Source organism: Ctenopharyngodon idella, chromosome 13 (genome assembly GCF_019924925.1).
Source record: "Ctenopharyngodon idella isolate HZGC_01 chromosome 13, HZGC01, whole genome shotgun sequence".
In the NCBI taxonomy this organism is placed as follows: Eukaryota; Metazoa; Chordata; class Actinopteri; order Cypriniformes; family Xenocyprididae; genus Ctenopharyngodon; species Ctenopharyngodon idella.
Window position 1 is genome coordinate 29780209 of NC_067232.1, and position 288358 is coordinate 30068566.

Here is a 288358-nt window from a genome sequence, read left to right on the forward strand (position 1 = left end):
TGATCATCACAGTTCATAGAGTACAATCACTGTAATGTTTACACCATCTCTATACTGAAGTGAATGATCCTGGCTGTTTTACCGACAGTGAAGATCCAGGATGAGTTTGTGTAATTAGCAGGTTTGGCGGCGGCAGCACAAGAAGGTCAGCGGTTCGAGTCCTGGCTGAGTCTCTGGAGTTCTGCCCGTGTCAGGGGTAAATATATCCGTGTGGATAATTCCACTGTGGCGACCCCTAACGGAGCAGCCTAGAGTGGATGGGATTAGCAGGGTTGGGAAAACTGCAGAATTGAAGAGTGTGTATTTGAACACACAGGAAGCTGAATGACATAAAGTAGAAAGTCGTAAAATGCAATTCAAAAACATTTAACACAGATGATGCATTCTGGGAAATAACGTGTTCTTCTACCCTCATCCGCAATACTTAATTTATTAAATATGATGACATATCTATAGGCGAGCATCTATCCGTCCATCCAAACTTTCAAACACACCTTTGTCAAGGCAACATTCTAGTTAAAAATTTTTTTTTTTCATTTTAATTTACTTTTTTATATTCAGATTTAAATTGTAATTCAAATTCAATTCAAAATCAGAAACCGAAATTTTCAAGCCACTCTAAACTCAATTCTGAATGGCACACAATTCCCCCCACAAGCTCATTTATATTATCCCATGTGGATTAATTGATGTTCAGTGTGGTTATTGGTCCACAAAAAAAAAAAAAAAAAAAAAAAATCAAACTCTAAACAAAATGATTATGAAAACAAAACACTGAACTCTGTACGGTTTCCTGTAGGTGATATCCAGCTGTCAGTAGCTGTTTCCATCCACCTATTTATATGTGAATATATAAATATATAATCATTCATCAAGATGTGCATATATTCTAAAAATGTGCATTAAAAACGTATGCACTCAATTGAGGCGGATAATTTTTATCCAATAAGACGACATGCGCATAAACTACGATGGAAATACATTTACCAAATAAATCCCTCATTGCGAGGCTGTGATTGGATAACTGGACTAATCAGTGGACCAATCGCATTGCAACACCTCAAATGTTGGTTTGGTGGTTCTGAAACGCCTGAGTCAAAGTCTGTCATCAGAATGATTTGGTTTAATTCCCTCCAGAAGCGTCTCACACAATTGTATTCCCAAACACCAGCATCCGAACGCAAGAGAACATGACAGAGTTTATTGTGTTTCGTCTGATGCTCTGAGACCAACTCATTTATGATGGAGGAGGAAAGAGCCCGATTGCAGCAACTTCCATTTTTGTTACTGATATTTTGTGCCAGGAAGTGACGATTTTGTTCTCTTGAACACACTGGATGGAAACGCTGCTTTATTCGCAAATGTTTTATCCGATATTCCAATTTTACACAACTAGTTAATTTCACAACTTTGGATGGAAACAGCTTGTGTGAATGGCCCTTCACAAAGAAGACACTGGGAAAAATAATGTGACTTCACAGATGTCTGATAGCAGTTTAATACAAATAATGAATACAGATAAAACATCCAATGAGGATAAAACTCTTGGTCCCATTAAAATAAATACTCAGGGTCGTGATGGGTCGATTATGTGATCAGCTCACGGTCTCTTTTGGTCAGTTTGTGTCGCGGGCAGAGAGCCACCGTATCTGTGCGGCGCTGTATTTAGAGTCCTGTATCCCTGAACAGGCGGCATCCGTGTCCCGACCCCGAAGCCCAGCCTCATCCCGGGTCCCTGGAAGCCCTGGTTCAGAACGCTGGAGTAGGGCGACGTCCCGTAGGAGAGCGGCGCGTTGAAGGGCCTGTGCTGATGGGTCGTCTGGAACACCACCGGCTGGATGTGTTTGCCCGGCGTGTTGAAGGAGAACTCGGGTGGAGGGCTGCTGGGCTTTGCAGGCGTGGATGTGACCGGGTTCATCTCGTCGTGAGGTTTGGACATCACAGGAGGAAATGCAGCCGAAGAAACGTACTCCGAGAGACTGAGCGATCCGGCGGGAAGAACGCCAGAGGTCAGGGACGGACGGACCCAGTCGTCCTTAAAGATCTGAACGGTCAGCGTGGAGACTAGCACGTTCAATCGGTTGGTCACATGGGCCAAAACCATTTGCTCATCAGCATCCCTGCGGATGCGGACGTGGATGGAGCCAGCCTGTGCAAAAACACAGAGAGTTAAGATCTAAAAAACCTGTGATGACTAACCTGTAAGACTAGTCTTACAGTTTATGCAACCAGGCCCCAGGCCTTGACATTTCATTGAGGAATGTTTTCAAGCAGCTGTCACAACTTAATTACTTTACCTTCATCATCACAGCGGTTCAACCACGAGAACTATCAAGATATTCATTGAACAGACAGTTCATCTTCAAATTCTGACACATTTCCATTTGTCCATTAAAAGCCTATTCCACCAAAACTGACGCTTCAAAACCTTCATAAAGAGACTGTCAGGCCTGTCACCATTATTGATTAATCGTCTGATCATGGTTATTTTATCCAATTGTAATTATTTGAGATAAGCACAATAACTGTAGTTTTAAATTTCAATTACTTTTTGCCATCTAAATAAGGGAAATTTAATCATTTAAATAAATGGCATTAAACATGGTAACATAATCATAATCTGGCAGTTAGTAAATAATAAATAATATAAAAAAACATTTGAATGAAGTGCACAAAGACAGTCAAAGGTCTTCTTTCATACAAAATGAAGGTTTGTGGGTTTAATCAGACTGCATTATATTATATTTAGTGCTGGCAACTGATTAAAAAAAGGAACTAATTAATCACACATTTTTCTGTAATTAATCGTGATTAATCACACCTAACATTAAAGTTTTTAATATATTTTTATATTATAATAATTTCACATTTATTCTAATATTATTAATGTTGAAATAATGTTGTGTATCAAACACTTCAGCAGTCTTCACTGCATAATTTGGATTAAAATATAGATTTTTATTAAAGCTACAAAATGTATTTAATTAAGAGCAGTGAGTGATTTTCTCTCGTTTGTTCTTTGATTAACATGTCAGACTGTAGCAGGTTTATTAGGCTGCTGTCACTTTAAGACCCGCCGCACATGATGCAGACTCTTTATGGTCATTTAAGACTTTATTTAACTCATGTAAGACTACGACGATACTCGACTAAATGGGCATTTTGGCATCCTTTTATGTGTTTTTGCGTTAAATATTTTTAATGTTAAACTGAAGAAATTAATCGCATACGTTAACGTGTTAATTTTGACAGCACAAATTATATTACAAATATTATATAGAATATTAATATGAATAAATATTATTAATTTTCACAGCATTAAAGCAAATCATATGGACCTACATTATCATAATTTTTACTATTATATATGATTCAAAGTAAAAAATTAGGCCTTACACTGTATGTGACAAACAAAACAAAATTGAAGCGTTCTCTATATTCCTTTTATCTTTGTGTTTGTTTGTTATTTATGCGTTTGTTTTAGTGATTGTGAAGCACTCTGGGCAACAGCTGTTGTATTCAATGTGCTATATAAATAAATAAATAAATGAAATCACAATTATTTTTTTAAGACAATTAATCGTCAGCACAAAACATGCAAAAACAAACCTCTTCTGTTGACCATGAGCTCCATGTTTGTGCATTGATCAATGTTTATATGTGAATTAAAGCCTAAATTAAATCTGTTCATCATATGCAGCGATCGTGTCTCTTTAGAAGAGTTGGATTAAAGCGCTCCATTCATATGGATTAGTTGTGCGATCTCAATAACACTTTTTCATAAGGTTTCATTTGTTAACACTAGTTAATTACATAAACTTACAATGAACAATATTTCTACAGCATTTATTACTCTTTTACTAATACATTACTAAAATCAAAAGTTGTATTTGTTAACATTAGATAATGCACTAGTGAACCAACATCAACAAACAATGAACAATTACATTTTTACCAACATTAAGAAAGATTAATAATGCACATTGTTAATTCATGTTACCCAATGCATTAACTAATGTTTACCTTATTGAAGAGTTATGATCTCTATGAATTTGAAACATTTAGTTGTTTAGACTTTCAGTGGGTGGACAAAAATGAGTAAGAGAATAATAAAAAGATCTTCATTTGTGTTTTGAAGATGAAAACGTCTTAATGGTTTGGAAGGACATGAGTGATGATGAACTTTCTCTTTAAATAAAGATTACTGAAGTTTTTCTAAGCACACTGTCAAACAGCATCTATGATCGTATTATGCCAGTTTATCAGTTTTGGCAGTACAAACTTGTTGGAATTTTGGCTCAAAAACGTCTCGTCTGAAAGTTTGAAAAGGCTCTTAAAAGCTCTGAACACTTGAAGGTTATTGCATCATTGTACAGTTGTGTATCAGCATTAACAACTTCACACAAAAAGTTTTGATTATTTTTGTACTTTTTCCCACCTTGTTACACTTGTATTGTCAAAAATGACCGGCCATTTAAATATCTTATAAATCTCTTGTTATGCTACACTATCACCAAATACTGGATTCAATCTTTTTTGTGAGCTTGTTTTCTTTCAATTAGCACAGGTTAGGTATTTCTTTGATCTGAGCTCACGCACCTCAGCGTTTGAGTGAAAAGCTTATTCAACTCATAAACACTGAAGGTGCATAAACTCAGATCAATGAGGCCAAAAAGAAATACCAAACCTGACTGAAGGTGTTACCAAACCTTTCAGTGCTAACTGAAAGAAGACAAGTTCACAAAGAGATCGAGTCCAATATTTGGTGTTAGTATAGCACAACGAGAGATTTTTAAGCTATTTAAATGGCCGGTCATTTTTGACCCTGGAACGACAAAAGAGTGGGTAAAAACAGCCATAACGCAAGCCAACATAATGATTCAGTATTCCTTAGAAAGAAAATCTACACACCAAAGAGCCAAAGCCAATGGTCCAGAAGTGTTCATTCCTGACTTCCAGAACTCCATCCAGCGTGGACACCTGAAAAACACCAAGAATGAATGTGTCCTGCCGAATGAAGATGAGTGTGTGAATCTGATGAAGGACACGGACTGACCTCTCTAAGCAGTTTATCCAGCTGACCGATGACATGAGATGGGGTGGTCTGAAAGAGAGAACAACCGTGAGTGTCTGAACTCTGCACTGCTGACCGGATGGGTCTCATGAATCATGTGATCACACACCTGCAGCAGCACCTTCCCGCTGTACACGCTCATGGGGTACATGGTGCCGAAGGTCATGAGGGCGATGGCGACGGCAGACGCGGTGTCCATCGCGTGATAGTTACTGCACAACAAGCACACAAGATCATGTGACTCACTGACATCATCAACAGTACAGAAGCTAATATGGAAGCAGAAGCACATTCACTGGATCACAGCGAGGACCAGGCTACTGATATCTGGATGGAGAATATAATTCAAATATAAGGGAGGTTCAAAGAAATAAAACCGGTTTAAAGTTACAGTATAGAGCAGGCAGAGATGAGCCTGATGGCTTGTGGGTAAAAACCACTCTTCTGGTTGTTCATGACTGCATGTGTGACATCATGTAAGATACAGTGTCGTCTCCTCACCTGATTTCGATGAGCATGTAGGTGATGCCCAAAGCGAAGGCTCCGGCGAGGTTGATCAGCACAAACGGGTTCATTCTGGGCAGGAGAACGCTGCTCAGCGCCGGGATGAGTCCACACAGACTGCGCACACACACACACACGGACACGTCAGCGCATCATCGTTCACACGGTTTATCGCACATCTGAGGAGTGACGGAGTGAGACGCACGCCTTACCTTCGGCTCAGATCGGCCACGTGCTCCTGAAGCCAGCTGGTGCTCGCAGCTACAGACAGAAACACAAAACACTGTTACTGACACGAACACTTGATGCGGTCACTTAATGACCGTCACACATGTGATCTTCAACACCATGATCAGTAAACACACTCAGGTTGAGCTCCAGTCTAGTCTGTCTCAGTGTTTCCCATGTGAGACTTTAAAGCCCCAAGTAGACTTGGGTATTGTACAAATACAAAATTACAATACTCATGCCTTCATTTCCTCACTACCAACAGTTTTGGTGGAAAACTGCAATTTCTGTGAAAATGATTTACAAACATGTCTAGTGAAATCTTGTAATCATCTGTCGAGGAAAATGTTAGAATGTGAAAAAAAAATACTTAACTGTTCTCGAGCGCACATTAAACTGAGCTTACTGCATTGATTCACTGTGAACTGAGCCGCTCTGAGAGGCGGAAAACACCGGATTAGCTATGAAACAATCAGCGCAACAGACTAAACTTATTTAATTAAGTCGCAGCCTTTTTAAGCGCACTAAACCATATCACGAATTTGACTCTAGTTCAATTGACAGATGCTTTGCAAAAGCAACGGCACAAAACACAGCAGAGACCTTCTGTCACTGTGACTATATGTTCGGTTCATGATGAAACCATGATGTGTCAAATTGGACTGTAGTGCACAGGTTATTAATGCGAAACACTGCTCTCTGCACATTCGGCTGCTAACTGGAAGGTGGCGGGTTTGAACCGTGCAAGGATCGATTCATGAATTATCTTTAAATGACTGCCGAACTTAACCAGACTGTGTTCGAATGTGAGCAGGAGTCAAGAGTGTGAAATTAGACGGCTGTTTGTGGAAGGATCTTACCTTGAGACACAAAGACGAAGGGCTTGTTCTTGACAGACAGTAGAGTCAACAGATTGAAAAACAGAGCCACGAACGTTCCCACCAGCAGACGCCCCCTAAAACAAACACAGCAACACAGTATATGAGAGAGACCGTGAGAAAAACCGTACACCCCATGGGAAGCTCTGTCCTTTCCCAACGTATGAGCATATACAAGAACTTCATTTGGACAGCAAAATCTTTTGTTTCAAAATATCTACAGAAATTCAATGATCTTTTGTGAAGCTGGTGTTTAACCCTAACCCTGGTGTAAAGATGCAGGAAGGTTAGTGTGAGGATCAGGATTAAATCAGCTCACTATAGGAGCGTGTGTTTGTGTAAATCCTCCAGAGTGTGTGTTTGTGTGCTCAGTGACGGTCGTACTCACGTGTGAACCTCTGGCTGCTCCACAAAACGCTCCACACTGAGAAAGATGCACACACACAGAGAGAGACTCACTACACAAACATCTGACAGGCTCTACTGAAAAACTGAGGTAACTCATAACATCATGTCCTAATGTAAGTGTCTAATAAACCTGGCTTTGCATATCGCAAATACTGTTGGCTCTTTAGCCTCTTCAGACAGTAATGGTTTCTCATGGGGACGTCTGGATGGCATCTCAGTGATAAACTCATGTATTCATATTTATTAACGGTGGAGGAGTGAGTTCTGTGATCCTACGAACACAGAGTCACATGACTGTCAGCTGTAAACAAAGTGTCATATGCTTGGAATAAAATTAATAAATTTATATTTAATTTAAAAATAGGAAATTATAATAGGAAAATAATATCTAATTCAATGTTTGATTATTTAAATCCCCTATTTAGAATAGGAAAATTGATGCACTATTTTTTAAAATGTTTTGTTTTTGTTTTGCATTTGCATCAAAATGATGAATGTCATTTTAAAAATGTGGAAATTTGCAGTTAAAGCAAAGTAAGGTAAACATCTGACCCGGCTACTTGGTTTTTATTTTTAATGTATATAATTGTAAATAATATATGTTTTAAAGGTGCAGCAAGCAATTTTTGAAAAACTCTTGAAAGTGTATTAGACCAAGCAGCACAACACACTTGTAGCCAATCAGCAGTAAGGGGCGTGTCCACTCATGAGGGGGGAGGAGAGAGTGTGAGCTGCACAAGAGGGAGATTTGAAGAAAGACTGTAGAAAGAGAGATGGCTGAGAGACATTACAAAAGAGAAAAGGAGGAATATCACTGGGAAAAGAATGGTTATGATCAGGCAAGAGCTTTAGGACCCGCATTAATATTAGAAAAGCTTTCTAGCACTAGAGACTTAAGCGGGAAGGCCTGAAAATGGATGATAAGGTTGCACTGTTTCTGCTCCACATGAGTAACGTTGGTTTTGAGTGAGTACTGCTGCTGACTAACAACCAACTTTTGCTCGTATATACTCTTGTGTACCGTATGTTCATTTTTCACGAAGCATTATTTTGCTTTGCTTCAGAGACACTCTTGCATTGCATGTTTGAGCATTTTGGGGGCGGAGCAATGAAGGGAGGGTTGTGTTTGTTTGGGCTGATTTCAAATATCAGCAGTGTTCAACAACAATTTTGAGAAATCGCATTCTGCACCTTTAAAATTGTATTGTATACCTGTTGTTGCCATACTAATGGCTCATTTCATGTTTACGAAATATTATTCTTGTAAATACTTTCTAGCATATGAGTAATGAAGGTGTCCATATTTAGATTACATGCACATTACCGCAAAGCTCAATTTTTACAGTACGGTGCTTGGCAGGGGTCAAAAAGGACATACAATGTTACTTTTGCATTGATCCCCTCTTATAAACTCAGAAATGTGTTTTGAGTAGGTAATTCAGCCAGGAGTTTTTACGTGGTAAAAAAATACTGGCATTCTGGATTCAGATGGCAATAAAATCACTAACCCCTATAAATGCTGAAAATACATTACATCCCCATGAGAAAAAAAATTACCATCCGAATAAGGCTTTTCTTCCTCTTTTGTAAGTCACTCTGGATAAAAGCATCTACTAAATACATAAAAGTAAATGTCCTCTCTGCTGAGAGACTGAAACACTACAGTGAGGAGAAAAGCTGGAATCAGCATCAGCAGAAGCAGCGCTGTTGTCGATCTCATTGTGTAGATCAGCTGAATGTGGACGTGATCTTTAAAATGTCCACATTCCCACAGCACTGAAATATTGACGGGATCAAGTTCTGCAGAGACGCAGGGATCTCACCTTTCCTTCAGGATGAAGAGCGCGCCCAGCTGAACCAGCACTGTGGAGGCAAACACCGCCAGCACTTCAAAACGCTCGAAGCTGAGACCACAAACACACAACAACAACACACACATTACTGGAGCACACACACACACACACACACACACACACACACTGCACCTACTGCAGGAGGAACGCTTTCCTCACAGGAGCCTCGGTGACAAACTATTCACAGACCAAGAGCTGATTTATTATCTATAACCTTTGCAGTGCTGCCACCAAATGTGTGCGATATTATCAGGAAATCATAGTGGAAATATGACAAACAGTTTGCATATCTGTGCCAGCAAAGCAATTTTGGAGATGAGAACATAACCTCCACAAACTTGTTCACTCATCAGAATAATTCAAGTACACAATTTAGGAATTTAACGCTGCAGGATATTCATTTACTGTCTTTACACTGGCATGCACTGTATAAAGTCCTAGATCACATGTGATTTACACACAGCTCACACAACTGTTTCAGATGCTGTCGTGAATGTGAGTTTGAAGTGAGATAAACACATTGATATTTGAAGTATAAAGCGGTCCTCACCCAAATGAGTACACTTGACTGGGCTTCTTCATGGTCACCCAGAAACTCAGCAAACAGGTGATCAGACTGTGAGAGCGAGAGACACCAGACATTAAACAACCGCTGCATCACACAATGAAGTTTAAGACCAAAGTCAGAAATCACAGCATAAACACACTGTAAATCAGTGTTGCTTTCCTTCCGGTTATTTAGCTTGACAGATATGAACCTAGTTGTGCCACCCAACTCTAATCCTCTAATCCAGGGCTCGACAACCTACCAGGGTTTCTAAAATGCTTTATTTATTGCCTTTTCCCCCATCACATTATTCAGTGAATCTGCAGAGCTCACATCAACATCATATCTGTCCTGACGGAGAAGAGCACTTCAACTTCTACACTTCAGACTTTGGCGTTTATTTGGGTACTTTTCTAAGCAAATATTGATTTATGCAATTACTTGTGATTAATTTGATTTTTTTTAGCTAGATGTTTTTCCAAGACCTCTAACAAATATCACTTCAACTTACTAAGTCTAAATGAGATGTTGTGTTTGACTTGTGCATCACTGCTGAATCAAAGCAGAGCAATAAAGTCTTTGAGTATTTGTTTTGATCCTCAGCACTGGTCCACCACACAACACTCCTCCATTAACATGATTCGCTCACCTCACTACTAGTCATTTTGGCTACAGTATCCGCTAAAAACAGAAAAACAAGAGTAAATGAGGAACAAGCTTCTAATGCCATGTTATGACAAATGACACTTACCTGAAGAGATCGAAGATGGTGAGGTATGTGTATGCGGTTAAGGCTGAAACACAAGACAGATGTGGTGTTCAGAAAAGCACTTCTGGACTTCATGACATTATAACATTCAACACCATGAACCTTGGGAAACATGAGACTGGAACTAAACCAGATTTAGGTTTTTGTCATTTCAATATCCATCCGTGCGATCGTAAGTGCCGCGTGAAGGTGAAAGTTTTCCTTACGCAGGTTTTGCTCATTTTTAAGTTGGTCTCATGAATTTGCTGCACTGACCAACAGAAAGCTGCTTGGCTTGAAAGTGAGCTGTGCTTCATACATCTCTACGCTATTGACATTATTTCTCCCAAAATTTCACAGCAATTTCTCTAATGTGACTGCAGCTATAGGACGAGGCAGAACAACTTTTCATAAGTCTGTTCACTCGGCGGCCACATTTGCAACACCTCCGGGCATATATTTCTACATCCAAGACCTATCTGAATGGAGGAATCCTGAAATCTCAAAAACTGCTTGACGAAATCACATTTAAATAACATTTCAGATCAGCCACAAAATCTGACATGAACAGTCTCATAAATGGTAGGGATGCACGATACATCAGCCACCATATCAGTATCGGCTGTTATATGTTCATTTTTAATGTTACTGCTATCGATCCGATAAGAAAATTTGGCCAATATATTAAAGCCGATGAATAATGTGTTGTTTCCTCCAGCTGAGACGCTTTAGGTGCACACTGTTCACCATGATGGTTTTGAATTGCTTGAAATATGATTGAAATCACTTCAGAAAGGAAAATACAGTTAAGTACAACATGTGCAGCACTAGTCTGGCATATAATCTATATAATATTATAATGAGAACACGACTGTGAAAGAATGTTGTGAATTCTTTCCGTGTTTCAGCACATTGTTACGGGAAGAGCGCATCCGCAACAGGAGTTACACATTCTGACTAGCATGTAACCAAAGACTTAGATTTACACGTACACTTGTGTATTTGCATCATTTTGTGCAGATATAAGTTGTAATATTATGTTGTATAAATCTAATTAATCTCTTATAGGTTTCGTTGAGTTAATTAACCGTCTAACAAAGCGCTTCAGTTTGCCGGTGTTCATTATCTCTTCAGCTTCAGCGAACACAGTTCAAACAGCAATGCAGTTATTTGAAACTGCAATATTAACTTAAGATGATTATTTTAAAAAATATTGATGCATTATTAATAATAACTAGCACTGAGATTTTTGTTGTATCAATTTCAACAACAATATGGTTTAACTACAATAATTTAATAAACTGCCCATGCTCAGGCTATTCTATTTTATTTATCCACGGCAGAATCACTTTCTTTATATGCAAGTAATGTTGTCCAATGACTTGTTTGCATTATTTAGGCATTATTTTATTTTGTTTGTAAGGCAATAGATTATTTATTTATTTATTTGATAAAGAAAGCTGGCTATAGGAGTGTAAAAGTCATTTTAAATCTTGTTGAAACTAGGCTTCTGTCCTGTATGTGTTTGATTTATGTTGAAGTGTTTGGGACATGGCTTTTAATGCTGAGACTGTTGTTTTTGTAATCAGGCTCTCAAAAATTATATAAATTTAGATTTATCGGTTATCGGTATTAGCCAAAATTTTCATATCGGTGGATTTCTAATAAATGGGGTCTCTTTTTTTCCCAAGGCCAGCATAATTTTAAAATTGTTTTCAATGGGAGCGCTACATTATTAAAGGTGTGGTTGATTATGATTTGACTTTTTTAACTTTAGTTAGTGTGTAATGTTGCTGTTTGATCATAAACAACATCTGCAAAGTTACGACACTCAAAGTTCAATAAAAGAGAGATATTTTCTTTTACAGAAATTGCTTTTTAGGACTACAACAAACAGCTGGTAGGGACTACAACGAGCTTCTTCTGGGTCAGTGACATCACTAACCCTAAAATTTACATAAGCAGCCCAACACGGCCCCGCCCCCTTTGTTGTGTGTTCTCGGGGGTGAGGCCATGTTGGGCTGCTTTAGAGAAGAGGAAGAGTTGTTGTAGTAGAGTGTTGTTGACATGCCGTCATTTTACACCGGACTGCTTCACAAACGAGGGTCAATTCAACGCTGGATTTGCACTAAAGATTAACATGATGGCACATGCTAGTGGATGAGTTGAATCAACTCCACAGCAACTACATTAATTTATCCACTAACCATTCAGAAACGACCAGTTTCATTCTAAAAGTTGTAACTTCTTCCTGAGTCTCTCCATCAGTGTCGATCCTCATTTTGGCTGCGTGAGATTCTCCAGCTTTGTTGTTGTCGAGCGACCGAAGCACGAGCTGTCCCCTTTAAAAATGGCAGCAGCGTGACGAGCTGCTGAGTGTCTATTTCATGTTGAGCGCTGGGCATTTTTCTGTATGCCAACAGTTGAAAAATGTTCAACTTTGGGCAAAACACAGTCACTTTTTACTAAGCCGTCCAATCACAGTTGAGGAGGGGCGGGACAAATACAACACCGACCAACCACCGCATTCTGCTTGTACAATGATAACAGACGACAACAACAACAAGCAGCACAACAACTGAACAAATCATCTAAAACAAGAGCTAGAGCAAATACTTTACATTGTATCGACAACATAGCAAAGGTGTTTCCAGCTGACTAAAAATGCTTAGAAGGCGGGATTTATTCCGCCATATTGTGCGTTGCACTTTCTCCTATTCATAAGTAATATCAGTGCACCGTCTTAGTATATCTGAAGTCTTTGGACAAAATCATGGTGACTATGCCCTGCTTTGAGCAAATCAGAACGCCTTAAAACTCCCATCGACACCCAGACACTCATACACCAGCGTCGACTAACATACACAACACTTTTTGACCACCAATCCATGTAGTCCTCTGTAAGGAACAAGAGACAAACCTGAAATCCTACAAGAAAGATAGAAATCTGTGACTGGATACTATAAGTATGGCGTAATGACACTTGCCAAAGACAGATGAGGCAATGCATAAATAAATCCCGCAGCGGCGACATAGAAGACACACATCCTTGTAGAGTACAGTGTGCAGATTAAGGTGACTTGTGTATGTTTACAGACCCAATCAATGAAGAAGAAGAGGAGATGAAGACGCAGCGGTAAACCAAGCCAGGATCTTTAGCTGAATATTTAATAACATCTACAGGCCAGAGCATCAAAACACATCTGATCGTCCTCGAACCCTGACCTTCAGCATCTCACTTCAGGCCTCATGGGAGCTCAGCGCCATTAGAAGCACTCAGTGCCGGCCGGTTACGCGAAACATAAGCGAAGCGTTCAGGAGCCTGGAGCGCGGCCGTCGTCGCAGCGGCCCCGGGTGAGTATCGGCTTTCTCTTCTCGCTGGTACTTTCGGTAAAGAAGATTTGCAAACTGCAGCGCTCAGCTGTCATGGAGTTCAGGAACACGCATCGAGCGGCTCGGCTCGGGTGTCTGTCAACGCGGCACATTAAAATAACAATAGATAGCTCCAGATGTAAACTAAAAGCTTTATTGACAAACTACAAACTAACACCTGGCGGGGAAACGGAAACCGGTGGGAGGAAGTGGCGAAGTAGAGGAGTAAACCGAGAACCGGCTGAAAGACTGCTGCTCCTGCAATAAAACAACAGTCCAATAAAAACATCCCGCCAGCAAAACATATCAAAACCTTATGATTACACAACTGCAGCGTTCAACGAACATCTACAACACAAACCACAGCAGATTCATATCACAGCGCACGGGAACCACGAGCAATGCATGAAGGGATTTTACGCCAGCTGACGCTGCAAAGGTCACGGGTTCATTTCCCAGAGAGTGTCAATTATGACACCACAAGTGGACAACAATAAACTGATCTAAAAGAGTGAAGAACAACAAACAGTGTTTGATAGAGCATTAGTTATCGACAGACACCAGAGATTGTTTAATTTTGCATATTTAAGTGTGAAAATAAGAGAGATGACTATATGTGGGTCAATGGCGCGACGAGTCATTTTTTTTTATCCAAAAGCCTTAATAATAAAAAACAAAGATATGACATCCAAAGTATGTAAGGTAGTACAACTAGATCTCTTATTGAATCCAAAAGGTTTTAATTATATTTTTCTACATATAAAGCTATTTTAAAGATTTTGAAGTGTCATTCGGTTTAACCGTCCAAAGGCCAATACAGCCATTCCCTTTGTGATTAAAATATATTAAAATGTAATAAATGTATATATTTTTTATTCTGGCATGATTTTATAACATCATATATCAACATAGTGCAAAATGGTATTAAAATTATGTGTAGAAGTCGTTGCTTTGTTATGAGAAAGAATGTTTGGAAAAATGAATTTAATTGATGTCATTCGGAGTAACCAATAGGAAGGGACCATTTTGGACCAAGTCATGCGGTCAATATCATGTGACAGGATGTGACATCATTCTGACACCTGCAAAGGACCACATGGTCATGAAGCAAAGTAACGGACTCTCTCTTAACTATTTGATAAATTCATGTTTTCACTTGCTCATACACGTCCTGAAACATCAGGTCATTCAGTACAACTGCTATAAAACATGGACAATGTTGTAATATTTTAAAAACTTGTACTAAATATAAAATGTTTGATTGTCCTTTTGCTAGCTAGCTAGATATCAGCCTGTTAGCATTGTTTGAAAATGTCGTCATTCGGTATAACCAAAAGTGTCATTCGGTAAAACTGAAATTTTGGTTAAACTGAATGAATTTTTTGGTGACAAATTTTGTCCATCTTGTAAAAAATGACAAAAGCAGTGTTAATTGATTATAAAACCACATAATCTCATTATTAACACTTAATAAAACTTCAAAATTATTATATATATCTCCATTATGTTTTTTAACACTTTTAAAAACCTTATTCGTCAATGACCCATGTACATGTAGATTAAGTGAGCATTAGATGATATAAGAAATGCAAATCTCAAAATGAATATCCAGTTTTCATACTGTAATTCACTTGTGTCATTTAAAGCAATTAATTTCAGTTTTTTTCCCCCATTTATTTAGACAGAATAGTGTAGAATTTTCATATCAGCCATTTATCAGTTACTGGCCATAATTTGAAAACAATTATTGCCTTATTGCATAGGCCTGAATTTGAACATCTTTATTTACAAATTAAATGCATTTTAAATAAATGAAAGGTATTTGTTTATTTGGAGCTGATGGACACAAACCAACATATTACATTACACTGGAGCTGATCGTATAATATCTGATATACGCTTCAGCTCCGCAGACTGAGTGTGAAGAACATCAATCAGATCAGATGTCACTCATGATGATTCATCTGCTGATTACAGCTTGATAAACATGATCAACCACTGCAGTGAACAGAGCGTTATCCACTTCACCAGCCCTTTTACCAGTGGAAAATTAAAGTTAAATTCATTAGAAGGATCTGAAGGATCCTGCAGGCACACGTCAGACAAAAGTCAGCATGAAATCAAGATAGAGTTAATTTGATTTCTTATTGCATGTCACTGGACTTATTGTGAACGATGGTTTTGTTTACATTTGCACATAAAATCATATATAGGACCTCTAATGTTTAATCAGAATGTCATAACCTGCTCTTCCTGTGATTGAGCTGGTCACGGTCAGATCCGTCTCTGCAGGAGACACACAACACATACAATTTGTTTATGCCACATTTGAGCAGCTCTTGATTTAAGCGTGAGAACTGCTGCTTCACTAAGATTCACTAAATTATACATTGTTTTTCTGTTTTTCTCTCACTGAACCCTAGAACTCATTCTGAGGAAGATCATGAGGACATCAGGAGCTTTACATGCAGAGACCATTGATGTTCAGATCAGATCTACTGAGAGCTCAATACTGGACAGATCATGTTACTCACATGATCTAGAGTCCTGTGAAATCTGTTTTATTATTTCCAAGATTCCATTTTATTTTATTTTTCTCCAAATTATGTGTTTTTATATTTAAATTTCTGTATTATATTTTAATGGTTTAATTAAATTTTAATAATCGGTTAACATAGGATGTGGAATCAATTTAACTCATAAAACATTTAAATTAATAACATTAATTTATTTTAAAAAAATAACAATTTACTAATTTTAACAATAATATCTATGAAATGTGTTTTATGTTTTCAGAAATTCTGCCTGTTTTAATTTTTCTGGATTTTGTCTTTTATTTATTTATCATCATCAAAAACACCAATCAAATGAATGTGTAAAACTTCAACAAATTTATCAAATTTATAAAATGAAATCAAATTAAATTTGAAGAATTCCTTTCATTTTTTGGCAAACAAAGTGCTGCACAACAGAGAAAGATTTCAATATTCCTTAATGTTTTAATAAACCGTATTATTATTATTATATTACTCCTTTGAGAGGAGAATCCTACTGTACAACAGAAATATAATTCTTCAAGTTAAACTGAAGTTTTATTCTGGCGGTTGATGTGAGTGTGTTTCTGCTGATAGTTTTCTCAGATGAAACGCTGCTGAAGAGACTCAGCTCTGGAGATCATGTGATGCAGTAATGATGTAATATAGTGAGATGCAGACGAGTGCTTGAGTTTGTGTAGAAGAGCGAACAGACAGACTTCAGGTTCACACACACAATCTCCATTTGATCAGTGTGCAGCCCTACGATTTATTCATGCAAAATTTGCCAAACTCAGTCTTATTCCACGTTGTACAGTAAATCCGACACGCTGCTCCACACATTACCAGACTACACTGATCTAACTCAATCACAAAGCAATTTGACGGCCAAATGTCGAGCATGCTGGGTAACGTGTGCTCACCCATACTGTTGGTGGAACTGCACCACATCAGCAGACAGGCCGTGCACACCAGATTCAACACGCCAAACAGGAGGATCCTCCAGGACTGAAACACACAGACCACAGGAACACTTCAACACTGTCTCTGTGTGTGTGTGTGTGTGTGTGTGTGTGTGTCATTACATGAGACGCTCATGTGAAACAGTGACCCCTACTGTCACAAAAACACTAACTCAGTCAAACCAGTCGGTTCAGATTTCAAGAAATGCTTGTCAAAACCTGCATCTAGAGTTACATGGAAGAAATGCAAAGTAACATGGAGTTTACGTCTCATATTTCCACTTCTTTTTTTAAATTGCGGCTATGTTGTTTTAAAGTAATTTCAGGACTTGACTAGTTGAGTGTGATGAAGGCGCTGCTGAACTCACCCGTCTGTCAGACGTCACCAGACTGAACTCCTGACTAAACTTCCCCAGGACGGAGCGGTGCGTTTTGCGGAAGGGATGAATCGTGCCCTGCAGGGATGGACATCAGAGCACAGCAAACCAGGATTGTGGGTAGTGTATTAATGGAAATGGTATTCACTACTCAGCCAGCACCCTCTCCCATGAAGCTTTGCAAATGACCAAACTGAGTACCAAAACGATCCACTACCATATGAAAGTTTGGGGTCAGTATGATTTTGTTTTGTTTTGTTTTTTTTAAAGATATTAATGATTTTATTCAGTAATGATGCATTAATCTGATCAAAAGTGACAGTAAAAACATTTATATTGTTACAACAGATTATATCTCAAATAAATGCTGTTCTTTTGAACTTTCTATTCATCAAAGAATCCTGAGAAATAAAATCTATCACGGTTTCCACAAAAATCTGAAGCAGCACAACTGTTTTCAACATTGATAATAATCATAAATGTTTCTTGAGCAGCAAATCATCATATCAGAATGATTTCTGAAGGATCATGTGACACTGAAGACTGGAGTAATGATGCTGACAATTCAGCTTTGATCACAGGAATAAATTACACTTTACTATATATTCACATAGAAAACAGCTGATTTAATTGGAATAATATTTCACTGTTTTTACTGTATTTTTGATCAAATAAATGCAGCTTTGGTGAGACTCTTTAAAAAACATTAATATAATCTCACTAACCAGTGTGTGTCTGAAAAGAAGTGTTGTGAGAAATGATCACTCAAAATATAATTTATTAATAATTTAAAACTTTTTAAACTTGCCACATTAAACCCTTTTATGAAAAATGTAGGCTATACAAGTTTTTCAAAACCAAGAACTTGGCGAAAGTGCCAGATTTTTACGGTATTTCCCTTTTAACAATAATAAGGCATGACGTGTGACAAGTCTGTATTGTGTTGATATTTGACTGTACATGTGTCTTACCAGCACATATGTGTCAGTCTCATGCTTCTTTCTGTGCACTGGAGCATCTGAACATGAAAATCAAACACAATTACTCATATTTCACAGACAGCCTGAGGAAAACAGACTGAGAGAAACTCAAACTCACTCACTCACACTCACACTCACACTCACTCTCTCTCTCTCTCTCTCTCTCTCTCTCTCTCTCTCTCTCTCTCTCTCTCTCACCCGAGTCTTTGATGCTGATCACGTCCAGCACCACCATGTCAGGCTTATCCGAAGGCGACACTTTCCTCTCGGTGACTCCAGACGGCACTACATCGGGTTTGTTGCTCAGTTTTCTGTTGTAGTAATCAGAAATATGACTGTGATATGGGTTATTATGAGCCATCACAGACGTGGACGAGCCGTCCAGCGCCATCTTTACTTCCGCTGAACGTCTAACGTCTTACGTCACGAGCTGAGCACATGCTTCGCGACAGCCAATGACAGCGCTGCTGGTTGTTTTATTCGGTTAACACCAGTTAGTGTAATTATAAACATCAAACTATTTATAAAACAAACATTAAATGGGAGAGAATAAAAACACAGAGGAGGAATGAATAACCAGATTTTTTTTTCTTTAGTTACAGGGTTACAGTTGAGAGAGCATCTTTTTAAAAAGCTATCTATTTAAACGTAGACGTTTATTTTAATAATAATAATAATAATTAAAAAATTAGAATTAATGAACGTGACCAGCAATAAGCTTATTTAATTTTAAATTTGCGTGACTTTAATTTTGACAGGAGTAAATATTGACGCCGGAAATTCTACGTCATGGCAGTATCGCGCCTGCGTGACTCTGTCCTCTAGTTCACATCGCAGAGCTGCAGTAAAGCGCGCAGTGTTTACTTTTACACGAGCCGAATTCATTTTATCATCACTGTATAATTCGCTCTTCACGATGGCTGGAACTCTGGCGCGTAAAGCCGTGGATCATCTCCGCAGTAAAGAGTTCAGAGAGTATCTCATGAGGTCAGTCACTGTGTTTCTCATGAACGCTGAGTCATATTAAGGTCGATGTTTCAGAGTTATTAAACGGAATGCAGTTAAATGACTGTGCAGCCGCACATACAGACTGTTGTTCTGCTCATAATAAAGAGAAAACTGCTGTTTGGCGTGTGAAGGACACGAGCTGCAGTTCCGCTGTAAACCTGCAGGCGGCGACAGATCCGCGTCATAACAGCGTCATAATAACAGGTCCAGAGTTCAGTCTGACACAAGATTGACGCTCATTAAACTTTTATCATCTGTGAAGCTGCATTTACGGTCTTTTCTTTAATTAAAAACCGCGCAGGTCATTATTGTTGTCACACGTCAATCTCAGAATCATCACGTTGTTAATATATTTTCATTTCAGAGGTTTAACGACAGGAATATGTCTCCTTATCGACTTCTGATGTTACGACACGAACCACTGACCTGTTCACTGTCAGCCCGCTTTCTGATTATAGATCTCAACTTAAATGATTCAGTTCATGAATGCTTTGGGATACAGACCCAATGCTGCCCTCTTTTTAAAGAGACACTCAACAGAAGTGAAAGCAGCTTCATATTAACATGTAAAAAGTTATAGAGTTTGAGTTCACTGTAAAACAAGTGTACTTAAATAAACATTTTTATTTTATACAAAATGTATATTTTACATCTCTAAAATTGCCAGAAAATCAAAGCCAGATATGTCTAACCAAGTTCTGTTCCAAATTTGAAGTTGATACCACAAAAATCGAGGCGCTAAAATGTTTTAAAGTTGTTTTTCCATGGAAACGCAATTTCAAAACTACGGAGCCCCGCACATGACATGCAGGAAAAAATAGTAGGCTAAATCGTAGGCACACTTTACTAAGATTTATAAATCGTGCGCACAATGTAGTTTTTTTTCCTGCATGTCATGTGCGGGGCTACAGTTTTCACAGGGTGAATTTTGAGTGTTTAAAGATTCAGTGTGTAAATTTTAGCCGCATCTAGCGAATTGCAACCAACGGCTCAGTCCTTTCTTTCTTTCGAAGCACACAGAGAAGCTACGGTGGCTGACACAGGACAAAGATGTCTTCATCTGAGATACCATAGATTTGCCTGTCAAGTAATGAGGTTTCTTTACAAAGATAAATTAGGAAATTACATTTACTTAATTATTCCGCAAAACGATATGTTAGAATAAATCGATTCATCTCGATTCGTGGACCGATTCTGAGATTTTCCAAATGCATCGCGATTCTCTCTGGAATCGATTCTGAGCTTAGTTTTTAACAGCAGATGGTGCTCTAGGCTAATTTTTAACTGCATGCTCAAATGCTCATGAAGAAGAGCACTCGTGCATTCGGCTGTGTACTTCAGAATGCTTTTATGACGCGAGATTAATGTAAACAGACCACTGCAAACACCCTTGAACTTTATAAAGGATTATTTTATAGAAGGTTGAAGTGGTGTGCGTAAGGAACTGGAAGAGAGCAGAGTACGGCTGTTTCTAAAGCGTACAGTGCCATCTGCTGTTACAAACGATTCGAGAGAGAATCGCAATGGATTCAGGAAAATATCAGAATTGATCAAGAATCGTTTCTTGATTCGCGATTCAATGATTTATTGTCCCAGCCCTTACTTGTTCATCATCGTGTCAGTGTTTTATTTGTTAACTTTAGCTAGCTTTTTTGCATGCTAGTTAGTACAAGATAAGAGTAGTGAAGCAGCTAGCTAATGGTAAATAGCTACGCTGTTCAAGGCATTTAATCTGATAGCGAGATAGCATTAGCAGACGTTTCTAGCATTAGCAGGGCTACTGTAGAAACATGGCGGCGCAAAATGGCGACTTCCATGTAAGGGGACCCGCGGCGTATGTAGATAGAAATGACTCATTCTAAGGTAATAAAAACGTAACGGTTCATTATGTAAGGTGTTTATACACCACTGAAAACATAGTTACGTATATTATATTGCATTTCTGTCAATAGATCCTCCTAAATATTACACACTGGACCTTTAAGCTTTCAAATGATACCTAATTTATGATGATTAGCTACTAAAATATGTGATGGGGAAAAGACCATAAAAAGCGGGACGCTGACAATAATTGGGCTGATTCCCCAGGGAATTTACAGAGTTTTCTTTAGTAAATCATCTTAGTAAAAGTGTAACTTTTTTTTTTTTTTGCCAAAGCCATTTTGTGTCTTTGTGATTATTTTGAAGTATCAGACACCTGACATTGTATATTGCTGATCTTATATGGAATATGTTTTACTTGCTATTGATTAAGAAAGCCTTGTTTTAACTTGTTTTGTTCCCGATGGATCTGCTCTTCCCGTGGGATCTTCACCTCAGCACGGTAAGCGCTCAACTTTATGATCGAATCCTCCTTATATCCTGATCTGAGCGTGAGTACGGTGGTTATATCTGTCGTATGTCATGTTATTTCAGCATTTCTGGGGTCCGGTGGCTAACTGGGGTTTGCCCATTGCTGCCATCAGCGACATGAAGAAGAGTCCGGAGATCATCAGCGGCAGAATGACCTTTGGTAAGTGACACAACAGCAGCTTGTGCAACAGTCTGGTTTTGTGAGGTTGAAGGTCAATTCAGGTGTTTTCATTCTTGTGTCACCAGCTCTCACCTGCTACTCGCTGCTGTTCATGCGCTTCGCCTATAAGGTCCAGCCCAGAAACTGGCTGCTGTTCGCCTGCCACTTAACCAATGAGACGGCACAGATCATCCAGGGCACCCGACTCATCAAATACAAGTACCACCTTCTGATTTCTGTTATGATGATCTAACGTTTACTGTAAATATATAATCGGTCTATTTCTGGATGTGTTCAGGTTAGTCTGGTTCACGTATCATAAACTAATGCATTGTCTGTTCCTCGTTGTCTTCCTCAGCATGGAGAAGAAGGCCAAATAACCGTCATGTTCCCTCGAGCTCTTCAGGAGGATCTGCACTGCAGCATCTGATCTGTTTTAATGCAAATAAATTATCATTCATGATCACAGATGATTGGTTTTATGCTACTTTCTCTCTCTGTTACACATTTAACATTTTAAGCCTTACAAACACAGTCTTGAAGGTTATAATTTGTATGTAATGTAGAAATATTTGATTAATTTATTTCCATACATAATGCAATCAGTGTGTGTTAAATTAACATGGAGAAAATAAAAAAATCTAATAATGCTTTTGCTGTTTTTGACTGACTATCCATCCATCCATCCATCCATCCATCTCCATATATGCATCTGTCTTAACTATATCTATTGTTGTATCATTCTATATCCATTGATCGTTCTATATATTCATATATCCATCCATCCGTTGTTCTATCTATCCATATATCTGTCTATCTGTCCATGCATCCATCTATCTATCTATTTATCTATGCATCTATGTCTGTTTATCTGTCTATCATTCTTTCTGTCCATACTATATCTGTCTGTCCATGCATTCGTCTATCCGTCTATCTATATAATATTGTCTGTCTATCTATCTATCCATCTATCTGTCTGGCTTATTAACCTTTAATATTAATGACTTAAATTAGATTCTGTTCTTTAAGCAAAGCTATCAAAGGCTATCAGAAGACTAATCTTATGTAATATACATGTTATGATATTTTTATGATGCTTTGTTGTATCAATGGAGATGAAGACTTCATGAAACAAATGGCCAGGATATTCAGGGCAGTTGTGTAATAATTGCCTTACCATGAAATATGATATTTTATAATGAAATGTGTTTTCCAGTAAATAGATGGGTCCAGACCAATTTGTTACAGAACATTTAATATTTCACAAACTAATACATTAACACAGATATAAACTATGCAAATGATCAAAAGGTAAAACATTCAAAGAATACATAGAAAAATGTGACTTATTCAGTGCAAAAATCTACAGTAAACAAATCCTAGCTCCAATTTTGGGCATGTGGTGTTAATCTGGCTTCGTTGTTTTCTTTTTCATGCATGAGAAACCATTCATTCACTTCGACTGTAACTTTGCTAACTAGAAATGAAAGCATTGTTGGTTTATAAGTCGTCGCCAGTGATGATAAGAGTATTTTCAATTGGATTCCCCAGGACCAATGCATCATCTTCATCCTCCTGTGAAGAACAAAACCATTATAAGAAGAGTATACTTATTTCAGTTCGAATCCGTATAAAAATACAGTCAGCTAAACTGCGGTACAAAAGAGAGTTTACTCGCCTCGTCCTTTTCTTTGTAGTTTTTCTCCGTGCCTCTGTACGACACCACATGGATGAGGGTGTATACCCTGTAATGGAAGACAGCAGTGCTTCACATCTCAAATAATCAAGTTCCATATATATAATATTAAATTGATTGTTCAGGTGCCAGTGTGGCAGTATGTGACGAGTGTTGTACCTGTGGTAGAGCATCGCCAAGAACTGAACGATGAGCAGAATGGCAAAAGACAGCAGAAACATCAAACTCAAAGGCTCCACCTTCATGGGTTCTGGTAATAACGTTTTGTTTACTGGATCATACTTTGGGATCTCGATGCTCAGAACATCACCACCAATGGCCTGAAGGAAGAACGTTGCTACAACCCATAGAACGTTAACTATGAAGTACAAAAACACTGCCTGCACACACAAAAAGAGGAGAAGAGTTCACATTTAACATATGAAATTATGTGCCAGAAAAGATTTTTCCAACCAAAATTGGACAACCTTACCTTGTTTCGTAGAGACTTTAGCTCCCGTGTCACTTCCTCGAGATGAGCTTTGTCATCTTGAATGGGCTTGAGATAACGCTCTAACAGTTTATTCCAGAAATCGGTTTCATCCTGGTAACATAGGGAAACAGTTTTCTTCATATGAAATTGTAGCACAAACAAATTCATTACCAACAACAATATGGCTCCATATAAAAGTCGATCAGTTAATTTAGCCAAATGCATTACTTATCCATTGATAAACAACTGAAGCTTCTCACAACATGATTTACACAAATAGCACGTGTTCCTAAATCTACATCCTTTGTTAATTTTGGAACAGTATTTCTATCAACCAGAGTCAACTCTAAAGAGTCAAAACCAATTCCTAACCCTTAATTGTTTGTTGAGATTTTTCAAAATGAATGAATCACTCTCTGAGACAACTCTTTGTTCCCCAGTCATATTAAAGATTAAGAAGTGAACAAATCGTTCATGATTGACCCATCGCTTCTGTTCAGTTGGTCGAGGTCAGACATGAGTAAAAACATGAACACAGTGGAGAGCCGCTTTATAGTAGAAGCTGAAGCTGTAATTCTAACTCAAAGAGACACTGTTTTTCATGTTTAACACTGTAAAGCTGCTGCTTCAAATCAAAGTCCCTTAAAGACAAGTCATTTCACTCGGCGGCCATCTTTGAAACGCCTCTCGGGCATCCAAGTGCAGCTCCTATCTCTTTGAATGGGGAAACATCAAATTCTCCAAAGCTGTTTGCCAAACTTTCGATTTAATTTCATATTTGAAATCACCAATGAAATCTGACATCAACTGTCTTTTGTTTCTAAATGTTCAAATCATGACAAAAAATGTTATTTTTCAGGCTGGATCAAGTTAATGCGCATGCGCAGTCCTAAGTGCGCGTTTCTTGTGTCTCACTTCGGAGGCGCGTGTCTGACTGTTTCTATAGGAACCGGAGCTTCTAACGGTAGCTGAGGTGACGCGATGACTTTACCAATCGGCGATTGGCTCTTATTTAGAAGGCGGGACTTATTCCGCCATATTGCGTGTTGCACTTTCTCCCATTCAAAACAATACGAGTGACACATCTTGTGTTATTCTATAGTCTTTGTTTAAATCAATCTATTGTATAAAGTGCTGTATAAATAAACGTGACGTGACTGGAGAGCTGGAGCAAATACATCCACATCACTATGATCAGATTCTTTCTGTTTTCTCACCGCTGGCATTTTGTTGTTGATTTTGTTATTGAGAAGAAAGCGCGCAGCAAATATTTACGTATTCATCTAAACATCACTCTTAGTATTGTGGACAGCGTTGAGATGTTCGCTAACCTCTGCAAAAGTATTTCAAATTTCTTTTTTAATCTTAAGCGAAGAATGAAAAAGAACTTTGCTTTGAGTATATTGGTGCCTCGAACCATTCACAAAACCTTACCTCAGATAGTTTCTCAACCTGTGGAGCCACAAGCGTTCTCTCGATCCCCCTCTTGACGCGACGCTCCAGTCTCTGTGCTCCGTTCTCGATGCGGTTGGCCTTTACGATGCGTCTGGCGGCTTCATTCAGAGCATATTGCAGTTCCTCCAGCTGAGTCTCGGTCAACACATCCTCAGGACCCACTTTATCCTTCAGCTCCTCGTTCAGGGTGTCCGTGAGAATCAGCACCAGTTCCTCGCACAGATCCTCCTGGTTCTTGTTCCTCAGCGTGTATCTGATCTGCTCCTGAAGGTTCCTCTTTAGATTTGCATAGGTCAGTTTCTTCAGGAACTCTCTCTTCACTGGCTCCACCCAATCTGTCCATTAGAATAAGAACAATTTTTAATAATAATTCAATGCAGAGACCAAGTTTACACTCAGAATAGGGTAGACATGAGGAGTGTTTGTGGTTTGAATCAGAGTTTCTCAATCCACTGCTAATCTGGCACACCCGTTACTAACAAGATGATCATGAACCACGTGGAAAGGGAGATATCTGTAGGAATAGAGCGAAAACCACTGGTTTATGATGAGATGTCATCTCTTACCACTCTCAGGCACAACTTCCTTCGGCTCCAAATTATTGTAATCAAAATCATAATCATCATCGTCGTCGTCGTCATCGTCAAAGTCTGTGTCATCATTAAATTGGTCCACTTTCTTCTCACAGCTTTTGGAGCTCCCACTGTAAGATTAATTTGGAGTGATCGTTTGTAAACAAATAAGAACTTTTATTCTGCATTGCAATTGTAATCCAAACACATTTTCATATTCTTTACCTTCTCTCAGAGTCAGTGTCTTTTTCCTTGTTGTCCTTGTTGAGATTCTCTTTGGATTCGCCCTTCTTATGGCTCATCTCCTGGTTGTCCAGGATGCGTTTGTTTATGTCTAAACTGCTCTGCTCTTCTTGGGTGCTCTGAGCCAGCGGCACGTCGGGCTCGGTTTTGGCAGCTGGTGTGTTTGGATTGACGGCGTGCTGGATTTGTTGAAGCAGTAGATTTTCGGTCTCTTGAGTGACTTGGATTTTCACATCCCAACAGCACATTTTGCAGTCGCGATTGCACACGACACCCACTTGCTTTTTCTGTTCCTTGCCCTTGCTGGTTTCTCGAGTACCCCAAGATACAATGTGCATGTTGACTAGGGAGTATATGGTGAGGAGGAGATAGCCACTGGGAATGCAGATGAAGTACATCAGACCATAGAGGATCAGTGTGGTCTCTTGAGGGTGAAGGATGGCTGTCACCATGTACAGGATCGCACCAGACACCAGGAAGAGTCCAGTAGGAGTTATGAATGTTTGTTGTATAACCATGTCACCTAAAATGAGAAGTCCAATGAGATGGAATGTCACCAAGCCCATTTTCCACACAATTCAAATGCAAAAAAACAACAACTGTAAAACGATAATTAACAATAATTACCAATAATGGAAAAGAAGGACGCAGTCATCAGGAATGCATATATGACACTGAGAATGGCAGCAACTGTGATTTGGAAGTTGGGTTTGGCCACAAAACATATGATCATGTAAATAACTGGAGGTATAACTGCAATTATTATGGAAAGAGTGCCTGAAATTTTAAACACAAATTGGAAAGCTCCTAAAATGGAAAAAGAGAAAATTATCAGACTTTGTACCCATCATCACTAATCATACTTTTATATATCCACAAAAACACATTTTCAATACGTGTAATGTTGAAGGGATAGTTCACCCAAAAATGAAAATTATTCCATGATTTACTCACCCTCAAGCCATCCAGGGTGTATGTGACTATCTTCTTTCAGACGAACACAATCCGAGATATATTTAAAAATATCCTGGCTCTTCCAAGCTTTATAATGGTAGTGAACGGGTGTGTTTTGAAACCCAAAATAAATGCATCCATCCATCATAAATATAATCCATACAGCTCCAGGGAGTTATTAAAGGCCTTCTGGAGTGAAGTAGTGTTTTTTTGTGAGAAAAATATCCATATTAATGACTTCATGAAGAAAAATAACTAGCTTCCGGCAGACGACCATACACAGAATGCGCAAATCAACTTGCCACAAGAGTAATCCTCTGACGCGATGTATGACGCAGGATGTTGGAGTATCATAAGCTTAGACGTCTCTCGCTGTTCAAACAAATAGGGCTGTGCAACAAACTTAAGCTCCTCTTTTCTTATATCAAAATCCTCTGACATTTCTCTTTAAAATTTCTCGTTTTAGACTTCTAATTCATGACCGGTGTTTTGTTTTGCTCTCTCCTCTGCGGTTCCGTGTTTATTATTACATCATACGTCGGGTCAGAGGTTACTCTTCCGACACAAATCGATGCATACGGCCATCTGCCAGAAGCTAGTTATTTTACTTTATAAAGTTTTAAATATGAATATTTTTCTTATAAAAACCCATCGCTTCATTTTAGAAGGCCTTTATTAACCCCCGGAGCCATATTGGATTACTTTTTATGATGGATGGATGCATTTTTTGGGGGCTTCAAAATGTCACTACAATTATAAAGCTTGGAAGAGCCAGGATATTTTTAAATATATCTCTGATTGTGTTCGTCTGAAAGTAGATAGTCATATACACCTAGGATGGCTAAGGGTGAGTAAATCATGCCATAATTTTCATTTTTGGTTCCTCAAATCCAGCCCAGGAAGGCCACTGTTCTGCAGCGTTTAGCTCAAATCATGACCAAACTCACCTATCTGCAATTTTCTAGTAAATCTGAAGACCTTGACTAGCTTATTCAGGTGTGTTTGATTAGGGTTGGAACTAGACTCTGCAGGGCAGTGGCCCTTTAGGGCTGGATTTGAAGAACCCTGGTCTACCAGGTCAAACCCAGCCCCATCAGAAGCTGGATTTAGCTGATATTTCCAGCAGGGCAGTTGAACCACCGTAATTGAAAATCCCTGAAATCCAGGGATCCAGTCTTTGAATATTTACCTGCAACCATGAGGGTAACCGATGCAGGTCCCAGAATGGAGGAAGCCACGGTGAAGATCTGATATAAGATGTAAAGCATGGATATGGAGGTGTTCCTCTTGACTGTGTCTCTCCCGCTGTGGAGCAGATCGAGAGTGTTGGCCAGTGTCGAAGGACCCCATCGACGTCTCTGGTTGTAAAACTCTTTGAACTCTTGAGGAGAGTTGGTGTAAGCATCTGAGGCGGCGTTATACTCCACCCGCCAGCCCTGCTGCAGGAGAAGAGTGCACAGCCAACGGTCCTCACCTAAATCAGAGCGGTTGAGTAAGATGATGAACTGGCAGGACATAAAAGAACCTGACTGTACACATTCATACAGAATGATCTAAACAAACGAACCATATGCAATAAGTCTTGCTAATTGTCTACTATACTGAAGAGTGATGCTAAAAATACATGCCACAGTTTTGTTTTTTTTGTTGAGGGTTTTTAGGCTATTCATCCAACCAACCCCACCCCACGCCATCCCCATCCCCGCCAAATGGGTCGAGATCAGTCTCGAAAGATGACACATTTTCACCCATTGGGCATTTAGGACACTCTGCATTACTAAACACTACAAGTGTTAATATATACTAAGAAGAGGATATTCAGAGGGATTCTGAGCTCAGGTAGGGATTTACCTTGATCGTACTGCACATACTCAGAGGCTCGAGTGGCTTTGGTGGTGTAACGTTTCAGGACGTTGTCGTCCATCAGCGCAGATCCTCTGAACAGACTGAAACAGCCTGGACTGCACAGAACCGACCCAAACACGTGCTCCGCCGTCTTCTGAAGCCAGTGACCCACTGCGTACTCGAACTTCTGATACCACACCATTGGGCCTGAAACAGCACATTCACAGAGTCTATAGAACAAGAATCGCTATTTTGAACAATGGAGTAGAGTGTGCATAACTAAATTTAACAAGTTTCTGGGTATGTCTTTCTGATAGCTGAGCAATGTTATCATATTGTAAATGGTGGCTGTCATGTTTTGTTGAGATTAGCTATCTTTTCGATGGATCTTTCTAGCACGCAATGTGTGGCGTGACGTTATTATAAAACTGCAGTAATTGCCGGGAAGAGTTATATCAGTGGACTTTGTCTATAGATCAGAATAGCAGGTCTGTAAAAGTGCATGTCATTATCTGTTATAAAATTTCAGACAGCTTCTTCTTTTTTCTTCCTTTATGTCATTTACAGTCATTTGTCAGTTCTATGTAATACTGTTATGTCATTCAAATACGTGTTTTTGACTTTCCCAATAAGCTTTTTTTCAAAAGATGACAATTAGTTTGATTTTTCTCTCTGAACACAGACGATTTTTACCCATTCCAGTGGGGTGGATCCGTCCACAGGCTGCACCCACGTTGTCATACATTCTCAGACGGTCGACGAGCAGTATCAGAGCACCAGGCTGGAAGTCTGTGTCTCCATCCAAGGCCATGATATACGTGTTGTCATCAGATATATGCTTCCTCTTGCTGTCGTTGTCATGAGAAGGTAGTAAATAAGTCTCACTATCTAATGATATGAGACTGGCACGGCATGGGTTGTTCTGTCTCTGTAAGAACGCACAGTGTCAAAAACAGAAAGTTATCTTCAGTTGTATGTGGTTGCTAGGTTGTCTGGGGGGTTGCAAAGCTGTTCTGGGTGGTTTCTACATGAATGCTCAAGTCAAAAGCGTCCGCCTTTGTGTCTCCGGTCTCTAGATACGGCTTGGGTCCTTCCTTCGATGTAAGTGTGTGGGACCTTTTAACGTAAATCTAATCACCTTAAGCTGTATGGTTTATGTGTGCGGTACAGACAGTTTAGGGTTAGGGATTTGTTTGAATCACTAAACCAACATATGAGTAATAGTGAAGCTTGACCTATCAAACATCACCAGTGACTGAATGATCAATGAAAACTTACTGTTATTTTCTGAGGGTTTTTGACATTGTATCCTTTCCAACCAAGCAGGTAATACAGGTACATGATCTGAAAATGCACACATGATCAGTCAGGTTCAGGCAAGCGTTCAAAGACAGTATTATTCTTCATACTAAGGAATAAGACTTTGATGTTCACCTGTGACCATCTCTTTTTATTTCGAATCAGTGCTTTGTCCTTCAGGTGGACATAAAGCATGTTTCCCTCTGGCATGACAAACACAAGACGACCACCATATGGTGTTTCAATGATAGAAACCTCATCGGGCTCCTTATTTGTAAATACCCTTGAAGGCAAAAATATTTGGTTTACAGCTGGTTGTGAAATATCATTAACATCAATATGTCCAGATGAGTTACATACTATATGCTGATAAAGGATAGGAAACCTTTGCCCTACCTGTACACCTCCATGACAACATTTACAAGGTCGCTAACATAGCTGTTGACAAGCCTTGTCTCAGTGCCTTTTTCTTCGTCTTTTTCTATCATGAAGGCATCGTCGACATAAATATGGCACTCAAAGTCAAAGACATCCTTGTGTTCCTCCTTTGGATCCCCTCGGTATCTGTCCAATCTGAAACCAACAAACAAGGGATATGAATAAAGAACTGCAGCCGGCTGCTCGAAAGTTAAGAAAAGCCTTAGTGATAATATATACATAGGACCAACTAGGTTTTTGAGCTCATCCATCACAGTATAAATACCTGAACATTGAAGTCAAGATTTTCAGCATCTCGTCATATGTTTCATGCCACATTGTTGCACAAAGGTAAATGACACAGTTTTCCACTTCAATGTCACTACTACATGACAGAAAGAACAAGGAAAAGAAACACGATTAAAACACTTGTACTGTATTATGTGTATCATATACATCATGATTTTGTCTAAATGTATGTACCTCTCCTTGTTTGCCATACGAATGACTTTCATTTTCGTGTTCAGCAGCATAGAGAGGTCAATGAAGGCTGATTCATACAGGCGGCGTACGAAAAGCTGAGACGTGCGTTCAATTCTCTGCACTTTTATTTTCCACACATAATACGTGCATGCGACGAGCCCGAGCCACATGCAGACCCCCTCCAGCACCAGCATGGAGAAAGGCCACATTTGGTACGGATTGTTGAGTGACGTTTTGCAGATGCTATAGGAAATCTCCAGTATTATAACCGGGGTGGTATTAACGTACTGGAGATCTTGAAGTTCATAGCAAAATTGCCAGAAAATACTGGAAATATTTTGTGTAGAATTATTTTCACCAGTAATTTCGCCTCTGGTAATAATTCCATCTGAAGGGACTAGATGGTCAGCTTGCGTCAAGAAAAGTGTAATGCCCAGAATTATTGTTACTGGACCGATTAATGACACAGGCAGGGCAAAACCAAATCTCACAGCGTGGATCTTGCAGGCCACGACTCCAAACCAGTGGCACGCGGCAGAGCAGAACGCCTGCAGGAAAAACAGCCCAAGGCCTATCTCTACAGCTCCTTTACTGGCTTGGGTGTACGCGTCCCAGTCGATGGGAGTGTTAGCAATCAGGCAGAAATACAGAAAGTACACCCCCAGAGTCACAGCTATTCGAAGGAGGCTGGTAAACAGATAAACAGAGTCTCTGAAAGAGTCCAAATCCTTGAGCATCTCCTGAATGTTTGTGCTGGCCTGAAAAGGGTTCTCCCACCAGTTCAGCGAAACCAGCACTGATGCAAAAATCCCAATGCCGATATATACATAAAAACCTTCCATTTGTTCTGGGACGAATGTGGACTCTCTTACGTAGTAGTCAATCACCAGTAGAGTGTATCCGCTGAGCACTAGGATGAGGGAGCATATGGGGTAGATGATCATCCAGCTCCTTGTCTGCAAGCGGAAGGCGATCTGGAACACGGCCGAAAGGATGCAGATCCCTCCAGGGATGCAGAGGTTTGTGAGGATATCAAGCTTAGGCATCACAATGAGCACCAGAACTGCCGTCCCGACCGCCACCAGACTCTCAATCACACACATCTGCAGAAGCATTAACAGCCATCATTACATTTACGCATTGTGACTTCCATTTCACTCAAGGTATACATATCATCAGTTCATGCATGTTTCAGCTACAGAAACTACACCATGAATTACTCTTTTGCCATCAAGTCATCATTGTAATCTAATAGCACGAGAGCGTCCTTCACGAAACGATCGTCTGGTATGTTTAACCTGCAGAAAAATCCAAATAAAATCAGCTTTTGACGGTAGCTGGTTTTGCATAGCTGCTCAAAGCTGGTAAATTACGGTTTGTAGTTGGTCGAAGCTGGTCTATGTGGTTGATTAGCTGGGTCTACCAGGGCTACGGAGGTCTTGGTTGGTCAACTGGGTCAGGGCAGGAAGACCACCTTGGGAAAGGGATAGATCAGGATGGTCGACTAGTAGACAAGCCAGTTTGCCAGCTCTCATTTTAGCTTTAATATTTTTAATGGCGCTGTACCCAATCCTGCTCCTAGAGAGCTACTATCCTGCAGAGTTCCTGATTAAACACCCCTGAACCAGCGAATCAAGCCTTCAGGGTTACAACAAGTTGTACAAGATCTCCAGGAGCAGGGTTGGACATCCCTACTTTATAACAAATTTCAGATGTCCTGTATACTCAATTATTTCACCAATGCTTGGCTAACACTGCAGGTGTTATGATGGTCTCGGACATGGAGCTGAGCCTTTGATTTTATTCACACTGACTTTTATATATTTTAAACCTAAGTTGTTTCAGGTTTGATTTCGGCATAACAGAAGGCAGTGATATCTGAGTGAGTGAGTTGTTTACCTTGTCATTTTCCCATCTATTTCAGCTAGCTTCATTAATGCAAACCAATTTGCGGGTCTTGTTCATGATCACACTGACAGCGTAAAAGTCTGTTCAATCGCCAGTCATTTTTGCAATGCCTCCAGGCAGCTATTTTGGGCATCCAAGACTCTCATGTCACTTTTCCCTTTTCATCCCTAAATGACCCACATCCAAACCTATGTATTGTTCCATTGTGATGTGCTCTAGACGTCTAGACATTTTTAACTAGGCTAGCGATTAGTGAACCATTGGACTTATTTATTACTTTTTCTACAAAATTTGCCATAAAAGTATCTGAAGTTCATGTTATTTTGCATCGTCTACTCACGATTCCCAGTGTCTTTGGGTTAGGAGCCACATAACTCTTGAAGAGACACTTCCACAGAGACTTCAGGAACATCAGGAGGTTTGGCGTCACTAGGACACACATCAACAGCAGCGTGTAGAACTGCTGTTCCACTTCGGTTCTCAAAGACACTGGACTGGACAGAGTGGTCAGGACCAGCAGAGATCCCTGCAATACAGATGAACAGCATTGACATTAATGCACTGGACACACACAGAGTCATCTATGGGTGAGCCTGACGCATGTCAGCATGACACTTCGAATCATTCATTCAATGTTGTGTGATCATGAAGATCTCAGCAACTGCAATAAGAAACTAATTATAGTTTGTTTTTTGGTCAAACTTTAAATTGTGTGGCCTTAAGGTACTAACATTAAATATCTAGAAGACTATGTATTTACTGCTGGTTAGGTTTAGGATTTAGGGTTAGGATTATTGGGGTTAGGTTTTGGGGTTACGGTTAGGGGTAAAGTTAACAGTGTAACTACTAACTGGTAAATAAATGCAAGTACTTTAAATGTAATTACAACGCACTAACATGTGTGCACACAGTAAGTAAATTGTATCAAATGGTTAAGTAGTTAAGACCACCTAATATAAAGTGTGAACTGTTTTCCCCCTCTCAAAATAGTCATTTTAAAATGTGTATACATTGTTTGAGATCTGCTTTCCCTTCATGACCCATGTACTGTTAGGGTTTTCTTTTTATTGTCTTTCCTGGTCGTTTTACAACAACATTCACCCCAGAACTATGCGATATGATCACAATAACTCAACGATGCTGAGCATGCACTCATAGAAAATCATAATCATAAGCATTAAGGGTCCAGATGTTTGTGCCAGCGTGATTCCCGGTGAATGTACACGTCACCATGGAGATGTCGATCACACGCTAAGTAAACAGGGATGGGTGGGGCTGCTGTTATCCTCTATAAATATTTATGGTCATGTAATAATCATGATTCACCTTGCTCACGACGCCGCTGACCAGCACCAGCAGGCCCACAATAACAGCCACCAGGTTCTGCAGAATTCGGAAGCATGTTCTCTTCTTCTCTTTCTCGGCTCCGATCGGGTTCAACTGGAAGGGGTCCCAGGTGTCTCTGTACAGACGTTCAACATAAAAGGCAAAAATCAGACAGAGGAATTTGTGAGAGGATGGCAACTGTGCTTAAATGCAAAAACAATGCATTACTTCAGTTCAGTCACCTGAGACCTGCTCTATATGGGAGTAAAATTGTTTTTCCCCCAACATTCTCAGAAAAAATGTGCAAAAATTTTACCTTTAATTGTGCAACAGCCTCTTTGCACCTTACTTTCCCCTAAAAGGTATTAATGTACGTATTGCTACTCTACTCTAAGGTACTAATATGAACCTTTTAGGGGTAAATAAGGTACAAAGATGTCATTTTAAGTGTTCTGCTGCAGTGACAAATAAAACAAAAGTAATACATTATTAAATATGAGACAAAACACTAGAAAAACAGATATGACTGCACAGCTCCCATAGCCCATGATTATTACTGCTGTATATCACAGTTCTGTCATAGATCTTACAATAGACGTATGCCACTTAACATGTTTGATTGGTAAAATGACATTTTAATACATTTTGTATGCTTAATATTTTTCAATATGTAGTAACGATTATATATGCAATAAGGCTCCTGAAGCTGTGCTGTATATTGTAAATACAGTCACTCCACAGCATTTTGTGCCTAACAACATATATTCAGTATGACACAACCTCTCATATCATATTGCTTACAGCAAGGGCCTCAAACTAACTTTTTGCCACACCTGCCAATGGCTGGTGACTTAAGAAAATTTACCGGCCATAAATATTTTTTACCAGCCATGAAAAATAGATTAATCCTTATTAAAGATAAAAAAAAGTTATTCAGTCAAGGTCAGTGAGTGATTGTTCTTTGTCTTTTGTTGTTTGATTATTATTAAAAACACAGACAGCAGCAGGTTTATTAGGCTGCTGTCACTTTAAGAGCGAATGCACAGATTTAATATACTTTTACATATGCGTTTTATTATCAGCTGTTTACGTTTAGTTAAGACATAACTGACTGTGTTTACAAGGATACTCACCAAGATGGGCATTTTCACAATTTTGTTTGATTATGTCCGTTCAAGTGCAAGAAGACATAAAAGAGAGCTCGATTTAGTATCGCATGCTCTCTGAGACGTGGATTTCTATGGCTTTCACAGAAAACTTCCCACACGGCCGAGCGAGTAACGAATTGAGTTCCCTTTCACGTCTTCTTGAGCTTGAATATTTAAATCAGCAAGGCTTAAGCTTTGTTAGCTACGTATTTGTTCACGTTCTCACAATTTTGCATTGTTAGAATTCATAAAAAATTGCCAACTGGCGAGTGATTTTTACTCGTATTTGGCGCTTGTCGATTGTTAATTTTAGGCCCTACTTACAGTACTCGTTTATCTAGAGTGACACTGTCTTATTTCTGACGTTATGCCAGCAGTTATATTGTAGATGTGGGCATGTTAAGAAACGTAACGCTTCGACCAGAAAAGAATGCATTTTGTCATTGTTTAGTTTAACACTTGCACAATATACAATAATATCCTAAATATACAGTAACAGAACAAAAACGCACCTAAACCAAACCACATAAAGAAGAAGGGAATGTTATTAATGCCAGTTTACATCAATATTATTACTTAGTAGTATACATGCAAAGCCAATCAGTTTTCAAATATATATAAACTTTAATATGGTTCACCTTAAAGCATCTTTCTCAAGACTGTGTTGCTAAAGACTTCTGTGGTTGTGTATTGAAGTATTTTAAATATTAAACTAATCAGTTAATAAAAATAATAAATATTATAGTTCTGTGGTGCTGTATTGAGTTTCTAATTCAAATCTCCATTACAATGCTTTGTAGCTATTTATGAAGAATTCAACTTATTTTAACGGAAGAATTAAATGTTTGCATTTCAGCTGTGATTTTAAACTCAGGATTAGTTGATTGGTGATGGAGAGTCTTTACCTGTGACGGCCTTCTCTCTTTTGTCTCCTCTGCTTCAGTTCCTCCATATCCGAACGCGGAGTCGCTCACTCCATTAACCAGAACTGAGTTATGTGGAGGTTAACAGACTGACAGATGACTTAAATCTCACCTTGAGTGATGAGTGCAATTTCAACCAGAGCACGGTTGTAAAAGAGTCCAAAGATCTGCGAGATTCTTCTCAACTCAACATCCTTATTACTTCACTGATCGGGAAACGCATTTATGACTTGGACCAAAGTTCAGTCGTACACTTAACATGATCATGATATTCCATGTGACTCCTAATGCTTTGAAAATGTATAAATATTGAAGGGAAGATCTAATTAATCAGCCGCTTCGTGTGTCTTTTGAAACGCTCATCATGTACAATACTGCATTAAACATAGGAACAGGAATTACTCAGTTTTTCATGGTATCATTGTGGAGATTTTCCATTGGCTTCTGTTGTTTTTATTCTGATCTAATAAACCCAACACTCACACTACAAGATTGTGACTCTCCACCCTGAAAGGGAACTTCCTTGATGTTCGTGTTCATGGCTACATGCTCAGGGACTGAAGAAGATCAATCACAGATCAGATGATCATTCTTACTAAACACCTGCACTCTTTAAAATAAAGACTCCAAATGGGGGTTTCTCAATGATGCCAGAGAAGAACCATTTTTGGTTCCCTAAAGAACCTTTCAGTGATCAGTTCTTAACAGAACCATTTTTTAAGTGTTTTAAAAACCTAAAGAACCTTTTTCCACTATAAAGAACTTTTTTTTTTTTTTTTTTTTTGCAATGGAAAGATTTGTATGTTAAAGGTTCTTCAATGCCAATAAGGAACCTTTATTTTTAAGAGTTCCTCAGGTCCAGGTATTCAGAAGGTCCTCTAGAAAACATACACTGAATCTACAGTGGCCGGGTGTCACGTGGGTTTTGGGTTTCATAGTCAATTTCAAGTCAAGTCTTTGGTTCTTTTGTATTTGGATCACATTTTGATTTCAATAAATTGTACTTGTGTTCAGCTGCAGCTCGCCTCAGTGGACTATTACTTACACCGGGAACAAATTAATAGTAAAATGGTAAAAATAGTAAAATATAGGGAGAACATGGTGTAGTAACACCAAAATAGCTGCTATTATTACAAACCCGATTCCAAAAAAGTTGGGACACTGTACAAATTGTGAATAAAAAAGGAATGCAATAATTTACAAATCTCATAAACTTATATTTTATTCACAATAGAATATAGATAACATATCAAATGTTGAAAGTGAGACATTTTGAAATGGCATGCCAAATATTGGCTCATTTTGGATTTCATGAGAGCTACACATTCCAAAAAAGTTGGGACAGGTAGTAATAAGAGGCCGGAAAAGTTAAATGTACATATAAGGAACAGCTGGAGGACCAATTTGCAACTTATTAGGTCAATTGGCAACATGATTGGGTATAAAAAGAGCCTCTCAGAGTGGCAGTGTCTCTCAGAAGTCAAGATGGGCAGAGGATCACCAATTCCCCCAATGCTGCGGCGAAAAATAGTGGAGCAATATCAGAAAGGAGTTTCTCAGAGAAAAATTGCAAAGAGTTTGAAGTTATCATCATCTACAGTGCATAATATCATCCAAAGTTTCAGAGAATCTGGAACAATCTCTGTGCGTAAGGGTCAAGGCCGGAAAACCATACTGGATGCCCGTGATCTTCGGGCCCTTAGACGGCACTGCATCACATACAGGAATGCTACTGTAATGGAAATCACAACATGGGCTCAGGAATACTTCCAGAAAACATTGTCGGTGAACACAATCCACCGTGCCATTCGCCGTTGCCGGCTAAAACTCTATAGGTCAAAAAAGAAGCCATATCTAAACATGATCCAGAAGCGCAGGCGTTTTCTCTGGGCCAAGGCTCATTTAAAATGGACTGTGGCAAAGTGGAAAACTGTTCTGTGGTCAGACGAATCAAAATTTGAAGTTCTTTTTGGAAAACTGGGACGCCATGTCATCCGGACTAAAGAGGACAAAGACAACCCAAGTTGTTATCAGCGCTCAGTTCAGAAGCCTGCATCTCTGATGGTATGGGGTTGCATGAGTGCGTGTGGCATGGGCAGCTTACACATCTGGAAAGGCACCATCAATGCTGAAAGGTATATCCAAGTTCTAGAACAACATATGCTCCCATCCAGACGTCGTCTCTTTCAGGGAAGACCTTGCATTTTCCAACATGACAATGCCAGACCACATACTGCATCAATTACAACATCATGGCTGCGTAGAAGAAGGATCCGGGTACTGAAATGGCCAGCCTGCAGTCCAGATCTTTCACCCATAGAAAACATTTGGCGCATCATAAAGAGGAAGATGCGACAAAGAAGACCTAAGGCAGTTGAGCAACTAGAAGCCTGTATTAGACAAGAATGGGACAACATTCCTATTCCTAAACTTGAGCAACTTGTCTCCTCAGTCTCCAGACGTTTGCAGACTGTTATAAAAAGAAGAGGGGATGCCACACAGTGGTAAACATGGCCTTGTCCCAACTTTTTTGAGATGTGTTGATGCCATGAAATTTAAAATCAACTTATTTTTCCCTTAAAATCATACATTTTCTCAGTTTAAACATTTGATATGTCATCTATGATGTATTCTGAATAAAATATTGAAATTTGAAACTTCCACATCATTGCATTCCTTTTTTATTCACAATTTGTACAGTGTCCCAACTTTTTTGGAATCGGGTTTGTACCTTGTAACCAATCACGTCAACGTGGGAGTCTCAAAAGAAGGTTATCCCGGTATATTGTTCTGTTGATATGAAAAATGGGGTAGATTTAGCAATATGGCTGGTGTATGTATATCCCGATGTTATGATGAACTATATGTCTTTCTCCACTGATGTTCTGAGTTGTTCAAAGCGTTTGTAAGGATACTGATTGTTAGAAGGCAGCTGTTGGACTCATGAACGGGAACATGGTTTGTGTAACATTAGCAACACATTATTAGCTGTTTGATAATGTAGTCAAGCAAAAGGCTAATCATATTAATTACCGTTATGTGTCTGACATTGTAAAAAGCAATACCATTGTACAGCGTTTACCTCAGTGAAGTTGAGCGAGTGGATCTTGTCTGAGCTCGTATGAGTGAGTGGAGGCGGGGCTAATTAGCATATTCATAGATCCGCGTATATTAAATGAGGCAAGGGTGTAGAGTTACATTCAAGCTGTTTTAAGGCATTAAGAATTTTTTTTCACAGGTAAAAAAAATGTTTAAATATGTAATTTTGGTGATCAAAGATGAATTTTAAGGGATAAAATTATTGACTACAGGGGGACTCTAAAAAATTTTCAATGGAAAATGTAAAAGTCTATTAAAAGTTAGGTTACACTTTATTTCAGTGATCCACTTCATATATTCTAAGTTTGAACTATAAGTAACTTTGCAAATACATGTCAACTCGCAGTCATTAGAGCAGTGTTTCCCAACCGGTGCTGTGTAAAAAATACTTCAAATATTTTTAAATGTATAAAATGTGTAATAAATAAATAAATAAATAAATAAAAAGGCATTGAATATCTACCATAAATCTCTGATGTCTCCAATAACAACAAATAACACACAAATTCATAATAAAATGCAAATCACAAGAAAGGTTGGTCTGAATTTCGATGTGGGGTTGCGTTTTTGTTCCTGGGCTCAAATCTAAAGTGCGCACACATAACGCCGCCTCTCAAACCGCTCACGAGTGACAAATTGATTTCTTTTTTATGGCTTGTTGCGGTTAAACAGTCAAATACAAAAATATTGTCACAATGTCTGTCTTGCTGAATGTTCACATAAACACAATCGGTTATGTCCTAAGTGAATGTAAACAGAAAACACACGTGTAACAGTACATTAAATCTGTGCATTCGCTCTTAAAGTGACAGCAGCCTAATAAACCTGCTGATGTCTGTGTTTAATGTTAATCAAACAACAAAAGACAAAGAACAATCACTCACTGATCTTGGCTGAATAACTTTAGTATCTTCTGTATTTATTTGTAATTAATATTTACAATGAAGGCTATCCAAGGTTGTTTTACATTTAATTACTTTATTCAGTTTCTGTAGTATTTCTTACCTGAATAGTCCTGCTACTGTTAAACCTACCTGAAAAATTAAAGCAGTTATTTGTTCTTCACTCTACTGTATTTATTTGTGCTATTGTTCTTATTTTATTACTGACTGTTTACTTTAATTTTTTTAAACTGAATTCAAAGTTTGAAATGAAGCTATCTTGTGCTATTGCAACAAAATTAAATAATTTACCCCACTGTAAAAACACAAATACATTGAGTGAGCAAACATTTAGGTGAAATCATTGTAATGGTAATTGAGCAAATGTTTATACATGAATAAAAGTCTTAATTAATATCTGTCATCATATAAAGTGATCTCTTCAGAAGAAATTATTGATTGCCTAGACTTTCAACGTTTAGACAAAAATGAGATACTATTAAAATATATGACCGTATATACGGCAGTTCTTCCCTGTGGTCTCGAATATTGATACTTTTCAAGGTATTGAATTGAGAAGTTCCAGTATGGTGACAACACTAGTGTAGGGTGCCAAAACTTTCAAAGTGTGCCGTGACTGAAAAAAAGGTTAGTAGAATAAGTTGACATGTTGTAAAGTTACTGATAGTCAGGAGAATGTCTGTTGGGAGAATCAAAATAAAGTGTTAATGTAAGTTATTATGTAGAATTAGGCTTTTTGATCGAGCTGCTTGATTGAAACGTTCTTACAAAATGAAAACACTATGAAAAGCCACAGAGTAAAACCGCTTCAACTCGTCAATTTAATGAGAAATCAGAATGTGTTGATGAAGTGAACAGCATCAGATCATTATTTTGAGTGTCCATGACCGCTTTCTACAGTATTCTGATCACACTTCCAAACAAATGTTTCCTGTTCCAATCGTAACAATTTCTGAGTATAATAATCATTTTCAGGTGTAATTGTTGATGAGGGAAACACCTTAAATTCAGGCATAATTATAGGCAGATTATTACTACAGGGAAAAATTGGGCAAAATCATCAAATCATTAAAATGACAAAATTCCTATCAGAAGGATAAAGTAGAAATGTTCAAACTATTAAATTATGATAATTTGACAGTCGAGCGGTTTGTAGTCAGCAGGAGAAAAGGAGAAACACCAGTGAAGAATTAAGTGTGGAACATTTTCCAGAAGTGAATCCTGCTGGATTCTCCAGAAGAAAACAATTGTACGATCATCATTAAATCATGACAAAAATCGCTTCTCTAATGGTTATGCTTAAGCTTTATCTGTGTTTATGAACTTATAAACTCACGCATTGACTCATGCTTGTGTGGTGCCAACTCCTAAACTCATACTGACTGGACTAAGGCCAATAAAACCTCAGGTTATGTATCACTGATATATGGCACTTCTTCTTAGTTTCTGTTTCCGTCGACTGGAGAATCCTGGATATGCACTCTGTTGAGGAACTCTTTCTGTTTCTGAGCTCCAAGCTGAGTTTCTCAAAGCCATAAATAAAAATGTTTTAGTTTTAGTTTTGGGCTTCTGAGGTGGAGAGAGATTCTGAGGAGACGATGGGCCTGACGAGAGCCGGTCGACATGAAGACTATATCAGGATGAGCAGCACAACACACACCTGCGCCTCACGCTGAGACTCTACACACATTTCTCTCTAACAGTGGCAGATTTTCTGTACGCATCGAAGTTTTCAGATTTATAAAACCATATGGCAGAATCTGTGAACCTCCACCGTCTCCTCCTAAATTACCATATATAGAGCTTAACTATGCATAACCTCATTTGCATATAATTTTATGATGCATATTCCCATCCATGTGACACAACCGTGTTTAAGGGTATAAAGCACTAGGAAAATAATAAGAGGTAATAAAATCTGTCAAGATTACACCACTGAAATCATTTCCCTGTTCAATATCCTTGTCTTGTTTTAGAATAAACTACCTAAACACCTGCAAAACTAAATTTAGTCTCAGACATGATGTGTGTGTGTTTAGTTTAGTAATTTAGTTTTTTTGGTGCACAAAAAGTATTCTCGTCTCTTCATAACATTAAGGTTGAACCACTGCAGTCACATGACTGTTTTAAATATGATTTTAGTACCTTTCTGGGCATCTGAAAGTGTTAATTGTCTTGCTGGCAATGGAGGCCTCACTGAGCCATCAGATTTTATCAAAAATATCTTAATATGTGTTCCAAAGATGAACGAAGGTCTCACGGGTGTGTAAATGTGGTAAATGGAAGCTTAAACATGTTTGTTTAACGTGCAAGAATCAACAAGGTTCATTCTCGTGTTACAGCACGTTTGAGCTTCAGCAAGAACCAATGAGGCGGTTCGGTTGAGCTTCTTTTTTTGTACGCCGTTTACATGTGAATAAAAGCGTAAAATAAATCTGTTCACCATATAAAGTGATCGAGTTCATTCAGAAAATTTGGACAAAACCACTCAATTCATATGGATTAGTTTTACAATCTCTTTATGATCTTTTTGAAGCGTCAAATTGGTAGTTGCGTAGGAGGGACAGAAATCACTCAGATTTCATCAAAAAGATCTTAATTTGTGTTCTGAAGATGAACGAAGGTCTTACGGGTGTGGAACGACATGAGGGAGAGTAATTAATGACAGAATTTTCATTTTTGGGTGAACTAACCCTTTAATGTCATTTTTATTTAACATTGATTTATTACATGAAACATTTGTGTTTCCATGCATTTTGTTGAGATGTCTATTCTTGTGTAGCCTATTGTATATAAATGGTTGATTATTCGTGTTGCTTATGTATTACACTATTTTTAATTGTGTATTGATATTTAGCCTATTGCTTTTTCTGAAGTGCATGCAAGTGTAATAAAATGGATCTATATGCAATAAACAATTTTTCTTTTGCATTTGTTTCAGTTTTTCAATTTATTATAATAGAAGTTAATGGTAACCATAGTAACAACATGAAATAAAATAAATTAATAATAAAAATAAAAAACATGAAATTTGGTTCCTGGAGGCACCCAAAGCGGTTCCACACAATGCTTCATATAAGGGTTCCTCAGAGAACCGGCCCTTTTGAAAGAGTGCCTAGAGGATCTACAGACGGTTCTGCCGGTGTGGCAAAGTGAAGAACCCCAAAAGGTTCCTCCAGGCACCTTTTATTTTTACAGTGAGAGACAGAGGTCAGCAAGAGGTCCAAACAAACAAACACTTACTACAAGATTATGAGGGCAAAGAAAATGTTCATTATGTCAAATTCCAAGATGGCGCAGCAGCATCAGTAACGATTTTAGTCTCTTGTTTGTTTGATTATTATTGTTTTCTTCCCAGTTTTAATTTGTTTCAAGAATGTTATGATATTAGTGGGTAAATGTAACTGGTTTTTCTAGTCTGGACGTACAAACGGACGCCGTAGAAGAGTTATACGGGATCCAGAGTGACTGGACCGACGGCCCGTATGTGACTGTGTTTTGATTATTCGGGCTCGTCATCTGTGATTTGCTTTACTGGATTGGCGGCCTGTGTTTTTTCGTGCGTGTTCCCACGTCTCGTCCGCTCCTAACTGCTGCTTTGAGGAGGGCAAGAGTTTTTCTCCACCGTGGAACAGAGGAGCGCATGGATAAGACTGCCATGAACTGACAGTTTCACGGGAGCGTGTGGATTGGCCGGGACTGTGTGGACAAGAAAGCCATGGCTTAGCGGATTTGAGGTGAGGTGAGCACGTAGAAAAGAGGGCCCTGGTCTGGCGGAGATTCCGTGGATAACAGGGCCGTGGACTGGTAGTTCCAGTTGCTGTTCAGAACTTGACTCGAGACATGCATTTTGCTGATTAATTTCACAACTTCATAACTCCATAACTCTACGGTTTCTGTCTTCCTGTGGACTTAATTATTTAAAGGCGCAGTGCGGCACGGAAACTGGAGAATAACTATGTTGATTCCAATCATCTTATGCTATATTCTAACAAGTTGTGATATTGGCAATCATTCTTGTACGTTCTCTGGACAATTAGATTTTGGTATTTATGTGCACTGGCCAAATGAGACTCATACTGGGAGATATGTGTTTTACTGTCTGTGAATGACTGTCAGAATTTATGTGTGTTAAATCATCTACACATGGTCTTGATGAAGTCTTATCATCATGTTTCTCACTCTGTTATGCCCATAGACTGTAAAAAAAAAATATGGACGTAGTGTCCGTGACGTCACCCGTAGGTTTCTGAAGATAATTTTTCAAGCATAAATGGGGCCGTCGCCATCTTGGTAGTGCGTCACAGCGCGTCACTCCCAGATAACTGAAAATGGGCAAAGAGGCGGGACGTGGGTGGAGCGGAGGTGCCTGGTTGCTGAAACCACGCCTGCTGAGCTCGACGTGAATGGTAGAAAGTTCGGTTCAAATTAACCGCCAATATCAACTTGACAGTTTACTGTTGAGGCAAGTTTACCCGATACTACACAACAAAACTTGAAATAACTATTTATTTGTTATTGCTATATACCATACAAGCAGGGGCGTTTCCTCCGAGGAGGCAAGGGAGGCAGTGCCTCCTCAAAAAATAGGATGAGAAAATAATCCATGTTACATATAAAACACAAATTCGTTTCTGTGACAGACGGTGTTTACGGAGCATGACTGATGATCCAAAATAGCCTAAGTTGACTATTAAAAAGAAAAACATTAATACACAAATAAAATATTGTTTAAATTGTCACAGCCTTTAGTTATTATTTTGGAATGAATGTAGAAATGCTTAAAACACTAACTTGATGAGATTGACTTGGTTTTGATAAATAGAACATTTATTACAATACATTGTTAATGTAAAATTACAAAATAGAATTGTATTTGGTTTCTTTTTTCTTTTTTGATGTAATGTAAAGTAATGTTCATTTAACAAGGAAGATGTGTCAACGTTAAGAGTAATGCACATTAGTTTGCATTGATTAATAAAAAATAAAAAAATGTGCCTCCTCATTTCAGAACACCACTGCACGCCACTGCATACAAGGTTTAAACGGTTTAATATAACGTTATGTCGTAACGTTCCTTTGCAACCAACACTAGATGACTTGCAGAAACGTTAACTGTTGTCATGAATCAACATGAACGTAACGTTATTAATAACTTGCATCTCAAACAAATAATTTGAAGCAAATCAATTAAAATCAATTAACCCTAATTTATGAGTGTGTATTTGGATGTCACCTGATTATAACCTTAATGTTCCTTGTCATAACGTTAATAAGCTAGGGTTAAATTCATATTAGCTAACGGAGCTGTGGCCACGTAAATGTGGACGTTGTTGTCTCGGTGTGTGTCTGTCATATGATGAGTGGAAGTCTGAGTTAATTACAAATGTTCTTACCACCAACTACACACTATATTGATTCACTGCTATCCAGTGCTTTGTGAGATCGTCTTGAATATGACTTTTGAGAAGGAAATGCACTTTATACTTTTTTACAAGATGTTTATTTTATTTTAGTGACCCGTTGAGTTCATTATGGCCAGTTGTGACACACCCACATCCACCACGTCTGCACCGTCTGCACACGGCTTAAACTGTAAGAACTAGTCTTGGCTGCTTGACATTTGACAGCTGATATTACAGCGTCCGTCTTAAAAGGACAACACAAAATTACACTGTCATCTATATTTTGAGGTGTTGCTAGCTGATCTATATTCTCCCACATGTGACAGCATTGTCAACATAAAAAACTGAGCTACCTTTCATAGTTAAATTCTTCATTACCTTTTTCATTACCTAAAGCATTTACTAAACTCATTTATTTTCCTTCCATAGACACAGTGTGGATCATAGGTGACAGCCATGTCAGACGTGGTGCCCGGAGAGCTGCAGAGACCATGGGAAGAGACCTCAGTCTGCCAGGCGCCCGTGTCTGCTGGTTTGGCTGGGGTGGACTGCGGTGGAGAGGACTTCTTCCCTTCTTATCCCACTCCCTGCGAGGAAGAGCAGCACCGGATGACCTCCTCATCCACTGTGGCGGAAACTATATGGGGGAGGTCAGCAGCGTGCAGCTGGTGAATGCCATGAAGGAGGACCTGCACCAGCTTAAACTCCGGCACCCTGGCATGAACATCATGTTGTCGGCTGAGACCCAGAGGTGCCGGTGGAAGGCTGGTGTGAATCCGGTGAAAATAGACAAGGCCAGGTAGTTTGTTAACAGTGTTATGGCTACATTTGTTCGTAGCTTAAATGGTGCCATGATTGAGCACCCTCACATTAGACATGACAGTCCTGGGCTATTCTGGGCTAGTTCATTTCACACCTAGGGAAAATGATATGTTTTTAAGTACAGTAGCTGACTGCCTTAAAGACCACATCCAATTGCAGTGAACTGCTTACAGTGGGCAGTGTCAGTGCTTTTGAATTTGGCCTTTAGGGCCCATTTTGTTAAGCCCAAATATAGCCCTGACCATCATGGCTAATGTTGAGTTTTTACGTAACACCTGTAGCCATAACACTGTTACCAGCTCTGCTCTTCCTCATCCCTATTCCTATTCCCACCTCTTATCCCCCTCACCACCATCCTCTACCATCGCCTAACCAGCGATAACCTAAAGACTGAATGAACTCTGGCAGTCTTCTTGTTGCACTTTAACATAAATTAGATTCCGTTGTTCCATTGTTTGAGCACTTTTTATGGCATGCATTGATTTTTTTGTTTCATTGCTTTATGAAGTTAATTTAGAGTGTGTTAAATAAAAGATTTTTTCCGCTTAAAGGTAATCATTTACTCACCCTCAAGTTGTTCCAAACCTGTATGAATTTGTTTTGTTCTGCTGAACACAAAAGAAGATATTTGGAAGAATGTTTGTAACCAAGCAGATCTCTGCAGCCACTGACTACCATAGTATTTTTTTTTTCTATGCACAAATAAATTCATACAGGTTTGAAACAACTTGAGGTTGAGTAAATGATGACAATTTTCATTTTCGGGTGAACTATCCCTTTAAGTAAAGAAAAAGAGCTGAACTGTAACTTCAGATATGGGGTGATTAATCAGTAGTGTTCATGTGGATGTGTGTGGAAAACATAGGATAAGGTGGAGTACAAGTTAAACAAAAGGCTAAGCAAAGCAATAGTGTGATGACAGAAGATAAAGAGCTATGATGGAAGCTGGGATCAGAACGCTCCACATCTGGAGGCTGGATACTGCAATCAGCTCCTCTGGTATATCAACAGACAAAATGGGTATTGTTACTGACAAAGCACACACACAAGCACGCCCTACATGAGAGAAAGATGACAAGGTTAAAAAATTCATTATGGCCTGTCTTGGTTAAAAGCCCACTCACCACGACAAGGTGCAGGCCAGGAATGGGAACATATAACACAGTACAAACATACAAGACACTACAAAACCACAGGACAAGACATGAAAGAAATAGAGAACATACGACCGATACAACACTGGTAAAGCAATATACAATGGTGAAAACAGGGTGGACGATAGGAACAATCTTAAATATAAACATTTCGCCCAGCCCTTTTTATAACATAACTTAAAAATACTATATTAATGTATTACTGTAACATTTCAATAACTCAATATCTATAATATAAAATCCAACTAACCAGGGATGTAAACTTTTTAAGCATGTTGCAACTTAACATGTGAAAACTTTTTAATCCAAAGTTTTTTTTGTAAATATGTCATTAACTGACAGAATTCCAGAAACTATCCACATAAACATTGACCAGGGAGGGGTGCATATGTATTTCACATAATAGATGGCAAAAAGATCAATATCACCTTAGGTCCCGTTCATGCGGACTCTAAGAGATAATGAACAGTCCTCAATGTGACACGGGAAAGCCCATACAAACTATGAGTTTAATCAGCGATATCTGTGAGGGTTAAGGAAGGCACCAAGTATAAAGGCTCTATGTACAACTTACAACTTTGTCATTATTGCATGTAGCATTGCAGCATCCTATGATTTGTAAGAGTTGGGCCCCGTTCATGTGGACTCCAACTGAAAATCATTCTTGGAACCGGTGGGGTTCTCTGTATAGAAGTGCTTCATCAGTATATGATAAGATAAGATGTTCCTTTATTAATCCCCTGTAGATGTAGGACATTCAAGTACAGGCACAGCAGCTTAGAGGAGTGTTAAAAGAAGAACAGACCACAATAAAAGAATCACTTACCATTGTACGTGGATTATATGTAGATGTATAAATATATACAGTACACACTATACAGACACTATATACAATCAATATACAATTTATATTATATGTAGATGTATAAATATATACAGTACACACTATATACAATAACATTAACATACAATAACAACAACAACAACTATGTACAATATATATATATACACTTAGGCCCCGTTTATGCAGGCTCCAAGTTAATGTTCAAAAACTGATTTGTCAGCAAGTTAAATCTGACATTGAAGTTAATTTGAGACAACACATGTACGTACTTCCTTTACAGCCGACATTGAAAGTTACTCGGGCCCCTTTCATGCAGGCTCCAAGTAACATTTGCAATGTTGTTCAAAGAGAGTTAGGCTCAGTACCATTTTCCATGTTCAACGTCTGATAACTACAAAGAAAGTTTTAATTGGCCACATTCTGACATACACATAGAAAAACATGCTGTACACACCAACCACACACACACACACACACACAGAAATGACCAACCACCTTTCCCTTAATCTCCATAAAAATGGATTGTACGTTTTTTTGCGGACGACCTTGCCTTCTTTAATTTTATCTGTCTCCCGCCTTGCTATATGATTTAATCAACTTTGCAGTACCACACAGAAGCCATCTTCACCAGAACATGGACATGGTTAGCTTCAACACACATGTCAAACATGTGATTGTGCAGCTGTGGGAAGAGATTCTTCTCAGAACAATCAGAAAGAACCTGGGTGACAATGGCTGCCGTTGTTCCTCTTCCCTGTGGAGCCCGTCCTACATTGCTTTTTAGAAGCCGCTGAAAGCATCTTTCTGTAGCTTGGCAAACTGCGGTGATGCCTGGAGATGGTTTCTGTAGGCCACCTCTGTCCTTCAAAGTAAGGAATCGATGCACCAAGTCATCTGAGGTCAGTGCTTGTGAGCAAGGCAAGCAAGTAACTTTCTCTTTCACCTTTTTCACAATGAAGCCTGTGATGTAAGAGATTGCTGCTTCCTTGTACTCAGACAGATTGTCGATATCTGGAAGGTCAGAGAGGGAGTCATCCTCAGGCACAAGCACTTCCACAGGCTCCACATCCACCTGGCGAGTTGAGTCAGGATGGTTGTGTTGTCACAAAGGAGATGGTTGCCTGTGCCCCTTTTCACCTGGTGCCTTACAAGAAGGCGCTTGTATGCCCCTCAGAACTGCCTTACATTGGGGTTGTTGTTGTAACCTCCACGTGCTCTGACTGCAGAGAAGAACAGCTCCAAGTGGTCCTGACTGAGTTTGTAGGTCAGAAGGTATCGGCACGGGGCAGCTGGCTGCTTTACCAGGTCTTCGTGGATGCCCATCACACTTCTGCCACAAGCAATGAAACCATAGATGGGTGTCTTTTTCTGTGTGCAATGCACATGTACAAGTGTGTTGTCTCTTCCTTTCATTTTGAGCCCACAGAGAAGTGACTCTGTTTCTTGTAAAATACCCATAGCACGGTGTTTAGTAGTTGGCTTGATGGGTGCTTTGTGTCCTTTGCCAAGTGGGTTGCGGCTGTTTAGGACATCAAAGGCTGCATCAGTTGTGCGCAGGAACTGAACTGTGGCTGCACATCCACTAAACTGGGGATACTTCAGCTCCTGCTCACAATACTCAAGGGCATCAGCCACACTGCTGCTGAAGAGCTGGGCTGCAAGACTGACTTTCATTTTCTGATTTCGCCACTGAATGTGCGCCATTTTTAGTTTGTTACCAAGACGCAAGCCTTCCTTCTCCTGAAGCTTGTGGAGCTCCTCAATGTACCGCCACCTTATCTGCTGGCCATCTTCTCTTACCAGAACCTCAACTGTTGAGAACACTTCCCGAAGAAGCTTGAGCATGTGACATGGATCCAAGAGCTCCCTGATCATTGCTAAGTTTTGGGAGGGTCCATCACACATCAAGGAGACAACCCTAACTCTGATTGCATGAAGCCTAACAAGGCTCTCTCGGATGATGTTTGCTTTCTCCAGTCCTGTCATGCTGTTGATAAGAAAGTAAGCAATGGGAATCTTCCAAGACTTATTGATTGCAACAACCATGAGGACCAGTGCTTGTGTTGCCACAACATTTTCAATCTCACCACCACCGATGTCAACGTAGCCATGAATTTGGTCCCCGCCAAACTCAGTTTGCTTATGAATGTACATTTCATCCATAATCAATGAGCAAACTGTGTCTTTTCCAACTTTCTTCTGGTCAGCAACATTACTTTTTAAAGCTGTGAATGAAGCAACAGTAAATCCAGGATCTGCAGAGATGCTACTGTACCATTTTCGTATGGTCTGAGGATGAGGCAAAGCAGAGAGAAACTTCTCTCTCACATAGTCATAGGCCTTTGGAGAGAAGAAGTGCAGCGTAGTTGCGAATTGCTTCAAGTTTTCGCAAAACACTGACTTTTTCTTCTTTTGGATTCTCCAGGGGAACATCATCCAGACTTTCAAGAAGAGAGGCACATTCAGTTGAAATTATAAGTTTCTTCTGAAGCACTTTGATTATACCTTTCAAGGAAGAAACTCTTGCCTTTAGTCTCCTCGTCTGTTGCTTTTTCAACCTCAGTTTTTTGCGAGCTACACATAGCTTGCCCTCTACCTTGTGAGCTTTCCTTTTAATTGTTTTCGGAGACTCTGAAGTACAGTAGCAGTGATCACTCAGAGAGCTGCGAGGCAGCTGTGCTGACATAGTGTAAGAGTGATCTGATGCTGAGTGTACTTGTTTTCCACTCGGATTTGTGTGTTGAACGCTGCTACCCAAACCAACATCCTCACACACATTCTCTGTCAGAGCAATGTCATCATGCACAACGTCTTGAGCAACAAAGGCCTGGTCAGATGTGTCTTCCATCATCATGACATTGCTCTGATTGGCAGCAAGGCTGTTGGCACTACTCCCATTGTCTACATATGCAACCTCCTCATTACTATTTACAGCAGAAATAGGGATGCCACTTACCACTTCATTAAAACTTACCAAGTGTCTTCTTTTTGGCTGTTGTTCTTCGCCCTTGGAGAAAGAGAAAATGGTAGGCACGGCGGTGTCCTTCAGGCATGTCCTTCCCTAATAAAAATTACAAGAAACATACAAAAATATGACAGAGTAAATGGCTGTTGTTCATATCAGAGATGTGTGTGTTTATGTTTCATTATTCGGTCTATCACTAGTATGAATACAGATTACACATCAAAATTATTATTGCTATTAAAAGAAAATGTAACTTCTAAATAACTGTCACTATAGAATCATGCTGTGTTCTGCTGTCTCACGTGGAGGATAATTTGATAACACTTTACAATAAGGTTCATTAGTTAATGTATTAACTAACATGAACTAACCATGAGCAATACATTTGTTACTGTATTTGCTAATCTTCGTTAACGTTAGTTAATGAAAATACAGTTGATCATTGTTTGTTCATGTTAGTTCACAGTGCATTAACTAATATTTTAATATTGTATTAGTAAATTATGAAATTATTATTAACAAAGATTAATAAATACTGTATAATTGCAGTTAATTATTAGTTCATGTTAACTAATGTAGTTAACTAATGTTAACTAATGAACCTTATTGTAAAGTGTTACCTTTATTTTATGGTATTTGCATTAAATGCACTGAAATGTAAATGTTGGCAAAAAGTGGTCATGTTGCTTGATTGGTCAAATCTTCATTTGCATCTGCGAAGCACTAAACTTCACTGGTGTGTCACTAATTTAACATTAACAATGACGTAATAAAATATTTTGGAATATAATGTAAATTAATGTATGACGGTCAGTACTACACCAATTTCAACCAATATGTTGCTTGACTCTTTGTAAGTTATGAAACAAAGTCTCTGTACTCTGGAGTCAGTGGTGAAGTGATGACTCTCAAAGTGTTCACTGCACAGATGAGAATCCTTGTTAGGCGTCCAATTCTGTCGTTTCATGTTGAGCATCCACTGGTCCAACCTGAGGTGGTCTTGATCACCTAGAGGAAAACTTTACACAGACAAATAGATAGTTAACTCCTTCACAGACTACTTTACATACAATTCAACTTAAATTACGACAGTGTCCAAAAGGTTGTAATAAATGTATTTTATCTTTAAAAAATGTTGGTGGACATCGCAGTCCTCATTCTGTTCCGTTGTACTGTCTATGCTTGAGTAATTACAGGCCTGTTTTTTTACACATATCTTTCAGGACATGTCAACAATTAAAACATACTTCCAATATAGTCTGTGTTAGTAAATGTTATTTGTAATGCTATTTATGAAATGCAGGCATAACATTATATGACAACATTTCAGACTGTTATAGATGGTTTCAGCCTACAGCTAACCAGTCTGTCAGAATCTGGTGTGTAATGTTAATAAAGTTTTAAATAAAATTATAAATACTAAATAAATCATTTGACATAAAATAAACAAATTAATAAATACAATTATTAGAATTTGACTCACCGGAAAAAATGGAGCGCAGAATTCTTGGACGGTCTGTTAGTACAATTAACCCCGTAGCAAGACATATTATAATTGTGAAATAATCGCGAATAAAGCACAAAAACGGCAGAGATGCCAAGTTTAATGGCTGAAATTATTTTTTACAGTCGATGGAATTAGCTAAGGTGACGTGACGGCTAATGACTAATAACCTTGACAGCAGCGGGAATCCACCTGTCACTCAAAGTGACCACGCCCTTAATTATGCAGAACTTTAAGGCTTAATATAATTTAAACGGATGAGTTATAAAAAAATTCACCCCCCTCAGAGTTGTCATGAAGGGCAAAATTAGCAGTATAGACCAAAACCACAATTTGATCCAGGCTGTAAACATGTTTTTTTCTGCTGTAAAATTATGTATTTTAACATGGGACTCAATGAGATTCTGCTCTCTTTTGGAGCCTGTCCCTAGCGGTCAGTCTATGAATTGCAGTTTAAGTCACTTCCGTATTGGCTTCACGAGAAACTGGGGGAGGTTGCCGCTTGGTTATGCCCTGTTTTTTTCAACGTGTAACACTAACGAACGGGGACTCTTTACCTAGATCAGTTTTGTGCAAAAGTATGATAATGTTGCTGCTACTGATCTCAGGGAATGTTGCACTAAATCCAGGTCCACAAGATGTTACAACTACTTATCCTACTCCGGCAGATTTTAAAATTAGATCTGGGATAGGTTTTGTTCATTTGAATCTACGAAGTTTACTCCCTAAAATGGATATGGTGCGTATATGGGTAAAGAACACTGATGCTGACGTTTTGGTAATTTCTGAAACTTGGCTTAATAAATCAATTTCAGATAAGGTTATTAATATTGAAGGGTATAATGTTTTTAGAATCGATCGGCCAAAAAGAGGGGGTGGATTAGTGATTTACATAAAAAAAATTTTTTTTTAAAAAGTACAAGGTAACTTTGTTGCTATCCAAGTCAATACCTAAACAATTTGAACTCATGGCAGTTGAAGTGGTATTCACAAAATCCTTAGCGTTTACTGTTGTGGGCTGCTATAGACCCCCGTCAGCAACAAAAGATTCTCTTATTTATGACAGATTTTATATCAAAGTTGAATTTTAAGGAATTAATATTAATTGGAGATTTTAATTGGAATTGGCTACAGCCTTTATCTGCTGAAGTAAAGTTTTTTTGTGATACCTTTAACATTCAGCAATTAGTAAATACACCAACTAGGTTAAATTTAAAAAACCCAGATAAATCATCACTTCTCGGTTAAATTTTTACGAATGTACCATATAGATATTCAACAGCATCTGTGTTTGCGCAAGATATGAGTGATCATTGTGATGTTGGAATAGTAAGAAATGCAAAACGACCTAAAATAAAACCGTGAATAATTACTAGGCGGTGTATGTCTCGGTTTAGTGAGCAAGGTTTTGGTCATGACCTTGCTCTGTTTGACTGTGAGAAGATTTCATTGATTCCTGATATTGAGTGTGCCTGGAAGTATTTTCATGAAGGGCTCACCACTATTATAAAGAGACATGCGCCTTTTAAAAAATATCGCGTTAAGGGTCGAGATAACCCCTGGTTCTCACCCACATTATCAAATTTGATTCATAAGTGTGATGTTGCCTGGGCTAGAGCAAGGCATTCCGACCTTAAATCCGATTGGCTTTGTTTCCGACAATTACAAAATAGATGTACAGTGATGATAAGGAAAGCTAAAGCTGATTATTTTTTAAATGAAACAACTCGTAATCTAAACAAACCTATGAAATTTTGGAAAAATGTTAAATCCATTACTGGTGTAAAAAAGGCTGCAGGACTTCATATATAATGGACAATTCCATAAAAAATTTAGAAAAAGGAGAAATGTTGATCTGTCACTTTGTTGCTGTTGGGTTGTCATTTGAGGCACCAAAAACCAAAGATATGAATATTAATATGGATGACACAGGAAGACATCTATCAGATCCCACGTTTACTTTTAAACCACTTTTAATTTGTCAGATTAAAAAAGCTCTTAAATCATTGGATGTGAATAAGTCAGCTGGTCCTGACTGGTTAGAACCATTTTTTTAAAAAACTAGCTGCTGATCACATAGCTGCCCCTTTGACATATATTTATAATCTTTCAATGAGTTTAAATGAATTTCTAAAGATATGGAAGTCTGCATTCGTTATCCCATTGTTAAAAGGAGGAGATCCCTCTGATATGAATAACTACAGGCCGATCTCAAAACTTTGCGTTCTGTCAAAAGTTTTTGAATCTCTCATTGGTGAGCAGTTGACATCATGTCTAAATAAATATGACATTTTATCACATAATCAGTCAGGCTTCAGGAAAAAGCACAGCACAACTACAGCTGCTACCAGGGTTTTAAACGATATTATTGAGGCGCTCGATAAAGGTCATCATTGTGTTTCACTTTTTATTGACTTGTCTAAGGCTTTTGACACTGTTGATCTTAGTATACTGAAAAATAGACTGAGACAGATTGGATTGTCTAAAGATACAATTGTGGTTCGAAAGCTACTTAGTGGACAGGACACAGTGTGTGCAGATGGAAGGCCGTTCATCTGCACCTTTGCAGATTACGAGGGGTGTTCCTCAGGGGTCCGTTTTGGGGCCTTTACTTTTTATTATTTATATTAATAATCTTGACATTAATATTAGTAACGTTAATTTTCATTTTTATGCCGACAACACTGTGATCTACTGTAGTGCTCCCAAATTACATCACGCTGTGTCCTTGCTACAACGTGCTTTTGATGATGTGCAGCAAAGGCTTCGCGATTTAAGCCTGACTTTGAACGAAACTAAAACTAAAGCAATGTTCTTCTCAAGATCAAAGAAGCAAGTGGCAAATCAACCATCTCTTAAAACCCTACAGGGCACTATAATAGAGGTAGTGGCAGAACATAAATATCTCGTTTTTATGCTGGATGACTCCTTATCTTTTAAATCTCATATTGATCAGTTAAGGACTAAATTAAAAATGAAACTGGGGTTTTATTTTAGAAATAAATCCTGCTTCTCTTTTGAAGCAAAAAGAAGATTAGTTAACACCACTTTTATGCCTATCCTTGATTACGGAAATATTTTGTATAAATCAGCAACTTCCAAATTTTTAAATTCTTTGGATATTTTATATCATGGTGCACTTAGGTTTATATTAAACTGTGACTACAGCACTCACCATTGTGAGCTATATAATAGAGTTGGTTGGTCGTCATTATCAACACACAAACGTAAGCACCGGTACCTTCCCAGCAAGCAATTTTATGTCTAATAGACGTCAAAACATAGCCCGGCCGTCTAGGCTAAAACAAGGCTGAATTTGGGCAGTCAGTGAAAATCTAACAGACGTCTAACCATAACCCAAGAGTAGACTAGACATCAAATATACAGCTAATGAATGACTACATCTATACATGTAATAGACAACAAAATATGACTAAAGGATTCTTTTCACTTAAATATAACAGGTTCTCATAAATGACAATCCATCCAAACAAATTAAATAAAAAGTTTTATTTAGAAAAAGAACTCAAGATAATACAAAATGATAAAAAAAATAATGAAAATTAAATTTTACAAATACAATACAAATAACCTTTTTAAAAAAAAAAAAAAAAATATGGAACATCTTACAACTTAACATAATAAAAATATAAAACATTGACAAAAAAGTTATACATATACAAAATAAACTTGCCTTGCCATACCATACCAAAAACTCATATTTTCATATCATAATGATCAAAAGATTAAAAAAGATATAATAGGGTGAACAGGTTTCATGTTTACCCCCTTGTATTTAGATAATAAGAGAGTTTTAGGGCACAAGGAAACACTACAGAACATGTGCATGTAGCATGTTAATCTAACCACAACATGGCTTGCTCTGAGTCTGCACTGTTACCCGCTAAAATTTCACTGTTCATACACATGATAACACTGTACATAAATAATGAACGCATGTCAAAATGAAAAACACAGATACTTACAAGACCAAAAGCAGGAAAGAATTTGCTTTAACATTTGCTGTTGCTTGCTCTCCGACAGTTGTAAAATGGCGGAAATGTTTATCGCGAGATCTGGCAACAGTGATCGAGAGCTAACTTTAGAGTCTCGCGTTACCAGTGGTCATGTCTCAATAGAGCCCCAGTTGCCATCTAGCGGTTGAGAATTGTAATTGTAAATTTTTATTTAACTTAAAATTAAAGACAGTCATGTATGTGTGTGGTGTATATATATATATATATATATATCGTAGAATGTGTAGGATAAAAATATGCTGTCACACAACTTGCATTTGATGGTATATCATGAATCCCACAAGCTTTGTGCCGAAAATTACTTAACACTACTTTGTTTACACTCATTGCTGGTGTGAATCAGGGCTATAGTCAAGCTGTAAAAAATTAGACTACAGATTGCATCGATTTCGCCGGGTGGACTAAAAGCAGACTGCACATAACCTATCCAATTCAGAGCTAAATCGTGACTACAGATAGACCATGTCATGAAATGACACTTACATCTTGTAGATATCATGACATTGCGAACATGATGGGATATCAATCATCTCATGCACTTCCTGTCCAAAAACTACAATAAATCAGGATTGACTATATGTGGGCTACAAATAGCCGGTCTGACTACGAGCTAAATCGTGGCTGCGCACAGACTACGTGATATAACATGTCAAAGATATGAAACCAAACACCTGTAATCACAATATAATAGATCTCGCAAGTTATTTTGGCAAAAACGACATGTAACCAAATTAAAGATTATTTTGGCTAAAAGTGGGTTACACATAGCCGGACTATATCGGGTCTATAGTTAACCGAGACGGTGAAATGACGGCTGTTGCTTGCTTTTTTATTTATAAATCTATCTTGGGCCAGTTGCCTCCATATCTTTGCTCCCTTACCCAACATAAATCTTTTGGAGCTTATTCTTTGCGTTCACAAGATTTGTACATCCTTTCAGTTCCATCTATACGAACTGAATTTGGAAAACAAGCCTTTCGGTTCGCGGCACCCAATGATTGGAACTTTTTACAAAATGACTTGAAATTACAGACCCCGGTGTTGATGAACACTTTCAAATCTTTTATTAGCGAGCTGTTAAAGGAAGAAATGGTTTGTAAATGTTTTTGATTTGTACTGATGATGTCTCTTTACTGTGTTTGATGTGTGTGTGTTTTTTTAAGAATGCTGTGCTGCTCATCTTGGCCAGGTCACTTCTGTAAAAGAGATTTTTAATCTCAGAAAGTTTTATCTGGTTAAATAAAGGGAAAGAAGAAGAAGTTACAGGAGCCCAGACCAGCGGGGCTTACATCACTGACATAAAGCTGCACAGAAACACAAGAAACACAGAGGACACCATAAATAAACCGCCAACAGAGAGGCGCAATAAATAAATAAATAAATGAATGAATGAATGAATGAACAGTCCACTGAGGGCCTCTGGTGGCCGAAAGGTGAACAGCACCAGAAGAGCGCTGACAACAGCCAGCTGACAGGGAACGTTCTGGCAATGTTCTCTCAAAGTTAGGAAGAAACGTTCTTCCAGGAAAGCCGCGGTCACGTGCGAAATTTCTTCGGATGCTGTAACGGTCGCGATATGACGTCACGGTCTATAGCGTCTTTTTTTATAAACACGAATTCAACACATAACAAAGTAATACATTCAAAATGTAAAAACCTACTCGACTTTACTGCAAAAATATCATTCTTTTAATTCAGCCAAGAGGTCATGCCGTGACGAATCGATCTTCTACTGGTCGCACGTCTTCACATGATGCGAATTCTTAGGTCAGAGTTCACCAAACTTGAACTTTGGAACGCAGCGAAATGCGAAAATTTTCGCACGAGCTTGAGTTTCCGGTATGACGCATTCGCATGCGTTTGAATGGAAGTCAATAGAACGAAAAGTGCAGTGTGACCAAACCTTAACGTTAACAGAACGTTCGTTCAATGTTATCTGGTCTTTAATAATGTTCTCAGAACATCAGCACAAAAACATTCATACATCGTTCATGGAATGTTTTTTCCTGAAACATTTAAGTTGAACATTTGTTAAATGTATTTTAAATGATACTACTTGTTTCAGAACGTTCAGCAACATTCAAAAGTAACGTTCCCATGATGTTTGAAGAATGATACAATGTTAATGTTTCCTCAACATTTGTATAACCAAGAAAAAGTTTGAAAGTTTTAGAAAAGAAGTCAAATCTTTAAAATTTTAAAATAAATGTTTAAAAAAAACTGGACGTTTTGAGCATTCAGAGAACATTCAGAAATAATGTTTTCATAACTTAATGGTAACATTAACAAAACGTTCTTAACATATTTTTATTCACTGGGAAGCGGTATGTTGAGCCACAGGGAAAAAAAACATCCATTATTACATCATTTTTGTACAGATTCTGTGGCTCAGCCTCATTGAACACTGAGGAAACATGATCATGTGACAGTGCTGGTCTCAAACACAGGCTTCAGTCTGATTTCTGTCACGAAGAGCAGGAGCTACAGTGATCAATGCAAATGAAATAAATAATATTCAAATTTCTTGTTGGGCCTATGCAGTTTTTGGTAATTTTGGTAATTTTGGTCAGTGTGAAGTAAAATCAATGGGTGCTCATATGTGCCATGAAATAATCAATCAATCAATCAATCAATCAATCAACTGAGCAATCGTTTAAAAACAGGTGGATAAATAGATATAAAATAATTAATAAATGCACAGTTAAATGAACCAATTTCTGAATTACTGTCACATTTAGGCTATGTCTTCTGGGACCTTTAATTTGTATTTTGTTCCCATTGTTGTTTTCACTTCCTGTGTTTGTTTCCTTGGTTACCTGTTACCTGTTACTATCTTGTGTGTGTATATATAAAATCTGTGATTTCTTTAGTTCCTTCTCGGTCATTGTCTGGGCATGTTCTGCTGCTGTTGTTTGGTGTTTCCCTGTTGGATTTCTTGTTTATTACTCACTTGAGAAGATACCTTTGCATTTAATGATGCAGGTCTTATGTAAACAAGATGGCTGTGACAAGATTCCAGATCAGACTTACACTGAAGAACTGGAGGCAAAGGCTGAAGGTTGAAATAATCTACCTGAGCTACAGAAAAGATTTAAACATTAGTATTTCTGAACACTGAATATTATAATATCACACTGGTATTTTTCTGTCTCTGAGCTTTTGGAACATTTTCAATGTTGGGAAATGTGTGTGTATGTCTATGTTTGCATCTAAACCTTTGGATGAGACTTCCATATCTGTTTCTGTAATTACACTTTATTACACCTTGCTAGAATTCATAAAAATAAAAATTTGAGCATAAACGACATCTGCAAAGTTGCGACACTCAAAGTTCAATGCAAAGGGAGATATTTTCTTTTACAGAATTCTCTGTTTAAGGACTAGCTTCTTCCTGGGTTGGTGACATGACTAACCCTAAAATTTACATAAACCCCGCCCCCGAGAACACACAACAAAGGGGGTGAGGCCATGTTGGGCTGCTTTAGAGAAGAGGAAGAGTTGTTGTAGTAGAGTGTTGTTGTCATGCCGTCATTTTACGCCGGACTGCTTCACAAACGAGGGTCAATTCAACACTGGATTTGCACAAAAGATTAACATGACGGCACATGCTAGTGGATGAGTTGAATCAACTCCACAGCAACTACATAAATTTACCCACTAACCATTCAGAAATGTCTAAAAGTTGTAACTTCTTCCTGAGTCTCTCCATCAGTGTCGACTCCAGTTTGAACAATGTAAGGCTGAACACCGTTACTGACAATCCTCATTTGGCTGCGTGAGATTCTCCAGCTTTGTTGTTGTTGAGCAACCAAAGCGCGAGCTGTTAAAGCTCCGCCCTCTTCTGGAAAGGGGGCGGGAGCAGCAGCTCATTTGCATTTAAAGGGACACACACAAAAACGGCGTGTTTTTGCTCACACCCAAATAGGGGCAAATTTGACAAGCTATAATAAATGATCTGTGGGGTATTTTGAGCTGAAGCTTGTAAAAGGGGCATTATAGGTCCCCTTTAATGTTAGGCTCTGGTTGTGCATGAAAATCCCAGTAGATCAGCAGTTTCTGATATACTCAAACCAGCCATGACACGTTCAACATCACTTAAATCAGTTTCTTCCTCATTCTGATGCTCAGTTTGAACTCCAGCAGATCATCGTCACCATGACAACTTGCCTCAATGCACTGAGTTGCTGCCATGTGATTGGCCGTTGAGATATTTAAAGAGCAGTTGAACAGGTGTACCTGATAAAGTGGCCGGTGAGTGTATATATGTGTATATATATGTCATCAGCTGTGATCATTGACCTGCATTATCAATCAGAGCTGGTCCTGATTTACAATGTGTTTTACTTTTTATCTGCTACCAAACTACGGCCTACTGACTGGTTGAGAAAACGTCTGTTTGTTTGTTTCCTGGAAGTATGAATTCTAGCAAAATATGTGCACGTGAAAAGAGCGAGACCAATACTCGTTTCATCAGAAAATACCTGAGAAGAATGAAGTTCACAGGAAATAAGGCGAAGCGGAGAATGACTCATCAACATAGCTGAGCCTGATAACAATCTAACGTGTAACTCTTATGCACAAATATGCCACAATAACAATAATACATCTCAGAGTATTGAGCTGCACAGAGATGCTTGATTAGTTTGGATATTTTATGAGCTGAAAGATGTTTCAGTTTCTTCTGCAGTGCTTTTGTTCGTTTGTTCATCCCTGCAGTAATAACTATTCTTTCACTGATATAATGTATTCGCAGGTTTCAGTGGAGTAACTGACATCAGAAGCGTCGGATCGATGAAGCGTGACTGTGTTCGGCCCCTCATTACCACAGAAATCATCCTGCGGTTTGAAGGAAACCCTCCAAACCTGTTGGTGCAGGTATGAGGAGGCTGGGATTTCACTCTTGACTGAATGAGGTATGATGTTTCCTCCTGCCAATGTGACTGCGTGTCACTGCTTTCTGTGATGTGTTTCAGTACTTCCGTGTGTTTGTGTCTGAAGGAAGCCCCGCTCATGATGGTGCGGCTGCATTGAGGACACATCTGGAGTAAATCACCCTGAGCACGAGCTGAAACCTGTCCGTCAGACTCCGGAGCCGGAGATGCATCAGGGACGCCTACGCTTACGGCCCTGGCTGGAGGAACAGATCGATTCGGGCAGATATCCTGGAGTCGTGTGGCTGGACGAGGTAAGATCTGAAAAATATACATTGATCACTTTCCTACATCTAGAATTCCATCTTACCCTGATATTTGAGCCAAATCACATCCTGCTGAATTAACTCAAATGCTGGATTTATTACTGTACAGATGTAGAAGAAAAGGTTCTATAAAATTGAGTCAAGAACCCTAAGATTCTATAACCTTGTTTCTAAGAGTGTAGTTTCTGTGCTTTCTTTACACTGCATCAAACTGTAGTCGGCCAGAGTTTTCCAGATTCCCTGGAAACATGCGGCCCGGCACGGCTGGAATATCGAGAAGGACGCGACTCTGTTCCGAAACTGGGCGATCCACACAGGTAAAGTGACCGCCGTCTCTGATTAAAACACATAAAAACAAATGCCTGTGAATCCATATAGCTTGATTAAGACAAATATGTTTCATATCATGTTTCCAACCTGATATCTGTGAAAATCTCAAAAGATTCATCCTAAACTTTCATCAACAAGATTTTCTAATTCAAATAACCTTATTAAAATCACTTGTGACAATCATATACACTCTTAAAAATATTTTATTGGCATTGATGGTTCCATGAAGAACCTTTAACATCCAGAAGATGGTTTTCACAGTGATGCCACAGAAGAACCATTTTGGTTCCTCAAAGAACATTTCAGTGATCAGTTCCTTAAAAATACTAAAGAACTCAGAAATTAGAAAATTTTAACAATCTAAAGAACCTGTTGTCTAATGGAAAGGTAACATGGATGTTAAAGGTTCTTCATGGAACCGTCGATGCGAAGAAAGAACCTTTATTTTTAAAAGTGTATAGTAAAAAGTTTAGGTAACACTTAATTTTGATAGTCCACTTTAGACATTCTGCTAAGTAACTCTGCAACTACATGTCAACTAGCAGTCATTAGAGTATTAGTAGACTGTCTGCTCAATATCTGCTAACACTTTATTTTGATGGTCCACCAACAGACATTCTACTGACTATAAGTAACTTTGCGCCTACATGTCAACTTATTCTACTAACCCAAACCGTAACCTAACAGTCTACTAATGAGAGATAGATGACATGTAGTTGCAAAGTTACTTATAGTTAGTATAATGTCTAAAGTGGACTATCGAAATAAAGTGTAACCAAAGGTTCTTAAAATGTTCTTCACACTAAGTAAAACATGGTTCTTTTAAGAACTGATCACTGAAAGGTTCTTTGAGGAACCAAAACAGGTTCTTCTATGGCATCACTGCAAAACCCCCCTTTTGGAACCCTTATATATTAAGAGTGTAATTGCAAATTGCCAAGAATTAATCAGAATAATAATTAAACATTTTGAAGAATAATAATGCTTAAGGTTAACTATTTGCTATACATGCATAGTAGCATATGCATTCTACATTAATTACCAAATGATACCAGCTGCGTTAAAATTGTCCAAGTTTTCATTGAGCGAATGCAGATTCGCTGTAGGTTCAGTCTTCACTTGATGTTTCGAGTCTGCTGGAAACTCATCCAAAAAAACTGATTCCATACACGGCAGCATCAAAAAGTATTTGGACACAAAAGTGGCACTTAAAAGTGTCTGGATGTCATTTCATTAGATATAAAATATCAAACCAAGTCACACCAGAGCTTGTCCCAGAATGAACTCAACGTGAAGAGAATCATAACAACTATCAACATGTTACACAAAATTTGAACCTTTTTGTCTTCTTTTATTGACCAATATATCTATTGCTTGATATTTTGAAAAGCTAAAACACTTGTTGATAGATGTTGTGAAATATGACTTAAAAATGTGCTGTATTTAAAGTGAAATGTGACTTGTTTATATATATAACGCAACAATATTTTTACATTTTTAATTGCGATATATGTCTGAATAGTTTTTGTGCACCTCATCTGCAACAACTGTATGCATTTTTACCAAACACTTATCAACTTGGCCAGGAATACAACTGAATTGTATGGAAAACTGGCACTGTAGATCCTGACCGCCTGATGGCAATCATGCAAACAAACTCTGCTTTCATTGATTTTAGGGAGATACAAACCTGGCATAGACAAACCCGATCCCAAGACATGGAAAGCAAACTTTCGATGCGCACTCAATTCCCTGACGGACGTCAAAGAGCTTCAAGACAAAAGCATCAAGAAAGGCCACAACGCTTTCAGAGTTTATATTCTCCTTCCACACAGCAAAACAATAAAGAGACGCAAAGGTATTTGCACATATAAACCTTTTGGAAAATTATTTAATATTTATAGTTTTCACAAACATATACACTGTGTTCCAAATTATTATGTAAGTGACACATCAATAGGATTTTAGTTTTTCAAAGAAAGTTTTTGTTTGTTTTATTTCTAATAACTTCTTAGATAACTGGTATCAATCTCAGACAGGTTTGTTAAATGTTTTGCCAGCTCTTCTTAGGTAAATAGAAAACTGCCAGCCTGCATGAAGAGACTCCAGAGACTCCAGCAGCTTCAAATTCCTGTTTGCTGCTCTACTGTGGCTTTTTTATACATTCCCTTTCAAAACAATTCATTTGTTTGACAGATACTTCCCTTAAGAAGCTTAATCTGACCAGGTTCTTCAGTGCTCTAAATCACTCACAGATCTTTTGACAGTTCAACAATTTAGTTTTTAAACAGTATTAGCTGATTTTGCCTTTTGCATATAACATTGCACCATTTCATGATTTTCATCTTCAGAAATCTTTCTTCCCCCCAATATTTCATAAGAACTGTGACTTGCTTAATAATGCGGAATAACCTCTTTAAGTATGTTTTCCATTTACCTAAGAAGAGCTGGCAAACTACTCAGCAAACCTGTCTGAGATTGAGTTATCTGAGAAGATATGAGAAATAAAACAATCTCTTTCTTTGAAAAACTAAAATCTGAATGTTCATTGTACTGAAATCCTACTGATATGTCATTTGCATGGAACACAGTGAGGTGACAGATAAAGTGCATCTGTGTACATATTTACATTTATTCATTTAAATGGACACTTTTATCCAAATACTATGGAAGCTTGTTTCTGCCACAGAATAAAAAAAAAAAAAATAAAAAAAAACTTTTTTCTCACAATTATGAGTTTAGTTGGAATTGCGAGATAAAAATCTGAATTGTGAGAAAAAATTCAGAATTGCGAGATATAAACTTGTAATTGAAAGTCAGAATTGTGAGATATAAACTTGTAACTGAAAGTAAGTCAGAATTGCGAGATATAAACTTGTAACTGAAAGTAAGTCAGAATTGCGAGATATAAACTTGTAATTGAAAGAAAGTAAGAATTGTGAGATATAAACTTGTAACTGAAAGTAAGTCAGAATTGTGAGATATAAACTTGTAATTGAAAGAAAGTAAGAATTGTGAGATATAAACTTGTAACTGAAAGTCAGAATTGTGAGATATAAACTTGTAACTGAAAGTAAGTCAGAATTGTGAGATATAAACTTGTAATTGAAAGAAAGTCAGAATTGTGAGATATAAACGTGTAATTGAAAGTCAGAATTGCGAGATATAAACTTGTAATTGAAAGTCAGAATTGTGAGATATAAACTTGTAATTGAAAGTCAGAATTGTGAGATATAAACTTGTAATTGAAAGAAAGTCAGAATTGTGAGATATAAACTTGTAACTGAAAGTAAGTCAGAATTGCGAGATATAAACTTGTAATTGAAAGTCAGAATTGTGAGATATAAACTTGTAATTGAAAGTCAGAATTGTGAGATATAAACTTGTAACTGAAAGTAAGTCAGAATTGTGAGATATAAACTTGTAACTGAAAGTAAGTCTGAATTGTGAGATATAAACGTGTAATTGAAAGAAAGTAAGAATTGCAAGATATAAACTTGTAATTGCGAGAAAAAATTCAGAATTGCGAGATATAAACTTGTAATTGAAAGTCAGAATTGTGAGATATAAACTTGTAACTGAAAGTAAGTCAGAATTGCGAGATATAAACTTGTAACTGAAAGTAAGTCAGAATTGCGAGATATAAACTTGTAATTGAAAAGTCAGAATTGTGAGATATAAACTTGTAACTGAAAGTAAGTCAGAATTGCGAGATATAAACTTGTAATTGAAAGTCAGAATTGTGAGATATAAACTTGTAACTGAAAGTCAGAATTGTGAGATATAAACTTGTAACTGAAAGTAAGTCAGAATTGTGAGATATAAACTTGTAATTGAAAAAAAGTCAGAATTGTGAGATATAAACTTGTAATTGAAAGTCAGAATTGTGAGATATAAACTTGTAACTGAAAGTAAGTCAGAATTGTGAGATATAAACTTGTAACTGAAAGTAAGTCTGAATTGTGAGATATAAACTTGTAATTGAAAGAAAGTCAGAATTGTGAGATATAAACTTGTAATTGAAAGAAAGTCAGAATTGTGAGATATAAACGTGTAATTGAAAGTCAGAATTGTGAGATATAAACTTGTAACTGAAAGTAAGTCTGAATTGTGAGATATAAACTTGTAATTGAAAGAAAGTCAGAATTGTGAGATATAAACTTGTAATTGAAAGAAAGTCAGAATTGCGAGATATAAACTTGTAATTGAAAGTCAGAATTGTGAGATGTAAACGTGTAATTGAAAGTCAGAATTGCGAGATATAAACTTGTAACTGAAAGAAAGTCAGAATTGTGAGATATAAACTTATAACAAAGTAAGTCAGAATTGCGAGATATAAACTTGTATTCGAAAGAAAGTCAGAATTGCGAGATATAAACTTGTAACTGAAAGAAAGTCAGAATTGCGAGATATAAACTTGTAATTGAAAGAAAGTCAGAATTGCGAGATATAAACTTGTAATTGAAAGAAAGTCAGAATTGTGAGATATAAACTTGTAATTGAAAAAAGTCCGAATTGCGAGATATAAACTTGTAATTGCGAAAAAACTCGTAATTGCAGGAAAAAAGTAAAAATTGCGAGATATAAACTTGTATTCGAAAGAAAGTCAGAATTGCGAGATATAAACTTGTAACTGAAAGAAAGTCAGAATTGCGAGATATAAACTTGTATCTGAAAGAAAGTCAGAATTGCGAGATATAAACTTGTAACTGAAAGTAAGTCAGAATTGCGAGATATAAACTTGTAACTGAAAGAAAGTCAGAATTGCGAGATATAAACTTGTAATTGAAAAAAAGTCAGAATTGCGAGATATAAACTTGTAACTGAAAGTAAGTCTGAATTGTGAGATATAAACTTGTAATTGAAAGAAAGTAAGAATTGCGAGAAATAAACTTGTAATTGCGAGAAAAAATTCAGAATTGTGAGATATAAACTTGTAACTGAAAGTAAGTCAGAATTGCGAGATATAAACTTGTAATTTAAAGAAAGTCAGAATTGTGAGATATAAACTTGTAATTTAAAGAAAGTCAGAATTGTGAGATATAAACTTGTAATTGAAAAAAGTCTGAATTGCGAGATATAAACTTGTAATTGCGAAAAAACTCGTAATTGCAGGAAAAAAGTAAAAATTGCGAGATATATACTTGTATTCGAAAGAAAGTCAGAATTGCGAGATATAAACTTGTAATTGCGGGGAAAAAACTCAGAATTGCGAGATATAAACTTGTAATTGAAAAAATTCAGAATTGCGAGATATAAACTTGTAATTGCGAGAAAAGAGTGAGAATTGAGAGATGTCACAATTACATTTAAATTTTTTATTCACTGGTGGAAACAAGCTTCCATACAAAGCGACTTAGAAAAGCACTTTGTCAAATATAGCCAACAATACATTTACCAACAAATTTTTTTGCATGAATTGTGTTCCTAAATGTGATTCAGGCCATTTTTACTAATGCAGAAATAAGACTCATGTGATGTGACATGTTTTTCTTCAGCATTGAGGTGTTTGGAGACCGATAGTAAAGCAGCGTCACCTCCACCACCAACACAAAGGAACATCCCGCTGGAGAGATTTACAGGTACTTACCAATGACAGGTGGCAACCTAAAACACAAACTTCCATCCACAAATATCTGAACATGCCATATCTTTCCCGTGTGGCTACAGAGGCCTTCTGGAAGTTCACAGACGATCGAGGCGGTTCCACGACTGAAGCGCTGAGAAAAGATGATCTTCCCAAGTGTGTTGAGGAGGAGAGACCAGCCATCTACTGCTCACAGGGTACGGTCCTGTCCTGTACTAGTCTGTGGACAAGTTAAGATTAGCAAAGGTTTAAAATGACTAATTACCCCTGCAGGACTGCAGCTGAACAAAACAGATGAGCACGAGCAAACAGAAGCAGTGCTGAAGGTAAGATCCCTCATGGACGTGACAATCCACATACTGTGTTTTTTATTTAGCTATTGGAGCAAATGGAAAAGCAAAAATTATGGGCCTCACTTATAAAACGTGCGTATGCACAGATTGATCTCAGAGTGTGCTTATGCTAAAACACACGCCAGCGTTCATATTTATAAAAACTTTCTTTGACTTGGAAAAGCAGATGTACACACTTTTCCTTGAGGCAGAGAGTGGGAGAACTGCAGGTATTTGGAAATCTAAACAATTTTTGCTGCTCGCTGTTCTCAAGTAAAGGATTTGGGCGTTGACTGGTGATCTTTTATATGTTAATGACATTAATTAGGCGGCGTTTAGAAGGTGGAGCTCTGAAACCATTCAGCTGCGTACAATTTCAAGATCATTTGTGATTTATGAATTTCACATCTGGAAGAGAAAGCGTACACATTTTTTTTTGTGCATACATATGTTCTCTGAATCACACGTATGCACATTTGAGAAATGATCATAAGATCAAATGTAGTTGGGTAAACACTGTAGAAGTTCACCCAACTATGACGACTTTTCAAAGGCTATATTCATTGGAAACTCAGGAGTAACCAAATTTAAAATATATATCATAATAACAGTATGGATTTAACGTCTGATTTTGGTTGAACAAAAGAGACCTCAGGACGTCAAAGATTAAGGATCTCTTGACCGAAGCTGGAAAGGGTGACATCCGTATCTTCAGAAGCCTTGCTTCTGATAAACATGAACAGATTTTGCAGAGGAGCATCTGGATCTTCCACCAACATCAAAACCAGTCTAAAATACCCTAACCTGTCCGAGAGCCTTAAAACCTTCAAACTCCAAGCTTTTCAAACTACCCCAAACTTTCTGGCTAGACTTTCTTAAATTCAGAGAGTTGCAACGGTTTCTTACCCTGAAACTTACCTCAGTTTTTGGAACAGAAAGTTGAGGTTATCCGTTCACTCGGAGTAAACTCACCCGGGCTAAGCTGCTTAACCTGCTTTCTGGAATCCCTCCCAGGTCAAGGTTTTTCTACATCTGTATGTCTATCAACCACCCAAAACACTTTAACAACTACACAAGGCTTTTATGGCCTTAATGACCTCGTTTAAACTTCAGCCAATGCTTTGTCAAGCCAACGTCAGAGTTTGTTTTGAACTTCTTTTGTGCTGTGTTGACCCTTTACCAAATTTGGTGCTCCAGGTCAAAAATGACCGGCCTTTTAAATTGCTTATAAATCTCTCATTATGCTATATTATCACCAAATATTGGATATAATCTATTCGTCAGCTCGTTCTCTCTCAATATGCACAAGTTTTGTGTTTCTTTTTGGAGCTCATTCACCTTAGTGTTTGAGTGATAAAGTTCACTCTAGCTTCACCTCAAAAAAACTGAGAAAATAAAGATTTTAGGACATTTTTATATCCTGTGTGAGCAAATCAATAAGTTTAGTCCAATGTGACATTAAATAGTATTTTCAGAAAAAAAAAAAAAAAAAGGCCGGAACACGACATGAATTCTGAGGAATCAGATGAATGTTGGATTGAAGATCATGTGCATTTGTTCTGCAGATTGTGGATCACCTGAAGAACTTGGATCACTGGAGTCCGCCATATGAGAGCGACAGAGGCTGGAGACAGAACTCAATGTGGATGGGATGCCTGTGTAAGAAAACATCTTCACATCTTAAACTTAAGTACTGGAGAACACAATCTAAAAAAGCATTTGATCATCCTTTTTAGACAAGCTATCCTAAGAGATTTGTCACTGAAATCTGTCAACGCCTCTGATTTCAGGTGAGACGATGGAATCTTCAGGTTACTCCTTCCAGACAGACTGTAATATTCACAATACCTCATCAGGCCAATACGACTAGATCAACCCAACCAGCAGGTTCATACTTCAACATCTGCTTTTTTCAACAGAAGGAAATGCACATTAATTAACGGACACGTTGATTAAAGGACAGTGAAATGTTTCCTGAATGATTGTCACTGCTAATAGTGACACAATGTTCCCAGAGGAGATATCAGCCATTTTAATTTTGTTTTTCAAGTCTTTAAATAAAGTTAATGCTGTGTGTTAATCTGCGTGTCATCCTCAATCACAAATAAACTTGAGGACAAAGGTTAAGAGCAGCAGGAATGTTCGATCCTGCCCTGCAGCGTTTCTAGTAGCGAATCCGGAAGACCTTGATTAGCTGGTTAAGGCGTGTTAATTAGGACTGAAGCAAAACTGTACAAGAACAGGAAAGCTTGTTTCCATTACACCCTTTATTTCCATTTAAGCCCATGTAAGAATACGAGACAGTAAATTTTACCATATTATGAGCAAAAAATAAAAAACAACAGCACACAGTCACGGTGTAGACCACTTTAATACCAGCGGGAATCATGGGAATCATCATATAAATAGCACAACTGCAAGTAAAAGCAATCAGCGTATTTCATGGTTTTTAACGCTCCAGTAAAGAGCGAATATGAATTCATTAAACGGTAATAAAAATACGACAGTCTGACAGACCATCACAGTCCACGATCAATAATCGAACGCCTGACTGAAGCTTCGTTTCTGAGCGCCTCCTCTTCCTCGTTTACCGCCGAAACCGTTGTTGCCTTTGAAGCCGAACGAGCGTCCTCGTCCACCACGGCCGCCGAATCCACCAGACGACCGTCCGCCGCGGCCGCCGAATCCGCCAGACGACCGTCCGCCTCGGCCGCCGAATCCGCCAGACGTCCGTTCGCCGGCGTGATACGCGCTCTGCTCCATCTCTGGGAGCTCTGTAGCGACGGTGAGCTGCCAGCGCCGGCCGTTGTGCCATTGCTCCTGCAGAGAGACAAAAACAAGCCGAGTCAGCAAACACGAGGAGGACGCGCGTCTGTTGACAAGCCTCCATTAGCGAAACCCGAGAGCAGTGAGTGGCTTGGGAAACGGGAATCAGCTGGACGTTTGTACAGACACGTCCCTCGAGAGTCGCTTTACAAACGACTCCAAACACACAAGCGCATCTTCATACCTGGATCTCTTTCACTTTAGCGGCCGGGACGTCGAAACACACACCCTGAGAGAAACAAAAAACAGGACACGTTAGAAATGGCACTGTTCCCATCAAGAAAACAAAGCCCATTTCCTCTCAAACTCTTAAAGAGAAGCAGAGCGTTGAGTCTCATTGCTAATTCAGTTGTTTTACAGTCGTCCGTAAGTACATCTTATATATTTTATTTACGATTTATGAAAATGTAATATATTGACAATAATATAGGGCTGCAACAACTCATTGAAAAAACTGATCATAGATGATTGACAATGAAGTTCATTATCAATTAGATCTGTGCGAGGAAAAAAAACAAAAACACAAGTACACAAAGTTGATTAAAGCACAAGAACGCTTTGCACTGAATAGAGTTAAAGATCACAAGAACAGCTTTGAGAAACATTTTTCCCATTTGATGGTTATATGGTCTGTAAATGTTTGAAATTTAAATGTTGAGTAATTTCAATTTTACATAAACTAAAGTGGAAAATAAACTTATTAATGCAGCAGAGTATTATTATTTTTTCTTATGAGCAACATATTCCTTTTGATAAAAATTGTTCTTGGATAATAAATGCTCCTTTACATTCACTCATATTTATGGGCCAGAAAGGGTGTAGGCACCTATTGTATCCATCAGTGGTGATCTTCTGCTCTTTAGCTCATAGAAGCATATGGTAAAAAGTTATTAAATTTGGCACACTGATAGAGAACAGTCTGAACATTAACCACAGCAGTTTTGGAGTCTCTAACTCAATCACTCTAGCGCCACCAGCTGTCCAAATTTGCACTTACGTTTATGCTAATATCTTTTGAACCGTAAACAAAATTCTTTATTCCTCTGATTCTCCTCTGATATGACTGTTTTCACAAAATTGAACCAGATCATCTTTAGAACATGCTAACAAAAAGTTATGGAATTCAACTCGATTCGTCAAACCATTTTAGAATAATGCGTGAACGAATTTGCCGAAGAGCACGACAAAATGGACGTGAGGCTATATCTCCGCAACGCTTTAGCATATTCTGACCAAACTTGGTGTGTGTTATGACAACCATATCTTGAGGGTACGTGCACAGTTTTGGCACAGTGCCACCTAGTGGTCAGGAGATATGAAAAATGCATGAAAGTCGAACAATATCCAATTTTTCCCATGTCGGCCATTTTGAATTTTGTCATAAAATGCTATATTTTATGAATGCATTGGTGTATCATTACGATCATGGTATGTATCTTCGGCACCATGCCCTAAAGGTACTCAAAGCTTCAGGCAGCACCAATGGTATGGTCAAATTATGGTCAAATTATAATAAATGTTTTAAAAATGCTAATTTTAATTAATGCTTTTGATTACTTTTGCTTATTGTAATGAAACTGGGTTCCTTGGATTATGCCGAGAACATTGAACTTCGAAATTTTCTTTAGAAACCTACATTTTCAAACTTCTAAGACCATGGCTCCTATTTTCATGAAAACTGAATCAGATAATCCATCCTCAGACCATGCCAACAAAGAGACACATAATTCAAGTCAATTCGTCAAACTAGTCTCAATTAACTTGCGATCAAATTTGACAGCCCACCGTGGACACCAATCCGCAGCGCTTTAGCCTATTACCAAACCCGGTGTGTTTTATGACAACCATGGCTTTTGGCACGGTGCCACCTAGTGGTCATGAGGCATGAAAAATGGGTACTTTTGCTTATAAATTCTGAACAGTTTGACCAAAACTCACGGGACTAGTCTTTTTAGATTTGGGGCAACATCCCTATTGTAATGAAACTGGTCCTTGAGTCATGCAGAGAACTTAAGCTGTGTTTCCACCGCAGGGACTTTGAGGTGGTACTCTGTGTGTTTGGAATGCAGGAAACAGGGTCTAAATGAATTTCTGGGTAAAAAAAAATTCCCCCTCAGAAAGTACCTGCTCTTTTTCAAAGTTCTGGAACTTTCAGGGGTGGGACTTGGGTGCTGAACATGCTGATTGGTTGACTCCATGCAGCATTTTATTTCAACCATCGTTTTTTTAAAGTCCGTTGCGGTGTGTGCAGTAAGAGTTGTTTGCTATTCAAATCAATAATGGAGTTTAAAAATACGACCGATGGACCAACAACGACGTTCAGGCTTTAAGCTTATATACGTCACCAGACTATCTTCATGGTACTTTAGACCATGATGGAAACGCAGATAGCAATAGGTCTGGGGGAAAAAAAGTCCCTGGGACAAATTGTTCTGGGTAATTTTGGTGGAAACGCAGCTATAGATACCAATTTTGCTTTGACCCAACTTGTCCACCATTTTGATTTTCTTTAAAAACTTACTTTTAAACTCCTTAGACCATTTGTATGAATTTCATCAAATTAGAGTCAGATCATCTTCAGCCCACACCGGCAAAAACTTATGGAATTTGTGTCAACAGACGAAATCGTTTTCGTATACCACATCAACAAATTTGATGGCATAATGCCAAATTACATCTGAGGAGTGCTGTAAAGAAATGCAGTCCTGTCATCCTCAAATAAAGGCTTGGTTTAAAGCATGAAAAGAGTGAGTGAAGCACCTTCTTGTCCTTGAGGAAGGTCATTCGTTTGATGTGTTCGTCAATCTCCTCTCCGAGCTGCTCCTTCAGTCCGCGCCAGGCGAAACCGATGTTGTGCATTTCTTGAGAGCAGTTCAGTATCATGGTGGTGAATCCCTGAGAGAACATGACAAGAGTTCACAAAACCACTCATAAATATCTGTCTGCTTTCACACACATTCCCATCATACTGATGGAAGAACTCTTCCACTCAAGGCCTGGACTACTAACTGTAAAAAGAAGTTTTGGAGTATTAAAATAAAATGTTTCAGGTGTTTTTCCATGTTTGCAGATACTGTTCATATAAATCTGTGCAACTGACTGGACTAACTGCAATACTTACTGATATTTATTTACTTAAATCTAATATTTCTAAAGCATGTAGTATTTACTGTGTTGTACATACACTGCCAGTCAAAAGATTGGAATAATTCAGATTTTTTAATGTTTTTGAAAGAAATCAAGGCTGCATTTATTTGATTAAAAATACTGTAAAAACCGAAATATCATGTTATATCAGTAATTTACCCCCGGTTTCACAGACAAGGCTTAAGCTAGTCTCAGACTAAAATGCATGTTTGAGCCGTTTTAACTGAATGTAACTCACACTGACATATCTTAATATATATGTCAGCGACATCGTTTTGTATCAAGATGCAAACCACTAATGTTTTTTTCTAGTGAACATTTATAAAAGCTACTTAAATGCCCTAATTGAACTAAGACCTAATCATGGCTTAGGCTAAGCCCTGTCTGTGAAACCAGGCCATAATGTTTTAATATCAATTTCCAGAAAAATCTGAAGCAGCACAACTGTTTTCAACATTGACAATAATCGGAAGTGTTTCTTGAGCAGCAAATCATCATATTAGAATGATTTCTGAAGGATCATGTGACACTGAAGACTGGAGTAATGATGCTGAAAATTCAGCTTTGATCACAGGAATAAATTACACTTTACTATATATTCACATAGAAAACAGCTGATTTACATTATAATAATATTTCACTGTTTTACTGTATTTTATCAAATAAATGCAGCTTTGATGAACAGAAGAGACTCTTTCAAAAGCTTTTGACCGGCAGTGTGTGTAAATCCTGTCTCTCGTAAAGCACCTTGAGGTTTGCGCTCTAGTGAGAATGAAAGCACTGATTTAGACGTACAGTGTCGGAGCTGATGAGTGATCTCTGCTCGAGGCAGGTGGCCCCAGAGATGTGAGCGAGAGCGGCCGCCAGCGCCTCCACCGCCCCGCGCTGCTCGATCAGCTCATTCGCAGCCTTGCGGAAGTACTCCACCGCCGCCGCCGGAACTGAGTCCAGGAACCTGTGACCCATAAAAACACATGAGTGCTTCTGTGAGGCTCTTCACATGACCATCTGCATGTTCCTCATAACATCTACATATTTCATAACATTTAACGTGATTATATTTTGAATTAGCATCAACACTTCCTCTGTTCAAAGTGTCAGATGACTAACGCGCATCATATTATTTCTAAACGTCTCTGACCTGACGGCGTCTTTACTGGAGGACTGGATGATGTCATTGGCTGTCGGGACCCCGACCCGTCTGAAGGTGATTCCCTGAAGAAGATGAACACAAGTACTGTTAGAGTTACCGGTTAAACAACTATAATTTGTTCGACTGACACCATTGGTTAATTTGGATCTTCTTCATATTAAGTGTCTATAGTAACATTTAATTTAATCATTTGATACAGTGCACTTATTGTGTACATTCATGTGTTTACATTGTAATTATATTTAAAAAATACCGGTTAAACTTGTAACACTAATTACACACTTGTAACATGTATAATTACACAGTAATTATACATTTAAGTATGGAGTAATAATAAGTAACTACATGTACTTACTAAAGGGTTAGCTTTGGGGTTAGTTGCATGAAATCATGCAGACACTTTAGTTTTTACTATCGTAACTACATTTAACATATGTAATAATGACACCGTAAAATAAAGTGTTACCAAAATACCATTAGCTGTCATTAATATCTGTAATGACATCTATAATTACACTGTTGACACCTTAAACCTACCCATACCAGCAAACCTGTCCTCACCTCACCTGTCTCCACCTCAAAATCAGCACAAGTGTTTTACAACACAAGTACACTGTACAGCAGGAGTGTCCAAACTTGGTCCTGCAGGGCCACTGTCCTGCAATGTTCAGCTCCAACCCCAATCAAACACACCTGAACCAGCTAATCAAGGTCTTACTAGGCATACTAGAAACTTCCAGGCAGGTGTGTTGAGGCAAGTTGGAGCTAAACTTTGCAGGACAGTGGCACTCCAGGATGAGTTTGGAGACCCCTGCTGTACATAATTCATTTTAATGTAAGTACACAGAGTAGTTAAAGACACCTAATATAAAGTGTGACAGTTTATTTACACCGTTTATTTACATTTCACAATTTTAGAAAGGCTTGTCATAACTACCGTCATATTAAAAACAATATAATTAAACAGACTGAAAACTGAAATCATGGACGAGGTTCTGTGGGAAAATAAAGCATTTAATATATTGTGTAATATATAAAAAAAAAAGAAAAAAAAAGTCTGATCACACTTCATATCATATCCACTTATTGTTTATGGGTTAACCCATATTAAGCAGTTAAGGAATGTGCATCCAATAGGGGTTAATGGTGTGTGGTCTCACCGCTTTCTGCTCCACAAACTTGAGCTGGTTTTCCTCTTTACGCTGGTAGAAACAGATACAAACGCCTGTTCTTCCGGCTCTGCCAGTCCGTCCAGACCGGTGGATATACGACTCCACATCCTGCGTGTACAGCCAAAATAAGATCATTAAAAACTACAGAGCAACAGAATCCATCAGCAGGGTCTCATGGTTATTGTTGTTAATGAAAAGAGTACAAATATGTACTAAAATACAAATGAAAACAAACATCGAAAAGATTCAAACGCAGCTTATAGGCCCGTTCTAGACACCAACAATGATAACTACATTAGTGTTCACACCAGCACACAATATCATTCTGTTTATTATAAGTGCCGCAGTTTTGTCGTCTGTCTCTTTAAATGCTTGAACTCTTAAAGCAGGATGGATTCTGATTGGCTGTCAATGTTTTTATCATTCATCAGCTGGAAAAAAATTATTGTAAAAGTGATTCCAGGGATACCATTCCTCTGTGTCGTTATTATAGTTGTGCTGTGGACTCATTTTTAAAACTATAACTGTTATTTTTATAATTATCATTCATGGCGTGAACGGGCCTTACCAAAGATATAAACTAAACTATTTATGCGCTATAAACTGAACTTGGAACATAACTAAATAAACCGAAACAGCCAGGGATGGTGTGGTGGACGTACGTTTGGAGGAGAGCACTGAATGACCAGATCCACCTCGGGAATGTCCAGGCCGCGCGCCGCCACATTGGTGGCCACCAGCACCTCAAACGTGCCGTTCCTGAAGCCCTTGAGCGTGATCTCTCTCTGTTTCTGGGCGATGTCTCCGTGCAGCGTCTGCGCGCTCTGAAGGACAGACGAAAGTTACACCGGAGCTGATCTCAGCCGGACGGGTGTGTGTTACCGTGCTGCTGACGCACCTGTTTGATGGACGTGTTCATGGAGAGCTCGGTGGCCTCTCTCTTGGTCTCGCAGAAGACGATGGTTCGGCCGTGGCTGCCGCTGTACACCTGGATGACATCACCGATGACCGACGCCCTCTGAGACCAGTGACACGCGATCGCCAGGTGCTGCAACAGACAAGTGCTTAACTTCACTGACATGGACACATCAGAGATGGAAGACTCTCTTTTATATGCCTCTATTATGCTTTTTCTGATATTCACTTTCATGTAGTGTGTAATATAGCAGCTGTTTGTGAATGTAAAAGTTCTGTAAAATTTCAAAGATCAAAGTTCAGATAAATGGAGTTTTTGTCTCCTAAAAGAAAGAAGTGATTCTGAACTGCTGAATCGAGTCGTCAGTAATTCAGTCTCTGCTGAACTTGTGTAGGTTTGTAACTAATTTGCATAATGCCTGCCTCTGGGCTTCATTGGCTGAACAGCGTCTCTTTGCCCCGCCCTCAAACACTGTAGGTGTATCTGAGACTGGAAGAGTTTGGTTTGTGTTGTTCAAGACGCTGTTTTCTGCTGCCAAAGAAAATCCACTTTGATTAAAATGATAAAACCGATGCCATCGTTACTGTTCGTATCACTGTGCATCAAGTGCTGAGATTCAGATATGATAATGAGCATTTAGTTTCTGACCAATCACAAGAGACTGGGCCATCTGACCAATCAGAGCAGAGCAGCTCTCAGAAAGGCGGGGTTTAGAGAGACTGAATCTTCAAACAAAGCGTTTCAGACTGAGAGAAAAGAGCTGATGCTGCAGTGGATATTATGAGAAAATTAAAGTGTTTTTTGACCTTGGATGAATGTGAACCTGTTGTAGGAGACTCTAAACAACATTAGGAGCCTTTAAAATAGCATAAGTGGGGCACTTATGAAAAATATACATAAAAAAGCTTGACAAATGCAATAACATCAGTACTGGGGATAAAGTTCACTTTGTCTAAAAATTTAAATCACTGACCCTCACACACCTGAAAACTAACAAGTAGGTGCATAAGACAAAGGTTGAAATATATACAACTAAAAAAAATAATAATAATAATAATAATAAAAATTACTTCCCTTTGACTTATTCTATATTTATTTCCATATATTTATATTTATTTTCATTTGATTCAAAGTAAACTGTTGTAGCTTCAGGAAGGAAGGACTAAGAACATTATTTGACATATTATTCAATATAAAGATTTTACTAGCATCAGGGTTATTATAGTTAACTAAAACCATTAAAAACTTTTTTTATTGCGAAATGTTAATAATGTTATGTATACAAACTAAACAGACATGTTTAAAAACAACCAAAAATAAAACTAAGAAAAAAAAAAAAAAAAAAAATTATATATATATATATTTTATATATTAAAACGTAACTAAAAATGAAAGCAGAAAATATAAAAATCTAATCTGATTCAAAATAATATTATAGTTTTTGTTAATATTAAGTAAAAATGATGACAAGTGAAATTAATTTCCCAGAAAAATCACAAGATGAAAATGCTGAAACTGTAAAGGGGAGATATATAAACAACAGGATGACTAAAAGCAAGTGATTTAAAAATGTAAGTTCATTGTTGTGTGGCTCTTAAATTATTTGGCGCCCGTTTTTCCCTCCTATAGGAGTCAATGGATCCTTAATAAATTTTTTTGTCTGGAGCCCTGATTATTTATAAAGCTCTGTTAGGTTTATTACTTAAATATCTTCAAAAACTTCACACTAATACATATACAACTACACCATCTAATTATCTCTTCGACCATCCCTAGAAAGAAAACTACTTATGGTCGTTCCGCTGCCCCACATGACTGGAATGTGTTACAGAAGTTATTGAAATTAGAGACATATATTTCAGTCTGTGCATTTAAAAATTAATTAGCGAGTGCTTTTACTACAACCTGTAAATGTTTTAACTGATATATTATTTTTCTTTTCTTGTTTTACTGTATGTGTGTTGTAATGTATGGTTTTGTGTCTTTCAGGAGACCTTTACTCTGTCAGGCTGAAAATAAGAACCTGTTCTTAATGACCTGCCTGGTTAAAACAAAGGTTAAATAAATAAATAAAAAAGACGGAAATAATTATGATTCCAAGGAGTAATTATCATTGTGGCAACTGCGCCCAGTGAAATTACGCATGCAGATCGTCTTATTTCAGCCCTGTTTGAATGAGTAAAGACACGTAATTCACTCTGTGACCATTCGTTGTTATGTTGGAAAAACACTGGATGAGATGATGGGACGTTCATTTGATGACGTCCCATCAGTGTGTTTCTGAGTGTAAGACGCCACCTAGAGAATGAAACCCTGTACTGACTTTACAGAAACAAGTCTTTGGATTTATACTCTTCAAAACCAATGTTGTAGAAACACAGTGACAGATTTAAAGTGTCAGTGTTTTTAGGCATTAATAAGATTGTATAGTGATTGTTTGTTATTCCAGTTCCATGTTTTCTCTGCGTATATAGGTATCTGTTTATAGCTATTTGTATCCGACATTGTTTACCTCAAATACTGACATTTGGTCACATCATTGTCAAGAGCTGTTCTGACCAAAATGTCCCAGATATTCCTTTAAAATCATCCCGAGAAACCATATTTGAAGAAGAATCTCCCACATTCTGACCAAACAGCTGCGATCACTGAACATGAGTGCAAAACGCTGAGACATCAGTGTTCATAGTTACCTCGACTGTGGTGGCGGCTTTCTGGGTCTTTTTCCCGATGAGATCCACATGGATGAACTGAGAGCGCATGTACTTCTTGGCCACTTCATAAACCCAGGACGGACACGTGGCGGAGAACAGCAGCGTCTGCGGTTTCTCCTCTGCATCTAAGAGGAAAAGGTCAGTCATTATCAGTGGTTTGGCTCTCGAATGTGAACACCTGATCTGTCCGCAGGACTAGATTACCTTTCTTATAGGAGACGGACAGGATCTCCTCCACCTGTTCAGCGAAGCCCATGTCCAGCATCTGGTCCACCTCATCCAGAACCACATGTTTGAGCTGAGACAGATCCAGCTTGTTGTTCTGCAGATGGTCTTTGATTCGGCCCGGCGTTCCCACCAGTATGTCGATGCCACTGCGGATCGCATCGACTGATGCACGTCGTCATGTTATTACATGTGACAATTTTGGCATTTATACATCATCTAATGCTTCTTTGGTCACTGACCATTCAGTTACAGTCATTAGAGTTTCAAAAAACAACTTTATGATGATTGAAATCCTACTTTGTGGGTTGTATGAGCTTCCTCCATAGAAACACGTAACAGACAGTTTCCTGGTGATGTCCTTGAAGTCTCTGGTCACTTGAATAGCGAGCTCACGAGTCGGTGTGAGAACCAGCACCTGAGAGGAAACATCACAATCCATTCACAACTCTGGACACGTTTAACTGAATCAGTTTCTCAAGATCCAGACCTTCTGATCTAAAGGCTTCTGCTGAAATGAGTGAGCAATCGTTATGTAGAAAAATATAAATTGTACCTATACATGAATTCCTTTTCAAAACAAACATCTGAATGATCATTTCTTAACAGGTGAGTAGAGAAAGACAAGTGCACACAACATGTGATTATCCCAGGAAGCACCACATGAGGTCAGGGAATAGATATTTTATATGAAAGGAATTTAAAATTCAGCTTCAGATAATCAGCCAAAATTTCCATATCGGTGCATTTTTACAGATGGACTTCTGACCGACTGTATATTTCATGGCATTTAAAGCCCTCGTTTACAGCAGAGACCCATAATGCACAGCACTGATGATGTTTGTCACACACTGATGACTGAATGTGAGCGTTACCTTCGGCGCTCGGCCTCTCCTCCTGTCCTCCGCTCCGGACTGCAGTTTCTCCACCAGAGGGACGGCGAATGAGAACGTCTTTCCTGTGCCAGTTCTCGCCTGACCAATCAGATCTTTCCCTTCGTACACCGGGTTAAAGGTCTTCACTTGGATGTCAAAGAGGTATGAAACTCCACGTGCTGAAAGAAACAGAAATAAATATAAATCACCACATATTCCAGTACATCTCAATACCATGGTAAAAGAAACTATATGCTTTCTGCAGTATTGGTTACGAAAAACAGTACCCTAGAGACACATAGCGTAAACAAAACTACTATATACTGGAATTATACACCATTACTCCTTTAATATATATCTATATTATAAATATAACAACATTCAATATGAATATATTTCAGTTAGTGTTACTCCAGTAAATCATGGTAAATGTTGGTGACTGTATGATTATGACACGTGTGTCCAGCGTTACCCTGCAGCAGTTTGATGGTGTTCGGTGAGATCCTGAAGTTGGAAAAGGCTCCTTCTTTCTGCTCCAGAGTTTCCTGTGGAAACAATCACAGCCGTCAGCAAACACCGAACACACACTGACCAGCAGCAGAGGGATAGACGTGAGACATGAACGCACTTTCTCCCGGTCGCTGTCCGAGTCCTCGCTGGACGGTCCCGGCGTGTCTGCTGGAGCTGATGTGGAGGTTTCAGTCGTCTCTGCGCTGCCCGTCATGACCTCTGCTTCTGCTTCTGCCTTCACCTTCTTTTTCTTTTTCTTCTGTACAGCGATTTCAGTACATGACATGTAAACCATAAATACTTATTCCACAGAATTACAAAAAAATAAAGGAAATTGCAACTCATTATCTCACAATTTGGACTTTATATCTTACAATTGCGAGTTTATATTTGACAATTCTAAGGGGAAAAAAAGTCGGAATTGCAAGAAATAAACTCATAAATTGAGAAAAAAAAAGTCAGAATTGTGGGATAATCAGTGTTACCTTGATGTGGTCTATGTCTGTATTCCCGTTGACATCTGGAGACTCCGTGAGAATCTTCTCAGACTTCCTCTTTTTAGGAGCTGGAGATTCACACTCATCTGGCTCTACTGCCACCTTTTCTTTCGTTTTCTTTTTCTTTTTCTGGAGAAAATAAAAGACAAAGCGATAAGAAGCGCATCTGAGATTCCTCTCGCCGGAATGCGTCAATGATTCTTTATATCGATAAAGGCAGAGCAAAATAAATCATCTAAACACATTTCAAATCTTCCAGACAGTCTCACACAAACGTCACATGATGCGTGAGAACGAACCTCATTGGTTTCTCAGGCTTGAGCTTCTGTTTACTATATTTGATGTGCTCTATGTACGTTCATGATCAATGTTTCGTGAAACAAATGTAAATCTGGCCTTACATTAACTAAAATAAATTGAATAAAACAAAAATAACTGATTAAACAAATTTATTAAAAAAAGTACATCTAAATAAATAATACAGCATAATAATATACATAGTAAAAAAAAAAAAAAAAAAAAAATGCACTAAAACTTAATAAAACACATAATAGAAGCATAATAAATGTCTTCCAAAACCCCTGGATTAAAGGTCAGTGGATTCATCCTTTCTGAAGATGTGTCGTTAGCATATCGGCTCACTAGCAACACAACACACGTGTTTGTCGTGTTCATAACGCTCACACGTGATCACAGAAGTGCGTCACATATTTCAATACATGTGAGCACATGTACAGTCTGAATGCGGAATAACATACTAGAACACGGCAGAAACAGACACAGAACAGGACTCTGATCTGACTAAAGTTTGTCAGTGATGTGATGATGGCGGTGGTGTGATCGCGCGCTTGTTTGTGTCATCCGCACAGTTAAAGCTCTCTCTGTTAAAGCCCTCGTGTGTGAATATAAGTCATTAGTGAGTATAATCTGACCTTCAGCAGCAGCAGGCCGTTCTCCAGCTCCTCCATCTGTGTGCTGGGCTCGGCTTCAGGCAGCATCTTCGACGGCATTTCAGATGTTATAGCGCAGATAGACATGTGCGACCGGGCTGGGATCACACATGAAGGAAAGGAAAGATCCGGAAGCGATTGCGTAGAAAGGAAGTGTTCACTGACGAGAGAAACTCGAGTAGGCGGTGCTGTGTTTACCGCGCACGGCATTTGATGCCTAGTAATGAGATAACCTTATTAAAAGTGCATGTGAAAGTAAAATAGATTATCCGCTTATGAAAATTATTAAAATTAAAACCGCAAACGACTGAGGTAATTATTAAAAAAAGGCGATGACCAATCAAAAAACACTTCCGCTGTGTATTCGACCTATCGGAAGGAGGTTCAGGGAAAGGCCCCGCCCTCGGCAGATCTGCGCCTGTGTTCATTTCTTGTCTAGAATTTCAATGCGAGGCTTTAACCGTGCCACGCTGTACGGAACGCCAGACGCGTCAAAATTCAAACGTTGTATTTGATATTCATTTGTTAAAGGGATAGTTTAGCCAAAAAAGAAAATTCTGTCATAATTTACTCCACCTCAAGTAGTTCCAAACCTCTATGAATTTCTTTGTTCTGCTGAACACAAATGAAGATATTTGGAAGAATGTCAGTAACCAAACAGATCTCGATCCCCCATTGACTTACCATAGTATTTATTTTTCTTACTATTTGTGTTCAGCAGAACAAAGAAATTCGTACAGGTTTGGAACTACTTGAGGGCGAGTAAATGATGACAAAATTTTCATTTTTGGGTGAACTATCCCTTTAAGAGCATAACCTCTTAAAAACCTCCTTTCTTGGAATATTTTATAATATAAAAGATGTATGTATCTTATATAGGCCTACAATCTTACAAAAATACACAAAACAAAAATCCAGTTCCAGTGGTTGATGGCACGATTCTGAAAAAGACTGAATTTTTGCACGTGGCTAGATGTTATATATTCTACCACACCTTTTAGGGATCATTTCCACCAACAGAGGGCGCTGCAGTTGAACTGATTACTTGGTCGCGAGCAGCTACTTTAGCCATAAAGAACATGGACAAGAGTATGTGTGTGAACTCTGTCATCAGACCCTTCTAACCAGCCAATGAAGTGTTGAAGCACCAAACGTGTCAGTCAGTGTGTAATTATATATATATATTTAATGTGCTATAATTATACTATATTGTCCTGATTGTAACATTGAAACAGTTACAGTTAAATAAACATTAACACTGTCAGACTGTAGCAGTTAATGATCAGCAGAATGTCTTGTGTTCTTCTGAATTATACAGAGATGTTTTAGTACACATTTATGTTTATTTTAGTATTAGTAATATTAGTAAATCTTTTAATTATTAGGTCTGTTACAGTATTTATAGACAGTATTACTTAGCAAAGATAAGGTTTTGGACATACAAGTTTGTCAATAAACTCCTTCATCACTCATTCATCTCTCAGACGTCTGTTTGATTTGAGCGTTTTCATCTGGAAGATGTATTTTTGCAATGTGTGTCTGAAACATGTCAGACGTTTAGGAATGTTTATGATTTGAGTGTGTAAAGATGTTTATCAGATGTTTGAACACAACAGATGAAGCGCTCTCTAACAGACATCTTTAACATGTGTGCTTATGTCTGCATTGTAAAGAACATTTATGACTTTCGCCATCTTCCGTATATGAGCAGTTGATCTTTCACCTAGACAAGTTTTAATACACAGCTTAATAAAAAATAAAATGATATCACAAAGATAAGTTCAAAGCATGATGAATGTTCTCACAGTATATAGCCAAGATTTAATATGTTTTTGTGTTAATGTGCAAAGAATTGAAAAATAGAAAATTGGTTTGCGTTTCACACTGCAAACATTATGTTCTTCCTCAGTGTTTCTGTCTTGTTTTCCAGCACAAATATCTAAACATTTTTTAATCAAGATACATTTACTGGAGAAGAGAAATGACTGAAGATATTAAGACTAGTTTTCTGAGAAATGCATCAAAATTGACTTTAAGCTTAAAACAAGAACAAATATCTGCCAGTGGTGTCAGAAAAATAATTGAATGCAAAGGGAAAACAAGATAATTTTTTTGACCCCATTGGCAGATATTGTTCTTGTTTTAAGCACAAACTCACTTCATTTTGAGACATTTGATTCAAGACCTTAAAACAGACACTACATTATAATGCCCATTTACTGTGAGCAATCCTGAAGATTCTCAGTGAAGTATCCTGGCTCCTTCTTCATTAGGTGGATGTTCAGATGATCTGGTTTGTTCACTCCGCTGACGGCAGGTTCCTCATGACAACAACAGCCTGCAAACAATCCATAAACATTCTGCCTTCACTAATCAAATGATGAATTGTGTCAGGAAAACATACAGCCAGCCCGTTAATTGTGGCAAAATAAACCCTGACAGGGTGATCGGGATACATCATCTTATACTTATTACATGACTGCTTACAAAAAAATAAATAAAGGGGCATGAAATATTGATTTGAGTCTAAATGATTTCAATGAATGTATTAAAACTAAATCCATAAAGTGATGGGAAAGCTCTATCTATGACGCATCTGACGGAAGCGACAGAAGGAACTGAGATTACCTGAGTCCGGCTGGACCGCAGCGCCGCCCGGGCGAAGAACGTCATGGTTATGAGCAGAATCCCTCCTATCAAGCTGTGGCAGAAGAACACTTGCTCCATCAGTTCGATTGCCATCTGTGAAAAACAAACGAGAGTTTCTGTTTATACAGTAGTGTGTCATGTTGCTGTTTGAGCATAAACAACATCTGCAAAGTTACGACACTCAAAGTTCAATGCAAAGGGAGATATTTTCTTTTACAGAAATCACTTTTTAAGAACTACAACGAACAGATGGTAGGGACTACAACGAGCTTCTTCCTAGGTTGGTGACATCACTAACCCTAAAATTTACATAAACCCCACCCCCGAGAACACACAACAAAACAATCCTCATTTTGGCTGCGTGAGATTCTCCAGCTTTGTTGTTGTTGAGCAACCGAAGCGTGAGCTGTTAAAGCTCCGCCCTCTTCTGGAAACGGGGCCGGGAGCAGCAGTTCATTTGCATTTAAAGGGACACACACAAAAATGGCGTGTTTTTGCTCACACCCAAATAGGGGCAAATTTGACAAGCTATAATAAATGATCTGTGGGGTATTTTGAGCTGAAACTTCACAGACACATTCTGGGGACACCAGAGACTTATATTACATCTTGTGAAAGAGGCATTATAGGTCCACTTTAATATGGTGTTACTCATCTGTTCCTGTGTAGTTACTCAATAATGACGAAACAGTATTCTAAAGTGTTATCGGATAAATCAATAAAAACCCTCACATAATGTTGTAGGACATGCTGTCTCTCCTCCACTGTCTGATTCTCATGCAGATGAGACCAGTATATTTGATGGAGCCCAACGATGGCTCTGGAGAAATCCCCACACGCACAGATCACTGCAATGGTTGAGATGATGCTCAAAGCCAAGCTGGCGGTGATCTGTGAGCAAACATCAACATGTGAACAAAATAACACACGTTAAAGAACATAATATCACACTTTAAATATATAGAGAAAAGTGCATTCTTAAAATGATTACAAACAGTGAAACACAAAGGCTAAACGGGCACTTACGATCTTTTTGGAGGGGTTGCGTTCAGACAGTATATACAGAAGGCCACAGATAAAGAACTGCAAAAAGGTAAGACATTTAATAATCAACTATTGATACTCATAATACACACATCTGTCGGTTGATCTTTTTTATTATTTGTTGAGTGTCACCACTGTTGTGTTTTGAATGTTGAGTATTGATGTCTGTGCATCATTAGGTGATGGAAGAAAAAAAGTCCTGTGTTTCAAGATGATGGCACACCTTTCAAAGATAAATCTCAGCAGCTGTTTACTATTATGAAATATCCATGTATGAAAAATTATGAATTTGAATAAAGCTATTGGTTAATCTTTATGCTGAAATAATGCTAATAATAGTATAGTTTGACTAACTTAAAATCATCCAAATAGCTTATTTCATTGTTTTAACAAATGTTTTCATTTGTCACACTTCTGACTTGGCTAGACAAGAAATTTGAATATGAGAATACAAGGTCCAAGATCCTGAGCAAATGGGACACCGATCACCATTATGGTGACTTCATCATACAATTACAATCTTAACAATATAATTTCTTCAAGTGGCATGGTTAAAGACAACTTTATCATGTGAATTTGTAAGCTCATTCCAAATAAGGGGCGTGGTGACATCAGCGGCATCCATAGTGTTTTCCTCATGCTGTGCCGGGGTAGAGAGAAACACCTGTGTTGCATTAGCAATCAGGGATCAAAGCTATAAAGGTATGATGTTTTTGTTGTTTGGGGGGGAGGGTCTGCTGAGTTCCTTGCCGAGGCTGCCGTGCCGGGACGTGGGCTGGAGATTTTTGTACGACGTGTGTGAATAGATTGGGAGGGATAGTTTGTAGTGTTGGGGTTTCTCCTGCTAAGTTTGGCGGCCGCTGTTGATTTCCCCGACCGCTGTACCCCATGTCCGGTAGCGGGTAAGGAAGCCAGCAGTACATTTTTATTTTCATTGATGTATGAATTGTTGATATATCTATGCTGGTGAACTGCTCTGTTCGCCTATGACGGCCCCCCGGCGCCGTTTGTTTGTAAAGTGAGCGCGTGTGAATGAGCACGGGGGTATGAGGGCAGGTTATTATCATTTCCCATATCTCACATACTGTATATTGACGACGGCTATGTATTTAGCTTGAGTGGTATCGATGGTATGTCCTGATTGATATTTGATGGCAATTTTTTTTTACAGTGGAGATGTAGTTTAACACTGTAGTTTGTTGTGGCTTAGACGTTTTCTTTGAAGTAATTAAAGATCGTTCAAGGCAAAACATGCTAATATAGTCAGAAGAGAACATACCAGCGTCCCGAGCCAGAACGGGCTGTACATGTCTGCCGAGGTGGTCACATCTGACTGCACATCTATGGCGATTCCAAACATGAACAGACATACGCCCATCATCACCAGCACTATCTAAAAAAAATGAGACGTCTCTCAGAAGACTGCTTCTCAATTATACCGCTCATCTTCATCAGAAACAGCAGTGGACAAACTTTTTTTGCATGCAGACGTTGGCACAAGATCACGCTACCTTGTTTCATGTGCTGTTTTGCGTTTCATAAATGTTATGAATTTGTTACTTTTCACATATGTGAAATGCAATCAGATAGCTGTTAATAATATATTTTATTTGAATTAGGTTTATTTATCTGTGCTTGATTAGTGTTCTTCATCTGAAGGGACAGTGTTGTGTGTCTCACTCCGATACTCTTGGGTTGTCCTTTGAGGAAGCGGTGCAAAGGTTTACTGCCGCCCGTCACCATGGTGACCGGCTCTGATGCTCCATTGGCTGCTCGATCCTCCACCATCACTGCAACACAATTACATTAACAATAACATCTTTACTCAAGGCCTTTTCTAGAAGCTCTTATTGGAGAAAATATTAGGCATTCTCTCAAGACATTGCCAGACGGTGGACAAGTGGCAAATTTCAACAAAGAATGGAATTGGAGATGATAACATGCCATTAGCCTGTAAAAGGGGGTGAAGGACTGAACTGACTGAATCTGAACCCTTCATATGGTCAAACTTCATCAAATATGAGACAAATTCAAATTCTGCTGTGAAACAGCTCTAAAAATTGTGTCATTATTCAGCTCAGTTTAGTTCAATAACAGAGTAAAGTTCGTCACTTATGACACTCCAAAGCAAGCTGTTTGAAGCCAGTCTTAGGTCATGTGTCCACCAAAGCGCTAGTTTAAAACGCCTATCTGTGAGCGCTTGAGAGCGTGTCGGCAGCACAGCGTTTTTTCAGTTGAGATGCTTTGCTTGCTATGATATGGAATATCTGCGGAAGTTACTAGTATCCAGGTTCACAGATAGTTTGTTTCTGTACTTTTACTATATAAAAATATTGATACAATGCAAAGTATTTGATCTGGCTCTTGTTTTAAATGATTTTGTTCCGTTATTATGCTTGTTGTTGTTGTCATTTGTTGATGCTGTATAAGCAGATTGTGGCGGTTGGTCAGTGTTGTATTTGTCCCACCCATCCTTCACTGTGATTGGATGGCTGGCTAAAAAGTGACAGTGATGAGCGCTGCATTTTACCCAAAGTTGAACATTCTTCAACTCGAGGCGACTGGTAAAAAACGCCGAGCACTCAGTGCTTCACCATGAAATAGAAGCTCGGTGCCTTGTTACACTCCTGGTATTTTAAAACATGGTGCTCCCATTGAAAACAATTGGAAAAATACACTAACCTCAGAAAAAACGCTTTGGTGGACACACGGCCTTAGTGTGCTGTTCCTGTAGTCCACTCTAAAACATCTTGGGTTATTTTTTAAGACCTGGGTTGAGCCTTTTAGGTCATTTTTTGGGTTATTTTTTCAGTATTTGGGTAGATTTTGTGTTACCCAGCTCCTGGGTCAGACGTAACAACCCAGTGTTTGGGTAGTTTTTGTGTTACCCAGCTCCTGGGTCAGACGTTACAACCCAGTGTTTGGGTAGTTTTTGTGTTACCCAGCTCCTGGGTCAGACGTTACAACCCAGTATTTGGGTAGTTTTTGTGTTACCCAGATCCTGGGTCAGACGTTACAACCCAGTGTTTGGGTAGTTTTTGTGTTACCCAGCTCCTGGGTCAGACGTTACAACCCAGTATTTGGGTAGTTTTTGTGTTACCCAGCTCCTGGGTCAGACGTAACAACCCAGTATTTGGGTAGTTTTTGTGTTACCCAGCTCCTGGGTCAGACGTTACAATCCAGTGTTTGGGTAGTTTTTGTGTTACCCAGATCCTGGGTCAGACGTTACAACCCAGTGTTTGGGTAGTTTTTGTGTTACCCAGCTCCTGGGTCAGACGTTACAACCCAGTATTTGGGTAGTTTTTGTGTTACCCAGATCCTGGGTCAGACGTTACAACCCAGTGTTTGGGTAGTTTTTGTGTTACCCAGCTCCTGGGTCAGACGTTACAACCCAGTATTTGGGTAGTTTTTGTGTTACCCAGCTCCTGGGTCAGACGTAACAACCCAGTATTTGGGTAGTTTTTGTGTTACCCAGCTCCTGGGTCAGACGTTACAATCCAGTGTTTGGGTAGTTTTTGTGTTACCCAGATCCTGGGTCAGACGTTACAACCCAGTGTTTGGGTAGTTTTTGTGTTACCCAGCTCCTGGGTCAGACGTTACAACCCAGTATTTGGGTAGTTTTTGTGTTACCCAGATCCTGGGTCAGACGTAACAACCCAGTATTTGGGTAGATTTTGTGTTACCCAGCTCCTGGGTCAGACGTTACAACCCAGTGTTTGGGTAGTTTTTGTGTTACTCAGATCCTGGGTCAGACGTAACAACCCAGTGTTTGGGTAGTTTTTGTGTTACCCAGCTCCTGGGTCAGACGTAATAACCCAGTGTTTGGGTAGTTTTTGTGTTACCCAGATCCTGGGTCAGACGTAACAACCCAGCGTTTGGGTAGTTTTTGTGTTACCCAGATCCTGGGTCAGACGTAACAACCCAGCGTTTGGGTAGTTTCTGTGTTACCCAGCTCCTGGGTCAGACGTTACAACCCAGCGTTTGGGTAGTTTTTGTGTTACCCAGCTCCTGGGTCAGACGTTACAACCCAGTATTTGGGTAGTTTTTGTGTTACCCAGATCCTGGGTCAGACGTTACAACCCAGTGTTTGGGTAGTTTTTGTGTTACCCAGCTCCTGGGTCAGACGTTACAACCCAGTATTTGGGTAGTTTTTGTGTTACCCAGATCCTGGGTCAGACGTAACAACCCAGTATTTGGGTAGTTTTTGTGTTACCCAGCTCCTGGGTCAGACGTTACAACCCAGTATTTGGGTAGTTTTTGTGTTACCCAGCTCCTGGGTCAGACGTTACAACCCAGTATTTGGGTAGTTTTTGTGTTACCCAGATCCTGGGTCAGACGTTACAACCCAGTGTTTGGGTAGTTTTTGTGTTACCCAGCTCCTGGGTCAGACGTTACAACCCAGTATTTGGGTAGTTTTTGTGTTACCCAGATCCTGGGTCAGACGTAACAACCCAGTATTTGGGTAGATTTTGTGTTACCCAGCTCCTGGGTCAGACGTTACAACCCAGTGTTTGGGTAGTTTTTGTGTTACCCAGCTCCTGGGTCAGACGTAATAACCCAGTGTTTGGGTAGTTTTTGTGTTACCCAGCTCCTGGGTCAGACGTAACAAGCCAGGGGTTGAGTTATTTATTGTAGGCTTTTTGCGCCCTCTTCAGGAGAGAGCAGTGCAGCTCCGTCAAATTGGTGCATGTCTTCGATAAAATACAGGTTTGTGTACGTTTTATTTTATCTAAAAAATCTTTATTGTTCTGTATATCATTTAATTTTATGCAAAACAACATACAGGGGCGCGATGTAATTCACCTAAATGAGTGTAGCGTCAGTCTTTTCGCGTGATGGAAACGCCTGATGCCTTGCATAAAATTTTATGATTTTATGGGGCACCGATTGCACCGCACCAAGGATGGCCCACATTTTCTGTCGCCATCTTGAGAGAAACCATAACTGCAGAGATGTCGTGGATGAACATGATGGTTATTGTACTTCTAGACTAAATATGAGCATTTACTCATCTCACTTGCACAAAAACAGATTCAGTATTGCTCAAAATGAATAAAAACAGTGAAATACAAACTCAGAATATTATGCAAACATGCAATAATTAAATATGTTAAATAACACAAATATACTTTATGTATTTAATCTCACATTATTAACCAATGTCTTTGCTGCTGACCTTTGATGATCCAATTCAACCACACAAATAAGTAAAAATGACTTTAGTTAAACATTACATTTTTGTTTTATTGCTGAAGAGTGTTGAATTTTTTCTCCTGCGTTCTATTCTTCCAGATTGGCAGCGCCGCTGAAAGGTTTGAGCTGCTCCCTCTACTGTACAGGAGTGAATTTACATTTCCTTCAGCCTGAGGCTTATTCATTTCACTTCTGGTGTGAAAGGGACTTTACATTTGAGTAACGCAATATTGTAACACATTACTTTTAAAACTAACTTTCCCCAACACTGACCATAGTATTGTGTGCATAGTGACCGCCCGCCAATGGTTTAACAACCACCCTGAACACACTAGCCACCGATTATGAACCGACTATCACAGCTTGTCATTAATGCTGCTCAAGCACTGGAGTATTCTAATGCTTAAAACCTTCAAGACTGTGTTCTGTACACCAACCTCAAAGCCTTTCGTTTTTCTGTCAGTCCATTTGTATTTATAAAATTCATTAACAAACAAATCTACATTTCAGCAAACTGTAACTGAAGTTCATGAGCATGTTGTGATTGTCAAAAATAAGCAACTAATCAAACAGTGAAAGCGAGAGCTCGTCAATTACCTGCTCGTGTCTGTAATGAACCACCAAGATGAAAACAAGGCAGTTGTGCAAGAGCACAGGAAAGAAGAGAAACACGAGAAGAAAACAGAGGGAGGGAAGGACGGGGCGTCACTACAGGATGTTTGGGAAAAGAGGTCAGATCTGTGCCGAATGCTCAGAAAACAGAAACAATAGCCCACTTCATGAAGAAAAATGAGGAGCAGAGAAGAACCGTGAAGCACATTTCAGTGCTGTAAGTTATTCCTCAACTAAACATACAACAATTTAAAAATGCTTTGACAAGAAAGAAGCAAGAGGAGAGAGATGGTAAGGCAACTGTGAGAAAGAAAGGAATGGTGTGAGTGTGAAAGCAGCTCCCAAAAGATAACAGCTGCTTCACATGACAAACTAACTGGGTCCAGATGTATCGCACTCCAGTCCCATTTACATTCTCCATAAATTCAGCTTTTTAAGTTCCCTTCTTTGAAACATATGAGTCTTTTTGTACATTTTTTGTTTCTGTTTTGTTGTCTCATTGTTTTTGTTGAGAAACTGTTCCTCCGTGAATGCTTTGCTGGGCCTTAAATTAGAGTAAATAAATGGTTAGTTTTCTAGTTGTTAATTAATTTAGTTCATCTTCCTTTCCCTGCCTGTTTGTCACCATAGTTACAGATTGTTTGATTGATTCAGTTCAGTGCTCCTTGTTTCCTTACCCTTGTTTGCTCACTCTATTTATACTCTCAGGGCCCTATTGTAAAGGCCTTTGCACACTGAGTCTGAAATTCGCATCCAAAATTTCCGCGCGTTATAAAATAAATACGACCTCACGTTGTGTCAATCACGTTTGCACACTGCCTCCGAAACTTTCATCCGTCAAAAATAAAAATTTTCTGCGTTTTTTGCATCCGTGGCACGCATTTTGAGAGACGTTTTGACAATTCAGAGCCACCATACAAGCGAACGCCAAAATCCTGAATGCCATCTGACAAGTTGATCCACGTCGTCTACAGCACAAAGCAGCAGCACTGTATGACAAACAACGTGCAGAATACAAAGAGACAGAATATAAAGACAGATTGTGCCAGTATCGCTAGCAAAGCATCAAACTGAGCCACTGACATCCTGAAGTAAACTTTGAAATGCTCGGGATAATCACGCAGCTCCTTGATGAGGTGGAACTCTCCTTCCTCTCTCTCTACGCAATCTCAGGATTGGATGGACCCAATATTTCCTCTTTTTAAGAAGAGAGGACAACTAAATCATTCTCCCTGCTTGAAGACTCCATTTTGTATTGTTTTGCAAATTTTTCGCAACGGATTCATTAATATGCATCGGACTCAGTGTGCAAGATCTCTGTACGTGACGAATGTTTAAGATCACGAATATGAAAAAACGCATACGAAATTTTCGGACTCAGTGTGCAAAGGCCTGAACGATCTAAGCTCATGGTCTGAAGCTCATGGCGCAGGTGCACTCGTGTCCGAATATTCTTTTGCTAGTTTAACTACTGGAAAAAATGGTCGGTGTGCCTGGCACAAGGTTGTCTCTATTCTCTTAATGAGTCATAGGTGTGTTTTGGGTGTAATGTGCAATAAACCAATCATGTCTCATGGCCTTTAAAAACCAGCTGCGCTCGCACCATTGCGGATTCACTATTTACATGGTGGAATTTGCAAGCGGCAAAACTGAACACTTCTCCAGAGAGGAATCCTTTTATTTGTAATATTTGGCATTTTGTGTGTATAATAGGGCCCTCAGTCTTGGTTCTCCCTTGGTTCTGGTATTAGTCGTTTTTAGTTGTTTTCTCATGCATATTCATGTATTTCAGTTGGTGGATTTAAATAAAGGCTTCTTTGGACTTCTTCCTTTGTCTTGTGCTTTGAATCGACACTACAGTGTGACAGATATTATCAAATATTCATATATTATTGAATACACGGCAAATGCAGTTAACAAACTTAATACTGCATTTTTGTCACATAGAAATGAACTTGACAGTAAAGCATTGATTTTGAGCTAGGATGTTGTCATGTAAATGTACAGCTATTAAATTCTGTCATCATTTACTCACCCTCATGTCGTTCCAAACCTGTATGACTTATTTTCTTCTGTGAAACACAAAAGAAGATATTTTGAAGAATGTTGTAACAAAACCATTTTGGTTATCCTTGACTTCTACTGTATGGACAAAAAACATACATTTCTCAAATTATCTTCCTTTATGTTCCAGAGAAGAAAGAAATTCATAAAGTAAATAATGAAAGTTTCATTGTTGGGTAAACTATACCTTTAAGAACTATAAAATTTGTAAATCTTTAACATTTAATTTATAATATTTATCTTTAATTAGGCTCTTATTGAATTAAAGGATTACTCCACTTTCAAATAAACTTTTCCTGATAATTCACTCACCCCCATGTCATCCAAGATGTTCATGTCTGTCTTTCTTTCTTCAGTCAAAAAGAAATTAAGGTTTTTGATGAAAACATTCCAGGATTATTCTCCTTTAATGGACTTCAATGGACACCAAACAGTTCAAGGTCAAAATGACAGTTTCAGTGCAGCTTCAAAGGGCTTTAAACGATACCAGACGAGGAATAAGGGTCTTATCTAGCGAAACGATCGGTCATTTTCGAAAAAAATGTAAATGTATATACTTTATATAAACAAATGATCGCCTTCTAAGTGCCTCCGCCAAAACCGCATTTCTGTATTCTCCAAAAAGTTTACGCTGTCTGTCCTACGCCTTCCCTATTCTACTTACGGAAAAAATGTAACTGACGCTGCGTTCGTTCCGTAAGTTGAATAGGGAAGGCGTAGGACATACAGTGTAAACTTTTTGGAGAATGCGGAAAGCGGAAGCACGTGCAAGGCGATCATCTGTTTATATAAAACATATACAGCTAGATAAGACCCTTATTCCTCGTCTGGTATTGTTTAAAGCCCTTTGAAGCTGCACTGAAACTGTCATTTGGACCTTCAACCGTTTGGTGTCCATTGAAGTCCATTATATGGAGAAAAATCCTGGAATGTTTTCATCAAAAACATTAATTTCTTTTCGACCGAAGAAAGAAAGACATGAACATCTTGGATGACATGGGGGTGAGTAAATTATCAGGAAAATTTTATTTAAAAGTGAACTAATCCTTTAACATTTTACTTCAGATAAAATTCATTAGTCATGCAGTAAAATTGCTCTCTTATGTACAAAACAAAATATTACATACCTCATAAACCATGTACATGCTTTGCAAGAAAGTGTTGGTTATTAAAAAAGTAGAAAAAAATTCATTAGAACTAAACATATTTAAAGAGAAGAGCTGTGTCATTAATTCTTGGGATCCAGGCTTTAAAACTATTTTGCTAAATTATCCTTTGTAGTTGCCCTAATGAAATTTATTATAGTTCCCTCAGAATCCAGAGATTAACTGTAGACTAGTGTTAGTAAGATGGTGGTCACAAGTAAAACCATGCTCCTCATTACTATGGTTATATGGTTTTTAAAATGAATAATAGGGCTGGGAAATATATATACAGCAGGTAAAATAAGTATTGAATACGTTAACATTTTTTTTATTGTACAAAGTTCCAGTGCAGCAACTCACATTTTGACCGGACGTTGGTATTAGCTCAAGAAATCAATACAAATAAGGAAACCATAATACTACAATCCATAAAAAAGTTATGTGTGATAAAGTGAAAGGACACAGGTAAAAAGTATTGAACACACTAAGAAAAAGCAGTGCACTAAGGCATGGCAAGTCAAGAAAGCAACAGATTTCACTAAGTAGTTCCACCTCATACCTGTGCGAATGGTCTGAACTACTGGGAGAGTTTAGTGTGGTCAGATGAGACAAAAATCAAACTATTGGCAACAATACCACATGCCATGTTTGGAGGAGAAATGGCTTTGCATATGATCCTAAAAATACCACACCAACAGTGATGTTTTCGAGGTGGAAGCATCACGGTATGGGGCTGTTTCTCTTCTCATGGTACTGGCCGAATCAGTATTATTGAAGGGAGGATGAATGGAGCCATGTACTGGGAATTTCTGAGATTTGTTGCCATCCACCAGGATGATGAAGATGAGACTTTGGTGGATCTTCCACCAGGACAACAATCCAAAACACACTGCAAAGGAGAGTTTGAATTGGTTCAAGAAGAAAATAAAGTTGGATGTCCCAGTAAATCCTAAACCCAACAGAGCATTTGTGGAAGGAACTGAAGATCAAAATTCACAAGAGTGACCCCCAGAATATTCAAGATTTAAAGTTTGGTCATACAGGATGCGCCTTGAAGCTGTCACTGCAAAAAAGACTTTTCCGTTAACTATTAAATACAATTTCAGTTAGTGTGTTCAATACTTTTTTCCTGAGTCATTTCACTTTATTACACATAGCTTTTTTATGGATTGTAAAGTTATGATTTATTTGTCTTTGTAGACTTCTTAAGTTAATATCGATGTCTGTTCAAACTTTTATGTGAATTGCTGCATTGAAACCGTGTTTAATAAAAAAAATGTTGACGTATTCAACAGTGGCGTGCAGTGGTGTTCTGAAATGAGGAGGCAAACAATGACCTCAGTTTTTTATTTATTTTTAATTTTTAATTTTTTATAAATCAAATGTAAATTCATGTCTGTTACTTTTAACGTTGTCACATTTTCCTCGTTAAATGAACATTTGATTACATCAAGAAAGAAAAAGAAAGCAAATACAATTCTATTCTGATACATTCTATTTTGTATTTTTACATTAACAATGTAATTAATGTTCTATTAGGATGCTTTCACACCTGCCTCATTTAGTTCCGTTGAATCATGCTAGAGTTCGTTATCCTCCTTGGTGTGGTTCATTTGGGCAGGTGTGAATGCAGTAATCGCACTCGGGTGCGCCCCAAAAGTGTATCAAACAAGCGTACCGAGACCTGCTTGAAGAGGTGGTCTCGGCACGCTTCCAAACAAACTCTGGAGCGGTTCGCTTGAGATGTGAAAGCAATCCGACCCAACGGACCAACAAACCAAACAATATCATAATTCATAACGGGAAATGTGTTACATAAAAAGCAGTATTGTCTGATTCTGTGAGTGAGCACATTCATTTCCGTAGTTGAAAACCAAAGAGTGTCTCTTCATCTTAAATGTTTTGTAATTGCGCTTCTCCGTGCTGTCCCGACGAAGCCTTCATTGCCGCTCTACTTGCATTATAACATTCATATATGGTCTCGACAGCCTACTAAACAGCGCTGGGAGATCCAGAGAGAGCACGTTTGAATTTGCCGCAGCTTTAATATGAATGTAGTATATATTTTAACAGCGGGAATGACGGTTACATTCATATAGTGTTTGTGTGTGTCTCGACAGTTACAAATAAAGCCACAATAAGCTCATGGAGCGAACTTGTCAATCATTTTGATGAGTGACGCGGAGAAAACTCTGACCAATAAGAGAACAGATGTACTCTCATGTGACTTGGATGAACACATTTTAGTACACTTTGAAATGTTGCCGTGTGAAAGCGAACCGAACCAAGAAGAAAATGCAACATTGTAACAAATTTAGTCCCTGTTTCGGAACAAAACAAACAATCCATAGGTGTGAAAACACCCTTTATTATTTTGGAATATGTAAAAATGTAATAACTAAAGGCAGTAACATTTTAAACAATATATTTTATTTGTGTATTGATTTTCAGCTGTTCTTTTTAATAATCAACTTATTTCGGATCATCAGTCATGTTCGGTAAACACTGTCTGTCACAGACAGGAAGATGTATCTTTAATTTCACCGAGCTGATTGCTCACTAAAACCCCCGCAGTCATCATGTTTTCAGGTCTTTTCACGTTTGATTTTTCCGTGACATAAAGCGGTGATATCTAAGTCGGTGATCTGTTTACTTACTTTTTAATTAGTTAATTAACAAGAGGCGGGATTTATCGCACAAACCAATCATATCCAATCATAACCAATCATAACCAATCATATCCAATCATAGCGTGATGGAGGCACTGCCTCCTCACACGTGACTTACCCCCAGTTCCCCTTTAGGGGATCTGTTCATTCTCTATGAGCTCAAGGGAGGCACGACAGACGTGGACTCCCGCTGTAACTTTACCTGTGGGTGTCGCTGTTGGACAGTGTTCCTTTAGAAAAACGAGTGACTTGTACACTTTTTATTGTCACATTTTATAATATTTGCATTGTTTTATTTTTTTAATATGGATTATGTTCTCATCCTAATTTTTTGAGGAGGCTCTGCCTCCCTTGCCTCCTCGGAGGAAACGCCCCTGGTATTCAATACTTATTTTACCCGCTGTAGATTTCTTGATTTTAATCAATTGTCATTTTGTCGATATTGATTCTCAAATCCCAAGAATCAACATTTCAGTCTGTGCTGTTTTCAGTATGTTGAAGAATGAACAAAAACTTGTTGCGCCTCCCATTCAATAATCACAATAATCTTTGTTTTCATATCAGAAGTATCAAAGCACAAAGTCTCAGCTTTCAAAATCTGTCAGTTTTAACACCAATTTCAGTCAATAAATGTGTTTTTGTGTGTCTTTAATATATAGTGACAGATCATGAAGCGATCATCTCTTCCTCTTTACCACTAGTTACAGCAGCAAATAAACATGAATGAACATCAGAAGATACAGAACAACTTACTGAAATGAATCATGTCTAATGTAATCCATCAATCAGTGTTTCAAAGATGTCAATAAAACAGCTGGAAAACTATAATGTCACGTAACATCACAATTACCTCAGAAAAGCCATTCAGTCACTATAAACTCCAGAGAGGAGTGTTCTGATAAATATATGCACTGCAGTGCCGCTTGAAAGTATGTGAACCCCTTGCAGAATCTGTAAAAATGTGAATAATTTTAACAAAATAAGAGAGATCAAATTTGTTTTTATTTAGTACTAACCTGATTAAGATATTTTACATAAAATTTGTTTACATATAATTCACAAGACAAAAAAAATAGCTGAATTTATTAAAATGAGCCTGTTCAAAAGTTTGTGAACCCTTGATTCTTAATACTGTGTGTGGTTACCTGGATGATCCACGACTGTTTTTTTGTTTTGTGATGGTTGTTCATGAGTCTCTTGTTTGTCCTGAGCAGTTAAACTGAGCTCTGTTCTTCAGAAAAATCCTCCAGCTCCTGCAGATTCTTCAGTTTTCATGGATTTTTTGCATATTTGAACCCTTTACAACAGTGACTGAATGATTTTGAGATCCATCTTTTCACACTGAGGACAACTGAGGGACTCAAACACAACTATTAAAAAAGGTTCAAACATTCACTGATGCTCCAGAAGGAAACACGATGCGTTAAGAGTCAGGGGTGAATGCTTTTGAACAGGATGAAGAGGTCCAAATTTTTCTTATTTTGTTTAAATATCATTGTTTTTCATTTAGTACTGCCCTTCGGAAGCAACAGAAGATACTTACATGTTTCCCGGAAGACAAATTAAATACAATTTACCTTGATTTTCAAATTCAAAAGTTTTCACCCCCTGGCTCTTAATGCATCATGTTTCCTTCTGGAGCATCAGTGAATGTTTGAACCTTTTTTAATAGTTGTGTTTGAGTCCCTCAGTTGTCCTCAGTGTGAAAAGACGGATCTCAAAATCATTCAGTCACTGCTGGAAAGGGTTCAAATACGCAAAAGATGGTGGAAAACTGAAGAATCTGCAGGACCTGGAGGATTTTTCTGAAGAACAGAGCTCAGTTTAACTGCTCAGAACAAACAAGAGACTCATGAACAACCATCACAACAACAGTCGTGGATCATACAGGTAACCACACACAGTAACCACACACAGTATTAAGAATCAAGGGTATGTAAACTTTTGAACAGGCTCATTTAAAAACACGCTGATTCATAACGCTCCGAAGCTTCATGAAGCAGTGTTTTGAAATCGGCCATCACTATATAAGTCGTTATTTTTTTTTTTTTTGGTGCACCAAAAATATTCTCGTCGTTTTATAATATTAATATTGAACCACTGTACTCACAGTATGTCTGCCCTACACTGAGGGGACGGACCAACATTCAGCTGTTTGAGGCCAATCAGCAGATTCTGGTAAGTAGTTTGTTTGAGAGCCAGCTGTAAGCGTAATTTTAGAATTTAGCCGTGCAATTCTCAAATTCAGTTCATCCTATTAATTGTGACAAATAAGTACAACAACTACAGGAGAAAACTGGAAGCGGGTGTGCTGGCTCTGAGTGTGCCCTTACCTCAGATCAGCTTTAGCCAGACAGGAGACGTTAGTGCCCGCTGAGCGTGGGACAGGACTTCCACCTCCTCTTTGTCGTGAACCCTGACGTGTCAGGTCAGACAACTCAGGCCACACAACATGGGCAGTGACCTCCTCACCGACACTCTCTGGTCCGCCGGCACAAAAACAGTACACGTGCAGTCACTGTGGGCAGCCTAAAACAGAGTTTGGGCCTTGATTATAAAGGGATGCAGTATGGTGAATTTATTTAATAGCATTTCTACCCTTAAAACATCGTTTGTTTTTCCAGTTTTATTTATTAAATAGTTAAACTATATATAAATGTAAACAAAATACTAACCACAATTAATAAAATAAATCTTTAAAAGAAAGATTAATAACAGCAGAAACTATTTAAAAACAGATAGTATAACAAAATGGCCAAAGATAATAAAATATAAAGATAAATTAAAGATAACAGAATCATAAAGACATTAATTTAGTGGAGCTCTGACAGCTAAAGGTCCACAGTTTTCCCTCATAACTGCTGCGAAAGGATTTGCCACTGTACCGCGAGTGTCCAGAATCCTCCAGGTGAACGATTTGCATTTTTTGTCCCTTTTACAGAGGCGGGTCTTGAACAATGGCTTCTTCTCTCTTCTTCCTCTTCCAGGCAGTTGTCTGAGGCACAGACAGCCATTGAGAAACAGCCTTTCCAGCTGAAGTTTCCTTTAAGAAACTGTGTCCAAACCCCAGTGTATATGGCTCTCTGAATTATAACAGGATGCTGAAATCAAACACCAATAATTAGAAAAGACCAAACTAAAGACATCGACGTGACTGCAGTGGTTCAACCTTAGAGAAGAGATTGATGAATAAAGTTATTTTTGTTTTGTTTTTGCGCACAAAAAGTATTCTCGTCTCTTCATAACATTAGGGTTGAACCACTGCAGTCACATGACTGTTTTAACGATGTCTTTAGTACCTTTCTGGACTTTGAAAGTGTTGATTATATTGCTGTCTATGGACGAGTCATATACCTCTCGGATTTCATCAAAAATATCTTCATTTGTGTTCTGAAGATGAACGAAGGTCTTACAGGTGTGGAACGACATGAGGGTGAGTAATTAATGACAGAAATTACATTTTCGGGTGAACTAACCCTTTAAATCATGAGTGTAGCCTGTGGGAAAGATGCAGTTAGATGGAAGGTACACATGTGCGACAAGCCTCAGTCACCACAGAACTACATTTCCCAGCATCCCATCTGGTCACCACCTGTACCTAGTCAGCCATGATCACATCTGGCAGTGATTATCACCTCATCACACACATCTGTGCGATCCTCTTCACCATCTTCACCAGATAAGACTGTTATTCTCCGCCATTTCAACTACAATGATGATATCCAGTCATACTTACATCGGTAACTATTTCAGTTTAGTTTTGCAATACACAACCTCTCAAATCTAGCATACCTTTGACGTTTTCAGATATTTCTCTCGGTTATAATCTGTCAGATGATGCTCGAGAGGAGAACATGTTTTGTTTGTTTGTCCTGCAGTTCATCTGAATTGCGAAGCAGTAACATTTATTTAGTAACACCGTTAGTTAAGTTTTGTTTGTGGAAATTAAAACACATTTTGTGTTTTTCGCTGTGTTTTCAGGTACAGAAGAAAAACACAAGCCAAGGAAAACTACGCACATTTGTCAGCTACGCGGGAACAACACATATGTGGTAAGTGAATTTCACTTCTTTTATACATTAGTATTTATTCTATGTAATCATATTTGATTAAATTCCTGTCGATATCTGCTGGTTTGAGGGAAGATTCGCGACGCTAGTACATAAACAACCGTCAGATTAATATAACGGTCGATTAAATCGACTGAAGAAACATCAGGATGGTAAATGCAATCATCGCGGATACTTACAACATTATTTTGCTTAAAATCAAACTTTTTCTGCTCCTATTACTTTAAACCCGAGTTTATGCTGTAGTTTCCAGAGACGCTCTAGCGCTAGAGTGAGAGTGAGGCGCGCTCTGGCGGCCGCGCGTCGTCCTGCACCCTAAAATACGGGCTTTTTCACTTGTACAGTAAAAAAAAAAATGAATTACAGTAAATTAATCATAAAATCATAAAGAATAACAATAAGGAACGCTTCACGAATTTGCGTGTCATCCTTGCGCAGGGGCCATGCTAATCTTCTCTGTATCGTTCCAATTTTAGTATATGTGCTGCCGAAGCGAGCACGAACTGAGAGATCTGACCACAGCTACTTATACCGGGGATCTCCAGGTATGTGTTTCAGTGGTGGTGAGTGGATAAACCACTTATTCTACTCCCTAACGTCAAATGTGACTCTACATCACAGTGATGTAGCCCTGTAAACCTCTAAAAACCAGGATATTTTCAAACCAGCAGTTTTGTGTGGGTTTACCGTAGTATTTTTTTTGAGCTGTAGACCATATGCAAAAGAAGCCTGATCTTCTAGCAGCGATAGGACGGCTCGGCGTGACGTAGAGGAGCTCTTTGTCACGTAGAACGTCCCTCCCTTCCCCCGCAGACAGAGCGGAACCTCCTGGGGCGAAAGAGCAGGAAGCCTGTCTGCCGGGGAGGTGCATGTCATGTGACCGAGAGCTGCTCTGCCAGCTTTACACCACCATGATTCACAGTCACTTCCTCACAGACGAGCACAGAAGGCTCCGAGAACAGGAAACCCTCCTTTCAGAACAGCCGAGGCAGGGAAACTCGAGTCTAAGAATCACACAACACAACAGAACAGATGGTTTTGTAAACTGAAAATTCAGCTTTGCATCACAGAAATAAACTAGATAAAGTTTGTTGAGACCAGAAAGTTTGAAGTAGTTTTAAAAGCTTGAAGTTTGAAGGTAGATAGATAGAAATAGTACATAAAATAGCAGTTTAATTGAGTATAATGGGCTTCTGGCAGTTTAAATTTGAATTGACAGTTGGCGTTTGAACAGTTCTGCCTCACTGTCCATACAAGTCTATATGATTTTGTTTTTCTTCTCTGAGTTTAATAGTCATTTTTAGGAAAAGATCAGTTAGAAAGATATATCACAATAAGTCAAAACAGTCTGGATGTCTGAGCCGAGTTTGGTTCCAGGTTCAAAGCTCTAGAGTCAGAAATTTTAGTCTCAGAAGAATAACTATAAATTTAAATAGTGTTTCAGTAAGTTGGTTTTCTCAAGCCAACTTAATTACATTTTACTATAATTGGAATAGCCTAATATTTCTGTTTTACTGTGTTTTTGATCATTTTCTTATTATCTACATCCATTTATCATGTGTGAAAACATTTAAACCTAATATGTTCACTTAGAAATCAAAACAAAAAAAGTTTTGAGAGACAAATACATGTTCAAACTTGCATTTCTCACCTCATATGTGGGATGTTTTGGATGTTGTGTGCGTGTTTTGTGTGTAGAATTTATAGAGAATGAGTTTCAGTGATTGTAAGCAGCTGTAAACACTCAAAAGACACTCACTTGTCGCCATCTAGTGGCGTAATTGTTTTCCTAGTTTGCCATGACAGGAATAAATTACGATTTAAAGTATCTTTAAAATGGATAAGTTAATTTAAATTGTAACAGCTAACCGCTATTAATAAATGGTAATTTACAAAATTACTGTTTTACTGTATTTTTGATTAAATAAACGCATCTTCCTTGGTGTTAAATATCAGAAATGCCCTCAGTTGCGCTGATGTCAAACAGACGCTCACTTGTCGCCATCTAGTGGCATATTGTTTTCCCACCGTCTCCTAACACCCTGGTAAAAGTGAATATTTATCAAAAAAAAAAAAAGAATCTGTGCCCCTCACAAATGGCCATATAACAAGTCTGCTGTTATACGAATAATGAATTTGCAATGACCTTTAAACCATTTTCAACATTTAGCACTCGCAGCATTAAAGACATTATTTGAGGAACAATATACTCGGCGCTTTTTTTTGTTGTTGATACTTTTATATATTTTTAAAGCTTTGTTCACTGCCAATTTTCACTGATCAATGTTCACTGCCATCATATAGACGAACGCGAGCAGGACACTTATAAATATCTCCTTTTGTGGCCAGAAAAAGAGGATCAACAGTAAATGACTAGGCTAGTAACAACTTTTGTCCACGAGGGGGAGCTTTACACCGTGTCCTAACCAGACGCGATTAGGGATGAGAGATTCCAAACTTTTTAATTCTATATAATTTTTTTTTTCCCAAATCTAATCTATAAGATCATTTCAAACATAGACACAAAATATTTATTTATTTTCAACGGCTATTTGTCTTAAGGAAATGACGTCTTTGTGCCTTGGACGTTTCCGGTTAGGTGTCGAGCTCGAGCGCGTTCAAAACATCGGCGGGAGGCGCTTGATGCACAGTCGGATTGTGATAATATATTCTTTTAATATCAGGATTATAAATATAAAATTACAACTAGGCCAGTGTTTACAGTTAGATTCAGTGGTTTAATGCTCCCTCATGCCCGGAACTAAAGTTAAAGTGTTATTAAATTCCCGAAAACCGCAGCAGTGAAGCGGGAAGGCTGGAAACCAACTAGCAGCTCTAGGAAATGTAGTACATATTTTAATTCTGGTGAGTAAATTACATTTTCCCCCCCCATGTAATTATTTGTATTTGTTCACGTTAACTGCCATTGTGGCTCTGTCACTGTTTATAGATAGCCAGCGTTTTGAAACACGTGTAGTGAAAAAAGGCCAATTTTTTTGTTTCTTTAAATTGGTTTCATTTCTAAATGTTCTGTGGACTATAATTAGTAAAGTAACAGCTCACTTTAGTTATAATCAGCTAACGAATGCTGTGTAACATTAGTTAACTGCATTAGTTTAACGAAACAACATTTTTTCATCACTTGTTAAGCTTGGCTAATGTTAATCCCAACATGCACTGATGCATTAAACAATAACAGTTTTTTTTTAAGACTGCATTAACCTGATTAAGTTAAATAATTGTTTTTCTACTTTTGTCTTTAGGGAAGCCATCAGATGACCATGTAAGTCCAGACTGCAGAAAGGCTTCAGTGAACTATAACATGCTGCTGTGGATCAGTCCTGAAGACACCAGTGATTTACAGGTGGAAGAGAATTAATGTCACAGTTATAATAACCTGGGGAACTAAAGAGACCTTTCTCCTGATTCTGAGAAACAGGAACCTGATGGATCTTATCTGGGGCCCCTGGGAGCCTTCCAAAGCTCTGAACTCCAAGTTGGTGACCCCAAAACCCCAATGGGGTCACCTGTGGGGTGCTCATCCTGCTAAAATGAGAGAAATCAGGGAATTGGGATCGTTCAGGGGCGGGCTAGTACTGTCACAATATGTCCCTGATATGAGGGAATGTGTTCTATTTAAATCATATTTAAATTAATGTAAAATAAAATATTTTAAGATATTAACATCATAAAATAGTTTTGTATCATATTCAAAATATTTCTTAAAACGCTCAAACTTGAATTCCGTAAAATGTCTTGTTTATACCAAATGTGTCAACGATATCAAGGACCCTTCTGTTTTAATTCATTAATTCATATATTTCAAAGTATAGTCAAATATTTAAAATATATTAAACTGAATATTGAATATTTTAAAATATTCAAATAATATTCTATTTATATGTAAAAAATTATATTATTTTTGTTTAAAACACTCAATGTTTGAATTGTCAATTCCATAACATTCCTTGTTTATACTTTATGCATTAATGATATTAGGGACCCTTTATATTGTACATTGTTTAAATCATATGTAAATATTTAAATGTATAATAAAATATTTAAAAATGTATTAAAATGAATATTCTATTCAAATATTATTGTATTATATTTAAGTAGTATTTTATTCTACTAAATATATATATATTTTTTGTATTTAAATCACTCATAAAATTTTTTTTTTTTAATGTCAATTACATAAAATTTCTTGTTCATATCATATGCATAAATGATATTCAGGACCCTTATATTTCTTTTTCTTTGTATTTAATTTTTTATTGGTAAGGGATACAAATTTAACAACGTCTGTTTATGACATTTGGGGGGGTGGGAGAAACTGCTCAATAAGTTCTTCGTAACAAAAACCGATCAATATATCTCATTAAATTATATTCCAATTACAACAAAAACTATTTACAAAAGAAAGTCTCAAGTCTACTTTATTTATAGAGCCCTTTCCACTACAAAGTAGACCAAAGGACTGTACAGCAACAAAATTTTTTTTACAATAACAGAAAAACATTTACAACAATACACATCATTGAAAAGTCAACAGTTAAAAGCAATAGAAAACAGGTCAGTTTTCACGTGAGATTTAAAAACATCAACTGAGGGTGCAGATCTGATGTCAAGTGGAAGGGTATTCCAGTGTCTTGGGCCGGCAACCAAAAATGCACGATCCCCTTTTGTTTTCAGACGAGTTTTCGGAACGGAGAGCAATAAGCAATTAAATGATTATGAATCAGGCCCTAAATATATTCTGGGGCCATATCATGGACAGCTTTAAAGACATACAGTAGCACCTTGTACTAAATCTGATATTTAACCGGAAGCCAATGCAGCTTTTCCAAAACTGGAGTAATATGCTCCCTTTTCTTTGTGTTAGGAGCCTCGCAGCTGCATTCTGGACCAATTGCAATTTTGAAATAAGAGTTTGGCTTATTCCCAAATAAAGTGCGTTACAGTAATCCAAACGGGAAGAGATAAATGCATGTATCACTATCTCAAGGTCAGCAACAGACAGAAAGGATTTCATTTTTGCAATAGTCCTCAACTGAAAGAAGCAACTTTTCACCACACTTTTAATCTGATGATCAAACGTTAAAGCTGAGTCAAAAATTACACCCAAATGTCTTATTTGGGGCTGCACATTTGTTGTCCATGAACCTAACACATCGTTTGTCACCGTCAACCTTATTTGGCCCAAAAATGATTACTTCAGATTTATTCTCATTAAGCTGTAGGCAATTTTGCTCTAGCCAGCACTTCACCTCCTCAAGACATAGTAGCAAAGATGACTGAAGTTGATCCTCCAGATCTAATAGGTAGATAAATCTGAATATCATCAGCATAAAGATAAGACATACTGTGTTTTAAAAAAAATAAGGCCTAAAGACAACAGAAATAATGAAAAAAAAGAATAGGCCCCAAAATGGAGCCCTGAGGTACTCCAGTCAATAGGAACTGAAGAGGAAGAAAATTCCCCAACCCTCACTGAAAAGGATCGTCCTCAAGAAGAAAACCATTTTAAAGCAGTCCCTCTCAGACCCACAACATGCTCTAAACGTTTGATAAGGATGTCATGATCTATTAGATCAAAAGCTGTACTAAGGTCGAGCATAATTAAAGCTCCTCGACTACCCGAGTCTGCAATGAGAAACAAATCATTGGAAACTTGCAATAAAGCTGATTTGGTGCTGTGTCCTGCTCTAAAACCAGACTGTAAAGCATCTAGCACATCATTATTAGCCAAAAAAGAGCTCAACTGAGATAAACCACTTTCTCCAATATTTTTGAAATACAAGGTAGCTTTGAAATTGGCCGGTAGTTTGTGTAATCCAAAGGGTCCAGAGCTGAGTTCTTGAGAAGAGGCTGAATGACCGCTTGCTTAAGACATAATGGAAAAATACCTGTAGAAAGACTACAGTTCACAATAGATGTAATACTTGGTCCAATAAAGTCAGCTGTCATACCAAGCAAACCTGAAGGCAAAACATCCCAACTGGTACCTGGGCGTTTCAGTTTAGCAATAATATGACTAATATCGGTAGATGAAACCAGATTAAATTCATCAAAAATATTGACATTAGTACAGTCCTCTGCTACCTTTTCACCCAAATCACGAAACCTGGACCTAATGTTTTTAGTTTTTCCAGAAAAAACACTTAACTTTTCACAACACTCTGTAGATGGAGGTATTGTGATGGCATTTGGATTAAAAAACCTGTTAATAGTTTGAAACAAGATCTTTGAGTTTGAGTGCTGCAATATAATATTTGAAAAATAGGCTTCTTTAGCATCCTTTACAGCTTTCTGATACCCAAGAAGTGAGTCTCGTAAAATCTGGTGTGAAACCAGAAGTTTATTTTTCTTCCAAACCCGTTCTGCCTTCCTACACTGCTATCTAAGAACACAAGTATGTTCATTAAACCAAGGCTGATGATTTACCTTATGATGCTTAATCTTGTAAGGAGCAACAGAGTCCAAGACTTCAGAGCATACAGAATTAAAAACGGAAAGTAATTCATCTGGATCAGCCGTAAGAGGTGCAGACTCCAACCGTGATACATCAGAAAGGGTACTAAAAATCTCACCAAACACCTGTGGTGTTGGAGTAATTGTACGGGAACAAACATAATAGGACTGACCCGCCCTCATTTCATTTGGCACATTTACACAGAAAGTAACAGGCATATGATCCGAAATACAAGCATCATCAACATCACAAATAGACAACCCTAAAGAAAAAACAAGGTCCAAGGTATGTCCTTTCTCATGCGTAGGGCCAGAGACATGTTGAATAAAATTAAATCATCAGGTCTGAAAACTCCTTGACTAAAGGCTTCCCAGGACAACAGATATGAATATTAAAATCCCCAACAATTAAGATATAATCAGACAATAATAAAATAGAAGATATAAAATCAGAAAATTCCTGGATAAAGGCCTGGCTATACTTTGGAGGTCGATAAATGACCACACCCAAAACAGTCTTAAAGAACTCTAGTTTTAACAACTGAACTTCAAAGCTCGAGTAATTCATAGTTGATAAACGGTAACATTTAAACTGCTGTTTGCACACTGTAGCTTGATCCCCACCACGACCCACTGATCTTGGGGTATTAATCAAGTTATAGTCAATTGGACAAAATTCATCACATGGACTCCACTCATCCACATTTATCCAAGTCTCTATGATAAATAAAAAGTCCAAGACATTATGTGAAATAAAATCATTTAAAATGAAAGTCTTGTTTGTAATCGAGCGTGCATTAACCAATGACATCTTTAAAGTCTGTGAAACCGTAGAAACAACAACTGAGGCTTGACCGGACTTTACCGTCTTAGGATAGAATAAGTTGCTCAAGTCAGCACCTCTGGAACACGACGAAGAATTTCCATCCAGATAAAAGCGCAACGCTGACGGACATCCCTCCGGGTAAACTGGCAGCAAATGTGAACGGCGCCAACCCCAAAACTCCACAGCAAACTCCGCATTGCCATCTTCTCTTGCAAACTGCACCACATCAGAATATTTCCGCAAAAATCTCTGCTTCACGTGAGCGCCTGCACGCCTCCCCCGTCTTCGCCGGCGTCTTTGCTTGCGGCACCCACATCCACCCCACTGTATACGCGATGGCAGCGCAGAATGAGTAAAGAAATATTTATTTCCACTGCTGATCGACAAGTCCATAACAAACGAACTAATCTGAAGCAGGGAATTCCGATCATAAACCCACACTGACTGACAAGGACAAAACAAAAAATATAAAAACACAAAAAAGAAACAAACTAGTAAACGGAGAGGAGCGACGGCAGGCCACTACACTGGTCGGCGCCATCTGATTTGTGACGTTAGATCAGGACCCTCAAAAGAAAGGGGATGTAGGCACAATATTTATATATAAACACAAAACATATGTTCTATAACAAAAAAACATTTGGTTCATTAGGAGTTATAAACTCTATCCATTTGGACCAAAACAACAAACATATCTTTTTAATTATTTATACAGAATCTGGAGGTCCACTGGTGGGTTCAGATCCAGGGTCGATTTAAGAAAATCCTCCAGGAAAGAAATCATGTCAGAAGAGTTTTCCTCAGCTTTTTCCGGTACGCCGTAAATCCTGATGTTCGACCCTCTTGGTCATTTAGCCTGGCTTCAATTTGTTCAGTTAGCTGTAGCATCTCTTCCAGCACTTCTTCAGTGTTTTGGATTCGGGTCTTCGCTTCATCAATTCTGTTTTCAGCCTTTTCGATTCTTTTGTTAGACTTATTCAATTCTTCTTTTATATCCTGAAGTTGTTTATGACTGTCTTGTTGAAAGTCCTGAATCTCGTTAAGAATCTTGGCCAGGCTAATTTGCTCTCGCTCATGTGCTCCGTCGCTGCTCGTGCTAATTTGCTCAAGTACGTTTGGGTTGTTTTTGTTGGTCTTCCCCTTTTCTCCATAGTTGCCCCATCCATAACTTTGTTAATAAAAGTTGTTAATATCTGGCTCTGGGGCGCGAGTTCATGCAAATTGACAGAGCTAATGAATTATGCAGCCATTTTCGAAAAGACGCAGACCGGAAGCCAGGACCCTTATATTTCAAGTCACTTAAATCATATTTAAATATTTCCATGTATAATAAATTATTTTAAAATATATTAAACCAATTTTTGTATTTAAATAGTACCGTTGTTATATTTCAATAGTGTTGTATTCACACATACACACACACACACACACACACACACATACACAGAGTGCTGCTGATTTTTTTAAAAACGACCCGCTCAAAAGTTTGTGAACCCTTGATTCTTAATACTGTGTGTGGTTACCTGGATGATCCACGACTGTTTTTTTGTTGTGTGATGTTGTTCATGAGTCTGTTTGTTCTGAGCAGTTAAACTGAGCTCTGTTCTTCAGAAAAATCCTCCAGCTCCTGAAGGAATGTATAGCCAGTTTTTTTTTTTTTTTTTTTTTTTTTTTTTTCTCCACACTGTTGTGAGCAGCAGAGCAGCCCGTCTCAGCTTGTCAAAAATTGCTTTTTATTGTGGTAGTGCTAATGAACGTTTAAACTAACATTGTGAAATGTTTATATTAATGTTTTATGTCTATGGCTTTTATTATAGGTAAGACAAGTGTTGATTTGAGAGTCTAAATCGATTAAACGTGGTCAACTTACTGTTGGAGCGCTGCGCACTTTAAGAAACAGAAACTTTAACAAAGAAGTGCTCCAAACATTTTTCTAAATTAACTTACAGGGTATCCGCGGGGCATTAAAAAGCATTAAAGTCATTAAATGGATTTTGCGAAAATTAAGGCCTTAAAAGGCATTAAAAAGCATTACATTTTATTTCTACAGGCATTAATTTTTTTTTTTTTTAGATAGTTTTGAAGGAAAATAATACCAGTTTATATTGAATATAGCCTTCATAATTAATAACTTTGATTTGCTGTCGCAAAATATGAACATTGGTGTGATACGCACACGGAACCAGTTTGGTAATTGCCTCCAGCCGGTGCAAAATTGCCGTAACGCTGGTTTGGACAGCGGCGGGCTGGGACCTGGAGACGGAAGGCTGCATCAGTGTTGCCAACTTTTCAGACCCCTTTTGTGACTTTTTTTTTTTTTTTCCAAGAAAGCGCATTGTGACGAATATACTTGTTAACCTGATCTAGCTTCCGAGACCACCGGTACTGCCGCACGAGTGCGAGGTCTTGCTTCCCTGCCACAGGTGTACCTGCGTCTGCTCTGTTCAGTGAGTGACTGAGAGGATCAGCACATTCAGTTAAGGATGTCAGAGAACAAATAAAATAGATACTATTGCTTCTAACCTGAGTGTACATATAGCCAAAATCACTGCAAATGTCATTATATTATGTGTATGGTGATTTTTGTCAGACAACGTCTTGATTATAAATCAGGATTTATTGCTGGTTTAACATGTCAGGGCTCGACACTAACACTTGTCAATTAGTCCGGGATAAGTGGATTTTTTTTTTTTTTTTTTTTTGAAGGGGCAAGTGAAAGAGAATTTTACCTGATAAAGGACCTGATTAAAACGTCAATACCAAAAAACAAACAAACAAAAAAAACGTGAGAATGACTGATTTTATTACATTTAGTTTAAGTGGCGATCCATAGTGGATGATAATAGGCTGTATAATGTAGTGACGATAACAAGGTTGCGCTGTTGAGGCTCGCACACCATCTCGAGGAGAAATGGAAACGTGAGCGACGCGCACACACAAAAAGTAGTTTTTATAACTTGATACAGGTGAGCAAAATCACACGACCAAGAATGTTGTTTTCCTAAATAGGCTACCATCACAATTAAAAACGTGACACTGATTTCATACAACTGTTCAGTTAACAAATAGTTAATATTAAGTCACTTACATTTTAGAAGGAACATTGACTGTTTTATTCTGTTTTAGCAGCAAAAATAGTTTCAAACAAAGATCATAGCAGAACAATAGCGCAACACTCAGCCTTGTTTTCGTTACTGAGTGATTCAGCGTTTTGAATGAATCGGTTGAGTCAAAGATTAAATGACCCATTCATAAACAACTGCCTCATTCTTGAATGAATCAGCCATTGGAATGAATCGAAAAATGTGTTTCCCTACAACGCGACCAGAGCAGAAATTTGGGTGTATGTGGATTGTTTTGCTGTAATTTACCAGCACAAATGGAAAATATGTTCGCATGAGATCGCATTACAGCGGAGAATTCAAATGTCACAAAAGTGCTGTTCATTCACTTCGATCTGCGTTCGGACACGCGAGCCGTGTGTATGTTTCCCTCAGCACAGCAGCACATGAGTGTTGTTTGTATTTTGCCCACGATGCAGTCAGAACTGAAGTTTGAATACGAACACATGAAAAATACAATTGTTATGATATGCACGTGGAGCGCGCATATAATCGGTTTCAGCGCGGAGCTCCGCGATGAGTTTAACAACACTAGCCACGTGGATTATAGAGAATAAAGTATCCGTGTTTAAAGTTTTTGACATTTCACATTCTCCTGCACCAAACATGAACCAGCACGGTGTATGCACACATATTTCATCAAGTCTTCTTCAAATGACATATATGTGCAAACTGGACACTGATACAGTGGTGTATCTGAACGCGATGACACGATTATTCTGATGAACAAAAGACTTAGAGAATGGACAAAAATTAAACTATGTCTTTATTCTTTCTGTGTTAAACTACGTGTTGTTTATCATGAGACTGTAGTGCTCGTAAACGTAATGAAAGTATTATTAGCCCTTTTAAATATTCTTTCGCATTTCTCCCTTGTGTTTGGGAGTTTGTTGTCATTTTCTCCGTGCTCATATATTAATATTCATTATTCTGTATAATGAGTGTGTTGTATGTCTGTGTTTTATTGGTTGTTCTCTCCCCTCTTTCCCCCCCTCTACACTCCCACTTTTCCAGAGCTTTACACGCCCATTTTTACAGACTTTTTCCAGCTCAGAGGTGTGAACGACCAGGCTAAAACGGGGGTTTCATGACCCTTTAATGTCGAGCCCTGTATGTAGTCTTAATGGGCCGCGTTTAGGTCTCCATTTCATATTGTCTGACAACAAAAACAGAAAAATATATAGATGAAACAATTATATTGGGAATTTGGCTGTATTAAAATATATTATGTGAGCAAAAAGGGTAGCAGCAGAGAAGCAAACAAATGTAAAGGGCTGACACTTGGCAGAGTGAATACAACAATGACATGATGAATTCTAATTGCCTTATGACTATGACATATGACATATTCTCAGCTGGAAGAGGAGACATTTATGTGAAGTCAGCATGCATTAACCTCACTAATCGTCAGGAGTTCTGTGTCAACGAGGATTCATTTTGAACATAGACATCAGACTAGCTGTGAGATATGTGAGCGGGCTAATTCCAAGCCACATATCGTCACTTCTTGTTTGTTGCTGCCGCGCTGTTTGAGTTAGAGCTCCGTCGAGTTGATTCCTAATTGCTTGTTTTTTTTCTTAAAATCAAATTTATAACCTACCATTCTCTCTTTTACGGCGGGGGAACACATCCCCGACACTATTTTATATAAAAAACACTCGGATTGCCTTGATATCGCTAGTTTTATCCGACTTCTCGAACATTCGCTACTAGCTTTAGCCCGTTAGCAATAGCGGCGTGGTCACACTAGCGTTTGTACTCTTCTCACTCACAATATTATTGTTCATCAATACTAATGGCGGGCGTACCGAATGTGTCTCTATCTTTGAGTGCAGGTGAGGACACGTTCGAGCTGCATGCGGTGCAGTTGGAGCTGGAGGCCGTGGAACGACAGATCCGGACCCTTCTGGAGAAACAGGCCGAGCTACGGGAGCGGCGAACAGCGCTGGAAACATCCCGTGCTGACGCTCACCAATCCTCGGTAAGTTTGCAGCGCGATATTAACATTCCTGCTTCCTCTACGCCGTGTACTTCTCTGCACAGGGCCCGAGAACCCAGAACGCGTTCATCCCAGCCCTCGTTCACTCCGGCGCCGTCACACCAGGGACCTTGGGTTCTTCAGCAACGGAAGGCGCGAGCCAGGCCTCGGACCAGGACCTCTCCCCCTCCGCCGCCCCCGGTCTTCGAGGTCTCGACGAGGAACCGCTTCTCCCCTCTTCGCGAAGCAGAACGAGACGCCGTGGTCATCGGAGACTCCATCGTCCGTCACGTCCACGCTACCACAACCAAAGGTAAGGTGCGCAGTCACTGTTTTCCTGGTGCTCGTGTCCTCGATGTCTCTGCGCAGGTTCCCGCGATCCTGAATGGCGCTGAGAGCATCGGAGCTGTTGTTCTGCACGTGGGGGTGAACGACACCAGGCTGCGGCAGACGGAGGTGCTGAAGCAGGACTTCAGGAGCCTGATTGAGACGGTACGAGCCACATCGCCCGCGACGAGGATCATCGTGTCCGGACCGCTTCCGACGTACCGACATGGACATGAAAGGTTCAGTAGATTATTTGCTTTAAATGAATGGTTAATGTCTTGGTGTACTGAACAGAAGCTGCTCTTTATAAATAATTGGAATCTTTTCTGGGAGCGACCTAGGCTCTTCCGTGCTGATGGCCTGCACCCCAGCAAAATCGGAGCTGATCTTCTGTCGGAGAACATCTCCAAGACGCTTCGCACCGTATGACTAGTAAGTCAAACCTAATTGATAGAAATGTGAGTGTAATACAGTCTATAGAAACTGTGTCTATTCCCCGAATAGTGAGGTTCAACTATAAAAATAAAGGATCTAGAAAAAATCTGATCGTGATCAAACCAGAAATTCGCAAAATTACCGAACAAAAACAATTTCTAAAGCTAGGGCTACTAAACATTAGATCGCTGACACCTAAGGCGGTTATTATAAATGAAATGATCACAGATAATAGTCTTGATGTAATTTGCCTTACTGAAACATGGCTTAAACCAAATGATTATTTCGGTCTTAATGAGTCTTGTCCACCTGGCTACTGTTATAAAAATAAATGCCGTCCGGTTGGCCGTGGCGGTGGTGTTGCAACAATCTATAGAGAGATTCTTAACGTTACCCAGAAAACAAACTACAGGTTTAACTCCTTTGAAATTCACGTGCTAGACGTTACACTCTCAGATATAAATAAAAAGTCGCTACTATCTCTTGCTTTGGCTACTGTTTATAGACCTCCAGGGCCTTATGTTGATTTCCTAAAAGAGTTTGCAGACTTTCTCTCAGACCTATTGATCAACGTTGATAAAGCGCTGATTGTTGGAGATTTTAACATTCATGTAGACAATACAAATGATGCGTTAGGGGCTGCGTTTACAGATTTACTAAACTCGTTTGGGGTCAAACAAAACGTCACTGGACCCACTCACCGTCTTAATCATACACTAGATTTAATTATATCACATGGAATCAATCCTACTGATATAGAAATTCTACCGCAAAGTGATGATATCACTGATCATTACCTTGTAACATGCGTACTGCATACTGCTGATATTTGTCAAATTGCGCCACGATATCGACTAGGTAGAACAATTCTTCCGACAACTAAAGATAAATTCACAAATAAACTGCCTGATCTGTCTCACCTGCTCATTGTACCCAAACACACAAATGATCTTGAGAAAATTACTAGCAGTATGTGCACCACTCTCACTAGTACATTAGATACTGTTGCACCGATGAGATTAAAAAAGGTTAGAGAGAAAAATACTGTACCATGGTACAACAATATTACTCACGCTATCAAAAGAGAAACTCGTAATCTAGAACGCAAATGGAGACAAACTCGTTTAGAGGTCTTTAGAATTGCGTGGAAAGACAGCTCGTCCCGTTATAGAAAGACTCTAAAAGCAGCCAGGGCAGAGCATCTCCGCAAACTCATAGAAAATAACCAAAACAATCCAAGGTTCTTATTTAGTACAGTGGCTAGATTAACAAATAAACAGACATCACCAGAACAAAACATTTCATTACAGTTTAGTAGCGATGACTTTATGAATTTCTTTACTGAAAAAATCGAAAGCATCAGAAATACAGGTTGTAAATGTACAACCCTTGACAGAGTTTTATGATTCAGCCTCAATTATCGTCCCTCAAGAACAGTTGCAGTGCTTTACAACTATAGGACAGGAAGAGCTAAATAAACTTATCACAGCGTCTAAACCAACAACATGTTTATTAGATCCAATACCCACTAAACTACTGAAAGAATTGTTACCTGTAGCAGAAGAGCCTCTTCTCAATATTATTAACTCGTCTTTATCTCTAGGTCACGTTCCAAGACCGTTCAAGTTAGCAGTTATTAAGCCTCTCATTAAGAAACCACAATTAGATCCAAATGTATTGGCAAATTACAGACCCATTTCAAATCTTCCATTTATATCGAAAATATTAGAAAAAGTGGTGTCGGTCCAATTGTGCTCCTTCCTGCAAAAAAATGCTATCTATGAAAAATTTCAGTCAGGATTCAGGTCTCATCATAGCACAGAAACTGCGCTCGTTAAAATTACAAATGACTTACTTCTAGCTTCTGACCAAGGCTGTATCTCAATACTAGTGTTACTTGATCTCAGTGCTGCGTTCGACACTATAGATCATAAAATACTCCTAGATCGACTACAGAATTACATTGGTATCCAGGGACAGGCATTACGGTGGTTTAGGTCGTATCTATCAGACCGTCACAATTTTGTTTATTTAAACGGGGAAAAATCTAAGATAACAATAGTAAATTATGGAGTGCCTCAAGGATCTGTGTTAGGCCCTCTGCTATTTTCAATATACATGCTGCCACTTGGTAATATTATAAGAAGACATGGAATTAGTTTCCACTGCTATGCCGATGATACTCAATTATATATTTCAACACAACCAGATGAAAACTCTAAATTATCCAATCTGACAGAGTGTGTTAAAGAAGTAAAACATTGGATGACTAGTAATTTTCTTCTATTAAATTCAGATAAGACTGAAGTATTACTTATTGGGCCAAAAACCTGTACACAGAATCTCTCAGACTACAATTTGCATTTAGAAGGATGTACTGTTACTCCATCCTCGACAGTTAAAGACCTGGGTGTTATATTAGACAGCAACTTGTCCTTTTGAAAATCATATTTCATATGTTACAAAAACAGCCTTCTTCCACCTCAGAAACATTGCTAAGATACGGAATATGTTATCTGTTTCAGATGCAGAAAAGTTAGTTCATGCTTTCATGACGTCTAGACTAGATTACTGTAATGCATTACTAGCTGGTTGTCCTGCTTCCTCAATAAACAAGCTACAATTGGTGTACAAAATGCAGCTGCTAGAGTTCTTACCAGGTCAAGAAAATATGATCATATAACACCAATTTTATCATCTCTTCACTGGTTACCTATTAAGTTCCGTATCGATTATAAAGTACTGCTAATGACCTATAAGGCTCTAAGTGGTTTAGCTCCTGCGTACTTAACCGACCTTTTATCGCCCTACAATCCTTCACGCTCTTTAAGATCACAAAACTCTGGACTTCTGGTTGTACCTAGGATAGCTAAGTCCTCTAAAGGAGGGAGAGCGTTTTCACATTTGGCTCCTAAACTCTGGAATAGCCTTCCTGATAATGTTCGGGGCTCAGACTCGCTCACCCAGTTTAAATCTAGATTAAAGACACATCTCTTCAGCCAAGCATTCACATAATCCATCTCATATCAGATCAATTGCACATTACTATCTTTGCTTAATGTTATGAACAGCAGCTATGCTAATTATTCTCCATTTGCTTTTCTGACTAGAGAGTACATCAGTTTCAGTTTGGATCCAGCCTCTTAAGAAGACCTCAGATGACTAAAACTTTGGAAGAGACGGCGCCAACTCCTGCGATGACTTCAGAAGATGCAACATCTGGATCAACACGCACATTCACATTCTATAAATCCTAATTATTGTTAATATGTAATTCATTTTTCCAGGAGCTCTTTGCTTCTACCTCCAATTACATTGCTAACAGTGATTGTATGTTAATCGCCTAAATTATTACATTATTAGCTAACTGCAGTCTCCAAATTGTAATGTTGACATGCATTCTCTGTAAAGCTGCTTTGAAACGATATGTATCGTGAAAAGCGCTATACAAATAAATGTGAATTGAATTGAATTGAATTATGACGTCATCTATCGACATTTAGCGGCATATATATATGGCATTAAAAATTTAAAAATTGGCATTGAAAAGCATTAAATTAGATTTGATGAAACCTGTAAAAACCCTGACTTAATAAAGAAACAAGAAGGATTACAACTACTTTGCAATTAAAAACAAAACTGCAAAGGCTGCGTTATGGGGAGGATATAAAAAAGAAAAAAGAACGGGCTCCAGTCGGGCTCGGGCAGAAAATTCTGACAACCTGTCGGACACGGGCCGGGCTAGGGCCTAGATTTGTGGCTGTGCAGGGCTCTAACAACCATCACAAAACATAAAAAAAAAAAAAAAAAAGTCGTGGGTCATCCAGGTAACCACACACAGTCTTAAGAATCAAGGGTTCACAAACTTTTGAGTGGGGTCATATTTATATATTCAGCCATTTTTTGTATTGTGGATTATATGTAAAAATTTATGTAAAATCTTACTCGGGACAGTACTAAATAAGAAAAAAAAAAAATGCATTTTGTATGATCTCTCTTATTTTGTTAAAATTATTCACATTTTCACAATTATGCAAGTAGTTCACAAACTTTCAAGCAGCACTATATATACATACATACAGAGAGCTGGGTAGTAACTGATTACATGTAATATGGATTACATAATCAGATTACAAAAAATAAGTACTTGTAATTAGATTATATTTCATTTTAAAATACTTTTAATAAGACGTTTTTTTTTTTTTTTTTGATTACATTATTCCCACAATGGCAGTAAATTGTTCAGAATTCATTGATTCTCCCCACTACTTTTTAATCTCTTAATTTTTTTTTTTTTTTTTCTCTCTTTAAAAGTCTACTGCTTATATGTTCAGAAGGTCTTCCAGGTTTGTGGAATTGCACAGACAGACCAGCCACTGGTCATGTGACTATCACTGAAAACTGAGACCCACACAGCATTTGATCACTAGATTAACAGAAATCATTTCACTTTTAAAAAAGGTTTTCTCAACATTGCAGCATTGCATATCTAATTCAGTCCTGACGAACACATTAAAGGGATAGTTCACCAAAAAATGATCGTTTTAGACTTATAATCCATGACCGGTGATTTGTTTTGCTCTATCCTCTGCACCTCCACGTTCGTCATTGTGTGTCAGGTCAGAGGTCACTCTTCTGCTGCAAATCGACTTGCACATTCTGCGTACGGTCATCTGCCGGAAGCTAGTTATTTGAATTTATGAAGTTTTAAATATGGATATTTTTCTTACAAATACACATCGCTTCACTTCACTTCAGAAGGCCTTTATTAACCCCCTGGAGTCGTATGGATTACTTTTATGATGGATGGATGCATTATTTTTTTTAAACGTGGTCCCCCCATTCACAACCATTGTAAACCTTTGAGGACTAAGGATATTTCTTTAAATATATTTCTGATTGTGTTTGTCTGAAAGAAATAGTCATATATACCTAGGATGGATTGAGTAAATCATGGGATAATTTTCATTTTTGGGTGAACTATCCCTTTAATTATTACTTGAATTATCATTCATTCAGTCATTTAACCATGTATTAGTGTCTTTGGAAGGCTTTTGTCTTTCAAACATTAAAATGTACAAATTTACATTTCATATTAACATGCAATGCAGGGATTCCCTACTTTTTTTTTTTTTTTTTTTGTCAGCTGAACCTCCTGTGATTAAGTTAATAAGTTAGGCCAGTAATAAAGTAAAAATAATAATAAAATTAAGTTCACAGTTCTCTGATGTCAGTCAATGATCACATGACATGGAGGTAAACAAATAAAATATATTTTTATCTTTTTTAGTAAGTGTTTTATTTTAATTGCTTTTTATTTTAAAATTATTTATTTTAAATGTTAATTTTTTAGCTTTTATTTAAACTCTGACTTAATGTAATATTTAACGCACTTCATGTTGTTGATAAAGAATGGAATAGATTTTCTTTCTTTGTATTTTTATATCAATATGGTACAAGATTAAACTAATTTATCACATTGATTTAAATAGGATAGTCAAAAGTAATCAAAAAGTAGTCCGATTACATTACACAATTAAGGTAATGTAATGGATTACGTTACTAACTACAATTTTTGTCATGTAATTTGGAATCAGTAAATGATTACAATTAAGTAATCTATCCGGCTGTATGTATGTATTTGTATATATAAAATTACTATTATTTTTAAACAACTCAGTGTTTGAACTTTGTCAATTACAGAAAATGTCCTGTTCATACCATATGCATCAATGGAATCCAGGACTCAGTCATCTTTTCTGCTGCCTTTTCTTTCTGACTTCTGGACAATGAGGTATTCGTTTCCAATTCTCCCTATCAATTAGCATTTCAATAAATGTAATTAAAAAAGTAAAATTAAATGAGAATTCATCAGTGCAGTTTATATATAAAAAAAAAAAGATATTAAAACAACCATATGTATATGCATAAGAAGTGTGCTTTTGGAAGTGCTTTTAAATTAATTTTGAACAGGTTCTTTATCTCGTATGCAACAAAATTACTATGGTATTGTAAAACCTTATACATGCAATATTATTTGTAATAGATATTTTTAAATCACTCATTCTTGGTATACTGTAAGTATTGCACAAATATCTAAAAGCAGAAATGTACACAGTAGAAAAAGGAAAATGTTTATTTATATATACATATGTCATCTCTTGTCTTCCCAGAAGCCTTTGCACAGAAGTAGACACCCCGGAACTGGCTGTGGCCAAAATCTTTAGTCTTTGGCTGGCCACACTTTTGGCAAAGAAACTGCTGAGGTATTTGTCGTTTTTTATGGTTGAAACCTTGAGCAGCAGCTGCCTCTGACAGCTTCTTTCGCCACCACGCTGTGGTACTGGGCACCCTCTTCTCATCTGGTGCTGCAACAGGTATGGGTGTGGCTATAGACGCAGAAGGTACAGGTGCTGCGGTAGATGTATGTGCAGCAGCAGAGGCAGGTATGGAAGAAGTGGCAGAGTGGGATGTGCGTGGAGGAACTTGAGGTGTAGGTCTGGCAATAGCTGCTGCCGTCGAGCCCACTAGAGGAGGCTGGCCTCGAGAACACGGTGTTGCCTGTCTGGACGCATGCTGAGGTATTTCAAACTCAAAAGATGAGTGTCCATGCTGGATTGCTTCCGGTAGTTTTGGCAGTACCGGTGGGAGCTGTTCAGGGGCCACCAAAGGAGCAGTAAAAGGCTCAATGTCCTGCTGCAAGACATCCCTCTCCTGCTTCTTTATTCGAGCATTGTGCCCATGTACAGAAAAGACAATAATTAGTATATGTGTGTAACAATGATTATGAATATGAAAACAGACGAAGACATAAACCATTAATTACTGAACCTGCCACTGGGAGAGTGTGAGTTGGTTTAGCTCAAAGAGCTTTCATTTCGTCTGAGCCATGATTCTGGGGTTGCCCAGGACTACATCTCGGATCATTCTGTAATCCCTTAGGATGGCAGCCCATTGGTTTACCCAGACTCCGGCGATAGTCTGACCGGCAGGGTACATTCTGCAGAGAGCCAGGCAGATGGCTTCCACTACACGGCTTGTGCTGGGCCACTGAGCTGGACCAGAGAGGGGGATAGATGAGAGGGACCTTGTCATGATCTGACAGGTTGTTCCACCTCATGACGATCTCATCCACCTTACTCTGAGTGACAAACCCCTGATGGTGCAGGTCAACCAGACTGTCGACCAGCCTAATGACGTGGTCATAAACAGTTTGGCCATCTGGTCCCGCACTCTCCATCTGTACATGAAAAGAAATTAATAAACTCCTATTCAATGTCAAATAAATTAACCAAAATGAAAGGATTTTTTTTTTTTTTTTTTTTCACGACCATTTATCTACTCGTATAGCTGAGTGATATAATCTACAGTCAATGGGCCTCATTCATGAAACACGAGCAGAACGAATTTGTGTGTAAATCATTCGTAAAGCTGTTCTGATGTAAATGTTCAGATTCACAAAAATGTTCAGATTTTCAAAATGTTAGTTGGTACGAAAGAACTTTACACCTGCTCCTACCACGTGTAAGTGGTGCATCGACCATTTGAATGTTCTGTGTTCTAATTTAGACAAACTGATGACATTGCGTTTTGATGCACTATCTACCATAATATTTCACGAGATGATTTGCCGTTTTTTTTTTTTTTTTTTAAACTTCAACTTTGAGTAATAGGCAGCACTTGTCACTGTCACACCCAGCTGTTTAATCACAGTGGAGGAGAGGCGGGACAAATACTATACCGACCAATCATCCTACTTGTACAACGACTGAACAACAAGGGAGAAGTTAATATTGCTGGATCCTGCATTTTTATATTCAGTAATATTCTTCAAAATAAGATACTAGTAACATGCTATTGTCATGGATATTCTGTATCATAGCAACCAAAGTATCTCAGCTGGAAAAACTCCGCTTGCAAAGCGCTTTCAAGCGCCACCAGCTGGCCACTTTCAGAAGAGCACCAGACATGTTTTAGCTGGCTAAAAACACTTTGGTGGACACAAGATAATTGAATATTTATTGCTAGATATATGGCCAATTAGTCTCTCTTGAATTTATGCAATATACTGGAGCCAAACCTGAGAAGGAAGTCCAGAAGATTCCACAGCATTCCTGGACACGTAATTTGCATAGTTGTATCTCATGGGCGGGGATTAAGCTAATTATGAATGAGTGTGCACATGCGCCCTATTTACGAATGTTTGGAATTCATTAATATACACGTTTAACTACCAAATCCGTTGTATACGAAGTGTTTGTGAATACGGAGGAGAGTTTTCATAAAGGTCCAATTTAATGCGCAAATTACCCAGAATTTGCTCATATTTACGAAAGTTTCATGAATGGGGCCCATTATTACAAAATAAACCCCAAATGAAATATTAACCTAACACACTCTAAAATCTCAGTGTACACAGTGTGTTTATGGGTATTTATTTACCTGGCTCTGAGTGGATGAGGCAGGAGAGGAAGACTCAGCTGTTGGGTCTGTCTGCGATGAGGACTGATTGGTTGTAGGGCCGCTGTCTGTTCCTGAAGGGGCTGCAGGTCATTGCCCTCGAGCTCCATAAATTCAATGGGCTCATCAAGGCACATATCCTCAAACCCCTCATCACCCTGCAGGTCTTCTTCCCGAATCCCATCTGGAATGTCAGGATCTACACCTAAGTCTTCCTCAAACATTCTGCTGGTTTGGGAATACAAGCGTTCCACACAAATGAACTCTCCTGTAGAAATCCAGAGATTATCACATAGATGTTTTAATAACATAAGTGAAAAACAGCTAAAGCAAATGTCTGCAGCACAATACCTGTGTTTTCCTCGGGGCTGGTGTAATCCTGTGCCAGTTTCGGACCCAGAAGCTGCTGGCTCAGTGCATTACAGTACTGGCCGCCATAGCAGATCTCCACCCTGCTGGCACCTTCAACTGCAGCGACCCCCACATGCCTCGTTCCACTGCACCAGTCCTTCCAACAGGTACATTTGAAAATGCATTTGCACTTGTACCTAAAAACAAATTCAGAAATTATCACCATTTAAAAAAAACAAAACAAAACAAAAAAAAACAAACAGTAAAAACACAAACAACAACTGCTATTTTGAGTAATGCAAACCTGGCACAAAACGATTCAAGTGCAGGTGGAATGACTCCAGGGATGTTGAGGCATGTGCACAGCGGTACAAGGGCAGAATGACCCCATCCTTGGTCACCTGTCCAGTCTTACTGTACAGCTGTACACCTGGCAGGTCCTGGATGCACTGTATGTGGCGCTGCTGGGTCCACCAGATCTCCTGCATCCTCACTGGGGCAATGGACACCATGGGCATCAGCTCCTTGACCAGGAGAAGTCTTTAAGCAGCTTCTCAATTAGCTGCTCAGTCTCCTGGGTTCTTGGACGGTGGGCTGACAGCCTGTCGACCACTTGGCCTCCATTAGGCGTTTCATGAAGGGGCCATAAAGCGGGTGGCTGTCTGTGGTCACTCCTACTGCAAACCTACTTTTTAGTGGAATCCATCTTCAGGATGGTTCCATAGATAGAAGTCACCCTGGCCTTTAGTTCTGGCAGTCGTGTCAGTACATCTTTGGCATAAACTGACAGCAGCCATGCCGGAGGCACAGGTACCATCTGAGGCAGCTGGGCAGCGAGACTGCTAGGGTCTGTGGCATAGTCCGGGAACTTCCCAACCACAGAGAGTTACTGGGTTGTCTGGGCAATCCAATGCTCTCTGTGCCTGACGCACAGGTTTCGGTATGCAGAAGTTGCACTGTTCCCCAATGAGCGCCCCCGCATCCACCTCACAATCTCCTTATCGCAAGACAGCCTGCAAGATTTAAAAAAAAAAATTGTGCTAACCTGTAGGTCAAAACCATCTACAGGCGACAGTTGGGCTCTGAGCACAGCCTGTATGACCACAAGCGGTAAGGGACCCACAGGAACAGCCTGGCATGATAGAAGCCATCAGGTGAAGGAGGCTGTGAATACAGAGGACAGGGCCAGGAGGATGTCACCAGAGACGCAAGTTTTTGGTCAGCGCCAGCCTCCCAGACTTGTCTTTGGTGAAAAGAGCCTTGCTGACCTACAAATGCTGCTCTTTGGGCAAGGTCTGTCTACAGCCTTCAGGCAGCTGTAAGTGGAAGAAAGAGAAATCGTGTAGGTTTTGTGTTTTTTTTTTTTTTTTTTTTTTTTCTGGTGCTGATTTTTGACCAACCATTTGAGCATTTACTGCTGTAGGCAGAGGCTGTTTTTCTGGCGCAGCAGCTCTCGTTGCAGAGGACAGAGGTTCTGGCTGACTGGATTTGAGTCACATCAACTGCATGGCATAAAAGGAAAAAGTAAATGAGATGCATAGAAGTAGCACCATCAGAGTTATTTACTATTATAAGATTAATACAATTAGCATTACTACTGCTAGATATTAGTACTACTATTTAACATTAGTAGTATGTTAAGATTAGTGATTGCAGCTGTAGCCATCCATTTAATGATTGAAAATGATGCAATGACAAACAGAAATGTGAGGTGATAAAAAGATAGATGCTCAAAGCTGAGCAGGGTGGAAAAATCACAACGGTGTTGGGGGGAAAAAAAGCGTGTGAAAAGGTGTAATTAAATTTTATTAAAAGCAGAAAAAGGTCAAAGAAAGCCACGTTAGCCTGCATGACCAGGTGTAGTACACCTCCTACCTTACCGTTTCCAAAACCATCCATCTGAAGGCTGATAATACATAACAAAACAGGTTGTATAATGTACAAAAGCATGGTTTTCTTAAATTAAACCACAAATGTAATCCCACCAAAGAGAAGGTAATGCTCACCTGAAACATCTACATGTGCCGCTGCAGCAAGCAGATCTTCATCAGATGGTTCCTCTGCAGAAGCTGAGCTGGAGGTGGCCACTGTTAATATCGGGATGAAGTCACGTTTATTTATATAGTGCTTAACACACTATAGATTGTTTCAAAGCAGCTTTACAGTATGCAAAAAATAATGCAGAAATCATTAAACATGAGACAAATTCAAACTCTGAACCTCTAAAAAGACTATCAGCTCAAGTCAAGTGTTGGTTCAGTTCAATAACTGTTAAGTTTATGCAAGAATTATAATATAAACCCTACAAAAACAATAAGTTAAGTTAGTTTCATTCCTGGAGGCGCTGATTCTGACAGCATCTCTTGTCTGTATGTACTTCTGCAGAGTTTCCATCTTTGTACCCGGTCTGGCATTCTGCTTTTTCACCCACTTGATGAAGCTGAAATAGAGGAACACAGATGTAGAGGAATTTTACAGTTAAAGACCCAAAGACCAGATATGATGAATGAAGACCCAGAGTCAGAGTTTAAAAAATAAATTTTTACTCAACAATAGTTTGCAGTTTCATCAGCATGAGCCATCTTCAAGTCTTGCAAGGAGTTCATAGGTCGCTCTGCGTACATTCACATTTACACAGCAATTATAGTCTAACAGAGTCTACTAACTACGTCAATACTTCAGGTTAACTGATTCTGATTGGGTAAAAGAAAAAAAGACAATTTGTAATTTCACACATGGACTGATGGGCAGAAGCGTATCTCCATCCATCACGATTCTGACGCTTGGACCCGGGATTTAGGTACATGGTGACCTTCTAGGTTGTGAAAAGGTCCCAAGTAGGATGCCCGTTGTCTACCAGAACCAATACAGGACCTGCACACAGAACACTAGCACAGATACACAAGATTCACAGCTTCTTCAAGGTTGAAGTTGGCCTGAGCTTTAACTATAAACAGGAAAGATTCCCAAAACATACTGATAATTTGTGCTTTTCTTTCAGTGAGAGGTACAGACAATATTTATCATTATTCTCTAGTGTTTGAAGATGAAGAGGAAAATAAATGCTTTAACAAATTAAAGTAATTCAAATAATTTAATATTTAGAAGGCTAAATATTGATTAATAACTTGATTATAAATCACTCAAAAGATATATATTGGATTCCAGAATCCAACCCTTCAATCCCCCCTTATAGGCCAATGTTGAGTCATAAACACCACATCTGATCTAACAATTGAGGCCGCTTCAAAATTTTACATTGCTGACCCATGCTCCCCTGGCAGGTTACAATTGGATAAAATAGACAATATGTTTACCCTTCAAGGACTTAACTAGAACATAGTTGTCTTTACATGTCTTATACTTAGCTATTCGGTTTTGTCAGCAAATTAACTGATTACAGAACAGTACATATTTATTCTCTGGAAGCCGGGCTAAACGAGTAAGCACTGTTACTGCATTCCTGCCATGGGCCAGACCCTCAGTCACTCCTCAGATAATAAATACAGATATTGCCTATAATCATAAACACCAGGATATATACACCTTTTTTTTTTTTTAGAAAGCTATGATTTCCAATTCATTATATAATACAAGAGGAGGGATTTTAAATCCACTCTTTTCACTACACCCCTTATAGATCATGTTTAAGATTCAAAACACAATTGTGGTCTAACTACAAGTAAACACTGAAAAATAAGACCCATGATAATCCATCTGAAATTATGCTTCAGTTTACAGTCTACAGACATATCATCTACCATCTTAACTGCAGAATATTTTTTTTTTTTTTTTTTTTTTTAAATACTTTTAAAAATAGAAAATGAAAGAAAACATTCACATTTCAAAATGGCTCATAACATTTACATAACCCTTTTGTTAAGCTTTCTTTTTACAACCGATCCATTTAGTCATTATAGCCCACAAAATAAGAACATGAATGAACATAAACCTAAACTTGTTAATGTTAAAAACATTTCAGCAAAATGACAAGCATCAAAACATATAAATTTAGTAATAAAAGCAACAACTTGTTTGTCTTGCATTACATATCTATATCATGATACAGTTAATCATACTCAATACCTAATTATTTTTAATCTGAATGTTACTTTTCATAAAATGTCACAGTACTCAGACCATGTTAACAGTATAACATTAAAAATCAAACAATTGGGACTTCCTTTAAAGTCAGTTTTGTTCTCAATGTCTTGTCCATTAGAACTTCTTAGGCTAAATGACCACAACCTTAAACCTCTGTCATTTGGCAGTGATACTTATCTCATTCCTTGCCAAAATCCTCAGTTCTTGCCAAAGTCAGCATTGTATCTGGTCGATATTGAAAAGTCCATTTTTTATTTCACTTAAAATGCGATATCCGCCGTGTTTTTGTCATGTTTTCTCCCTATCTTTCCAAACCGTGACAAACGCCAGTCTCCCTCCTCTGCAGAATGCGATACATCCGGTCAACCAATCACAGCGCACTATTCCACACATTGTAAACAATAATGGCAGCGCTTTGAATACACCTGGCATCCTAGTTTTCCTTATCTACTTTGTACATTGTGATCAACAAAAACAGAAAAATGAATAATTTTGACGGCATTGATGAATGTGGTGGTTTCTGCGGTGGGGAAGAAACGTAAGCCATCGAAATCTAATAATTTACGTGAGGAGATTAAGATGATGAGTGTTGCGACCTAGAGTGTTCTTATTTGTCCACTAGGTGGTGGTGTTCCGTGGTCAGCCTCTCTCTCAGAGTGCGTCAGGTACAGGTGTGGAGTGTTACCTGTGATTGGTGTTTGGGGTTAAAAGATGGAGATTTAGAGAGCAGTGTGTTGTCTGGACTGGGCCGCCATTCATCTTCCCTCTCCAGTCCTGAATTGTTTTCTGTTTCTTTCTTACTTTCTCTATACTTAATTTTTGTATTATTTGAATTTTTCTTGATTTAAATGTTTATTTGTTAAACTTTGTCTTCTGTGTGGCCTCCCTTTTTTGGTAATGTTACTTTACCCAGAGCCATGTGGTTACATTGAGTCATGTCATATTTTGATTGTTTTGGGGAGAGTTTGCATAATGCCACATTCAAAGTTTGGATTTTGATTTGAATAATTTTGCTGGGACTGGAGAGGAAAGAATTGTCCTGCAATTAAATAATTGAGGCTTTGATGGTGGGTTAAGCTCTTTTGTACATGACCAAAGGTAAGTGAGACTTGCGCTCTAATTGTCAAGAAGTGAGATGGGTTAGACCGTCAGAGCCACGCAAACTCCCGTGTTAGGCTGTAGAGCGGCAACGCTGTTTTTTTATTTTAGTTTGTTATTTTAGTTTGTTGTTTTTGGTACGTCGGACGCGGGTAGACGGATTAGCCGTTGAGCTGCATGTGGGCGTACTGAAGACTAGGGTTGAGTTTATTTAGATAGTTGATTTCTTATTTAGATACGGGACGGCTCAATTTCTTCTGGCATTATAGTGCTGTCTACTTGGCTTTGGTCTATGTTTATTTCATCTTTCTCTGTGCATTTAAGGAGACTTGGTAAGTGAGAATTTCATTTATTCATTCATTTTAGTGTTGAGAAAAGATATGAAATGAGTATAGTGAAGTTAAGAGATAAAATGGATAAGTTACAGGACTTTTTGGCAGCTCCTAACATAGAGAAATTGAATGGACTTACAAAAGAGCAATTGAGTAAAGTAGTTGAGCATTTTAATTTTGAGGGAGGAGTAATCAAGAATATAAAATTAAAAGCTTTTCGTGATCTTGTAAAAGAGAAATTAGTAGAGAATGATTTTAACTGTACACAATCTGAAGAAGCTTTGTCACCAGAAGGTAGGCCTACTTCAACTCCACTTGTTTTGATGGGAGTACAGAGCGGGTTAACTTTTGAGCAACAGCTAGATATCTTAAATCTGCAGAGTAAGGAACACGAGTTTGATAGACAGCTTGAATTAGAAAAAAAATGCGTGTTCAAGAACGAGAGCGTGTACGACAATTTGAGAAGTATAAGTGTGAACAAAAAATTCAGGAAGCTAAATTAGCTCAGGAGGCAGAATGTTTGCCGAGGGAAAAATAGGGAGTATAAGTCTTGATTCCTCGGGTGAGCAGCTGGTTGCGAACACAGCTTTGAACATTGCCAGTATGATTATTGCCTAAGTTTGACGAAAAAAACGTAGACGCTTTCTTGTTTGAAAATGTTGCTGAAGAATGAGGTTGGAATGATGCCGAATGTACTCTTTTATTACAAAGCATTTGAGGGTAAAGCTCAAGAAGCGTTTTTCACTCTTACCAGCAGATCGAAGGGATTATAAGGTCATTAAAGACAGTTTCCCTGAAGCTTACCGTCGGCGATTTAGGGGATGGAGGAAGAGAGAGAGACAAACTTATGTGGAAGTTGCGCGAGAGCTCACAAGTCACTTTAATCATTGGTGTGCTTTGTCAGGGGTAGAGTCTTTGGGACTTGGTGATATTGGAGCAGTTCAGAAATATTATTCCTGAACGAATTGTGAAGTACACAAATAAACAAAAGGTGAAAACAGCGGCTGAAGTGGCGGTTTTAGCTGACTAATTCGTGTTGATTCATAAAAATCAACTCTGGAGGATAAAAAATGCCGGCTGTTGCTTGTTCCACGACAGCATCAAACTTCTGTCATGGTCCCCAAAACTGAATCATGAACCGTTTTTAAAAGCCGTTTGACCAAGAATGATTAATTCTCAAATCTGGCATTGCTAGTTTTGATTCTAAACATCTGATAGAAAAAAATAAATAAAAATAACACGATTGCTATTTGAATGTTTGCAGTATAGTGACGCCCCTGGGGAGTTGCAGTCAATTCCAATGTACTCAGCAAATGTGTTTTTATTGTAACCGTGCGGTGGCGCCAGAGACTCTTTAATCGGTAATGATAAATGGAGACATAATTAATTTATAGCATTAACAAGGTGACCTGTTGAATTCATTTTAGGAGCGATGACTGAATGTATTTTTAGTCCAGCACCTGTATATAAATAAATATATTTTTTGGAACAAAACTCTTCTCTTATATATATATATATATATATATATATATATATATATATATATGTTTTCACACCTGGATTTGGGGATCCTCTGCCATTCCTCCTTGCAGATCCTCTCCAGTTCTGTCAGTTTGATGGTAAACGTTGGTGGACAGCCATTTTTAGGTCTCTCCAGAGATGCTCAATTGGGTTTAAGTCAGGGCTCTGGCTGGGCCATTCAAGAACAGTCACGGAGTTGTTGTGAAGCCACTCCTTCGTTATTTTAGCTGTGTGCTTAGGGTCATTGTCTTGTTGGAAGGTAAATCTTCGGCCCAGTCTGAGGTCCTGAGCGCTCTGGAGAAGGTTTTCGTCCAGGATATCCCTGTACTTGGCCGCATTCATCTTTCCCTCGATTGCAACCAGTCGTCCTGTCCCTGCAGCTGAAAAACACCCCCACAGCATGATGCTGCCACCACCATGCTTCACTGTTGGGACTGTATTGGACAGGTGATGAGCAGTGCCTGGTTTTCTCCACACATACCACTTAGAATTAAGGCCAAAAAGTTCTATCTTGGTCTCATCAGACCAGAGAATCTTATTTCTCACCATCTTGGAGTCCTACATGCGGGCTTTCATGTGTCTTGCACTGAGGAGAGGCTTCCGTCGGGCCACTCTGCCATAAAGCCCCCACTGGTGGAGGGCTGCAGTGATGGTTGACTTTCTACAACTTTCTCCCATCTCCCGACTGCATCTCTGGAGCTCAGCCACAGTGATCTTTGGGTTCTTCTTTACCTCTCTCACCAAGGCTCTTCTCCCCGGATAGCTCAGTTTGGCCGGACGGCCAGCTCTAGGAAGGGTTCTGGTCGTCCCAAACGTCTTCCATTTAAGGATTATGGAGGCCACTGTGCTCTTAGGAACCTTAAGTGCAGCAGAAATTTTTTTGTAACCTTGGCCAGATCTGTGCCTTGCCACAATTCTGTCTCTGAGCTCTTCAGGCAGTTCCTTTGACCTCATGATTCTCATTTGCTCTGACATGCACTGTGAGCTGTAAGGTCTTATATAGACAGGTGTGTGGCTTTCCTAATCAAGTCCAATCAGTATAATCAAACACAGCTGGACTCAAATGAAGGTGTAGAACCATCTCAAGGATGATCAGAAGAAATGGACAGCACCTGAGTTAAATATATGAGTGTCACAGCAAAGGGTCTGAATACTTAGGACCATGTGATATTTCAGTTTTTCTTTTCGCACGGACAGCCTTATAGCTGCTTTCTCCTTCAACCCTTATTGCATAAATTTTAGTTCTCTAGACATTTAATGTCATGCATCCATTTAATGGATGAAAAATAAAAACTTATATAAACTTGGTTGTTTTAATACCCCTCTTCACTCCACAGAAAATTCTTTACATTTATTTTATTCAGAACAGAACAAGAACAAAAAATAAGTAGCTATATATTATAAATTGAAACACAAATTAGGCTATAGTGGCATTCATTATAAAGCAGAAATGAATTTATTTAAAGCAAAACTGAATTGGGCTCACATAGCCTACCTCTCTCAGGATCAATTTCAGGAACCCTGCCATATAGGAACATATTTTGCATATGTTGTCATTTATCAGGTTTCTGCAAATGTTTCCCTTTTCTTCAAGGACCTGAAAAGTATAATCTGTATGTTCTATTCTGAACTGCTCTTTGTCTGACTGGCTTTGAAATTCAATGTCTTCCACTGGTTATGGATACATCTAAAACAAAGTGGGTTTGTATATTAATTAATCTGGAAGTATCTACTTTAACACGAGTAATACAGATTTATGCATTAGAAAAGACACCGTCACCAGCACTGAACTGCATGCACATTCTGTTTATTTTCAGGTATCACAGGCTGGCCACACACTTGAAGATTTTGAGCCAGATTTGCACCCTGAACGATCGGGTGGGACTGTCTTTGAGGCTTGTCGCAACTGACTTTTTGTCCAAAAATCTTCTATTATGTGGTGTCATTACTATTATTTTACTCCACGATCGCAAATTGTAAATATCAAACGTGTTTTGACGTGATAACCAATGACAGCGAGCAAGCGTCACCTACCGGATGTTGCATGCTTCTTTAGCTGAAACTTGACAGCCACAAACATGCCATGAAGAAATATTGAGAAAGATGATGACTCATATTCTTTTTTTTTTTATTTTTTTATTTTTTATTTTGTTTTTCACTGTAAAGCAGAACGCGTGGCAGGAGAGCCTGCTGACAACATCGATTGTCCTCCATTTGTTTATCTTCTCATGTGACATTTGATCTTGTGAGTCTCCGTGAGATCTTGTGTCATTGAAATCGTTCCTGCAGTCAACAGGTGTGTGGTCTCGCGGTCCGGTTGAATCATCTAGTGTGCGTTCAGAGGATTATATGCTAAAAATCGGTTGAAATTGTCACCTCTGAAAAATGAAACTAACCTCCCCGGACAAAAAAATCTCATCCACGTTGTACAGACAAATGCTCCCAACCATTCTGCTGTGAAAGTAGTTGTAAGCATCCAGACTGACATGATTTTTCCTCATCTCTCGTGTAGATGCACACCTTATCAACCAGATAATGATAGTCGTCTGGATAACATACTTCAGGTAAACGCTTAATGTTCAGTGTGAAAAGTTTGCTCCTCAAAGTCTTATTTAAAGTGTACAGTAATTCCACATCATTTATTTTCAGTTTTTGTAAATACTTTAACTGTTCCTTTTGTGCTAGAATAAAAGTATGTGCTTGTTTTGACAGATTTAAAAATGGCACCAGCAGAAATGATTCAGGATATGCACAGTAGCATCCCAACACGTTTATCGTTTACATCCTTGAAATGGTTGAAACACATCACATGTACTCCCTTCTTTGTCGGATTTCATCACCATTTGCTGCTTCAGTCTGTTGTACAACATTTCCTTCTAATGCTCTAGCCTTGTAACCTTCCAGGAGACAACACAATCCTTGTGTGATCGAGTCTCATGTTTGTGAAACACGTTCTGTGCCTTTTTCCAGTTTTTGAATCCACTGCTCACAACTACATCATGCTTCACATATTACCAAAGACACATGAAGCAGTGGGCAGAATCTTTCTTCTGTGAGTATTTGTCCTGGAGAGGATAATGATGATGTGATTTTGGCTATTTTGGACCTTTTCATCCAGTTCAAACTGCTGCCTGTACTTCATCTGTGTTTGTGACTTTTTCTAAGGCTGCATATCTGTTCTGTCTTCATGTCAATCAGCTAAAAACAAGGAATTTCCGATCACAATTAAACTTCTCAGTGTCCAGTAATGTAAGAATTATTTTCATATTCTGCATTTCCCAAACATCTTGCACAAGTGACATTTGCTGTTAGTTTCGAATGGTTAACTATATCTTGAGATATTGCCCTTGATATTTCAGGTATCTTAACTACAATTTTTGTATTCATTGACCAGACACTTTATCCAAACCTACTCTCAGCTCACTTTCTCACCTGGATCACGATCTTGCTCTTCTTCATTCTACTCTGCCTCAGCTTCACCCTCTTTTTGATGTTTTCTGAGAAACCAAAAAAATTCATTCTAATTCACTTGACAGTGAAAGACACTTAATCGTGTTATTGAGCGTCAATAATGTCAGAACATTCATCTCTTCATCCTTTGACAGTATCACGGCTTTTCATTGTGAATCATAGGAGGAAACTAGCAGAAGATAAATGTGAAAAAGCACATTAGTGTATAATCATCAGAGGTCATGTTCTTTACTCTCACCTGACTGCTGCTCATTTCCAGACATGACAAGCATTTCTCACAAATATCTTTTCATTTAAAAATACCTGAGACAAGAACATAGACAAAACCTTCATGGTGTTGTATTCACTGGATTCATCTTTCATCTAATGCTACTACATGAATTATACAGGGCTCCTTAAGCCATACAAGCATAAGCATGTGCTGAATGCCTGTGCATATATCCGGCCCTAAGGGTCAGAGCAGTTTACCCTCCAGACCACCAGAGGGCTGTCACGTCCTGACATTCTGTGTCTAGCCAGTTATATTTGAAGAGCAGAGCCTGATCTTTTACATGCTTTCTAAGACATGGGGTTCTCATTGTTCTGTAGTTATAAGCAGTATAGAATTTATCGAGCCCAACTATTCTATTCTATTCTGTTCTCAATAGCACGGCTTATTGAAACAATGTAAATTGTGAAAGAACTAAATAAAATTGACGTAACTGTCATTAAAAAAACATGAATGGCATTTTTTTTCAACGCGTTCTTCAAACAGCCGTGGTAAGTCGCTAGCTTGTAATCTTTGAATCTAAATCGCTGTTACAACGCGTTTGCGTTCACAGCGCTAGCTTAGCTTGTTAACTTGTGTAGCGAATCTGTACAGGTATTTAATTAATTTATGGGTGAAATATATGAATATAATAAATCATAAAGCTTTATGATTAATTATAATACATATACCGACCCGAGAGGGAATTATACATATATTGTGAGTTAATTACAACGAATTATAATCAATCACATATATGATTAGTTCTGGTTTGATAATAATTTAGAGAAACTATTAGTTTGTCCAGCAAACCGTTAGCTCCTCATAACCGATTATAAAAGGAAGGTTTTTCTCTGGCCACGAGAAAGACTTCCTATTCTAGCATCAATGCGTAAAGCAAGGATACTGGATCGAAACGTTAAAGTGACCTGGGTTTGTTGCATGAGCAAAAAACACAATCGAGCATGAATATAATGTATTTAATGTATATGAAACTATGGATACAGAGACTATACTACTAAACATACACAAACAATACACATATATAGAAAGCGAAAGTAAAGTCAAGAAAACAGAGGTGATCAAAGGAATGGCAACTTACTAACAGTTAAAACCTTTGAGAGCCAGCAAGGAAACTCAGCTTACACATCGAGCTTAAAACGCTTTGGAAAGAATGGTTCTATACTTGCATAGGTTCAGGTACTGTGGTCGTTTCGTGTTTCTGCAGGAGTTTCAGTGCGTGCGGCTGAAGCGATTGGTCCTTTTCCGAGAAGGTGTTCTTCGGCGGGATTTTCAAACAAGGGTTTAACTTAAGAGTAAGATAACCGGAAAATAAAGAAAAAGAGTCCGTCTCCTAGGCGATGAAGAGAGAAGACTTAGGGCGACGGATGAAGAGGGTTTGACAAAGAAACTTGTTGCCAAAAGATGGTCGTCCCGAAGAGAGGGGGCGCGTGATGGAAGCGCGGTCGCCGAGACGTCCGGGAGAGATGTGTGTTAAATGGCGAGAGACAATCGAGAGACAATGAGAGATGCGTGTCATTGTGTTTTAAGGACAACAGGCCAGAACGCCTCCTGGGATACATCAGCCAATGATGAGGGTGCGATTTTGGCGGGCAAACTCTTTCTTTGTCTCCATTTATGACCTAATTTGCATGGTTTATGAAGTGTCCGATCTGAGTACATTTTCTTCAAAGTACCATTAAAAATAGAAGAATGCATTTTACAGTCATGTGACATACATTTTCAATTAGAGCATAACGAAAGCTTTACAATGAGACCAAACTTGTCAGATGGCAAAGACATAAAAGGTGAGATACAGTTTATACTTGAGTTTTATCGTTTAGAAGAAAACTAATACAACTACAGTCATAGCTAAGCTTATATACTAGGGATAAATACATGCACCTTTAAATACAGCGACGGGTACATATTGGCACAGTCATATTTGGAGGATAAATGTACATTCACAATCTCCATGCGTGTTTGTGAGTGTCTGTATGTGTGTGTGTATTGGGGTTGTGGCCATATGTCTGTGACCATATGTCCTTTAGTCCCACCAGGGTGACTCTTTGAAGTCTCTGGAGCTGGTGAGAATATGTTCTGTTTTTCTTTACTGGGGTAACAAAGGTGCCAATGGGGCAATTGGTCCCGGACTTGCCGAAGCCGATTCGTGATTTACATGCACAGTTCAGGAGGCTAAAAGCATTTTGAAGATTCTAAACTTGACGGGCAGATCCGATTTTGAACAGACACTACACTTGTTAGTCTCTCGCACGCTCCTTTTTCAACGCGTTCATCAAACAGCTGTGGTAAGTCGGATCAGTCTACAAACACGGTGAGTCATGTCATCCTCTCCCAGCATTGCTACCTGTTCCATCTGCCACATGTTTACCATAGCTCTCTCTGTCAGCGACGAGGGATTTACATGTCATAAATGTAGGGAAATAGTCAGGCTCAGAATTAGAGACACGCATCCAAACTTTAATCGAGGATAGTAAGAATGCAAGGGCTTCAGATACTGTTTTGGATGCGACTAGCTTAGAGAACTCTGTACATTGTCCGGTTCCGGCTGTAGAGCCCGCGCAGCAGGGCACTTGGGTAACGGTGAGGCGGCCTAGCCGCGGAAAACACCACTCTTCCATTCCGATTAGAACATCAAACAGGTTCTCCCCACTCAGTGACGCACCCACTGAGAATCCTGTTGAAAGTGCCCTAGTTATTGGCGATTCTATTAATAAATAGAGACACCAGCCACCATAGTCACATGTTTGCCGGGAGCCAGAGCACCTGACATCAAAGCAAATTTAAAAGTGCTGGCTAATGCTAATCGTAAATACTCTAAGATTATTATTCACGTCGGCACTAATGATGTTCGACTTCGCCAGTCGGAGATCACTAAAATTAACATTAAAGAGGTGTGTGAACTCGCAAGTACAATGTCAGGAGAAGTAATTTGCTCTGGCCCCCTTCCTGTTCGTCGGAGTGATGAGATAGTTAGCAGATTATCATCACTCAATGGCTGGCTGTCTAAGTGGTGTCCGCAAAATAATATAGGTTTCATAGACAATTGGAAAAGTTTTTGGGGCAGACCTGACCTGTTGAAAAGAGATGGTATTCATCCCTCCCGGGATGGTGCTGCTCTTCTGTCTAGTAATATGGCACATAGTCTTAGAGCTGAAACATGACAAACTGGGGCCCAGGTCAAGAAGCAGACAGACTGGCTAAACAGACCGTCTGCTAGCTGCCTCACGTTACAGAAGTCAGATAATTCCCAACACATAGAAACTCTTACACCTAGATATTATCAAATAGAGACTGTGTCTGTACCCCGAATTAGTAAAAACAAAAAACTTCCAAACCCATTTAATGGTAAAAATTTAATTGATGTTCAACAAATAAAAAATAGAGATAATAATGCTAAACAAACGATAAAACTTGGGTTGTTAAATATTAGATCCCTTTCTTCAAAATCACTTATTGTTAATGATATTATCAAAGATAATAATCTAGATGTGCTGTGTTTGACAGAAACTTGGCTAAAACCGGACGATTACATTACTTTAAATGAGTCTAGTCCTCAAGGTTATGATTATCGACGCAATGCTCGTCAGAAAGGCAAAGGGGGAGGTGTTGCTGTAATCTATAGTAATATTTACAGTATTAGTCAAAAGTCTTTCAAATATAATTCCTTCGAAACTATGGTATTTTACGTAACATTATGTAAGTTGGCATTTGTGCTGGCTACTGTATACAGGCCACCAGGACACCATACAGACTTTATCAAAGAATTTGCTGATTTTCTATCAGAGTTGGTACTAGCTGCAGATAAAGTCCTTGTTTTTAATATCCATGTAGATAATAAAAAAGATGCATTAGGATTGGCATTTGCAGATATTCTAAACTCTATTGGTGTTAGACAACATGTGTCAGGACCCACTCATTGTCGTAATCATACTTTAGATCTAATATTGTCACATGGAATCGATATCGATGCTGTTGAAATTCTGCAGCAGAGTGACGACATCTCAGATCATTATCTAGTCTCGTGTATACTACATTTAGTCAAGGCGGCTAAACTGCCTCCATGCCATTAAATATGGTAGAACCATCACTTCTACCACTAAAGATTGCTTTATAAATAATCTTCCTGATCATTTTCATCGCCTTAGCCTACCAGACAGCTTAGAAGACCTCGATGTTGCAACAGAAACTATTGCCTCTGTCTTTTCCAGCACATTAGACTCAGTTGCTCCTTTGCGTTTAAAAAAGATTAAGGAAATTAATCCAATGCCATGGTACAATGAGCACACTCGGGCCCTAAAGTTAGCAGCCAGAAAAATGGAGCGCAGCTGGAAGAAATCAAAACTAGAAGTATTTCGTATTTCGTGGAGAGAGAGAATGATTGAGTACAGAAAGGCCTTAAAATCTGCTAGATCTGCCTATTTTTCAAAACTCTTAGAAGAAAATAAACACAACCCTAGGTATTTATTTGATACAGTGGCTAAATTAACAAGAAATAAAGCTTCAACTTCTGATGTTTCCAAAGAGCACAGCAGTAATGACTTTATGAACTTCTTTACTTGCAAGATTGATAATATTAGAGAAAAAATAATAACCATGCAGCCGTCTACTACAGTATCGTGTCAGATAGTGCATTGTAGTGTCCCTGAGGAAAAATTCAATTCATTTACTGCTTTAGGAGAGGAGGAATTGTCTAAACTTGTTAAATCATCAAAATCAACAACATGTATGTTAGACCCTATACCGACTAAGCTATTGAAAGAAATGCTTCCAGAGGTCATAGATCCTCTTCTTAATATCGTCAATTCATCTTTATCACTAGGATACGTACCAAAAACTTTTAAGCTGGCTATTATTAAACCTCTTATTAAAAAACCACAACTTGATCCTAGAGAATTAGTCAATTACAGGCCAATCTCAAATCTCACTTTTCTGTCAAAAATACTAGAAAAGGCAGTATCATCACAACTATGTTCCTTTTTAGAAAGAAATGGTATCTGTGAGGATTTCCAGTCAGGATTTAGACTGTACCATAGTACTGAGACTGCTCTCATTAGAGTTACTAATGATTTGCTCTTATCAGATCGTGGTTGTATCTCTCTATTAGTGTTACTGGATCTTAGTGCTGCATTTGACACTATTGATCACAATATTCTTTTAAATAGACTCGAAAATTATGTTGGCATTAGTGGAATTGCATTGTCATGGTTCAAATCATACTTATCTGACCGTTATCAGTTTGTAGTAGTAAACGAAGACATGTTATATCGATCACTCAGTACTAGGACCGTTGCTGTTCACTCTGTACATGCTACCCTTGGGCGATATCATTAGGAAGCATGGCGTTAGTTTTCACTGTTACGCTGATGATACTCAGCTCTATATTTCTTTGCGCCCTGACGAAACTTACCAATTCACAAAATTAATGGAATGCATAGCTGATATAAAAAATTGGATGACCAGTAATTTCCTACTACTAAATTCAGAAAAAACAGAGATTCTATTTTTTGGACCAAAAACTTCTTCACGTAATAACCTAGAATATTGTCTAACACTTGATGGCTGCTCTGTTAAGTCTTCGTCGTCACTTAGGAACCTGGGTGTGTTCTTTGATACCAATCTTTCATTTGAAGGCCATGTTACTAGCATCTGTAAAACCGCATTCTTCCATCTTAAAAATATATCTAAACTACGACATATACTCTCAATGAAAAATGCAGAACACTTAGTTCATGCGTTCATGACCTCAAGGCTAGATTACTGTAACGCTCTACTGGGTGGTTGTTCTGCTCGCCTGATAAATAAACTACAGCTCGTACAAAATGCAGCAGCTAGAGTTCTTACTAGAACCAGGAAGTATGACCATATTAGCCCAGTTCTGTCAACACTGCATTGGCTTCCTGTTAAACATCGTATAGATTTTAAAATCTTGCTAATTACTTACAAAGCACTAAATGGTTTAGCTCCCCAGTACCTGAGCGAGCTCCTAATTCATTATAGTCCTTCACGTCTATTGCGATCTCAGAATTCAGGCCAGCTGATAATACCTAGAATATCAAAATCAACCGCAGGTGGTAGATCCTTCTCCTATTTGGCACCTAAACTCTGGAACAATCTTCCTAGCATTGTTCAGGAAGCAGACACACTCTGTCAGTTTAAATCTAGACTAAAAACGCATCTCTTTAACCTGGCATACACATAACACATTTACCAATTTATATTTTCAAATCCGTTAAAGGATTATTAGGCTGCATAAATTAGGTCAGCCGGAACCGGGAACACTTCCTATAACACCTGATGTACTCGTTACATCAGAAGAAGAATGGCATCTACGCTAATATTAGTCTTTCTGTTTATCCCGAGGTTCACCGTAGTCAACCGTATCCGGGCCGTATCCAGGTGAGACCAAGGACCTGCACCTTGACATGACCACAACGCAGCCCTGACGTATCAGCAGAGATTGAGTCAACTAGATCATCCACTGTGAGGGCCTCATCGACACGACAGCCAGTGGCACAGCTCCTCAACAAACCGTCCATACCGGCGTGATCCTCCAATACGATCCTCAATTGGATGGAACTGGAATAAATACTTTTAATGTTGCAATCCTATTGGACTTATGATAGCAACCTGAATTGTAACAAAGGAGAACTGGCCCCCCGACTAAGCCTGGTTTCTCCCAAGGTTTTTTTTCTCCATTTTAACACCAATTTGCCACTTGTCTGTCACCTGATGGAGTTTGGGTTCCTTGCCGCTGGCTTGCTTAGTTGGGGACACTTGACATTTGATATTCAACAGTGCTTTGATCTGCCTGCATTGACACTATTCTTTAAGAGCTGCTGTGCAGCCAAATAATGTACCAGTTATCAATGTAAAGCTGCTTTGACACAATCTACATTGTAAAAAGCGCTATATAAATAAAGGTGACTTGACTTGACTTAAGATGTCTTGTCTTGCTGTAGAATTTTTATTTATCGTATATTAAAATTGTAATAAAATAAAGTAAAACTTTGATGAAATAAAGACTAGGCTACATTGTGTGCTTCTGCATTGTTTCTAAGAATATTTGTTCTGTAAGTATAAGCAGTATTGGATTTTGTTCAATTATTTATTCTATTTTCAATAGCATGGCTTATTAAAACAGTGTGAATTCTGAAAAACACTAAATAAAACTGACTTGAGCAGTGTAGAATTTGGTGCCCAACCATTCTATTCTCAATAGCACAGATTATTTAAGGGACTTAACTAGACACTAATTTACCACTCTTGGCCATGATTTTTATTACTGTTTTGACTTTATTCTTTGGAATAAATCTTAGTGTATAAATCTATTCATCATGTAGCAAAAACACAAACAAATAAATTCACTTGTGTATTATGGCCTTACACATTTATTATCCTAAATAATGATTAAGATTTTGGAAGTTGAAAGATATTCTCTCCCAGACACTATTTCAGTCCAAATCCATGTTGCTGGTTTTAAATAATTTTATTAAAAATTGCATTAAAATACTGGATCAGTTGTATCATCTTAAACAAAAATACAAGCATTTTTTATATATATATATATATACAAATACAAAAATTACAATATATGAATTTAAACTGACAAGAAAAAAAAATACTTTTTAGGTCTATGATCAACATCTGTTTGAATGGTTATAGTCATCAAACCACACAACTGGAGCTTTCTGAATGTTGCCTTTCTGTAACTCTCAAAACACTCATAATACTCCATCATTGGTCACTTTTGTACCTTGAAAAATATCTATGGTACATTACAGTACCATCACTCAGTTCATGCATGCATTAACAATCTTGTCTTCTGAACAAAAGCAAAATCCCGTTCGTTTAGCACATCATTTCAAAAGATTTTTTCATTTACAAATAAACATTTTTTGCTTGACATCTTTATCTTGTGCAGACAATTAGCTATAAGCTTTCCATATGAAAAAAAGATATAATAATTATGTAATTTTTCATATTATTGTGTTCAGCGTGTAAAATATAAATAATCTTTAACTGAAAGAATCTATGTAAAAGCTGTAAGCGTGTGTTTTCTCTCAGTCCGTCACACTTTAATCCAAAGTCACTGAACACACATTCACCGCCATCATTAAATGATCATTTCCACACTGTATTTTGTTTAAATTGCAAAATATCAAAGCTGGAAACATGCTGTCCTCATCTACGCCTTTCATTCAGAAAGTGAGGCTTCTAACCACATTAAACCTGTGACTGTGGTAAAGCACTTGCTCCTTGGATTTTTGGTGATATTCCAGCATGGTTCAGTTACGTGGTTGGGAGTTGAACTCGTTGCAGATGTTGTGAATAATTTTTGGCACATACTTGTAGAGGTTGTCAAACTCATCCACAAAGAAAGAGTGCTCTTTGTCCGGGTCGGTGGCGATGTATTCCAGCTCGTCCTGCGCTGCCCAGGCGATGCCGATGGAGTACGCGATCACACCTGGTGTGTGAGAGACAGAGGGTGCAACTCTTCAACTTCCATCACATCACACCGTACAGACATGCTCTAAAATGGGCACTTTTATAATCCCAGAATTTCTATCTACAGCCCTGACTGTGAATTATGACGTTTACTCTGATTCTGGATCTACATCCTTGTTTGGTCCTGGAACAACATTCCTATAAAGCAGTCACTGACATTAGGTTTAAGCCTTGTTTGCACCGCACCTCAACGCGTGCTTCAGAGAAGTTTATAGCAGGGCCCCCCCCTGGCATTTCTATGAAGGTAAAATGATGCCATAAAGAATCGCATGCGCAAAGTAATATTTGTGGAAGTGTACACAAGATTGTAAGCGTGAATTAAATCGCATTTCAAGCGTAAGAAAAAAATGATTTGCAGCATTTTACTGTTATTCGTAAGTGCAATTCATGAATTGTGAAACTGCAACTTTATGCTAAAGCAAAATAAATATGATCTGTATTCTTCTGACTTCCATTTTTCCGCGCTTACACTTTTGGCACGTTTATTTCGCCGAAATTCGGCCAAAAGCATTGCAAGCCTGTGAACAGTGATTTGCAAGAGAAAACAACAGTTTAAAGAACTGCAAAACGGATCTGTATGTGTAAAAAACAAACTGTTGCAAATGTCTAAATGACTTGTTGTGTACGTACGGCAAAAAGGTCCCGAAATAACCCGATTTGTACAGTTCCGTCTTTCTTTTAGCTGCACTTACAGTTTTGGCACGATTCTCTCACTCACTGAGTTTTGAAAGCGGGAGGAGGAGAAGGGCGGGTCCTTCTTCGTGTAGCCAATCAAATCAGCTTCTCGCTGACTCTCGATTTACTCTCTTCTGATTGGTTCAATAAACACGCCAGATGCCAAAATATTTATCGTCAGATATTTAGTTCAGCATCGTGCCGGAATGGTACTTTTAATGCACAAATACCCAAATAATAATAATAATAATAATAATAATTATTATTATTAAAACATGATCCTTTATAAGCTGTGTACCATTAGGCTGACTGACTCCCATGTGTTCATACTGAATTTCGAGCTGGTGTTAAGAAAATGTCTGTGTTCACTGTATATTTCTCCTCCTCATCCTCTTCAACAGACCATATGATATTAGTTTGTAATCTTGATGCTACTTTAAAGTAGGTCTAGTATGGCCTAGAAAATGTGTATGGTTTCTAGTAAAATTTGGTTCAATAATAATTAAATCAACAATAATATTTTTTTTCTTTGACATGTTGTAATTTAAGGTGATTTTACAAAATATTACTAAAATATTGAGTAAATGTTTATCTCTAAATTATTCATCATTTATCATCTGTAATACCATCGTGTAGCCACTAGATGGCTGTGCAGCCCTATAAACATACATGGCTGTGTGTTGCTGGGAACATAAGATTCCTACATAATTATTAGTTACTTGCATTTAGATATATATTTAGACATTATTAAAGACTACTTTTGTCAAAGTTTAGTTGTTTTATGTTTATTTGAAGTGTTTTCATTAGTCAAATCTGGACACAAAGAAAACAGTTTCTGTACTAGCACTGTAGCTACATTAGCTTGATCAGTCATATGAAAGTAATCAGAATCAATATTGACTCAGACAGACCAGGGCAATATTTCAAAATACATAATTGAGTGTTAAATACCATGAACAGAGGCGTGGTCTGAAACTCTGTATCAGAAATCAATCAGCGATTGACAAATTTATATTTAAGTAGCTTTATTGGCATATTAAAAGGCTTTACATTGCCAAAGCATATCAAGTGTTGAGCATTGTCAGATAATAATTTAGATTACTAACTAATTAATGAATGAATGAATTTATTTATTTTAACAGTACTCTAGCCCCAGTGGGGTTTGGATTATAAAGTTAGCGTCATTCTGATTATAAAGTTTACATCAGCTCAATGGTGTAAGTAGCCTAGATTATATGAAATTTCAATGTAATGCCAAACCAATCCAATAACGTTAACACCAGCTCGAAATTCAGTATGAACACATGGGAGTCAGCCTAATAGTATACAGTTTAGAAAGGATCATATTTTAATTATTTTTATTATTATTTTAATGTAGCCTATTTGTGTGTTAAAAGTACCATTCCGGCAGCGAGAACATCTGGCGTATTTATTGAACCAATCAGAAGAGAGTAAATCGAGAGTCAGCGAGAAGCTGATTTGATTGGCTACAAGAAGAAGGACCCGCCCTCCTCCTCACGCTTGCAAAACTCAGTGAGTGAGAGAATCGTGTCAAAACTGTAAGTGCAGCTAAAAGAAAGACAGAACTGTACAAATCGGGTTATTTCGGGACCTTTTTGCCGTACGTACACAACAAGTCATTTAGACATTTGCAACAGTTTGTTTTTTACACATACAGATCCGTTTTGCAGTTCTTTAAACTGTTGTTTTCGCTTGCAAATCACTGTTCACAGGCTTGCAATGCTTTTGGCCGAATTTTGGCGAAAAAAACGTGCCAAAAGTGTAAGCGCGGAAAAATGGAAGTCAGAAGAATACAGATCATATTTATTTTGCTTTAGCATAAAGCTGCAGTTTCACAATTCATGAATTGCACTTACGAATAACAGTAAAAATGCTGCAAATCATTTTTTCTTACGCTTGAAATGCGATTTACACCTTTACAAATCTGCTCTTGCGCATGCAAATTTAATTTACGCTTACAATCTTGTGTACACTTCCACAAATATTACTTCGCACATGCGATTCTTCATGGCATCGTTTTACCTTCATAGGTTTCTTTTGAACCAAATAAACATGAAAATAAACTGTAAAAATAAATAATAAATATATTAGGAGTAAAGATAAGTTATTAATTTTAATGGGAAAAATACCATAAATGCACGAATGCATCGCGATTCTCTCTGGAATCGATTCTGAGCTTAGTTTTTAACAGCAGATGGCGCTCTAGGGTAGTTTTTAACTGCACGCTCAAATGCTCACGAAGAAGAGCGCTCCTCTGAGAATGTACTTGCAACCAGAATGCTTTTATGACACGACATTAATGTAAACAGCCCACTGCAAACACCCTTGTAATTCGAACTTTTCGAACTTTATGAATGATTATTTTATAGAAGGTTCAAGTGGTGTGTGTAAGGAATGTTAAAAACTAAGCTCAGAATCGACCCGAGAGAGAATCGCGATGGATTCAGAAAATCTCAGAATCGATCCAGAATAATTTCTCGATTTGTGATTCAATTATTTATTGTCCCAGCCCTAACTTCTATTCATTTTGGTCCATAAACTCCATTATGATGTCAACCTACTGCGTCCTACCTCACGTTTGCCGTTTCGCCGCACTCACCTTTCCGATGTACCGCCAGCGCTGGCGCCCTCACGTCATCGTAGGAGCGTCCGTCTGTGATGACAATCATGATCTTGCGCTTGTTGGGTTTGGATTTGCTGAAGAGCTGGTCCGCGGCGTATGTGATGGCGGCTCCCGTACTGGTTCCTCCGCTCCAGTAGTTTATGCGTTTGATAGCATTCAGCAAGTCGGCTTTGTTGTTGTGCTGTCCGAAAGCGAACTCCAGCCTCTGCTCATACGTGTACTGTACGATTCCTACGCGTGTGTCCGTGTCCGAAATCTCGAACTCCCGCGTCACGTTTGCCACGAACTGGAGCACGGTGCGGAAGTTTCCGGTTCCCACGCTGCTGGAGCCGTCGATGACGAAGGCGATGTCGTTGGCGTTCAGGCAGGTCTTGCTGCACACCAGGCGGTCGGTGTCGCACACGCGCTTCACCAGAGGCTGCACAGCTTCCCGCAGAGCGAACCAGCTCTTTATAGGGAGCGAGAAGAAGCCGTTGGTTCTGCACACAGCCTACGGCCCAAAACAAGAAATAAAGTTCCCTCTGTGTTCCTTAACCCTCTGCTATTGTTCAGGCATTTTAGACCAAATTTTTTTGGAATGGTATGAAAATTGGTGACTTCTGTGGGCTAAATGGTCATAAAAAATAGTCACACTTGTATATATTTATATATTGTCCATTCTACAGAATTGGTTCAAAGTTGGAAACGTCTTGAAAAAAATGTCTTTTCCCACAATTTTGGTATGTATGCACATTGTATCCAAGATACACATTTCTAGTAATTGTGCAGTTAATTCTCATATTGTATTTTCAGAAAGTTTTGGAATATTTTTCCTCTCCCCAAATTTGTCACTACCGAAACACAATAATAAATAATTTAATAAGAAGTGTTACATTGATCTATTAAGATTTTGTTTACATCTACCTTCCTTTAAAAAAGTTTTCACAGGTAAATCAATAACAATTACAATTTTAACAATATTTCTTTGTAAAAGTCATAAAGTTTATCATACTGACTTCACAGTGAAGGATTCATTAGTTTGAATATACACTGAACCAAACACTATAATAACATCTTAGTTGATCATTCTATATACTTTATTTCTTACAAAACATCCATGTTTCGGTCGTGACTGCACATTTTCAGTAGTGACAGTAATGTGTTGGTAGTGACCACATCACATTACACAATTTTAACTCACATAAAACACTAATAATTTGCATAATAAAACATACAAAAATTCTAATGACTTGCATAACTAATTAAAATTTTGTTTATTTCCCCCAAATAAATGATTATATGTTCCCTTTTGTCACTACCAAAGCAATGATGTCTCTACCGAAACAGTCACGACCGAAACGTGGTGAAGTTTCGGTAGTTACAATTTTCGATACTTCTGAGCCGCTCAAAAATGCTAATCAGCACATGGTTAGCTAGCACAGTTCTGAACAGTTGTACAGAGAAAATAAACTAAATTTTATGGAATAACACCCAAAGTGTGCTTAATTGCAGAAAAATGTGTTTGATAGTGACGTTTCTTAAAGTTCCACACAGATTTTCAGACTTTTGAACACATTTAAATCAAAATGATGGACCTATCTACTATGAAAGAGAGGCTATGAGAGGGAGGGACACAGGAATATTTCCTGATCAGAAATGGACTAAAACACACCCTGTTTCGGTAGTGACTAGGCTTGTGACGGTATCAAATTTTCATGTTGCGATTAATTGCTGAAGCTTTTATCACGGCATATGGTATTATCACGATATTGAAATAAGTTGCAATGTTGTCATACTATAACAGGTTTAAGAACTCTTTTTGTAATAACTAAAATAACTCTGAATGTTTAAATACAATAATAAAATACACAACAAATATATAAAGTAAAATTTTCAAACAGATTAAAGTGCAAAAGAATTAGGCTATAAAGAACAACAGGTAACACTTTACAATAAGGTCTCATTATTTAATGCATTAACTAAGCAATAGCTACATTTGTTACAGAAAGTATTATTTTTTGTTAATGTTAGTTAAGAAATACAACTGATCATTGTTAGTTTGATCTCAGGTCCATTAAATAAGTTATTTTGATTTTAGTAATGTTATTAAACAGTAACTAAGAAATTAACATTAATTAAGAATAATTGCTTTATAAATTATAAGTATTTTTCATTGTCAGTTTGGTAATAATGAATTAACATGTTAACTAATGAAGCCGTATGTCTCAAAGTTTTACTGAACAATAACAAATAATCAGAACATTTCTAATCATTAGGGCATGTTGTAGTCCAGATTAAAATATAAAAATGTTTAAGTTTGAAAATAAATAGCCTATTAAGTCTTTAAGTATTAAGTATTTGGTGCTGTGATGAACAACATTGAGATTACAAAAAAATGAATGGCTGTTTGAAGCATTTTAAAAACTTCACTAGCAGTTGCTTTGTTTGCGGGGTCTCCGGGGTAACCGCTGCACTTCTGCTGTTCCATCAGCGCCCTCTGCTGTCAGAGAGTGAACGTGCACTTTCATTCAGCGCGTCTCCTTCACTCGTTCCTCCATGTGCTTCTCGTGCACGTTGAGCTTGTTTACATCTGAGCGCGTGTCCCTTTGACGCAGAATACAGCGGTGTTGTGCATTTAATACGGTTGATGGGTAAAGTATTCTTAAATGCATTATACAAATTTTAATAATTGGTAATAAATTATTATTTACGGTATTTTGAAGTGCCCACGATAACAATATTGTGCATATTCATTATCGTGATATATCGCATTACCGAATATCAGCACGTCTAGTAGTGACATGAAAATGCGGGACACATATTTTTACATAAAGTTTCATGATTTAAAAATAGAAATATAATTTTTTTTTTTTTTTTTTTAGCTTCATTTAAAAAAAACAAAACAAAAACAAATCAAAAATGTATTTAAAAAAAAAAAAAAAAAAAAAAAAAAAAAAACAGCATTGGAAGAAATTGCAAAAAAATATTTCAATATCATTTTCACGAGTTGAAATTTAGGGGTTGTAGGATTCAGGACAGACACCTCCCAATTGAAAGTACCCAATAAATGATGATTTTATATATATTAAGCTTACTGATATTTTAAATATTATTGTGGGATTCAATAGATAACAGAAGGATCTTAGTAAACATCTAAATTTTGAATACTTAAATGCTTTTTAAATGTGTTTTTTGGTTGTGGGACAGCAGTTTACACCAGTTCTGTAGAATGGCCCATATAGGGCTATACAGACAGTGGCGACAACATGGCATTAAGGCCTATTCACATTCAAGGAGGATAACTAAAATGATGAAGATATAGTTCTAAAAATCATTCTAAACAGAATAGACTCCACACCATAACGATAACGACACAGAGAAACAATATCATTGGAATCACTTTCACAATGACCTGATGAATGATAAAAACATCGACAGCCAATTAGAATCCATCCGACTTTACTGAGCTTGAGCATTTAATGAGGCAGACAAAACTGCAGGGCGGTTTATAGTTGTCGTTCTTAGTGTGAAAGGGCCTTTACAGATGATTTTCTTTATCCACCAGATGGCACTAATCTATGGAAGCTTGTTTCCCCTACAGAAAAAAAAGGTAATTGTGACTTTTTATCTCACAATTCTGACTTTTTTTTCTCAGAAGTGCAAATTTAAAACTTGGACTTTAATTCAGAATTTATAATTCGTAATTGTGAGTTTATATCTCGCAATTCTGACTTAATAACTTGCAATTGCAAGTTTGTGACAATTCTGACTTTTTTCTCGCAATTGTGGAATATAAACTCAATTGTGAGTTATAAAGTCAGTTGTGAGAAAAGTCGCAATTAGGCTACCTTTTTATTTTTTTATTCTGTGGCGGAAACAAGTTTCCATACTAATCTGACTCTATTCAACAGATTTTAAATACTTTTGCTCCATTTTTAACTCATATACAGCTTTTAATTGAATTTTTTTTTTCTATTCTTTTTATTTTATATAGAATTAAATGGACCATAATTTAGACTTTTTTTGTTTTATTTTGTTTATTAACATGAAATCCTCTTAAAATACTAAATATTAAAGAAAAACATTGAAATGAAATATAGTACATTCATTTCATGAAAATAAAATGATTAAATGATTATGGTCCCCAGTCTGTTTTGACTGTGAACAATACAATACTAACTCTAAATGAACACTACCGGAGGGTTAATTGTGTTCATTTCTCACGGCACTTACACACAATGAAACCGGACACCCCACTTTAATCACCATTAATACCTTGTCAACAAAGTTGGCCTCCACCACGTTCTGTTTTTCATTCTCATCTGGGCCCTCGATGGTGACAAAGAAGATGTTGATGCCCGACTCTCTGGCCAGACGCGAGGCCTCCTCCACCCTGTCAGTGGGCCAGCCATCCACCAGCACCACGGCCACGTTGGGCGCCCCGCCTCGATTCCCATTAGCATCACTGAAGAAGTGCTTGTTGATGTAGGAGAGGGCCTTCCCTAAAAGGACCACAGAGCCAGAGTCAGTACAAAACAGCTACAGTTCTCTCTGCTACTTCAATTGCAGCTCTGTTTGGGCTCCAGTCTCTGCCCTGAAATGCTTTCCTTAAATGCTTCCAGGACTCAGCAAAAGGCAGGGTGCTGCACGCTACTGCTGAAAACTATCAATGCAGCAGTTAGTAAAATGGCAAAACATCTCCGCTAAGTTTAATTGAATATTCCAACTTTGAACTCGTCAACTTAATAAGAAAATGTTTTAGAAATGCTGCACTCAGGGGACCCTAAAAGTATCAAAGCACGTCAAGCACACCTGAACATGTTACTGCATTAAATTCATCATGAAATCAAAATGGACAATTCTTATTTTTATGGGATATTGCAGTGTTTATTCTAAATGATTTATCGGTGCACATCATTGAGTTAAATTCATGTTCCTGGTAATCTTGAATCAGAATATCTTCCCCTCCCTCTTGCAGCATCTCTTCTCTTCTCTGATGACGAGGGCGGGGCAACCTGTCACTCACATGAGATCCACCAATAGCAAACCACAACCATCCAATCAATTCCCCACAGACAAAATCAAGCCCCGCCCAACATTTATTCTTGTTCCAGAAGCTTTTCACTCAGATATACGGCATAATTTCATGTCGACCTTAAGGCTGGAGTACACTATGTGACTTTTGCCAGATTTCTGCTCCGCTTTGCAGTCTGCAGGAGTCAACGCTAGTTGTTGAAAGTCCGAGCCACTCTGCAGATTTTCGACAGTCAGATTTGACAGATTTCACAGAAAATCACGTAGTGTTTGAAGGGCACAGACTCTGATATTTCAGCTTCAGACATGACATAAAGTGATCGTGTCTCTTCAGAAATCTTGGACTAAACCCCTGATTCATATGGATTCGTTTTACGATCTCTATGAACTTTTTGAAGCGTCAAAGTGGTAGTTGCGTAGACTGTCAATAGAGGGACAGAAAGCTCTCAGATTTCATTTAAAATATCTTCATTTGTGTTTCGAAGATGAACAAAAGTCTTACTGATTGAAATGTGTTGCTTGAAAGGTGTGGCATTTTTCTTAACAACACATGACACTTACTTTGAAATTTTGTTATGTAAAATTCATGCATTGCATGTGACTTAAGTGCCCAGATAGTTTTGGGGTCACTGCAGCCCTCAGGGGTTTCAGAGTCCAAACAACGTGTTTGTGTAAATCATATACAGAAGATGAAGGGCTATGGCACCGATTAAACATCATCCAAGCAGATTCATCAAAGCAGATAATGCTCTGTCCTTGGGCTATCTTTGACTTTATAGGCAGCTGCTGTTTTACAGGATTCCTCTGTTTTATTAAAGCGAGACACTATCTATAACACAAACCATGCAACCAAATCTCTAGGTTGGATAAACCTCAGGCATTTGGTGAGCTTACACAAAAACACCACAGAGTGGCACCAGCCCTGTAATTAACCACAGTTCCCAGCTCAGATTTAGATCTTATTTGGAACCATGTGAAACCACGTGATAACTCCTTCTCAGTACAGTTCAGCATTATTCACTCACCTACATGTGAAAGGCCGCCCTTCTGCTCTATATTGTTGATGGCTGATTTCACGTCATTGGAGCTGGAGAACTGTTTTAGACTGAATTCTGTGACCGCATCATCCCTGGATCAGAAATGAAATGCTGATACATCATATGACAGTGACAGTCCCTCACTACTTTTTATTAATACTCAAGCATTTGACTGTTTTGTGGCACAGGGACACATTATTACCCATATTGAATGATGCCCATCATGGGTCCTGCTGTTCCCACATTGAGAACCTGAGAAACCTCCACAAGGAAGTCTTTCTGAATCTTAAATCGTCGTTTCCCAATGCTCCAGCTGCCATCCATGAGGAACGCTATATCAACTTTACAATCTTCAAAGACAAGATGAGAATCAAATGAAAGCCATGAAAGGAAGCAAGTAATAGTCTATTATAATCAGCGTGAGTTTGAAGGAACATGAAGGAATGTACTTGGATCTCCTTGAGATCTTTCGGGGAGTTTAGGAGCTCTGGCTGTTGACTTGTGTCCTTGACCGTCGAATCCTGCAAGATGAGAGGATGTTGCCATTACACATCAACCCTGTACCTGATCTATTGTACTGTGAAGAATTATGTCTATGACCAAAACATCTAATAATGCAACATTGCTCATTGCAAAACATTTCTGCAAAAAGATTTGACGTATTCTTGGACATAAAATGAAATGTCCAGTGAGTGGTGCCAAAAGCATGTTCAGTTTTCACGGAAACTGATGAATGTCAAAGTTGTAACATTTTATTGTTGTATGTGGTTCAGAAATGAAATGTCCAGTGTGTGGAGTTAAAATATTAATGCTCTATCGAGTTTGAAAATAACATAGCACTAACACTAAACCTTACCGACAGTGTTAACAAAAGCAAACATGAGATTAAAAACATATTTTTGCTGAAGCAACAATGCCATTTTAAAGCTTCTTTGAGTCTGAGCTCTTTTATCGAGACTCGTACCCAAGCGCTTCTGCGATGCTGTACCAGGTGAGCTACAGAGCAAGTTTACTTATACAAATGGAGCTGTGCTGCAAACATAAAAATGTATTCGTTTACAAATCATGCACTATTGTAAAAGTGTTTTGAGGTCATAATATAGTATTGTGCAAGGAAACATGCAAAAATAAGTCTTTATTAATCAAGACTCCCTGTAATCATAATTTGTGTGAAAAGGAATAAAATTTGTTGGTGTTTTACTGCATTTAGTGTTCATTTCAGCTGGAAACTGCAGTGAATTTTATGTATAGGTATGTTTTTGGAGTTTTGCAAAATGTTAGGAAAAGCACATTTTTTCAATGAAGGCTTTCATCTGTCTGCCTTCATAAATCTCACATACTTCAGTCAGTAGTTAGTTTCCTCACCTGACTCGAATGGGTTTTCCTCAGCAGGCACCTCTGTGACAGTAATCACACAATCATTAATGTACATCACACAATCATTAAAAAACATCCAATATCCAATCACATTTTCTTAAAGTGCCTCTATTATGCTTTTTTGGATTTTCTCTTCCATGTAGTGTGTAATATAGCAGCTGTTTGTGAATGTAAAAGGTATGCAAAGTTTCAAAGTTCAGATAAATTGAGTTTTCTTGAGTCTCACTTCCTGCTGAACCTACGTAACTAATTTGCATAATGCCAGTCTATGGTCTTCATTGGCTGAACAGCGTCTCTTTGCCCCGCCCTCAATCACTGTAGTTGTATCTGAGACCGGAAGAGTTTGGTTCGTGTTGTTCATGTCGAGAAGACGCTGTTTTCTGCTGCCAATGAGATTGATACGGTAAAACCAACGCCATCGTTACTGTTCGTATCACTGTGTATCAAGAGCTGAGATTCACATATGATAATGAGTGTTTGGTTTCTGACCAATCACAGCAGACTGGGCCATCTGACCAATCAGAGCAGAGCAGCTCTCAGAAAGGCAGAGTTTAGAGACCGAATCTTAAAAGTAAGCGTTTCAGACTGAGACAAAAGAGCTGATGCTGCAGTGGATATTATGAGAAAATTAAAGTGTTTTGAACCTAGTATGCATGCAAATTTATGTAGGAGACCTTAAAACAAAATTAGAAACATTTAAAATCACATAATAGGGGCACTTTAAGCAGACTCTGGGCTCTATTGTGCATTGTGAGATTGTATACAAATGTGCTTGTGTTTTTGACACACCTCTGGCATGGCTCGTCACAGATGGAGGCTTGTGTTCTTGCTCAGGAGCTGAAAACAAATCAAGTACACATGAATCAAGCCTCCAGTTTCACAAAGATACAGTGGCTCACAGTGATGGTGACCCTTCTCACTACAGTTACACAATTACCAGTTACGGATTTCAGATAAGCCAGAGCTCTGTAGTTTTAAAAATATACAGTAAAGCTGAGGGCCTGGCCATAATGACCATACGCTTCTTCTCATGAATCCAGACACAGTTAATACAAGCTCGCTCCATGTAGTTACCTCAACGTTCTAAGCACATGAGTTTCTTTGCTGCGTGGAGCAGATAAATGAGTCACCCAGCAGAATATTCAAGCTGCTTTTTTACATGCAATGAAAGGGGATGCAGTCCAGGGACAGTAGCAGTAGTTCTCTTCTTGATGGAGTTGTAAAATCATCTGGATTTCTGACCCTGTTGTACAAACCCAGAATCCAGCAGCAGACAACTGAAGTTCCCAACAAAGACTCTTCTGAATCTAGACAGATTTATGGTTACATGGAGTGTGTGGTCCAACCAGACTTACTGGAAGCTTCCTACCATTTCTATACTCAGTTGTATTCTTGAAGATGCATTTACTTGTTCTGTTCTCACTAAACTATTTTATTTTGCTCTATTGTGTGTATAATTCCATGTCTCATTTGAGTTCTGTCAAGTCACACTTATTTCTGTAGTGCTTTATATAATACAGATTGTTTCAAAGCAGCTTTACAATAATAAAAGGAAAATAACAGAATCAATAATGCAGACTTCATTAAATATGAGACAATTTCTGGGAGACCCACTAAACCAGATCATCTTGGCCATGTTGGAAGACTGGCTTAAACCAACAAAGACCAGCAATCCAGCTTAGGCTATTTTACGATGTTATTTTTAATAGGAAACCCTTGTTATAACACATGTATAACATATACTCTTCACGTAGACTTTTATGCATTATTTTGTATCACTGCAAAATAAAATGACAGAATATATACTTACAAAACTGTCCAAATTTGTACGGCCAGTGCTCATACTCTGTACTATCAGTCCGTGGGTCAAGAACTGCAGAAAAGAGGCAGCATTTGCAGCAACTGTTAGTCCAGCGTAGTGCATTATGGAAAACATACCCATAATGCCTGTGTGAATGTGTTAGCAAAAAAAGCCAAACAATCAAAAGCTGTAGCGAAAACTGTAGCTTACCACTTGTTCTCTGACATGGATGATAAAGTTAAAGTCATATAGCAGAAACACATGCTCCTCTGAATCTTTTGATATCATATGGGCCGCACATTGGCATGGATTTATTAAACGGCCTTAAAATCTAGTGGCATGACCTATTTAAACCGCATGAAGGAAGTGAACGCAGTGTCAAAATGAGTAGCAGGTATTGTAGGAACCTGCGTTCATTGATATGATCAAAACAGACATGTGCTATGCACACTATGAAGTCATAAAGCAGATTTATGTGTTTCTTTTTTATTCTCCTCTGGTACTGCAGTGGACGTATAACAACATGAACCCTTACCTGCAGGGTCTCCAGTGCTCATCCTGCTCCATTTATAGCCTGTGTTTGGCACTGAGTGGCTACTATCTGAACACAGAAAGTGAGGGTGGGGCCTCATGTCAGATTTTGACATGATGGAGTAAGGATTAGCATGAATTATTTGTTGGTGTTTATGGATATTCACTAGGAATTTAAAAGCATGTTTAGCCTTTGTTTATGTCTTCTTTAATGTTTGCTTATGGAGGGTTATGTTATTGAACTGGATGGACTTGCATAATTATTCTGATACCTGTTGGCCTTCTGGTGCCAGAGAACCAATCAGGTCGTGCATACGGAGGGTGCGTCCAATCTCGTCGTGCATATGCTAGACGGGGAGATCGAGAAACTGCTTACAATACATTACGAAAAGACATCAAATGGACTTGAGCTGATTCTTGAGATAAGAGACAAAACAGGCTAAGGTTAAGTTTAAGAATCTAGATTAATCACTAAATTAATTGTTAAACATGTTCAGAGGTTGACGTTGATGTTTTGCTGCAACCAAAAATTCAAAATTACTGGTGAACCATACATATATGAAAAGATGGCACTGAGCAAGGAAAACTGCTTTTATACTTTTTATTACTTATAAATGTTCTTAGAAATATCTGATGATGTTGACATAAAAAACTAGAGACACAAAAAGTATGAAGTTATGGTCTGATGACAGATGGTTTTAAAATAATGAAGTGGTACTTTTGGGTAAGAACATTTTAGTGTTCATCTTTGATTACAGAACAGTTCCGGTCCTCAAATTAGACTGGCTGAACACAATTCAAAGATCACTGATATTTAGTCCAACAGCACTGGGACTTCTCACTGGTTGTATCACTCCACTTATCTGTGTTTGTTTCAGACAAACTGGTCAGTGGAGACGGATTTTACTGTGACTCTTTCTACAGAAGAGTGAGTCATTGAATCATTCACTCAACTGATTTGCTCAAAAAACACAGATTAATTCAGGAACTGTGTTGCTCAGAGACACACAGGTGTCGGTTCAGGTTTGACTTTGTTTCTGAAGTATTGTCTTCTTTGGCAAGGGAGCAAAGTTAGTTGCAAAAATGATTATCAGTGACACTGGTGGCATCACTGTGGTAAGCTGGTAAAGCTCAGTACTTGTTTACTGGTATGTTGGATTTGGGCATGTTTATTTGGAAGCCTTACTAATGTCTAAAGGTGCTTTACCTGATCCCTCTAGATGCACAAAAAGAGCACTAGACTTTTTTAATTGCGTAGTTTGATGTGTATCAGCACACGTGCAAAGACACGCACATGCTAATGGACGGCATCTGCAGATACTTACTGGGATTAGACTGCGGCGTGTGCTGCTTTCTCTCAGACTGCGGCTGCACCCGACTGAAAGCTGCTTAACAATGTGAAACAGATGGAACAATATCCAAGAGAGAAGAAAGCAAGAGTTCATGCCTGCACCGCAGCTGCTACTGACTGATGTCTGAATTGAACGAATGAGTCATGCAAACCTGAAGCTGAGGGAACATGTGGTCTTCTGATGGTGGGGCTCGTCTCTGACCTGTGCACACCTGCAATCAAAACACAAACCTGTTTAAGACCAGCCCATCTAAAGCTGGACCTCACTGAAATAATACAGTACATTTAAATTAACAATGGAAACCTGCCAAAGCCAACTAGACCAAAAAAATAATGCTTACTAGTTAATTGCTAACGAATTACTAAGTTTACATTTTGACAATGATATTGCCTGAATAGTGGCAGGAATGAATATTTATTGGCTAGTTTACTATGCTGATTCTTCATTTACCTAAAGCACAGTCGCTTTACAGGCACTACGGCCTCGATTTACTGAAGGTTTGCGTGTCCATGTGATAAAAATGTGCAAACTTGATAGAAAAAAATGTCAGAGCTGATCTTTGCGTATGTAAAATTGCACATCCTGTCTTTGAGGACAGTTGTAACAAAGTGTATCCTTGTCTTCAACCCTTAATTGTGGAAAACAAGAGTTATATACGTATGTAGGGTTATGGCATTTATTTTGCTGGTAGACAGAAAAAGGAATCTCATGAGTAAAAATCCCATGTTTATTCTGGTCAGTACTTGTGCAGTACAGCAGAAAGCAAAAACTGTGCAATTCCGTTCCTCCATTTGTGTGAAGATGCTAAATTGTGAACAGATATTTGATATCAAATTGTTTGGCCATGGTGAGGAAATAAACTGATGGTGAAAAAAGGCAAACCAAAAAGTCTCATATCGTCTGCATGCATTGAGTGATTTAGTAAGTGTTTCATTCAAAAGAGGCTTTGAAATCGTCCTCTTATGTTTACCCAAATCTTTTCAAACTCGGTCAGAATAATGTTAAGACACGGCTGATGTAAAATAGCCAAATGATTCATGATATCTTAAATAGTGTTGCCATGGTAACGCATCAAACTTTCATACTCTTTGTTTTGTTTTTGAAGCTCTTAGCATGCTTTAAAATTCATAAAATCCAACATACATCAGAGTTAGACATGAAAAAGGTCTATAAAACTGGCATATAAAACTCTGTAGTGAACCCTTTTGACACAGTGGTGGGGTTAGTTTTAACTACAGTCACCAAACTCAGTACGTAAGTTTTCATCAAGCTTGAGTTTTCAAAGTTACAGCCATTAGCTCAGACCAACAGGAAGTCGGCCATCTTGGAATTAAATGAGAATCTTTTGAAAACTGCAGAATTAGATTTTTTTTAAACACTCCTCCAAGGGGATTCATGCGATTCTCACCAAACTTGGTAAAGATGATGCCAAGATATTGAAGATGTTAAATTGCGAATGGATTTTTGATATCTTGAACAATGTTGCCATGGCAAGGGAATTACAAAAAAGAGAAACAGGAAGAGTCTCATAATAGTGCATTTTCTGATTTAGATGTGTTATTGTATGTTTGCTCATGAGCGCTGATTACATGAATGTTGCTATTGTGGTTCACAGTCATAGCGCCACCAGCTGGCAGCAGGAAGTGACCCATACAACAGATTTTCAACTAGTTTTACATTTGGATTAAAGAGACACACATACAAGAGAGAAAACAGCAAGATCAACATGACTCATCTAGCTTAGGACACAAACAATCACCAGTAAAACTTAAAAAATAAAGCTGTTTACTTTGAGAAACTATTAGAGTACAAAGTACCTAAAAAAAAGCACAACAGGCAAGCATCACAATAAAAGGAAACAGTCAGAGTAATAGGAGTGTGGTTTACCTGTGTTTGTACGTGGTGAAAACCTATTGGCATAGACGGAGCTGCCTCTAAATGCTTTAGACAAATGTTATGGTTAGAGTTTAGGGCTTGTGTTAATAACAGTTAGTGAGGACAACAGAAAGTGTCAAAGTAGGCCATACCTTGCATAGGACCCTTTCCTTGGGCGCTCTGTGATTGTCCTACATGCAGTATTTAGAGAGAACATATATATTGAAGAGCTAGATATATTCTCTGTTTCTTTTTCAACTGTAACAGCAATCTTAATGTCAATATGAAATCCTGGTCTTACTGTACATGTTTCATCAGCATGTTTTATACTTAAACCTTTATCACAACGTAGTAATACACTCTGCCTTTGAAACAACTGGTGCTCCAACCAGTGTTGGGGTAAAGCATTACAAAGTAATATGTATTACGTAATCAGATTACATTTTTGATGTAACGGGTAAAGTAACTTATTACAAGTAACGTTTATTATGTGAAATATTACTTTCTTTGATATAACGAGTTAAGTAACACAGTACAAGTAATATGTATTACCTAATCAGATTACTTTTTTGATATAACGAGTAAAGTAACTTATTACAAGTAACATGCATTATCTGATCAGATTACTTTTTTAATGCAAGGAGTAAAACATTACAAGTAATATGCATTATGTAATCAAATTACATTTTTAATGTAACGGGTAAAGTAAAGCATTACAAGTAATAAAGGCTATGTTGTTGAATGCATTACTGCGTTAAACACTGGCAAAAAAAAAAACAAAAAAAAAAACACATGCAAGGCCTGGAAGAGAGCGATTCTCAGCCAGCTGAGAAAAAGTAATGCAAAAGTAATGTAACATTACTCTGCATAAAATGTAAATTTCTATTAAATTACATAAAAGATAAAGTAATGTAATTAGTTCATTTTTAGGGAGTAACACAATATAACTTTAAAGTGGATTAGATTAAATAAAGGGATTCACAGGCCAACACAATCTACACCCCAAAAGTCACAGACAGTTGCTTCAATAACACAGAATCAAAGGAAAACTGCAAGAGACCATTAGCTCTGTATACCACCACCACCACCACCAAAAAAAAAAAAAAAAAAAAACACACACAAAGATCTCTGAATAAAATGATATGACAGCAGACAGCAGCTACAATAACACAAGGCTTCAACATGCCTGCATGACTTACGTGCAACAGAGCTGAAATACGGGTGACTGCTGCCTAGATCAGAGAGAAAGAGGTTGCTTTAGAAACAGAGAGAGGAAAGAGGATGGATCGAGAGGGAACCTGATCCATATCGTCCAGTCAGGATGTTTATTTCAATAGGGTACTGAAAACTGACCCAAGAATAAACGGATAAAAGCATGGGATTGGTTTCATTCAATTCATCAAGGCATTAAATCTAACAGATTGGCTCACCTATCTCGCGGACTTTATGAACGGTGACCCGTGGCTTGGCTGATGTGGTAGTGGGTGGGGCTGTGGTGGTGGGTGTGGTCACAGGAGTGGTAGTGGGCGGAGCTGTGGTGGACTCTGTTTCAAGAGCCTCTGTCACTGGTGACACCATAGAGTACACCAGGTTTTTGGGTTCACCTTAGGAAACGAATGGATGATGAGCTGCTACTGGACAGTGACATTCATCATCAAAGAGCTGCTTGCTCTTAGCTATTATGAATTCCCTGGGAATCTAACCCATGATCGTGGCATTGTTAGCGTCATGCAGTTTTGTTTGAACTAGAGGAAAGGCTTAAAGACATAGAAATATGACAGACTAGCATTAGTAGCTGGCTAAAACACTTACCTGTTTTCACTGTGGTGGGTCTTGAGGGTACAAAGACCAGAGTGGATGGATAGATCACCCCCTTCTTTGGTTTACCCACTGACACAAAAAACTAAAGGTTATAAATCCTACATTTAAAACAAAAGTTAAGTAAGTTTCTTATGAAATTAGTGTGTCTTAAAGGGGTCATGAACTGCATTGTTTTATTGCTTTATAATGTTTCCTGGGGTACATCTATAATGTTAGTATGCTTTTGACATCAAAAATTGTCATAATTTAGAAATAAAAGGCATTTTTCCTACCCTGATTTTATCTCTCTGATTTGAACGCTCTGTTTTAAGGGGCGTGTCTCTGTGAGACTTCAGTGTAAACGCCCACTGCTGTGATTGGCTGTCATCTTTCCATTTGAAGTATTACTCTCTCGAAAACTTAGCAAATTTTTACTATTACAGCTCTCAAGGTTAACTAATCGTGAAAAGTGTTGCATTATTTATTTAAATCGTGGCATGAAAGGTTGCAGTGATGAACATTGTAGTCGATCACAGACATGTTGTTGAGCTCATGAAAGCAGTGATCTCGTCATTGCAACTCAATTTCTGCACACTAACAGATGCTTTCATCATAACTAACAGTGCAAACACAATGTAACTAAGAGATTAGTTGAATAAAACCTACAGAAAAAAAGAAAAAAGTTTTGGCGCAAGTCCAGAACTCAGTCACTGATAAACTCATGCTGTTTGATTGACAGCTCCAGCGATTGTAAAGGGAACGTTTTTGATTGCTTTCTATATATATAATTTAATCACCATTTAAATAACAGATTATTTTCATCCTACTAAGAGAAACAAGGTGAAGTTGAGTGTTTAGTAACTGGTTTGATTTACTGACACATAAACAAAGATCATCTGATTGTACATGAATCATTAATATCAGATCAGGCATCAGAATTAACACAGTTACTGACATGTTGTTGCATTACTGTCGAGTCCATATCGTAAAAGTCCTGCGCCGAAATGTGATTGATTTACCAAAGAATCCACAGTGAAATGTACCGAATACAAATAAATAAAGCTCAACTGAGACATTCACATTGTTGAAAATACATAATCATATTCCTAGCATTAGGATCCTTTGAAAGGTAATGTTATTTTAGTCCTGTATCGCTCTTCTCTCCTCATCATCTCACTAACACACCAGTGGGCGGGGCTAACGCTGTGATGATGAAGTAGGAGTTGATTTCTTCTGTGGAGGCGGAGTTTCACCTATCTATAGGCACATTCCAGGATCAGTCGTTCTCTGGGTCTGGTGTCAATAAAAGCTTTTATTGGACTAACACGGAAGTTTTCAGTTCTGAAACTTACAGGATATTCTTATAGTACGATGACCTCTTATATATCAAAAGCTCAAGGAAAAGTCGATTTCTCAATTTATGACCCCTTTAATATTTTCTTTGCATGTTTCTCATTTAATTTTGATTGCTATAGAGAGCCTACATGTAGGAGTGGTTTGCTCAGAGTAAAGTCCACACTACCTGAGACTGAAAACGACTCTCTCCAGTTGGGTAAAGACAGAGAGCGTACGCCATTGGCAAAGCTGCCCTTGTAGATCGCCTGTCCTGCCATCTTCATCACAATTACCTTTCCTCCAGAGTTACTGATGGCTCCACTGAAAACAACAAAAACAGCAGAACACCAGCTAATTATAGAATGATATGCATTTACTGAACTAGATATGCAATTCAACTGAGATCTTGTAACTTAAATTTGTCTGATATCCAATGGCAAAGAGGGCTTGATCACTTCTAGAGATAATCCAAACATGTAAAAAAAATGTATGCGGTTACATAGTGCTGCCAATTCTAACCAAATTATAAGAGAAACAGCAGATCAAGGAGAGAGTGGGGAATGAATCTAGGACATGATGCAGACCAGAAACCCAGGAAACTCTCTAAAGATCTCAGGATGTTGTGATTGCACTCAACAACCATGAGCTCCTCTAAACAGATGACTGACGATCAGATGTTGTCAGATGCTCACAAAGCATGGATGGCCTTAAGTGATCTCTAAAGGCATCTTCTCCCTGCTAGAGGTAGTTCCATAGCCTCATATACAGGGTTCCCACACTTTTTGACCAAAGAAAAGCTGTGAAAAGCTTATCACAACAACTACTAAAGAACTTCAAGAACTTCAGCAGGTGAAGAGCTGCTATCATGTGGGGTAAAACATGAAAGAGGCTATATTATGCTCCTGCAAAGTCTTGATGTTGTTTTTGGGCTCTACTAGAACAGGTTTTCCTGCTTGAATGTTGATTATTTTCCTCATATTCTCCATTGTTGCAGCTCTTCTCTTCCCAGTCTGTCAGTAACGCTCTGTCTAGTTCCTGTCTCTATGAAGCCCCTCCTTCTGAAAAGCACAGTGTGCTCTGATTGGTCGGCTGGAGCAGTGTGTTGTGATTGGTGTTTGGGAAATGTCCCGCCCCTTACCATAACCGGCAGTTTCAACACACTACTAACTAACTCAACCAGGCCCCGCCCCTTTATTCTGTGTATGAATTATTTAAATGAGGAATATTGTGAAGAAAACTCAAGATGGAGGCGTTTCAGGGAGTTCAGAAACACTGACACTGATATGGAGAAGAACTCCCGCTGGAGGGACTTTGGAACTTTGCAGATCGTTTTCATGCTCAAAAACAGCAGAATAAGACTCCTTTAAAGCACCTTTATTATTAAAATAGCTATGAAAACTTCTTACTGACACCCTCAACAATGAACAGACTCACAGTATGTATTTTTAAATTTGCAAAAACCTGTGCAAAGTTTGTGTTAGTTTCTTTTTGATTAGATTAGCAACTTGTAATGTGGTCAAGGCAGCCCAAGCCTTTTCACAGTATTGTCATTCACCCTTATACTGGTCATACTTTAACACTGGGTCTCATTGACCGTAAGCTGTTTGAGCTCACCTGTGAATAGCAGCATTGCAGATACTGGAAATGGAGGCAAATACACCCGTCCCATAGACCTTCTCCTTGCTCTCCCTGCAGTTAGCTGGACACTTAACAATAAACTCTGGGAGATTGATCTTCCCAGCCCGCATATCACATTCTATTGCTGGCACGACTGGAAAAGCAGAAGCAATGTCAGAAGAACATTGTTTAGTGACAAATGTGGCAAACATGAATATTACTATTAACATAGTCTCTCTCACTCAAACAATGTTGCCACTATCACCCTTTCAAAAGCTACTAATATATACCATTCAGGTACTAATGTGTACCTTTAAGATACTAATATGCACCATTGTTTAGGTGTAAATAAGGTACAAAGGTGTATCTTTTGACAGCTTTTGTACATTTTTATCTGAGATTGTACATTGATTTTTTCAACTTTTTTTTTTTTTTTTTTTAATTGAAGCTACCTTGTTTTGGCTTTTTGTTCTTTCCATTTGGCTTTGCTCCACTGGAAGTCAGCAGAAATGCTAGGAACAAAGATCACACAGAACATAATGCAAAAGCAAATTACAAGACAACATAATCCAAGCTATTACAGTCTCTGAAAGCAAATAAGACCAACATTCCTGGAGTGTTTCCAGAACTCAAAGTAGCAGTAAAACTGTGAACCAAAATAATTCGTAAGGGCTTTATCTCCCAAATACTCGTTCCTTCCACCTCTCTGATGTTGAACAGGCTGTAAATTCAGCTAGAGTTTTTTCTTGTGGATGTAACGTAACATCTGTAATGTGAAATAGCTTATAGCAGTGCTATAAGATAACAGAGCTCATGTAAGTCTCTAAAATGAATAGCCTACTTTTCTTTATTTGTACTGTTTATGAAAGTATATAAATACATATAGCCTGTGTCAGTATTTAACAGTGAAATCAGTGACAATAACTATAGGTAACCACAGAACTGCATAATGTTAAATGACACCAGGTCTGCTCATCATCACATTCTGCTGTGCATATTGTATACGTTCAAAATGTAATGTTCAAATTATGTTCAAAATACACTTTTGTGTAGTACCATACCTTCACAAAAAAATCGACAGAGAAATAGAGAACAGAGGCTGCTTAAGAGACGTTTTCTTTACTAAACTGGATTTTAAAGCATTAGCAAGCAAGCAGCTGAATCATGATGAAAACATAAAGCAAAAGATCCTTTACAATGTGTCTCCAGTAAAGTAGTTTTCCTCAAAATCATTTGCCATATAGGAGAAGGTCATCTATAACTTTGTGTTTGCATTTTAAGTGGTCATTTTCTGAAGGATCATGTGACACTGAAGACTGGAGTAATGATGCTGAAAATTCAGCTTTGATCACAGAAATAAATTACACTTTACTATATATTCACATAGAAAACAGCTGTTTTACACTGGAATAATATTTCACAACATTACTGTATTTTTGATCAAATAAATGCAGCTTTGGTGAGCAGAAGAGACTTCTTTCAAAAACATTACAAAATCGTAACTATCACAAACTGTTATGTGCAAAAATAACTAAGATATATAAGTGAACCTCAAGAAACATATCAAAGTATAATAATAAAAAGTCATGTCATTAACCCTTTAAGTAAAACTATTATTATTAGTCTACAGAATTAAGAAAATAAGTATGATATATCTATTATTCTACATGGGTTATATTTACCATAATAATTAACTTTGAACTTTTTCTCAGTTTGAACCCTGCTGCATTCATCAATGAAAGTAACAGCCTATGTTCTACTTAATCGGAAATCAATAAATGGCGTCATCTGGTGGGTCTTTAAAGAAATATATACAAGAATAACATCTCTGGTTCACTCTCACTGTTAACATTCAGTCCAAGCCTGCAGTGGTTGGGAAACAGCCTTCTGGTATCATCAATAGAGACCTCAGATGATACCAGACACAATCGCTAGAGGAACACTGAGGATGTTTAGAGAACTGTCAGGACACACCGTGTGAAACCAGGTCGTCGTCTGGTTGTTTTTAATTTAGCAAACGATCAAAGAATCACTGTTTGCATTTTGAATGCATATAGGGGAAAAAAACCTGTTTTCAGAAGTACAATTATATATATATAAAGAAAAATATAACAAATAACCCTACCGATGAAGACAGCCGTGAGAGTTGGTTTACTCATCTTGAGCTCCACAGCAGGAGTGTAAATCCGGTCAAATGTTTTCTTGAGCCTCTGTATTGCTTCCTGTAATCCAACAGAGGAAAGGCATTGGAAACTTTAAAGACAAATACAAAAATGACATGTGTGAATGAATGCAAAGGAATCCACAGAGGCTACATGCAAGTGGAATGATATGAAGTTTTGGGAAATGGATGAGAAGTAGAACGGCAGTAGAATAACACCCTTCACAGCGTGACTGATCCAGATTTCACTGTAAGCACTGGTGTCAAAAAATAACAACCTACTATTTTTAAGAGGTTAAAGCCTTGTAACAGGAATGAGGCTGTAGCACAATGTTAAGATGGCTTTCTCTAAACCAGTAAACCAGTCTGGTTACAGGAAATACAGTGAACGATAACTCATCAGACCATGGTATTTTAACTTCCACATTTCAGGGATGCAGATTTTGTGCTGCATTCAGGATGTATTTTTGTGCACTGGCCTTGGATACAACTGGTTTCTTAATGGCAGCCCTGCCAAAAACCCTGGCTTTATGAAGGCCTGATGTGGATATTTTGCAGCTGACAGTTGCTCAACACTCATTCTGCCACCCTCATCAGGGTAACAAAGACAGAGACTGCAAAATGAAAGCCAGCATTTGCTCTGGTCAGAACATCAGGTAATGCATAAACCAGTACACAGTAAAATGCAGTATATTAACCACTGCAATGATTGTTAAATGCTGTAGTATTTTTAAAGACCAGGGGTCTCTGTTTCTGCTTACCCTGTTAATAAACCCTGCATAACCAGCTGAGAACTAACGCCTGAGGATGAAGCTTCTACTTGTAACACAGTATATTTCCATGCTTCTGAAGTGACCCAACTGCACCACTGTCCCCAAAACTTTATGGCACCCGGCCTTTCTGGCCCCAAAACAGAGCAAGTCTGTCTCCATTAAGCACCTCAAGGGCATACCTCACTGTAACAGTTGCATTTACAGTTGATTTAGGTACTTGTTGAACTCAAGTTGAACTCGTGTTTCATGTCGTGTTTCAGTCACTTGGTTCACCCCCCCGGGCTCTTCACCACATATAGTTGTATTCTTTCCATAGCTTTAATCATTCAGTGCAATGATAACACACGGATTAGGGAGGAATTTTGAGATCAATGAGCTTCAGCTCTTCTTAAAGTCCAGAATGAGCAGACAGTCCAAACCACTGACCACATGGAGCCCACACATGAAAGAAAAGCTGCGACACATTCGAGCATCATAAAAGAAGGCAGAGCTGAAAACTATACACATTATTCATCCATCCATCCATTCTCAGAAGTGCTTGTCCTCTGTAGGGACGCTGGAGTCTATCCCAGCACCTCGGTCTTCACTAAACATCCAGTATTGTGAGGATAAAAGAGTTCATCATCATGAAAGCTTGTGCAGCTGAATTACACCACCACAGTAAAGACAGAAATAAACCTAAGGAAAAAATAGCAAAATGGCAAAATGTGTTTTGAATCACAAGACCGAACACAGCTAATGTTCAGATCAGTGGCAGCTGGTACCTTGAGCTGAAAAATCTCCTGAACAATCATGTGTTGGTCTAAGAAACAGCCTAATATCCCATAATCCCCATCTAACTGAAACTCATTCTCCTAAGCATTACTGCAGCAAAAGCAGAACATGTAAGCAGAGCATGTAAAACACTGAACACACTTTATATTAAGTGTCTTTAACTACAGCTAACATTTGAATTAATTATTTGATACAGTTAGCCATACCTATGGTCGCAAGTTCTGTCAATGCCAACATAGTTCAACAATTCAGTTTCCCGAAAAAATAGTTCCAACGAATATTTGAACACAGTGTGCAAACGAGTGTGCATGTGCGTAAATGTGTGAAGGAACCCCGGAGTGTGACGGATGCGGGAACATCAAATACAGCAAAACAACAACAGTGAACAGTGAAAAAATCAGTGAAGTAGTCATCTGGCGCAATGTTCGTTACAGCAGCATCTCAGAGATTTGGAATTGATTAATTAGTAGAAGTTATTACTCCTCCACCTGCGTGTGACATCATTAACGACAGACCTATATTGATGAACCAATGTGGTTCAAACGACGGAAGTGTAAACATGTTACTACAGTTTCGGGAAACAGTTGTGACTTCTTGGTTAGTTTCTCCAAAGATTTGTCGTACTATAGAAGTTAATCAGCGAGTTACACTGTTGTACGTGAAACACACCCCTGAGTGGTGCTGGACAAAACTCACCTTTACAGTGCAGGGCTGCTGGGGAGTTCTGAGTGTCTTAGTGTGTTGCTATGAGGTTGCTATGGCTTTCTGGCTTGCCCTCAAGTCAGTGATATTTCTGGGTCCCTCACTCATTGTGTTTTCTGGTCCAGCAGGTGAAAATGGTGCATCCGATCACTTAGTAAAGTAGCTGCACACACACATGATCTGAGGAATGTTTAAATGTCATGTCTAAAGCACAAACGCTAAGTTGTTTAGTCATTTACTCCTGCTTATGGGTGCCAAATCAAATTAGGGGGAGCATTTGATCTTTAAATGTGTACAGCAAAAAAAATATTTTATCAACTTTTTAGTAGTTCATTAGTATATATACACACACATGCATACATGTGATGAGCAGGGCGGGGCAAGAGCCATGAGGGAACGGCGCGAGGCCGGTGATGCAAGTGATAATGAGCATCAGCTGCGCGTTGCACCGGTCTCGTATCTCTCATGGAGGAGCTCCGGAAGCATAAAAGGAGGAGCGACAACAGTGAAGGACGAGAGAGGACCAGGCCTGGACTTTATTTTATGTTTTGTTATGTTTGTGTGGCCAGCAGTTGTCCGTGAGGAACTGCCGGCATTTTACTTTCATTTTGTATATGTTTATTTTGTATTAAAGTTGTGTTTAACGTTCACCGGTTCCCGCCTCCTTCTTCCCGTATCAACTAACCTTACTACAATATATATATGTATATATATATATTAGATAGATAGATAGATAGATATATGTACATAGGCGGATTGGCCATCAGGCAATTCTGGCAAATGCCAGAGGGGCCAGACCATTTTTTTTATGTGGGCTGGTCAGTTTTACTTGTAATATATATAAATAAATAGTTTTTACAGGCCGACAATGCATAGGATGTGTTTTTATTGCTTGCACGATTTGACTATGGTTATAATAATATTAATAATAATAAATGTTAAGCATTTGGCCCAGTTGGCAACGGCCGGCCCGGTCTAGAGATGGGCCGACCGACCCGCCCCCTTTAGTTACTGTTGCTATGTATGACATATGTCGCTCTCACGCCACACATCATGTTCTCTCAGAGTGAAAAATACATTGGAGCAAAGAGGACACGGACAATGCGTCGACAGAAGAGAAATTTAAACAATAAATACTGTTTTGTGGCTCTTTAATGTGTCTTGACAGATTGCTGTAGCGCCTCAGTTCAAGCGGCCCGTGACACAACACACAATTTTTCAAATTCAAGTCCACGACATTAATCTAACTGCTTTGTTGGACATAAATGTGGATGTGGCGTTATGACTGGTTAGATCGTCTGTCAATTAAACTCCCTGCGAAGGACGTTCAGTCCAAATCAAGCACATCATTAGAGAGAGAACGCAAAACGGAAAAGGTTCAAGAAAGCAAAAAAAAGTCCGACGCTGCCAAATGCCTATAATTAACCGAACTCTTTTCAAAGGGTTTAAATTCAGCTGCTGCTGAAAAAAATAAAAAATACAGCTAGCTCAAGTCATTTTCATACAATTCACGGTAATTCTGCCAGTTAGCGCCAGTGTTTTTTATTATTATTTTTATTAAACAGTTGTAAGCTCTTCTTGAATTTTTGTCCCAGTCTGCCCCTGTATATATATATATATATATATATATATATATGTGTGAAAAAGTTAGGACACCCTATTGAATTCCATGGTTTTCTGTATCAGGACATAATAAAAAATCATCTGGTTCTTGGCAGGTCTTAAAATTTGGAAAATAAAACCTCAGATGAACAACAACACATAACATAACAAACCATGTCATTATTTATTTTGCAAAAATACAGCCAAGATGGAAAAACCATGGGTTAGGACACCCTATGATTCAATTGCTTGTGGATCCACTTTTAGCAGCAATAACTTGAAGTAATCATTTTCTGTATGTAAATGTATCTTTATCAGTCTCTAACTCCATTCTGGAGGAATTTTGGCCCACTCTTCTTTACAATGTTGCTCCAGTTTATTGAGGTTTGTGTGAATTTGTCTATGCACAGCTCTCACCACAGTGTTTCAGTTGGGATGAGGTCTGGACTTCGACTGGGCCATTGCAACACCTTGTTTCTTTTCTTTTTCAGCCATTCTGGTGTAGATTTGGTGGATATCTTCAGATCATTGTCCAGTTGCATGACTCAGTTTTGGCCAAGCTTTAGCTGTCAGATGACTGGCCTCATGTTTGACTCTAGAATACTTTGGTATACAGAGGAGTTCATGGTTGACTCAATGACTGTGAGGTGCCCAGGGCCCATGGCTACAAAACAAGCCTAAAATCATCAGCCCTATTCCCGCATGCTTGACTTTGGTATGAGGTGTTTGTTCTGATATGCTCTTTTGGTTGTCACCAAACTTGGCGCTGTGCATTATGACCAAACTTCTTCAGTTTGGTCTCATCTGTCCAAAGGACTTTTTTCCAGAAGTCTTGAGGTTTGTTCAGATGCAAACCTAAGCCGTACTGCCATTTTTTTTTAGAGAGAAGAGGCTTTCTCCTGGAAACCCTTCCAAACATGCCATACTTCTCCCGTCTTTTTCTAATTGTACTGTCATGAACTTTATCATTTAACATGTTAACTGAGGCCTGTAGAGTCTGAGGTGTAGTTCTTGAGCTGTCTGTAATTTCTCTGAGCATTGCAGCATTGTCTGATCTTGGGATGAATTTGCTGGGATGTCCACTCCTGGGAAGATTGGTGTCTGTTTTGAATGTTTTCCACTTGTGAATAATCTTCCTCAATGTAAATGATGGACTTCAAATTGTTTTGAAATGGCCTTGTAACTGTTCCCAGATTGATGGCAGCAACAATTGCTTCTCTAAGATCATTGTTGATGTCTTTCCCCCTTGGCATTGTATTAACACACATCTGAAGGCACCAGACGCTCAAACTGCCAGAACTTCAGCTTTTATAGAGGTGTTCACACTTGCTGGTGATCAATTAATCAAAGACATTTGATTAGCAGTGCCTGACTGTTACTTACACTCTTAATTCCTATGTTAACAGTAAGGGTGTCCTAAGATTGTCACCCATGGCTTTTCCATTTTGGCTTTATTTTTGCTAAACCAATAATGATACGGTGTGATATGTCATGTATTGTTGTTCATCTGATATTTTTTTTTCTAAATTTTAAGACCTGCCAAGAACCAGATGATTTTTTATTATGCCCTGGAATTCAATAGGGTGTCCTAACTTTTTCACATGACTGTATATAAATATATATAGACATACAGTCATGTGAAAAAGTATATATTAGTCACAGGCAATCCACACTCCAATCCAGAAGGGGGCGCACGCAGTAATGCAACGCTGTTTGCTAACTGCCACAACAGGAAAAAGAACAAAAGAAAAAGAACAGACGATCTATGCATAGATATGTTTACATGTAATCTCTCAACCAGTGTTTCAACCGCAGAAAGACATCAATAAAACAGCTTGAGAATAATATCTCACGTAGCATTGCATTTACCTCAGGTCAGTCATTTAGTGTCCACAGCATGTTAGTTCACTAGAGAAATTAACTCTAGAGGGAGCATTTCACTAAATATATGCACTGTTAGTAATGTCTTAATTATTTAATATGTTTAAATAAAGGCAGCGGCTATTTACACTAAATACACTAAATGACAATAGCAGCATTTTCTTAGCGATATGCTATTTACACTAGGTGAAAATAGTGATAAATTCTATTTACACCATGTAAAAGTATCAGTTCTTTGCAATAAGAGTAAATAGTAATTAGATGCTATCTATACTTTCTATTGGCAGATACTATTTGCATCTCAGTATTTTTGTACATTTACAGGATGCAATAATATCATAGAGTGTAAATGATTATATTTATTAAAATTATTAAATGGATGCTGCCTTATTGGGAGAATAAAAACCCTCCCTACACCTTCCCTTAACCCTACCCAATAAACACTTTTAATATTATTAAACACTCGTTCGCAGTTTATTTCCAATTTTAGAACATTATTTTCATTTTTATTGAAAATAAATGTGAGCTCGGCAAAAGGCTTTTACCCGCGTCGATTGCGTTAAAAGCAAGGTCTGCGAGCCTTACTCACTACTGCTGCGCCACTGAAGATGGTGAATTCCATGCTTCTTTTTGAAAACTTGAGTGGTCCAACCGGAAATTGGTGGGCGGAGCTAGTGTAAATAGCGTGTGCCAACAAGGGACGCTATTTGCACTTAGTGTAAATAGACACTCCGTTAAAGAAATTTGTCATGAAAACAAGTTATTACAGTAACTGTGTAAATGATTATATTTCAAAAATGAATTGGAGAAGAAAAATAATTGAAAAATAATTTACATGTTTTTTTGTGTGTGTGTTGATTATTATATCTAAAAATAATTAGATATACTGAACTGAATTCAATAGTTTGGGCTCTGTTGTTAATTGTAACCTTTAATATTATAGTAATGTGCAAGAAAGGGCTCCTGAATATAGTTTACAGCATTAGCTGAGATAGATTTTTAAGAAAATGTTACTTATAATTGAATTTATTTAAAGATACACAATTTTTTTCAATAAACCACTGTTTAATAAAAAATAAGAAAAAAGAAGAAATATTATGTTTAGTTTTCTCTCCTCGCCTGAACCCTGACTCCAATACCGAGGTATGTACCCAACCGTCATATTTGTGTACGTTACGCCCCATATATATATATTACAGCACACACACACACACACACACACACATATATATATATATATATATAAAACTTCATAACTTGTCTTTAAAACTCCACTGTAAACTAAAGTTAAACTAAAGCCCTTCATACAAAAAGTCACTTGAACTTATAGAAGGGATCTTATTTTAGCAGGTTATTGGTGAAGTATCACAAGATGGATTTGAACCTGCAATACCTGCCTACATGAGCGCCACAGCCTACGTAGTACTCAATCATTTTATTAATGAATATCACACACACACACACACACATTATATATATATATATATATATATATATGGGAATAATAAATGCTGATACATATATCATCATTCAGAGACTGTTCGGACATCTGCTGAACAGCAGAACAAAGAGCAGCAGGAGAAACACAGCAGTCCTCAAAGAGCAGACATGTCTCTACAGAGCTTCCCTTCACATCTCTCCACACACACACACACACACACACACACACATCATTCACTCAATACAAGCCTGATCAGGCTCACAGCGATTCCTCACATACTGCTGCTGTAAACACAAGACACATGCGCGGATGTGAGAGAACAGACGCGGCAGAGCTGAATTGTTCTTCTCTGCTGATGGCTTTAGGCTGGAGGTTCAGCACGTCATGCATCTATCTGAGAGTGAACGCATACAGTGCCCAAATAAACACTAAACCTGTGAATTCCCTAGAGCACACAGACTATCTGTATGTGACGCGACACTGTCTCTATATTTACTTAGAAAAAAGTATCTGGTGAAATTCTGAGTGTAGGAGGAGAAACGACTGAACCACAAAGCCGCAGGTAATTCAAACACATCTGAAAGTTGAAGTTTGATTTTTTTTCTCTCTCTCGGAGAAACCGAATTCACTTGAAAGTGAGTGAAATGAGCGGTGATCTTACCTTTACAGCTGCTCGGCTGACGCGCACAGACGCTTTGAAAGTAATCGCGCGCGCTGTTGCTCAGAGCGGTAAAGGATTGCTCGACCTGTCAGTGTGTGTGTGTGTGTGATGCTGGAGGGGGGAAAGTCACTTCCTCCTTCAGTCCCACCCTAAACACACGCACAGCTGTGAACAGTCATCAAGGTCACGACCAAAACTCTCCATCTTACAGTATGTGAGTCCTTCTGGCTGCACAGAACATCAGCATGTCTCCATCATAACGGAAGCTAATTTGCTGGCCATTCAGAACTTAAAGCAAAATATATATATATTTTTGGAAATTAACCACAATAAAATAACAGCATCGCTCCCTGCAAACCTTCATGGAAAGTTAAACTGTACTGTCATGCCTGCCTGTGTTTGTGTTTTGCTTTAGTTGGACTTTGAATTAGTTTTGCATTCTTCTCATTCCAGTTTCCTGTTTTCTTTGTTTGTGCACGTCTGTTGCCATGGTTTTTGATTGGCCCTCACCTTGTTAATGACCTCGTTTAGTCCCTTGTGTTTCTCTCTGTATATAGCACTCATTTTCAGTTATTCTTTGTCAGATCTCGTCTCACTATAGTGTTGTTCTGTTTCCAGATAGCCTGAAGAAGTGTTATTTCGGGCCAAAAATTTAATAGAAAATTCTGGATGCATTTGGCCGAAAACCGTAACCAAAATGACTTTTTAATAATTATTTATTATTTTAAATTACTTTTTTTTGTATAATTGTATATTAATATTAGACTTTTTAATTTTAATAATTTTTAATAATAATGATTCTGATTTTTAAAAATACAAGCCAATTAAATAAAATAACCACGCTTATAATGAAAGTGACACACTAAAATTAGATAGAAAATGTATTAATATTAGTTTTTCTCGACCAATTTGACACATTTCTCCAAAGTAATGTAACTGCCCTCAAAACAGTTAACACAGTGATCTAAACACTCTTACCTCAGCCGAACAGTTCCACTTCACTGCAAAATAAAGCACTGCATTTTTTTCTAGTAATGCATTTATTAAAAGTAAAGGCTAACATCAAAACTAACATCAAAAAGTGTTTCTCTAATGATTTTGTAATGTAATGTAATTTATTGTAATGTTTTTCCAACAGGTATTTAAAAAAAAAAAAAAAAAAAAATCTTTTCAAAACTGATGTAATGCATATATTTGATTCATGAACAATGTGTTTAAACAAGTTTCAGTTGTTACACAACATTTCAAAGTGTTTAAATTCATTTTTTTTAAAAAACTTTTTTGGGTGGTACAACCAAATATTTTATTTTATCAGTATTAGAGAGATATCTACAACCCTTTTCACTCTGCCACAGTGATCTATTGGGTCCTCTGGATGTTGCATTACAGTATCAGGCTTAACGTTATTACCTTGTCAGTTGATAATAAAATATTTGCAGTTGTGCCACTGTGATGATGAACATGTAGGCAATCATCACGTGAACATCAGTTCACAGTGTTATTGTGTATTTATTTATGGGTTATGTTATGATTTGACATGGGTTTTCATATGTTTATTGTTTAATACATTTCATAGTCTTAACTCATCTGTCCGGTCCTGTATTTGGGAGCATCATGATGACGTCACGTAAATATCACCAATTACTCTTAATTAGCGATTATACCATTTATTGGGACAGATTAATGTGAATGCGTTGAAATGGCCATTGTCTTATTTGTAATATGTATGGTTTATATTTGATCAAAGATAATATTTATGCTTATGTTTACATGTTGACATGTGCATCTGAACAACATTGTTGCTGTATAATGGTGTATTTCTTGTCATGGGTGTTAATCGACCCCTATGGGTGGTAGAATCCGCTAGTGTATAGCGGGAAGATTGTATACAAACTGGGTATGTTTGGGGAAGGGGGCTAGTCGGGCCATTGACGCCAAGGGCTGTTGCTTGTCTGAAGATTAGTAATGTCGTGTTTTGCTGCTCTCAGCATGTTTGTTTTGTACAGTTTAATTTGTGTATTTTCGTTGGTTTGTTTATTTTTTTTCCATTATTTTGAACTTTGGTTTGGAAGAGCACGTGTGACGAGGCAGCTGTCCTAAATAAAACCACTGGGATGTGAAGAATTGCTTTGTTGTACTCTACTTTTTCCATCTTTACGGCCATACGGCAAGAATACACGAGACAACTCAGGTTAGCTGTAAAGCCTACAGACACCCGACCTCTGGTGGCAGTAGTATGTCAACTAAAGGTGTCAATGGTCGTAGCAGCTCTCCGACAGCCACCCTGACATTTGAGAATATACAAATTGACGGGCAAAAGTTTTTAATTTTCTCAACAGCTTTAAGACTACAGATATTTATAAAAAGTTGTTTGTATGTATATTAAAACATAACATTGTGCCTAAGTATTTTATCTTGAATTTCTTATAAATAAAACCATTTCTTATTAAAAAAAAATAAATAAACAATATGCTTTAACATAAGTTGAAGAAGTCTTTCAAATAATTTAATATTTAGAAAGATAAATGTTAATTAATAACTTGATTATAAATCACTCAAAATATATATATTGAAGCGGCAGTGGATTCCAGAATCCACCCTTCACACGTCTCCTCCACCCCTCCACCCTGCTGTCCACTTTCACTATGTCTATATCTTCTTACAATTTCTCCTCTTGCTCTTTCCACTACTCCAGTGTCCTCCACTATACTCAGCTCTTCTCCTATCCTTCTTTTTTACATCCTCCTCTCTCCTCATGCATGATCTCATTCTATCTGTTCCACTCTTCTTTTCTTCTCATTACACCCCATCCTCTACCCACACCACCACCTCTACGCTTACACCTCTTTATTTTCCCATTCTCTTGCATATTTTCTTACTCTATGTATACTTTCCTTTTTATATTTTCCCTATTACATAATGCAATTGTGATAAATGCATAAACATTTGGGAAAACTGCATTTCCTGTGTTGTGTGTATTATTAATCAAGCAGATCTCAGTTTGGGGCTAATTGAAAACACACCATGTGCATTTGATAATATGACAAATTAGTTTTGTACAAATGGTACATAAATGTTTGTGTTTGTGTTGTGTAATAAAAATAGCTGTGATTGATTTTTTTTCCTGGTATATTAAAGTTTTGGTTGGATGTATGAACTATTATGAAAACATCTGAGAATTTTGTGCGTAGTGTTTTGAGAAAATGGTTCACATGATTTGCAATTTGTGTGAAATGAATGAAAATTGTTTAGGACAATTACAAAGTGTTCAGATCACTGAGTTAACTGTTTTGAGAACAGTGATCCGAGTTTGGAGTAATGTGTCAAATTGATTGAGGAAAACTGCAAATATCAATATATTATTCTTCATTCAGTTCTACGCAACAGAATCAGATTTAACAGATTTATTTTTTGGCCAATTATCCAAATAATGTATAGTCCTACAGAGTGGATCAGTGAACGAGAGGGTAGCATCATTTTACCAGCGTTGGCCAGCACGGCTATACCACACCATGTTACAGCACAGTAGGGCTATTGCAAACAGAAACAAGTATACTATATTTCATGTTGGCGCATTATTTGAGCAAACTTTGCTTTTCCGATGAGCGTGAGCGGTACATGAGTTTCAAGTTTCATGATGTCTGTACAGTTATTTCTGTTGTATCTGGATCTAGCAACAGCAGCTGCAGTGATGCTGTCATCACACAGCGGTCATTTTTGCCAGTTGGCAATTGGCTCTTTTATTTGGAAGGAAAAACTAGAGCTGTCATATAGGGCATTCCAGTTTCTTATTCATTTTTATATACAGACTCTGGCCAAATGAACCAACATGGTGTGGTTATGATTCCAGGCTGCATCACAAGTCAGATTATGGATTGGTATAATTAAAAATATTTCATCCAGTTCCTTCTGCTTGAAGATTGGGCTAAATTAGGAGGAGATGGTCGAAGATGGTCATAGGGTCTGTGCAGTGGACTTCTGGTTCTCGTGGTCTTTGTTGAGGATCTGTGCCGATGGCTGTCATGTCGTCGAGGTCTTCACAAAGGATCTGTTTCTAGGGCTCGTCTAGTTGACAGTCTCTGTTGACATTCAGGGCTGTTGTGGTCATCCAGGTGCATGTAGTTAACTAATAGCCTAGGATCAAATTGTGTTTTTTAACTAGAGGCTTAGTAACAGCAAGCTTAAACGTTTTTAAGCTGGCTGGCGCCGCCATGTTTCTACAGTAGCCCTAAACAGACAAACTGCTCTGCAGAGTGTGTTTGCTTGACTGGCTACTCTCTGCTGTCTCAGACGACGACATCTTTGTCCTGTATTGGCCACCGTAGCTTCTCTATATTGCAATTTGCAAACTCACCACTAGATGCCGCTAAAATTTACACACTGCACCTTTAACAAGTTTAGACTTTTCTTCCTTTTCTATAGCAAAAAAAAAATAATCAAATTGCTCCTCAGGGGGTCTACAATGCACTGATGCAATACTGATGGTTGCATGGTTATAATTTTCCCTATGATAGTATCAATCTTGCAAGTAAAGAAATTCATAAAGTAAATTAAGCAAAGTAAGCAGATCTAGCAGGCATTTCTGTATGCAGTAACACTGTCCTTCCACGAAATGCAAAATACCTCTAGTTTTGTTTTCTTCCAGATGAAAAGAGATCCGATAGTTTCCATTGCAACACTGAGTTCTTCTAAACTGTCTGGTATGTCGAGGAGTAGAAAGTGATCAGGAAGATTATTTATTATTCAATTCAATTCACATTTATTTGTATAAGGCTTTTCACAATACATAGTGTTTTAAAGCAGCTTTACAGAAAATGCATGTCAACATTACAATTTAGAGTGATCTGTTATCAGAGGTGACTGTGTCCAAATTATCTAATTTCAGAAATGTACATATACAAATCACGCAGTTAGCTAACAATGTATTCATTTAAGGCAGACTGGATATCAAAATCACCAACAATTAGTACTTTATCCGCATCCAGTACTAACTCTGATAGAAAATCAGCAATTCTTTGATAAAGTCTGTATGGTGCCTTGGTGGCCTGTATACAGTAGCCAGCACAAATGTCAAATGGGATTTATCACTTACACTAGACAACGTTACATAAAGCACCATCATTTAAAGGGTTAGTTCACCCAAAAATAAAAATTCTGTCATTATTTTAGATTCCAAACCCGTAAGACTTTTGTTCATCTTCAGAATGGAAATGAAGATCTTTTTGATGAAATCTGAGAGATTTCTGTCCCTCCATTGACTACGCAACTGCAACTTTGACATTTAAACAAGTTCATAAAGAGATCAGAAAACTAATCCTTAGGAATTGAGCGGTTTAGTCCAAATTTTCTGAAGAGACTCAATTGCTTTTTATGATGACCAGAACAGATTTAGGCTTTTATTTGCATATATACATTGATCAGTGAACATAAACAGAAGCTCAACCAAACCTGAATGATGTACAAGAACAAACTTTTTCCGGAAGCTCAAATGTGCTGCATAACACACGAGAATGAACCTCTTTGGTTTTCAACGGCACATAATTATAAAATGCAGTCTGTCTATATCGCCATGCTTGTCCTCAAGAAACCCCATTATACAGGAGTTTTTGCTTTACTGATGTAATGATTATTATTGCATTGCTGTTGTACAAAATTAAAACTTCAAGCAGTTGACAATGTTCAGGAAATTGCACAGGGGAAATAGTAGAAGGCACATCTGTTCTCTCTGATTACAGCTGTTTTGGGTCATTGTGACAGAGCTTTATGGCAGCAGTGATGAGGCGCTATAGACAAAAATTGTGTCTTATCACACAAAGCCAACTGTAACTGTGTTTCCATCCACCTATTTGGGAATATAGTATTAAAAAATGCTAAATGGAAATGCCAAGATGTGCATGAATTCTAAAAATGTGTATAAAAACTTATGCACTCAATTGAGGCAGATAATTTGTTTATCTAATAAAGATATGTACATAAACTATGATGGAAACACATTTACTGAATAAATTCCTCAATGCACAACAAAAAACTTGTGAGACTTTGCCTCAGTGGAGGCTGTGATTGGATAACTGGACTAACCAGCAGACCAATCACATTGCAGCACCTCAAATGTTGGTTTGGTGGTTCTGAAATGTCAAAGTCTGTCATCAGAATGATTTGGTTTAATTCCCTCCAGAAGCGTCTCACATGATTGTTTTCCCAAACACCAGCATCCGAACGCAAGAGAACATGACAGAGTTTATTGTGTTTCGTCTGACGCTCTGAGACCAACTCATTTATGATGGAGGGAAAAAGAGCCTGATTGAAGAAACTTACATTTTTGTTACTGATATTTTGCACCAATTTCCCAGGAAGTGATGATTTTGTTCTCTTGAACACATGGGATGAAGTTTAATTCACAGCTTTGGATGGAAACAGCTTGTGCTGCATTAGTGGCCATGCATTTGGCCCACATCTGGGCATGAGCTGGTAGCATAGGGTATTTATGATCTTTGTCAGCTAATGCTTAATCATTGATGTAATGCACATAAATCTTTCATCTAGGAGGGGGGATATATATAAAAACACACGCGCACACACACACACACGCACACGCACGCACACGCACGCACGCACGCACGCACGCACGCACGCACACGCACGCACACACACACACACACACACACACACGTTGGGTTTCCATGTTTTAGGGGAATTTCCATAGACAAAGTAATTTATACTGTACAAACAGTATTTTCTATCCCCAAACCCTACCCCTAAACACAAGCACTTTGAGCATTTTTACATTTTCAAAAAATATTATTTAGTATGATTTATAAGCTGCTTTTCTCCTGGGGAGCAAAAAATGTCCCCATAAGGTCAAAGACTTCTATTTTTGTGGGGACATTTTGTCCTCACAACGTTGTGTTTACTAGGACACACACACACACACACACACACACACACACAAACAAAACACAGTTGTTTGGAACACTGAAAGCAGATGCCAGTTCTTTACAAAATACGAAGCTCATGCTCAAGGATATCAGGGAGTTGTACAAGCTTGCTGACCTGGCCGAGTGCCGAGTAAATTGCTCATGGTTGGTATATGAAAACCACAGGTGGACCACATGGAAACCACAGCATATGGACACCAGTGCAGAATATGGGCTCTGTAGACAACTATAAAAACCTGGAGTGAAATATACAAGTTGTGTTGAACAAGGCTGAGTGTTCAGGGATGCTTCATCATTATATATCTACTGTGCAAGAACAAAATCTCAAGCATGAATGTTAATTTATTCAGCTGTTTTGTATTATATATACACTGTAAAAAGTGTTAACCTGCAGTTGTTTTCTTAAAGGGATGTTTTTTTCTTGATTTAACCCTTAAAAATTACAGATACATTGTGTCTATTTACACCAAGTGCAAATAGCCCACCTTGTTGACAGAGGATATTTACACTAATTCGCCCACCAATGTCTGGTTGAGCCAGACAAAATGACCAGAAACCTGAGGAAAACCAGAAACCTGTCTGAGAACAGGAGCAGTGGTTTGAAGAGTAAGGAGCGTGGCATTAGCTTTTGATGCAACCGACCTGAGTTCGAATTTGCTTTTTTCCGAGCTCATTCTTCTTGCTTTTCCCATTGCATATCAGCAATGTCAAATGTAATGTCAAGTATAAGGCAGCATCCATTTATGATTTTAATAAATGTATACACTGAATAGTTTATTATTGCATACAGGGCTTGACATTAACTTTTTTTCTCACCAGTCACTGTGGCTAGTGGTTTTCCAAAGTTACTAGCTGCTCAGCATTTGGCCACAATTTTGTTGTTGGGAAATTAAATTTGATCAGGGGTGTGACGATACACTTAGCTCATGAGATGAGATGATACACAATATTCACGAGAACGAGACGGTATGTTTAAGAAATAAAAATGTTACATGCAACCGCGGAAATCCACGTGCATTTGGCAGGTTGGCGGGTGTTAATGTCAAGCCCTGTTTGCATGCTGTTTTATTATATACTACAATAAACTGCGGTGCCAATAGTATCTGCCACTATGTGTATTAAGTATAATATAATATTTTTGACGTTGTGAGGACCAACAATCTGACGTCTATAATTAAATGACCCATCAACAAGCACCAGATGAATTTCAAGAGCTTCTCTTGCGCTCACCATCAAAGACTGCATCAACTTTCAGATATTTTCATATTTGGTGTAGATTTGAAAGATTCATCTTTTGGTTTTTGGTTAGTGTTCATTCTATGCAAGCTAAATTTATGACTGCAAGATTTACAGTGAGGTTTGTAAATAACACAGTCAGATTTCAGCTCTGGTAAATAACAGCTTCAGCTAAATTCAGCTGATTACTGCTGTGACCATAAAGAGCAGGTAAAAGCCTGATGCAAATCAATGTAAGCATGTAAAAAAGTGACTCACTGGTTGTGTCTCTAATTAACGCAATGAGAGTAACTAATCTCTGTATTTACACATATGAATATACAGTTTGGGAAGAACACTAAATATATATTTCTATATTGTGAATAAAACAAACAGAACAGATAGGCCTATGCAATGCAAAATTTGATCACGTATAAAAATGCATTCTGTGGATTATATAAATAGATAAAAATAAACAAAAAGATAAAACAAGGCTTGTATATAAGGTAGATGAATCACAGCCTACAAATTTCTCCTAGATTTAGCAAATACAGAAAAAAAAAGTTTCAGAATCATTTGGGATTTCCAAACGAGGGACTCGATTCAATCCAAACAGGTATTTATTGAACATAAACAGAGATGCAATGCATTAAGCAATAGTACAGTAGGCAGTTCAGTGAATGCGGTGATGATAATAACAGAGTCTTTTCTGTTAGCAGGTTGAAGCAGAGTTCGGGTGCAGATGGGAAACATGAATACTAAAGAGCACACACCACAGGATGAGTGCGGTAAGTATCAGGTGAGCATATTTCCACACAGGTAAACACAGGAGTCTTTTCAGGGAATATAGCTGAAGATCACTGGAGTACAACAGGGGAGATTGCTGGAGACGTACGAGCAGAACTGCTATGGTAAGTAGATTAGGTAAGGAGTCTGCATCCGCTTGCGAAGCCAGAAAATGGGTGGCTGAATGTGTGTGCTCTTTACACTGTTTGAGGTGCAGTGCTGATGAGGGACAGGTCATCAGTAATCAGGTGAAAGTGATGGTGTCTGGAGAGCCTGATGCAGCTGCAACACTTGACTTTTTCTTTTCATTCTGTTCTCACAATGTAAAAATTACAACAGACACTGCCATCTTGAAATCATGTCTGCTGACTGAATGAAGAACAACTCATAAGTTTTCCTCTTTCTCTCATTTTAAATCCCCATTAGCATCTTGTACTGTGTATGGGGATATTTTTAGTAGTAGATGTTATTTACGTCCTGGTGCAAATACTGGCAGATATGTTTTGTGCTCGAGTTCAAGTTCTACGAACACACATTATCATCACTGCAGTTCTAAACCTACAAAAATTATACATTTAGCAACTACAGTCATTGTTATTACAATGTTATTAAACCATGGTTACTATATGGATACTATAGTGAAGACACTATGGCAGTACTTTAATTTACAGTCCTTTTCCAAATATATACTTATTATAGTAATTACAATAACTGGGTAATAACTAGGTACTAACCCTGGACCCACCCCTAAACTTAACCCTAACCCTTGTAGTTACCTTATATTGCCCAGTACTATCTTAGGTAAGTTAACTGTAAGTAATACTGAAAAATAAATTGAAACTGACATTACTATGGTTAACTGTTAAAAAAAACATGATACAGTGATGGATATTACAAAATTACTATGGTAAAACCATGGTTAATTTCTGTTAGAACTGAACCCTACCTCTAATCAAAGGAGTGATACAATCTACAAATGTCCAATGTCGAGCCGTCACTCTTTGTACAAATGGAAAGCGTATATTTTAGATCCTTTAACTGACCACAATTGCCATCACAAGTTTTAAACACATCTTTGCTATCTCATTTTAAAAGGTCTTGGGGAATGACATAACACTGCCTTCACTGTAATTTTGAAAGAAGTGTTTTAAAACTGTTGTGGCTTAAAGATTAATGAAGATGAAATAGTTTAAAATGAAGTGTCGTGCCACCGGACATGTAAACTTTGCAAAGTATTTTGTCTGCGACTCACATGAGAAACATTGTGACAATAATTGTCAAAAGAGCTGTCTAATCCAGTAATGTTTTTATCCTGAAGCAGCCCAGTGCCGATGGCCCTGTATTTCACTGTAAGTCAGTCTCCCCTGCTGAAACTCATTCCACTGGAGTACATGGACACTCAGGTGCAGTATTTCAATGTAATTCAGCTCTTGTGTGGCTGGTCGTGTCCCATCATGTTGACAGAGTAACCTGTTAATGCTTCCTACATGCCTGTCTTGCTCCCTCTCTCTCTCACACATCTCTCTTCCACTTTACTGTTTCAACAGGGAAAATACCTTCAATAAAATCTAGTTATTTGAGGGACAAGTTACTCTTTGTTTCTTGAATTTTTAATTGGCCAGAGTGGCCATAATTTCACATGTCAAAGAAATGTTCACTATTTTCATTCTGTCATAGAAATAAAGGCCCACGCTCTGAAACAGGAGGATATAGCCTTGTTATTATTCCCCGCACCCTGTTTTTCTAAGGTTCTGCAAACAGTCCTCTCACACAAGGCAACCGTATCCCACTGCATAACAGGCTTTGAGCAAGAAAATAAGCCAAAAGGCAGCCCACATTCCAAGCCAAGTATGAAGACAATGCTAACAATTTCCCTGTCAAATGAGAATGATGAACACCATATTCATGCACTGAACAATTATGAGTACAGCATCATCATTAAGAGATATTAAAATCAAGAAAACATGGCAACAAAATATTAGATGTGTCGGTTTTCAAACCTGTATTTAAAAAAAAAAAAAAAAAAAAAAAAAAAACTTTATTGGAGAAGCCTTTTTTTTTTTTTTTTTTACTTACAGTACTCTGAGGGTGCAGAGGTATTCACATTTCTGTCAGAGAAATAAGTCAGGCATTGTTCAATGTTGATAAAAACAGGTAATAATAAAGAGAACTGTAACCAGCCCAAAGGTAAAGGGGCCATACTGCAACCTGAAAGCAACATTGTGCTCATAAATGACAGCATGCATTGTTTGACCTTAAAGCTAACTGATTTGAAAAAGGAAACAGAAAGGTTTGGTTACAGCTCTTCAGCATGGCTTCAATTAGTGGGACTCCTAGATCCACATTTTTAAATGTCTAAGTCTTTTCAAACCAGGGAACTGCACAGTGTGATACTAAACATCAGCAATGCAGTGGTCAACGCTCTGTGACAGGCCAGGGTCAGCACTTGTATTGATGCCATTGTGATTTAGTATCAGTAAGGAAAACTCAATTAAAAGCTAAGCACAGAGAGTATTCAAAGAGTAAAAGAATACAGACTAGTGAAGCCGTGTATAGAAAGAAATCCTTGTCAACATTTGTGAAGGCCACTTCAGATGCTGCACCAGAACTCAGCGTGTCTGGTGGCCAGACTTGTAATCCCAAGATAGGACACATCTCAGTAACAACTAGTTAAAATAAATACTAGTAGGCATGAGCCTTCTTGAGAGGTCAAATAAAACCTACCCACTCAGTGCAGATATTTCTCGATTGAGGTGGTGTATCTCAGACTTACGTCCTCTGAGTCACAGCGACAGCAGTAAAAGAGGCTTTTGTCTGTCACAGCATTCCGGAGAGGACTGCCACAAATTGCAGTCCTGTCAGAGACCTTTAAACAGTTTGCGAAAAACTTGCACACAAGCAGACTGCACTATTGTTAGGATATAAGGGGGAAGTCAGATACCCTATTGTCATTTCATCGCAGTTAGCTAGTGATGCTATATCAATACAATTATAGAAAATTAATATCATGGATATGATTTGTGTCTTTAGTTTGCACCAGAAGATTGAGAAGGGTTCTGCTCTTCTCACATGTAAGGGACTTTGTCAGTAGGGGCTACAAGATGAGGAAAGGTTTATGTTTGCAGTCATAGAATGACTAAGGGTTTGTGTTACGGTCCGAACTTTTAGAATGAACTGGATAAAGAGGAGTGCTGGTCCATTCATTGCCTTGTTTGCCAGTACAAGTGTTCTGTGCTTGAATTGGATCTACTTTATATTAGGTGCCTCTAACTATGGATTCATGTTAAAAAATGGTTTGGTACAATGTACTTTTTGTGTTGTATTGCACTGCACTTTTGGTGCTATTGAGGTGGGATACAGGAAAGGTTGGGGACAGGTTTTGTTGCATAGGTATCCCTTAAGGCCCCGCTATACTCATGGCAAAGTTCTTCTTAAAGGAATAGTTGCCTTCAGAATTAAAACTTCCTGATAATTTACTCACCCCCATGTCATCCAAGATGTTTATGTCTTTCTTTCTTCAGTCAAAAAGAAAAGGTTTTTGAGGAAAACATTCCAGGATGTTTCTCCATATAGTGGACTTCACTGGGGTTCAACGGGTTGAAGGTCCAAATGTCAGTTTCAGTGCAGTGGAAGTACCACGCTAGGGCGAAAAACTCATCTCATTTTCTCCTCCAACTTCAAAATCTTCCAACATCATTGTTTTACCTTTTTTTGTAAAGGACGTTTGACTTATTCTTTGTACGTTCGCTTTGTTCGCCTACATCACGCGTGCTCTTTTCAACGTGATTACGTAATGCATAGCACATCACAGAGCAGTGCAAGAGAAGCATTTGTGGTTAAAAAGTATACAAATTTGTATTTTGTTCTTTTTTTTTTTAGAAAATGAGCGGTGGTTTCTCTAGATAAGACCCTTATTCCTTGTCTAGGATCACATAGAGCTCTTTGAAGCTGCAATGAAACTGACATTTGGACCTTGAACCCGTTGAACCCCAGTGAAGTCCACTATATGGAGAAAAATCCTGGAATGTTTTCCTCAAAAACCTTCATTTCTCTTCAACTGAAGAAAGAAAGACATAAACATCTTGGATGTCATGGGGGTGAGTAAATTATCAGGAAATTTCAATTCTGAAGTGAACTAATCCTTTAATTCTTCACTTAGGGGTAAAACTAAGTTGTGAAATACCTTTGCAGTGACATACTGTTAATGAACATCCTGACGCCGTCTACACTGCTAAGAGGGATGTTTAGATGAATATGTAAATATATGCTGCACACCTGATTCAGATCATCAGCTTGTTAGGAGATAGCTCCATAAACTCAACTGAGTGTTTCGAATAAGAGAGACATTCAAAATGTGCTGTCTCCAGGACCAGGACTGAAAACCACTGGTTAAGGGTTAGAGATAGTTTCAACAGTGTAATTATGGATGTAATTACAGAAATTAAATTCAGATGCAGTTAGAGATATTGACATGCAGAACTTTTTTAAAGGTACAGTAAAACGTAAAACAAGTTCAGATCACACGAGCCAGCAGCAGGTAGCCAGTGCAGTGAGACCAAGAGGGGTATGATGTGGTCCCCCTCTGGTTGATTGAAGCCCAGAGGCACTGCCACATTCTGGATCATCTGCAGAGGCTCAGTCATATGCTAGCCTGAAGGTCAGCCAAGCATTGCAGCAGTCTTGTCTTGAAAATGACGAGTGCTTGGACTAGGAGGTGTGTAGTATACTTGGACAAGTAGTGTCTAATTTTCCTGATGTTTAAACGCATGAATCTGCACAATTTGTGCTTTATAACATTGTGATCTGTTGCAAGTGTGGTGAAGTAGAATAAATGGTGGTGGGGTCATCAGGTTGAAATGACAGGCAAGAGGTGTGTAGCAGTAATAGAAGTGGTTTTGTGCTTATTATGCCCAGTGAGGGTGTGTATATCAAGAACAGAAAAGGACCAAACACTGAACCTTGAGGCACACCGTTTCAGAATTTCAGTGGCCGGCAACAGGGCAGTCTTTGTGAAATGTCCATTTTTTGTTTAAGTTAATTTGAAAAGAAAGAAAGGAATTTAAATGCCCAAATGTGGTGGAAATGTTGTTCCTTTGTAAGAGATGTAATGATGATGGGTGATTTAAAGGACAGGTTGTAGGACAGTTTGGATGAAGGACTTTGTAAACATCAGTCTCCATGAGAGCAGAGTAGAAGGAGAACAAGGATCTGGGTGGCTTCTTTGATAAGGAATGTACTGACTCAGCAAATGTTCTGTATGTCCAGGTTTTGGTGAGTATGTGGGGTACAAAATTACTGATCCTCAAGCAGTCTAATGTCAAGGTTCTGTTATATCTTATAGATGTAGTCTGTTGTGTGTTAGAGTTGAAACATACAGTATCAGACTTTCAGTCAGGTGTGCAGGCAAATTTGAGTCCAGTTCAGGACCAAAAAAGTGATGATTTGCTGGAGAACACATTAGGGAAAGTGGAATAATGTTTTGGTGGTCAGTCTTATTTTTGAAGAGTCAAAGTCATTTTGTGAAAGAGTTGGCGGGGTAGTATGGGTGTAACGAAGCAGGACTCAGGTTAGGATCCATTTGCAAGCTTTATCAAACAGAGTTCGTAGTCAAACAGGTATGGCAGAGAGCAGGCAGAATCGTAATCGAGGAACAGGCATTGGGTCAGGGCTGGCAGATAACAATCGTAAATCCAAAACAGAGCAAATAGTCCAAAGGGCAGGCAGCAGAGAATCGTACATGGGGAACAGACAGGATCAGTAACAGACAAGCAAACACAATGAAGAACGCTCAGAATTGCCACAAGAGTAAACAAGACCTCGCAAAGTGTATGTGGATGTGAGTGACTTAAATAGTCCAGGTAATGTGCTGCAGCTGGGTGTGGTGATTACTGATGGGTGGAGTGAGTGCAGGTGATTGGCAGGGAGGATTATGGGAACTGGAGTCCGGGAATGACTGGAACGTGACAATGGGGGTGAAAGTATATTTTCCTGGGGTTGACAGTAGTTCTTGCTAGTGATGAAGACAAGGTATTTGATATTTCTGGATATTTCCCATCATCTCTTAGTTGTCAGTCACCATCTCAAAGTTTAATAATCCATGGCAGTACCACATTACTATAATACTGAACATCCTGTATTAGGATATATTACAGCCATTGGTAATACATTTTCAAGAATGTCAGTTACAACAAAGGGGTTTGGGAAATGAAGGCAAAGACAAAAATATAGCATGTACTCTCTTTAAATCTTTTCACCCCCTCTAGGCTTAAAACTGAAAAGGTCTATGATTTCAGTTACCTCCACCCACCAGTAACCCGATTCCCTGCGTGGACGACACGCTCACAGTATGTCCCTTGTTTTAACACTTGCCTGCAGCCCAACTCCTGCAATTCTCTGGATTTAATGTGCAAAACTCAAGCAGCCGCCTCACAGTTTCCTTTGAGCGCAGACAGCCTACACTGTGGGGATAAACCCTTGACCTCCGCTGTCATTTATCTGGCTATCCAACACTTCTCTGCTTTACTTCTCTTCCACTCTCAACTCCAGGGATTTATGGAAGCATTCATTACCTTTGCTGTGTGTTGCAACAAATAGAAGTTCACATGTGACATGATGAATTTTGTCAATACAGTAACTGAAAGTCATGCTTTGAGTTTTTGCGGTAGTGACTAATTAAGGCAGCGTCTCAATCAGCTCCCTAGGTCGTGAATCAGTATATTGTGTACACAAATTCGGGCACTGGTAAGGACCCTGGCTCACTACACATTAATTTACACTTGCACCTGTACCATGGCAAGGTTTTTCATGTGGATTATTTGACATCTCATCATATCTTTCTGTACTTGTGTTGCACTCAGAACTAATGGAGCAGCACAGATTTGTTCAAGAGCTGCAGGTTTTGGTCCCTGAGACGAGTATAAATATTATCGTAGGCATGCAGCTCCATTAAGGAGGCGGTTTCATCTGTAGGCCTTTATGGTTTGTTTAACTTTGTAACTTACGTAAGTAGTGCTTAAATATGAGGAAAAATTATGACTGTCCCAAAGGACACCTTATATAAAGCTGGTATGTTGATAGGATATTTAGCCAAAAATAATGTGTAAATAAATGTGTAAAAATAATGTGTAAAAATGTGTAATAAATTATTTCCATGATGAAAGTGAAAAATGTAAAAGTCAATACTGTAATAAATCATATACAGAATAATGAGTTGGTGAAACACATTTTCTCTGTCTAGGGCTTTTCTGATTAAAAACATGTATATTATAATCAAAGCTTTGTTGAATGTTCTTGCGGCTAAAGTCCAATCACTCACTTTAATGATTTTGATGAAGGAATTTCAAGCAAAGAAAATTTTAGCTTCAAAAGGTCTTTGTAACTCCTATAGAACTACGGCCTTGAATTGGTTGCTGATACAGTAAATTGTAGTCTTTTTCAGTTCTTTAAAACACTAAGGCCAAGCTTGCAGACAGGGCTTAGATTAGGCCTTAGTTCAATTAGGATATTTAAGTAGCTTTCATAAACATGCCTCAGAAAAAAACATTACTGGTGTACATCTTGAGACAAAACAATGGCACTGAGTATATAAAATATATATGTTATATTTTAATATATGCTTTCATTTAAAACAGCTCAAATATGCATTTTAGTCTGGGACTAGCTTAGGCCTTGTCCGTGAAACTGGGGGAAAGAGTTTTAAATCAGGCATCTCCCTCCAGTACTGGTTAGTTCATCAGAGAATTTGACAGATTTTTGGCTACACTCACAAAAAGTTCATATATAGCTCTATACAAATGATTTTTTTCTTTAAATTCATCAGATTTCTTAACTCAAATCTCTTACAATTAGCTGCTAGCTAGCACGCTTGCATGTTCTTTTAAAATTTATATTATAACTTACTTTTTAATATTACTAGCTATAAACTTGCCATGTGTGCAACATACTGTATAAAAAGTCTACAAATTCCAGTCCATCCTCTACTGTTCACCATAATGGTAACCTTCCAAATTACAACATAATAGAAACCCCTATATATCCCAACATAACAGAAGATTAAACACTAACACATCTCTCCCTATATTAAACACAAATAACTTGTAATTTCAACATTGAATCTCCTTATGCAGTCTGACTCAAAGCATGCTGGGAACTAAAACTCTGCTGCACTTGTTTGGTTTAAGTTCAGCTAAATAGAAACAGTATACAGTAATACTTGAGTGAAATAAACTCATTTCATTTGTTTAATGTCACTGTTCGGGTTTACAGTGTATATGTCTTTTGTTCATCAAGCACATCAAGTTCTGCATTGAAGTAGGAGAAAGGGGATTCTTAAGGGATTCTTCAGGTTTCTTAAGCATTTAAACAATGGTCACTGAAGCAAGAATAGTAAGCTTAATGTATTCTGACTGCTGGAATGCATTTGCATAACATTACAGGTAGTTTAAGTTTAAACGGCATAAACTGCTGCAACGAAAAACATACAATAACACACTCACGCATATGAGGTGCATTCACAGCTTTCAAACGCAAGACTACATACATAGACAGCACAAGTTCTTCTGGCTCTTGTACACTAAATAAAAATGTTAAACAAAAAAAACTAAAGTTTGATGATTTTATTAAACAGTATGGGTTTTTCCACATCTTGTTTATTTTATACAGTATAACATGATTTAACATGTTTACATTTGTTTTTTTGTTTTTTTTTTTTTAAATAAATGGTTTATGCATGCCCAAGTCAGCAATGGGTCAATGGTGACCTCTGGTGGCAATCTGAAGTAAAGTCAGTGTGGATGTGACTGTTTAGGAGTCTTGTAGTTGATATGGATGGAATGAAAGACATCTTTAATCATCTATTTACTCATTTTACATTTTGTCTCATCAGTGTTATTTCGTATTTTCATGAGGCCAGTTTATTTAAAACTGATGGACAGTGAATTTTGACAGACATATAGTCTCATAAAGCAGGATAACATGTTGATCATAAACTTCCATGTCTGGCAACTGTTGTTCATGTCTCATGTAAAATTATAATGAAAACTAAAGTGATTTTCATTAGGGAAAAAGAAGAAATTGGCAACCAGTACCAGTTGAATAAGTACCAGTATTATTATATGTTAATGATTATTACACATAGCTTGGTAAGACTCAAACCCAGCAACTGATTTCTTGAGCCTGAAATATATTTGTAAATAAGCAAATTTTAAGAATTCATCCAAGTTTTGACCTCACTTTTTATGAGGTTTCACAAAAAAACCTCACGCTAGATTAAAACAGGCAGTCTGGATTGGGCCCTCAGCTTGATTTAATCTGGCACACGAGTCAGTTATCCCACACCTGTTCTGTCATGCAATAGTTCTGTTATCTTTCAGTCGAGTGTAAACAAGTGTTTAACATAATCTGGACACAACATGCAAAAGCTTGATCTTCAATCAGAATACCTGGGGGGCCCAATCAAGAAGCCATAATATTGTTGGAGATGGCATTCGTTTCTGAATATGAAGAAAACTATTCAGTTAAAAACTACTGGGGAACAGTGGGGGTTGGTAGCCGAGTACGCACTGGAACGTGGTGAGTCCGGTGGTAGGCTGCCGCAGACAGTTTTGGGCGTACTCGGTCCAACCCAGGAACTGGTTCCAAGAGTCCTGGTGGCCGTGGCAGAAGGTACGAAGGAAGCACCCTATCTCTTGAATCTTCCGCTCCGTCTGCCTGTTCACCTGTGGGTGGTATCCTGAGGAGAGGCTGACGGTCACACCTAGGAGTGCGAAGAAGGCCTTCCAGACCCTGGAGATGAACTGTGGCCCTCTATCTGATACAATGTCCTCAGGAATTCCATAATATCTGAAGATATGGTTAAACATAAGTTCAGCAGTCTCCATGGCCATGGGCAGTCCCCTTAAAGGAATCAGACGACATGACTTAGAAAATCTGTCAACAACCACCAATATGCAGGTACAATTATCTGAGGCAGGAAGATCAGTGATAAAATCAACTCCTAGGTGTGACCAAGGACGATTGGGAACGGGCAGAGGCTGGAGTTTTCCGGAGGGAAGATGCCGTGGACTTTTAGAGATGGCGCATTCCTTGCATCCCTGCACGTACCTCCTGACATCCGATGCCATGTTCGGCCACCAGAAGCATTCTTTAAGCAACGAGAGGGTTTCATTGACCCCAGGGTGGCCAGTGCCCAGTGATGTGTGAGATGCGTGAATGAGGGGAGTGCGCCGTGTCCGGGTGATGTAAAGCAAACCTGGGGGGCAACCCGGCAGAGCGTTGGTGGAGGCATTGGACTCGGGAAGTGTCTCTTCAGACCAGACGATGGGGTTCACGAAGAGCTTCTCAGACAGAATTGGTTCAGGAGTTTTTAGCGGAGTTTCAGGAGTTTCATCTTATTGATCATGGGAATAATTACACTCACCATGGGATGAGCTGGGCGAGTGGGGCATTCAGAGATGTAATGCCCAGATAAACCACAATACAGGCATAAATTCTGGAAATGCTCGCTGGAGAAGATGCGGGTGGAGTGGCGGTGAGTGCTCGGCGCAATGCGTCCACAAGCTCTTGGAATGGATCCGGGGTGCTCATACTGGTGTTCAGCGGTGTTGGTCCGGTCTTCTGTTACAACACAGAAGGGGACAGCGACACAGGAATGCAGCTAATAGTGTTTATTAAACAACCAGATGAGGTGCAGAGTGCAGGTAAGTGGTGGCAGGTAAATACGTTGGCAGATATGGATATAGAACTGATACTTGTCTTTGTGTTGCAGGAACGGCAGATGGATGACAGACTTGGAGCTTGAGCAGACACAGAGGAACTCATGCAAGACGAGGAGACAATGAGGAGATGAGGGAACACACTGGAGACAGGTAAGTATCTTTGATGGAGTCCTTGAGGTAAGCAGGCAGGTAAGACCATGTGCAAACGAGACCGGACAGTGACTGAGTGAGAGACATTGGGAACTCTGGTGATGACGTGGGCTGTGTCTGTGTGAGGGTAGAGCCTGGCGTGTCTGTGACAATAGAAGCTGTCAATATGGTTTATACAAATTTCTTGTGTCTAAGCTTAAATGTAAATGTTGTGTAAAAATGCATAAAAAGTTTTTAGTTTTTAGTTGAAAACAGTTTCGTGTAAACGGCCCCTAAGGTGTTAGATAAGATTCCATGTTAGATTCCTGTGCATGCATCCAATCACAATAACTTAGAATTGTTCCCTGTCCTTGTGCTTTACTTTAATCCACTAGATGGTGTAAGGGTCAAGATAATTGAATTTAATGTTCAACATAATGCTTTGATATTTGCTTCAATGTTGTCAAGCAATGACCTATAATACAAACCTCATTTTAATCTAAACTATTAATCTTAAAAATATCATACACTACATATCATTATGTAATGTTGATGTAGTAGTAGGCTCAGAAATGCTACATTAAAAAATTAAAAGCATCTAATGCTTGACTCATACATTGGGAACTAATTAATTTTGATAACACATTGCAGACTTGTATTAATTTGAAATTGATTACAATAATATTGATATTGCTAATATTGTATAAACAGCTACTTTAACAGAAGACAAAAGAATAATAAATACAACCTTGTAAATTCAAGCAAGCCAATCAACCTTATTAATATATGGAGTGATGCCTCCTTTCAGGCAATGTTAGAGGGGCTGTATTGCAGCTGTACAGTATACAGTATAAAGTACTTCTAGCACTTGTGCTGTGCTAACATAAAATCAAAAGTCTCAATGCTAAATATAAAGAAATTACTGATACAAATAAAAGAGGTGGACAAAGTCACATGTCCATCTTACAATTTGACCGTTTAATGGACGATAAGCCCAGCTGCTTTGACACTTTACAAATTAACATGTAGAATTCAATGTTGCTGCCAACATTTTGACTTTGAGGAGACGGGAGAGCCTCTGATGTGTTCTGGGAGGTGAGTCAAGATCTCTGAAAAGGAAACTAAAAAGGAAATTTATTAGGATGCCAACATCTAAACAAGAGTTCAAGTCCATATTTGCAGAATTTGAAGAGAAGTCATGGTTTTCCATTCCTATCTTAGCCCCCTTCAGCTTTTACACAGATTATTATAACAGAAAGGGAGTAGAACAGTGAGCTATTTCAAGGCTTGTTTGATCATCAATATATGTTTCTGGAATTTGATTTTGGCTAGTCTGGGAAGTGCCTTGTTTGTTTTTTTAAAACTCAAAACTGCATGCAAAGCTGGAAAATGGCAACTGCTTTCCACAACTGACCAGGAATATACAAGGAATAGGAGGAGGAGAAGTTGCAAGTGGGCCCCAACTACAATTAAATGCATGTTGCAGTAAGGCAAAGATTCATATGGAACATTTGGTCATAGTGCTGCCTAGTGACAGTCAAACTAAATATGTTAAGTTTGTCATTGCAGCTTGCATTCCTGTAGGTCTTGGAAGCTGGAGTTCTTTGACAAACCAAAACATCCAGTGGAAAGGAGAAAAAGCCAGGACAAGATCATCCCAGGGTACCGTAAACCAAGGGTATCGTAAATATTCTCTCAGATGGGAGCCGTTGAATAGAATCATGGAGAATATATAATGGATCCATATTAATATGAAAAGCTTTCTTTTAATTGCCCTTTTGTCTTGCTTGCCTGGTTTACAAATAACTAATAACTAATTTATCACGCACTCTTCTCCAACACACTTTTCTTGCCACAGGTGTGCCAACAACAGATCTGTCCTTGTTACCAACCAGAAAAATAACAGCTGTAGAAATCATTCATCATATCGTTTGCAAAGCTCTCTATCACACTGTTGTGGAGGAGAGTCTGAACTGCTTGTTTTAAAACTGGTGCTTTCCAGACCCTAATGGTGATAGGCTGAACAGTGCTGAATCTGGAATACCAACACAACAGTGTTTAAAACCCAGCTGGAAATCCCAAGTCTGCGAAGCGAGCTAAAGGGCTGCATGGCCAAAAGCGTTCAAAGACTTTACAGGTTAAGTCAAGCCAGAGATGCTGCTTCATGGATACCATATCTGCCAATGGCCTAGGCAGTGATCCTGGTGGCACAACGCAGCTCTTTAAAGGACTCACGGTTGGCACCACCTTCGTCCACGTCTTTGAGCAGATTGGCCTGTAAAAGTCCAATGTCTAGCTTACTCTAGGATAAACAGCCACGATCACAGAAATCACCACGATTGTTTCACAATGGCAGTCTTTCGTCTGAGACAGCCAAAATCATAGTATATCCCAGGCTTTAGATGGAGGCGACATCACAAATGTGCAGTGGTGGGGGTACCCCGGTACAGGTTTGAGAAGCACTGAGCTAGGATACGGCTATTGCAATTTTTTCTGTGGCCTCTGGCTCTGCAGGGACAAAGCTTAAGCCTGAGAATCCGAAGAGCATAGACCCGTTGATTCTCCTCTTCCACAAGATCCATTGTTGAAGATAACCCTACAGATCAGTCCCTAGACCCTTTTAAGAACATGTTGGATCACATCTGTCCTTTTTTTTTTTTTTTTTTTTTTTTAATTTTTGCTAGATGTTCACTAACCTCTACACAAGCTTGAATGAAAAGATGATACGATCAGAAATCTATCAGCTGTTTGTGTCAGATTGGGGACAAAGTCCTTGCCTGGTTTGGCCCTCTAGGCAAAGTTTTCAGGGCCTTACATCATTGAGAAGAAATTGAGTAAGACAGACTATTTGGTAAAAACACCTGAGAGGAAGAGAAAATGTTGTGCGTGTCACATACATGCTAAAACTATACCTCATTTTAGCTCCAAAAACCTCCCTGTATCTGTAGCCTCCATCAGAATACTCCTCCATCAAAAAATGGATGGACCCCACATAGCTAACACTACTGTTCCATGTGCTCATTTACCAAAACCAAAATCATTTACAAAAACTCTCATTTGTCTGGTTCAGCTTAAAATAACATTGTGAGCCTAATTAAACTGTACCCATTACTTTGTTTTCAGATGTTCCTTCTGCAGCTGAAGTACTAAAGCAAGGGTTCTCAACTCTGGCCCTTGAGATCCACTTTCCTGCAGAGTTTAGCTCCAAACCTAATCAAACACACCTGAAGCTAATCAGTGTCTTCAGGACTTCATGAAAGTTACAGGCAGGTTTGATCAGGGTTGGAGCTGAACTCTGAAGAAAAGAGGACCTTGAGGGCCAGAGTTTACTTAAGAATGATATAAATGTGGGGTCATGCCTCAGTGAAACACAATGCTTATAGAGACAAGGAGGATCTTCTGTGACTTAAAATCATAACATAACTGATGCCTATATCACTGCACTTATTTCAGGCTTGTTTTTTCAAGCTCATTCACCCACATATTTTTCAACATGTCCTCCATTTTGAATTTTGTGTTTGGAATATCTACATTTATTATTATTAGTCTTTTCCTGGATTTCTGTGCAACTATTTGTAGAAAACCAGAATGTAGAAGACTGGTTGTGTATAAGCCCTCAAAAGTGTATGCGCTAGGCTGAGGTAAATGTATGAAGAGTGCTGTAGTTATGCAAATGATGTTACAGCAATGAAAATGTACAATAATGTACTCCGCTCATTTGCAGATTCATTAAAAACAAGGGGAACACAGCACTGTTTGATTTTTACATCACTTCAACATGAAGGTAAGTGTATAAGGAAAACAGGGGAAAAGTCACAATTCAGTCTGGTCCTCAGTGTCATCTGCACTGGTAAACTTGTTTCTGACCAATCAGCTCTTTTACTGAACAATGTTCTGACGGAATCTTTAACTCTCCCGAGTGTCTATTATCACTTATTTGTCAGTGGTAGTGATGTCTCATTAAATGTGTTTGAAGCCTAACAATCAAAAGTGTTAGAAAAACAGACTTGTGCTGATGCAATCAGTGATGTTGTAGTGATGGTAGCTTAGATCCATTCCCTTGGGAGAAGGTTACTCATGAAAACACCCAGACTAAAACACCAAGAACTTAATTAAACTTTGTATAAAACAAACAAAAATGGTTAAGTATGTTTTCAGTACAGCAAGAAAAAAAAAAAAAAAAACATGTTGTTGTTGATGTTTTATTTATGAAACAATAGTTTCCTGAACAAACTGTGTCTGCCTTAAAAAGGTCTGTTAATATTGCTGCAATCGGGAGCAAAATACACTGCAGTTTATGAGAGAATTACACAAGTGTACCGAACCGAAAGACCTGTACCAAAAAATTTCCGGTATGAAAACGTGTACCGTAACACCCTTACTAAACACATGTTCACATCAACATTAGATGAAAAGGATTTATCTTCTTTTTCATTCACTCAGATATTTGTCTGTCTATGTGAGAAACTTCAGAAATGAATCCAGTTATGAACATGCCTCACTTTATTTCAGATACACATTTTGCATGTATCTGACATGTATGGAATCTTTGACACCAGCAAATCTAGAAACCATGTCAAATAGAAATGAGACTGACCATGCTCTTGGTTTCCGCAGATCAACTGCAGCGCGCCCATTCAGGCCAGGGCAAACTAAATGTCCCCAAATGCCTTGCATTTACTGTCATTAAAAACAAACTGTAGTAATTGTGGTATTATTTTTATAATTGTGGTATGTATTTTTTTTAAATATTGTAAATTATGTTATGAATGTGAGCTACAGTATATACTGCACATTTATTATGTATGTGATTTCTGAATGGTAGCTGTTTAGAGAACTGGCACCCTTTACTAGTCTTTGGGCCTTCTGTGATTATATTCTAAATAATATTCTAAATCAGAATTGGACAATTGGAAATTGGTGGAGGGTCGAGGCGCAGCTGCTGGAGCTGAGGGATTCACAAGCCAATGTGGAGTTGATGACTTGTAAGCCCCAGGCGGATCCATGCAGCAGAGCGGAACCACTGGAGGAGCTGACAGGCTGAAGGGAGACAGTGAAGTCGAGGCCGATGAACTTGATGGCTTTGGCAGTGGAGGAGGGAAAAGGAGGCTGAGCAGGAAAATCCATGACGAAGGATACCTGGAGCTGGGCAATGAAGAACTGGAAGTGATGACTTGGAGCTGGGCTTAACCAGTGACGACTTGGATGAATTGGACTTATCCAGCCATGACTTAGACAATATGGAACCAGACGGAACCAGGGGTGACTGTTTGATTTTGCGCACAAAAAGTATTCTTGTTGCTTCGTAACATTAAGGTTGAACCACTGTAGTCACATGGACTATTTTAACAATGTGTTTACTACCTTTCTGGTCCTTGAAAGTGGTTGTTGTGTTGCAGTCTATCGGAGGCCAGATAGCTCACTGATTTCATCAAAAATATCTTAATTTGTGTTCCGAAGACGAACGAAGGTCTTACGGGTTTGGAGTAACATGAGAGTAAGTAATTAATGACAGAAATTTCATTTTTGGGTGAACTAACCCTTTCACAGAACAAGAACCAGGTGAAACACTAATCAGGGACCATGGCAACTAATGAAAGAACTAGAACTCAGGCAAATACAGACAAAGAAAACTAAGTCTGAAAACTAAACAAGACAGAGAAACTGAACATAACTGTAACCTGTAATGTTAAGAGATCTTTTGTATGGCGTACATCGCTCTAGGGGTAAGGAATTATTCTATATTCTGAATATAATAATATTCTAAATGTGTTTTTAAAAGAAAATGAAAGTATATGTTATACAGGCTATTGTCATGGAACAGAAGAATGCAAACACAGGTAACATCTGAAAATAATTTATTGAACAACAGTAAGTTAGCAGGCGGGTCTCTGGGTTGCAGATCATTATGGTGATACTGGAATGAGAGTGATTAGGCTTATCTGTTTGCAGGTTGAAGGGAGAAGTGGCTGAAGGACTGAAGACAGGCAGACAATGATACACCGAAGGCTGAAGAAGACGAAGGATGGGACAGTTCGATGCACAGGTAAGTGGTCAGGTAGAGGTTCAGGCCCCGTCCACACGGAGACGTGTTTAGGTGTATATGCAAAAATGTTGTATCGGATAGGCGTTTCGTTCAGACGAATCCGGCGTTTTCAGAAGGTGAATCTGATATTTTTTGAAACCGGGTCCCAGAGTGGATAAATCTGAAAACGTCGCCCTTGCGTTTTTGTGTATACAGCCTATCTGTATATATTGTGAAACGATGATGTCATCACCCCACGTGCCGACCCTAGTTTTACTAAAGTTTGTTTACAGCGTGCAAGGTTTATGCGCATGCTCCAAATCTTATTCTCTGTTTTAAGTGTATCTCTGTGGCAGAATTACACTGCCACATACTGGTCTGGCATGTATACTACATCATTTTGAGCCGGTTTCAGCAGTTTCGTGTGTACACAGATATTTCTTGAGACAAGGAAAAAAAAAGATCGGATAGGGAAAGATCTGGCTTCGTGTGGACGGGGCCTCAGTCTTGAATGACGAGACCAGACAGAGTGGACTGGGGTTTGACTGCTTAAATGGAGTCAAGCTGATGATGGAGAATGATGGCAGGTGTGGGTGACTGTGAAGTGGATGCAGGTGTGAGCCAGGAGGGATTATGGGAAATGTAATGCAGAGGTGACCAGTGATGGTGAAGTGACTGGACTGGTGACTGAGGATTAGGACAGTATTGGAGGAACTGGAATACAAAGAGGTTAGCAATGCCCTCAGGGGCCGTGTCCAAGCAGGCTGGGAGCTCAAGGGTGTCTTCAATGGTCATAATAGGACTGGCAAGGTGTCTCGGGTTGAATTTTGTGGTCATCTCAGGGCTGGCAGAAAGTTCATAAATAACCTCTGTGGTCGTGTTGAGGCAGAAAGACAGTTCATTAACGACCTCTGTGGTCGTGTTGGTACAGACAGAAAACTTGGGGCCAACCTCCATTGTTGCATCGGGGCAGACAGAAAATTCAGGGACAACCTTCTTGGTCACATCTGGGCAAACAGGAAGTTCTGAAACAAGCTCCGCGGTCGCACCTAGACAGACAAAAGACTGGGAAACTACGTTCATGGTTGCATCTGAACAGTCTGGAAACTTGGGGACGATCTCCCTGATCGTCTCTAAGCAAACAGGAAACTTAGGAACGACCTCCATGGTCGCAACTAGACAAACAGAAGACTTGGGAATAACCTCCGCTTCAATAAGATTATGAGAGCAGTGTGCTGCCCAAACACACATTATGGCCACTGCCATAACAGGGAGATCAACCAGTAGGAGAGGGTTCTCTGTGCGATAGCTGGCACTGGGTTAAGCTCTGGGACGAGAGCAGGCACTGGACTCTGGTCAGGGCCTGGAGCCTGCACTGGACTAAGGTCAGGGGCTAGAGCCATCACTAGACTATGGACAGGGGCTGGAGTCAACACTAAGCTCTGTTCAGGGGCTGATGCAGACACTGGGCCATGGTCAGGGGCTGGAGTTACAGACACTAGGCTGTGGTCAGGGGCTGGCCCGGTAGAGGACCGTTTCTTCTTCCCCTGCCTCCTTTGAGCAGACTCTGGAGCTGGCTCATGGGTTGGATAAGACTCTGGAATGGGCTCTGGAATTTCCTCATGGCAACAGACTGGGGAATTTCTCTCACAGGAACAGACTGGGGAATTTCTCTCACTTGAACAGAAATTTTCCGCTAGCTTTGCTATCAGGTCCGTGCTGTTTGAGATGGCTTTCCTGGCTCGAGGGAAGACTGAAGACTCAGGCTTGGCGACCATGACGGCTGGAGACTCTAGGGCTCGCATGAGGAGTGAAGATGGCGGAGGACTTGAGAAGAGTTCTGTGGTGTTTGGTTGCTCGACAAAAAAAAAAAAAAAAAAAAAAAAACTCTGATGCCAGGATGGTTGGAGTGGACTGGAGAGGAAGTGACCAAGTGGGACTGGCATCTTCTTTAACCTTGCCAACAATGAGAGACGAACCACATAGCCACAGTACATAATCAATTTAGCTCTCAAAAGGAACAAGTGGTAGCTGTCACTCGTATCTGGTTATAAAGATGGTCGTCTAATCCGCAGCAACATGATCTTCATGGTACCATCATTCTATGGAACCAAGTTAGAAAGCTCAAGGACTTATTTTACATAATCCTCAATTGGACGACCATCTTGGAAAATGGAGATGAGCAGATTCGCTGGATTGCTAGGGGTGAGGAAATGGCTCATGGTGCATTTTTTATTGTCGTTGTTTGGGTCTGGTCTTCTGTCATGGAATAGAAGAATGCAAACACAGGTAACGTCTGCACAGAGTTTATTGAACAACACACAGTAATGCCGGGTTCAGACTAAACAATATTTTTGCCGGTCACGGTAGTCACTGTGTCAGGTTATACGATTTTGACTCTACACGTTGTTACCCGACCATGCATAGTGTGCCATCTTTAACCGTGTGTGTGCTGTCATTGAGAAGCCGGGACTATCGTCTGACAGAAGCTGCCGTGAGCGTAAACAAACAATGGCTAGCAGCGTGTTTTGCTCTGTCTTGTCGTCAGAAAAGACACCCTACATAAAGCAGACCGTTGCAAAATAGGGCTAAAACTGTTAGCATTAGTTAACAGGTGAGTCTCTGGGTTGCAAATCCTTATGGTGATACTGGCATGAGAGTGATTAGTTTTATCTGTTTGAAGGTTGAGGGGAGAAGTGGCTGAAGGACTGAAGACAGGCAGACGATGATACACTGAAGGCGGCGAGGGACAGGACAGTCCAATGCACATGTAAGTTTTCCACAGGAAGACTGAAGAAGACAAAGGATGGGACGGTTCGATGCACAAGTAAGTTTTCAGTTAGGCAGAGGTTCAGTGTTGAACAACAAGACCAGACAGAGTGGACTGGGGTTTGACTGCTTGAATGGAGTGGAGCTGATGAGGGAGAATGATGGCAGGTGTGGATGATTGTGAAGTGTGTGCAGGTGTGAGCCAGTAGGGATTATGGGAAATGTAGTGCGGAGGTGATGGTGAAATGACTGGACTGGTGACTGAGGATTGTGACAGCTATGCTGTTGAATGCATTACTGCATTAAACACTTTCAAAAAAGAACACCTGCAAGGCAAGAGAGTGAGACTCAGCCATGTAAGAAAAAGTAATGCAATTACATTACATAAAAAGTAATGTAATTACTTACTTTTTAGGGAGAAACATAATATTGTAACATGTTACTTTTAAGAGTAACCTTTCCCTAACACTGATTATATCTACCTTCTTATATTTACAACAACCGTCAACTCATATTCCGGAATAACAAAGATAGAAGTGTCATTAATAGAGCTGACAGTAAATCATCTGTTGCAAGATGTTTCACAGAGTTACATCAGTCAGTGTACCAGCTGTCACTTCGTGGAATGGATACAGTGCTTTTAATGTGTTGGTATACTAATATAGTCTTATACTGCAAATGGATTTGAATAATAATAATAATAATAATAATAATATTTTTTAAACATCCAACTTCCATCTTTAATTGGTATTATTATGTATAACCATATAAAAGCTCTCAGGAACATTCTTTTATGAAACGTTTGTAACACAGTTCGTAAGATGTGGGAAGAAGGAGGCGGGAACCGGCGAACATTCAAACAATAAACTTTAATAAACTAAACAAAGAACAAAACGAAAGTAATGCCGGCAGACCCTCGCGGACGTCTGCCGGCCACACAAACATAATACAACAAAATAAAGTCCAGGCCTGGTCCTCTCTCGTCCTTCACTGTCGTCGCTCCTCCTTTTATGCTTCCGGAGCTCCTCCGTGAGAGACTCAAGGCCGGTGCGCCTCACAGGTGGAGCTCGTTAACCCTCGCGTCACCGGCCTCGCACCGTTCCCTCACGGCTCTCGCCCGCCCTGCTCGTCACATACCCCCATCGCCCCTCGCAGGCCGGGGGGTACTCCCGAGACTGCGCTCTACTCCCCCCCGGAGCCTGTCTCGGCGGCCGCAGCACCTGGGGGTAAGGACAGACGAGACGAGAGAAAGGAGACGGAAGCAAGGGGAGCGACAGAACGAGAGAGGGAAGAGAGGAAAAAAAAAAAAAAAAAAAAAAAAAAATCTTGATCCGGTTCCCTGACACACTGCCGCTCGGTCCTCAGCCCGCCGAGAGGCTCTTCCTCGCAGTGCCATGCGATGGCACTGGACGCTCGGTGGACGGCCCGATCCTCGACCGCCTCCTGGCGGCCGGCGATGGATCCTCCGGCTGAGGGCAGCCGGCAGCGAATCCGCCGTTCCCTGCTCCTCCCCTTCATGGCGGACGGTAGCAGGCTCCGGCCCACGGCAAACGACGGCATTCCTCCGCTCCCTCCAGGACGGCAGCCACCCCACCTCGTCCCAGGAGCACGGCATCCGGGTCTCCGTCCCACCTTTCACAAGGCTTCAGTACCACCGCCTCGGGCAGCCTCTCGCGGTCTTCACTCCCGCGCTGCCCGAACTCCGCAGCACCGCGATCCCCCTCAGCAGCGAGGGCTCTCCGACAGCATGTCCCTCCTTCCTCCCGGGTTTCGGCACCAATGTAACACAGTTCGTAAGATGTGGGAAGAAGGAGGCGGGAACCGGCGAACATTCAAACAATAAACTTTAATAAACCAAACAAAGAACAAAACGAAAGTAATGCCGGCAGACCCTCGCGGACGTCTGCCGGCCACACAAACATAATACAACAAAATAAAGTCCAGGCCTGGTCCTCTCTCGTCCTTCACTGTCGTCGCTCCTCCTTTTATGCTTCCGGAGCTCCTCCGTGAGAGACTCAAGGCCGGTGCGCCTCACAGGTGGAGCTCGTTAACCCTCGCGTCACCGGCCTCGCGCCGTTCCCTCACGGCTCTCGCCCGCCCTGCTCGTCACAACGTTTATTAGAATATAGATCAGATTAGATCTGAGAGGTCTATGAATATTGAACTAGTGGGTAGGCTGATAGATGAATATTCAAACATCATGGTAAAATGAGGTGGTCACTGAGCTTCCTTAAGTATAAAACTGAGTCATATTAATGGCAAGCATTCTCACACAGAGTCTGCTCTCCAAAATAGATCTATCATAGAAATGTCTAACTGGGGAGTGACAAACGTAGAAAATCAAACCATCCAATACTGCTTTCCAAACAACAATTTGTCTTGTTCCAAGAGTATCCGACCTGAAGTGGAGTATATTTTTGTGTACATTTTCGTTGCTGTAACATCAGTGTTCACCGTGTTTCTGAACCTGTTGGTGATCATCTCCATCTCACACTTCAAGCAGCTCCACACTCCCACCAATGTGCTGATCCTCTCTCTGGCAGTGGCTGATCTGATCATAGGACTGATTCTCATGCCAGTGCAGGGAATGAAACTGGTTGAGCCATGCTGGTACTTTGGAGAAATATTTTGCTCAATATTTCCTCTTATTCTTTATGTGGTTCTTACAGCATCTCTTGGTAATTTGGTTATTATATCTGTGGATCGATACATTGCTGTGAATGACCCTTTGCGATATCCAATGAAGGTCAATAATTACAGAGTTGTTGTTTCTATTGTTGTAAACTGGATATTCTCCTTCATATATAATTTTTATCTGTTGTATGAGTTTTTACTGTATCCAGAGAGGAACCACACATGTATTGGAGAATGCATACTTTCTGTGAAGTTGGAAAACATAATACTAGATGCTTTTGTTTGTTTAGTGGTACCTTGTTGTATAATTGTTTCTTTATATGTAAAAATCTGCTTTGTAGCAAACTATCAAGCGAAGCATTTAAATTCAGTCACAGACAAAAAGGCCAGATCAGAAAAAAAGGCTGCAAGAACCTTAGGGATTGTAGTACTGGTTTATCTTCTTTGCTGGATGCCGTACTATTTAACTACTCTTTCTGTTGGGCATGATGAAAATGACACACTGTTAATTAATGTAATGTATTGGATTTTATGCATGAATTCCTGTATGAATCCACTTATATATGCAATGTTTTATCGATGGTTCAGACTGTCAGCAAAATACATTTTGACACTGAAAATATTTGAACCTTCATCGGCATACTTAAATCTGTTCCCAGAAGAGAAATGATCACTTACACTCTCATGCAAGTGTAAATGAGATAATGTGTCTCTAAATGAAATAGAGTTCTCGATTTTAAGCACCTCCTTATAGAACATTATGTATGTATGTAAGTATGGCATGTAACAGCTGTTTTTTTTTATTTTAAATATAATGTCTAACATGTATATTGTGAGCATATATTTATGTGACACTATCTGCTCCATTCTTAAATGATTGATGATGGGTAAGACTGATGTTTAATCATTATAATGACAATTATTAAGCTCTTCATATCTCCTGTTTTCCTAGTAGTGCCTGTTTTTAGCCTTATATAAAAAAAGAATGAACCTATTAGTCAATATGACACCCAATTAGTAATACACTCATTTTGTATTTCTACAGTGGGTTAAGCATGTACATTTAAAAAACAAAAGCATTCAATTCACCAAAGTTTACAATATGCATGGAAATAATGTGAAGAATATTTAATTGCGAACTTGCAGAAATTTTCCACAAATACTGTTTCCTTTGAAATGTAGTGCATTCAGTTCCTGAATAATAAAAAAATATATATTTTGGAACAATATTTTCAGTTTCATTTTATAAATTTATGAGGGAGATGATGTTGTGATTCATTAACAGTTAAACAATCCCAGCTGTGTTTAGGCTAACAGCTCTCAGTGATGTGTCGGGTCCTCACAATAGAAGCAGTACTGACCATTTTTTGCAGGAATGAGTGGGAACCCAGTGTGCCTGTAGCTTTCTTTATTTCTGTTTTGATGAATGAGTGACAGAAAAACTAAGGCCTTTTTAGCATGTATGGCATCTAATCTACAGCACACAAACTACTTACATCATTCCATATTCCCCTCTATTATGTTTTAGATGCAGTGTGAGTACACAGTACACAGTTTTATTGTCTAGAGCAGTGCTTCTCAAACCTGTCCTGGAGACTGTGAAACACTAAACCCACCAAAATGGCTAAAAAAGACTGCCCAATTACACAGGAGTGTCCAGTCGTGCTCCTGGAGGGCCACTGTCCTGCAGAGCGTCAAACACACCTGAGCCTGCTGTTCAGGATTACTAGAAACTTCCAGGCAGGTTTATTGGAGCAGGTTGGAGTTAAATTCTGTGGGACATATACAGTAGGTACAGAAAGTATTCAGACCCCCTTCAATTTTTCACTCTTTGTTATATTGCAGCCATTTGCTAAAATCATTTAAGTTCATTTTTTTTCCTCATTAACGTACACACAGCACCCCATATTGACAGAAAAACACAGAATTGTTGACATTTTTGCAGATTTATTAAAAAAGAAAAACTGAAATATCACATGGTCCTAAGTATTCAGACCCTTTGCTCAGTATTTAGTAGAAGCACCCTTTTGATCTAATACAGCCATGAGTCTTTTTGGGAAAGATGCAACAAGTTTTTCACACCTGGATTTGGGGATCCTCTGCCATTCCTCCTTGCTGATCCTCTCCAGTTCTGTCAGGTTGGATGGTAAACGTTGGTGGACAGCCATTTTTAGCTCTCTCCAGAGATGCTCAATTGGGTTTAAGTCAGGGCTCTGGCTGGGCCATTCAAGAACAGTCACGGAGTTGTTGTGAAGCCACTCCTTCGTTATTTTAGCTGTGTGCTTAGGGTCATTGTCTTGTTGGAAGGTAAACCTTTGGCCCAGTATTGTATCTTTTTAGGAGATTATAACGGCGCATGCAGGCAAGGATGACACACACACACTTAACGTGACTGTTCCGTTTACTCACATGTGTCAGACAGGTAACCCCGGAACATTTCCGGAAAACACATGTAACAACGTGCATTATGGGAAATGTAGTTAAATAAACAGAGTTAACAAAATACACAACATTTCCTCCCCTCTTATTCTTTGAGGTATAACACAAAGATTACAAATTAAACTGTGCCAACTGAAGTCATGAATTTATAAAATTCAATTTCCCTTTTCAACATATCTATAAACATAGACATCTCTCTTTTTTTTTTTCTTTTAACTCAGAACATTGAGTCTTTCATGTTGAATTTTTTTATAAAATAACACAGCTATTTCCCTGGGAATGAGGGTAGATAACCTCAGACCCTAGCTTACCCTTAGGGGATTATTCTGCCCCGAAGCAATAAGGGTAGCCCCTAACTAAGTGTAATCCAATAAACGCTGAGGTGGACGCCGCTCCCTTACTGAATACCGGCGACCTATTGAGTTTCCATTTTCTGTCGGAACAACTGGTGACGATGATTCCTTAACAAATGGACAATTTGAGGTCATGATAGGCTCAGTGGTGGGTACTACTGAAGTTGGCGAACTGTCATCTATTTGCTCGGTGACATCAGTAAATTCAGGAAGATCTGTGACTGTGCTGGCTCCACCCAGCAACTGATCAGTGTGTCTCCTCCAGGAAAGATTGCCAGCAGTCTTGACCTTATACGACACTGGGCCCGTCTGGGCCTCCACAGTAGCCGGAACCCATTTCGGACCACTGCCATAGTTCTGGGCCAGCACTGGTGAGCCTATTGAAAAGGTTCTGTCCTTGGCTCGCAGGTTCCTTCGCTGTACCTGACTCTTTTGTTGCCGCAAGACAGTTTCTTTGAGTGTTGCTGGTTTAAGCAGCTCAAAGCTTGTTCTGAGCTCTCTGTTGAACAACAAATACGCTGGCGACACTTTGGTAGTCGCGTGCGGAGTACTGCGATAGCACAGCAAGAAGCTATGAAGGCGTTGATGAAATGTGCCCTGCCCGAGAGAAGCTTTCAAGGCATGTTTCATGGTTTGGACAAACCTTTCTGCTAACCCATTTGTTGCAGGATGGTAGGGTGATGACGTGATATGTTGTACACCATTTGCTAGTAGAAATGTGGCCATCTCGTGGGATGTAAATTGGGGGCCATTATCTGAGAGAAGCTGCACTGGTGATCCAAATCTACTGAAAATTTCTCCCAGTTTCTCAATTGTCTTCTCAGCTGAGGTAGATTTCATAATGGCCACCTCAGGCCACTTACTGTGTGCATCCATGACCACTAACAGCATTTTGTCCTCGACTGGGCCTGCAAAATCAACATGAATGCGATGCCACGGTTTTTCAGGATACTCCCACGGGTGCAGCGGTGCAAGTTGTGGTACATTACGTATGCGCTGGCATGAGGTACACGTCCTTGCTTTTTCCTCAATTTGGCCATCCACTCCTGGCCACCAGAAGTAGCTCCTAGCAATCTCCTTCATGCGGACCATTCCACAGTGTCCTACATGCAGCTGTTTAAGCACTGGCTTACGCAAAGCCGGGGGAATAATCACTCTCCTTCCCCACAATAAGCAGCCTGACTGCACTGAAATTTCATGACGTCGAGAGACGTATGGTTTTAGCTCCAGGTCATCGCTCTCCCCTTTGCCTGTCATGACCATATCCATGACTTTTGACAGGACAGGGTCATTTCGTGTGCCCTTGCGTACTTGCGCAGCTGTTACTGGGGCCCTTTCCACCTGGCTGAAGTAAAAAATTTCAGCCACCTGTGCCTCCTTTACCCTGTCTGTGAGAGGCAATCTGGACAGACCGTCCGCATTCCCATGCAATTCCGACTTCCGGTACTTGATGTCATAGGTGTGAGCAGATAACAACAAAGCCCACCTTTGCATCCTACTAGCAGCAAGAGATGGAATGCCATGGTGTGGGCCAAAAATTGCAGTGAGTGGGCGATGATCAGTCAGCAACGTGAACTTCCTTCCGAAAATATACTGATAGAACTTACGCACTCCAAACACAATGCTCAATGCTTCTCGCTCAATCTGAGCATAGTTTGCTTCTGCTTTGCTCAGACTCCTGGAAGCAAACGCGATTGGCCTCTCTTGACCATTAGGCATGATGTGGGACAAGACAGCTCCCACACCATATGGGGAAGCATCGCAGGCCAGCTGGATAGGAAGAGCAGGGTCAAAATGAGTGAGGGCATTTGACCTTAAAAGTGTCTCCTTTGATCTTATGAATGACTCCTGGCATTCAGAGGTCCACTTCCAATTATTCTCATGGCACAACAATTTGTGCAGAGGTTTCAGCAGCGTAGCGATATTTGGGATGAAACGCCCATAATAATTAAGTAAGCCGAGGAAAGACCGCAACTGGCTGACATTTTTGGGCACTGGAGCATCTACGATGGCCTTAACTTTGGATGGGGATGTATGCAGACCAGAGGCATCAATAACATGGCCTAGGTACTCGACTGAAAACTGGAAAAATTCACATTTATCCTTGCGCACTCTCAATCCGTATTCTTTCAGTCTCTCGAGGGTAGCATCCAGGTGCTGTAAGTGCGACTCTTCATCCGTGCCAGTTACTAGAATGTCATCTAGATAACACACGACTCCTGGAAGCCCTGCAAGAATCTGATCCATCGCTCGCTGAAAAATGGATGGAGCCGAAGTAATTCCGAACGGTAAGCGTTTGTAACGAAATAGGCCTTTGTGAGTATTGATGGTGAGAAGTTCTCTGGACTGTTCCTCCACATGCATCTGTAGGTATGCTTGGTTGAGATCGATTTTGCTGAATTTTTGTCCTCCTGTCAGCCCAGCAAAAAGGTCGTTAATGTGAGGCAAGGGGTATTGTTCTGCTGACAACACTGGATTTACAGTGACTTTAAAATCGCCGCAGATCCTTATGGCTCCATCCTTCTTTATAACTGGAACAATAGGTGTTGCCCACTTACTCACACTGACTGGTTCCAGCACACCATTCTTCACAAGTTCAGCTAAGCTCGCCTCTACTTTAGGTTTGAGTGCATATGGCAGGGGCCGGGACTTTAAGAACTTTGGCTGGCTTCCCGGCTCCACAGTCAATTTCACTTTGATTCCTTCCATGCTGCCTAACTCCTGTTTGAAAACTTCAGTGTGTTTTTGAAGAACACCTTCAAGGTCCAATGTTTTAGGTGTCATCATATGTATGGCCGGCCATTCCACCTTGAGTTGCTCCAGCCAGGAACGTCCCATCAACGAGGGGTAATCACCCACGACCACATACAATGGCAGTTTTTTTGTTTGTCCATTCAGTTCAACTGTTACTTGGGTGAGCCCTTTCATGGTCACTGATTCCCCAGTATAAGTTTTAAGAACCACATCAGGTGGTTTGAGTGGCAGGTGGCTCAGTATTTCGCTGTATATCGCATCCGACACCAGCGACACAGCTGCACCAGTGTCGATCTCCATTTTCACTGGTTGTCCTTCCAGCAGCGCTGTGACCTTATAAGCCTTGGTTCCACCTGCGACAGTGAGCACATGCAAGAGAAATTCCTCATCAGATGTGTCCATACCCTCTTTGTTTTCCTGCCCGACTGCAAATACACGTTTCTTTTGTTTCCTTCTGAATACTGGTTTCTGCTGCATTTTCTTCTTTTCTGTTTTATTTCTACATGCACGCTCAATGTGTCCCTTTTTCTTACAGCTGCGGCACTCCATATCCTTAAACCAGCATGAAACAGGTGAGTGTCCAGTCTTACCACAACGGAAACATGGGCCTTTATTTTCAGTTTGTTTTTCAGTCTCCATCTTGTACACTTTACTGTTTGAGCTCAATTGCTGGGCTTCCTTAGCAGCCAATTCCATAGACACACTCAGCTCAATTGCTCTTTGTAGTGTCAGGTTGCTCTCGGTTAACAGCCTTTTTTGTATGCCCTCGCAGCGGAGTCCGCATACCAATCTGTCCCGAAGTGTATCGTTGAGTACATCACCAAATTCACAGTGTTCAGCTAATTTTTTTAACACTGCTACAAACACTGTCACAGTTTCCCCTTCTAGCTGATTTCGTCTGTGGAACCGAAATCGCTCTGCAATTACTAAGGGCTTTGGGGAGAAATGCGCTTTAAGAGTGCTCACTATTTGATCATAAGTTTTCTCTCCAGGTTTTTCTGGTTGCAGGAGGTTACGCAGTAGTGTATATGTTTTTGGACCCATCACACTTAAAAATGTGGGTACAACTTTCTCTTCAGTAATAGCATTCGCTGCTACAAAGTACTCAAATCTTTCTGTGTAAGAGCTCCACTGCTCACTGCTTTCATCAAAAGGACCCATATTTCCAAAAACTGATGCCATTTTTGCCGTTCTCTGTCGTTTAACAATCAATTCAGTCACTTATCTGAATCGTTGTCTTTCCTCCCCCTTTTTCCAGCCCAGACGTGGATTAGCAGCAGACTCGTATTATTTCGCGTTTTTCAGCGATCTCGCCGTCAAGCCGCTTCATTTCCGCATCTTCACAACACACGCGGAATAACGAGATCCTCGTCGCCACTTTATTGTATCTTTTTAGGAGATTATAACGGCGCATGCAGGCAAGGATGACACACACACACTTAACGTGACTGTTCCGTTTACTCACATGTGTCAGACAGGTAACCCCGGAACATTTCCGGAAAACACATGTAACAACGTGCATTATGGGAAATGTAGTTAAATAAACAGAGTTAACAAAATACACAACACCCAGTCTGAGGTCCTGAGCACTCTGGAGAAGGTTTTCGTCCAGGATATCCCTGTACTTGGCCGCATTCATCTTTCCCTCGATTGCAACCAGTCGTCCTGTCCCTGCAGCTGAAAAACACCCCCACAGCATGATGCTGCCACCACCATGCTTCACTGTTGGGACTGTACTGGACAGGTGATGAGCAGTGCCTGGTTTTCTCCACACATACCGCTTAGAATTAAGGCCAAAAAGTTCTATCTTGGTCTCATTAGACCAGAGAATCTTATTTCTCACCATCTTTGAGTCCTTCAGGTGTTTTTTCATGTGTCTTGCACTGAGGAGAGGCTTCTGTCGGGCCACTCTGCCATAAAGCCCCGACTGGTGGAGGGCTGCAGTGATGGTTGACTTTCTACAACTTTCTCCCATCTCCCGACTGCATCTCTGGAGCTCAGCCACAGTGATCTTTGGGTTCTTCTTTACCTCTCTCACCAAGGCTCTTCTCCCCCGATAGCTCAGTTTGGCCGGACGGCCAGCTCTAGGAAGGGTTCTGGTCGTCCCAAACGTCTTCCATTTAAGGATTATGGAGGCCACTGTGCTCTTAGGAACCTTAAGTGCAGCAGAATTTTTTTTGTAACCTTGGCCAGATCTGTGCCCTGCCACAATTCTGTCTCTGAGCTCTTCAGGCAGTTCCTTTGACCTCATGATTCTCATTTGCTCTGACATGCACTGTGAGCTGTAAGGTCTTATATAGACAGGTGTGTGGCTTTCCTAATCAAGTCCAATCAGTATAATCAAACACAGCTGGACTCAAATGAAGGTGTAGAACCATCTCAAGGATGATCAGAAGAAATGGACAGCACCTGAGTTAAATATATGAGTGTCACAGCAAAGGGTCTGAATACTTAAGACCATGTGATATTTCAGTTTTTCTTTTTTAATAAATCTGCAAAAATGTCAACAATTCTTTGTTTTTCTGTCAATATGGGGTGCTGTGTGTACATTAATGAGGAAAAAAAAAAAGAACTTAAATGATTTTAGCAAATGGCTACAATATAACAAAGAGTGAAAAATTTAAGGGGGTCTGAATACTTTCCGTACCCACTGTAACTGTATGAGGTGACAAGAGGGGCCTTTCACCCCACTCTCAGGGTGAAAGGCACCCAGTATTGAAACAAATACTTTAGCCAAAGTAATGAGTTTTGCATAATACAATCTACACTAAAACAACCACTTCAGCAAAGTTATAAAAAATATATTTGATCAAATTAGTCCAGAATAAACTTTGTGTTGCTGCCCATGATCACATCAGGCACCAGCTAAATTTAAAGCTAAAATGCATAGAGATTTTGCACTCTCAGAAAAAAGTACAATAGCTATTATTGAGACGGTACCCTTTCAAAAAGTTACTAATACCATTTAGGTACTAGTATGTACAATTTAGGTACCAATATATACCTTTGTGTTACTAATATGCACATTTTAGGGGCAAATAAGGTACAGAAATTTACCTTTTGAAAGGGATGCACCCTAGTGACAGCTTTTATAACTTTTTTTCCAGAGAATGTAAAATAAAAAAAAATAAAAAAAACAGGAACTGGAGGTTCCAGCCACCATTAACAATGACCAGCCCCCATCACCTGACCTTGACACAGGCTCCAAATCTCACACTGGCTATGTTTATATGTTCACTAAATAAAGCGATTGGGTTGATGTGCGCATTTATATGTCAAGCTTCTAATCGGAATTGATTTTTTGACATGCGCACACTGCGTGAATATACAGTTTCCAGCTGTTTGTGCATAATAAGCATTCTCCTACTTTAGTTCTTTAAAAAAAGTAACTAATTGAGTTTCTTAGTTACTTTTTATGAAAAGTAATGCATTACGTTACTTTTGCGTTACTTTTTCTCACATGGGCTGGGCTTGCTTGTCTGATTTTAAATAACAACAAAAAAAGTTCTATTTTTGGCAAATGTTAAGGCCCTTTCACACCAAAAGTGAAACGAATAAGCCTCAAGCTGAAGGAAATGTATATTTACTCCTGTACAGTAGAGGGCACAGCTCAAACAAACCTTTCAGCTGTGCTGCCATTCTGGATTAAAGAAGAATAGATACAGGAGAAGGAAGTTCAACGCTCTTATTTCTAAATCTAATCTAAAGTAATTTTCGGTTATTAGAATGGTTGAATTAGCTCATTGAAGGTCAGCAGCTAAGACACTGATTAATAAAGTGAGATTAAATATGCAAAATATATTTGTGTAATTTAATTTAGTTAATTATTTGTCACAGAATCACCAGGCTCCACCCTCACCCAGTATCAACGATCACAATCACCTGATTACTAATCACCGTCCACCTGTTACTCACCTGTACAGTACAAAAGCACTCACCAAACAAACAGTTGTTGTCTAGTCTTGTCTATCTGTTGTTACTCACCTGTGTGATCCTCGTCTCCAGTTTCCTTCTCCAGTTCTCTTCCATCATCTACAAGAAAGAAAAGGAAAGTTCATTATCATCTTCATCATCATTCTCAGTGACTGATTGTGTGTGTGTGTTGTTCTCCTCACCTGCTATTGGATCCCCGTCTGTGTCTTCACTCATCTGCCGGTTTTTTATCCATAACATTCTTCATTGACTGTTTTTAATAAACTTACTGTCTTAAACTTACCATCATCTAGTCTGTGTTTCCTGACATTATTACAGGTTTGTGTGAAATTCTGAGATTGCATTTCACAGTTTTTATTAATTTTGAGGAATACTGAATGTTTTTGAGATGAGTGAGATGAGTAAATGTTCACATTTAGTCTAGAACTACAATAACATCATGTTCACACACAGCGCACACAACACCTCTGACCTTTATTTCTCTCAACATGGGGACAGGAGAGCTGTCAGTTAATAAATGTGAAAAAGTAACTTGCGTTAATTTTTTGAAAAAGATATTTTGCTGTAAATTGAAAAAGTAATGTGTTACTTTACTAGTTACTTGAGAAAGTCATCTGATTATACTGTACGTCATTGCACCATTTCTATGTCATTGCACATGCACAGTACTTTCCAGTTTCTGTTTTCAGTCAGATCAAGTGTATACATGCCCTCTCGATCGGATTAGAAAAGGAATAAATCACCCTTTCCAATATGATCAATTTAATTCGGATCAAGCTCAATTGGATCGATTAAGGTGTTTACATGAAGGCTTTTCAGTCCAATTGAGACGTCAATCCGATTACTAACAGATTATTTGGTTGCATGTAAATGTAGCCACTGAGGACTCTGGCTCTGTAGGAGCCAAATGTAATGATTGTTCAACCACTAGATGGCGGTGTGCACCAGTGGTGTAGGTGTGGTCACCTGTTAAAGTTTTTGTCAATAGAGTACCTCAGGGATGACGTGTTTTTGTAGGCAAAACCCGGAAGCGATTTAGCATTTTAGGACTTCCGGTTCCATCGCACTAAAGTCTATGGGTTTTTTGAATGGGTTTTGCTAAATCGCTGTGGTTAACAAAGCCTCTAAATATTTTCACGTTTTGATCTATGACATAAAACACACCAGTTATAACCCTCTTGTGATTTTTTTTTATTTTTTAACCTTTATTGTGTCTTAAAAACGGCGGTTGCTAACAAATTGCTAAAAGGGACTACTTCCTTTGGCGGGGACTTTAGACGTCATCATGACAAACAGGACATTTGGACAGCATTTCTCATGAAAAAGTGGATAAGTATTCATACACAGCGAGATCATAATCAGCGAACATGTTTTTAAATAAAGTTGTTTTTTAAATAAAGTTTGAGGAAGCTTGGTGGTGGTGACGTTGATCCGTGACCATGGTGTGCTGTAGTCTGTTTATAGCCTACTGTTAGCTTTTTATATCTGACGACTTTATTTAGGCTTCAAAATGTATAAATAATGTGTTAACTTGTAAAGATTATCTTGATAGACAAAACGTGTAAGTGTCATAACTTTTTGTTAAACACAGAGCTTATTTTTTGCGATTTTCTAAGTCTATGGGAAAAATGCATAGGCTTTTGATCGAGGGAACCCGTGCGCCGATAACTTCCGGGTTGGCCTACAAAAACACGTCATCCCTGAGGTACTCTATTGCTAACAAGCATTGTGTAGCGGGGAATTTCACTACAATGTAGGGGTGAGTTTAACTTCAGCTGCAATATATCTTGGACGACTAGGGATTGACAAGATCTAGGTCCTCACCCCCTAGTACGATTAATTCCCGTACTTATATATATATATATATATATATATATAAGTATGTTGTTGTCTGCCTTGTTAATGTTGCTTTTGTCTTTGGTAGCAGCGACTGATGAGGATTGAGGCTCTGGAACTTAACATACACGGTAGCTCCCCAGAGTATAACAGTGTTGATTAACCCCTCTTCCCCTCTATCAGACCACAAGACAGTAGGAATGCCCCTACTCCAAGATATCAAAGTTTTACACTTATTTCTTAAATGTTTAGCAGAATTAAACAAAAGAAAGAAAACAACAGTCCTGAAATAAATTCTTTGTTTCACTTTCTTATGATTTTACCAAGAAATATATAAAAAATAAAGTTTTGTTCAGATTCAAACTTTTGTTCAGTTTCTTCTCTTTCAACAGTAATACTCAAAATCAGAAAAACAACAACAGTTCTGATAGAATGCTCAGATGGTACTCAGTTCACTCAAAAGTACATTACAGATGTTTCATTCCACATCAGATATTTCCAGTTCACATACCTGAGTGAGATTCACAACCCCAAAGTTAAAGTTTTACCTCACAGTAGAACTGGGCTGGTGTTGGAGTGTCCAGATATGGCAGGGTAATTAAATCAAACAAATAGCCATCTGTTCAAAAACAGAAAGTCCCTTCCGTTTCTTCAACGACAGGAAAAATAATGTTAAAAAAATAAATAAATAAATAAATAATGTTCAAAAAAAAAATCTTCACAAACGTTTCTGGTAGACGAGACAGTCCCTTCAAAAAAACAAAACAAAAACAGCGTAATTCGAATCCATTCATTCGTGCAAACTCAGTTATCAGTTCTAAAGTCTTTGCAATTGTCCATCCAAAAAGGGTTTCAAAGTCTCCAAGTGAAAACAGTGCAAAATGTCCAAAAATAAACTGAAAAATAGAAGGAAAAATATTGTCAAAAGAAGAGCGTCAATGAGTTCGCAATGCCGTTTGTGTCCACACGGCGGCACTATTGTATGAAAAACGACGCACGAGTATTTCGGCTCGAACAACAGTAGCAAAATCACTCGATCCAAGCCGCTTTGCTTCAAGAACAACAAATAACGTCCGTGTGTTTCTTCAGAATAGAAACTGTGGTTAAACAACAGTGAAGAAAAACTCACAGTATCTCAGCTCCCTTCAGTAGAAGATGAACACCCGTGCCAACACACCATCTCCGCTAGCACGATGAGCAATGCCCCTCCTGGTATATCACAGACATGCAGTTCAGTTTCTCGGCGATCAGGCTCGGTCAAAACTCACGACAGCACAAGCTCGGTCCAGCTTCTCGTCCGCTCACCTCGACGCTTGTCTAAAACTGTACACATATATCAAAGAAGTCACGAGAAAACTAACTTTTTTTCCTCGCGCTCGCGCTCGTCTCGCTCACTTCCTTCCTTTCCGGAACACCCCGTCTTCTTCATTTTTTTTTTTTTTAACTTTTCAAAATAAAGGTGTTGAATACCTCCACAATTGTTCAATACTGAAGCCACATTTTCAAAACTTTCAAAACAGTCTGCATTACCAACATGAATCTTGGTCAAAAAGTTAATCTCACCTCCAAAACTCACTCAGACCAACAAAACACTTCATACATGTCTCAAAATAAGATCGTTCCACGGTTCGTATACCTTTGGATAATTTGTTTTCTCGTTTTTGTCTTCTAAACGGAAAAACGAAGAAACCATTAATTTATCACATATTCGACCCTCCTCATGAGCATAAATAAACAAATCTCCAGTCGTTTTTTCATATTTTTATTTTTGTTTTCATCACACTTTGTTCTAATCCGCCAAATGGAAAAACAATAAAACCAAAATGGATAAACAGATTGAATATTCGATCTCTACATGGGTGGGAATAAAACGCCACTTTCCGCTGATTGGTCAACCAAAGATCAAGTCGAGTCATCAGTTCTTAGCTCCAGAACTCAGCTCCGCGCGACAGAATATATAGCCTATATCTATCCGATACATTTGTACAGATTATTACAGAGTTTACTGCAACTACATTTAATCTCGTTCTCATCAAACAGCCAGACTAATAAATGGCTCGACACAACCCGTGCCAGGGCAGTGAAGGTCAAGCTGCTGTCAGCAGTTCTTTCTCAGTTCCGCGCAACAGAATTGTTCATCAGTTACTGTTGTATGGATTCTTAACTCGGACATTTCATCTAGGTCTATTTCTCATCAAACAACCAAATTAAAGAATGGCTCGACACAAACCCTACAGGGGCACCTAGCTTTCTTCTGCCTACACATAAATTTGCGTGCGGTGGAATTAGTTTATCATATTAAATATTAATTAATTTATGTTGCATCTGCTGTCACAACTACCCCTAGCCTACCTATTTAGCACACCGCCTGTTTTATTTTAGCTGATCAACTCTTGAAATCTGTATGCCAAAAATGTGTGACTCACTGAACAGTGCAGAGAGAATGTAATTACATTGTAGTGAAGTTTAAGTGCAAATCAGCAGTCCTGACTGTTGTTTTGAGCAATACACTGAGTTTATTTCATTAACACTGAGTGTTAATTGATGTCCCTCAAAACAATGTTTTATTTTTTCTGCCAGCTAAATTTCTAAAGCAAAGTCACATATCATTGTGCGACTCGCAACATAAGGCGCACAGAGTAGCCTAGTTAATTCGTGAATGAATCCGAGTCTTTGAACAAATCGGTTGAGTGATTCACCAACCATACAGCGGCTGTGTCCGAAACCGCCTACTTCTCTACTATTTAGTAGGGAGAAAGCAGTAGGCGAGCGAATAAGTATGTCCGAAACCTCAGTAATAAAAGAGTAGGCGAGAAGTTCCCGGATGGCCTACTGCTCCCGCCCAGATTCTGAAGTGCTCCTCGATGGATACTTTTCTATCCCAGGAGGCCACGGGAGAGGATACGTCATAATCGAACACAGAGGAGAAAAGCGGCGCGGATGCTTTCAAATGTGAGTATTTAAAACTAAAAACACGGTTCCTTCTGTTAAAATAGCATTTGTTGAACTACTGTAGAGTAAACTGTTGAATGTGTAAAGATGCTAGACAGTGTAGTTGTGATTTTACAGTAAAAACACGTTTTATTATGTACAGATAACGGGAGCTTCGGTAAACACATGTTCGTCTCCAAAGTGGATTTACATGAATTCTAAACCATATACAGCATAAAGATGCTTACTAAATGTTTATTTAACATCTGACAGGAACATCTTCTGTAAGTATTATGGCTTATGAGTGGTGGATTATGTATGAGTGATGTGTGTGTGCTATTATGTAGAATTCACTGTTGTCAAAACTGTTTACTTTACATGAATGAAAATAACGTAAATAAAGAAATCTACCTAAAATAAACGTAAAGTTATCTATTGTATTTGTCCATTAGTACTGTTGATAAATGAAGGAACATTTGTGTTGATAAAAAGAGAGTTAACACATCATCATCATCATCATGTGAATGTAGTGTTGAGCACATCAATCTCAGAGGAAACTTGAATCTTGTCTGATGTTACAGGGACAGATGATCACGTGTGTTTATCCGGTGGAGAGAGGCTGATGAAGGACTGATGCCATCAAAGGTGAGAATACTACAGAAATGAATACAAAGTCTATTTAAATCTTAAGTTGTAGTTTATTTTAATTATTGTAATTTCAAACAGAGTTATTACAGCACTTTTCTGATTCTTGATGTCTGTATGTTTGCTGCAGAGCTTTTGTGGAGCAGGACCTGCAAGACAAGGTGACGGCGGTATTTGTGGGGGAAAAAAAGGGAAAACCTGAAGCAAAAATATAAAGTAAGATCATTTTGTTACTTCTAATACAGAAATCAGATGACATTGTGCTGTTAAGATGACTGCTTTTGTATGATGATTGTGCATTTTCTGTAGGATGTGAAATGTCCTCAGACTGGTGTGAGCACTGAGAGCCACAGCAGATCCTGGGAATGGTGTAGAGCCATGGATGAGACCCTCCATCACTCCTCCTGCCCTTACTGCCTCATCTGGACCGGATGTTGCTGTGATTTCTTCATCCTCAGTGAGTCCAGAGCCAGCGAGAGCATCTAGAAAAAGACCAAAAGATTGAGGATGTGATTTTGGTCCAGTTTGTTCTGCTGGTTTCTGTTCATACACTGGAGCCCAACTTTCATAAGCTTCAAAAGCATCATCAAATAATGTCATGAAGCTTCTGGAAGTCAGGCTCCACTGACTGATACTGTATGAACAGAAACCAGCAGGACAAACTTGACCAAAATCACCTTTTGTGTTCAGAAGAAAAAAAAAAAAAAGAACACCGGGATTGAACAGTGTGAAGGCGAGTAAATAATGACTGAATTTATATGTTTGGGTGAAACTAACCTTTTATGCCTCCAAATAGAAACTGTATGAAATGTACGTATACATTTATATTATAGTAGTACCTTGAAAAAGTAAACTTTAAGAAATAAGCAGCTTTAATTAGCGTTTGTGCCCGAGACACTAACAAAAAAGGATTTACAAAAATCACATTTACATTTGAACATTTGGCAGATGCTTATCCAAAGGCAAGATCTTCGAGCAGCTGCCCGATGTCTTCTTTGTGCAGACATTGCTAACTCTGAGGAAAACCGCACTAGGTAGGGTTGTGGAGTTACTGGTGCTGTGAGGTGTTAGTGCATCTGTTGCTCAATCTTTATTTTTATTGCAGGACCTATAATTACATACAAGATCAGAGTAAATACCATGGTTGTATCTTTAATAATAAACAATAATAATGACAAACAAAAAAAACAAATATGGGTTTGTATACATAATAGTTTGAGATTATATACACAGACAAAGCATGATGACAAGGTTAAATATTTTGAATACATCATCATAATGCATAAAAAGTATTTATTTTTTTTTTTTGTTTATTATAAGCCTGAGGGATGAAACTAGAGCTAACTCAACAAGAAAAAGAGGAAAATGTAAAGGAGATTTATATCACTTACTTGTGGATGAACATTTTTGAATATAAAATAAAGAAATTAACAATATATTCATGCGAATTTGGCTTTTCGTAACATAAAATAAACTGTGGGTCACATTAGTAGTTAAAAATATAATAACTTTAAATTAACCCAAAATATATTAGTTGTACTACAATCACAAAATTACTGGGCAGCTGTTTCTTCAACAAGACCACAAAATAAGCAAGTTTAATCAATATCGTGAAATGAAGATGACTTGGCCTTGAATCAATTCTGCTCTGCACTTCACTAGCTTATGCATTCTCTCCGCGCTGTCCAGTGCGGCGCACAGCCTCCGGCACACAGATTTTGGGAATTGGTCAGCTAAATAAGTAGGCTAATAAGTGTACCAAATAGTTTGGCTAGTTGTGAGAGCAGATGCCATGTAAATTATTATTTAATACGATAAATTAGTATTTCACGGCACGCAAATTTATGCGTAGGCTATACAGAAGAAAGCTCTGTCTAGGCTCTGCCCTGGCACGGGTTGTGTAGAGCCATTTATTAGTCTGGCTGTTTGATGAGAACGAGATTAAATTTAGTTGCAATAAACTCTGTAATAATCCGTACAAATGTATCGGATAGATATAGGCTATATATTCTGTTGCGCGGAGCTGAGTTCTGGAGCTAAGAACTGGGCTGCGTTCAGCCCCGACTAAACGTTTTTTAAATGGAAACGGTGGTGCGTTGAACCAGAGATCGTATTATTATAGGGAGATAAGAGGGTCTATATCTCTTACCACTGAAGAAAGCGTAACGGCTAACTTAATCACGTGTGGCACCTCTCAGCCTATCGTGTCGCTGTTCAAAACTCCTCCCTGTGTACCACCAATGCATACCGCCCGTACCACCAGTTAGCATTAGCCGTTACGCTTTTTTGGCTAAAGGTTGCAGACTTGCCTTCCAGTGGCTTTGGTTGAACACCCTGTTCTGATGACGCAAGCGTTGCAACTATGGCAGCTGAGAAGGCCATTCTTTGTGTTCTTTTTGAAGAATTTTCAGAGCCTGATGAAATCAGTATAAATACGTGTTTAATACTGCAAAATACGCTCGATGTTACAGTCACTGCCCTTGCCGTCCAGAATAAAAGAGAACACCCCAATCGAGTGAAGGGATTTGTGGAAACTTCTAATTATTGTGATCCAACATTTGCCTCGCATTTCAGGATGAAAAGACAAACATTTCAGGTGAAGGATAATCCACTTCTTACCTCTGAGACTGTGTTATGATCTACTTGACCTTATTATTTTTATTGTCAGTATTAGGCTTATCATTATTGCTGATCACTGTTGTTGTGCTATGATATTGTAATATTTAGCATTATATAATCAGAGGAGAATAGAAAGTTTATGAAGTGTCACTTCACAATACAATAGCAAAATATATAAATATGTATAGTATTTTTGTGTTACATTCATACCCATTGTGCGAGCTGTCTCTTTAATACCGCGTGGTTTATATACATGTTGCCGCTGATTGGGCTGACATTTCTGACACACCCACCAAACAAGAGAAAATGTATCTCAAACCTGTTGCACACCGTTTCCAGGAAACATGTTGTTCAACCCGGAAACCATAGCAAAACGTTGCGCACCGGTTTGAGCTTGATCTTTGGTTGACCAATCAGCGGAAAGGGGCGTTTTATTCCCGCCCATGTATAGATCGAATATTCAACCTGTTTATCCTTTTATAATATTTATATATAATATGAAAAAACGATTCGAGATTTATTTATGCTCATGAGGAGGATTGAATATGTGATAAATGAATGGTTTCTTTGTTTAGAAGACAAAAACGAGAAAACAAATAATCCGAAGGTACACGGACCGTTTCACCATCACTGGTAACAATTCTCATTCAGAAAACATACATATCATACGTACATATGAACTTTGATCTTTGAAGTTTGAATGATTTTTCACATAAATCAGTATTTCATTATTGGATAAGAATAAGACTTTTTAATTTTTTTGACTGCATTACTGCACAAAGAATGAATGAGAAATGCAGCATTTTTTCTTTCTTTCTATATCTATACATATAGTAATTTAATTGCAAAAAATAAAAAGTTGAAATAAAAAAAACAAAACAAAAACAAATTCATGAAGCAATAATTACAAAAACAAACATCAAAACATCAACAACATGTATAGTAATGAAATATGTGCAGGAGTCTTTCTCTGTGGAGTTTGTATGTTCTCTCCATGTTGACGTTGGTTTCCTCGGGGTTTCCCCCACAATCCAAACACATACAGGACCGGTGAATTGGAGACTGTAAGTTTGTCCGTAGGTGTGAGTGTAAATATGAATATGTGCGAGTGTGTCATCCCTGTGATGGACCGGTCATCTGTCCAGGGTAATTTCCTGCCTACGACCCAAGATGCTGGGAAAGACTTCAGCCTCCCCACAACCCTACATAGGACATGTGGTTTGGAAAATGTATGGAATAGATAGATGGATGGATGGATGTACAGTACTGTGAGGGTTCTAGTCCTCCCGCTCTCTGCTACTCTTCTTTCCACACCAATGTGTCTTCCTGGATCCATGTTTCCAAACTAATTCATTATAAAGATTTACTAAAAGATGACTGAAAAAAGAATGCTACTGTAAGAGAGAGCTTTCAGCTGATTGTAATTAGTTGTGTTTGGAATTATTATTTAATTTAATTGTAAATATTCTAAGATTTTATATTTCAATATAATTCCTGCAGAAATGCACAGAGTTTGCCATCGTTCTGATTTGAATGTGCTTTTATCAATTTTAAAAGCAGTGTTTTAGCATTCAAAAAATGTACTGCAAATATATAGTGTTTTGGTGAAGTATGAATGACAAATGTGTTTGTGGATTTAGAAAATTTTGGTCATTAAATGCATTTTGCATGAAAGCAATGAAAATGATTCACAGTTTGGTTCACATAGACTTCTGTTTCGCTGAATGTGTGAAGAGTTGTGTTTTGCGTGTTTTGTGTGTGCGTGTGTGTAAGAAGAAGTCAGTATTGTTTGGTAAAAGGGAAGCATGCCCTGTGTCCCAATGTCCATACTATCCATCCTAAATAGTATGTGAGATTACAATAAGTGTGTCCCAAAGCTTAGTATGTTGAAAAGAGTATGATAAAAGTCCCTGGATGGTCTACTATTTCCTGCAGATTTTCAAAGTATGGATCCATCGATGCGTCCCAATGTGCATACTATCCATCCTAAATAGTGTGTGATTTTAGAAAAAGTGTGTCCCAAAGCATAGTATGTTGAAAAGAGTATGCCAAAAGTCCCCGGATGGTGTATTATTTCCGGAAGATTTTCGAAGTGTTGATCCGTGCACACTTTATCAACTCGTGTTGCCCATAATCTCTTGCGCTTAGGGTAGGAGTTTAAGATCCATAAGGAGAACTCGCTAATCAAACATGACAGACAAACTAATTTTGTACTTAATGTACTAAAAATTCTTCTTTAGTACTTCTTAAGATAATCTTAAGAACATCTAAGTGTACTTAACTGTGCTATTTTGAGACACCATGAAATATGAACTAAAATGTGCTTTTAATATACTATCTCTGTATTTAAAAAATGTATTTAGTTACCACTTGTAGTACACTATGGGTTCAAGTGTACTATAAGTGGTAACTAAATGCATTTACATTTTAGTTGTAACTAAATACATTAAATTATTGGCTAAGGGGGCACCAACGCAAGAGACAGGAACCATATATATTTATTATGCAGATGCACTCCTCAACAAAATCATACCAATCATTGTAGAATAATTATTTATTTCCAAATATAGCCATTAAAGTCATCTAGTAAAAATTCCTGTATTTTTTCATATCGTAGGCCTAACACATATCGCACAAAAACAAAATATCGCAATGTCAGTTTTTTCCAGTATTGTGCAGCCCTAATCTATGCATGTGTTAGTCATTGCTTTTGTCTGTCCTGAAGAACTTTTATAGAGCAGAGCAGAGCAATTTTTGCTTGTTTGCTTGTTACAGGACCTTAAGTGTCCACAGACAGGGGTCAGCACAGAGGGTGGGGGATCTACACCAGCCTCCTGGAAGTGGTATGGGGTGATGGATGCTGCATTACGCTCTAAGCCAGGGGTGTCCAAACTTTTTTAAAAGTTATATATATATATATTTCATTTTTTGTTTCTTGGAAACATGACAGATTTGACAAAAGCTTGAGCTAACAGTAGAGTAGCTTGAAATAGGACACAGAGGTCAATTTAATACACAAACAATATCTGTAAAACTTTTAACAACCTCGTTTTTAAAGGGTGAAATTTAAATATTATTACTGAGTTGGAACTCTATTCTTATTTAAATTAAAAAGTACTCTAATTAGATCACCACAGGTAAAACCACACATGGCACCTCACTACATGGTTAAAAAAAAAAAAAAAAAAATCTATATCTAGGATGGCTTTATGGTATTTAGTCTATAAACACATTTAATATAAATACGAATGCACAAAACTGCAAGTTTATGACAAAAAATTGTCTGCAATTTGGCCTTTATTACTCATTTAATACATGTCTACATTAAAAATTAAATAAAATGACATATTAACCTACATTTCTGACAAAATATCTTGATTACAGTTAATGTTACCACAGTAAATCCGTGATAAATGTTGTTGAATTGTTGGTTGAAAAGTATTCTAACTGGATCGGCTCAATGTTTCTCCTGATTTGCACATTAGTGTTGTTGATTAAATCAGCACTGTTTCAACTGGCTTTAAACTGAATTAAATCACAGTCAGATTTGCGGCTTGTACCGGAGACCACTATGCCGACCTCAAACACTTCTCAGTGGCTGTTTAGTGGTCGTGTGATCGCGACACTAAGCAAGTAAACACATTTGTGAGCTCGTGAGTCGCGCACTGCACAGTGCACACAATGGCTGTGTCCGAAATCGCCCCCTACACCCTTAAATAGGGCACTATTTGAGGGGACAGCCATTTGTAGTGGTGTCCGAAACCATAGTGGACGTTGTAGTGGATGTTGAGTGCACTCATTCAATCCCACAATGCACCTGCAATAACAAGTGTACAACCGATGCACGCTCAACGGCTAGAGAATACCCATAATGCACTGTGAGAGTCGCGCGCTGAATTAATTCCCGCGTCTTGCCAGGAGATGGCGCCCGCAGCTGAATCAATCATCCATTCATTTTCCAAACCGCGCTGGTCCAGCATTATCATACAGGTAAATTCCTTTTTAATTAATCATTAAATCGTTTAAAAGGTTTGAACATGCTAGTTCAACATAAATATTCATTACTACTGGAGCTGCCAGTTTGCTACATTTCAAAAGATTATTAAACAGTAGCACAAACTATGTGAAATCGGCAGCCCTTCCGGTGCACTCAGTGTCCAAATTCACTCACTCGTTTCATTCGCTCCTTCAAGTGGACTATATTAGTGGACTAATGTAGGGAATAGTGAATGAGGGTATAGGGGGTAAATTATGCATGACAGGCCACATGTAATATACACTATATTGCCAAAAGTATTGTGACACCCCTCCAAATCATTGAATTCAGGTGTTCCAATCACTTCCATGGCAACAGGTATATAAAATCAAACACCTAGGCATGCAGACTGCTTCTACAAACATTTGTGAAAGAATGGGTCGCTCAGTGAATGCAAGCGTTGTACCATGATAGGTTGCCACCTGTGCAATAAGTTCATTCGTGAAATTTCCTCACTACTAAATATTCCATGGTCAATTGTTAGTGGTATCATAAAGTGGAAGCAATTGGGAACAACAGCAACTCAGCCACGAAGTGGTAGGCCACGTAAAATCACAGAGCGGGGTCAGCGCATGCTGAGGCGCACAGTGTGCAGAAGTCGCCAACTTTCTGCAGAGTCAATAGCTACAGACCTCCAAACTTCATGTGGCCTTCAGATTAGCTCAAGAACAGTGCGCAGAGAGCTTCATGGAATGGGTTTCCATGGCCGAGCAGCTGCATCCAAGCCTTACATCACCAAGTGCAATGCAAAGCGTCGGATGCAGTGGTGTAAAGCACGCCTCCACTAGAGCAGTGGAGACGTGTTCTCTGGAGTGACGAATCACGCTTCTCTGTCTGGCAATGTGATGGACGAGTCTGGGTTTGGCAGTTGCCAGGAGAACGGTACTTGCCTGACTGCATTGTGCCAAGTGTAAAGTTTGGTGGAGGGGGATTATGGTGTGGGGTTGTTTTTCAGGGTTTGGGCTTTGCCCCTTAGTTCCAGTGAAAGGAACTCTTAATGCTTCAGCATACCAAGACATTTTGGACAATTTCATGCTCCCAACTTTGTGGGAACAGTTTGGGGATGGCCCCTTCCTGTTCCAACATGACTGCGCACCAGTGAACACAGCAAGGTCCATAAAGACATGGATGAGCGAGTTTGGTGTGGAGGAACTTGACTGGCCTGCACAGAGTCCTGACCTCAACCCGATAGAACACCTCTGGGATGAATTAGAGCGGAGACTGCGAGTCAGGCCTTCTCGTCCAACATCAGTGCCTGACCTCACAAATGCGCTTCTAGAAGAATGGTCAAAAATTCCCATAAACACACTCCTAAACCTTGTGGAAAGCCTTCCCAGAAGAGTTGAAGCTGTTATAGTTGCAAAGAGTGGGCCAACTCCATATTAAACCCTACAGATTAAGAATGGGATGTCATTAAAGTTCATGTGCGCATAAAGGCAGGCGTCCCAAAACGTTTGGCAATATAATGTATTTTAATAGACAAGCTGCGGGCCGTTTGAAATTCATCCCCGGGCCGCATAGTTTGGACACCCCTGCTTTAAGCCGTCCATCACCCCACCACTGCTCATACACTCCTCATCTTCTGTTGCTGGTCCATCTGATATGGCACCAACAAACAGGAAGAGAAGAAGAGAAAAAGGGGACCTTCTGACATACCTCAAGGATGGAAGAAAGAGAAGTAAAGAGAGAGGAAGAAGCCCAGCAGAGAGAGGAAAGAAGAACAAGAGAGTTGAAGAGAGAGAGACAAGACAATATGATGAGACAAAACAGAGAGAGGAAGAAGTCAGGAGGTGAGAGGAAGAGTTCAAGGTGAGAATGCAGAGGAGAGAGGAGATGAGGGATGCGGAGATGAGACAAAGAGATGACGAGAGAAGTTGCAGCAAGAGAGGAGAGGTTGCTCAGTTTTAATAGAGATCCTTGCCAAATCACTTTCCAAAAATGATTAATTTATTATTATTTTATTTATTTATTTATTATTTAAATGGTTTTATACACTATGTATTGTTTTCATTATTTATAGACTGTTTTTCACCTTGTTTTTGCTATGAAGTAGTCTTGATGCTGATATGGCACACAACAAAGTACTTTAATGAAATATCTCAATATTTAAGTTAATTTGTCTGAAAAAAAAAAAACGTATTGACAATTATAAATTTGTGGCTTTCTGTGGTATGCTTAACATGTTAAGTTTATTTGTAATATGTATATATACACCACCGTTCAAAAGTTTGGGTTCGTAAGATTTTTAATGTTTTTAAAAAAAAAGTTTGTCTGCTCACCAAGGCTGCATTTATTTAATTAAAAATACAGTAAAAACAGTAATATTGTGAAATATTATTACAGTTTAAAATAACTGTTTTCTATTTGAATATATTTTACAAAGTAATTTAATCCTGTGATGGCAAAGCTGAATTTTCAGCATCATTAGTCTTCAGTGTCACATGATCCTTCAGAAATCATTATAATATGCCGATTTGCTGCTCAAGAAACATTTGTTATTATTATCAATGTTGAAAACAGTTTGCATCTGGTAGCATCTCAGGTCGGCTGTCATTCTGCGCCTGCGAAGAGCTCATTGTAGCTGATGGTGAGCTGAGTCCCAGACCCTCTTGCTCTCCCAGAACCAGTAGTCGACAGCTGGTACATCCGATGGTTCTCCTGACCAAGGGACGAGAGGGGGTTGATAACCGAGTACGCACTGGAAGGGAGAGAGTCCAGTGGTTGGTTGGCGGAGGGAGTTCTGGGCGTACTCAGCCCAACCCAGAAACTGGTTCCAAGATTTCTGGTGGCCATGGCAGAAGGTATGTAGGAATCGGCTGATCTCTTGGATCTTCCTCTCCATCTACCCGTTCGGTCAGACACAATGTCCTCTGGAATACCATAGTATCTGAATATGTGGTTGAACATAAGTTCTGCAGTTTCCATGGCTGTAGGTAGTCCCTTGAGGGGAATCAGTCGACAGGACTTGGAGAACCTGTCAATAACCACCAGGATACAGGTATTGTTGTCGGAGGCAGGCAGGTCGGTGATGAAATCCACTCCTAGGTGTGACCAGGGTCTGTTGGGAACGGGCAGAGGATGTAGCTTGCCAGATGGAAGATGGCGAGGGCTCTTGGAGATGGCGCATTCCTGACATCCCTGTATGTACCTTCTCACATCCCTAGCCATGTTTGGCCACCAGAAGCGCCCCTTTAGCAGTGAGAGGGTTTCATTGGACCCTGGCTGGCCAGTGCCCAGAGATGTGTGGGATGAATGGATGAATGGAGTGCGCTGAGTCCTGCTGGGGGGCAGCCCGGCGGAGCGTTGGCAGAGGCATTGGAGGAGGGCACGGAAGTTTCAGACCAGTGAATGGGACTCACGATAATGTTCTCAGGGAGAATAGGCTCAGGTTCTTCATTGGTTTCCTCTGAGGTGTATAGACGGGACAAGGCATCTATCTTCACATTCTTGGGACCAGAATGATAGGAGATACTGAAGTGGAAATGTGTGAAGAACAACGCCCAACGAACTTGCCGTGGATTTAATCTCTTAGTATCTCTTAAGTACTCCAAGTTCTTATGGTCAGTGAGTACCGTAAATGGGTGCTTGGCGCCCTCCAGCCAATGCCTCCACTCTTCCAGGGCCAGTTTGATGGCTAGAAGTTCCCTGATGCCGACGTTGTAGTTCCTCTCCGCCGGGCTGAGTTTGTGGGAGAAGAAGGCACATGGATGGAGTCTGGCTGGATTCCCCTGCTGCTGCGAGAGCACCGCTCCTACCCCTGTGGTAGAGGCGTCTACCTCAATGACGAAGGGCTTCTCTGGATCAGGGTGAATGAGGAGCGGTGCGCTGGTGAATGCTTCTTTCAGGGTGCTGAAGGCTTCGTTGGCCGCTGGTGACCAGGACAGAGACTAGGCTTGTTACGGAGGAGGTTTGTAAGAGGGTATGCGATGGAGCTGTAATTCTGGATGAATCTTCTGTAGAAGTTTGCAAACTCGAGGAATCTTTGGAGCTCTTTGATGGTGGATGGAGTGGGCCAGTTCTTTATGGCTCCTACCTTCTCCTCGTCCATTTGGATGCTACTGCTGCTGATGTTATATCCAAGGAACTGCACTAAAGGGTTGATGGAAGGAGCACTTCTCGGCTTTGAGGAATAGCTGGAACTCTCTCATGATCTGCTCCGGGAGTAGATCAGTATATCATCGATGTAGACCAGGACGAACGTGTGGAGGAACTCCCGGAGCACCTCATGGATGAAATCTTGGAATACGGAGGGGGCGTTGACCAGGCCATACGGCATGACGCAATATTCATAGTGTGCAGTAGGGGTCACAAAAGCTGTCTTTCACTTGTCCCCCTCACATATCCGGATGAGGTTGTATGCGCTGCGGAGGTCCAACTTTGTGAAGACAGTGACACCGCGTAGATGTTCCAGAGCCACTGGGTCGAGGGGAAGAGGATAGCGGAACTTCACAGTGATTCTGTTGAGAGCCTGGTAATCGATACAAGGCTGCAAGCCTCCGTCCTTTTTGGCCACGAAGAAGAAGCTCGAAGCAGCAGGGGAAGTGGAAGGATGGATGTAGCCCTGATGTAATGCTTCCTCGATGTACTCCTCCATGGCTTTCTGCTCAGGGATGGATAACGGGTAAATTTTCCCACGAGACACTGACTCACCCGGAAGCAGATCGATGGCACAGTCCCACGGCCGGTATGGAGGCAGCTTGGAAGCTTTCTTCGGGCAGAAAACATGACTGAAGGGGGCGTAACAAGGTGGAACATCCACAGACTTTTTCCACTGGGCTCTCTATGGAGGTAGAGCAGACAGGAAGCATCTCAGAATGAGGAGCAGGAGGCTGAGGAATGAGAGGGAAACAGTTTGGGATACAGGTGTCGTCCCACTTCAGGATTTCGCCGGTGGCCCAAGAGATAATGGGATTGTGCTGCTCCAACCAAGGGCGCCCTAGTATCACATCAGCGGTGGAATCCTCCAGAACCAGGAGATGTTGATGTTCCACATGCAGTAATCCGACTTGGAGCATGACTGGACCAGCACATAACTGGACACGTTTACGACTGAGTGGTTTGCCTGTCACCGAATGGATTTGGTAGATGGACGGCATGGTTGTGGTCTTGAGTTTAAGATGGCGGCAGAGGGCACCAAAGATGAAGTTGCTGGCTGACCCGGAGTCGAGGAGAGCATTGACTGGAATGGAAACATCGACAGTAGTAAGCATTACAATGGTAGAGAGTGGCTTCATTTTCTTAATGGAGAGAATAATGGCACTCACCATGTGACGAGGAGGACGAATGGGGCATGTTGAGATGACATGCCCAGTAGCACCACAGTACAAACATAAGCCCCCGGACAGCCACCTCTGCCGCTAAGAGAGTGTCAATCTGTTATTCTCCAGTTGCATACGTTCTTGGCCTGGTTCTGGAGGGCTGATGGATCGTGAGAATAGCGGTTGGCCCTGGTGTTCTTCTAGACACGACTGCATACGAGTGGCGACTCTGATGGAGAGCTGGATGAATCGTTCGAGGCCAATGGTATCCTCGTATGCAGCGAGATGCAGCCGTACCCTGGGATCAAACCCTGACGATAGGTGGTGATTAACGATTGCTTATTCCATCCGCTGGCAGCTGCAAGAGTCCTGAACTTGAGGGCATAATCATTAACAGACTTTGAACACTGCAAGAGGAAGCCGTTGCAGTCCTCCGCCGAGCCAGAGAAGGGCGCTGGTTTGGCCATGGGACTGGCGTACACCGGTGGTGAAGGAGTGACTGTGGTGGTGACGGAAGTGATGGCTGGTGTGGATGCAGGTGGATTGGTGGTGAGTACACGATAAAGACCATCCACAAGTTCTTGAAAGGGGTCCGTGAAACTCATGCTGTTCGTCCTTCGGTGTTGGTCCGGTCTTCTGTTACGGACAGAAGGGCAGGAGACACAGATATAGAAGCAGATGGTAGTTTATTGGAGAACAGCACGGTAAACACAGTAATGCAGGTTAGTGGGTAGAAGATGGAGTCTTAGTGGAGTGAATACTAAACACTGATACAGTCCTCTGTCTTACAGGTTTGCAGATCGTGGATGGCCGTTGACAGGATGAACACACGATGAAGGTGGGTACACACACACAGACAAGGAAGCACGGAGACTGGGAAAACACGCTGGAGTACAACAGGTAATTAGTATTAGTATTTCAGAAGTCTTGGAGATCAACATGAAGAGTCCTTCGTTAGAACGAGACCGGACAACTGACTGAGGTGAGTGGTGTGCATTTATGTCTGCAGTGATGAGGTGCTGATGGGGAACAGGTGTGTGTGTTTAGTACTCTGGTGAGAGAGTGCGCTGTGATTGGCTGACGGTGGAGCCTGGCGTGTCTGTGACAAAGGGAAGGAAAGCCAAGGCTACCATGTCAACCTCATCAAGAAATGGCACAAGAAAATGCCTGAGGGGGAGAGGGCCTTGATAGCATGCAAGGTGTCCCCAAAAGATGTGGGAGATGACGACCAAGTGGATGATGAGGCTGTGAAACATTCCCAAGCAGTGGTGAGCAGGGGCATCGTAAGTGGGGGGAAAAGGGTGATAGAGTGCATAGGGCCCTGTCGTGTGAAGGGCCCTCGATGATCCTGAAATTATTATAATAATTATTATACAATTGTGCGCATATACACTGTGTCTGCGCTATTTCTCTGTTCGCAAGCTTTGGCACACGTCAGTGTAGTTGCCTCCTATACAAGCACAGCATGCATGCAATTCACATGATTTGATTGCTTGTCTAGGAACGTTGCAAAGCGCTAAATGGCTGTGAGGGAGAGCGGATGCGCCAGACTCCGGAGTGTGGTGATCTTCAAATCGCGCCGCCACCAGCGTTCTATCTAAGATCAGGCAAAAAGTAAACAGTAAGGGAAAACAATTCCTCATAAATTTCTTTCCAAAGAGACCAATTGAGAACCTATACTGTTCGAGCAAGGCGACGTTGCCGCTGTTTACGTTGTGTAAATAGATGCTTGTTGAACTGGAGTCTGCCTTTTCCTACATAATGAGAAACAACTTGTTTCTAAGCCGGTAATAAGCACTCTTATCATACTCTAATCACTGAAGTAACACGAAAACGAAAAATATATAAAAATTGGCCATCTCAGTAACAGTCATGGAAGATTAAATTAATATCACAGGTGTCATTTTTCTACCATGTATACTATTCAGCAAATATTCTTAAACTATACACATATTATGAAAGCATAATATCAGACATGTAGCCTAATATATGGCTCAGCATAATATCAATCCTGTGTTCATCATGCTTGTAGAGGTACCTACAATGTTAAATAGTTTAGAAAGATTGTAATGTTTTGGAATACAAGGCACAATGTCTGTTAATAAAACACAAAACTGTCATTTTTATGTCTGGGTGCTCTATGATATATGTTACATGATATATAGTACAACTGTTTTTCTATCAGTGAGTGCTCTGTGTATAATTGTGCACTATTATTTAAAAAAAGTGTGACATAAAATAAAAATGTAATACTATATATATTAAGGGGCCCCCACACACTGTCTTTGCGTAGGGCCCAGGAATCGGTGGTGAGTCAGGACCATCTGAAGAGTGGCCAGGGGAGAACCTTGAAGAGGTTCTTGCTGACTACACTGACCTCTTCCGACTGGAGCCTGGGAGAACCAAGGTGCTGGAGCATATTATTCATCTGACTGACTCTAACCCTATTCAGCAGAGGCCGTACCGTGTATCAGAGAGCCTTGTCACCCCACTGAAAAAGAAGATTTACCCTCTGGAGTCTGAGGCTGATTTGGGTTCCTGGAGTAGTTTTGACATGCCCTGACATTTGTGCTTTTTTCAGTTGTTTATAAACATATTAATTACAAAAGTCTAATTACACTGTATTCAGCAGAAACTAGGCTACAATAATATGTGAGCAACAAGTATGTGCATGTTTGTATTTTTGAGATAATTATTTATATGCATGGTTTTTGGGGAAAAAAAAAAATCACTGAAATAAGACCTCAAAATGCATACTAAATGTTTTTTCACAAGACTTTTGGGAATTGTATATTTTAGTCTAGAGTTTTTGCTTCAAAATGATGTGGAAATTATCCTGCCTACTCAGACACAAAAAACAATGTATTGATTTTAAATTTCTAAGACTCTTTTTGTTTAGGAAGTCTGTATGTGAAGAGGCGTGAATCTTCATGAATAATGCTGTGATTCACACCTGAGGAGATTAAGACCCTGCCCCTAATGAGCCGCATAATGAGCCATTCAGTCAGGAATGTGACTGAGTCAACTAAGAAAGAAAGCATGACAAAAGACATATAATTTTTTTGTTTGAAGTTCATTTAAAATATAGTTAACTATATAAATGAGAGTCAAAGACAAATTTTGAGTACACAGTTATACCTGGAAATAAATCCTGTTCAAAGATATATGTGAACATCACATACCTGGCATTTGGTGTTTCTGCAATGGAGGGAAAAAAAAAAAAAAGTCAGTGATCTCAGTATCATATGCATGCAGTCCAGTGTTGACCAATATAATTCTCAAATCTGTGAGATAAACCCTCTGTGAGCATGCTGATAACAGGATCATATCAGCTATTGTATTAACGTTAATATAATGTCCACTCTTAACAGAAAACATGATTTTTGTGATCTTCTGCATGCACGTATTATTGCACATCATGTGAAGAAAATTTTGTATAGGCCTATATTTTTAACTACCAGTCAAAAATTGGATGCATTACTATTTATAATGTTTTTGAAAGAAGTCACATGCTCATCAAGCCTGCATTTATTTGATCAAAAATACAGAAAAAAAAACAAAAACAAAAAAAACAGCAATACTGTGAAATATTATTACAATTTAAAATAATAGTTTTTTATTTTAATATACTTTAAAATATAATGTATTTCTGTGATGCAAAGCGTCTAAACATTCATGTTACCTCTATGGCATTTTATATATTATATTTGTTATATTATAGAGCCTAAATGTTGAAGGGTTAGTTCACCCAAAAATGAAAATTCTGTCATTTGTTACTCACCCTCATGCCGTTTTACACCCGTAAGACCTTCGTTAATCTTCGGAACGCAAATTGAGATATTTTTGTTAAAATCCGATGGCTCCGTGAGGCCTACATAGGGAGCAATGACATTTCCTCTCTCAAGATCCATTAATGTACTAAAAACATATTTAAATCAGTTCATATGAGTACAGTGGTTCAATATTAATATTATAAAGCGACGAGAGTATTTTTGGTGCGCCAAAAAAAACAAAATAACGAATTATTTAGTGATGGCCGATTTCAAAACATTGCTTCAGGAAACTTCAGAGCATAATGAATCAGCGTGTCGAATCCGCAGTTCGGAGCGCCAAAGTCCGCGCTCCGAAAATCCTCGAAATAAAGTGAAACAAGCTCTTTCACTGCAGTAAATCCTTTTAGAATTATTCTTTACAGCATCTCAAAATGATAAAAAGTTTATAAATCATGTGCATGATTTATAAATCGAGGGAACGAAATAGTAAATCGTGCAAACGATTTAGTAAACCGTAGGAACGAATTAGTAAATTGTGCGCACAATCTAATTTTTTTTCTTGCATGTCATGTGTGGGGCTCCGTAGAGACGCATTACTTTTCATAAAAAGTAACTAAGAAATGCATTTAGTAACTTTTCTAGGGAGTAACGCAATATTGTAATGCTTTAGTTTTAAAAGTAACTTTCCCTAACACTGATGACATACGATGTGCGGAACGAGCTGTTCTTCCTGTTGAATATGGTGTCATAAATTACTGTCATGTCATTCTAAAATTCTCTTTTCACCCATCGTCTGTGAAGTGGAGCAGGACAACATCACACCAGTCCTTGTTTCATACTCATCCACAGACAAATGATTTTGGCCGTGGGGAGGGGCAACTGTTCATAAGCTTATGTATCCAAACTATGACCAGAAATGGATAAATATTAAGCCTGCTGTTTAAAACATAAAGAACTAAAGTAGGAGAATGCTTATGCACAAACAGCTGGAAACTGTATATTCATGCAGTGTGCGCATGTCAAAAAATCAATTCCGATTAGAAGCTTGACATATAAATGCGCACATCAACCTAATCACTTTATTTAGCATTCATGTAAACACTATGTTCGGATTCATCAATTGTAAAGATTGAAGCAAAGTGTAGAAGCATAGCCAGTGTGAGATTTGGAGCCTGTGTCAAGGTCAGGTGATGGGGGCTGGTCATAAATGACATTGAATGAAAGGGCTGGTCATGAATTACATTGTTAATGGTGGTTGGGACCTCCAGTTTCTGTTTTTATTTATTTATTTATTTTAAACTCTTTTAGGAAAAAAGGTACAAAAGCTGTTGTACCTTATTTGCCCCTAAAAGGCATATATACTTTTTGAATGGCTATTGTACTTTTTTTTTCCTGAGAGTGCAAAAACTCACAGTGTTTCACTATGCATTTTAGCTTTAAATTTAGCTGGTGCCTGATGCGATCATGGGCAGCTACACAAAGTTTATTCTGGACTAATTTGATCAAATATATTTTTTAATAACTTTGCTGAAGTGATTGTTTTAGTATTAGTGTAGATTGTATTATGCAAACATTACTTTGTCTAAAGTATTTGTTTCAATACTGGTTGTCTTTAACTTGAGAGTGAGGTGAAAGGCCCATTTTGCCACCTCATATAGTTACATGTCCCACAGAATTTAGCTCCAACTTGATCCAGCACACCTGCCTGGAAGTTTCTAGTAATCCTGAAGAGCAGGTTCAGGTGTGTTTGACGCTCTGCAGGACAGTGGCCCTCCGTGAGCAGGACTGGACACTCCTGTGTAAGTGTACACAGTCTTTTTTTAGATATTTTTGTGTTTCACAGTCTCCAGGACAGGTTTGAGAAGCACTGCTCTAGACAATAAAACTGTGTACTGTGTACTGTATACTCACACTGCATCTAACAGAGGGAAATGTGGAATGATGTAAGTAGTTTGAGTGCCGTTGTGACCTGTGAAATTGCCCTCCGCATTTACAATATATATGTTTGATCTCATATCACAGCTTGATTTGGTGTCTAATGTGGAGCAGATTAAATATGCCATATGTCCTAAATAGGCCTTACTTTTTTTCTGCCACTCATCAAAACAGAAATAAAGAAAGCTACAGGCACACTGGGTTCCCTCTTATTCCAGCAAAAATCATCATTATTACTTCTATTGTGAGGACCCGACACACCACTGAGAGCTTTTAGCCTTAATGAATTATAGTGAAGTAATCATGGTGAAGTAAATGCCTTTTTAATGTACATGCTTAACACACTGTAGAAATACAAAATGAGTGTATTACTAATTGAATGTCATACTGGTAAATTGGTTCATTCTTTTTTATAAGGCAAAAAACAGGCAGAAATCAGGAGCTAAATAATAATTGTCATTATAATGATTAAACATCACTCTTGTCCATCATTAATGATTTAAGCTCACATTGAGAAATTTGTCTCAATTGTTTTACTGTAATAAAGAAGATTTCTTTAATTTAACCTAAAGATTATCTTTGTAATAACTACTTTAGTGTGACAAATATTAAATTTTCTTTTTACATCTATCTTCCAAGCAGCATCACCACAGTTTTGCTGTTCTTTTATGTACAGAGCAAATGGAGCAGATAGTGTCACTCACAAATATGATCACAAATACGATCACAATATACATGTTAGACACCATATTTAAAAAATAAATAAAAAACAGCTGTTACATGCCATCTAATGTTCTATAAGGAGGTGCTTAAAACAAGAACTCTATTACATTTAGAGACACATTATCTCATTTACATTTGCACGAGAGTGTTAGTGATCATTTCTCTTCTGGGAACAGATTTAAGTATGCCGATGAAGGTTGAAATATTTTCAGTGTCAAAATGTATTTTGCTGACAGTCTGAACCATCGATAAAACATTGCATATATAAGTGGATTCATACAGGAATTCATGCACACAATCCAATCCATTACTTTAATTATAAGAGAGTCATTTTCATCATGCCCACCAGAAAGAGAATATAAATAGTATGGCGTCCAAAAAAGAAGATAAACCAGTACTACAATCCCTAAGGTTCTTGCAGCCTTTTTTTCTGATTTGGCCTTTTTGTCTGTGACTGAATTTAAATGCTTCGCTTGATAGTTTGCTACAAAGCAGATTTTCACATATAAAGGAATAATTATACAGCAAGGTGCCACTAAACAAACAAAAGCATCTAGTATTATATTTTCCAAATTAAAAGAAAGTATGCATTCTCCAATACATGTGTGGTTCCTCTCTGGATACAGTAGAAACTCATACAACAGATAAAAATTATATATGAAGGAGAATAACCAGTTTACAACAACAGAAACAACAGCTCTGTTATTATTGACCTTCATTGGATATCGCAAAGGGTCATTCACAGCAATGTATCGATCCACAGATATAATAATCAAATTACCAAGAGATGCCACGACAACCACATAAAGAATAAGAGGAAATATAGAGCAAAATATTTCTCCAAAGTACCAGCATGGCTCAATCAGTTTCATTCCCTGCACTGGCATGAGAATCAGTCCTGCGATCAGATCAGCCACTGCCAGAGAGAAGATCAGCACATTGGTGGGAGTGTGGAGCTGCTTGAAGTGCGAGATGGAGATGATCACCAACAGGTTCAGAAACACGGTGAACACTGATGTTACTGCAACAAAAATGTACACAAAAATGTACTCCACTTCAGGTCGGATAATTCTGGTACAAGACAAATTATTGTTTGGAAAGCAGTATTGGATGGTTTGATAATCTGCATTTGTCACTCCCCAGTCAGACATTTCCATGATAGATCTATCCTGGAGAGCAGACTCTGTGTGAGAATGCCTCAGTTTTATACCCACAGAAGTTCAGTGACCACCTCATTTTACCATGATGTTTGAATATTCAGCTATCAGCCTACCCACTAATTCAATATTCATAGACCTCTCAGATCTAATCTGATCTATATTCTAATAAACCTTTCATAAAAGATTTTACCTGAAAGCTTTTATTTTATTATATACATAATAAAGACTGATGTTAGACTTTTAAAAAATATTATCCCAGTATAAGACTATATTAGTATACCGACACATTGGAAGCACTGTATCTATTACACAAAGTCACAGCTGGTACACTGATTGATGTAAAGAAGTGAGTATACTTCTGCCATCCACTTCTATGTGTCGAGCCGCCTGCGTTCATCTGGGGTTGAGTATACGTTGGAATACGTGCGGACACAACTCCGCGTGAGACGCGTCCAGATGCGAAAATTGAAGTATACCTGGGCCTCATCTCTGTGAAACATCTTGCAGATGATTTATTGTCAGCTCTATTAATGACACATCTATCTCTGTTAATCCAGAATCTGAGTTAACGATTGAGACACGAAGGTAAATATAACCAGTGTTGGGGAAGGCTACTCTTAAAATTAATGCATTACAATATTGTGTTTCGACAGAGACGAGAGAGGAAAAAAAATCTTGGTCCAGTTCCCAAAACGCACTGCCATCCGGCCCTCCACCAGGCTGGGTGAACTCTGGATAACCCTCGGTGGTCGGCTCGACAAATCTCCGTTGCCTGGTGGATGGCGATGGCTCCTCTTGAGTTCGGGCAGCCGGCAAGAGTCCCCTGCTCCTCCCCATCATGGTGGACGGCAACAGGCTCCAACCTCAGGCAAATGGGGTTGACTCCTCCACTCCCTCACGGATGGTAGCCACCCCTCTTCAACCCAGAAGGCCAGCGGGTGTCTGTCCCCCCAGCAACTCATTCCAGCCCACCGCCTCGAGCGTCCATGGCGGCAGACTCCGCTCAGCTCTGTTTGATGGCACCGCGGATTCCCCACAGCAGTGAGGGCTCTTTGACAGCGCGTTCCTCCTCCCTCCTGGGCTTCAGCACCAATATAACATGATATGTTGTTTGGGGAAGGAGGAGGCGCAAACGGTGAATGTTTAACAACTTTAATTATCAATAAAATAAACACAAAACAAAATGAAAAGTGGCAGCCCCTCACAGACAACTGCCACACACACATAAACAAAACATAATGTAAAATAGTCCAGGCCTTGTCCTCTCTTGTCCTTCACTGTCATCTCTCTTCTTTTTATGTGTCTGAAGCTCCTCTGTGAGAGATACGAGACACGAGGTACAAGGTGTGGCTTGCAAGTGGCGCCTATTATCAATCACGCCACCGGCCTCACGCCGTCCTCTCACGGCTCTCGGCCCTGCCCTGCTTGCCACATCTGTATTTGTATCTAGTTTTTTTTTTTTTTCAGAAGTTGCCATGGTCCCCGATTAGTGTGTCACCCGTTCCTTGGTCTGTTAAGAACAGTAAAGACTCGGTATTTAAGTTTCATTCTGCATCATGCATCATTTAATGGATTTTAATACAAGCAACCCCTGACAGAACACAAGGCCACAAATTAGGGTTTTTTTATGGTAAATTTAAAACATGGATATCCCTGCTGTCAATCTCCTCCAAGCAGGGAGATTGCTCCCTCGAAGATCACACAAGGGACTTTCTTGATCTAGCATGCCTCACCCACTGCCCTAACAGCTCCGTGTTTTCTATAACACCAGCCTCAACAAGCGTGTGCCAAGCAGGGCAGGTGACGTGACTGATGAGCATCACCTGCGCCTACCACCAGTCTCGTATCTCTCACCGAGGAGCTTCGGAAACAAAAAAGGAGGAGCGCCGACAGTGAAGAACGAGAGAGGACCAGGCCTGGACTTTGTTATGTTTTGGTTATGTGTGGGGCAGTCATCCATGAGGGGCTGCCGCTTTTATCGCTTTGTGTTTGTTTATTTATCATTAAAGTACGTTGAATATTCGCCGGTTCCCACCTCCTACTTTCCTTATCTACTAACTGCGTTACAGAGCGGTTGAAGGCACATCTGCCCGTGGATGGTCCTCTAGGGAGTTTGCCGAATACACTCCTGAACAAAATCTTAAGACCAGGGGAAACATTACAAGTATTCGCATTTTGCGCTATTGGATCATAACCAGGTTGTAAGTACTGCTTCAAAATGCCAAAAGAAGAAACAGGAACAAGAGACAAAAAATAGAGAGTATGCAATTTATTGAAAACTGCATTTAAACTCAAACAAGCTGTTCATCAGCTGATCAAACGTTTAAGACCATAGCCTTAAAAAGTTAAAATCTGCGCAAAAATAGGGCTTTCATGTCATTCTTCTTCAGACTTCACACTGTCTTGATCTCCTGATGGCAAAGGCAAAAAGGCCTTCTGTCTTTAAACGTGGCAGGATTGTTGAGCTGCACAAGCAAGGGCTCTCGCAATGCGCCATCACTACCGAGGTTGGACGCAGTAAGACATTTTACATTTCATTTTACAGTAAGGTCATTTTACATTTCTTAAAAGATCCTGAGAGTTACAGGACAAAAAAAGTCAAGTTGTAGAACCAAAAAGATTTCACCTGCACTGAGTTGGAGGATCCGACGAGCGGTCCATGAAGACACAGGCGGATCCTTGCCCCAAATTAAGGCCCTTACTGATGCTGACTGCAGCCCAATAACCATAAGACAGCTTCTGCGAGAGAAGGGCTTAAAGAACAAAAAATGTCTTCAAAGGCCACGTCTCCTCCCATGCCACAAACCTGCCCGTTTGGAATTTGCAAGGGAGCCCAAACATGGGATATTGAAAGGTGGAAGAAAGTTTTATTCTCTGATGAGAAAAAAAATTAACCTGGACGGTCCTGGTGGCTTCCAACACTAATGGCATAACAAGGAGATCCCACTGGAGATGTTTTCTATACGGCAAAGTGGAGGAGGCTTCATCATGATCTGGGGTGCTTTTTCCTTCAATGGAAAATGGAGCTTCAGGTTGTGCAGGGGCGTCAAACGGCGGCTGGCTATGTGGACATGTTGCAGCGGGCATCCCTCTTGACTGATGGCCCTCGTCTGTGCGGTAATGACTGGGTCTTTCAACAGAACAACGCTGCAGTTCACAATGCCCACCTGACGAAGGACTTCTCCCAGAGCTCTTTTGGACCATCCTGCGTGTTCCCCTGATCTAAATCCCATTGAGAATGTTTGCAGATGGATGGCAAGGGAAGTTTACAAAACGAACGTCAGTTCCAGACCGTGGATGCCCTTCGTGAAGCCATCTTCACCACATGGAGCAACGTTCCCACCAGCCTCCTGGAAACAGTCACATCAAGCATGCCGAAACGAGTGTTTGAGGTGATCAAGAAGAACAGTGGGGCTGCTCAATATTGAGTCCTTTTTTGACACTTTTAGTTCTGTTGTGGGTTTTTTTTGGGCTATAGTCTTTTGATCAGCTGATGAACAGCCTGTTTGAGTTTAAATGCAGTTTTCAATAAATTGCATACTCTCTATTTTTTGTCTCTTGTTCCTGTTTCTTCTTTTGGCATTTTTAAGCAGTACTTACAACCTGGTTACGATCCAATAGCGCGAAATGCGAATACTTGTAATGTTTCCCCCGGTCTTAAGATTTTGTTCAGGAGTGCATGTGGAGTGGGTGCTGGTGCAGTGCAACTCACCTTTCACCATCTGCATCATTGATGAGGACATCGCCAGCCCCACTCCAGACCCAGAGCCCAGCCAGCCTTCAGCCCTGCCTGCCACGGAAAAGCCAGAGCCCTCCGCTGAATCAGATCCCAAGCCCATCACAAAGTTTGAGCCAGACAGATCTCTCTAGTGGCTGTTTTCGTCTTGGAGCCCAAGGCCAACGTGGAGTCTGTCCAGGTGTGTGAGCCGGCAATACCATACATCGTTGAGGGCATTTTGGGAGGAATTCATCGGAATTAATTGGAGCCCCGTCCACACTCCCACCACTGAGGTACATACGCAGAGCTGGGTTACCGAGGAGTTATTTTATGGTTTGGTTTGGTTTTGTTTTGTTTGTTTATTTATATAGCACTACTAAAAAACAACCAAAGTTGTACCAAAGTGCTTTACATAATATCGGTAAAAAAGTAGCAAACAGATGCACAAAAATACACATATTAACAAATCAAACCTCATAGACACCACATTTACCCTACAAGTTTAACTGTTGTAAGCTGCCAGAACTAAGTGAGATTTCAGCAGGCTCCTGAATACTGATAAGGATGTGGCAGATCTAATAGATAAAGGCAACTCGTTCCATAATCTCGGTCCCATAACTGCAAAAGCACAATCGCCTTTTTGAAGGAGATTTGTCCTTAGTACTGTAAGTAGTTTTTGGTTTTCTGAGCGCAGTGCTCTAGGGGGATTACAAGGAATCAACAGATTAATAAGGTACATGGGGGCCTGGTTATTTAAATATTTTTATACAAACATTACAATTTTATATTTGATTCTAAAATGAACAGGAAGCCAGTGCAAATTTGCCAAGACTGGTGTAATGGACTCAAATTTCTTGACCCTCTTTAAGAGACTCGCCGCCGCATTTTGCACAGATTGCAGGCGTGCCAAAGATGCGGTGGAGATGCCACCATAAAGGGAATTACAAAAATCGAGACATGATAAAACAAAAGTATGAATGACTCTTTCAAAGTCTACATTTGATAAGAAAGGTTTGGTTTTCAGTAGAAGATGCAGATTATAAAAGCAGGCCCATAACACTGAATTGATTTGCTTTTCCATTTTTAATTTATCGTCGATTATGAAACCTAAATTTCGTTCTGACATTTTACAGTACGATGCCAACGGCCTCAAATCTAAAAGGACCTTTGCAGAGACATCTGACTGGGCAAATACAATAACCTGTTTTGTCCTCGTTTAACATTAAAAAAAAAAAATTCGCCATCCAGTTTTTGATAACATTTAGGCAAGTTAGAAGAGAATCCAGAGATTTTGTTGGGTGCCTTAGTCATACATACAGTTGGGTATCATCGAAACAATGGAATGATACTCTATGCTTTCTAAAGATGCTACCCAACAGAAGCAAATAAGAGAAGCAAAGAAAAGCAAACAGAAGCAAAGAGAAATGTGTGGGAGATAAAATAGACCCTTGTGGTACACAGAGGCGTTTTTTGGTGGATGTCAAATTTCCCTAATTGACTGAAAAATATTTGTCACTTATAAAGGATTTAAACCATTTCAAGACCGTATCTTTTAGACCTACTATGTCTTCCAGGCCAGAGATAAGGATATTATGGTCAATCATGTCGAATGCTGTGCTGAAGTCCAGCAGCACTAGAATAGCAGCATCTCCTTTGTCTAGAGTTAGGAAAATATCTTTTAGCACTTTCAACAGAGCTGACTCTGTGCTGTGGGCTGCTTTAAACCCCAATTGGAACGTTTCCATTCAAGAGTGAAAGCAATTGTTAGAGAACTACTTTTTCTAAAAATTTTGAAACAAAAGGCAGTTGTGAAATAGGTCTATTATTACAATATAACATCATGGGCCAGATTTGGCCATTTCAACCTGGGAGTCACCACAGCATGTTTAAACTCTGTTTGGCATGAGCCACCAAGCAAGCTTTTGTTAATCAAATGTACCAAACTCGATGATGCACAGTCGAATATCTGCTTTAACAAACGACTAGGTATCATACTGTTTACGCAAAAAGCGGGTTTCAATTTTTCCACAACGTCTTTTAGTGTTGATACAGTAACAGGCTGAAACTCACTCCACTCTGCAATGCAGGCAGGAGAGTCTGATGGATTAATAGCCCCTGACGGAATCTGGGAACGTTGATCAATTGTCTTTTGGCTGAAAAAATATAAAAACTCCTCACTAGAAATCAGTGGGGACTGTTAAGATATACTATTTAGTGGATTGATAACAGAATTTATGATAGAAAACAAGAATTTTGGGTTATTAGCATTTGTCCTAATGATAGAAAAATAAATATTTTTTTGCATCGGTTGCAGCTTTCTGAAACTTAAATAACGAATCTCTGAAGGATTCATAGTGAAATTGGAGCTTGTTCTTTTTCCATCTTCTCTCTGCTTGCCTACATTGTCTTCTGAGGTAGCGAGTCAATTATTTAACCAGGGATTTACTTTTGATTTATGTTTTATAGGTCTTAATGGAACAATACAGTCCATACATGTTGATTTTAACAGAGTCCAGTGTTCATCAACATCTATAAGCGGCAGAGAAGAGTCAAGCCTTAGGAGATCCTTGACCAACACAGGGAGTCATCCAAAAGTACAGGTTGAATGGTAGTAGAAATATTGAAGGTGATTTATGTGCAGCATAATTTATGAAAAAAAAAACAAACAAAACAAAAACAAAACAAACACAGGGATTGAACAGCATGAAGTAAATATTGACTGAATTTATATAACTGGGTGAACTAACCCTTTATGCCCCCAAATAGAAATTGTATGAAATGTGTGTATACATTTATATTATAGTAGTACATCGAAAAAGTAAACTTTAAGAAGTAAGCAGCTTTATTGAGTGTTTGTGCCTGAGACACTAACAAAAAAGGATTTACAAAAATCAAATTTACATTTATGCATTTGGCAGATGCTTTTATCCAAAGTGACAGTTCTCTTATTACAGGGACGAGCACCGTGGAGCAACCTGAAGTAAAATGTCTTGCTCAAGGACACACTGGTGGAGACGCTGCGGAGATCGAACCAGCAACCTTCTGCTTACCAGTTCAGTGGTTTACCCCACTACACCACAGAAGTAATCAAGCTACAACAAAAATTTGCATGTAATTGTAAAAATATTAATTCATTGCTTAACTGAAAATGGAGATGTATTCACATCAGCTGGATTTGTCTAGTGTGTATTCATGCATAGCTATGTCATATGACAAAACATTACATTTTGCTTGTTTTACTAAAGAAGTAAAATGAAAAGTAATATAATTAAGTATTGGTCAGCATGTATCATTATTATTGTGCGTAAGTGTTTGGGTGGGCTAGCAAAGCAATTCATTCTAGGGGTAATCTTAATTTTTAAGTAGTGATTATGAAATTTGAGTATAAAATCAACAGTCTTCTCCAAAGGGGAGATCTTCGAGCAGCCCGGCATCTTTGTGCAGACATTGCTAACACTGAGGAAAACCGCACTATGTAGGGTTGTCGAGTTGCTGATGCTATGAGGAATTAGTACACCTGCTGCTCATATCTTTATTTTTATTGCAGGACCTATAATTACATACAAGATCAAGGAAAATATCATGGCTGTAACTTTAACAATGAACAATAATAATGACAAACAAAACAAAAAACAAAAAAACCAAAAACATAAATATGGGTGTTACGAAACGTTTGTATATGAAGGCACAAGGACGACGGAGAATACGAGGAGTAGAATTTAATCACAGAAACAGGCAGGAAACTCAATATACACAACTAAACATCAACGAGAACGGACAAGGAATGAAGGAGAACACGGTATATATACACAGCAAACAAAGGGAACTTAACACGATAATTAACTGGACACAGGTGAATGAAATGACTAATTAAACAAAATGGGGAAAACTAGGTCAAACTGAGGAAAACGTCTCAGGTTACGTATGTAACCATAGTTCCCTGAGAAAGGGAACGAGACGCTGCGTCCGATAGGATCGCTTTGGGAACGCCCTCAGCGTGATAGCGTCTGATGCACATCTGTCAACTAGTCCAATGGCGAGAGTGAACGTCACGGGCGGATGACGTCACGACCAGGAATGGATAAATACACATCCGGCGAGACCGGCTTCAGCTCAAACTGCCGAAGCAAATCGATCACAGGGATGCAGGGAGTATGGCAACGCGACGCAGCGTCTCGTTCCCTTTCTCAGGGAACTATGGTTACATACGTAACCTGAGACGTTCCCTTTCGAGGGAACTCGCGCTGCGTCCGATAGGATCGCTTTGGGAACGATATACCAAAACGCCATAATCACAAATACCTGTCTGTGTGAAACTGTGGCACACTTAGGACAGTAACACAGATGATCCTGGAGCTGCGTCCAGGTCAAGGTCATAGTACCTCACAAAAGTGAGAGGCGAGGACCAACCGGCCGCATCGCAAATTTCTTTGAGGGAAACCCCAGAAATTAAGGCCTTGGAGGCCGCCATACTCCTAGTTGAATGCGCTCTGACAGCTAAAGGACACTGCTGGCCAGAGACTTCATAAGCGAGCGAAATAGCCTCAACTATCCACTTGCTTACAGTGTGTTTAGAGGCAGGACGACCCCTGTTATGTGGTCCAAAGCACACAAATAACTGGTCTGCTTTCCTCCACAGGGCAGCTCTGTGGACATATGTGTCCAGTGCTCGCACTGGACACAGCAGATTCAGTTTCTCCTGGTCTGGGGTAACAAACGGAGGAGGACAAAAAGCTTGCAGCACAATAGGCCTTGGAACATTAGTCAAAACCTTAGGGATATACCCAGGTTTGGGGTAGAGGAAGGCTTTGACCATCCCCGGCGCAAACTCAAGACAGGTTGGGGACACTGAAAGGGCCTGAAGGTCTCCTACTCTCTTAAGGGACGATATAGCAAGAAGGAAGACAGTCTTAAGTGTCAGGAACTTATCTGAGACTGACTCAAGTGGCTCAAATGGAGCTGTAGATAGGCCTTCCAACACAATGGCCAAATCCCAAGCAGGGACCCTCGTGCGCATCGCAGGCCTCAGCCTCTGGGTGCCACGGAGGAAACGAATAACCAACGGGTTCTTCCCGACAGTAGTACCATCCACATGGGCATGGTAAGCAGATATAGTTGAAACATATACTTTAAGTGTAGATGGGGTTAACCCAGATGAGAAGCGGCACTGTAGGAACTCAAGTACTGAACCTATCGGGCAGTAGACTGGATCCAACTGCCGTTCTTGGCACCAGGAAGTGAAAAGTTTCCACTTCAAAGCGTATAGTTTCCTCGTGGAAGGAGCTCTGGATTGAAGAATGGTCTCTACAACCTCAGTTGAGAGACCAGCCTCTATGAGTTTGGCCCCCTCAGAGGCCAAACCCACAGATTCCACATTTCTGGACGGGGATGGAGAATTGTGCCCCCCGCCTGAGACAGGAGATCCCTCCTGATCGGAATCTTCCAAGGTGAGCCATCGAGAAGAGCTATCAGGTCCGAAAACCATATGCGGCTCGGCCAGTGAGGTGCTACTAACAGTAGACTTATCCCTTCCCGGCGAATCTTCTCCAGAACTTCTGGGAGCAGAACAACTGGGGGAAATGCATACAGACTGTAGCGTCTGGATAGATCCGGCTAGTCAATCAACTTTGGACATTTCAGAATGCTTTTAGCCTCCTGAACTGCGCATGTAAATCACGAATCGGCTCCGGCAAGTCCGGGACCAATTGCCCTATTGGCACCTTTGTTACCCCAGTAAAGAAAAACAGAACCCATTCTCACCAGCTCCAGAGACTTCAAAGAGTCACCCTGGTGGGACTAAGGGTGATGTGGTCACAGACACTGGCCACAACCCCAATACACACACACATACAGACACTCACAAACACGCATGGAGATTGTGAATGTATATTTATCCTCCAAATATGACTGTGCCAAAGTGTACCCATCGCTGTATTTAAAGGTGCATGTATTTATCCCTAGTATATAAGCTTAGCTATGACTGTAGTTGTATTAGTTTTCTTCTAAACGATAAAACTCAAGTATAAACTGTATCTCACCTTTTATGTCTTTGCCATCTGACAAGTTTGGTCTCATTGTAAAGCTTTCGTTATGCTCTAATTGAAAATGTATGTCACATGACTGTAAAATGCATTCTTCTGTTTTTAATGGTACTTTGAAGAAAATGTACTCAGATCGGACACTTCATAAACCATGTAAATTAGGTCATAAATGGAGACAAAGAAAGAGTTTGCCCGCCAAAATCGCACCCTCATCATTGGCTGATGTATCCCAGGAGGCGTTCTGGCCTGTTGTCCTTAAAACACAATGACACGCATCTCTCATTGTCTCTCGATTGTCTCTCGCCATTTAACACACGTCTCTCCCGGACGTCTCGGCGACCGCGCTTCCATCACGCGCCCCCTCTCTTCGGGACGACCATCTTTTGGCAACAAGTTTCTTTGTCAAACCCTCTTCATCCGTCGCCCTAAGTCTTCTCTCTTCATCGCCTAGGAGACGGACTCTTTTTCTTTATTTTCCGGTTATCTTACTCTTAAGTTAAACCCTTGTTTGAAAATCCCTCCGAAGAACACCTTCTCGGAAAAGGACCAATCGCTTCAGCCGCACGCACCGAAACTCCTGCGGAAACACGAAACGACCACAGCACCTGAACCTATGCAAGTATAGAACCATTCTTTCCAAAGCGTTTTAAGCTCGATGTGTAATCTGAGTTTCCTTGCTGGCTCTCAAAGGTTTTAACTGTTAGTAAGTTGCCATTCCTTTGATCACCTCTGTTTTCTTGACTTTACTTTCGCTTTCTATATATGTGTATTGTTTGTGTATGTTTAGTAGTATAGTCTCTGTATCCGTAGTTTCATATATATTAAATACATTATATTCATGCTCGATTGTCCTTTTTGCTCATGCAACAAACCCAGGTCACTTTAACGTTTCGATCCAGTATCCTTGCTTTACGCATTGATGCTAGAATAGGAAGTCTTTCTCGTGGCCAGAGAAAAACCTTCCTTTTATAATCGGCTATGAGGAGCTAACGGTTTGCTGGACAAACTAATAGTTTCTCTAAATTATTATCAAACCAGAACTAATCATATATGTGATTGATTATAATTCGTTGTAATTAATTCACAATATATGTATAATTCCCTCTCGGGTCGGTATATGTATTATAATTAATCATAAAGCTTTATGATTTATTATATTCATATATTTCACCCATAAATTAATTAAATACCTGTACAGATTCGCTACAAGACGCAGCCTCGGCCACGCCTGTACCATAGCATCCAGTCCCAGAGGAGCTGGATGTGTGCGGGAGAACCAAAGTGGACAGTGCGTCGTATCCTGAGACGCAAACAGATCCACTTCCGCTTGGCCATAAATCTCCCATATGAGCTTCACCACCTCCGGGTGAAGTCTCCATTCCCCTGACCTCAGCCCCTGCCTCGACAGGATGTCTGCTCCAATATTCTGAGTCCCTGGAATGTAGATAGCTCTCAAGGAGAGCATCTTCCCCAGAGACCACAGGAGGATCTGTTGCGCCAGTTTGTATAGTGGGCGCGACCGCAGACCCCCCTGTCGATTTATATACGAGACCACCGATGTGTTGTCCGTCCTGACTAGCACATGATGGCCCCTCAGGTCTGGAAGGAAGAACTTCAACGCATTGAAGACCGCCATCATCTCCAGGCAATTTATGTGCCATGAGAGCTGATGAGTCTTGCACAGACCCTGAGCTGAGCGGCCTTCCATTACCGCTCCCCAGCCTGTGAGAGAAGCGTCCGTCGTCAGAGTGACACGGCGACATCGAGCTCCTAACACAGGGCCCTGGGACAGAAACCAATTTTTCTTCCATATGATCAAGGCGTGGAGACAGCGCCGCGTAATCTTGATCATACGAAGTGGGTTGCCCCTCGGGGAGAACCCTTTGGTCCTGAGCCACCACTGTAAGGGTCTCATGTACAGCAGGCCAAAAGGTATCACGTTGGACGCTGCTGCCATCAGACCCAGCAGTCTCTGAAACTGCTTTACAGTGCGTGACTGGCCTAGCTTCAATTCTTTCATGGCTGATAGAATGGCAGTGATACGAACTGGAGAGAGACATGCTCGCATTATCACTGAATCCCAAACCACACCAAGAAAAGTGGTCCTCTGTCGTGGAGTAAGCACGCTTTTCTTTGCATTCAGTCTCAACCCCAATTTCTGAATATGCGCGAGAACGACATCTCGATGCCGAACCGCCATCTCCTCTGACTGTGCTAAAATCAACCAGTCGTCGATATAATTCAGGATGCGTATGCCCTGCAGCCTGAGCGGGGCCAGTGCTGCATCTACGCATTTCGTGAATGTGCGGGGTGAGAGAGCTAGGCCGAACGGAAGAACCCGAAATTGGTACGCCTCGCCCCCGAAAGCGAACCTCAGGAACTTCCTGTGCTGTGGAAGGATGGAGATATGGAAGTATGCGTCCTTGAGATCTGTTGTGACAAACCAATCCTCGGATTTGATTTGAGTCACGATTTGACTTATCGTCAGCATCTTGAATTTTAGCTTTCGTACTGCTCGATTCAGATGTCTTAGATCTAAAATAGGGCGCAACCCCCCATCCTTTTTTGGAACCAGGAAATACCGGCTGTAAAATCCCGACTCCCTGTCGGCAACCAGAACCCTCTCTATAGCCTCCTTTGCTAATAGGGTTCTTATTTCTTGCTCCAACACCAGAGCCTGCTGAGGAAGCACTGACGTTTGCAGCACTCCTTTGAACAGAGGTGGATGGCACCAAAACTGGATTTTGTAACCTTTGTCTACAATCTGCAGGACCCAACGTGAGATATTTTGAAGAGATTTCCACTCTACCAGAAAATCTACTAAGGGAACCAGCCTCTCGAGGCTGGCCTCTGGTGTTTTGTTCACAGCACATTTTTGATGTAAATTTATCCTCCTCAGAGGATGTGACGCAGCGTTGTGTTGTTGTGAACACTGCGTCACTAATTCGGTGGGAACCGCTGCGCCCCGAATCACCAAAGGTGGCGGGGTTGGCAGAACGGCCTCCTGAGGGCCACGAGGTGGAACGGGCACCGTATACTGAGGTGTGTACCGCACCACCCCGTGCGGGGCTGCCCTCAGAAGCCTGACACCCCTGGCGTCAGGACTTCTTCTGCCCAGCCTTCTTCGCCTGAAGCAAAACCCTTAGGTCTGTCTTCGGCTTAGAAGGCTTGGGCTGAGAGTGCCGTCCCGGCCCACCGTGTCTTTGAGGTGGAGCACGAGAAGCGACACTCTCTTTCTGCTGCGCTCGGTATGAGGAGCTATACGGCTGGGGCTGCTCACGCCCAGCAGCCCCAGAGGATGGATGGCGGCGTGGTAAATACTTCTTGAACGCCTCCGCTTGCTTTTTAGCTTCCTGGAACCTGTCGACGACTAATGTAACCGCGTCGCCGAACAGGCCAGAAGGCACAAGCGGGGTGTCGAGGAGAAAGGCCCTGTCTTTATCTTTTAATTCAGACAGATTGAGCCACAGGTGCCTCTCTGTCGCCACCAAGGCTGCCATAGACCGCCCAACAGCTCTGGCGGTCTCCTTGGTGGCCCTAAGAGACAGATCTGTGGCTCGACGCAGTTCTCGAACTGCGTCTGGGCCAATCCCCTCCCCGCCATCCAGATCCTTCAGCAGGTCTGCCTGGTATACTTGCAGAACAGCCATAGTGTGCAAGCACGCACCAGCCTGACCTGCTGCCGTATACGCTTTTCCCACTAACCCTGATGTAGCTTTAAGTGGTTTTGTGGGAAGCGTGGGGGCCTTCAGGGACAACGCTGAACCCGGGGACAGATAGCTCGCAAGCGTCTGTTCAACCCGGGGCATCGTCCCATAACCATATTCTTTCAGCCCTCTTATGTTAGAATAGTGCTTGACATGAGGGCTGAACAAGCGTGATGAATATGGTTTCTTCCATGATCTCGTTAGCTCATCATGCAGATCATGGAAGAATGGCAGACCCCGTGGTGGAAGTGCTTTATTTGATGACAAAAAGCGCTCGTCCAGTTTGCTTTTCGGACGAGCGCCCTGATTCTCGGCTGGCCAATCAATGCTTAGCTTAGACACAGCGCGAGAAAGCACATCCACCAGCTCCTCATACTCAGGGGAAAGTGATGGCGAGTCATCTTCCCCCATATCGACGCTCAGCACATCCAATTCCTCAGAACTAGAGTGCTGACGCGACGAGCCCTCTCCCTGGGCGGAAGAAGCCGCAGGGCGGGCTTCCGACACCAGCGAGGGGGCGAGGGATCTGCCAGGTGAAGGCTGAGAAAGAGCACTCATGCCCGTCTCAAGCCCCGCTGACAGATCCATCTGCGAACCCCACGACATCTTTCTCCGCGCCGCCTCGGCAGACGCGGGCCCAGAGCCGTGGGGAACGCTTGCCTGCGCACTTTCCTCGAAAAGTGCGAGGCGGGAGCGGAGCGTCCTTAAAGGAAGCTTTTCACAATGCTCGCATTCAGCCCCCTCGAAGGCTGAAAGAGCATGCTCCGCTCCCAAACACATCACGCACAAATCGTGTGTATCCCCACCCGTCAGGAAACGAGGGCAGGGAGGAGTACACGGTTTAAATGCCTGTGTGTTCGCCATAACTGTATATATTGAGCTGCACTATATCGGGACAGACAACAATAAATAGACAAAGACAGTTTCACATAGAGCGCTTAGCTGAGGCAAAAAAGCTGAAGCCGGTCTCGCCGGATGTGTATTTATCCATTCCTGGTCGTGACGTCATCCGCCCGTGACGTTCACTCTCGCCATTGGACTAGTTGACAGACGTGCATCAGACGCTATCACGCTGAGGGCGTTCCCAAAGCGATCCTATCGGACGCAGCGCGAGTTCCCTCGAAAGGGAACAACAGTAGACATGTAACAGATCGCCCCTTCCCAGGAAGGCGCATCCTCGCGCCACAATGAGTCCAACTGAGGAGGGGGGCGGGGACTCTGGAGGAGGATGAAGGGCAGAGGAAAAACAACTAGAGTCCAAGGCAAAAACAAAAACAGTCCATGGGGGAGTGGAGGGTGGGAGGAGCAAGGGGACAGGAATTGCGCCCTCGCCCTTTCTCACAAGAGAAAGGGTTCATTCCACCAAGTCTCCTCCATGGAGTCTTGGGGGGGCACAAATCGGTCCCAAAGGGGGCGCTCGCGAGCACCCTTCTGAAACCTAAAATTATGAATCTCATTGACTTAACGGACACGCGGCAGCCATTGTAAGTCCACAAGACTAAAAGTGAATAGAAGTGTGCCATTTGGGATTGTTGAACTTCCTTCTCCTGTATTCTTCTTTCATCCAGAATGGCAGCACAGCTGAAAGGTTTATTTGAGCTGTGCCCTCTACTGTACAGGAGTAATTATACATTTCCATCAGACTAAGACTTATTACTTTTACTTTTGGTGTGAAAGGGCCTTAACATTTATCAAAAATAGAACTTTTTTGTTGTTATTAAAAATCAAACAAGCAAGCCCAGCCCATGTGAGAAAAAGTAACGCAAATGTAACGCATTACTTTTCATAAAAAGTAACTAAGAAATGCATTTAGTAACTTTTTTAGGGAGTAATGCAATATTGTAATGCTTTAGTTTTAAAAGTAACTTTCCCCAACACTGGTGACATACGATGTGCGGAACGAGCTGTTCTTCCTGTTGAATATGGTGTCATAAATTACTGTCATGTCACTCTAAAATTCTCTTTTCACCCATCGTCTGTGAAGTGGAGCAGGACAACGTCACACCAGTGCTTGTTTCATACTCATCCACAGACAAATGATTTTGGCCGTGGGGAGGGGCAACGGTTCATATGCTCATTGTCTCCAAACTATGACCAGAAATGGATAAATATTAAGCCTGCTGTTTAAAACATAGAAGAAAGAACTAATGTAGGAGAATGCTTATTATGTGCAAACAGCTGGAAACTGTATATTCACGCAGTGTGCGCATGTCAAAAAATCAATTCCGATTAGAAACTTGTGACATAAATGCGCACATCAACCCAATCACTTTATTTAGCATTCATGTAAACACTATGTTCGGATTCATCAATCGGAATGAATTCATACAGATTGAAGCAAAAAGTGTGCATGTAAACACAGCCAGTGTGAGATTTGAAGCCTGTGTCAAGGTCAGGTGATGGGGGCTGGTCATAAATGACACTGAATGAAAGGGCTGGTCATGTATTACATTGTTAATGGTGGTTGGGACCTCCAGTTTCTGTTTTTATTTATTTATTTTACACTCTTTTAGGAGGAAAAAAAAGGTACAAAAGCTGTCTCTAGGGTGATACCCTTTCAAAAGGTACATCTTTGTACCTTATTTGCCCCTAAAAGGTGCATATTACTACCACAAAGGTATATATTGGTACCTAAATTTGTATTAGTATTGTACTTTTTTTTTTTTTTTCTGAGAGTGCACTCACAGTGTTTCACTATGCATTTTAGCTTTATATTTAGCTGATCCTAGATGCGATCATGGGCAGAAACACAAAGTTTATTCTGGACTAATTTGAACACATTTTTTTATAACTTTGCTCAAGTGGTTGTTTTAGTATTAGTGTAGATTATATTATGCAAAACTAATTACTTTGGCTCATGTATTTGTTTCACTACTGGTTGTTTTTTACCCTGAGAGTGGGGTGAAAGGCCCCTCTTGTCACCTCATACAGTTATGTCCCACAGAATTTAACTCCAACTTGATCCAGCACACCTGCCTGGAAGTTTATAGTAATCCTGAACAGCAGGCTCAGGTGTGTCTGACGCTCTGCAGGACAGTGGCCCTCCAGGAGCAGGATTGGACATTCCTGTCTCTCTTGAGGGCCCAGTCATTTTTAGCCATTCTGGTGGGTTTAGTGTTTCACAGTGTCCAGGACAGGTTTGAGAAGCACTGCTCTAGACAATAAAACTGTCTAACAGAGGGGAATATGGAATGACGTAAGTAGTTTGAATGCCATTGTGACTTGTGAAATTGCCTTCCGCATTTACAACATACTGTATATGTTTGACCTCATATCACAGCTTGATTTGGTGTCTAACAGGAACAGATTAGATATGCCATATGTTCTAAATAGGCCTTACTTTTTCTGCCACTCAAACAGAAATAAAGAAAGCTACAGGCTCTTATTCCTGCAAAAAGTGTCAGTACTGCTTCTATTGTGAGGACCCGACACATCACACGACACACTGCTGTTAGCCTAAACACAGTTTAGGATTGTTTGACTTGTTAATGAATCACAACATCTTTCCCATCATAAATTTATAAAATCAAATTGAAAATACTATTCCAATATATATATATATATATATATATATAGGCAATTAAGTTGGCAATTAAATATTCTTCAAGTTAATGCAATGTATATTGTAAACTGTGGTGAAGTAAATACCTTTTTAATGTACATGCTTAACACACTGTAGAAATACAAAATGAGTGTATTACTAATTGAATGTCATACAGGTTATTTGGTTCATTCTTTTTTATAAGGCAAAAAAACAGGCAGAAATCAGAGCTTAATAATAACTGTCATTATAATGATTAAACATCACTCTTGTCCATCATCAATCATTTAAGCTCATGTTGTGAAATTTGTCTCAATTGTTTTACTGTAAGTGCATAGTTACCATGGCCATGCATCAAAATATATGCTACCTTGCTTTCTTCTAATAAAGTAGATTTCTTTAATTTAAACTAAAGTTTATCTTTGTAATAACTACTTTAGTTTGATAAATGTTAAATTTTCTTTTAACATCTATCTTCCAAGCATCTTTCATTTTCAATGAAAAATGGAGCAGATAGTGTCACTCACAAATATGATCACAATATACTCTTTCATTTAGAGACACATTATCTCATTTACATTTGCATGAGAGTGTAAGTGATCATTTCTCTTCTGGGAACAGATTTAAGTATGCAGATGAAGGTTCAAATATTTTCATTGTCAAAATGTATTTTGCTGACAGTCTGAACCATCGATAAAACATTGCATATATAAGTGGATTCATACAGGAATTCATGCACACAATCCAATCCATTACTTTAATTATAAGAGAGTCATTTTCATCATGCCCACCAGAAAGAGAATATAAATAGTATGGCGTCCAGAAAAGAAGATAAACCAGTACTACAATCCCTAAGGTTCTTGCAGCCTTTTTTTCTGATTTGGCCTTTTTGTCTGTGACTGAATTTACATGCTTCGCTTGATAGTTTGCTACAAAGCAGATTTTCACATATAAAGGAATAATTATACAGCAAGGTACCACTAAACAAACAAAAGCATCTAGTATTATATTTTCCAACTTCACAGAAAGTATGCATTCTCCAATACATGTGTGGTTCCTCTCTGGATACAGTAAAAACTCATACAACAGATAAAAATTATACATGAAGGAGAATAACCAGTTTACAACAATAGAAACAACAGCTCTGTTATTATTGACCTTCATTGGATATCGCAAAGGGTCATTCACAGCAATGAATCGATCCACAGATATAATAATCAAAGTACCAAGAGATGCCACGACAACCACAAAAGCAATAAAAGGAAATATAGAGCAAAATATTTCTCCAAAGTACCAGCATGGCTCAATCAGTTTCATTCCCTGCACTGGCATGAGAATCAGTCCTACGATCAGATCAGCCACTGCCAGAGAGAGGATCAGCACATTGGTGGGAGTGTGGAGCTGCTTGAAGTGTGAGATGGAGATGATCACCAAAAGGTTCAGAAACACGGTGAACACTGATGTTAGAGCAACGAAAATGTACACAATAATGTACTCCACTTCAGGTCGGATACTTCTGGTACAAGACAAATTGTTGTTTATAAAGCAGTATTGGATGGTTTGATAATCTGCGTTTGTCACTCCCCAGTTAGACATTTCCATGATAGATCTATCCTGGAGAGCAGACTCTGTGTGAGAATGCTTGCCCCTAATATGACTCAGTTTTATATCTACAGAAGTTCAGTGACCACCTCATTTTACCATGATGTTTGAATATTCAGCTATCAGCCTACCTGCTAGTTCAATATTCATAGACCTCTCAGATCTAATCTGATCTATATTCTAATAAACGTTACCTGAAAGCTTTTATATTGTTATACATAATACCAATGAAAAATTGAAGTTGGATTTTTAAAAAAAATATTATCCCAGTACCAGACTATCTTAGTATACTGACACATTCAAAGCACTGTCTATTCCACACAGCTGGTTCACTGAATGATGTAAAGGAGTGAGTATACTTTGAGTATCCATGCAAGAAAGAGAGAAAAGACAGAAGAGTCACAACAAATGTATCCGTGTCGAATGTATCGAACTCGACCATCTGGGGTTGAGTATACTTTGGAAGATGTACGGACACAACTGTGCATGAAATGCATTTGGATGTGGAAGTTGAAGTATACCTGGGCCTTAACTCTGTTTAAAAAAAAACAAAAAAACACGGTAGCTTCCTGAAGTATAGACATGTGATATAAAGTGACAACTCAAATTCACGTTCCCACCTTCCTAAACCTAATGAAGTTCCAAACGTAGGTTCGGGAGGAGTCTAAACATTCAGTCCTGTCAATCATCATTACGCGCATACTATATAAGCCGCAAACACCACGTCATTCCATTGACAAATTTTTCCGGCAATAGGCCCCTCCCTATCCCGTGAAACGGTCGTCTTTCTCAGTGTCCTCCAGCGAATTCACCATGAGCTTTACCTGAATTCTCAAACTGGCCAGATTCCACCCGACGCTCCACCCAAAAGAGCCGCCGGTCGTCCTTCCAAGAAAGTTCGGCGCCGCAACTTCAGCATCCAAAAATGGTCTTCCCGAACTCCAAATTAAAGCTTTAGGACGATGGTCTTCAAACGCTTTTCAATCATATATCAGAACAAACATATCCCACATTAAACAAGCCCATCAACTACTCATTCAGTAATCTAGTCGTCACACACCTGTTCAGCCTATACTAATTAACAAACTCCACCCGCCTCACCTAAAACTTGTGTTTCACAGCCGCAGCAGCGATCGCAAAACACCGCTCCCACACGTGCTTTCAATTTAATTTTATTCCTCATGGCCGCACCAGTGATTTGATCACAGTAGGCTAATAGCATCAGTTAAATTCAAAATCTATTTCTCACTGCCGCAGCAATGAATTGGCCAATGCCCTTACGTCAGCCTCCAAAAAAAATCCCAAAAAATGTTTTTTTCCCACTGCCGCAGCAGTGATTTCATCCACTGCTCACACATCAGCTCCTGATCAAAATTTTATTCCTCACCACCGCAGCAGTGTTCTCGGCCACCGATCTCATAGCAGCTTCAGACTAAACTTAATATCTTACTACCGCAGTAGTGATTCCGGCCTTTGATCTCACAGATTAAATTTATTTCATTGCCGCAGCATTGATTTTAGCCACTTCTCTCACGCTATTTTCAGAGAAAATTCAGATCTCACTACCGCAGTAGTGATTCCGGCCACTGGTCTCTCATAAGCTCCCAGAGTAAACCTTATTTCTCACTGCCGCAGCAGTGATTTCGGCCACCGCTCTCTCACCAGCTCCAATTAAAATGTCATTTCCACTACCCCAATAATTCTGGCCACCGATCACACACCAGCCAAGAGTAAACTTTATTTCTCACTGCCGCAGCTGTGATTTCAGCCGCCACTCACTCACCAGCTTCAGATTAAAACATTTATTATTAGGCCTACAGTAGTAATTTTTGCTTTTACGCCAGCTTTCAGAGTTAATTTTATTCCTCACTGCCGCAGCAGTGATTTCATCCCGACGCACCAATGATTTCTCACACCTCTCGTATTTAATAGCCTAACCATTCTTTGTACTGCCACAGTCTCTGCAGGAGCTCCTCTATTTTTCTGTTTTCTCCCAGCCTCACCCCACGGACCGCCTTATATTTCCCAAAGCGACTTAAGTGAAATGTTCTGCTCATCTTCGGGGGGGAGAAGGCTTAATCTTAAGTCTTCCCTACCTATATCACTAAACCATTCACAGTCACGGCCAGCTTGCTGTCTTCATAAATTCTTTTTGGGGGTTTTAACTCGGAGCTCGAGCCGAACTTCAGGCTCGAGCCTCCTCCACAGACAGCAAGCCAAGTTCGTTTTACTATTAACCATCAAGACTGAATGGGCAGGCAAACTCATGAAACAGTGTAAGTGAGACGCCCCTACTCCAGGGCAAGTACAAAAAATAACCTTCAACTGTATTACTTTTAACAATAATTAATTTGTTCTTCCTTTCCTTAGGAAACTGTATTTTTGTCTGTGTTTTGTTTCAATAGAATGAAATAAAATGAAAATAAAAATAAAACAAGTTTCCTAGAATTTCTTTTCAATCTTGGTAAACCTTCCAAAAGGTTAACAGTTTCAAACAGTTTCTGTAAAACACTTCAAATATAAGTTTCACAAAATTATTTTCAATACCAGTTTCCAAAATGATTCTCAAACACTGGATAGGTCACAAACTCTTATAGTTTAACTTGAATGACTCACTTCAAATAACTCGTTTCACTTAACTCATTTCACATAGAAAACACTTGTGACTTCCCTCAAACGACTCTTATGAATCAGTTAATGATTCAATTTCCTTTTGATTCAGTTCTCACAGACACGGTTCAAATTGACACTCTCAGTTCATTTAAACACTCAGTTCGGTTCAATCAATATCAGTGAAGTGTTTGTGTGCATGCGTGCGTGCGTGCGTGCGTGCGTAAAGAACTCTTGTACCAGTCTGTAGTGACGATGACTTTGATACTACGACTTGAAACATTGAGACAGGAGACAGAACAGGGAGATGTCGTAAGGATGGCAGGCAATAAACAACAAAAAACAAAAAAAACAAGAGAAGTTTCAGCAGGGCCCAAAAAAACTCGAGAACTCTCTGGAACAAAATGGCGCTCAGCCACGGGGCGCACGCGACACACTAAACAGCGTCTGGCTTCCATGCTTTTTGAAAAGGGGTTTTCAGAAGTAAAACTTGATCGTAACGATTTCGGTCTCTCCAACAGTGCAAAAATACTCAAAAAATAAAGGGAAAAAATAAATCACTCCAAAACTATATAGTTTTTCTACGGAGTGATTTATTTTTTCCCTTTATTTTGCTTCAGTTCAGAAACACTTTCTCGCGCACTAACAAGTGCCCTTAAGCAACTCGCAAGAGGAAATCAATGTCTCAACCGAACTTCTGATACAACGACGTCTCCAGTTTCACACGGTAATGTCAGTGTGCACGAAACTTAAACTGAATGTATACAATTGTTTTACGTTAAACCACAGACGGAAAATAGACACCTCCTCACACAACGATCATGGCGTGTCTGCTCATTACGTTTTTTTTCCACTCTTCTTCTTCCCAGACGTCTTTGCATCTCCCGCGGACGTACCGGAGACAGAGCAACCCAACAAAATAAAAGTCCCTCCAATAAAAATATCTCCCTTACATGTTACTCAATGGAAAAATGTGGTTTTCTTTCTTTTGTGTTTTCAATTTCTTTATTTATTGTTTAATTGTTATGATTGGTGTTATATGTTAAAACCTTCACTTATTAAGTGTAAATGTGTTTAGTTTGTTTTATTTTTATATCTTATCTTGTGTGTGGCCAATCGGATGTCCAGGGCAGAGGTGAAGGGGAGGAGCTAAGGGAGAGAAGGAAGAAGGTGTATGAGAAAGAACATGACAGCATGAGCTTGTGAACTGTATATTGAACAAATAGATTTGTGTGTTGTAATTATAGATTAGTGGTTTTCAAATCGAAAGCCAAGTAACTAATTTATAATGTGAAAGTGGAGAGAGGACTTTAAAACAAAGTTTCTACAATTTCTCCCTATTTGGAGAGTTCGCGTGGACAACGCAGCTCATGCGTTTTGATAAGATACTCTGTCAGCATGATCTAACCCAGTGAACACGCAAGGCAGAATGTTGCGCAGAGACTATAAATCTATTTGCTGATGAACGAGGACACCACAAGGAAACCGTGAGGACATCGGACAGTGCTCCGACTTACCAGGCAACACTCGGAGTTCCGCTGGCAGCGAGGGATCTCCCTGTTCTTCGTCGTTGAGTCATCGGTTGTCTGTGCGCGAGGAAACCTGTTTAACCAGATCGACGCGACTATTTCACTATCATCGCTCCGATTCCTGAACGTCATTGCTCCCCTCATCATCAACAGGAATGGCGGTTGATTGGTTTGAGTCACCAGGGGCCTGTACCATGATGGTAGTTGAACAAACTCAGGGTTATAGGATTAGTTTCGAGTTGACAAAACCAAACCACTCCAATCCGGCTATGTTGGTACCATGATGCTGATCATCAACTTGCTCTGTCAACTCAGGCTTTGATCCTAAGTTTGTGGAGCGGGTGCACATGAATGCGTGACATCAGTGAACAGCCAATCGCATGCCTTGCAACAGAGAGAAACTCTGATTCACTTCTCACGAGAGAGCCAGCGTGATTCAAAACTCTTTTGCTGAAGGTTAAGAGATTGAAGAAAATGAAGAATTTAAACGCATTTACACTAAAGAAAATACTTGTCCATGAAAGAGGAAAAATAAAAGAAATGATCTTGCTCTATCAGTGCAAGTGAAACTTGTGAAGTTAGTTTATGTAGTTGCTTGATAATATAGCAATAGAGACTCAAACATGTAAGGTCACATGTAATCATTTTTAAAGAGTTATCTATTGATTCTACAGCTTATTTATATTACATATGATCTGTATATATTAATATTCATTTAAACTACATGCTTAATAATAACTGTTAAACTAAAATTGCTTGTGTGTAATGGATTAATAATAATATAGCTCATATAATAATTATATAAATCATAAAATAATTCTAATTATCATTAAAGCCAGACAATTTCATCTTTAAATATTTGTTTTTACTATATAGTGACCTTTAATTTGGAGGAAGTGAAACTGGGGGCGTGACTTTATTGCGTTGGATGTGTCAGTATCACTTTGCTCACATCTGATTGGTCCAATTTCGGTTTGAGATCTCTTATCCCGCGGCCGTATTGTCAATGACGTCACATAGACGCCACGTTAATAACAAGATGACTAAGCACTTTCTTAGCCCACATGGTTAACAAATAGTTGTAACGACTGAGACAAATCAGACACAGTTATTTGTCATATTTAAGAAATAATCTCTAAAACTCACTCTGGCACTCTGTAAGCAGTCATCCACCACGGACCAGACTGAGCAAGGACCTCAGTTACCATGAACACCATCAGATAAGGCTGATTTTTATGACGCGCAAGCTGCTCTGAACGATGCAGCCACATGAAAGTAGTGGCCATAGTCCTCAAAACAGACTTTCCTGCATTAATTTATAGATGAACTTTTCTATAAATGAACATGCATCCCAGGACAGGGGATTATCATTGAAACATATGATTATGACTGTTTTGTGCAGCATCTTTTGTATGGTATTTTGTGATAAGAACCAATGGTTAACATAAACTAACCTATACCAAGCTTGGTGCCTATGAGTTTGTATTTTGAAGATTTAAATGCTCGTTATCTGTGCAACATATCAGTATTACAAAAATCTTTAATAGTTTCTTCTCCATCTGTAACCAATCCAGTTACATGCACACAATCTACTCAAGACAAAGATCGTAAACTTTCCTGTCGGAAGCTTAAGTATGATTGGCTACTGACCCAGAGGAGGAGATTGCCAGCACCATAGGTTAAAAAGCCAGTGCACACTGCTCCTCCCTCTCTATCTCTCTGGCCTGCTCCGACAACACTGCAACTGCTGGGTGCTGCCTGTGGGCCTGCAAGGCCCGTAGGCCTAGGCCTGCACCCCAGCCATGTGGCAATGGCAATTTACTTATATAGCACAATTAAATACAACCTACATTGTCCAATGTGCTTTACAACAACTAAAAACACAGAAAACACAAAAAGTAAAAAAAATTATTAAGCAATAAAACACAAACACAAAGAATTGAAGAAAAATACCATAAAATAGACTAAAAATTAGTGCTTCTACGAGGCAGAGAAAGAACTCATCCTACTACAAGAGTCAAATTAACAGCTTAAGTTGTTTCATATTTCTTCACTCTACGCAGAATATATTGATTACAACTTCGGACTGAACCATCAAGGATTTCTCCTCAGGCTGCAGATCTGATGCTCCTCAACATCTAAAGGCATTTTGCAAGTATCGTACATAGGTCAGGTGGCTCGGGCAACCATGGCAAGTCAGGTGGCTCGGGCAGCCACGACGGGACAGAGTCCGTAAATGACCACGGTGAGCTAGAGTCTATAGGTGGCCAAGGCAGTTCAGAGGCCGTTGATGGCCGTGGTTGTGCAAGGTCCCCACCCACAAGCTCCCCACCCTCAGGTATATGCCCCCCCCCAAAAAAAGTTCTTGAGGAATTCAACGGTGGCTGTGGCGGGTTCGTGGGCAAGGAGCTCGGGTGGCGCCGGCAGGGCAGACCAAGGGGGCTCCGTGACCGTATCAGGAAGAGTGGGCTGCTCGGTGACGGCCTCCGTGGCCGTATCAGGGAGGCAGGGCTCTGGAACTGACTCACGGGCTGGAGCGGGCTCTGGAGTGGACTCACTGGCTGGAATGACCCCTATGTTCACAGACACTGGAGAGGCAGCCATCTTGCCCGTAGACACAGGCGGAGCGACCATCTTGTCCGTAGGCACAGGCGGAGCGACCATCTTGTCCGTAGACACAGGCGGAGCGGCCATCCTGTGCGTAGACACAGGCGGAGCGGCCATCCTGTCCGTAGACACAGGCGGAGCGGCCATCTCGTGCATAGCAACCGGCGAACTAGAGTGCGTTGCAACCGGCGAACTTGAGTGCGAAGCGGCCGGCGGGCTTGAGTTCGAAGCGGCCGGCAGGGGTTTCAGAATGCCAGCTGCTCGTACTGAAGTCAACGGTGGATCGTTCACACTGGACAGCAACCCTCTCCGCATTCGGACAGGTCCAGAGACGTGACATGATTCTAGAAGATCAGCGGCGACTTGACTTGGCTCTGGAAGATCAGCGAAGATGTGACGTTGCTCTAGAAGATCAGCGGAGATGTGACTTGGCTCTGGAAGATTAGCGGAGACGTGACGTGGCTCTGGAAGATCAGCGGAGACGTGACTTGGTGTTGTTGTAATGGTGGCCGCCATCTTGTGCGTGTTCTCTGGAGCGGCAGCCATTATGTGATTCAGCGAGGTGTCGCATTACTCCGCGATACCCACAGTAAAGGGAGATCCACTCAGTTGCAAAGCCAGCTCTATATATTGTTCTAATGTCCCGTTGGGATCATGTAATGGCATAACGGAACTGAGCGGGTCAGACAGTCCACCGCGAAAGAATATCATGAGGCATTCCTCATTAAAACATGTTAACGGTGCCAGTTCAATAAAGTCCATGACATATTCCTCTATAGTTCTTTCTCCTTGACGGAGACACATCAACTGGGCCGATGGGTTCTTTTTAGATGAGACAGAACCACTCACGGTAGCTGCTGGATCTTGGTATGGCGAAGTCTTCTGTAATGAAGCTGGACTCAGGCAGGGATCCATATGCAAAGCTTTATTGAAAGGTGAGCGTAGTCGTACAGGCATGGTCTAACAGGAACAAACAGGTACAGCAAGGGACAGGCAGAGACGTGGTCAGGATACAGGCAGTAGTCAGGACAGGCAGATATCACTTGACAGAACAGAATACCAGGCAAGGATCAATAACAGACAGGCAGACAGGATAGTAATGCTCGGAATTGTAACACAGGGTAAACAAGACTTCGCAATGAGGTAGTGTGTGAGTGAGTCTTAAATAGTCCAGATAATAGGCTACAGGTGTATGTGGCAAATGATGATTGGTGTGGAGTGTGCATGTGACAGGCAGGGAGGATTATGGGAAGTGTAGTCCAGGAACTGACAGGAATCGTGACAACAATATATGCAGGTCGATCTGCTCGTATCGTCATTAATTAGTCTTAAGAGACTGAACAAACTGATTTATGGTGATAACCCAGAGGCAATAAGTTAAGTGAGATCAATAAACATAGAAACTTACTTTTAGATGCATGCACACAATTAACACCACACTGAAATTAGGCAAAAAAACTCCTGTGCACGCCACAGTCTACAGATTCATAATGACAACTGACGTGTCCGGTACTTTTCCGAACACTCTAGCATACTCCGTAGAATTCCACAACGGGGCGCTAACAAGTCATTGAATATTGAATTTGTCAACTCTTAATAATACAAATCTATTACCTGGAGTATTAGTTTAATAAGGAGTCCTTAACAGCCGCCACCAAATTTGCCCAGTCTAATTTGCTTATTTAGAAGGGCTTGAAACTGTGTCCATGTCTGGGAGTGCTGGTAATTTAATGAATTGTGCTACAGGTCTGATATATGTTCTGTCCTTAATTTTAACTTCAGCTGTCCTAATCCGTCCATCAGTCCTAGGGATAACATTATTGATCTTTCCTGTTAGCCAGAGGCCTCTGGGTAACTGTGGGTCCACAATCATGATGACCATATCTGGTTGCAATTGGTCTCTGTCCCTCTGCCATTTACCACGGGTTTGTAAGTTGTGCAGTTTTTTTTTTTTTTTTGTGATGTGTGTCCAAAATTGATCAGCAAGCACTTGAGAGTGTCTCCATCTACGGCGACTTCAAAATACCGTAAATAATAATTTATTACCAATTATTAAAATTTTTATAATGCATTTAAGAATATTTTCCCATCAACCATATTAAATGCACAACACCGCTGTATTCTGCGTCAAAGGGACACGCGCTCAGATGTAAACAAGCTCAACGTGCACGAGAAGCACATGGAGGAACGAGTGAAGGAGACGCGCTGAATGAAAGTGCACGTTCACTCTCTGACAGCAGAGGGCGCTGATGGAACAGCAGAATGCAGCGGTTACCCCGGAGACCCCGCAAACAAAGCAACTGCTAGTGAAGTTTTTAAAATGCTTCAAACAGCCATTCATTTTTTTGTAATCTCAATGTTGTTCATCACAGCACCAAATACTTTATGCTTAAAGACTTAATAGGCTATTTATTTTCAAACTTAAACATTTTTATATTTTAATCTGGACTACAACATGCCCTAATGATTAGAAATGTTCTGATTATTTGTTATTGTTCAGTAAAACTTTGAGACATACGGCTTCATTAGTTAACATGTTAATTCATTATTACCAAACTGACAATGAAAAATACTTATAATTTATAAAGCAATTATTAATGTTAATTTCTTAGTTACTGTTTAATAACATTACTAAAATCAAAAGAACTTATTTAATGGACCTGAGATAAAACTAACAATGATCAGTTGTATTTCTTAACTAACATTAACAAAAAATAATACTTTCTGTAACAAATGTAGCTATTGCTTAGTTAATGCATTAAATAATGAGACCTTATTGTAAAGTGTTACCTGTTGTTCTTTATAGCCTAATTCTTTTGCACTTTAATCTGTTTGAAAATTTTACTTAATATATTTTTGTATTGTATTATTGTATTTAAACATTCAGAGTTTTTTTGTTATTACAAAAAAGAATTCTTAAACCTGTTATAATATGGCAATACTCATTTTTTTTTGCAACTCATTTCAATATTGTGATAATAACGTATACCGTGATAAAAGCTTCAGCAATTAATCGCAATGCGAAAATTTGATACCGTCACATGCCTACTCATAATACACAATCTGTGGGAGTGATGGGTCAAGCCGCCCCATGAGAAGAAGGTTTTGAGTCACTGGGTTCGGGTCAGCAATATCTGTGGAGATGTAACCCAGAGGTTTAGAATTTAGAATTCCTTCTATTTCTATGAGAACCATGTTCAGGACCTCCAAAGATATTGCGCAGCATCTCTCACAAATGTCTCCATGGTTGCAAGGCACGCTCCCTGTGCAAGCAGGGGTCACAGGCGCTGCTTAATATCATTGCGCCTGCTGCACCCATGGTACGACAGCAAAGTTCCTTGATTATTATGCCGGAATGAGAGTATAGTTCCTAGCCATGTCGGCCTAGAAAATACAAATTTACAACTTTTCATTTTCCGTCGGTCTTAGTACATGATGTAACTACAGAAGAGTCAAGTTTTAAATAGGAAAAATATCGAAACTCTTTGGTCATTTTTGAGTGAGATGCTAATGGTCTAATCAGATTCAATGAACTATGCTAAGCTATGCTAAAAGTGGTACCGCCAGACCCGGAGATCACCTGAATGGATTCGAAAATGGTAAAACTCAACTGTTTAACTCTAGGGGAGTTGGAAAATGAGCCTATTTTCAAAAAAAGTGGAGTGTTCCTTTAAGGCTGCTTAACAGGTCGATGTGAACAGCACGAGGGTCAGGTAAACAATATGCCCCAACGTTTCTCACATCGTCTACCCTCTTTAATGGTAAAGGGGCCGAAACAGTCCATTCCGGTAGAGAAGAAAGGGTCTTGAATATTTGCAGTCTGGCCTGAGGGAGATCTGCCATTTGAGGCACTGTCGGTTTAGCTCGCCAACTTTGAAAATCAGGACATAAGTGCTGCTGCTGTTTTATGGCTTCTCTACCACATAAAATCCAGTATTTAAGACGGAGCTCTGGTTCCAAACCAGAGTGATGCATCCCTTTATTTGTGTCCTGAATGAGCAGTTGGCTTATTTTTTGGGACAATCACTGCAAAATTCAATGGTTAGGGTGAGCTCTTTAGCTAACAATGAAGCTAACTGCGCACCGGTGAGAGCTGCACACAGTTCCAATCTGGGCACTGATAGCTGGCGTTTAGTGGCTACTCTTGACCTGGCTGCGAGAAAAGCCACCTCAACACCTCCCTTTGTGTCCTCTGTTCGCAAGTATGCTATAGACCCATAGGCCTGTTCGGAAGCATCACTGAAAATATGTACTTGCCGACTACAATTAAGGGAGTCAATCTGGGAACTCGCATAGCAGCGGGGTATTGTGATCTGGGTCAGATGTCGCAGTTCCTTTTGCCAGTCATGCCATGTTTGAAGAATGTCCTTTGGCAGTAGTGGGTCTTCCCACTCTCTCTGCTTTGCCCACAGACTCTGTAGAAGTATCTTGGCCCGAGTGATATAGAGAACAAGAAACCCAAGGGGGTCATATTGGCTTGCTACTACTTTGTATATGTTTCTCATTGTGGGAGTTGAACAGTCAGTAAGGTGACTCTGGTATCCAAGAGTATCAGATTGACACATCCAACGCAAACCTAATGCAAGTTTTTAAGGATCTGATTCAGTTTGGTTTAGCCAAAGCTCACTGCTTTCAGATCTGGCTTCCTTCAGCAGATGATGGATGACATTAGGGAAATTGCATGCCCGCTGTCGTAGTTCAAATCTTCCTTCTGCTAACAGATTCCTCAGTGTATTCACTAGCCCTTTAGCCTCTTCAGGTGGTGCAACACTCTGTAGACAGTTATCTACATAAAAACATCTTTTAATGGAGTGTCGGACGGTGTCTCTCGGCTCACTGTGATCAACTACATGCTTCTGTAGCGCATACGTAGCACAGCCTGGGCTGCACGTTGTTCCAAATGGAAGCACTTGCCACTCATAGATGCTAAAGATTTCCTCTCTGTTGAGATCACGCCATAGGAATCGTCGGAGGGGCTTGTCCTCAGGTAGCAGTCTTACTTGATGGAACATGCCCTTTATATCACTACTAAAGGCTACAGCATGCTCCCAGAATCGTAGCAACACCCCGAGCAAGGAGGACCCCAGAGCTGGTCCAGGCAGAAGCAAGTCATTCAGGTTTTCGCCTCTGTATGAGAAAGAACAACTGAAAACAACTCTGTTTTTTACCATTATGGCTCACCATGTGGTGGGGGATGAACCATGATTGTTCTTCTCTGGTAAGTTTCTGCTCTGGTACTGCAACCACATAGCCTGTCTGTACCAGCCTCTGAATTTCAGCTCTGTAAGCCTCTGACTTCACAGGATCCTTAGCCAGGTGATTCTCTGTGCTGCGAAGATTAGGCATTACTGCTTGCTTTGTGGCATGTAATTTGAGCATGTTCTTAACTCTTAAGAGAGGAGTAGCAGCTTAGCAGGCCCTTGGTCTGTCCAGCCTAGTCGTGTCTTCACTGCTGCCGGTCCACCAGGAGGACCCGTATTGTCAACGACGTCACATAGATGGCACGTTAATAATAGGATGACTAAGCACATTCTTAGCCCACTCGGTTAACAAATAGTATAACTATGCATAATGAAAGGCAATTGCGTTTACACATAAGCATGCAATAAAACAATATAGATATATGCAGGTTGATCTGCTCGTATCGTCATTAATTAGTCTTAACAGACTGAACAAACTGAATTATGGTGATAACCCAGAGGCAACAAGTTAATTGAGATCAATAAACATAGAAACTTACTTTTAGATGCACGCACACAATTAACGCCACACTGAAATGAGGCAAAAAACTCCTGTGCACTCCACACTGTAAGGTTGAAAATATTTAAAATGAACAAAGACATTTGCTTTACTGTTTCAACCCCCTCTCTTTTGCTATAAGGGTCATTTGGAAGGCACAAATGTGTTGATAGTGATCAAGACCTGTAGGCCCAGATGTGTGTACATCGGGGGTCTACGAATTGTCACACCTTTAGTACAGTGGGGAAAGTTTTAATCTTCTGAATGGTCAATTTGAATGTCTCACATTTGGGTTTCAGTCACGTGGTCAAGGAAGGGATAAAAGAAGATTGTAACTGTTGCTCTGTCTCTTTGATTCTTGGCATTTCTTGGGCACTCTCTGGCCCTCTCTCTCTCGCGCGCTCTCTCTCTCTCTCTCTGTCTTTCTCTTTCACTCAGATAACTTTTTACATACATGCTAGGTACGATTAATGGTATATGATTTTATCATCTCATACATCTATTTTGTAATTATTTTAAGTGTAACCATAATCGGATATTGTCATTAAACTCTTTCTATTACAAATGATGTGCTAACTAGTTTTGATTTAGTATTAACTTTGAAGTGCTCCCTATTGCAATACAATATTGTCACACTATAGCAACGCTCTCCCACATATTTTGCTATTGTAACTGCGCTTATTTCCATCATTGGTATAAGTTGCAGTGGATGGTAATAGACAAGAAACGTACAGTTTTCTACCATCTCGCTGATAACGTTTCTTTAGTCGCTCGGCAACCCTACAGTCTGAACCCCTGTAGGAGGTCCACCCTTACAACACTCTACAGATTCATAATGACAACTGACTTGTCCGGTACTTTTCCGAACACTCTAGCATTCTCCGTAGAATTCCACAAGGGGGCGCTAACACTTCAGAGTCATTGAATATTGATTTTGTCAACTCTCAGTGAAACACTTAATAATATAAATCTATGTACTGATGTACAGAGGGTTGCTGCGGGAGGCAGGGGATGGCTCTGTGAACGCTAAACTCTCGTGAGACGGTTCGTGATTAAACATGGCAGCGCGCTGCTGCTAGAAGTCAGCAAACTTTTCTTTTTTTTTTTTTTTTTTTTTTTTGATTATTTGTTTGTTCACTTCACCTCCCACAAATACAATAAACTGGATTCGACAAATTGACACGCTCACACAAGAAAACAGTTCGCTCCAGAACTCCGTTACAACCCTCACAGCGCAATTGTCTACTGTTACCACTCAGCTCGCCTCTGTCACCTCCGAAAATAAAACAATGAAAGAAACAATTTTGGACTTACAAGCACGCAGCATGAGGGACAACCTGATTTTCACCGGCATCGCTGAACCACCTGCTGACGAACCCGAGAAAGCAGTCAAGGATTTTATGGTTAAACAGCTCAAACTCCCAACAGAAAATGTCAACAACATCACTTTTCACCGTGTTCACCGTGTTCACCGTCTAGGAAAAAAACTTAGTAACGCCACCCGACCCCGCCCAATCATTGTTAAATTCGAACATTTTAAACAAAGAATCGGTTCATCGGCAGGGCAAACAGTTAAAGGACACTCACTACGGACTTAATGACCAGTTTCCACAAGAAATCATCCATAGACGTAAACAGCTGATCCCCATCCGCAAGCAAATGATAAAAGAAGGCAAAAGAGCAATATTTACAGTGGACAAATTGTACATTGATGGACAGCTATTCAAAGACAAGGACATCACCCCCTGGCTCTGCTAGAACCCTTCCCTCAACAATATCATCCCAGCCATAATATATTATCCCCCCCCCCCCCCTCCAATTCATAACCTGGAACATCCATGGCGTTAGCTCTCAGACAAAATAAAAATATATTTTCTTAACTATTTGGATAATCTACAGGCAGATGTTTACTACAAGAAACACATCTTGCAGATTCAAAACAAAACACCCTAAGATCAGCACAATTCACTCATTAATTTTCAGCCACTTATAATTCAAAACAAAGAGGAGTATGTATCTTGATAAGCAAAAAAATTCAATTTGTTCATAATACAACTATTTCAGACCCAGAAGGACGCTTTATTATCATAAACATAACAATTAACAATAACCCGGTAACAATTGCCAACATTTACGGCCCAAATTCAGATAACCAACAGCCCAGTAATTATAGGAGGCGATTTTTAACACCGTAATTGACCCATCACTTGACAGATCCGCAAGTAATAAAACACACTGGCAATCTACTGACTCAATAATACAGTTCATGAGAGATTTTGGCATTGGCGATGGTTGGAGGCTACAGCATCCAACTGACAGAGAATATTTCACGAGTTCACATATACATATAATTAGATAGAGAAAAGTAATGCGTATTTGGCGTGCTGTCCAGATAGAATTAGAAGTGAGGAGATGGGGTGGTGGAGGGATGCTGATAAACTGTCAATCGAACAGAGGTAGGTCTGCCGTATATATACCTCCGTTGGTTGATTAGCTGAATGCTTTCCACCTGTGATAATTAGTCTAATTATCTGCACCTGCTCCTCCCGAATTTTGTTAATAAAACATCATATACAGGTGCTGGTCATATAATTAGAATATCATCAAAAAGTTGATTTATTTCACTAATTCCATTCAAAAAGTGAAACTTGTATATTATATTCATTCATTACACACAGACTGATATATTTCAAATGTTTATTTCTTTTAATTTTGATGATTATAACTGACAACTAAGGAAAATCCCAAAATCAGTAGCTCAGAAAATTAGAATATTACTTAAGACCAATACAAAGAAAGGATTTTTAGAAATCTTGGCCAACTGAAAGTATGAACATGAAAAGTATGAGCATGTACAGCACTCAATACTTAGTTGGGGCTGCTTTTGCCTGAATTACTGCAGCAATGCGGCGTGGCATGGAGTCGATCAGTCTGTGGCACTGCTCAGGTGTTATAAGAGCCCAGGTTGCTCTGATAGTGGCCTTCAGCTCTTCTGCATTGTTGGGTCTGGCATATTACATCTTCCTCTTCACAATACCCCATAGATTTTCTATGGGGTTAAGGTCAGGCAAGTTTGCTGGCCAATTAAGAACAGGGATACCATGGTCCTTAAACCAGGTACTGGTAGCTTTGGCACTGTGTGCAGGTGCCAAGTCCTGTTGGAAAATGAAATCTGCATCTCCATAAAGTTGGTCAGCAGCAGGAAGCATGAAGTGCTCTAAAACGTCCTGGTATACGGCTGCCATGACCTTGGACCTCAGAAAACACAGTGGACCAACACCAGCAGATGACATGGCACCCCAAACCATCACTGACTGTGGAAACTTTACACTGGACCTCAAGCAACGTGGATTGTGTGCCTCTCCTCTCTTCCTCCAGACTCTGGGACCCTGATTTCCAAAGGAAATGCAAAATTTACTTTCATCAGAGAACATAACTTTGGACCACTCAGCAGCAGTCCAGTCCTTTTTGTCTTTAGCCCAGGTGAGACGCTTCTGACGCTGTCTGTTGTTCAAGAGTGGCTTGACACAAGGAATGCGACAGCTGAAACCCATGTCTTGCATACGTCTGTGCGTAGTGGTTCTTGAAGCACTGACTCCAGCTGCAGTCCACTCTTTGTGAATCTCCCCCACATTTTTGAATGGGTTTTGTTTCACAATCCTCTCCAGGGTGCGGTTATCCCTATTGCTTGTACACGTTTTTCTACCACATCTTTTTCTTCCCTTTGCCTCTCTATTAATGTGCTTGGACACAGAGCTCTGTGAACAGCCAGCCTCTTTTGCAATGACCTTTTGTGTCTTGCCCTCCTTGTGCAAGGTGTCAATGGTCGTCTTTTGGACAACTGTCAAGTCAGCAGTCTTCCCCATGATTGTGTAGCCTACAGAACTAGACTGAGAGACCATTTAAAGGCCTTTGCAGGTGTTTTGAGTTAATTAGCTGATTAGAGTGTGGCACCAGGTGTCTTCAATATTGAACCTTTTCACAATATTCTAATTTTCTGAGATACTGAATTTGGGATTTTCCTTAGTTGTCAGTTATAATCATCAAAATAAAAAGAAATAAACATTTGAAATATATCAGTCTGTGTGTAATGAATGAATATAATATACAAGTTTTTTGAATGGAATTAGTGAAATAAATCAACTTTTTGATGATATTCTAATTATATGACCAGCACCTGTACTTTACTCGCCAGTTCATCATAGCTACTCTCGCATCGACTTTTTCCTAACTAGCAATTCAATCATACCAAATATCTTAGAGCACAAAATCCACTCCATCAGCATCAGTGACCACGCTCCAGTAACACTTATATGGAATCCAGCTAATTTACATAAACACATCAGTAGATGGCGCTTTAACATATCACTCCTTAAAGACCCAGAGTTTGACAGTTATCTTAAAAGAGAGTAGACATCCTTCCTAGAAATAAACGACTCACCAAAGTTATCAGCTTCATTGCTTTGGGAAACAGGCAAAGCAGTACTACGAGGTAAAATCATTTCATTCTCCATCCATAAAAAGAAAATAGAAAAACAAGAAGAAATCAGACTAGAAAATAAAATAAAAGAACTTGAAATATTACATGCAAATAACCCAACAGAATATATAATGAATTAAGAAAACAAAAATTCTTGCTAAATGAAATCATCAATAAAAAAACTACTATCATAGCAACAAATTACCAGGACCCGATGGCTTCCCTGCTGAGTTCTATAAACACTTCTGGTCCATTTTATCTCCATTATTCATCAGAGCAATAACAGAAATAAAAGAAAACTCAAGATTACCAGTGCACATGAACACAGCCACTGTTTCACTTATCCCCAAACCTAATAAAGATCCAACCCTTCCGTCAAACTACTGTCCTATATCTCTCATCAACGTAGACATCAAAATAATCAGTAAAGTTCTTGCACATAGAATTGAAAAAATTATCCCATTCATAATCCACCCGGATCAGACTGGTTTCATTAAAGGTAGGCAGGCATCCAACTACACACGCAGACTATACGATTTAATACATTATTCGTCACAACAGGAAAATACCATCATAGTCACTTTAGATGCAAGAAAAGCTTTCGACAGTCAATTGGAACTTTCTATTCACCACATTACAAAAATTTGGCTTTGGGGAGTCGTTTATTAATTGGATTAAAATTTTATACACAGCACCTTCTGCCACGGTCACCACCAATGGACTAACATCACAAAGCTTCACACTGCACAGGGGGATGTCACGTATAGTTTTGGGTTTTGTTCTCATGTTCATGTTTTCATGTCTTTTATTTTGTAGTTTGTTTCATGTTGCTTGTTTGTGCCATGCTTCCCTTGATCCTCATGTTCTCCCTTAGTCTATGTGTCATGTTCTGATTGGTTGTTTATGGTCATGTGGTTTTCAGTTCTGTTCTGTCATTGGTTCCCTTGTTCCTTGTGTCATTTCCCCATTGGTTGTCTTAGTCATGTGTTCTCTAAGTTCTTGTATTTAAAGCCATTGTCTTCCCCATGTTACTTGGTCGTGTATTGTTATTGTAATCCTGCTGTCGGTGAGACTTATGGTCAAGTCTGTTCAAGGTCAAGTCTGCTCATTTTCAAGTCTAATGGTTGCTTTGTTTGCTCACTTTACTTCAATAAACTGCACTTGGGTTCATCATCTCGCCTTCAGTTTGGACTAATCGTTACAGGGGACTAGGCAAGGATGCCCACTCTCTCCTTCTTTATTCACCATCTTCATTGAACCCTTAGCAGCAGCCATTCGTCAGAACCCACTCATCAGAGGAATCCACACACCCCAAACACAACATGAGATTAGTTTATATGCTGATGACATTTTACTCTTTTTGCAAAATCCTCAATCATCTCTGCAAGAAATAACTAAAACCATTGATTTAAACTCTACAATATCAGATTATGCAATTAATTGGAATAAATCTTCAATTCTTCCACTACATCAAACCAAATGGGATGTGGTAGCCCAGGTATCACCCATTCCTCTATGCACAGGCCACATCACTTATTTAGGCGTTAGGGTTTCCTCCAGGCTGTCAGAGCTGATTGGACTCAACTTCACTCCTTTACTGAAAACATTAGAAGACGACCTTCACCGCTGGCACAACTTACCACTTTCCATCCAGGGCAGAATAGCTATAATCAAAATGACAGTACTTCCAAAAATAAACTACTTATTCTCAATGATCCCAACCCAACCTACTCTCACTTGGTTCAAATCTTTAGGCTCCACCATTACCCGATTCTACTGGAAAAATAAACCACCACGGATAAAATTAAGCACTTTACAAAAACCCAAATCTTTAGATGGATTAGAAGCCCCACATTTTTACCATTACTCACTACCAAACCAACTTCAATACATATATAAATGGACTCACCCCACTCAGTCAGACATAATATGGCTAGACATAGAACAGTCACTCTGAAAACTTGCACATATCAGACATCCCATTTCTCAGTCAGTCCATTAAACATCACCCATGCTTCAAAGCAATGACAATAGCTTCTGCTCTGACAGCCTGGTGTAAATATAATCAAATCACAAACTCCAATCAGGCCCCATCTAAACTCACCCCACCCTGGAACAACCCTGATTTCACAAGCAACAAAAAAACACTCAATTTCCATAAATGGGCAGAAAAGGGCATCACACATATTAATCACATTTTTCAGTCTAACAACTTTGTTTCATTTTCCTACTTAGTTCAGGAGTACGGTATCGGGAACAATCAATTCTTGAATTATTTGCAACTCAAATCAGCTGTTTTATCCAAAATCAACAATAGAACCATCAACCTTCACCTTCCTTCTGCATTAACAGATTTAGTTAATATATCCTCCCCGAAAAAATTGCTTTCCAAAATATACAAAATTATAACCAATTCAAATAAAACTATAACTTTACCAACAATCAAATGGGAAGAAGACCTTTCGATTGCTCCTGAGACCGACTTCTGGACTCAAATTTGTAAAAATATTTATTCCATGACTAAAAACGCCAACCTTCAGCTCATACAGTATAAGACTCTTCATAGAACACACTACACTGGGGAAAGGTTGTCTAAAATGGGATTCACATCAGAAATTTGCTCGCACTGCTCACAAAATCGTCTGGACACATATATCCACGCCACATGGCACTGCCCACCCATTAAACACTTTTGGAAAGACGTCACTGAATCCCTATCTCGCCTCCTGGGCTGCCGCATCCCATTATCCCCCTTACTCTGTCTACTGGGCGATCTATCAACCCTCAATCAGGAAATAACAAACAAAAGGATGCTCCTCGTAGCCTTAGTCATCGCCAAGAAAACTATCTTCTTGAACTGGAAATCCCGAAACACTATTCACATAATGCATTGGAAAAATTTGCTCACAGACTACATCTCCCTAGAATATTTTTCACCTCATTACAACTGTATATCAGAACCACAACACTCCAGATCAGACCTCATTCAACTATTACAAATCTGACACACTCATCCTAATTAATTATGCATTCACTTATTATTATATATACTTATACAAGGTTTTAGTAATATTATGAGTATTTTCATTATTATTATTGACATTATTGTTATTAATAATATTATCAATATCATAGAAACATTGAGCAGTAATAAGATGATATTGATGGGATGATATTGATAGTAATAGGATGATATTGATGGGATGATATTCTGCTTTGTATAAGGACGGTAACGGTTTAATGAATATCTTTAATAATTTAAATAATTTAATATATATATTTAAAATATATAAATTTAACTAAATGAAATCTACGCCCAGCATACATCACACATGATTTTAATGCACCGAATGCTGATTTTAATGCACCACACCCTTCTTTTAATGCACCACCTCAGCTTAGGCATACATATATATACAAATAGTAATCGTACTGTGAAAAAAAAAAAAAAACAGACATGCACACTGACGCAGAAGCTAGGATAGGTGTGGTATGTGTTGGGTATGTGTCATTATTTCATTATTACATTATTGTTATTACTATTGTTATTTTATCATTAATGTTATTATTATTTTTATTATTACTGTTATTATTATTGATATTACTGTTGCCGTCATCACAAAATATTATCATCATCACCATCTTTAGTATTACTATTGTTATTATTATTGTTATTAATGTTATTATATTATTATTGATATTACTATTGCCATCAACACAAAATATTATCATCATCACCATCTTTAGTATTACTATTGTTATTATTATTACTGTTATTACTGTTGTTATTATTATTATTGATATTACTGTTGCCGTCATCGCAAAATATTATCACCATCTTTAGTATTAGTATCACTATTGTTGTTGTTATTATTATTATTATTGTTATTAATGTTATTATTATTATTATTATTATTGATATTACTATTGCTGTCAACACAAATTATTATCGTCATCACCATCTTTAGTATTACTGTAACGGGTCGTCACTCGAGTTGGGATCCATAAGCAGGCTTTTATTAGAGAAAAGCGTGGTACAACAGGCAGGGTCAAACAGGGGCAAACAGGTATGGCGAAGGACAGGCAGAAACGTAGTCAGGGTACAGGCAAGGAATCAGGGCAGGCGGATAACACTCACAGTCCAGATAACAATAAACAGTCTAAAAGGCGGGCGGCAGAGAATCGTAGTCGAGAGGCAAACAGGATCAATAACAGGCAGGCAATAAACACAGAAAAACGCTCAGAAATGTACACCGTGGCAATACAAGACTTCGCAATGGAGAAGAGGCAATGAGAGTCTTAAATAGTCCGGCAAATGAGCTTCAGCTGGGTGTGGTGATTAGTCCAAGGTACGGGGCTGCTGGGAAATGTAGTGCGTGAGTGTGAGTGCAAGTCAGTACTCGGGCGAGGGTTCCCTCCAATGGCCAGAGGAGGGAATTACGGAGTTCGTCTCCGTTTCAATTACTATCGTTATTATTATTACTATTATTACTGTTATTATTATTATTGATATTACTGTTGCCGTCATCACAAAATATTATCATTATTATTATACATGCTATTACTACTTAAATACTTCTACTATTACCCGTTTGTCATTTCTGCTTATTTTTCATTGCTGTTACTATCATTGCTGTTTTATTGTTGTTTATATTGTTGTTGTTCTATTACCTGGAGTATTAGTTTAATAAAGAGTCCTTCTTAACTTGTGCTGTCCTCTCATGGCTCTTGGCCCTGCCCTGCTTTCCACATCTGTATTTGTATCTAGGTCTAGTTGTTCCTTGGTCTGTTAATGATCATCCCTCTATGTATTTAAGTCAAATTTTCTTTCATTCTGCGTCATGCATCATTTATTGGATTTTAATACAAGCAATCCCTGACAGAACACAAGACCGCAACATAAGGGTTTTTTTATGGTAAATTTAAAATATGGATATCCCTGCTATCAATCTCTTCCTGCTAGAGCAGTGGGATCGCTCCCTCAAAGATTACACAAGGGACTTTCTTGATCTAGCAAGCCTCACCCACTACCCTGACAGCTCCCTATGTGTTTTCTACAATACCAGCCTCAACGAGCAAGTGGCAAGCAGGGCAGGGCCGAGAGCCATGAGTGAACGGCGTGAGGCCAGTGGGTGATTGATAGAAGAGCTTTGAATGCAAAAAAAGAAGGAGCGACGACAGTGAAGGACGAGAGAGGAACAGGCCTGGACTTTATGTTATGTTTTGGTTATGTGTTAGGCAGTTGTCTCCTTTTAGCTTAATTTTGTGTTTATTTATTAGTATGTTGAATATTTGCCGGTTCCCGCCTCCTACTTCCCTTATCTACTAAGTGCCTGTGGATGGTCCTCGAGGGAGCTTCGGCGAATATGTGGAGTGCTTGCTGGTGCAGTGCAACTCACCATTCACTATGTGCATCATTGATGAGGACATCACCAGCCCCACTCCAGACGCAGAGCCCAGCTAGCCGTTAGCCCTGCCCGCCGCGGAAAAGCCAGAGCCCACCGCTGAATCGGATCCCAAGCCCGTCACAAAGTTTAAGTTAGAGTGATCGCCAGAGGCTGTTTTCGTCTTAGAGCCCAAGAAAAAAATTGTGAAAAACTTAACTGAAAAGAACTGGGATTTTTACCCCAAAGAAAACTACAGATAATACGCTATCATTATCTCAGAATGCAGAAAAAAGCTGTGAGGCCAAGGAGATTAATGGGTAAACCCGAAAGACTCATTGAGGAGTGTTGAATGTGGTTCCCTTTTGAAAGGGAACTCAACACTGCGTTTGACTCGCTATGGGGAACGTCACCAAGTGAACCGGTGTCTGAAAGCAATTATCAAATCTCACCAATCCTATTGGCCGGTGACAGCCTATGACGTCATAATAGATGCGACCCGGAAGTATAAAAGGAGCACCTAGAAAAGCAGTCAGTATCTTTTCGTCTTCAGGGACTGCTTTGTTTGACTGTGATTCTTCAAATCTGGTAAGACATTATGTCTAACAAACGTTTCAGGAAGTGTGTGGATCCGTGTCCCAGGTTTTTGACACCTGATGACACACACAATCTGTGTGTTTTCTGTCTGGGAGAGGAGCATGCACGGACAGTGCTTGAGGGTGCTGTCTGTGCAAACTGTGAGCGTCTGCCTATTAGGACGCTTCGCTCTCATTTTGCCCTCTTCTCGAAGGAAGAGGGGCCGGCATCTGTGCCCAGTGGTTCTTGTCCCGCCCGTGCTGAGGCAGAGCGGCGACTGAAATCATGGGGCTCGCAGATGGAGCTTGCTGAGGAGTTTGAGAGAGGTGTGAATCTCTCGCAACCCCCAGCGGCTGACAAGGGTGAGCTGCTGGATGATGATGATGTCCTTTCTTTGACATCATCTGATCCAGCAGCGAGTGCTCTTCTGGCTTTAAGCCCAAGAGAGCAGGAGGTGGCTGTTGAAGAGGAAGAAGGTGAGCCTTCTGAAACTTCAAGGCCTCCCTGCCCCGCGTATGTGGAGCTGCTCGAGGTTATGGAGCGCGCTTCTGGCAGGCTGCAGCTGCCATGGGAGCGCGTTAAGAAAGGGACCGCACGCGGACGGCTCGACGAGTGCTTCCTTTCCGACCATAATCTGGCAGCCCCCGTGAGCCTTCCATTCCTTCCCGATCTACATGTTGAGATCGAAAAGGCATGGAAAAACCCATACTCGGCTCGTATTCACCGACATCAGTGAGCTAATTTCGCTGATGTTGAGGGAATGAGCCAGCATGGGTTGATGCCCCCTATTGACGAGACGTTTGCATCTCGTCACAGGGCGGGCACCGACATTGAAAGCTCCGGTCCTGCCATCAAAGCCCCTTAAGATGACTTCTCGTTTAAACGGCAGGGCATACGCAGCAGCGGGTCAGGCTGGTGCTGCTTTACACACTATGGCAGTGTTACAGATCTGCTGAAGGATCTGGATCAGGGGCAGGGTCTGTCCCCTGAGGAGGTAGAAGAGCTGCGCTGCACCACAGATCTTGCTCTCTGGGCCACTAAACAGACTGCTGCCTCGGTTGGAAGATCCAGTGTCGCCTCTCGGGCACCTCCTCCTCCTCGGAGCAGATCCCAGAGAAGGCGGGACTCTATGAAGAAGAAGGATTTGAAAGAGGTAATCAATTACAGACGCCAGCAGCATCACTGATTGATTTCCTCTCCATGAGGGTAGTTACATCTACCCTCTTCTGTCTTCTTTCGCCTCCTGAGTAATGGTAAATTTATACCCAGGCACTTCTTTACAATCAGGCCAAGGGCTGGGCCCATGATGAGATTTTTCTGATGGCTCGCCTTCTGGCTTGGTAGTAAAGGGGCCCTTTTAGGCTTGAAAGGACCATAGATTCCATCTTTTCTATGATGGTAAGTCTCGGTTCTTCAAGCCGCAGGGAGGTGAGCTTGGTCTATATTTATATATTGAAATATTTTGACCTTAGTTTCCTGTATAGTTTTTTCCTGGGTGTGTAAAAAAAAAAAAACAACCTCTGGTTGTAGCTAGAGTTTGTTTTAGAGATTAGCACTCTTTACTTCAGATAGATCTATGTTAAACGTCGACTTTCGGGGCCGCCTGACATTGTTTGGCTTGGGTTGAGCATCGCTCCTCTGAGCTCTTGATTTATGGAGTTTATTTTTCAGAGTTTGCCTCCTCTCTATCGAGAGTTTTTTAGAGGCTGAGTTTTAAGCCCCAGGCAGATCTATGCTTATGTGTGGCCCTATAGGCCCACAGCTATAGCTGGCCTAGGCTAGAACTAGGGTTTAGGTGATATACTGAAGCATTTCACCCATTTATTACTACCCCTGTTAGGTGAGTGTAGTTTTCCTAGTTCTGGCCTCCTCTTATCAGAGTTGTCAGGCCATGGCCCATTACCCCTTTGGTGTAGGTGCAAGATAGATAGCAGCTAAGGTAGCAGACTATCGCTAAGTCTCCCTGGTGCCGTTGTCTCAGGTGGTAGGCCCCTTATCACTATGTGAATAAGAAACTGTTAGTGTTGCTATGGCCCCACTTCCCTAGAGCTTTTCATTCTATACTTTGTTTTAGTCTTTTCCCCTGAACCCCTTGAATTAGGAAGCTTGAGTGAAACAGTGTTAGCTTTCTTTTAGCTCCTGTTCCCTAGGGTTCAGTACAGATGTTTCTGTCTTTGGTGAAAAGTACCCAACCTTGAAATTGGTTTCAGGGTAGTATGAATGAAAAGTGAAGCATTCTCCTGTTTCTCAGGGTTGTTAATGCTCTAGTTCTATTTTGCCCTACACAATGTGAGCTCAATAACTCTATTGCTACCACAAGTTAGCACCTGATTTTCTGTTGTAGTAGGCCTTTTTCTGGCCTCCTTCAGAGCATGGTGACTAAGTTTGTAATACTTGCTAATAAGGGTAAAAAGTATTGCCTGTTGGAATGCATAGCTCAGGTTGAGTTTTGTTTAGTGAACCTCACTATTCAGTTTGGTCCTTATGTAGCTCCCTTTAGAGTTTGAACACTGCCACAAGATGTTGCTTGTGTTGTTTGGAGTAGAAAGCTTTGTTTGGGCCTCCTTCAGAGCACAATAGCTTGTTGTATAACAAGTTTTGTTGGTAGATGTTTAGTCAGAGTTTTGCTCACTTAGAACTAGCACTGCCACAGGTTTATGCCCGTGATCATTTGAAGTAGTAGGCCGGTCTTTGACCTCCTTCAGAGCATAGCAGCATAATATTCTTTGTACTCCCCTTGCTGTAAGGGTGAAGGGTGTTTTTACCCAGTACAGTGCCTGTTGGAATGTGTAGATCAATTAAGCTCAGACTGAGTTAAGCTAGGTAAACTCACTGGATAGTTTGGTTTTCAGATTTGGCTCCCTTAGAGCTTAGATACTGCCACTGGCTGATGCCTGTGTCTTCTGAAGTCGTAGGTCCCGGTCGGACCTCCCTCAGGGCACGATGGCTTAAGTTTGTACTCCTCTTGCTTAAAGAGTAAAAAGTGTTTTACTGAGTACATTGCCTGTTGGAATGTGTGGATATATTAAGTTCAGGTTGAGTTAACCTTACTGGATAGTTTGGTTCTTAGATTTGGCTCCCTTAGAGCTTAGACACTGCCACTGGCTGACGCCCATGTCTTCTGAAGTCGTAGGTCCTGGTCGGACCTCCCTCGGGGCATGATGGCTTAAGTTTGTACTCCTCTTGCTTAAAGAGTAAAAAGTGTTTTACTGAGTACATTGCCTGTTGGAATGTGTAGATCAATTAAGCTCAGACTGAGTTAAACTAGTTAACCTCACTGGATAGTTTGGTTCTCGGTTTGGCTCCCTTAGACTTTAGACACTGCCACGAGCTGACGCCTGTGTTTTCTGGAGTCGCAGGCCCTATTGGGCCTCCTTCAGGGCTTGATGGCATAAGTTTGTACTCCTCTTGCTTAAAGAGTCAAAAGTGTTCTCACTGAGTACACTGCTTGTTGGAACGTGTTGAGGTAGACTCTTATGTGGGCACTCTACAATCTTAGCTGCTAGATAAACTCGTTTTCAGTCAGAACAAGTTCCCATGTTTGTGGGATCTTGCTTTATCAGCAATTGAGCTGCTTTAGGTGTGTGGCCTTCACAGGCCGCCCTGTAAGCGAGTCCCCCACATCTGAGAGTCTTTTTAGCAGATTAAGCATATAGTTTTCACATGTATGACCTTTGCAAGGCTGCTGTGATATATTCTACATTGTTTTGAATTACTTTATGTTGCAGGCCCTTTTTTGGGAGCCTCCATGATTTTGTGCCTACAGTATGGTTTATCTGTTAGGTTGAGCCCAGTACTGCCCTCGTTTAGAGGATTGTTCTGTATAGTACTTAGCTCCCTAAGTCTGGTCAGTGGTTGAAAGCCTCTCTGAGGCCTCCCTGTTGAAGATCAGCCCCTAGGCTGGTTGTACTCCCCTTGTTTGGGTCCCTTTAGAGTGCACAGCCTCCTCAGTGCAAATAATTAAGTGCTGAGTAGATCCTAAGATTGAGCAGAGTTCCCCCTCACTGGTAAGGGTAAAAAGTGCTAAGCTGAGTCCTGCTCTCCAGGATGCCCGTCTCTACAATCTGGTCTGAGTTGGTTACTGCCTCTTTGCAGTCCCTCTTACTGGATATCTTCTCTGAAGAAAATGATTTGAGACTCTGTGACCAGACAGGTTGTTGGCCAAGACTAAGTTATTTTAATTAGACCAGGTCGGCCTCCCTGGTGGCAATCAGGGTTGACTATGTTTGAGCGGCCTTGGTAGGCCTTCTTTGGAAGGCCTCTTTGAGGCTTATAGCTTGGGCAGTTGGCCATAGGGAATGCTGTCACTTACATCCTATGTATGACCCGTAGGGGGAGTGGTGCAGGCATTTCAGTTGAAACTGATAGCTCTGACATTTGTCTAGCCTTTTTTGGCATGCACTCCCCTCAAGCATGGCGGCGTGGGTATATCGTTCCCCATAGCATTTCAAACGCAGTGTTGAGTTCCCTTTCGAAAGGGAACGTCTCAGGTTACGTATGTAATAATAATAAAGCGTATGTTTCACATTGTTAAAAGTTAAGAATGTTAAAATAAGAGGAAAAAAAAGATGTTGAAAGAAGTTTTATTTTATTTACTAGTTGACTGTTACATGGGAACATGAAAATAAAAAAGGGAAATGTACTGATGAGTGCCACTAGGGGGCACTAATGCTTTAGTAATGCAAGTGCAATGGTTCAAGTGAATAAAGCAACGCACATGGCGTGTGGAAACTATGCACAAGATGTCAGTGTTCTGTGCACAAGATAAATGAAACAGGTAGCAGTTATAATGTGAACATGCATTTACTCATTTCACTTGCACGAAAACATTAAGTAAAGTTTTATTCAGTGTTTGAGTTGCACCCTCAACTGTACAGGTGTAAATATGCATTTCCTTCAGTGTGAGGCTTTTTCATTACACTTTTGGTGTGAAAGGGCCTTAACATTTGCCAAAAATAGAACTTTTTTGTTGTTATTAAAAATTAAACAAGAAAGCCTAGCCCATGTGAGAAAAAGTAATGCAAAAGTTATGTAACACATTACTTTTTATATAAAGTAACTAAGAAACGCAATTGGTTACTTTTTTAGGGAGTAACGCAATATTGTAATGCATTACTTTCCCCAACACTGGTGACATATGATGTGTTGAACGAGTTCTTCTTCCTGTTGAATATAGTGTCATAAATTACTGTCATGTCATTCTAAAATTCTCTTTTCACCCATCGTCTGTGAAGTGGAGCAGGACAACATCACACCAGTCCTTGTTTCATACTCATCCACAGACAAATGATTTTGGCCGTGGGGAGGGGCAACAGTTCATATGCTCATTGTCTCCAAACTATGACCAGAAATGGATAAATATTAAATCTGCTGTTTAAACTAAATAAATAACTGTATATTCACGCAGTTCCTGTTTTTTATTTATGTATTTATTTATTTTAGACTCTTTTAGGAAAAAAGGTACAAAAGCTGTCAATAGGGTGATATGCTTTCAAAAGGTACATCTTTGTACCTTATTTGCCCCTAAAAGGTGCATATTAGTGCCACAAAAGTATATAT

The 288358-nt window shown here is 39.4% G+C and overlaps 11 protein-coding genes, 2 long non-coding RNA genes, 1 other non-coding gene and 1 pseudogene across 33 annotated transcripts; 6 read left to right on the forward strand and 9 right to left on the reverse strand.

The window, feature by feature from the left end:
* Positions 1 to 1470: 1470 nt before the first annotated feature.
* Positions 1471 to 18906, reverse strand: slc30a6 (solute carrier family 30 member 6). Its single transcript, XM_051916052.1, has 15 exons — positions 18664 to 18906; positions 18457 to 18503; positions 17477 to 17563; positions 17070 to 17154; positions 10244 to 10286; positions 9496 to 9561; positions 8916 to 8996; positions 7073 to 7108; positions 6667 to 6761; positions 5791 to 5839; positions 5576 to 5695; positions 5184 to 5286; positions 5057 to 5104; positions 4912 to 4980; positions 1471 to 2149 (listed from the first exon to the last, which is right to left on the reverse strand). Exons 1-15 carry the CDS (start codon positions 18854 to 18856, stop codon positions 1601 to 1603), a joined length of 1671 nt encoding a protein of 556 aa, XP_051772012.1. The 5' UTR covers positions 18857 to 18906; the 3' UTR covers positions 1471 to 1600.
* Positions 18907 to 19227: 321 nt separating this feature from the next.
* Positions 19228 to 22635, forward strand: mpc1 (mitochondrial pyruvate carrier 1). Of its 2 annotated transcripts, none has more exons than XM_051916083.1 (4): positions 19228 to 19456; positions 21889 to 21985; positions 22072 to 22204; positions 22344 to 22635. In XM_051916083.1, exons 1-4 carry the CDS (start codon positions 19382 to 19384, stop codon positions 22363 to 22365), a joined length of 327 nt encoding a protein of 108 aa, XP_051772043.1. In that variant the 5' UTR covers positions 19228 to 19381; the 3' UTR covers positions 22366 to 22635. The 2 variants fall into 2 exon arrangements, with proteins under 2 accessions (XP_051772043.1, XP_051772045.1); XM_051916085.1 differs by lacking the exon at positions 19228 to 19456 and adding an exon at positions 21149 to 21796.
* Positions 22636 to 23223: 588 nt separating this feature from the next.
* Positions 23224 to 36837, reverse strand: chs1 (chitin synthase 1). The gene is made up of 19 exons (XM_051916035.1): positions 36709 to 36837; positions 34656 to 34791; positions 33670 to 33855; positions 31422 to 32524; positions 31225 to 31323; positions 30918 to 31094; positions 30657 to 30804; positions 30501 to 30566; positions 29916 to 30150; positions 29229 to 29429; positions 28567 to 28851; positions 27051 to 27230; positions 26406 to 26946; positions 26175 to 26311; positions 25588 to 25943; positions 24154 to 24264; positions 23841 to 24061; positions 23664 to 23730; positions 23224 to 23560 (listed from the first exon to the last, which is right to left on the reverse strand). Exons 1-19 carry the CDS (start codon positions 36753 to 36755, stop codon positions 23486 to 23488), a joined length of 4371 nt encoding a protein of 1456 aa, XP_051771995.1. The 5' UTR covers positions 36756 to 36837; the 3' UTR covers positions 23224 to 23485.
* A 25495-nt stretch (positions 36838 to 62332) lies between these two features.
* On the forward strand, positions 62333 to 70984 carry irf1a (interferon regulatory factor 1a). 2 transcript variants are annotated; one of them, XM_051916076.1, is made up of 8 exons: positions 62337 to 62643; positions 62873 to 62972; positions 64664 to 64843; positions 68484 to 68567; positions 68656 to 68769; positions 68846 to 68898; positions 70470 to 70563; positions 70695 to 70984. In XM_051916076.1, the coding sequence occupies exons 1-8, from the start codon at positions 62557 to 62559 to the stop codon at positions 70772 to 70774; spliced, it is 792 nt and encodes a 263-aa protein (XP_051772036.1). In that variant the 5' UTR covers positions 62337 to 62556; the 3' UTR covers positions 70775 to 70984. The 2 variants fall into 2 exon arrangements, with proteins under 2 accessions (XP_051772037.1, XP_051772036.1); XM_051916077.1 differs by lacking the exon at positions 68846 to 68898 and having other exon boundaries at positions 62333 to 62643.
* A 272-nt stretch (positions 70985 to 71256) lies between these two features.
* Positions 71257 to 84040, reverse strand: ddx21 (DEAD (Asp-Glu-Ala-Asp) box helicase 21). The gene is made up of 16 exons (XM_051916048.1): positions 83872 to 84040; positions 82928 to 83068; positions 82561 to 82701; positions 82405 to 82477; positions 81933 to 82111; positions 81358 to 81475; positions 81037 to 81222; positions 80812 to 80957; positions 78101 to 78250; positions 77865 to 78026; positions 77191 to 77310; positions 76019 to 76092; positions 75673 to 75832; positions 74491 to 74625; positions 71915 to 71959; positions 71257 to 71724 (listed from the first exon to the last, which is right to left on the reverse strand). The coding sequence occupies exons 1-16, from the start codon at positions 83974 to 83976 to the stop codon at positions 71437 to 71439; spliced, it is 2223 nt and encodes a 740-aa protein (XP_051772008.1). The 5' UTR covers positions 83977 to 84040; the 3' UTR covers positions 71257 to 71436.
* A 1015-nt stretch (positions 84041 to 85055) lies between these two features.
* On the reverse strand, positions 85056 to 93561 carry si:ch1073-291c23.2 (uncharacterized protein LOC799862 homolog). Its single transcript, XM_051916078.1, has 7 exons — positions 93373 to 93561; positions 89263 to 89372; positions 88862 to 88975; positions 87565 to 87621; positions 87271 to 87429; positions 86518 to 86631; positions 85056 to 86227 (listed from the first exon to the last, which is right to left on the reverse strand). The coding sequence occupies exons 2-7, from the start codon at positions 89368 to 89370 to the stop codon at positions 86189 to 86191; spliced, it is 591 nt and encodes a 196-aa protein (XP_051772038.1). The 5' UTR covers positions 89371 to 89372; positions 93373 to 93561; the 3' UTR covers positions 85056 to 86188.
* A 7779-nt stretch (positions 93562 to 101340) lies between these two features.
* On the reverse strand, positions 101341 to 103805 carry LOC127524527 (uncharacterized). The gene is made up of 4 exons (XR_007933075.1): positions 103515 to 103805; positions 102151 to 102366; positions 101599 to 101794; positions 101341 to 101467 (listed from the first exon to the last, which is right to left on the reverse strand). It is a non-coding gene; the product is annotated as an uncharacterized LOC127524527 (long non-coding RNA).
* Positions 102794 to 120475, forward strand: LOC127524518 (uncharacterized). 10 transcript variants are annotated; one of them, XM_051916074.1, is made up of 7 exons: positions 102794 to 103005; positions 103247 to 103317; positions 103812 to 103880; positions 106599 to 106699; positions 111351 to 111448; positions 115593 to 116494; positions 119620 to 120475. In XM_051916074.1, exons 5-6 carry the CDS (start codon positions 111418 to 111420, stop codon positions 116489 to 116491), a joined length of 930 nt encoding a protein of 309 aa, XP_051772034.1. In that variant the 5' UTR covers positions 102794 to 103005; positions 103247 to 103317; positions 103812 to 103880; positions 106599 to 106699; positions 111351 to 111417; the 3' UTR covers positions 116492 to 116494; positions 119620 to 120475. The 10 variants fall into 10 exon arrangements, 4 of the variants coding, with proteins under 4 accessions (XP_051772034.1, XP_051772030.1, XP_051772032.1 ...); XR_007933070.1 differs by lacking the exon at positions 111351 to 111448 and adding an exon at positions 104047 to 104200 and having other exon boundaries at positions 102818 to 103005; positions 119608 to 120470; XM_051916070.1 differs by having other exon boundaries at positions 102848 to 103005; positions 119608 to 120015.
* Positions 103729 to 103835, reverse strand: LOC127525599 (U6 spliceosomal RNA). Its single transcript, XR_007933382.1, has one exon. It is a non-coding gene; the product is annotated as a U6 spliceosomal RNA (small nuclear RNA).
* Positions 120476 to 138538: 18063 nt separating the features above from the next.
* On the forward strand, positions 138539 to 143039 carry LOC127524525 (uncharacterized; annotated as a pseudogene).
* Positions 143040 to 143572: 533 nt separating this feature from the next.
* vit (vitrin) lies at positions 143573 to 175856 on the reverse strand. Of its 9 annotated transcripts, none has more exons than XM_051916039.1 (23): positions 175663 to 175856; positions 167793 to 167889; positions 166120 to 166179; positions 165665 to 165821; positions 164238 to 164371; positions 162728 to 162805; positions 162346 to 162519; positions 162115 to 162147; positions 161068 to 161106; positions 160928 to 160981; positions 159192 to 159251; positions 159014 to 159076; positions 157961 to 158035; positions 157693 to 157758; positions 157167 to 157229; positions 156146 to 156193; positions 155345 to 155377; positions 154429 to 154500; positions 154182 to 154329; positions 153968 to 154071; positions 152184 to 152410; positions 147906 to 148419; positions 143573 to 144569 (listed from the first exon to the last, which is right to left on the reverse strand). In XM_051916039.1, the coding sequence occupies exons 2-23, from the start codon at positions 167824 to 167826 to the stop codon at positions 144391 to 144393; spliced, it is 2415 nt and encodes an 804-aa protein (XP_051771999.1). In that variant the 5' UTR covers positions 167827 to 167889; positions 175663 to 175856; the 3' UTR covers positions 143573 to 144390. The 9 variants fall into 9 exon arrangements, with proteins under 9 accessions (XP_051771999.1, XP_051772000.1, XP_051772002.1 ...); XM_051916040.1 differs by having other exon boundaries at positions 159014 to 159073; positions 175663 to 175855; XM_051916042.1 differs by lacking the exon at positions 160928 to 160981 and having other exon boundaries at positions 159014 to 159073; positions 175663 to 175855.
* A 29179-nt stretch (positions 175857 to 205035) lies between these two features.
* LOC127524514 (trace amine-associated receptor 13c-like) lies at positions 205036 to 208686 on the forward strand. The gene has a single exon (XM_051916061.1). It carries the CDS (start codon positions 206545 to 206547, stop codon positions 207538 to 207540), a length of 996 nt encoding a protein of 331 aa, XP_051772021.1. The 5' UTR covers positions 205036 to 206544; the 3' UTR covers positions 207541 to 208686.
* Positions 208687 to 230714: 22028 nt separating this feature from the next.
* On the forward strand, positions 230715 to 237491 carry LOC127525583 (uncharacterized). Its single transcript, XR_007933375.1, has 5 exons — positions 230715 to 234223; positions 234466 to 234574; positions 234684 to 234942; positions 235176 to 235295; positions 235968 to 237491. It is a non-coding gene; the product is annotated as an uncharacterized LOC127525583 (long non-coding RNA).
* A 2769-nt stretch (positions 237492 to 240260) lies between these two features.
* On the reverse strand, positions 240261 to 241256 carry LOC127525581 (trace amine-associated receptor 13c-like). Its single transcript, XM_051918229.1, has one exon. The coding sequence runs from the start codon at positions 241254 to 241256 to the stop codon at positions 240261 to 240263; it is 996 nt and encodes a 331-aa protein (XP_051774189.1).
* A 17616-nt stretch (positions 241257 to 258872) lies between these two features.
* Positions 258873 to 259868, reverse strand: LOC127525131 (trace amine-associated receptor 7c-like). The gene has a single exon (XM_051917440.1). It carries the CDS (start codon positions 259866 to 259868, stop codon positions 258873 to 258875), a length of 996 nt encoding a protein of 331 aa, XP_051773400.1.
* Between the last annotated feature and the right edge of the window lie 28490 nt (positions 259869 to 288358).

What these genes read in the sequence shown, in the direction of transcription:
- slc30a6 (XM_051916052.1), bottom strand. Translation starts at nt 18,856, where the DNA reads ATGGCGCTGGACGGCTCGTCCACGTCTGTGATGGCTCATAATAACCCA. An exon ending in TGGTGACGTCTGACAGACGG is followed by an intron (nt 17,155 to 17,476) that starts GTGAGTTCAGCA and finishes TGTGTGTTTCAG; the next exon opens with TCCTGGAGGATCCTCCTGTT. An exon ending in CTCTTCATCCTGAAGGAAAG is followed by an intron (nt 7,109 to 8,915) that starts GTGAGATCCCTG and finishes CATCTTTCTCAG; the next exon opens with TGTGGAGCGTTTTGTGGAGC.
- mpc1 (XM_051916083.1), top strand. Translation starts at nt 19,382, where the DNA reads ATGGCTGGAACTCTGGCGCGTAAAGCCGTGGATCATCTCCGCAGTAAA. An exon ending in GAGAGTATCTCATGAGGTCA is followed by an intron (nt 19,457 to 21,888) that starts GTCACTGTGTTT and finishes ATGTTATTTCAG; the next exon opens with CATTTCTGGGGTCCGGTGGC. An exon ending in ACCCGACTCATCAAATACAA is followed by an intron (nt 22,205 to 22,343) that starts GTACCACCTTCT and finishes TGTCTTCCTCAG; the next exon opens with CATGGAGAAGAAGGCCAAAT.
- chs1 (XM_051916035.1), bottom strand. Translation starts at nt 36,755, where the DNA reads ATGGAGGAACTGAAGCAGAGGAGACAAAAGAGAGAAGGCCGTCACAG. An exon ending in ACCCAAAGACACTGGGAATC is followed by an intron (nt 32,525 to 33,669) that starts GTGAGTAGACGA and finishes ATGCTTCTGCAG; the next exon opens with ATGTGTGTGATTGAGAGTCT. An exon ending in CGTATGGCAAACAAGGAGAG is followed by an intron (nt 31,324 to 31,421) that starts GTACATACATTT and finishes TCTGTCATGTAG; the next exon opens with TAGTGACATTGAAGTGGAAA.
- irf1a (XM_051916076.1), top strand. Translation starts at nt 62,557, where the DNA reads ATGCATCAGGGACGCCTACGCTTACGGCCCTGGCTGGAGGAACAGATC. An exon ending in GAGTCGTGTGGCTGGACGAG is followed by an intron (nt 62,644 to 62,872) that starts GTAAGATCTGAA and finishes ATCAAACTGTAG; the next exon opens with TCGGCCAGAGTTTTCCAGAT. An exon ending in AAACAGAAGCAGTGCTGAAG is followed by an intron (nt 68,899 to 70,469) that starts GTAAGATCCCTC and finishes TTTGTTCTGCAG; the next exon opens with ATTGTGGATCACCTGAAGAA.
- ddx21 (XM_051916048.1), bottom strand. Translation starts at nt 83,976, where the DNA reads ATGTCTATCTGCGCTATAACATCTGAAATGCCGTCGAAGATGCTGCCT. An exon ending in ACGGCCTGCTGCTGCTGAAG is followed by an intron (nt 83,069 to 83,871) that starts GTCAGATTATAC and finishes TATTTTCTCCAG; the next exon opens with AAAAAGAAAAAGAAAACGAA. An exon ending in AAGCCGCCACCACAGTCGAG is followed by an intron (nt 78,251 to 80,811) that starts GTAACTATGAAC and finishes TGTCTGTTGCAG; the next exon opens with CACCTGGCGATCGCGTGTCA.
- si:ch1073-291c23.2 (XM_051916078.1), bottom strand. Translation starts at nt 89,370, where the DNA reads ATGGTGGAGGATCGAGCAGCCAATGGAGCATCAGAGCCGGTCACCATG. An exon ending in AGCATGTCCTACAACATTAT is followed by an intron (nt 86,632 to 87,270) that starts GTGAGGGTTTTT and finishes TGTTTTTCACAG; the next exon opens with ATGGCAATCGAACTGATGGA. An exon ending in TGCGGTCCAGCCGGACTCAG is followed by an intron (nt 86,228 to 86,517) that starts GTAATCTCAGTT and finishes GATTGTTTGCAG; the next exon opens with GCTGTTGTTGTCATGAGGAA.
- LOC127524518 (XM_051916074.1), top strand. Translation starts at nt 111,418, where the DNA reads ATGTCAGAAGAGTTTTCCTCAGCTTTTTCCG. An exon ending in GTTTTCCTCAGCTTTTTCCG is followed by an intron (nt 111,449 to 115,592) that starts GTACGCCGTAAA and finishes CTTTGAGTGCAG; the next exon opens with GTGAGGACACGTTCGAGCTG.
- vit (XM_051916039.1), bottom strand. Translation starts at nt 167,826, where the DNA reads ATGAGTAAACCAACTCTCACGGCTGTCTTCATCG. An exon ending in AGGAAAGGGTCCTATGCAAG is followed by an intron (nt 160,982 to 161,067) that starts GTATGGCCTACT and finishes ATTTGTCTAAAG; the next exon opens with CATTTAGAGGCAGCTCCGTC. An exon ending in GCTGGCGGTACATCGGAAAG is followed by an intron (nt 144,570 to 147,905) that starts GTGAGTGCGGCG and finishes CTCACACACCAG; the next exon opens with GTGTGATCGCGTACTCCATC.
- LOC127524514 (XM_051916061.1), top strand. Translation starts at nt 206,545, where the DNA reads ATGTCTAACTGGGGAGTGACAAACGTAGAAAATCAAACCATCCAATAC.
- LOC127525581 (XM_051918229.1), bottom strand. Translation starts at nt 241,256, where the DNA reads ATGTCTGACTGGGGAGTGACAAATGCAGATTATCAAACCATCCAATAC.
- LOC127525131 (XM_051917440.1), bottom strand. Translation starts at nt 259,868, where the DNA reads ATGTCTAACTGGGGAGTGACAAACGCAGATTATCAAACCATCCAATAC.